General features: G+C 38.2%; 10 protein-coding genes across 15 annotated transcripts; 5 read left to right on the forward strand and 5 right to left on the reverse strand.

Moving 5' to 3' along the window:
* Positions 1 to 1,882: 1,882 nt before the first annotated feature.
* Positions 1,883 to 7,268, reverse strand: LOC130172240 (transmembrane 6 superfamily member 1-like). 4 transcript variants are annotated; one of them, XM_056380851.1, is made up of 11 exons: positions 7,230 to 7,268; positions 6,605 to 6,938; positions 6,341 to 6,444; positions 5,904 to 6,005; positions 5,718 to 5,817; positions 5,399 to 5,481; positions 5,044 to 5,162; positions 4,440 to 4,544; positions 4,266 to 4,358; positions 4,053 to 4,172; positions 1,883 to 2,554 (listed from the first exon to the last, which is right to left on the reverse strand). In XM_056380851.1, the coding sequence occupies exons 2-11, from the start codon at positions 6,694 to 6,696 to the stop codon at positions 2,363 to 2,365; spliced, it is 1,110 nt and encodes a 369-aa protein (XP_056236826.1). In that variant the 5' UTR covers positions 6,697 to 6,938; positions 7,230 to 7,268; the 3' UTR covers positions 1,883 to 2,362. The 4 variants fall into 4 exon arrangements, with proteins under 4 accessions (XP_056236826.1, XP_056236910.1, XP_056236997.1 ...); XM_056380935.1 differs by lacking the exon at positions 7,230 to 7,268 and having other exon boundaries at positions 6,605 to 6,721; positions 6,848 to 6,938; XM_056381022.1 differs by lacking the exons at positions 6,341 to 6,444; positions 6,605 to 6,938; positions 7,230 to 7,268 and having other exon boundaries at positions 5,908 to 5,998.
* A 2,068-nt stretch (positions 7,269 to 9,336) lies between these two features.
* Positions 9,337 to 25,219, reverse strand: crybgx (crystallin beta gamma X). The gene is made up of 7 exons (XM_056379969.1): positions 24,977 to 25,219; positions 23,406 to 23,536; positions 13,509 to 13,557; positions 12,031 to 12,152; positions 11,582 to 11,717; positions 10,448 to 10,587; positions 9,337 to 9,605 (listed from the first exon to the last, which is right to left on the reverse strand). Exons 2-7 carry the CDS (start codon positions 23,411 to 23,413, stop codon positions 9,473 to 9,475), a joined length of 588 nt encoding a protein of 195 aa, XP_056235944.1. The 5' UTR covers positions 23,414 to 23,536; positions 24,977 to 25,219; the 3' UTR covers positions 9,337 to 9,472.
* On the forward strand, positions 16,962 to 23,540 carry lctla (lactase-like a). The gene is made up of 13 exons (XM_056379933.1): positions 16,962 to 17,091; positions 17,294 to 17,454; positions 18,356 to 18,443; positions 18,982 to 19,091; positions 19,191 to 19,319; positions 19,406 to 19,501; positions 20,321 to 20,375; positions 20,484 to 20,645; positions 20,827 to 21,101; positions 21,733 to 21,859; positions 21,956 to 22,155; positions 22,245 to 22,308; positions 23,425 to 23,540. Exons 1-13 carry the CDS (start codon positions 16,962 to 16,964, stop codon positions 23,538 to 23,540), a joined length of 1,713 nt encoding a protein of 570 aa, XP_056235908.1.
* Positions 24,798 to 29,306, forward strand: tipin (timeless interacting protein). Of its 2 annotated transcripts, none has more exons than XM_056379947.1 (8): positions 24,798 to 24,858; positions 25,833 to 25,971; positions 26,234 to 26,327; positions 26,507 to 26,582; positions 26,720 to 26,842; positions 26,951 to 27,014; positions 27,494 to 27,724; positions 28,368 to 29,306. In XM_056379947.1, exons 2-8 carry the CDS (start codon positions 25,842 to 25,844, stop codon positions 28,640 to 28,642), a joined length of 993 nt encoding a protein of 330 aa, XP_056235922.1. In that variant the 5' UTR covers positions 24,798 to 24,858; positions 25,833 to 25,841; the 3' UTR covers positions 28,643 to 29,306. The 2 variants fall into 2 exon arrangements, with proteins under 2 accessions (XP_056235922.1, XP_056235931.1); XM_056379956.1 differs by having other exon boundaries at positions 24,804 to 24,858; positions 25,830 to 25,971.
* A 132-nt stretch (positions 29,307 to 29,438) lies between these two features.
* dis3l (DIS3 like exosome 3'-5' exoribonuclease) lies at positions 29,439 to 45,091 on the reverse strand. Its single transcript, XM_056379919.1, has 18 exons — positions 44,846 to 45,091; positions 43,926 to 44,079; positions 42,923 to 43,051; positions 40,718 to 40,853; positions 38,037 to 38,204; positions 37,472 to 37,550; positions 37,070 to 37,243; positions 36,015 to 36,184; positions 35,576 to 35,737; positions 34,166 to 34,416; positions 32,688 to 32,780; positions 32,276 to 32,564; positions 31,919 to 32,154; positions 31,617 to 31,771; positions 31,266 to 31,444; positions 31,031 to 31,176; positions 30,697 to 30,868; positions 29,439 to 30,429 (listed from the first exon to the last, which is right to left on the reverse strand). The coding sequence occupies exons 1-18, from the start codon at positions 44,973 to 44,975 to the stop codon at positions 30,112 to 30,114; spliced, it is 3,141 nt and encodes a 1,046-aa protein (XP_056235894.1). The 5' UTR covers positions 44,976 to 45,091; the 3' UTR covers positions 29,439 to 30,111.
* Positions 45,092 to 45,710: 619 nt separating this feature from the next.
* Positions 45,711 to 177,359, forward strand: LOC130166909 (multiple epidermal growth factor-like domains protein 11). 2 transcript variants are annotated; one of them, XM_056372758.1, is made up of 25 exons: positions 45,711 to 46,088; positions 74,011 to 74,118; positions 78,064 to 78,194; positions 79,120 to 79,221; positions 81,232 to 81,332; positions 93,029 to 93,121; positions 131,772 to 132,018; positions 133,106 to 133,226; positions 133,953 to 134,089; positions 137,367 to 137,579; positions 137,943 to 138,117; positions 146,728 to 146,848; positions 149,555 to 149,718; positions 150,001 to 150,103; positions 155,437 to 155,583; positions 158,604 to 158,738; positions 164,979 to 165,107; positions 165,447 to 165,575; positions 167,404 to 167,532; positions 168,842 to 168,970; positions 170,014 to 170,247; positions 170,879 to 170,997; positions 171,165 to 171,234; positions 171,353 to 171,406; positions 172,868 to 172,984. In XM_056372758.1, the coding sequence occupies exons 1-25, from the start codon at positions 46,017 to 46,019 to the stop codon at positions 172,870 to 172,872; spliced, it is 3,168 nt and encodes a 1,055-aa protein (XP_056228733.1). In that variant the 5' UTR covers positions 45,711 to 46,016; the 3' UTR covers positions 172,873 to 172,984. The 2 variants fall into 2 exon arrangements, with proteins under 2 accessions (XP_056228733.1, XP_056228741.1); XM_056372766.1 differs by lacking the exons at positions 45,711 to 46,088; positions 170,879 to 170,997; positions 171,165 to 171,234; positions 171,353 to 171,406; positions 172,868 to 172,984 and adding exons at positions 46,408 to 46,596; positions 174,043 to 174,261; positions 175,123 to 177,359.
* A 1,026-nt stretch (positions 177,360 to 178,385) lies between these two features.
* LOC130166924 (ras-related protein Rab-11A) lies at positions 178,386 to 186,711 on the reverse strand. The gene is made up of 5 exons (XM_056372778.1): positions 186,549 to 186,711; positions 184,078 to 184,273; positions 183,149 to 183,342; positions 182,576 to 182,656; positions 178,386 to 181,272 (listed from the first exon to the last, which is right to left on the reverse strand). The coding sequence occupies exons 1-5, from the start codon at positions 186,586 to 186,588 to the stop codon at positions 181,136 to 181,138; spliced, it is 648 nt and encodes a 215-aa protein (XP_056228753.1). The 5' UTR covers positions 186,589 to 186,711; the 3' UTR covers positions 178,386 to 181,135.
* A 2,466-nt stretch (positions 186,712 to 189,177) lies between these two features.
* On the reverse strand, positions 189,178 to 194,464 carry LOC130171669 (SH2 domain-containing protein 7-like). The gene is made up of 6 exons (XM_056379752.1): positions 194,249 to 194,464; positions 192,481 to 192,570; positions 192,225 to 192,390; positions 191,346 to 191,588; positions 189,720 to 190,394; positions 189,178 to 189,634 (listed from the first exon to the last, which is right to left on the reverse strand). Exons 1-6 carry the CDS (start codon positions 194,449 to 194,451, stop codon positions 189,590 to 189,592), a joined length of 1,422 nt encoding a protein of 473 aa, XP_056235727.1. The 5' UTR covers positions 194,452 to 194,464; the 3' UTR covers positions 189,178 to 189,589.
* Positions 194,465 to 196,216: 1,752 nt separating this feature from the next.
* dapk2a (death-associated protein kinase 2a) lies at positions 196,217 to 206,441 on the forward strand. The gene is made up of 9 exons (XM_056383154.1): positions 196,217 to 196,645; positions 196,870 to 196,991; positions 198,925 to 199,146; positions 200,386 to 200,524; positions 201,623 to 201,752; positions 202,813 to 202,888; positions 203,002 to 203,154; positions 203,325 to 203,370; positions 204,619 to 206,441. Exons 2-9 carry the CDS (start codon positions 196,930 to 196,932, stop codon positions 205,273 to 205,275), a joined length of 1,485 nt encoding a protein of 494 aa, XP_056239129.1. The 5' UTR covers positions 196,217 to 196,645; positions 196,870 to 196,929; the 3' UTR covers positions 205,276 to 206,441.
* A 1,269-nt stretch (positions 206,442 to 207,710) lies between these two features.
* Positions 207,711 to 215,989, forward strand: grpr (gastrin-releasing peptide receptor). The gene is made up of 4 exons (XM_056383165.1): positions 207,711 to 208,352; positions 213,384 to 213,735; positions 214,128 to 214,241; positions 214,760 to 215,989. The coding sequence occupies exons 1-4, from the start codon at positions 207,943 to 207,945 to the stop codon at positions 215,039 to 215,041; spliced, it is 1,158 nt and encodes a 385-aa protein (XP_056239140.1). The 5' UTR covers positions 207,711 to 207,942; the 3' UTR covers positions 215,042 to 215,989.
* Positions 215,990 to 246,903: the final 30,914 nt, after the last annotated feature.

Below are 246,903 nucleotides of genomic sequence, written 5' to 3' on the forward strand. Positions count from 1 at the left end.
GTATTATCCCTGCACATAACAGATATTGTCTATACTGTGATCTTTTGCACATCCCCTAATCAATACCTTTTGCACAGCTTGCCCAGCAGGAGTTTTGTCATTGGTTGCGTAGTATTGTTTTGTTTTTTTTTTGTTTTTTTTTTAATCTATTTATATTTAAGTATTACAGTATTAACTTTTTTATTTATTTCTTATGAATATGTTAATTTGATACTACACCAAGCCAAATATCTTGTAAGTGAAAACTTACCTGACAATAAACCTTATTTTCTGAGTCTGCTTTTGTGATGATGTCATTATCCCTTCCTCATGCTGCTAAAGCCTGCCCATGTGTCCTGTAGTATCCCCTTGCCTTCATAAATCTGCAAGTGTATGGAGGTTACAAGTATTCAGATCCTATTTTTACACCTGAATTTAAATTCTGCTTGTTACCTCAGTGTCACACACTTTTGAATTTTGAGCACCAAATTTTAGTTTAGTGCTTTGCATGTGTTCAGACATTGACAGAAGCTCTAACTCTTCCAGTGTCTTTGTGTTGCCTCAACATTGTTTGTGTGTGTGTGTGTGTGTGTGTGTGTGTATATATATATATATTAATTAATCTCTTCTACAAATTCTTCACATATACATGTATCATTTATTCATTAAGTCTTGTTTTTATTACAGTACATGCTAAATAAGGTTTAAATGGATGATTGATCTTTTATGTTCTGAAGTCCTTTTTCGAACGCTTCAAAAAAATGTCATAGTCAAAAGAGGAGCTGCTATACATGTCTTTATTTTTCTTTTGTGTTTTCATAGGGATGGCAGAATCCACCTCAGGCTGGAACCACACCTTTGCAGTCCCTCGAAAGCAAGAAATGGTAAGTCACGCACATGATTATATAAACTACAAAATGTTAAAATTAATCTGTTAAGATTTATTTTTCTTTGTCGTCATAATCGCTAATACATTAGAAAACAATGTGGATGTGCTTATTAATATATTTGTATGTGGCTTGAATATTATAATTAAAATACTTGTTGGGAAACTTGCTGTCTATGGTTTGTTGTGACGTAATGAGGAACTACTCAATAACTAAAAACAACCACAAAATGCTGATGGATTTCACTCTAGTTTACAATGAAGGTCTATTGTAATATGTTGCAAATTACCCTCAATAATACACTGTGAACAAGTTTTGCATCTGTAAAAAGAAAATGTGAAAGACTTTGTGAATAAAACTGAACAAAAAACCAGTGGTGATGTAACACACAAAGTGCTTTGTGTATTAGTGAGCAGATGTTTTTAAAAGCAAAACTGTTGTTGACTATAGCTACATGTGTCTAGGCTCAAATTAAGGTCAAAATGATTTTGAGCTGGTAAAATGATGTTCACAAATAATTCCAATGTTTGTAGTTGTAAATCAACCTTTGTAAACCTGTAAAATAAATCTGGATGAGAAATTCAAGTTTGTGTATGTGAAACAATTGCTCTTGTGTCAAAGATTTGTATTTGTTGAAAGTCTGAATCAAAACTCAACAAATGATCAGTGTTGAAGTTAAAGAGTTTTGATTCACAGTCTTAACAAATACAAATCTCTTTGCCACAAGCACAATTTGTTTTCACATGCACAAAGTTGAATTTTTCATTCAAATTTATATATATGTAAATATATATATATATATATATATATATATAAAGCCTGAATTAAAAAAAAAAAATTATATTTATATTTATATATATATATATATATATATATATATATATATATATGTAATTTTTTTTAAAATTTATTTTACAAAGCATTATGGTCTTCAATGGAATTTGTAATATAAACATGACAGACTGTAAATTGTTGAATATCTATTGTGTAAATGATGCTGCATATTATGAAATACAGACACGTGAATGATTTCTTTATTTGCCAAACCACTGTCTAAAAGACACCGCACAGACACCTCAGTGTCAACAACAAAGCAGTTTTTGTAATCAAAAAAACTTACCAAAAATAGAAGAACAATAAGTATTGTCAAGTGGTCTGAATCCCATACAAAAGTCTATTATTTGTGACACCGTGTGCCCTCTTGTGCTTGCTGGTCCTATAAATACACAAACACACTTTATTCTTTTAAAATTTATGTTTCACATTTTCAAAATAAGCAGTGGAGCATAAACACCAGATGACACAAACTCGGTCAACACTAGAGTATTTTGTCATGTTTTCAATACCCTAATTTAGCCCTCATTAAGGTTACAGGTGGCAGCTCCTTCTCCAAAAATAGTAACTGTTAATAAACAGTACTACTTTGCAAGTTCTTCACCCTATTATTCAGGCATCTTTGACATCCCTGGCACTCTCTCTTTCCCTGACACTCTGTATCATTCACTTTTCTTCTCTGGCGTTGACCGACAAAAGAATGCAGGCCTGAAGCAGCAGCGGTAGCACAGAAACTGAGGCACCAGAGTGTACAGGACATTGACCAGCAAGAAGACAGGCTGGCTGTCAGCAGGCACTCTGTAGGAAAACGGCGTCCGTGTGTGAAGGGATGCACCGATATGAGAGAATTGAGCCTTTGAAGTAAAGCAGAGAGAGAAATATTAGGAAAAATGAACATATATTAACATTAACAAGAACATTGTTTTCTTACATCACTTACTCATAAAGGTTTAACATATTTTTGATATCTTGATATGATGTAACAACAACTAAATGATGATTATGTCTAACTGATATCCAAGTCAAAAAAACTTCTCTTTTATTATGTACAAGTTTTGATTTTTTGGTTTTCCAAGTATTATATTACCATTAATTTTTTTAATAAAGTCTATTTGAAATGTCTTGAAAAGACAGTGCATTGTCTACATTTAATAGTTCATACAGAGGAATATATTAAACAAAGCACAAGTAAAACAACAAAACAATTGTCACCTAAGCTTATATTAAGTTGGATTACTCCTTTACTGGACTGATGACCCATAAAACCTAGACAAATTCTGGTATTGCCACTCATCCTCAAATATTTTTCAACCTAACAGACACCTGCCAGTTACCTTTTCATACAAAGTCACCAAAAAGAGACACATGACGTGTCTCATAGCAACCATGGCTCTCGGAGCCTCAGCTGTCCTATTTATAGCCTGGATGAACAGCTGACATTTAAGTGAATACCACCATCCCTCCTGGTCTGAAGTCAGCTTCTGCCCTTATCTCGCCGATGAGTGACGCGCCAGCCTGCAGCTCAAACACAATAGCTGCTCTGTGTGAGATGTGATTGGCACACTAGCTGCTCCCACCACTCTTCAGAGTATCTGTTCATGCAGAGCCACTGGTGCTTGACTGCAAGGAAGAATCACCTAAACAAAGACCAATCTCCCTACATAGAGGAGAAAGTTGGGGAGCAGCATAGACTTGGCCAGATGCCTAGTGTCGACCTTATCTACGTGACATCTACCTGAATCGATGATGTCATGTGGGAAGAGAAAGTATTTTGCACAGAGCTCATCCATACTGAAGAGCTTTGTGTGACTGTAAAAGATGAAAACCACCACAAGTTCCGGATAACTAACACAAGCAATTATTTAATCAATAAAGAGGAATACAGATTATTGGCTGAGTGTTATCCTCTCTGTATCTCAGTAATATCATGTAAATCTAAAGACACCATTTATAGGTTTGGTTTCCTGGTTCAAATGTGTGGAGATTCAGTTAAAATGGACTTTTAGGGAAGCTATGTTACACCATAGAAAAGTATAATAATGAGTCAACGATACAGTGACAACGATTTTACAGATAAAAGAACACACTAAACAAACACTTAATGCAATATTAGGTTTAAAATGTTTGTGTCTAATCTCAATCAGCAAAGTGCTCCAAAGTCCGGGGGCTTTAAAAGTCCTACATACCTGTGGTCCACACACACAAGTACTTTCCCACATCACTGATGTACTAAAGACACTATGGGTATGGATATAGCGGAGCTCTGTCTAACTTCAAACCAAGCAGAGGTGTAATCACCCCAAATACCTACAAAAAAGATAGATAGGAATAGGAATAACCAGCTGTACGGACCTGGGCCAGTGCTCCCGAGTGTACAAGTGTCAGGTCTGGCATCCACTCACATCCTGGGACCAACAGCCCATAGAGAGCAATGATGTAGTATGGCCCAGAGTACAGCATGCTCACCAGCATCTGACAAACATGGATACAGTTCACTGCTTCAGAGATTTGTGTGGTTACAGTGTTATGATGAAGTTTTGGCAAGCTTAACGTTACTATGGTTACCTGAACTTTGGGATAGGCTGAAGGGTCTTTCAGGTAAGGCTCATACTGTTGGGTGTAGTCTTGACACCATTTGCTGGAACAGTCCAGAGCGACCTAAAATACACAGACTGTCTTAAAAGAGTCACATAAAGAAACTGTGCACACTGGGCAGCTGATTGCCTGAGGGTTTCTTACCAGGCCTCTGAAGACACAGAAAGCCAAAGCAGGGATGAGGTAAATAATGAACAGAAGGTCCAGAGGTCTGTGGAGTAAACTCTTTCTTTCAGCCTCCTGGATACTCTGACAGAGAGAAAGCAACATTGTTTTGTTCAAATGACAAATGACAAATGGCATATGACATCAGTGATGGAATGTATGCACTGCAATGGACTGGAAATTACCGCCATGTTTTTCAAAGGCGGATGATTGAAATGGTCGCTATCAGACATATGGAAACACGAAGAAAGGAAGTTCTTAGCACCCATTCCTTGCTTACTTAAACAGCTCTAAGAATGGTGCGAATGACTGAACCTGGCTGTCCTAGAATACTCTGTGGTAGTTTCTGTCTAGACTTCCTGTGTAGTATAATTCCCACATGTGTTTGCTTGAATGTAATGTTTAATTAGACTATTGCAACGTTAGGGTTAGAAAAAGATGGTCAAATTGTGATGTCTCATATTTCAAAACTGTTGTGAACACTGCATTTTCTCATATATAACAGTCCATTAAAATCTATGTATGGGATTCTTTAATATCCTATTATTTATTACCATAACTGCCAGTTTTAATCCTGACTTACTGTCAACTGAATGTCCTGTGTGGAGGGCTGGCTGAAGATGCGGAAACAGGCCCAGACAGACACTGAGATATACAGCATGTGGAGGAGGAACAGAGGACCAACATGGGTCCCATATTTCCCTGGGAAAAGACATAACAAGATTATATTTCAGTGTGGGAAAGACACAGAGCAAGCCACTAAATGTAGCAGTATTTACAAAGAATGTGCTTCTGTTTCATTTCTAATATACAAAAAAGAGCAAAGGTTGGACCATTGTTATATTCTCATGGGAAGTATGTGCACGGAGTTACACTAGCCATCTATTCTACCCTACACTAGCCATCTAAAAGCATCCCATTATTTTTAGTGTACTTACCCACAGCATTCCCAAGAATGTAGACTATGGCACGCATGAGAAAAGATCCCACCCAGTACAGTCCAATGGCTCGGTAACTGTCCCTGTGCAAACCACGTAACACTGCTATTTTCAAAGCCAGATGAACACATTATACTTCCAAAGACTCACACAGATAGATAGATAGATAGATTGTGTATATATAGTATACTCATAGATATGGTGAAGCATGAATATGGGGAAATTTACTTATTAGAAATAAAGGAAAACGTGGAACATATTTTAGCTGATTTAGTGATAGAGGTGAAGTAAATAGCCTTGTGAAAAATGCAGCACTTACCCCCATGTAATTGCAGCAATCATGAGCAGATATATAAGATAGTGCACACAGCCATCCCAAAAGGAGATCATGTGGCCATGTGCTGTATTAATATGTGGATCTGCCTGAAGCACAGGGTAGATTTATCAGTAAGAATGTGTGGATAAACATACAGGTCACTCACAAACAGGAATCCCAGCACAACACTTGCCTCTTTGAGGTAAAATGTCACAAATCCATCAATGATGTTGTCCTGCTCCAGCCCAATGATCAGATTCACCACACTGAAGAATGCATACACTGCATACACTGCACAGACAGATGAATGCATTTAATTGATTTCAATTGTGTGACAAATTGGAGCTTACTGGCTCCTAAACCTGGAATTACACATTTCTACCTGAAGTGGACACCATGCAAACATAATGTGCCGTGTATCACCTTTTAATATTTAATTTCACAAGAATTTATCCATAAAACAACACACACTCAGAATAGCTTCTAAAGGCCACAGATATGCAGACATCTCTATTTTGATTAAAAACCTAAACAGAACCTCATGATTCCAAGCTCATGACTTGGTATAAATACTACAAATATTAAAAATGCTTTGGTCACAACAAGAAACATTTGAGAGTTCATACCATAGAAAAGAGGATCTGCTGGAGCCTTCTTCTTGATCATAAAACGGGCTGAAATGGCCAGGATAAGGACTGTTGTACACCCAGCGAAGAAGAAAGCTTCAGCACTAAATTCAATGTAAAAAAAAATTATATTTTTTTTAAATCTGATCAATAGTTTTCAAATGATTCTAGTTACTACTCCATTGGTGGTTTGTTTTTTCTATCAGCTGAGAAATTAAAGGAAACATTCAAAAACTGAAAAAATGCAGACCTATTCTCACTCACCTGTTGTTGTAAATGAAGGAATTGAACAAGTAGCAGATGGGGATGGACATCAGAGAGAGCACAAACACCCCCGTCCCTGCAGACGCGCTCATTGTGGAGCAGGATTGAGCGATTAATCTCCGAGAATTGAGAATTTAAAAATAATTCAGCCCCAAAAAACTTTGATGTTTAGTTTAGAGTCATATTTTAAAAAGAAAGTGAAAAAGAAATCACAGTGTGTCTGGGAATGTAAACAACGATTACAGTTGAAACTCCGCTCCAGAGAGCAAGATCTGTCTTGTTCTTCCTCGCTTCCACTCCCTCGCTCACTCACCACCTCTCAGCCTCCCACCTACTGTCGCACGCGCGCGCGCACACACACACACACGCACGCACACACAACACACACACAAACACACACATTTGACACCTGCCCAAACGCTTGCTCTACAAACAGTGATGAAGAAGTTGTGAATATCAAACACATTTTATTGAGCCATACTACACAAATTCCACCTCAAAGATTTAAAAGACAAAGGACCCGAGTGTTCTCGAAGAGTAAACTTTGATGTTTAGTTTGCGAGTCATTTTTACAAGAAAAAGAAAAAGAAATCACAGCGTGTCTGGGAATGTTAACAACACTTACAGTTGAAACTCCGCTCCAGAAAGCACGCTCTGTCTTGTTCTTCCTCGCTTCCACTCCCTCGCTCACTCACCACCTCTCAGCCTCCCACCTACTGTCACGCGCGCATGCACACTCAAACACACACATACACACACACACACTTAACACTTCTGCCAAAACGCTTGCTCTACAAACAGTGATGAAGAAGTAGTGAATATCAAACACATTTTATTGAACCATACAACACAAATTTCACTTCAAAGATCAAAAAGACAAAGGACTCGGGTTTTGCGTTTACAACAATGCCGATAAGAGCCGGAGCCCCGTCTCCTGCAGAGCATTTTGACCCGGGAAAGCCCGATGTTAGCGGGTCTGAGCGGGTTTTTTGACCAGTGGAAAAGAGGCTTTACTTTAGATACACAGGTTTGCTCGCTAACCGGAGCTGCTCTAGTCTGTGGCCGACTGTGTACACAACAGCCTTCAGCGTGAGAGGCTATTACTTGTGATGTGTAACCAATCAGATGGTGCTGTGGGCGGGAAACTGCTCCAAACCAGAGTGGTGACTACAAAGAGGGAGGTCTGCATTAGAGCCAAAGTTGCACATTTTAGAATTCATTTATTTTCCTAGTAAGCAGAGTCTGCAGCAAAGACACAGCTTCAGCCTGAGCTACATTGTTGACTGACATGAAGCATTTTGCCTCCATCTGTATCTTTACTCCTTCTTTTATGTTTGTTGGTGGTCTGTGTACCACACACACACACACACACACACACACACACACACATATTCCCTCATACTCATACACATATCTCACATTATGGATGCATATCTGTGGCAGATAAGGGGAACAAAATAAACTATACAAATAAAAATTGACTTGACTAGCCTGCTGGATGGCCCACTGTGGGCCACCTTACCCCCACATTAGCATTAGCATTAGCAAGCTGCTAACTGGCATTGTACATTGATGAATTAATTAAACAATTTCAATATAAGAATAATAAATAAGAAAATGTAAAAAACGTCTTTCTAAATGCATTGTATGTCTAAGTGATTGATCTCCCAAACAGACATCTCTTAGTATTGTATCCTAACAGGTGCTTCCCATCGGGGAGTTTCTCTAGGACGAGATGTAATCACAAATCGATTTTAGTTCAGACTGGCAGAAAGTTTGTCTCAAAACTCTGTGGGTAAAATGCAAATCCACAAGATTTCCCTAGGAGCCGGTGGAGACCAAATATATAACAGTTATGAATTATTATTTAGACAGTTCGTTTATTTTTCACAAATGTCATTTCAGCCTCCCCGGAGCAGCAGTCAACACAAAGCCAGCTAACAACACGGTCTGCTTCACCAACTAGCAACTCGCAAATGTGGACACAAGCTGCACTATTTGTCCAAAAGTATGTGGACACCCCTCATTTCAAGGCCTCTGAAGCCCCAGCAAAGGGAAGTTTCCAATCAAAGGCAGTTTGCGAAAACTTTCTTTTAAACCAGTCATTCTTGGCTTTTGTAGATTTTGTTAATAACCCTGTTTGTTTTGTGCTTTGTAGTTTCTTTCTACCTCACAAATGAAGAAACTCCCTTATTCTATTTTTTTCCCCCTTCTTTGGGTAAATTTGTCTGTCCTCTAGTATTCAATCATGCATTTTGTTTCCATATTGTGCATAATTGTACTCGCATGTTGTTGAATTCATTGATACATAAATCTAAATAAAAATATTTTAGATTTTAACCAACTGTGCCAACCTACACTTTTCCTGTGTTTTATTTGATGTGTTGATCCATTAGAAGATATATTTGTGGTTTAAAGAACCAAAAACAGTCTCAATGTAGTTTCACATCTCCTCTCTCAGTCTTCTCTCTGGAGCTCTACTAACAACAGCTCGGTGAGCCAATCAGAAGAGAGGAGGCTCTGAGCCTCTTTTCTGATTGGAAGTTGGAGTTCTATTTTCTTACCAAAGAAACCCGCTCGCTCGAACAGCTGAGCTTTAAGGCTCTGTTTCTGAACACAGGCTTTGTGTTGCTTCCAGAATATTTAGCATTTCAGTGAGTGACAGAATCAAAATAGTTTCACAAAATTAAAAGTAATGAAATAAATAACTCAAAACACATTTTGTCTTTTGACAGTTTATTACTAAAAATAAGTTTTTGTGTGTGTGTGTGTGTGTAAAGCTGACAGGTTTTCTCTTGTGTGTTTGTGTGACAATGGGGTTGCCATGTTATACAGCAGTTGGTAGCTCAGGGGCGGTTGTGGTCGTGTTTAGTTGAAGCGGACTCTGCGCATGGAACCCACGGTGTTGTTCTGACTGCCCCAGTCAGAGAAGTTGTTGTAATCACGCTTCTCCAGGATGTAATGAGGTCCTCTGTAGTTTGGCTCCTGATACACCACCCACCTACACACACACACACACACACACGTAGAATGAGTCCTTTAATCTGCAGTTCACGTAAAAGTGTTCATGTTGACTTTAAATATGATTAAACAGTGTGTGACTGCGGCACGTGCAGTGACGGTATCAACAAAAACAAATGTTTATGAAAACGTTACTTACTTGGTCTGAATCATGGAATCTTTTATTCGTGAGACTTTTTTCTCATGTCAGACTGAAGTCACAAGAATGAGACTTGAAAGTTTAAGTTTTGACCTAGAAAGTCCTGGTTTGTCTTTTTAGCTCTTTAATTTACTGCTCCGTCACCCATTAGACCACCTGCCCCCGGGACAGAACATCTGGAGCAAAATCAACTTATAAACAACTGTAGATTATTGTAAAACTTTTATTATTGACTGACTAACTGGATTCTAACATTATAATAAACTGACAGAAATCTCTGCCAATGGGTTTTTTCACAACCTGGCAACCCATAACTGTTTTATGGATAAGTTAGAGTGGTTTTTAATTGATCTATAAAGCATTAGTTAATGTTTTATTAACCATTACTGAAGCAATCAGTTTCCACACCATAAATGATGCTTCATCAGAGAGTGGTATCAATAGAGACTATGCTCTTACAGCCACCCATAGGAATGAAGTGTAGAAAGTACAGGTGATAAAAACACTATGATGAAGTACAATAATAAATATTATATTATATATAATCAATATTTAGAGTATAGAGGTAATCAAGTAATTCCAGTAACGATCGCAGCACAGTTTGTGAGTATTGTGCAGCCAAAACACTGACAAACAGCCAACAATACAAAAATAATGTTTCTCTGGTGACATGTTGCACTTACGCTCCTCCGAGGACGCGGATGGAGGCGACTCTGTTGAGGCTGTAACGGCTCATCAGGTTGGGGATGTCGTCCTGGATCTCCATCTTCTTACCGGAGAAGCCGGCTCGTTCGAACAGCTGAGCTTTGGCAGGGTTGTTGTCCTGAAAGCAACAGAAATACACAGAAAGACTGGCAGTGAGTGTGTGTGTGTTATTGGATATGTTGGATGTGTTACTATTGTTTTACCAGATTTGATACTGCAGAGCTAAACAGCAGCTTTCTGATGATATAAAACTGATTTTAGGCCAACACGTTTGGAATATTTTCACACCATTATATTTTCTCTAGTTAAGTCTAACATCGTTGTGGTATTTTGTTTTATATTATTTATTTGTTATATAAACTAAAATAAGTTCTATCTTTAATGCATGGGATTTTTTTGGGCACAAATACAGCATCATCTCATTTTTATTTTTCACTTTAATCACTTTTATGTCAGACAATCCAAATAATTTGGTACCACTTCAGACAAATGCAAATGTAAGTTTTTGTACATTCGGGGTATCAATGAAATACTTACTGGGCACCTATAGGTGAAAAGAAAGTTGGACAGGGAATAAGGGGGTAATAAAAAAGGGGGAACCTAGGACTAAGTTACAAAAAAATGTTACCTCCACTAAATAAGGTACACTCTATATATTATATTATACTTCAAATATATTTGATATAAGTACTGTTGCCTGATGTTTTGTTTTTACAACAGTAATAAAAAACTATATTAAAACTTAACAAATAACTATATTAATAATAAAAACTACTCCATATTAAAAACATTTTACCTTTAGTTTACTAAAGTACTTTTGTAAAGAGTTATAGAGTCTTTGAACACAAAATTGTTTGCTCCTAATGTCTTGTCCTCTTCCACTAACACAGAGGAACCCAATACATGTTCTATTGATACGTCACATTCAGTATGGACTACTACATTAACAACACTAATTTGAGGGATGTAAAGCATTATCCATTTATGTTACTGCCAGTGATGCAGCAGCTGTGACTGCACAGATTCTCAGTGCAGGTCTGTAGAGTAACAGTTTGTCTGCACCTGTAGTGACTGTATGTATTTTGTGTGTTTTCGGGAGGTTTGTGTTTCACCTGTTTGACAGAGCGGACAGAGGAGACGTGGTCCACCTGAGCACACCACTTGTCGTAGCAGTTGTACTCTCCCCGGTCGGACATGTCCCACAGGTACTGACGGCCCCGGAAGTTCTCATGCTCATAAGCGACCCATCTTTAAGAGAGCGGAGAAGAAGACGGTGAGACGAGAGTCAAAGATACACAAAGCAACAGGGAAAAAAAATACTAACAGAAGAAATTTGTCAGTGCTGAGCAATCTTGCTGTCAAATCCAAAAGTTAATTTTATTTACCGACCCTGCAGATCTGAAATCAGCATTTCCAGTAAGACCTGTTTTGTCTTTGAGTAGAATTAATTATAAGCTGATTTCCATGCAGTTCATTTTGGTGAATCATAGTCTTTCTCTTTTGGACAGCAGTGTGTGTTGTAGTGACCTGTCTCCTGCTTTAGGTGGTGATATAGACTTACGCTCCGCTCTCCACCTGCACAGAGTTACATCTCTCTGGGAAGTTCTTGTCACTGAGCCTGGCACAGTCAGAACTCAGGTCCAGCCGTCGGCCGGCGAAGTTCCTCTGCTCGAAAAGGGTCACCTGAGGGCAGAGAGGTAAAGAACCTGCTGTGATTTTACTGCTGAATCAGGCATCTTCAACACTCAGGTACTCAAAGTGTGAGAGCATTTTATAGATGTTACATTTATTGTGGTCTTTCCCTCCACAAGTTTTATCCAGATTAAGGATAAATCTGACAAAAATATCCTGGGCCATGACATGCAATGTAGGAAGTTAGTAACTGATGACAAAGCTTCCAGATGTTTATGTACATCAACACATAAAGAACTCAAAATATCTGATTTTAAACATCAACATTTAATCAACATTTAAACAACATGCTGAGTATAAATCTTTGTGAACAACAGACAGAGATAGTGACTTGACTGGAAACTTGGGCTGTTTGTTACCAGGCTAAACAACCAAGACGCATCATGCTGAGCCTCGAGCTTTAGAGCTGTCAGCAGGTGTATTTTTTAAACTAAGCGAAGCTGATCGCCTCCATTAGCTTCACACTAAACACACAGACACGAGTAATACCAGTCTCACCTGATTCTCTCATATTTTTCCTTTAAGACAAATGTAGACTTAATAGCGAACTGACCAGTGTTTCTTCCTCAAACTGTCAAATTTTTTTTTAGCTTTGTTTACACCATAAACTACAGTCTGTTCACACCTATGTACTGAGCTGGAAGCAGACAGATTTCTCAAAATCAAAACAACATGAATGGAGAGACACAGTAGAGATGAGGGTGAAATACTGTACAGCCTCTGTGTTCTGGGTGAGCAGACCCTTTAAAATCTTTAAACCTTTAACCTAAAACATTTCAACATTTCATTTCAAATGATTAAACCTTTATTCTACGAAGAGTCCAGACCCGTCAGGTTCACCTGGGACAGGTGACAGGCTATATAAATAAACTTGCACCTAATAATTATTTTCTTTATCGATTAATCTGACTATAATCATATCGAGTAATCCTTTAGCCTCTAACAACTAGTCCGCCAACCTGAACAACGCCCCTACCGGGCCTTGATTGTCATGGTTACAATATCAAACACCCAGACTGTACCGACAGATGTCAACAGATGTCGCCTAACAACAAAGCATAACTTTGGGTCATATTAACCTGCTGCACAGACGACCTGTTGGCTTGTTTGCAGTAAAAACTCACATTTGCGAAGCTGAAACCAGCAAATGTTTGACTGAAACAAACAATAATGGTAATTAATTTTCTTTAGATTGATTTTTCCATTAATTAACTATTCACTACAACTCTACTCACAATTCTGCACCACAGAACCAGTCAATTGTGTAACTCTAGTCACTTTAAATGACGTAACCCATCCTTACAAGTTCGCTTCAATGAAATAACTCGACATGATTATTTGACTCACCCTCCCACTGGACCCGTAGAAGGCACGTTGGAGCACAGACCCCAGCTTGCTGTAGATATAGAAGCATTCTTAATGAGTAATCAAACCCCAAAGTCATCAAAACAAAAAGATAAAAAACAATCACAAAGAAACTTCAGAAACAAACTGTGCTGAGATTTTAAACTTGTGCAAGTGAAATCAAAGACTCTGGCCTCTGAGAATTTCATTACGTTTGTCCTTCTAGACAAAATAGTTTTAAAGTTTTAATGTTCCCAACTGTACGAGATTAGGACCGATACTGATTTAGTAGTACTGTCGTGCTTTAGTCTTTCGAATTGAAAACCATCATCTTGCACCTAAGTATGTGTGCATGTCTCCTACAACCATCATCACTCTTCCAGGTGATTTTGGGAAACTGGTGATGGAGGCGTCACAGAGAGCAGAGCATGAGAACCAGCAGGAGGTGGGATGTGGAGCCAAGGGCCCACCCACCTTGGCACCTCTGAGCGGGGGGTCTGACCCTGTGAGCCCGGCTGGTGCACGGCACTCTGAACATACCTGGTTTGTTGGGCTAATCCTGGGACCTTAGTAAAGATGTTCATGTCAGCTCTGCGAGGCCACAAGAAAGCCCCTTAAATACGGCGAGTTGAGGTGAGCCCACAGGTACTAGAAAGCTCAGAGTGGTTCTGCACCAGTCGTCGGGGCCCTGAACTTCATTGATATGCTAAACACACACAGCCACGCTCATGTTGTCTTCTCTGTCCACAGCACTTACACATCAGCTGCTGCAAACACTGCAACTGCATGCAGAGCACAAAAAAACATACAAACACACACACACATACACACACACATACAGGGCAATTGAAGTTGATGTGTGCATACAAACAGACAAACACAACAAGCAGAGATTTCAGTTTCTGTACAAACACACACACACACACACACACACACACACACAAACTGCACACTAACATGTAGCAGAGAGTGCAGTGCCAACAGTTTTGGCTTTGAACAATTCAGCATTTTTTTTTTTTTTTTTTACCACAGTGCTGTGTAAACAATGCACCTTATGTTAATGGTTGTATTCATGCTTTGTGCAGGAGGGCCAGCTCCAGCACACTGTATTCACTGAAGAGGTCATGACCCTGAGGGGAGCTGCACTCACAGTGGGTGCTTCTCCTGTGGAAACATGTTGCTGCGTCACCTCTATGAACCTGAACGTACAGATTTAGTCTTACTGTTCCGCCGGTGCACGTTTGTAGAACCGGGAACCTGATGGTTCAACAGTCTGGTTTAGATTTAAGTCTTGGTGACGTGATGTGGACATTATTTACATATCGCACGTACAAGTCAAGATTTTATTTATACAGACAGCGGAGTCTCAGACTGGTCGCCTGGTCTAAATCCTACCAAAAAGTTTTCAATAAAAGTAGTATTGTATTGTACTTTAGGTATAATGAGGTTCCTATGATGTGATGTCATCATGATGTTATCCTGGTTGTGTGTTTTAAGTGATCGATTATCAAAATGGCAGCCAATTCATTTTCTGTTGATTGAAACGATTAATTAACTCATCGTTACAGCTACAGCACTGAGTACAAACCATAGGAGTTGTAGAGACAATATTTTTTCATAATTTTTTTATAACCATTTAGTCAAACAAAATCTTTATTATTATCATTATTATTATTATTATTATTATTATTTTGTCTGCTCTTTGGGACAGAAAGAGAAACAGTTTCCAATACAATCAAACTAAGGCTTCAAAACTGCTCATTTACTTACAATAAATTTACATTTTAAGCGTCACAAAGGTTGTAAATATATATACATACATATATATATATGTATGTATAATGTATACATGATGGTCATAGATTCAGAGTTCCCCAGTTCAGGTGCAATAGGACCAGGAACTCCTTTTATCCCGTGTGCAATAACCCTGCTGAATTTGCACATGTAGGCTAAATTGTTTCATAATGTTATATTGTTTATTGTGTGTGGTGTTTTACAGTGTTGTGTATTTTATTGTATTGTGTATATTGTTACACTTGTGTTGTTTTTATCTGTTTTTTTAATCCGTACCCCTGACTGAAAATCAAGATTCCCACTTGGGATAGTAAAATGTCTGAATCTGAATCCAATATATTTGCAGGGGTATTGTTTTGCATTATGTTATACTGCACAGGTGTTCCTGTTATTTCATATGTGAAGGCTGTCACAAATACAGGACAGAGTGAGAATACACTCTAAAGAGTGACGCATTTGTTTCAAGAATGGTTCATCTTTTAATTTCTACTTGTCTTTCACAATAAACTCACTCAAACACATAACTGCACCTTCACTGATGTCTGTTCTGTTTTACAGTATAAAGCCGTGTTAGTCGCAGTGTTATGAGACCAAGCTGCTCATGGGTCAGGCTCGTTAACATTAACTTTGCTTACTGTGTCAAAATCCCTCCTTTTTCCAAAAGATCTGTTTACCCCAGCAAATTCACGCTCACACTTCACTGACTTCAAATGGAGAGGTATTCAGCGCGCGTGTGTGTGTGTGTGTGTGTGTGTACATGTCTGTGTCTGTGTGAGTGTGTGTGTGTGTGTGTGTGTGTGTGTGTGTGTGTGGGGTGGGGGGGGTGGGGGTTTGCTGCATGTGGGCTGATGAATAGCAGAAAATGTCCTGGATGCTTCACCCGGTTTTGTTTCTGTAACTTTGGCAGTGAACCAGTCAGTGACACCGGCGAGCATTAACCACATCCAGAAGCTTGGGGACGTTTCTTGCATTTTGGAGCAGTTTCCAGCAGAGACAAATGCAGCAGGTCAGACATCTATATGTGGTTCTGAGTGAGGCGGCTGGGGCTGAGACAGAGACTGAGCAAAGGGACAGATGTAGGGAGACAAACAGCACAGGTTTCCGCAGGAGGACTCAGAGGCAACTTTACAATTTTTATCCGCTTTAATTTTTTTAAATCTTGGTTGTATTTTACACCACTTAAGAGATAAAGCAGCTTGAAATGTCTCTCATCCTGACTGTGCTGGACAAGCTGGCTTACTTTCTGTCTCTGATAGCGTTTTGTGTCAGTGTGTCTTACAGCTGGCTGAAATGAAACTAGATTCTTCCTTTATATCCACGAGGTCTGACGATGACTGGATGTTTTTTCAGTCGATATTTAACAAATGATCCAGAGGTTTGAGTTAGGATGGTTTTACTGAAAACCTGTGGACACCTGACACCTGAGCGTGAGTTTCTGAATCCTTGCTTTACTTTAACATGTCTGTACATTCTGGGATCTGTGCTCAGCTTATCTTAGCTCATGATGGACTGATGGGAGATGCAGCCTTGCAGCTGTTTTGATGTTGTGATGGGTTTCATTTGCCTACATGTTGCTCTAATGATGTGAAATCACTGCTTAAATCTTGCCAAACAATTTCTCTGCAGGTGTAACTGAAGACAGTGAGCTCCTTGCCAAAGATCATGATGCTGCAGCAGTGCATCCTGAGGACGTGCCATGTGCTTGCACTGGTGCTGTGTGTTTCAGCCAGTGAGGACTTTGACTGGACAAAGAATGAGAGAACATCCTTCTACTACGGCACCTTCCCAACTGGTAGAACACACAATTCAACGCAAAATAGTTCACAAATTGTGGACGTTCTTGTCCTTGGAAACAGCAGATGATAGAATAATCTAATGAAAGATGATGATGAATATGATGGAAAGCTCCGGCAGAAAAGCTACTAAGCTGACCTTTTTGGAGAGACAATTTTGTCAACCAGTGGTCTGATCGTCTACTCTGTGTTGCTCTGCAGGTTTCTCCTGGGGAGCTGGCAGCTCTGCCTATCAGACTGAAGGGGCTTGGAACATGGACGGCAAAGGAATGAGCATCTGGGATACATTCGCCCACAAAAAAGGGAAAATATTCTCAAATGATACGGGAGACTCCTCGTGTGAGGGATACTACAAATTCAAGGTGAAATGCAGAATAAATGCAGCTACTCTCCAAACAGGAGAAGGCACTGGAGAGTGTAAACCTCCACTGATGCTTAATGTTACTGCTACACACCCAAGGTTTTCACCCGAGGTGTTCACAGGGGACACTAAAAAGTGATGAACCCAGTTGAGAAGCACTTGTTGTTCAATGGTTTTGACTTCAAAAGTCACAAAGCAAAGCGCGCTTCTGCCTTTGGTTGTGTTGTGAGTATGTGCAGCAAATGTCTTGTCAAATTGATGAAGATGTTTCATGAGTTTGCTTGTGTTTTGTCTTTTTGCATGGGTTTTCTTTGGGTTGCAGTGCATTGAGCTCTCAGGGCCAATGTAGTATAAAAACATTAAGCCATAGCCAGGAGATGTTTATCTTAGTTTCAAAGAGCTAACCAACTGAGATAGAAAAAGTGTTATTCAGAGAGCTTTAGATGTGATGGTAGGCAGGTTTTTTTTATTCCAGTCTTTATACTAAGCTAAGCTAATAACCTCCTGGCTCCAGCTCCAGACTTAATACACAAACGTAAGAGCGGTGATGATCTTCTCATCTAACTCTTGCAGACAGCTTGTTCCTCAAAATGTTGAACTATTCTGTTAAAGTGGAGTTTTGTGGGTTTGAACAATGTCTGGCTGCACAGCATGAGACTGTGTGTTGAGTTTAAGATGTTGAAGTGAAGACTTCTCACTGACAGCAAAATATAATCAACTGCTGCTTGGTACGAACAGTTTTCCTTTAAATTTAACAGCAAACTGTTGTTAGATGAGATTTAATGCTTACAGCCAGGCGGGCAAACAAACTAACGGGTTTGAAAACCAGAGCTCAGATACGACTCTTTTTCAGTTTTGTCTTGCAATGGTTTGAAAAATATTTCCTGTTGTTTGTTTTAAAGGACGACATCACCTTGATGAAAGACATGAAGCTGAATCATTATCGTTTCTCCATCTCCTGGCCAAGGATTTTACCAAGCGGACTGAAAAGTAAGCAAATGCCTCATCTTATTTATTTATTTAAGTATTTTAGTGTGGTAAATGTGGTTTAGTATGTTTTCTTAATTGTTGCTGGTTATTCTTATAAATGCGAAATCTGAAGTAGGGTTGCACAATTAATCGAAACATAATCAAAGTCGCAATATGTCCAAGTGCAATATCCAATTTGCAGGAGCTGCAATTTTTTGATAAAGGTAAAATGTGTCACAACATTGTGCATTGTTGGCACCATAAGCGTTGTGGTACTACAGAGACGCCCTGGCCTACAAATCATATTCTCTAGATCTAAAGGAACATGTTTATCTGTCAAAATAATCACAATATGATTTATTTGCATATCGTGCAGTCCTAATCTGAAGTCATCTAGTCATCGGCATTTTTCATTATCTTTTGGACATTTTATAAAACAAATAATTTACACACTGAGAAATGATGGATAATGAGCATTTGTTGCTCCTGCGGTAATTAAGCTTTATCTTATTAGATGAATATTGATATTAATTCCATCTTTCACTGGCAACTCTCTCAGGTGAACACATCAATGAGAAAGGAATCAAATATTACAACGACCTGATTAACATCCTGCTGGAAAATAAGATCACACCTGTTGTCACTCTGTACCATTGGGATTTACCTCAGGTGAGCACTGAACTCACTGAACCTTTGTTTTATATTTCTGTTTGCTGATTGGAAGGTACTGTGTGGATACTGATACAGTTTTACACTCCACCTGTTCAGGTGTTACAGGAGAAATACGGCGGCTGGCAGAACATCAGCATGGTGAACCACTTCAACGACTTTGCCAACTTGTGCTTTGAAAGATTTGGGAACAGAGTGAGGTACTGGATCACATTCAACAACCCCTGGGTGAGTCAGGCTGAAGAGATAGGGTGCGTTCACAGTTCTGTAGCATTTGTGTTTTTATATCAGACAGTGTTGTCTTGTGTTTTCAGTCGATTGCTGTGGAGGGATATGAAACAGGGGAACATGCGCCCGGGCTGAAGCTGAAGGGAACAGGAGCTTACAAAGCTGCTCACCATATCATCAAAGTAAGACTGGCGAGATGAAGGTTTTTGTCCAGGTCGGTTTTATTCTGTCGCCAAATGACAGACGACATCAGCAACAGGTATTAGGATTAGATAACAGGATTAGTAGACAGGCCTGTTTTTATTTTGACAAAACAATCTCACCATTTCAGTATCTGTGGTGGAGCTTTAGATAAGAGTACCGGCTGGTCATTTCCTGGACAAAGGTTTTACCCAGTGGACTGAAAAATTACTGTATGTCTGACCTTGAGTGTTACAGTGTGATGGACTGTCATTGTGTACCACTTCTCTTTTTAATGTTTTGATTTGCTACGTATGAATTTGATAAATTGATTTTTCATTTAAATCGTTCATCAAACAAAAATGCCAAAATTTGTTGCTTCCATCCTTTTAAATGTGAACGTTTTCCCTTACATCACTGAATATTCAATATTCGTGTTGATTTGACAAAACAACCAATTTGAAGAGGGCTTGCGATAAGAATTTTTCTTTTTTTTTTTTAGCATGATTAAATTAATCTTTCACTGACTACTCTTTCAATCAAACACATCAACAAGGAAGGATTAAATATTACGATGACATGATTAAGATGGACGTGTTTTGGGAGAATCCTAATGGCGCCCAAATTAAGTTTTTTATTTATCCTCCACCAAGTGGAAAAATTAATGAATCTGCAAAATATCAACTGACAGCATGTTTCATTTGTTTTTTCTCTTGCAATATAATACCCACTTGTGGCATCTAAAATATCAAACTACACTAAATAAAAAAAAATTAAAAAAAGGACATTAAGGTGACACTTCCTCTCCGTCTTCATAACAGGCACATGCTAAGGTTTGGCACACGTACGACATGCAGTGGCGAAGCAAACAAAAAGGTAAAAATGAAACATTATTATTATTTATTTTGTGTGTGTGTGTGTGTTGAAAGTCAAAGATAAATTTCCGCCATGCTGGACAATAATCTTGTGTGTGTGTGTGTCCAGGCCTAGTTGGGATCTCGCTAACAGCTGACTGGGGTGAACCGGTGGACATCACCAACCAGAGGGACATTGAAGCAGCAGAGAGATACATCCAGTTCTACATGGGCTGGTTTGCTACTCCCATCTTCAACGGAGACTATCCCCAGGTTATGAAAGACTACATCGGTACGTCGTGGTCACATATGTACAACTGTTTATATGATATTTGTTCAAACACCTCACCTGCTCACCACTGCATTATGGGTATAAAAAACAACTACATTACATCTGGAATCTGCCATTCATATGCACCTTGTCTGCTGGTGCTTTAGTTTCAATACAAATTGTTTTGAACTTCCACCTGTAGGCAGGAAGAGTGGCCAGCAGGGCCTGGGAGCTTCACGGCTGCCCGTCTTCTCGCCTCAGGAAAAGAGCTACATTAAGGGAACCTGCGACTTCCTGGGCCTCGGCCATTTCACTACTCGCTACATCACCCAGAAGAATTACCCATCAGGCTTCGGAGATAGCTACTTCGCAGATCGTGACCTCGCTGAGCTGGTTGACCCACAGTGGCCTGATCCTGGCTCTGAATGGCTCTATTCTGTTCCCTGGGGCTTCCGACGCTTGTTGAACTTTGTCAAGGTACAAAACACAGATCTGAGTAAAGTCCAGATTCGCAGCTGTGTATGATTTATAAAATACAATATGAAACTCTTCAGATTTCTGCTGGGAGAACTTTTTGTACAAGGAGTAAAGTGAACACAACGCAAACAAATTACAAAAAATAAGTGATGCAAACTGGGCTCTCACAGACGCGCAGAGTCAGGTGCGCCACAGAAACTGGAGCCAAAGAAACAAAAAGCCCACAGATGAATTGAAGTACTGGAATTAAGATGAGAAGACTGAAACCGCTCTGAAGTATTTAGTATTAAGTACTAGATTTGACCCCATTGCCTCCAAGTTCCTAAAACTATGTGATTAGCTTAGCTTATAGTATAAAGATGAGAAACGGGGGGAAAACCATCCTGGCACTGTCCTAAAAATACTGCCCCAACACCTCTAAAGCTCACTAATGAACCTTTTTTATGACATTTGTTTAATTCACACTCAAACAGAAAGGTAAAATTACAATTTACATTGTTAGAGGGAGTTACGGTGTGTGACTATTTATTGAAATATAACATTTGTATAGGTAAATCTAAGCACATAATGATATGAACACATCAGTGTGTATTCCTTCTAATTTGAATGTAATACGACATCTCTCTAATAGACTCAGTATGGAAACCCCATGATCTACGTGACAGAAAACGGCGTGTCAGAGAAAATGCTCTGCACCGACCTCTGTGATGACTGGAGAATGCAGTACTTCAAAGATTACATCAACGAAATGCTCAAAGGTGAAACAACAACTTGGCTAAACACAGACGATGCCACAAAAGAAAGATCTCACTGTCTGGTTTATGCTGTTTTTTCTTCCTTGGTACATTTTACAGCAATCAAGGACGGGGTAAACGTGAAGGGCTACACAGCCTGGTCTCTCCTCGACAACTTTGAGTGGGATGAAGGATACTCTGAGAGGTTCGGCCTCTATTATGTGGACTTCAGGAACAAGAACAAACCACGCTACCCGAAGGCCTCAGTCCAGTTCTATAAACGCATCATCAGCTCTAATGGTTTCCCCAACCAGAGAGAGGTAAACTCCAAAGAACAACACACTCCACGTTAAAAATCCCTCTGGAGAATATGATGTTTAACCGTGAGATTTTGTCGGATCTTTTACAGGTGGAGAGTTGGAAGAGGAAAGCTGTGGAGACCTGCTCCTCCAGTAACCAGCTCCTGGCTGCAGGTTAGTACAATAAAGCATTAAAAGTGTAGGCTGTGAGAAGCTAGGCGGGGCCAAACAAAGGAAAATTCTGTCTCAAGCTTGTTATTCTGCTCTCTAACGGGCTTTTTCTTTGTTTTGCCCCTCCAGCTAGAAGAAAGTCCCAGGGAAATCAGGAACATGCAGGAATGCAAAAGGCTTGGCCAGTGCATGATGAAGTTTAGGTATAAGAGCTGAAACGGTGCTGTGTGAGATTAACACGATTCTCCCAACAGGGTTTCCACCTTCACTCAACTACTGTACTGTAAACGATAAGGCTTCAATTTTTCCTTCCTGTCCATATATTTCATGAAAAGACCAAAACCAACATGTATGTTTCAGTCTGTCTCTTAATGCTTCCCTCCTCTGCCAGGGCTCTCAACCCCAACCTCATTGGTTCCTGCTGAAGATGTATATTTAAAAAAAATAACAGCTCACAAATACAGAGTTTCAGCCTTATAAAGGCTCAGCTCTTTCTTAAACAGCTCCTCACTGTACATTTGCACAAGCGTTACTCAAACAGGGGCAAATAGTGACAAAAAGAGACAGAATATGTAAACTTAAACTTCTGGGATTAATGATTTTCGATATTTTCTGACTTTTTGTACAGTGAACAATCAAGTGATTATTAAAGAAAATATTTATCAGATAATTGAAATAGTTGGATGCAGCTTTACAGTTTTCCTATGATGGAATAACATGGAATGACCTTTCTGTAGGTTTACTCTGCATTAATTTCTTGACACAGAAAAATTGAAGCAATTAAATGCAATTAAAATGAGTTCAACAAAGACTTAAAAAAATGACGGTCTTAAAGCTTGATTTTCACACAGAGACCCTCCTTAAGACTGGAGGATGGAGGGCCCGTCATAGCTCACACTGTACTTAAGTGGGGCAAATCTGTTAATCAAATTATGTAGACCCACATTATAAGGATTGAACCTGGGGCTCTTGGGGCTTCATGGGATCTCGGACCACTGGGCAGTTGCCCACTTTGCACAGTTGGTGATCCATCCTTGGGTTCATGGGAGCCCTTTCTTGTGATTTAAGGTGAATGGAGGCATTAATACACATTTACTTACAGTTGCATTCATGTTTCAGATCCACTGATAGGCCACATGGAGATGGTAACAGAGATTGTGGTTCCCACCGTGTGCACGCTCTGCATCCTCCTCAGTGCAGTCTTCCTCATGTTCCTGCTGCGTGGACGCCTCTGAGAAAAACACACACACACACACACATATAGTGACATCATCTGTCTTTATGAGACGTCAGTAGCCTCGAAGCTGAAGACATGAATCTGAGAGTGACTCCGCTGCTGTAAAACTTCACCTTGTCAAGAGCATTTTGTTGATTTAACTGTTCTGCTGTTCTGTTTGGAATAAACAGACTATTTTTTCAGGTTGTTATTATAAAATTAAAACAGACAGAACGTGTCATGACTCTGGAAGAATCAATTCAAGCTTGGTATATGATTATTATAATTATTTTCATTTTATAACAAACTGGTCTTGTGTGGTTTTTGATGTAGCTAAGTTTTATAGGCTACTCAACCTAACTGCAGAGAGGAGTTGGTTTATTGTCAACAAGTTGTAAAATAAAGAAACAAGAATGATGGAGATAAAGTGTTGTACTCTCTGTGGATCATTAAACTTCAATTAAATACAAATACACATTTTTAAGACTAGGATGGTGAGTCGTCATTGTGTGAAAAGGGTTTGCTCTTCATTCATAGAAACGTTTTGTCCTTCAAATTAAAAGCCCCAGATATGTGAGAAATTACTATATGGCAGCTAACACACTGAAAATCATAACAATTATTATCATGGTGAGGCTTCTTTGAAGTAGAAACTATTTTAGATAGTTATATATTTCCATTTTCATTTATATTTTCCTCCTACATACTGGTTTTAAACTTGTGAGCTCTTTTACAAATAATATTTTAGGCTGCCACTTGTTTTGGAATTTAAATGAATTATCTATACTGTAAATAAAATGGTAGCCCAAACAACAATACATGGTTGATCTAACTAATGTTAGAGAGAGACAAAATTGATGTTTTCTGATGTTGTTAACTGTTTGTATCATTAATGTTCTTACGCTTTTTTAAAATATATTGTTCCACCTGTGGGATGCTTTGGCCTTGGTAGAGCTACTGTAGGTGTGTATTTCAAAACAACTACAACATCAAAGTGTGCTGCACCGCCTCGGTTTCTTACAACTTTTCACAAAATTCTTAATACATGACCTGTCCTGTTTCAAGATCTACCTGGTCTGAGAATTTTAGAGCCTTACACTTCATATAAAGGTAGGTTTGTTAATACTAGATGTGTAGTTTCAGTTATAAAACTGGATTCGTATTATATGCTCCATATATAATGTCTCCATAGTCACCATTCTAACTTGTGTTAGTTTGGGCTAATTCCTGATGGACTTTATTTTGAAAATAAAAATAAATGCCAAGCCGCAGACCGGAAGTCTATGTCGCTAGCTTTGCACTACTGGTTGCTTTGCTCACCGGACAGTTCGTGACTGGTATGACAATTTAGTGGCATTTCATTAACAACTATGTGGTATTTTATAAGCTATCACAATGCTGTAGGCTTGTGGTTTGAATAATGTTTAACTATGTCGATGTCAGCAGTAAACTTACATGTTAGCTAACTTATCCCGGGTCGCAGTTAGCTCGGCATTAACCGCGCGCCGTTTACTCTTTTACAGCTACAAACGTTTCTCAGAAATAAAGTCGGTTTGTCTCAGCGTTCAGACAAAGACGTGAATGTCCTTCTCACGCAGGTTGTCATCTTTTCCTTGGCCTCTCTGAGAGCCGGTTAAACACGAAAAATAAGAGTTTTTACAGTTTGTATTGTAGCAGCTTGTTGATTTTACCGCCTTCCTGTGGCTGAAGCGGTGGTCGACCGATATCTGCCTTTCCTTGGCTGATACCCTGTACGAACTAAGGAGGGCCGATAATTGATATCGGGGCCGATAATCTTAAATTGAAACAACACTGAATTGAGCTTCTGATTAACAGTTTCAAGTTCTGCAGCTATGGGAATAAGTCAAGGTTTTATGCACCAAGAAAGACATCCTAGTTAAAGCCTTAATGCTGTTTAACACCCATTTTCAGATGGACTTTTCTGTTGTTTAGAATATCAAGTAATGGTGATTTCACTCAGTTTTTTCCATTGAGACACCAATAACTGAGGTCAGATTAAGTAAGTTTGACACAGCTGCTTAAGAAACACTCAGTTGCTCAGTTCGAGTTACTTTTAAACTCGTAAACGTTGGGCACTATTTGTTAAAAGGGCGATATCTCAAACAGTTCTTTCTATATTGATGTAAAGCTGAGACTTTAATGTAACATCCATTATTTAATTTTAAATTGAATGTACTGATGTACAGAGCCTGAAGAACAAAAACCTCTGCAGCTGTCCAAATACTTACGGCCTGGACTGTAGCAGTAAAATCAGTGTGAACTGATACATCTTTTACTTTTCTTCCAGCAGTTACACACCATGCTTGACCCAGTGGAAAATGGCCTGTCTGACTATGGTGGCATAGAGGAGGATGAAACTTTCCCTCCCCTTCCTCCACCTCACTCCCCAGGCCAGGGAGGACAAGAGGAGGGAGACCCTTTTGCAAATGGTGAGAAGAAATCCATTCGACAAGAGAATATTCAACATTTTAGTTCAGTTTACTGTATACTGAGATATTGAAACAAATTATAGACTTATGGTAAGTTCATTAGAGGAAGGTGACTACAACTGTAACACCCACAGAGAGTAATTGGTAGATTTGTTTTGAGAAATCAGTTTCTACTCTGCCTTCCTGAAGTTTTTCTGTAGAGTAACTGTCAACAAAGTGATGGTAACCGCCTCTCCTACTACGTGTGGTGTTGTTGATGCAGGGGAGGAAGAAGGTGACGTTTCCAAGCTGGCTGAGGTCCCTGCTGCTAAAAGGAAAGGAGTGAGGAGGCCACAACCCAAGTTGGACTCTCAGAGGTGCTTCAGACATCAGTGCTTTCACATTCAATGTATTAAATTGCAGAATAAAAAAAGTATATTGTGTTAAGGATAAGGATGTGACAAACTATGATTAGAGCTTGTACTTTTATTGTTTGCAACATAGTGGAGAGAGAATAATGGACTTTAGAATGAAAAACTTTTACATTTTTCTTCAGGCTAATCTCAGAAAGAGGACTTCCAGCTCTGCGAACACTGTTTGACAATGTCCATTATAAAGGCAAAGGACATGAGGTAAGAACTGACAAAAGATCAGTGAATATAGCTAAATGCAGTAGACAGCTGTGGAATAGTTCCTGTTGGCTGTACGCACTCATGTCATATACAGTGGGATCCAAAACTCCATGATGTGTTTGTGTTTGTCCAATCAGGCTGCAGACCTGCGGCTGCTGATGCAGAAGATGGAGAACTGGGCCCACAGGTTGTACCCCAAACTGCAGTTTGAAGACTTTATTGACAAAGTGGAGAAGCTCGGCAACAAGAAGGAAGTGCAGGTGGGATGAGGATGATGATGATGCTTAAAAAATGTTCATGAAATAAACAAGATTTCTACAGTGGGTGCATCATTAGTAACTGTTTGCCTTTTTTGTGTGTGTTGGCAGACCTGTCTCAAACGGATACGACTGGACATGCCACTGACAGATGAGGATTTTATGGGGAAAGATGGTAAGAGATTAAAGACACACTAGTGATACAAGTGATTTGTGTTCAGAAATGATTTGAAACATGTATTGTAGAGACCCTTCAGGCAGGGGGTTAAAATCCCACCTTTCAAACTGCTGGTAAAATGTACATTTGGTGTATTAACTGAGTCGCCTGCTGCACCGGCCAAATGTATGAGATGGTACCTTCCTTTTATTCTGTGTAGACAATTTTATTAATGTAGCCCAGTCTCACAAATCACAAATTTGTAGTTTCATGATCTGTAAAACACACAACACCCTCTGTCCTTAGATCCTCGATCCAGATAAGATACAACTCCTCAAAAAACAAGTTATCAGAGTAATGAGACCTTTTTCAAGTGTTCTTTGTTTAGCCTTGTGATGAAGCCCTCAGGTATGAGGCCACACAAAAATAAAAATTGTATGAAAGGTTCAAATTCACACTATAAATTCTTAGTCGTATGAAAAATTGTTGTGGTGTAGGTGAAGAAGGGACAGCACCTGAGTTGCAAGTATTCGGAGATCCTGATCCATTCAGTGGCATGAGCTTCTCTGATGACGTACAAAGGCCAGACCACTCTACCCCAGCTCGAGCCACCCCACCTGCTCCCTCCCCAGCTGCCCCCTCCCTTACCGAGGAGCAGCGCAGACGCATGGAGCTGAACAGACAGCGAGCCATGGAGAGGAGGCTCGCCCGCCAGCAGCAGCAAACAGGTGAGAGGCACCTCCTCAGTCCAGTAATGGAGAGAAATCACCAACATGAAGCCTGTGGTGCAGCTTCCAGTAAGTCAGTGTAGCTGTATTTGGGCTGCGACTAATGATTATAATTATCAGTCAATGTTCTGGTTACTTTCTTGAGTCATTGTGGAGTCAACAAAACCCTAAACAATTCAATTTACAATAATATCAAAAAGAGAAAAGCTGAAAATCTTTACATTTGAGAAACTGGAATCAGGAAATGTTTGTTCGCTTAAAATAATACTTAAATGATAAATCGATTATCAAAATTGCTGATTATTTTAACTAGTCAGTCAACTTATTGTTTCACTATAATTTTTATATTTTGGGAACACAGCACTAAAATGCATCACAGCTCCAATTAAATCAGGCATAAAGCTGTATTTTATGGTTTCATCTTCTTGAATATGAAGATTTTTATTTGTCACTGTGACTGTTGTCCGGACAAAACAAAACTCTGGGAAATTTTAGAGGGCATGCTTCACAATTTTTTGACATTTTATAGACAAAGTGATTAATTCTGAAAATAATTATTAAATCCAGCCCTAATCAGGAGCTGTATGTGCAGCCTGTAGTCTTTTTAATCTCAATGCCATTGTGTCTTTCTCCTCCTGTCTAGATCTGTCAGACTCTCAGACTGTTGACACACCCACATCAGGAGAGGAACCCACACCTGTCTCTTCTGCAAATATCCTCAACAATTCTGACGATCGGGGTGAGGAGGTGGAGCATTTAGACCTGGAGCCGGTCGGCGGCAGCAGCTCTCAACAATCAGGCCAGCTGCCAAAAAAAGACTCTGAGCCTTCAGCTGAATCCAGTCAGCGTGAGGAAGAAGAAGAGACCAGCCGCGACCCTGACCACCAACCCAGCGACAGGTGTGAGGACGGAGACTGATGTTCAAGGGCAGCACACTCTCTTTGTGGTTAGGAGTGTCGTCTGTGTGGCTGAAGCTGTGGCAATTAGCTTTGTGTGAGTGTGTGAATGTGTGAGAGAGTTCTTTGTAGTTTGTAAAGAGCCAAACCAATGTGTTCCCGTCACAGCTGCCCATTTGTGGGTAAAGCTGAACATGAAAGACCTGTTCAGTTTTATATCTGAAATATATAATTAAACTCTGATTACACTGTTTTGAGTTTTGAAGTGTGCATGTAAGTATAAGTTTCCAGTGTTAACATGCTGATCATTCCATTAACATTAGCTTTTTCTTTTACCCGTTGAAAACTGTAAAAAATGTCCATCAGAGCTTCCTTAAACCCAACTTGAAATCGTTATGTCCAGATCCCAAAGATATTCAGTTTACTATCCCTTTTCTCTCCAGGATTCAGCATTGGCAGAATTGTGAAAATTTGCCAAGTTTGTCGATGTCCACTGACCGATAATTTCATTAATTAAAACAGGGTCTAACTAGATGCCTAAATCATAAGGGTCATGTTAGGTTGCTGCCTCGTTAATGGATGTGATTGCTGTTGTTCATTTAGTAACGAAATCAGCGCAGTGTGAACGGTCTTTGGAGTAACATGTTAAAACTTTCTTGGTTTGTCACTTGTGGAGCTTAAACTGAAGAATCATCAAAAACATCATAAATTGTTTTTATCATACCTTTTTTTTTTTTTTCTCAAATGCAATCAGTAACAATAAATAATTCCTCCCAAATGAATCTCATGTTTTCATACACACACTGTAAGATGATCTATTAAAAGTCAAAATGTTTAATTACAAAACAGCTGCATGTCCATCACACAGGTCACTCACACTCTTCACACAACCAACTGTATTAAAAATAGATACTACAATAATACTGAGAGTAATACATGAATAATAATTAAAGCAAACATGTGAATCAATGAAGCTCAACTTTTGTTTGTCCATGTTATAAGACATTTTAACCCTGAAACAATCTTTTTGTTGCATCATTAATTCTTCATATTAAACTTTAGTTTATACTAAGAATTGAATTCATGTATCACTATCTGCTTATTTACATCAGTAGACTCTTAAAAGTGTCACCAGTTTTATGAAAACAGCTGCAAATCAGTTTTGTCTGTGTGTACATTTTTTTCTCATCAGTGACAATATCACCTCCTCATAACTTGAGCTATTCTATAATTACTGTGACTTTAACTACAATTCATTTCTATTTATTATTACCAGTGTATTCATTCTTGGACTAATGTGCACAGAAACTCTACAGATAATAAGTAACTACAAATCTGCCATCAAAACGATGATGATGATTCAAAAATGACTGGAGAAATGTTCATTTGTAGAGGAGGCTGTTCAGATGTCCACGAGATGTTCAGAGTCGTCCATGTTGTTCAAAAACTCGCCAGGCTTTCCCGTGTCCATTAACTCCATTAACAGCTGATCTATGCCGTTGTTGCACAGGCAACCATTTCCAGGTCCATCAAAGCCAGCTCTCTGACCTCCTCCAGCAGCGAGTACAGATTTGGAGTTTTGCTCTGGCAGAACTCTCTCTCCTCTTTGGAGAATTTGGTTAGCCGGGCCGCCTTCTCCTGCGACTGCTGGTACGCCTCCTCAGCCAGACGCACCACCTCCTGGACCAGCTTGCAGCGGCCCTGTGAGCGTGGCTCCTGGTGCTCTGCGCTGTGGTAAGGCTTGTTGCTGATGACCTCTAGGTTCAAACGGTCTGCGTGGCAGTGGAAGGACTGGACAGAAATACGGACCTGTGGAGAGAAGAGGAGGCAAATGTCATCAGCACCCTCCACAGACTGGAACCTGATATGAACCCACATTAAACACATCACTGAAACAAAGAGAACCTGCAAGTGAAATATCACTTGGGTCTGATGTAAACATCTGAGCCTGTCCCTTCTCTCTGGGTTCGTAGAGGACCGTGCCAAATGATCATACAACTTCACTTAAAGTCGGTAGACAATAACAGACTGGATTATTGTCCAGTCTTTGAGTGATAAATCTATCCTGCGACTCACGGTGATGTGGTCAAACAGTCTGAAGGTGGAGGTGCCACAGCTGGAGGTGGTGGTAATGTGGTCAGCGTGTCGTCGCACTGAGCCACTCTGCCACTCACAGCTGCCGTCCGGTGCTGAAGCGACCACCTGGCCCTCCCGGTTCTTCATATACACCGGCGCCTTCACACCGTACCTGTGGAGAACACAGGTGTAGTCAGGATGGTTGAAACCTGGATATTTATTTACATTATCACAGCAGATTTATAACATTTTCATTAAATGACTATGTAGTTATGATAACTACATGATTAAAAAAGCATCGACAACCAAAATAAAACCCAAGTCAGTTTCTCACTCTGGGACAAACGCCAACACGCCGTCGTCTCGGATGGAGTAAATGACAGCGTTGGCCACGCAGCGCTCGTCCGTCTGAGGGTCTCTTTCCTTGAAGTAGAGACACTGAAACAACTCTGTGGACAAGCTCTGAGCTTGCTTTGCTGCCTGTGCAGGGGTCAGAGCCAAGAGGAGAATGAGTTTATTTCATCGAGTAAGAAGTGAACAAAGATACAGAACTACAGAGCAGCACTGACCCTGTTCCTGCTGTTGATGTGCTGAGCCATTTCCTCCAGTTCTTTGTTACCGGCTAATGCTTTACCAACGCCTGTTCCCCTCTCTGTGGCGATGGCTGCGGTGAGAAGGCGGTGGACCACGATGTCGGCATAGCGGCGGATGGGTGAGGTGAAGTGTGTGTAGCGGTCCAGAGCCAGACCTAAGAGACAGAAAACAGACATCAGCACCGTTTGTCAGTATAAATTTTAATTTTTAATCTTCATGTTAATCTGAAATCAAAACCAGATCCTTCATTCGTCTTGATAATCCAGATCCAGACAGTTCCACTAAATAATACAATAACAGCTGATGAGGAGTGTTATCTATTGTACCGTAATGGTAGTACTGGTCCACGGACTGGGCACCAGTGGAGAAGTATAGAGCCTGTGACATGGCGTGGGTGGTCATCATTCTCAGCAGCCTGTTCACCAGCGGGTCCTGTGGGTCCACAGCCCGGTCCAGAGACTCAGCCAAAGCTTTGTTGGAACTGAAGAAACAGAATCGACTGTTCAAATACATCGCTCTCTAATCTGTAGATTCTCAATGACAGAGAAGTTTTTTTTTTTTTTTTGACTCTGCATGAGAAATGACTCAAAACAGCCTCCAGACACTCTTAAAATCCTAAATCAGTCACCTGGTGTCAATGGTGAATCCCTTGGCCCTGGCGCTTTCCACCAGCTGGCTGAAGATCTCCTGCCGTGCTGGCGGGTGACGCCTCAGCAGGGCCTGATGAGGGAAGGTCTCCTGGATCTTGCGTGCCACCCAGTGGTTGGCGTAAATCATGCACTCGGCCACGGTCTCGTGGACCTCCAGGGGCTGACGTGGGACCAGGGCTGTGATGTTCCTCTCCTCGTCGAGCTGGGCACGCACCTGAGAGGAAAGGAGAGGAAAGGTTTTATTTAAATGTGAAAGACCTGAAATTACAGAAAACATGCCCAAGGGACGAGGATTGAGAAATATACAACAGCAAATGAGGAGGAACCAGGCATACCTCCACCCCCTCCAGCTCCAGCGCTCCTCCTCTGTCCCTCTGCGCTCGGAGATGTCTGGCTACATGTGTGAGCATCTCCAGAGCCTGGGTGAGCTGAGCCAGCTTTGCGTCCTTCTCCTCAGGGCCAAGCTGCGCCAGCTCCGGGACCTCGGCTGGCTCTCTGTTGATGAGCGCCTGGGCCAGCTCGTAGTGGAGCTGGTAGGAGGAGCGGATGATTGTGCGACCGTACCACACCTTGTTGACAGCGAGCGTGTGTGCGTCAAGCTCCCACAGCACGCTCATTGCATACCTGGATTTGAGAAGGAACTTATGTAGGTAAACAAATAACAGATTGCATGTTTTGTGTATGTGTTTATTTGACTAAAAGCCTTCGATAACATGATGCACTGCAGAGAAACCTGAGTCCACTGACCTGTCGACTCCTCCCAGCAGAGAGCAGAGGTCTGCGCTGAGAACAGCAGGTAACATGTCGTACCTGCGGTCTGCCAGGTAGTAGGTCGTAGCCCTGAGGAGGAAAAAGAAGAATAAAGAGAAACTGTGTCTTCTCTCCATGGAGGAGTCAGTGTCATAAAATATTCACTTTGGTCCCCTGGTTTTGTATCATTTTTATCACTGCCTTTATTTGTAAGTCTGGGACTCTTAACAGTTTCCCAGTAGTTACTGATGATACCAGGTGATTCATGCACGTACAGAAAATACAATGCAATGAAATACATCAGGAATTTCAGGGAAGACTAAACATAGAGAAATAGAAAATAAGAAAAATCTCCAGCCTATACAGGTGGGTTTTTAAAAGCCTTCTAAAATTTGTGCTGCTTAAGCTGATCTAATGCTGGAAGTTCATGGAGCTAAAACAGTAAATCCGTGATCCCCTTTTGTCTAGACTGTGGAACTTGAAGGGTCTTGTTGCAGGAAAATGCTTAAAAGATCAGAAATATACAGCAGAGATGAAACATATTTTATCTGAACTGATTTCTAAAAGAAACATGGAGCCAGTGTGATCCATCCAGGACCGGAAAACAGTGTTTAGTGTTTGACAGAAGCCTCGCTGCTGCTGAATTCTGCACCAACTCTAGACAGACAACTTATTTCCCACCCCAGCACAAGGACAAACATGTACATTATATGCAAGGGATAGACAAAATAATAGATACATTACCACACAGAACTGAGACTGTCCGAGGCAGCTCAGTGAGGCACAGATTTACTAAGAAAATAGCACTGTTCAAATGTGCACTGTTCTCATTGAGCTGAATATATTCAGGGTCTGATTTACTATGAAAATGGCTCATTACGCAGTCAGCTCCTGGACTTCAGGCACAGCTGCTCAGAGAGGAGAGCAGATGGAGATGCAGTCGAATACAAACTTCAGTGTCTTAACTGAAGGAGAAAAGATTTAATGGCACTCGGAAGTGAATTTAGAGGTAGCTTAACTGATGGTTTATATTCAGGTTTGATGAACAGACACCATAATTAAAATAGTCAAATTACTTAATAGCTTAATTTCTCTCTCTAATAATTTGTAATCAGTATACACAAGTCTATGCTTAGTTCACATATTTTCCCCACTGTAACCTTTGGCTCATGTAAATCCACTTTATTCTGTTTACACCTGCTTTTGAGAGGTGGAGAATTTTCACTGCAAAACTGACCACTGCAAATTGCTTGAGCTCAGTAAATCCAGTGGAATAACCACACTCTGTTATCATGTCTAATCTAATTATCTGCATGATCTTCCCTTTAATGAATGTGCAATGAGGTGACAGGTGCATCCTGTTAACACCTGAAAAACAGACGTGAAAGCCTTTGTAAATCTGGTCCCTCCCAGTTTCTCCTTTTCCCCTGGTATTGTTTTATTCCACCTCTTCTAGTATCCAGCTGGTTTCTCACCTGGTGCGTGCTTCCAAGTCGGTGAGTGAACCTTCTGTGACAAAGTGGGTGACATCGGCGATGTGGACCCCCAGCTCCAGCAGCTCCCCGCCAGCGAGGCTGCGCATCGACACCGTGTCGTCTACGTCCTCGCAGCCCTTTGGGTCGATGCTGAACACTAGGTGAGTCTGCCTGAGGTCCCGCCGCTCTGTCACCTGGGCGGGATCCACCTTCCACGGTTTCTCAGGGGAGTTGACCGGCATCTCTCTCAACTGAGGACGGACAGACAGTCACAGATAAAATCTCAAGGTTACATTAGGCATTCAAAATCTCACAAAGGCAGTTGTGTAGTACTTGAGCCAAAGTGAAGGGACACGTATGAATTATTTATTTCGCTTGTGCTTTGTTCTGAGAAGAGACAGTTGGATACTGTGTGCTATGTAGAGACACACGTCTTTCATCAGAGGCCATTTTTTACAAAATAAAATGAGCAACATGAATCTGAGTTGAAAGAAGAGGTGATTTAATTCTGTTAGGTCCTTGGATTGTCTTATGAAAGAGGAAGCAGATAAATAGATGCACTGAAAAGGAAACGAGACATAATTTCAACAAGGCTGCTCCCTTACATTATGCACGCACGCACGCACGCACACACACACTGCGGAATAGCTTTCATTTCTCTGCGTCCTCCAGCCTCTTATTCAACAGTTAACTCGTCCTTGTTAAGTAAATGTGCTTTACCAACAATGGGAGGCACCAACGCTGTGTTCAGGGGCCTCTGGGTGGCAGTGTCCCCCCATGTTTGCTCACAGTTATCATTTATTTTAAAAAGACCCTGAGAAATTTTCCTGTAAACAAAAAGTGATGCTTACACTCTGAGTCCCTGAGGCATAAAAAACACAACAAAGGCATTTCCTTCCTTATAAAATCTTTGCATTGGTTCCCTGAATCAGTCTGAATTAAGATTCTTTTATTTACAAGTCATCAGTTCATCTGATTTTATGGTTATTTTTCGATTAAGTGATTAATTGTTTCATTGAAATTGTTGCGTTATGACAGAGAAGCTGTTCACTCTGTTCATGTGAAAAGCTGGAACCAGAGCATGTTTGAATAATGAATGAAACCAATAATCAATTATCAAAATACTTGTCAATTTCTTTTCTGTCAATCAACTAATCCATTAATCATTTCAGTTTCACTTCTCGTGACTGGCTGCTGAAGAAAGTGGAACATGTAGCAGCTAAAGATGCAGATGTTTTTCTCTGGAGCTCCTAGAAATCAAAAAATATTGAACTTGTGTTTGTCAGGTTGCCAAAAATACAGGACTGTGTTTGCTGAACGTGTAAACACAGTTGTGTTAACAAAACAAAGAAGCCCCTCTCCTTAAATTCAACGTATGCATGTGATCTCAGAAGGAGCTTCTTCTCTCACCTGTGCATCTGAGAAAGGAGGCACGTGGATGCAGTTCTCTATGAGGATGGTATGGACCTCCGTCTCCAGCTCTCCAGCCCGGCCCAGAACCCGCACACTGTGGCCATTGGGATAGAGCGACGTGCTTTCCCATGAGTCAATGCGCACCACCACTCTGTGATCCTGGGTGAAGAAAACACAGGAATTACACGACCTCACCTACGTCTGTTTATGTTGGGCAATGATGATCAAATGAAGCTCAGATTATTGGATTTTTTGATAGATATAATAATGTGACACTGTTATTACTGGCCCAAATGATAGTGACTCCACCTTGACAGCCCACACAACACGTTGATCATGTAGGAAATCTTACATCAGTCAGATTAGCTCCTTTTTAAGTAACGTTTCTGTTTGAAATTTGTAAATAAATGAGCAGCCAGTGGAAGGCGGACCACACCTGCAGAGCATCAGCCTGCTGAGTACTGATACGGATCTTGGGGATGCGATGGTCCCAGGGCACAGCAAGGATGCGCTGGGAGTTCCTGCTCTGGGACTGAGACCCGTCCCTGGGGGGGAAAGTTACCACATAGTCCCTCCAGTTCCTCTGCTGGATCCCAACAACGCGGCCTGCAAGTTAAAATAACCAGAGATCTATAGTGACACTTTTTCTACCAGAGTAGTCAGATGATACCAGTTGATGCAGTGTATTGGGACTAAGCGTTGATTAAAATTCACATTTCACACATTGTTTTAAAATTAAAAAATAAATAAAATGAATAAAATAAATAGCATTAAAACTTGTTTGTAACAAATTATCTAACTTCAAAGATCCAATTACTACCTTTCACAGCTTTCAGCTGAATCCAAGTTTTCACACAGTGAATGGAAGTGGACGTTTGAGTTAGATAAACTGTTAGCAAAGGTCAAGGTTGAACTTCAATGACGCATTTGTGAAAACTTGCGTTCAAAGGTACCATGGGGTGTTTTCGATCAGCACTATGAATAAAATGTTTGATGGGTTCCGGTTTTATTTGTATCAAACATGCAGGTGAAGTGATACAGATTTCTGTCACACCAGCAGTTCTGAGGAAAGACGACTGGATGTGAACAACTCAGGTTGTTTCAAGGCGTTCATGTTGTTTTTTGGTGAAAAACATTGAATGCAAAGATAACTTTGTTAAAAGGAAAATCTGACGTGGTACCTTTTTTAAAAACGAAAAGTTTTCATTTTTCCAGGGTTCATCCAAACATGTTGTCTATCAAAGCAGTTAAAAGTAGATGAACTGTGTTGCAGAAGAGAGGAGGAAACAAAACATTGAAAATAGCATAAAAACTATGTGGGTGTTACACCTCGATTTATCTAAACAGACACAGGAATTGAGCACAAAAACTATTTTGTGTTGAATACATTTTGTTATATCCTGTTCAGTAAGAAGCAAGCAGACAAACAAACGGGACAGAAAACACACATCCTTAGTGGAGGTAACGATGACTCCACGATGGACGTCCCACCTGTCGGCAGTAGTTTAGTCTCGTCCTCTCTGCTCTTCTCCTCTCCCTGACCCTCTGTCAGCGCTGTGACCATCCATCTCCACTCGCTCTTTGGCAACAGCTCCACCACAACTACGTCGCTGTGCACGGCTCTGTTACGATTCTTTTCACCGTGCACCAATATGCGACTCATATCTGAGGTGGGGGGGTGGGGTGGGGGGGACACAAGGAAGAAGGAAGTGGAGGGAGGAAGTCCAGGAGATTGGATAAAAAAGAAAAGAAGAAGAAATAAATTCAGTCAACAGAGATGAGATGTGTGTTTGTTTGTAGTGAATGATAACGTGAATGTGCATGTGGCCAGCGCCAGTCCTAAATAAACATCGCCAGAAGAAAAAGTTGTGATTGTTTTCTGTAGTTTTGCACCTGTGCTCTTGTTAGAAAAACTCTCCATCATGATAAAAGCTTCAGTCTGTGCTCGGTGTTTGCTGACATTCAGAGTGCCCTGAGAAAAAGGAAGGAAAAATGGGATTTATTTTGATTTTGGGAACATTATCAAGTTTAATTCATCAGTCTGTTAAGAATAAAATGTCCTTTGGGATGTTAAATTATATTCACGCTCTTCTTGATGCATTACTGAGCCTGCCCCTAGCACGAGTCCTCAATCAGCCCCAGAGCTGTAGAGCTGATGATTGACAAAGACTGCCTGAGTAACTACAAACAGTCTTCATTTCTTTTACTACCTCCTTGATCCAAAAATGAATTTATACCTTTGCCACTGCAAATACCTACACTACTTATTGAATTAACTAATTCAAGCAAGTTTCAGGTTGATTTTCATTTTAGTGGCTGCATATAAGACAAAGCTTTTCCAGAAACATCTCAACAATCATTTTGCTAATTTCCTGTTGAACATCATAACAGATTTTTTTTATTTTTAAAAAGGAGAGACTCTCTAGACATAAACCAGGTTGGTGGATTTGCAGTGTACCTGATAGTACCGTCCAGACTTGATTCCAGCCTCCAGGACTTCAGCCGGTAGATGTTCCCAGTACTCTCTCTCCTTGCCCTCGCTCTCCTTCTCTTGCAGTGCCTGAGAAATGGAGCTGTACAGCTCACGGGCCGCCTGCAGCTGCGGCCAGAAGTTTTGCAAATAATCCTGAATAAAGACAAATAAAGAGACACATGGGTGAAGACATTTCTGGAACAGTATCTGGCATTATGGATCTGATCAGGGTCTTAACTGAGGTGTTAGATAACAATACATGACAATTATGAGATAATCCAGGTTTCATGTAGAATTCTGTAGAAGGCAGGACATTTTTTTATTTTATTTTTTTTAAACAATAATGCAGTTTCAGACTCAGGGTTAATATTTACAATGAATTACTGTTCCAAAGACATCCCTGCAGGGGCCTAATTCCTGGTTATTTTACACTCAAATTCAGTTGAGTCAGCCATGAGTTGCGAAGTAGCAGGTTTTCTTTCAAAGATATCCTAAATACAGACGCCATTAAAGGCAAAAGTTTCCATCTATTTACCTGCTTTCACAGATGAAACAAAATCCTGGCAAAAAAAAATATATCTTTCATTTGGATTTCAGGGATTCCGTCCCTAAATGCCCTTCATCTCCTGGATAATTTAACATAATATAATGGGTGCTTATTAAAGCCACGTGTTTTAATTATGCCAACTTAGAAAGTGTTTTTCCGTTAGTGTAGGATGGCACACTTTATATACTTTTAAATACTACAATACCTATCATCCTCAGCCTTTACTGCTCTGAGGAAGCCAATCAGAGGCGAAGATTCTAAGCTGCATCCTGTAAATCTATTTAACGCTGAAATAACTCCATGATGATGTTTTAGCTGCGGTAGCAAGACCAGCCTATCATCTTTTATATAGATAAGACAAATAAATGACTGCTCTTTTCTCAGAATCAGCTGTTTACAGAACTTCCATGAGGGGATCTTTGATTCATCACAGCCTCTCGTGTTAAAACAACTCTTAACGCTCCACTGAGTCATACTTTAACCACTTCATCAGGATTTTAGACCAGCCATAAAACTTTACTTTTTCCTGACATTTTTTCCCTCCACTGCACCAATAGCATATTAGTTGTCAAGCCGCTCAGTGGAGCGATATGGATGGAGCATATACACGGCATGGCGACGCAAGACAATTAGGCAGTACACAATCACTTCGGCAGTCGGAGCAATCCATGACATTCTGTTGAGTAAATAAGAATTATAATAAACAATTAAGAGACTGTTTGGACCGTTTGGAAACAAACTTGATAGATTATTGATGTAAATGTGAAAGATTTGTTTGTTTGCTTTGTAGACCTCAGTCTGTTGCTACTGCTCCATTTAATTTGACTCATTTACTTGTAGTTGTTGAATGTAGTTATGAGAGTTATTTTTGCAGTTTCCATACAGCGTGGGTACTTGTCCTTGTTGCTATTATTGTTATTAGTAGTTTTATTGCTGTTCATTTTTGTTGTTATTGTCTTGTTCCCCTTTGTCTTGGATTTTAATTTACATTATTGTTTTGGATTATAACGTGATATTTACCCCAGGAAGAGTAGTTGCTACCTTGGTAGTGGCAAATGGGGATCCAAGTGAATGAACAGATCAATTAAAAAGTAATGACACCAATGTGATCATCAAATAAACTGCAGAAATCTGGAAATATGGGTTAGACAAACTTATATGTTGGAGAAAACAAGGGGAAACTATCCACTGCATACACACAATTTTCCTGTGCAATTACTTTTTATTATCAGCACTTTCAGTTTTACCTGCAAATAAAGTGACTCAGACACGATCTGATCATACAACTGTTTGCATATCTTGACATCTTTTTAGTGATGTTGCTGTGTGGATAGCACAATATCATCATTTAGGATAGAAACTATGGCCAAAAATATGAAGAGATACAAGAATGATCCTTTTAAAAAGGTATTAAAATTAGTTATTGTTCTAAGTGTTTGGTTTGTTCTCATGTAAAGTGTAAGACTCAAACATATTTCATTGTTTTACCATTTTCATATCCTGACTTGTGCTAAATACTCAACAATCAAATCAGATTAACTCAGTTCCGGAGCTTTCGATTATATCAAATCAGAACTTCATCAAGAAGATCAAGATCATGTGATATGACTGAAAGCTCAAGAGTAGCTACTGAATTCAGCTTGAGGAGTCTGCTTCCTCGTATCGATTTGAACCATGGTGTATAACTGTTACAGAAAACATCAAAACTTAGTAAAAGGATTAAAAACAGAGTGTTTCTTGTCGAGTAATGTAACGTCCCTGGTCGACACATGCAGCATCTGTACAGCAACACTTCTCTACTGTGTTGGCTCAGTACTCAAACACAGTGGATTCAAAACAAAACGACAGCTCGAGTTGAAGAGCAGAGTCTTAGTTTTAAGGATGTTCACATCAGTAGTGAGTAAACAAAGCAGCAGCACAATTACAAAGCTACAACTCAACGGTATTCACACAAAATGATCGTTAACACCCTCAAATTAAAGCTGAATGTTGGCACTTTAACCTCACAGCTGCTTGTCATGTCAGACCCGACATGCTGGGGCCAAATACTTATGGACTCAAGTGTAGATTAGCCTTAAAGTATGTGTTCAGAGTGGTAATGCACAGGTGTGTCACGTACCTGGACGGAGATGACGTACACTCCAGAGTTGAGGCTGCTGTACTCAGCCACGGCTTCCTGGTCCTCTGTGATCATCACTACATCCATCATGCCTGCCAGATGGTTATAGTACCACACTGCTGCAGAGTACACACACCTGAACACACACATGCAACTTCAAGCACAAGGTGCATGTAGACAGCTTGCTTGTTAAAGCCCTAAACTTGAATATATTGCATTTAGTTACTTTGGCACATAAATTCTCACTTAAAACTCAAAGCGATGTTTCAACATTATAAAGAATAGAGACATAAATAATTCACAGCTCTGTGCTTTCAGCTATGTGTCTTTTTTATGCAATAAACTCATTTCATCACAGCAGATTGCACCTCCAGCCTTCCATCCTTACAACTAAACGACAACATGCTGTACAACACTGGTGGACCTCGTCGTCATCAGCCACAGCATTATGACTAAATCTTTATTATAACAAACAATTATCTCTTCTTTCTGTATCAGATCCAGCCAGTTGCTGAAAGAATGTAAAATCAATACAGCAGAAATGACTGATTAATTGACTGATGAATTATTTGACTAAACATTAATTCATTATTATTTGCTTTCCCTTCACAAGTGCTGAGGTTTGTTGGTTGGTGCTCTGACTTTTTGCAGATGAAAATCAATGCACACTTGTCTCCATCACATGCACCTGTTCTATCACCTAAGACGACCTCCGGCAGAGCAGTTTGGCAGTTTCAGGATTATTCTATTCCTGCATGGAGGAAAAATATCTGTTTTGTATCTTATGTTCTCAGATCTTCAGGGGATATGAGCTCTTCTGTTCAAGACATCTTGACACTTAAGGTAGAAAACAAGTATAATTATTGTCTATAATCAAGTCTACACTGCATATCTGTTATCCTTCAGTCCGCCTGCTTGTTGTGTTAGTATACCTGTTTTATACCTTGAATGGAAGAAAAACATCTTTGAAAATACTGAAATTGGCCCTTCAACCCTCAAGCACCGATAGACACAAGTCATTGCAAATGTTTGTTTGCAGAGTAATAATTCTGAGTTTGTGCATTGCTAATCTTTAAACATCTAACATCTTTCATCTAAAATCTACAGGAGGACCCAGAAAAGCAGAAACCTGCATGCACAGTTGTGACTTCTCATACAGTAAGTGAATCCTGTGGTTCAACATTTCTGGAGAGACACTTTATTTTGAAGAGTTAGCATCTGGAAGCTGTGGCATCCTGGAGTCTCTGTTGGTTGGTGCCAGCCAAGAAAGAGTCTTTGTAAAACAGCAAATTTTTTTTTTTTTTTTTTTAAATTTGAGTATGATTTCTGTGCAGACTAAACAAATGAGACAATTAAATAATGAGCTTTAGATTTTGTTGCCTTTGAACTGAGACAGATGATTCGTTTCTCCCTGTTTCCAGTCTTCAAGCTAAGCTAAGATACCCAGCTGCTGGCTCCACCTACAAATTTACCTTACAGACGTTTAGTGACATTCTTATCAGATAGGGCTGGGTGATATGGTCTATAAATAATATTGTGATATTTTAAATCGCTATATCACGATAACCGATATATATCTAGATATTTTGAAATCTGCTCTAAAGCACTTCATAAATGCACGATTTAACCCTTTCATCCCTTAAATCACACCAGTATGATGATTACAGTCCCTGCAACATTTGTCTGCATTAAAAACATTATTGTTTACTGTTTATTCATCAGTGCTTTCTATTGGATCAAGTTTGAATTGGCAAAAAGGGGAAATCACAACCAAGTTAGATGTGACCTTTGACAAAAAACAGAGCTTCAAGTTCGTTTGCCTCCATCTTCAGGTACTGTTTCTGAACACGTATAAACTCGCTTTGGAGCTTCACTTTTTTCACTCCCTCCAGTTACAAAAACACACACCCCTCACCTATGTCAAACACACCCAGGAGAGTTTTCTGGATGGGCGAGGGAGAGAAGCAAAACACCGAAGCGAATCTCATGCCGACGGCTTAAAACAATTACGTGACAGTTTGTACTCGATGTTCTACATCCCATGAGGAACAAGCCACAATACATCAAGTACATCGCGACATTGCATCGCCCCCCCCATTATCAAACTCTCATCAAGAAAGCGAGTAAATGAAGCTCCCAAAATGTCAAAATTATTCTTTTAATTTGACGGGGTAGAATTGTGGGGGTGTAGTACTGGGCTCTGACCTGGTCTGCCACTTCTCTTGGCTCTCCCCCTTCTCTCGTGGACAATAGGAGTACTCTTGAAATTCATTGGCAAACAGAACACAGTCATGTCGAGGGTCTTTCAGCAGGTTTCGCAGACGGTTGTATTGCCTACACAGAAACAGAGGAAAGAAATCCACCTTCAGACACTCTTAAGGTCCAAATCACAGTGACTTTCTGCTGGGCCATGTGTGTTGTTTTTTGGGGTTTAGTATCCTGCCCAGGGACACTTTGACATGCAGACTGGTGGAGCCAGGAATCAAAGTTAGAGTTAGATTTCAAATTCAGGCATGACATAAAAGAAAGCTGCACAGAAACTCAAAGGTCATCATACACACGTATTGTGCCAACACACACACACACACACACACACACACACACACACACGTTCGTTCCTGTGTGCTCCCTGTGTGTTGAAGTGAACGGAAAACTGCAATTACTGACACAGTATGGCATCAGCATATGCTCTTCCAACTAAGTCCACCTAACATTATCAAAAGTGAAGCCTCATCATATTAATGATGCAACATTTTAAAAGGCAGTGTAAGCAGAAATCAAAAGCAGAGGTCATGTGGGACTCCTTACGGTGTTCATCAAGTTTGTCAAAAGCACTCCTGCGTGTTTGTGTGGGAGCAGTATTTCAAGTCACAGGCTGGATCTCGTTTAGCTTCGTCAGCAGAGCTTTGATATAATGAGGTTGACCCCCTGCCCGCTCTTTACACACTTGTGCAGGTAGGTTGTCATTAGAGGCTTAATTCAAAATGTCTTGACCACAGGAGCTGTCCTGGAGCCTTCAGTACGCCTGAAGCTCAAATTTTGTATTTGCTGATAGAAAAACAATCCTGCAGGACCAACCACCAGCATGCTTATTTGTAAATAGGACAATTTACAACTGATGCAACACTAAAAAGACTCTCACACTTTATATTAATGTGAGATTAAACAGTATATTGTGTGAATGTTCAGCCTGTTGGTGTGAGTGTACCTGCGTCCTTTGCTGTGATGCACAGCCTGGCAGGCGGTTTGGGTGATGACGATGCCCTGCAGCTCCCTGAACTCCAGGATCTCCAGGTAGTCGACGACCACGCCAGCATCAGGCACCACATAGTGAGTCAGATCTCCTGGCAGCACCTTACCATCTGGTTTTAAAGTAATCAGGGCAAATGTCAAATATTTTTTGCTTCTGACCCTACTAATACAATGTTTACAAGTGCATCAACAAAAATTACTTGAACTTAAATGCAGGAGCCAATTATTTTTTCATAAACGGTGCAACATTTTTGCTCTTGTATTGTTTTCTACAGCAGGAAAATCCGAAAATTCAGCGTAACCAGTCTTTACATTAATATTAGAGGCTGTTATTAGGAAAGACTGCAGCACATGACCTACAGTTCATCACTAAGTCTGATGATTATTTACTTCTGTCTTTTTGTCTGATTTGCGTCTTTCTTGCTTAATAAAACATGCATACATAATGATGTATATAAAATAAATATGACCTTGTAATAATTTGCTGTAGTAATTCGTAGCATTCTGACATGCTGATAAATTGTTTTTCTAAGGCAACAACATTAACAAAGAAGCCAGCCACTGACATTACATTAGATAATCTGCTGTAGCTGTTAGATCTCACCTTAGATCTCATGGAAATATGACACCTGCATTCAAATACAAGCCTAAAACGGAGGTAACATTAAACAAATTAAGACTATATTTAAATGAGAACGCAATGTTTGTAGTTGAACGAATAATGGACTCAGCGATAATTTGGCTGCACCGCGGCCTATTGTCTCAGTCTTTGCTGTATAATTAGCTACAGTGTGTGTATGTGGGTATTCATTGTACAGGTGAATAAAAGGCTGTTTTGTGTGTGTGTATGTGTGTGTGTGTGTACGTTGATCGTACCGTTGACACAGTCCGCCTGACACACACAGCTGTAGCAAGGGACCCGCTCCCTCAGATAATGCTCCCGGACCACACGGACCTTCCCGCCCCGGCAGCTCTTCAAATGCAGAATCTTCTCGGTCTTTATCATCTTCAGGACTCAGGGACGAGCCCCGTGTATCAACCTGTCCTTCTTAATCAGTTCTTTTGTCGTAACGCGGGAAAATACACTTGTAAACATTCACTGCGAACTTCAGGGAAGTGTGGAAAGGCAAGCCCGCTGACGTCATGACGCACAAGCAGGTCCGCCTCTTGCTGCGTTCATGTGCTGTCGGACATAAGCAAATCATTTACAATGGTGTTGTAAACACAGGCGTTCACTTTTTACATTACATTACAATATATTTTAGGCGGGATTGTTGCAAAAGCAATTCCATTCTATGTTTTTCTCAGGATAAAAAAACTTTCGTATATGTTCTTAATGTGCGTTTTTTTTGGGGAAATTTTCCCCATTGAAATTAATGTTCAAAATCTCTAGTTTTCACAACTTTTCATAGAGGATCTTTGCTTTTACTCATTCATTCAAATTTTTCCTTCATTTTTGGTTGTATTGGTTTTGTTCATATATATATATATATTTACACACACACACATATGGATATACAGATATGTATATAAAGTAAATACAATTCATGAAAGAAAATAAATAAATAATAGTATGAAGAATGTTGAAAATGAGGATGAAAAGCCCAGAAGTTGAACTTCTCATCGGTGTTTCAAGGAAAAAGGGTCGATGACGAAAATAAAAAGTAGGTCGATTAATATACATTGTATCTTTACGACCCAGGTAGATCCAAGATGGCGCCTAATTTATCTCTCTCGATCACCAACTCAGAGACAGTGCTTATCACTGCTCTTGGTAGTCCAAATACATATTACCTAGATCACTACTGAAAATAAATCTTCTCAGCTTCTTTGTATCTAAAGTTGCCGACCAGTTCCAGCTCGTAGGTGAGGATATTTTGGCCAACAAACCGCAAACTACAACTCGCGGTCAACAGCTGCAAACCCAACAGCTAACTGTATGCTATCACGTGAATACAAAACGGTTATTTAACATTTATTAAACCAAACTGACAGCGTTCCAGCGGTTAGCAGACGAAAATGTTTGTCAGAAGATAAACCAGTGGACATGTCGATTGTTGGACTTCAACTCAACAGGTGGCCGAGAACAGAGGGATGGCAATTTTGCTCTGTTGGACATGTAAGTACTTTTTTTTTGTGCTAGCATGAGCTTAAGCTAAATTAGCTTTAGCAGGTTTTCTGCCACCCACTCGTCAAAATAACGTAACTTCAGATGTCAAGTGTGAATTTTAAATTTGCAGTTTACTTATTGGTGTTTTTATACATGAACTGAAACTCAAGGTGTTTTGCGAAGCTATGGGCAGCCTCAAGTTTTCCCGCAAACCGAAAGCGGCGGTGATGTGGAGTGACTCCTCTCGCTGCCTGTGCTGCTCTTTGGCTGCGCTGTGTAGAGCAGCTGCAGCAGAGCAGCAGCAGAGAGGACGCACTGAGCTCAAGTTGTTAACTACACCAACACGGACCATGAGAGGACTTTACTCGTGTTTCTGGATCCACATCTTTCAGAGATTTTATTTTTTATTTTTTAGAATAATTTCTTCCGTGTCATCCCTCAGGCCGCTTCTTTATTAGCATTTATTTACACGCCGTGCACGACAATGAACTTTATTTAGGACACATCGCTCCTGCAGGTAAGCTTTAAAGCTGTTATTGGTGACACTGTCATGTTTTAGTCACTTTTTGTATACATACAGTTGTTCACTAATAACCTGTCACAGGGAAAGTGTGAGTTTATAATCACATCACCTAAATCAGAGGCTATTTTAAATCTATATTTATATTAACATTAATATTATTTCTTCTTAACTGTCATATTAGTAGCTTTACTGCTGAAATTGATTATAGGACTAAAATAACATTGCTTTTTGTAAAGACCATTGCCCCATTTACATCAGTTGGATAAATCCTTGTGGTGTGTACTTGCCTTAAATAACCTTAAAAATCCAGCTGCTTCAAATTTGTGTCAAATGGGCAAAAATTAAAACTAGTGCAAGTCAAGAAAAATAAAAATGAATGGTATTTATGAAGAAGAATTACAGTAGTAATATTTCATGACCCTATACTCATGTGGCAGATACTTTGACGGTTCTAATTCGTCCACTGGGATTTATTTACATTGTCACTGTTGTTGCTGTGTTTGAGGCTTCAGTCTGAGGCTGGCTTGCCTCAAAAAGTTTGTCTTTTAACAAATTTTTATGAAACTGTTTGCTGTCTTGACATGCAGTCACTGTGGGTCTGTGGTTTCTTGTCAGTCTCTTCACTTTATTGTGCAGCTCTCAGGTCCCAGAGCTCTGCTGGTTTTTATTCCAGCCATCAAATCAGGACGTAGTCAACCTTGGCCGACGGGTGAATGCAATTAACTATATTCAAGTAGCTGGTATAGGACAGAAAAACAGTGAGCTGCTACTAAAAACTACAGGGAGCCACTTTAGCTGCTGATGGCGGAAGACCGATGGTGTGGTGTCAGTTTTCTATCCAGAAGTCTGGAGTCTACAGTGATCAAAAGGTTTTGATGTTAACTAGATGGATCAGGATGATCAATGTTGCTGTTGTAGTATTTCTATTGATTCCCCTAAGGCATCACAGCAGCCAGACTTTACACAGGGACTAACACGTTGTCAGCACTAGATGGCGATGTTGAGCAAGGCCTGTTCTGCAAGACTGTGTTGCTGTTTTCTCATATATAAAAGTACAGTGTGGAGGTTTCAAGGCATGTCTCTTTGAAGATAGTATTAAGTAGTTCAGTTATTGAATATGAAGAACATTTACTTTCAATGACCTGAGCATGCAAAGCTCAAAGCTGTTGGCAGTGCAAAACGGTAGAGAGCTGACGACTTCTTTAGAGAAGTGCCATTCAATTTCTGTATTGTGTTCTTTCCTCAAGTAGCTCCATTTACTGTGCTGCTGTAGTCAGAGGGTGTGCTGTGCAATATGTCTCAGAGACGCTTGTCACAAACGTGCCCCTCGCAATAATAGTAATGCAGCCTTTGATGACTCCTGAGCTTTTACTTTAATTAAATGTGTTTTACTTTTTAAGATGATGCTGAGTGGGTGGCTGATGTGGTGGTGGTGTTGGGTCAACAGTTCAGTTGAAGAATCATTTCAGGGCCTTAAGTTGCCAGGAGTGTGTGCAGCGGAAAGATGAGACAAAAAGGTTGAAAGAAATGCAAAGTATAAAAAGCTGCATTCATCTATAAAAAAAAAACCACACAAAGTAAATGAGACTGATGGCAGGTGGCTGCAGCTTCTCTGAGTAACAGGCCTGAAACTCGGTATCACAGGAGCACATGCTTGTACTGTAAGAGATGAAGCAGAGTGCATTTTTGATACAGTATGTAAATGTTCCCCTTTTTCTTCCATGTCAGTGTAGTTTTGTTTCAGTGGAAAACAGTTATAGGATTTTAATAATCAATGGTCAAAAATGCTGAATTATGAAGTGGAAAAATGCACATTTGAAAGACTTTTAGCCACATTTTACACTTGTTTTAAGTGAGTTGGCGCCATCATTTGACCCTCTTGAACTTTTGTACTCTACATTGCCACATTTAAGGTGCTTAATGTCAGTGCTGCCAACTTCATATCATGATTCATATCAAAATTAATACTGAAATATGAAAATTAAAATGGTCAGCCATTCTTTTGAAAGAATTTCAAGTATAATCTAATTATGGTTTGGACCCTCTTCATTATTTTAGCTAATTATTTGCGGCTGCAGTAACAGGAGTCATTAATTCAGAATTTGCTCTCGAGCCAGTATGAAAACAACACTTCGATTGCTCTGTGGGCCACATCTTAATAATTGTTCCCTCTGCACTCCTGCACTTGTGATTTAGCCTTTTAACGGTAAACATAATTCCAATCACTGTTTAAAGAATAACAGGCTGTTGAGGGCAGAGTATTGAAGTGTGTCGCCAGCAGAAAATAGTTCCTCCAGGCTAGCTGCCACCCCATGCATACAAACCAAGCAGTCCACAACACAAAGCCATTAAACACCTGATTTGGTAGAGAATACAGGAGGAATATTGGAGCAAGCGGTGCTCTGCCCCTCTAGGCTTTTGTCGGGCACACGGGAGGCATTTCTGTCCATGAAATTCAATGATGTATGTGCAGAGGGTTGGAAGTACTGTTTATCAGTCTACCAACACATTAAACTGGACTTTTCCATTTCCATTCCTATTTCACTCCAAAATGCTTTTCATATTCATGCTCATTTTGGAGAAAAAAATAAGGCCGCCTAGAGCACGTCGGGCAATATTTGCAAAAGATAAACGATTCTGGGCACAAGAAAATGTTCTATTTCATACCCAAATGTGTTGTGAGGATTCAAAACTAAGCTGTATTGTGCTTTATGTTGATGCCATCAGTCAGTATAAGAGAGTGGCTCTCTTGTTTTTTATTTTTTATTTGATCATATCTTGAAAGGAAAATCTACATTCAGATACTGGGATTTTGCGGTTGTTTACTTTTTATTATAAGATAATTCATGCAAAAAAAAACCTTTATGAGCCAAACTATTATTGCATATTTAGCAGATAACAGAGTAAAGATTTGAGATAATACTGCGGAACATCGACCTCATCTAACAGCTGATGGTGGAAAGATTGCGCTGGATGAAAGTCTGAATTGGTCTGTCCATCTCAGTCTGGATGGACCATGATCTTCAGTGGCAGCAGCAGCAGCAGCCGCTGTGTTTCCAGTCTGCTGAACTCTTTCAACTGGGAATCATCCATGTTTCAGTCAGATCAATACATGTAATCAGTGTTGATAAATGGGAGAACGAACGCTGGCTGTTGTTTCTCAAGGACGTGTTATATTGGAGTTCCCACTGCCTGCAGCAGGCTGCCTTTGCACAGCAACTTTTGCCTGAACCTCTTACGCCTCATTATCTCATATAAGATGGGGAAAAAAACTAAAAGCAAGTGGCTTCCTGGTGTAGGGTGGGGTCATAATGTGTTTTAATCTTTGGGAGTTTCTTGTTCTGAAAGGTGTTTCTTGGATTCTGCTTTTTTTTTTTCTCCCTCATCTGTTTGTGTTTTTATGACATCAGAAGTGGAGATGAAAATCAAGTGCCTTACTTATGGTATAACTGGCTGAGGAGTTAGTTATTATGTGTGTGTGTGTGTGTGTGTGTGTGTGTGTGAGAGTGTGTGAGGAGGGGTGTGTTATGAATTATGGAGAGACTTTGTCAAGAAGTTTGAACCCTGTTCTCTCATGCTCTGGATGAGGCAATGGCAAAACATCAGTCATGAAATTCAAATAGCTCATAAGGTGGAGGTAAAAGGGAGAGACCATTAAGGCCAGCAACCCATCAGCTCTCGGCATCTTATTCATCCTGCAACAAAGGCGGAGTGGAGGAGGAAAAAAAAAACAGGAAGAAAAGCAACATGAAAGACTTTTAAGTGGTTCTGCCTGGTGGGTACTTTGGAGTGGACAGGAGGGATGGTGATGGAGCTGACCATTACAAAACATGAATGCTCTCCTCAGGGCAAATGGATGAGTAACACATAAACCAGACAGGGGCTTCAGCATGTGGTTGCTGCACAGAGCGATGGAGCGGTAGTTACAGCGTTGATGTTGGAGCGTTGCACGAGGGGACGACCACTAAGGTTTCGGGGGGTTGTTTTCTGGCAGGTTGATGAATGTATTTTTTGTGTTTGCTTTGGGGGGCGGGAGGTTTGTACATTGAAATCTCTTCAGTTAGAGTTGCTTTTGTTTCCCAGTTAGTTTGTGGTGAGAGCTACAGTATCTAGATTTCATATTGTGGCCTGACACAGTAATAAAAAGGACAATTAGTTGATTAATTGATAAGTCAGGCGAGTTTCATAATTGATCCATTATCATTTTTAAAGCAAAATGCAAGAAAAAAAAGGTGCTGGTTCTCAAACGTGAATGCTTGCTGGTTTTCTTAGTACTCTGTGATGACACACTGAACATCTGCTTTAGAAAATTGCTGAAGGCCATTTTTCAACAATTTCTGACTTTTCATAAACCAAACAATTAATCAAGAAAATCATTGACAGATGAATCAATGAGATTACAGCACTGGACAGAACATGAATCCCTTCTGCACTTGTCTGGGCAAATACACTGTTTGGCTGTGACTGTCCTCACCAACCATCATTGGTTGAGTGTAAGGCTACAAACTATTTTTTTTCTTTTTATTATTACTTTTTTTTTTACTGTTACTTATTACTTTATCAAATAATTGTTAAACTATGTAGCCGACTAAATGCTTTGTTTGTACGACCAACAACCACAAACCCAAAGGTCTTCAGTTTCCATCATATAAAACAAACAGCAGCTAATCCTCACAATTAAGATGTAGCTAAGGTCGGAGGTGATGGATGGGCTGACTTTTCTCTGCATCCTGTTTTGGGCTCAAACAAATTATTGTTTTGTAGGGTGATTATTTTCCTCAATGAATCGATTAATCGTTCTTTTTATAAAATTTTGGAAAATAGTGAAAATACCTGCTGACGTCCGCACTTGTCTTTTGTCCAATCAACAGTTTGCATCTCAAACATATTCAGTTTACAGTTTATGTACGACAAAGACAAGCATGAAATCCTTACAGTGGAGAAGATGTGACTGGCGAACCTTTGGCATTTTTGTGTAAAAGTTGATGATTAAAAAGGATTAATAGTTAATACTAGTTAATTTTCTGTTGATAGACTAATCAACTAATTGTTGCAGCTGTAATCCAGCAGTGTTAAAGGTAACAATTCAGATGGCAGGACAGAAAACAAGACAGTGATGACAGTTTTCTAATGGTCATAAGAACGACTGACAGATGGTGTCATCCTGTTTCTGTTTAGTTTCGAGGACTGTGATCTTTAAACTGGACGAACGCATCATCTGTCCTAGAAAACATCCACCAAAATCAATATTTGAATACATCAGAGGTTGAAAATGGGTCACAATGTTGCAGATGAATGTTTCACCCAAATTGCACCGAATCATCTTACCTGTAGTGGTTTCAGGTTGTTTCTTTGGTAGAAAGTAGTAACATTGAAACATGTTTAGAGTTAGGTCTGTTATCCACCGTAGCAAGGACACTTATTCTGGAGAGGGATTGTGGTCTCTTTATTCTTTTAAATGTGATTTATTTTCTATTGCTGTGAGTATTCACCTGCTTTGTGTTTTGGTGGAGGCAGAAATCTCAGAGATACTGTAGGTCATAAAAAACATAATTATTTCCATGGATAGATACACCTGGACACAAAGTTAGAAAAAAAACTTTTTTTTTTTTTTTTTTAATTTGTGTGAATTGAGCCTTTATTAATCTACTGTGCCCAGTTTTTATAGTTGGTAATAGTTTGTTGAGGTTTGGAGAGGGAGTGGGACGTATCAGGATGTAAACATCCGCACAGTGATCTGGTGTCTGACCAACCTGAATTGAATCCTGGCTGAATTTTTTTCTGGACTTGGAGCTTAAATCAATAATGTTATTTATAAGTGATATATCATGACATTAATCTGTGTGATGGAGCGTCGTGAAACTGCCTCAAGCCTCTGTAGAGACACGTTAAAGGTTTGTTACTTCATCCCTGTTCACTTGACAGTGTCGTTTGTCGTCTGAGTTTCACTATTTTACTTTGAGCTCAAACAGTCAAATAATCAATTATTATTGGCAGGAAATTAATTGCCAATTATTTTGATAATCAAATAATAATTTAATTATTTTTTAAAGCAAAGTTACCAAAGCAACTGACTGACTAACCAAATATTCAGTTGACATTGATAATAAACTAGAGCTGCAATGAATAGTTGATCAGTATGTCAATCGACAGAAAAAATAATAATAAATGATCAACTTTTGATCATTGATAGTTAATCGATTTGATTAAAATATGTAAAAATTCTCTTTTAGAGATGAATGTGAATATTTTCTTGTTTATCTTTGGGTTGTTTATTTGACAAAATGAAATTGTAACATGCATTTTCTTTACTGTTTTCTGACATTTCATAGACCAAACGAATAATTGATTAATTGTAAAAAATAATCAGAAGGTAAATTGATAATGAAAATAGTTGTAAATTGCAGTTCTAATTTCACTAAATAATATGCTCATGTTCATGTCACCTGGTCAGCTGGTCGAGACTTTAGTGTTTCTCTGTTGTAGTTTGTGGTGAAAATACAGCTTTAAGTCAGTTTGAAAAAACTCAGGTGTCAGTGAAAAATTAAAAAAAAAATCAACTTAAGCAGGAAGGAAATAGAGGTTTTTCTACATAGTTGAAATCTTGCTGTTTTTGCCTCAGTCACCAATTAAGTGTAGTTTCACCACTGTGTGTGTCTTTGTCTTTACTGGTTGTTTCTAGCAGGTTTGTTGGCATGATGTGGACTATAATAAGATGTGGACTATAATAAGATGTGGACTGTAATAAGATGTGGACTATAATAAGATGTGGACTATAATAAGATGTGGACTGTAATAAGATGTGGATTGTACAGTAGCATGACAAAGATTGTAACGCTGTGTCAGGCTGAAAAAGGTTTTATAGACATGCAGCCACATGTGATATATTCCTCAGTTTCACTAAAGACAACCCAACATTATGCTCCAGTATTTTGATGACATTTAATTGAAAGGTTATGTCAATTTATGTATCATCCCTGAAACATTAAATAAAAAAATTCCTACATGTACTTCTACTGCAGTTTGAAACCTGTAGAAACTTGGGACTCGTCAGGGTCCCTGGACTATAAATCAAGTTGCATATCTGAGCACGACAGTGAAGTAATCATAGTAACCAAAAAAGCCTGAAATGATGGCAGCTGGGAATTTGTGTGAGAGTTTTGTGGCATTTCCCACTGCTTTCATTAAACACCAGAGCCTGGAGACGAACAATCCCAATCATTATGTTCCTTGTAATAAGTAATGACCTTGCCGGCTCCGGGAGACGAGTGGAACCAAATTATAGCAGAGATCACTGCTGTACGACAGACACTGGAAACTCACTGCTACAGACTGAGGGAAGAATTAAATTCTGCTTCTGCATTTATTTTGACTGCCCCATTCATGTAGAGAGCAGCTGTCAGTGAAAGAAAACACGAGTGAGATTAGAGAAGTGCCGCCTGTCTGAACAGCCTCTCCGTCCTGGTGTTCAGCTACTTTTCCTCTGGATTGGGTCTTCAGACGTAGTCGTCGACTTCGAGCTAACCAGCTTTGACGGCCTCCCTCATAGAAGACCCCGAGAGCTGGAAGCATTATAGTGGATTATACTAAGTCCAGCAGAGCACAGCAAGACTTGCTCATTGTAAAGCGATCCTGCGTCTTTTCTGTCACTCAACAGCCTGTAGAGTCTCTGTGGGGTTAGTTACTGTCCACACTGTGACAGCTGCTAAACAAACAGAGCCAGTTACTGTGATTTGGCATTGTGTTCTGCTTATGAAGGTTTTTAGAAAGCTGAATAAACTGAATCAAAATTTGATGCTGCCCCCAAAGTCTCTCTCACACACACATACTCCCCAAGCCGATATTCAACCTGGCCCAGGTTTGGTGTGTGTCAGTTAGTTTGTGATGATTTGATTAAACACACATTAAACACAAATCTCCACCACGTAAGCATAATATGAACTAAAATATTAGATTTTTATAGATAACAGTATCTCTAGGAATTCTGTACAATTTGAACTTGTTGATCATAATGTATTGTTGAATATTCACCATTTACATCCAGTGCCATGTTGGTACCAATGTAACTGTGGTGTCCTTTATGTAATGAGAAAGAAAGTCAGGGTAATGAAGTCCTAATCTTATCCTAGCCTCAGCCAAGTTGCCTCACACAGATACTAGCGTGAATTTTAAAACTTTGGTAGTGGACAGAAAAAACCTCAAGAAATTAACTTAATTTCTTAAGTTTAGACTTTGAATTAAACCAAAGTTATTTTAAGTCAGAGTAATATCTTGTTTTACATGATCACAGCTCAGAAGTTTTACTTTTGGTAATTAACTCAGATCTGTGTTCTGCACAGACTTTGAATTTTCAGTTTATAAATCAGCATAGATCCTTTTTTTTTTTACAGTCTGATAATTAGAGACCACTTTTGCTGTACTGTTAGCAATCCCACTGTTCCTCAGTGTGATCATTATGATTCAGTAAAAGACATTTAACAGACCCAATCATGTAACTTTTTCATATTAGAAAAAAAGGATTTCTAGGGAACTATAACCCTGCAATGCATGATGGGAAGTATCATAATAGTAGTCTAGTAATATGCAAATAACTTAACAATGTTTCTAAATAACTTAAATCGACAAGTAAATGATCCATCAGATATTTTGTCAACTGAGCTCACACTTATCTAATTACAGTTAATAATAATATAAAAGCAAATATAATACAATATGATATAATAATAATAATAATAATAATTATGAACTTTTACAGATAAACAAAGGATAAAGTAAACATGGAGTGACCATTGGTTTCCTGCCTTCCCCAACTAAAGAAGATAAGTCAGCAGAACTGGCTCTTAATGAATCACTAGGTTATCAGGACTTCCTCACTTTCCCTGAATTAATAAGTCGACTGTTATTGACTCGTTATTTATGCAGTTTTTACAGTGCATATCAACACTGAATAAATTCTGGAGCCACCTGGACTGACAGTCAGAATGTTGTTGCAGCCCTGAATGCAGACTGCTTGAAATTTTGTTTTTTATTTGTGTTTCATTTAATACATATTACCAAAAAAATGTACAATTGATCCACTATCACAGACAACCTGAGGCTTTCAGGGGCCCTGAGCGTCTGTGGCCTGGGGCGGTTGCCTACTATACCCAATTGATAATCCAGCCTTGGGTGCGGTCAGTCAGGATAATTAGTGCCTTACACATGAAGACCTACAGCGTGTTTTTGGGCCAGAGAACACGTGAAAACTCCTTTAACATTAATTTAAACCTTCAGTTAGTTTTTATTAACCATTTCTCAACAGAATCATTTACCATCATGGATTTCCTCCCTAAACCTAAAGACGCTGCTGCACCTCATTTCAGCTGAGACTCTGCTGAAGCATTTTTATATGAGCTAAGACACTAAAGATGACCTTCAGTCTGCTAATGAAGGAAAGTGCTGATTGCTGTGTGCTGCTGCGCATTGGAAACACCTTCATGTGCTCTGATGTGAATTCTAAAGCGAGTATCTGAGGGAACTTTGGAGATAAATTTGCTTTCTTTTGCTTTAATGTTAGCAGCAGGGCTGCAACAACATACTAATTATGACTGACAATCCTCAGAGGTTTTAAATGCTGGTGGATTTGGAAACGTAGATGTGCATGCATTTAATAAGGAGACGGGTGATAAAGCCCTGATAGCATTAAAGGGTTTGCTCAGATTTAGTTAAGGATTAACTTTTTCCCCTGATGTTAAGTAGTAATTTGTGCAATTGGCTTATTTGGCTTTTGAAAAATAAATTTTCATAAACACAATGCATTTGTTTTACTCCTCAACAAAAGCAATCATAGCATCTTGGGAGTGTTTAATGTAATGTGTTTAATGTGTTTAATCAGCTAAAATCTAAAATCTAATCTAAAAACGTAATACAAATCACAATTTTACCAAATCTATATACATGTAACGAGTAAAGCATCGTAAATTACTTCACTCCAAAGTTCAGTCTGCATTTACTCATGGTAATCTTGGTTGTAGTTGTGTCTCTGATAAAAGACAGCTACAAGATTTTCCACATGACCTCAGGGCTTCATACAACTCACTGTATTGCTCTGGCAACATGCAAGCTACTGTGTGGAGTTAGTTTAGCACTAATAGAGAATCAATCATTGTGAGAAATAACATCTGCTTTCTGCTTCAAAACAACGTCAATATTTCACTTTGTGTAGCTAATTGAGGTCGAGAAGGACAAGGACATTTTAGTGAAGCAAACCATGTTTTACATCTTTGCTCAAAAGCTACAACTATAACAGTATGTGTAACAAATACCGTATCACTGCTTATTCACAACTAACATAGAACAAGACTACAGCCTGAGTAGTGACTTTGTGAGGCTGTGAGGTTTTTAATACCAACATGCTAACATGCTCCAGTAACAATGCTAACATGTAGCAGCTATAATGTCTACAATGTTCACCATAGTAGTGTGTTAGCATGCTAAAATTTGCTACTTAGCTCTAAAGTACGGCTGAAACTGATGAAAATATCATTAGTTTTCCAGGTATTTGGCCAAAAACCAAAGTATTGGACACATATATTATATTATATTTTGAAGAGTCATTAGGGTTCATCATCTGGGAACCATGAATATCTGTACCAAAGTTTGTGCCAATCCGTCGAATAGATGTTGAAATGGTTCACCATTTAATTAAAAATCTTGACCTGCTGGTTACACTGGATGAAAAGTCAGGATCAATAATCAGTGGGATTCATTCTCTGGTTCATGGCAATCTGTCCAATGTTTGTCAAGAGGTTTTACTTTGGATGAAAGAGAGGAACCCACTGACCCAACATTTCCATTTCCAGAGCCAGGCTGACGGCTTCACTAAAACCTGTTACTGAGCTCCACAGAAGTCCACCAATCACATGTCCTGCACTAAATCTTGTTCACCATTCCAGTTTGATTCAGATTTTCTTCCACACTGTTTCAAAATACAAGAATCTTTTCGTTCAGGAAAAAGTTGTTTGGAATTTTTATGCTTAGAAAATCCTGCAAAAATCTGCAGATTTCTCCTGTGAGGTCTTTCACTATGACAACATGGATCAGCCAACACAACACAGCAGCTGACAATTCACCGTCCTCTCAACCTCTGCATGAATGGTCCAGTTCATACAGAGGGATGAGCTTCCCTTTTGTTGCCAAACTTCTAAACTCAAGTAAAAAAGAAAACAGAAGTTTACAATTTCACAATTTCAGTATTCTGTAGCTTTAATAGATTTAATAGATTCAATGTTCATTCTTTAATCAGTGCAGTGTTTATGTGCTTTGAGACCTGGAGAAAAATGAAACATTAATTGTTTGTTCACTCTATTTCTACTATTATGTGAAAAATTCAGTTGTTTTGACCTTAATACATGCACCTTTTGAACTCTTTTTAAAATCATTAGATAGTTGGCCAAATCTTTAGTTTGACAATGGCTTCAACAGCCTCAGGCTGTGAGGATAAAATGGATAAACGATAAATTTCTCATAATTCTCACTACAAAAGGATGGTGTCACTAAAACATGAGGCTGAAGTTCTTGTTTAAAACAAACAATGGCCCAGCGTTGTTTTGTTTTTTTCCAATATTACCAAAAATTTAAGACAAGCCCTGCAGTGTCACATTGTTTTTAGACACTTTTGACCATCTGAATACATTGTACTTTGGCAGCAGATTCAGTATATTTGAAATTGAGATAAAATTGAAAAGTCTGCAGCTGCCCTGAAAGAACATTTGGTGGTATAGGCATTATTATGCAGTGAGTGCATTTCCATTAAAGACATCCCACAATCTGGCTGAGCTAAACCCAACTCTTGCCTGTCCGTTACAGAACGTACATGCAAACACGCACACAAAATAACTGAAGCGTTTCTCTTTAACCCCAGCGGCCTCCCTTCATTTCTGTGACGATCAATTATTAGCCAGTTTATCTAAATGACAAGTGGACTGTCCTCTGCGGGGCTGTGTGTGACTTTTTACAAATAGTGCTGATATGTCTTATGTCTGCCAGCTCGCCCAGGGGAGTATCCCCACCAACCCGCAGCCTCCTGGCTTAACTCCTCTTACTGTCTGTCAATAGGCACACAAGAGCAGACCGCCTTCACCTGAGGAAGTGAACTTTATAGCACAGCTCTCGGCGGGTGGTGTGCAGACAGAGCTGCCAGGTGTTATAACCTCAATAATGTGGAAGTTACACGTTTTCACTCAGGTGCAGTGCTTCCACGACTTAAAGCCGCATTCATCAATGTTTTTAGATTGATAATGTATGTGTGTTAAAGGGGTCGCTGATAGTGACAAACCAAACTCTGCAGTTTTAGCCTCTTTCAGCTCATTGTTTTGGTTTAATGGCTGACCATGCTACTGCTCACATCAACCTGTTCTCCCTCTGCAGCCGGCAGAGCTGGAGGAGACCAAACCAGAGACAAAAGCAGAGTGAATATTGGACATCATTTGTCACATCTGTAATACCCTTTTTCGTATAAGTGGGTTTTTAAATGTGGGTAAATCCGCTAATAAAAGCCAATTGACTCTGTTTCCGCTGCGAGTCAAGTCTTTCTGTTCGGACTGAGGACACGCTTAATTGCAAGGAGCAGAGTACAACATAGACGCAGGTTGGGAAAAGTGAGTTTCTAGCCGCCATGCAAACTGGTAAAACGGATCTGTCATGTCTCAAATCTCTGGGTTGTTCCTGTATGTAAGTGCCTGAGCCTCTGTGAGAGATGCTTCGATCAGTGTATGTGTGTTTTAATAACTAATTATGGGGCTGTGTCACTCTTTCATCCCCGTCTTTCTGATTTAACAGCACCACGCTGGACAGGTGACAGGTGTGTTTACAGTGTTTGTACTCTGAAAGACGTAAAAAGCAAGAAAATGGGGCGAAATATAAAGAGTCATTTGACTGGGGTGTGAATGCAGATTGTTCACTTTTCCATTGCCAACAAAAGCCCGATGTTAGCAGGTCTTAGCAGGTTTTTTTACCAGTGGAAAAGGGGCTTGTTATTGATGGATCTAACAACTGTTTGCATTCGCTGTATCAACTTTAGGAGATGATGATATGTTAATGTCGTGTTAATGATGAGCTTGTAGGTCGTTTGTGCAGAAGGTTATTATGACCCATAGTTACATTTTTTTGTGGTTAGAAGAGATCTAGTGACCATAGTTATTATGACAGGAGCAAAGCGAAAAGTGAGGTTATGTAGTATAAAGAGCAATAAAGTCCACATCAGGAGGAGGTTGTGGTGGATGGATGGGTCAATAAAACACAGGAATATGACACAGGAAAGTGGTGTTCAATCCCAGTTGCAAAGCTGTGATTGGTAGAGCGTTAATCCAGTAGGTGGAAACAGTTGTTAATCACAACACCAGACCTGTTTGAATCACTGACAAGATGTGGGCAGCGATTCAGAGGCAACTATAACTTCAGCTATAAGACTCCAGGACATTAAAAGTGTTGTCTGATCTGTGAGGATGTGGTTTTATGTTTGGGGTCATTTTCTTGCAGCAAAATGAATCTCCTCCCAATTGGCAGCCTTGCTGTGGACTGCAGTAGGTTCTCCTCCAGGATTTCTCTGTATTTTACAGCATTAGATGTTACCCTCTTAACCCGGTTACCTCCCCAAGCCTTCCAGGGGTATTTGCAGAGATGCTGCCACCTTCCCCAAAGCTTTATGTTCAAGATTCAATGTGCACCAAACAGCATTAGGTGTGATGTCAGAAAAGCTCAATTATAGAACTTTTTTCCACTTTGTCTCCAACATACCTTCAGGTAAAAACTAGCCCAAATGTAATTTGAGTTTTTGAACGGTGGCTTTCTCCTTTCCATTTTTCCATGAAGGCAAATTTACAGCTTTGACATATTCTTTACATCTTTATGGATGACCTTACTGGACTCTGAAGGATCATTTGTGACCAGGGAACTTTTTTTGTCAAGTGCCAATTCACAACATAATTATCTCAAGGGTCTTTCTAAATAGAGCAGGTCTAGACTTTCTCTTTAGAAAGAGAGAGAGAGAGAGAAAAAGAACAAGAACGTACAATGATAGCAATATTAATAATATTGATAGTAACGGCAGTAACAGCAATAGTAATTTTATGGCAACTATGGTGCTCCTACTGATAAAAATAGTAATGACAGCTAATAAAATTAATAATTATCATTAGTAATTACAGTAAATTTAAGCAGCAAGTGTTAAACAGGATCATGGGGGCAGTAGGTGGTTTGCAGTTGCAGAGCTAGACTCTACAGCTGCAGCTGACTGAGGCCCCCCTGCCGGTGGTAAGATGGCAACAGGTACAAAGCCTAAGTTTGTAAAAGAATAAGAAGCTAACTGAAAGTTAAGGCATAAAAATACATTTTAAGTTCTTTTGTGATGTGTTGTTATTTCTTAACAGGAAATGAACAAACCAGGTCTGAAATCACTTATTGAACAGGTGGTATTCAGTTCACTATGTGACTTCAGAAAACAATTGAATGTGCTAGTGATGATTTAAATGTCACAGTATATGAGGCCTACAATAAAAGACATGTACTGTGTTAGTGCTAAAATGTCATTGAGCAAATGCAGTGCAGAAGCTCAGCTCTGTTCTGCTGCTGCTGATAATCATAGATAAATTACCACACTAACATCTTTTTAAATCAGATTTTCTTCATTTGAGCCAGTGTGTTCACACTCATAAAGTTGGCAAAAATTATTATTTTGTCGCAATGAATTTTGCCTGTGAAGGACGGATTAATTTAAAAGGTTTCGTCCTTTAACAATAAAAGAAGATACCTCAACCTCTAAAACTGAGCTGGTTACAGTTTCACTCTTTCAAAGTTAGAAGAGTCGACTCCTAATGATCCTGTTTGTGTAGTTTGTGACACAACAGACCCGCCCCCTCCAGCTGAGGTAGCACAAGTTTTACCTCTATTATATTATCATAATATAATGACTAATAACTTAATAACTTTTGTCATGATTTGCCGCTATATAAAAAAAAATGTACTTGACTTGAATTATACCATCACAGTGGGGAAAGAAATGTTCTTTTCTGAACACTAGATCAGTGGTTCCCAACCTATGGGCCAGGGCCCACTGGTGGGCTGCACAGGTATTGCAAGTGGGCCGACAAATCATTTGCAAATATTTTTTCTCTGTGATAAGCCAATGATAGGAACTTTTACGTTGTCGTGGGTCGGACCACTTTGCTGTGGGACCACATCATCTACTTGTTTGTTATCTCAGTCTGCGTGCTAAAAGAACACATCCATGGCAACAATTGGAGTATCAAAATGGGTAGCTGGTTAGCAACAGGAAGGATTAAATGGAAAGGGACAGATTGTGACTTGACAAGTGGCCTTGTGAAACCTGAAAAAACAAAAATACTAATCATAAAACCTGTTGTTTTAAAAGTACCAGTCCACTGCAAACAAGCTTTGTTTTTTCATGGTCAAATGCACAGCTGAGGTGTTTGAAGCAGAAACTGACAGGAAATTTGCTGTGTTCAAGAATATAAGGAAAGTCAAAATTTCAAAGCTGCATAATTCTCGACAATTGGTAAATATGACTTATATGAGAATATTTTGTCCTGCAATCCTTAGAAATACTTTCTAAATAGAATAGATTGCTTGCATTTCTCATATTCATGCAGATAGAACAAACATAATAGCTGCTACCGGTGAAATACATAGTTCTTTTTTTCCTTTGTTGTTTTTTTTGTCTGCTTGTTTTTTTGTATATGTCCAACTGCCTGGAATGTTGCATTGAAAATTCACGTCTTCTTTTATTAAAGGCGCCTTTAAACAAATGTTTTCCTGTGCAGTAAAGTCTGCAGCCATGTCAGCATTTTTGTGAGTCTGCACAGAAATGCGTTTAGCAAAATTGCAACAAGCTCTAAATGACAACTTAGCAGGTATAATGTTCACCATGTTCACCATCATGATTTAGCCTGTTACCATGCTGATAGCTGATATGTAGCACTAAACACAAGAACAGCTGAGGATCATGGAAATTTCAGTATTTTTGCAGGCATAAAGTTTTGGTTGTCACACCACCGTCTGAGAGCCATAAAAGTCTGCACAAACGTTTGTGGAAATCCATCTTTTAATGGCAGTAGTTGTTGAGATATTTCAGTACTGGTAAGACCTTCCTTCAGTTGCATTTGTACTGAGAGTGTGAGCTACATAGCTAATAGCAGACACCCCCCTGACCTCTATCAGACTCCTATTATAAACATTTCTGCAGCTGCAGGGATTTCCTGTGAAGTTTTTCTGGTGTTGTTCGCCTCATTTAAAGTAAAATTTTACACTTTTTCTGTTTTATTTGAAGTGTTGATCCATAAGATTGGCTGACTGTTTTCTGAGTGAATCTAAACAGTGCAGATTTCATGTAACAGAGAAACAAAGAACCCAAATCCTGCAAGATTGGATGGTGGGTCCAGGTGGGTGGGGCTTGGGGCGTGGCTGACGAAGGTGACTGCTTTGTTGTGACATCACAAAGTTACAGAAGTCCTGACGGCTCATTTTAACTCTCAGTTTCTGAATACAGGCTGTGTGCATTTCTCTTTGGACTGAGCGCGTTGACCTGCTTTATAGTCATGGATGTCTACCTTTAAGCCTGAACTTTAAATATTTAGTTTTCACAGTCTGTGGTGTTATATTTACATACAAATTGACATACACGCTTTCCAGTGTCATCTCCTTTAACCTTATGGATAAATGTAATTGTTCTTCCTCACAGTGACTGCATATCTTTGAGCATTTCACTTAGTTTTATGCTAAATTTTATTCCCTTGTCTCTTTCACACACATTAGATTTATGTCTTCCTCCTCTCCCATTGCACAGATTGTGACACGATATAAAACACACTTGTTATATGTTGACTCAGCCTGGGGAAAACTCAGTTTGATGCAACATTTCTTCCAGCGAATGCAAATACTGCAGAAGTGTTGTCATGTAAGAGATGCACAGTAATAATCACGTTCATGGTTTTAATATGATTAATTGTGCAGCCCTACATGTGATATTACAGACTAATACAATAGTTGTAGGCTCAGACGGTATCTGTGTTCACATGGAAATATAAGACTGTGCTGAATCTGACCTCTGCTTTAGGTAATCATAGCTCTAGGAAGTTTCAAAAGTTGTATTTTTATTCAAAGTCAAATACTTCCACAACATACTATGCAAGTCTACACAAAATCTATATGGAGAGATACATTCCTGATTGAACCTTTAAAGCCTTCTGCTTAATCAGCACCATACTTAGGCTTCTAATCAATGTAAAGGTGGGTGGAAGGGGGGGGTAGCCTGCCTGACAAATTACACAGAGTGAGTTGTGCCTGGGCTTCAGAAATAACCTCACAGCGGCTCGGTTTCCTGACAGGCTTCACTCATGAATTACGCAGCCAACATCGCGGCTCTCTCGGGAGAAAAGTTCCTGCTGGGGTGTCGAGAGTTTGCGTCAGTTGTTTGTTCTCGCAGACCTTGATAAAAACTCATCGCCTTCACCTCCTCCTCTGTGACTGTACTTTAAGACATAAATGCCTTTCAAGTCTGGGCTGTGTGTTTGGATTTGAATAGCCTGACAAAGAAAGCAGAAGTTGTGGTGTGAATAGTTGAGCGGTTGTGTGGGCTGTCTGGCCTCCTGAGATTTCATTGTTTTGATTAAGTTTTGCGTGACATGGTAACATTTTGTGATTGACAAAGGCAGTGTACAGAAAGCCCCTCGACCATGTCGGCCACTGTCCAGACTGCTCATTGTGGATTAGACCACCACGCCTCATTCAGTCCACTTCAGCATCTTTGGTCCTGAGAGAGGCTCCATAATAGAAAAGCAGAAACTGGGGCACCCATGTTTCAGAAATCCTTTAGTGTGTATGTGTGAGACTCAGGCCACATCAACTATTAATGCTCTGCAGACCGCAACCTCATTCAGACATACGTTCAAAGGGAACGTAACCAGCAGTCATTATACAGCTTGTACTCATTATGCAGTATTGTACATTGATCCTCCTTTCATTTGCAGGATGTGTACTAGTTTGTGTATTAATTAACGCAGCGAGATACTAGGAAAGATTGGAGATTTTTAGTAATGCATCATGCTGAGTGCACTCAATATGTCATCTGCGTAAGCAGGTCAATTATTAAAGGGATTATTTTTCTAATCATAGTGGATAGATTTGTGGTCTAAACTGGAATTAGCAGAGATGTTTGTTGGCAGGAGTTCAGATTTTAGGTTAAGTGTTAAGCAGAATTGATTTACTAGAAGGAAACTTAATTTTTGGCAGGATTACAGTTGGCAAAAGGATCACAGAGTGGGCAAATACACTCACTGGCCACTTTATTAGGTACACCCAGTGTTTCTTGTTAAGGCTGTTGTGGGAGGTGGTTGTGAACATTTCAGTATAATGCAGCTCTGTACAACCCCACCCCCCACTTAATAGACATAAGGTAGAATTACCACCTTCCTCACAGTGACACAGTGAGTTGGGGAAAATATAATTCACAGCAGAGTTGTTGTAGTGGATTACATTAAATCATACAGGTGTACCTAATAAAGTGGGCAGTGAGTGTGAGCAGGCTGGTATGCAAGTTAAAGGATGTTCAGATCAGTTCCAGGCGTGCAGGCAGGAGCAGAAGCTTAAACACTACAACAACAATACAACAAGCAGCAACTGAGCCAGGTGATGGCGTAAGGCATGACCGAGTCTGAAGTATCAGCTGATTGTTGGTAAAAGCACAAAAACAGGAGAAAGCAGGTGAGTAGGAGAAACTAGAGGCAGAGGAGGCTAAAGCAGCCGTCACCATCACACCAGTGTTTAGGCTTCCCATAGAAACCACAGATGTGGAGCACTTGTCATGGGTATGTATGAACGCTGTTGAGCCTTTGTTGCTCATTATATTACTGCGAGAGGCCCACAGTGGGTTAATTATACGCAGAAAAAGGTGCGAATAAATGACCTATAAATATTCAGTTGGTGCTAAAACAACCTCTCTACCACTCACAACCACCTCCTGATGTCCAACCTTAACATACTTTATATCAGTTTTTAAAATTATAAAGCATTTAGACACACATACTTCTGCACAGAGAATTCAATGAGTAACTTAAATCATGGGTTCACAATTGTTCAAGACTCTAAAAACAATAGGCAGGTTTCCATGTGAACACTGAATAAGGTTTTGTTTGCTGTAATCATTCTCCCTGTTCATACTGGACATTAAAGGAGCTATTTGCAAGTTTTGCTATTGCTACTAATTCAAAATTATGTGTTAAAACGAGCTGTCAGAACTTCCTTAACTTTGTGATGTCACAACAAAACAGTCACCTCCCTCACCTATGCCCCAAGCATGGCCTGCCTGGACCCACCACCCTCCCTTGGAGGTTTTGGTTTTGATTTGTTAAGCTGAAATGTGCTATATTTTTATTCAATCACTCAGAAAACAGTCAGCCAATTAGTCAGCTAATAAGAGCCAATTAGGAAAGCCTCTCTTTTCTGATTGGCTCACTGACCTGTTCAGCTCCAGAGCAAGAGAGGAGATGAAAAAGTACATTGAGATGATTTTTGGTTCTTAAAACCACAAATACATTATATCCCCATATGGATCAACACTTCAAATAAAACACAGGAAAAGTGTAAACTATGGCACCTTTCCCACCCGTCATGATGAACTTTGAATGTAAGTGATGGGGACAAAATCCACAGTCCTCACTTTGTGCAAAAAAATAAAATTTATCTGGGGCTAATGTCTGACACAGTCAAATCAAGTAGATATTTTTCAAATGAAATCCCCTCTTTGTTTTTCCATAGACAGTTTCGCCTTTGAGCTTCAGCGGGAAGATAATAACAAAAAAACTTAAAAGAAACGTATCCTTTACATCCTTTAACACAAATCTATGGTATAACAGTAATATTCACAAAAAGCTCAAGTTAAAACATCTAAACATGCATTTCTCGTGTCTGATATTGGATTCAACACAATGACACTCTTCATCTCTCCCACATGAATCATCACACAGCGCATGAAGAACCTGAAGGACAGCGGGAGAAAAGTTTCGATTTCGAGTAATACTTGTTTGAGGAGTGCAGCGAGGTGACTTTGTTTTTGTTTGGTAGCGATTTAGTTTGAATGGGACCGTCTGAGAATTGGTGAATCGTGAACACAATCAAGGGCACGTAGGCTTATGAGCAGAACATAATTCAAAACACCATTGGGTGCTCCATCCCTCCTTATTAAGAATCACAGAAGGAACATAAAACCTGAAAGAAGGAGGCCCATTTACCCTGAACTGCTCCTATTTTTCAGATGGATCATGACATGATTGGTGATTCACATGGTGAAATCTTGTTTGGTATAGCTATTAGTTGTTGACAACAGTTTATGTGAAGAAGAGTGTGAAAAATGACATTGTAGCTGCTCAGGCGAGTCTTGTTCAGCAGCAGCGGCAGAGTTTCTAAACCCTTTCAGCTGGAGGACGTTTCCCTCAGTGTACAGTGTACATTTAAGTAGCTGCACTTGCAGAATTTCCTGAATGTCAAGGGACAAGTTACCTCACTAATGCAGCAGTAGGGGTCTTCACTTTGAGATCACATTTTACAGTAATGTAAAAGATTGTGCTGTTTTGTACCGTAACATGTTTACATGGATGTTGGGTGCTTTTCACTCGCCCACTATCCCCATCCGGCCCGTCTCTCCTGCAAGGCAGAAATGCTTTCTCAGCTCCCTCTTGCACACTGTGTTCCTCCTAAAATGCTATTACTTCATTGTCCTTGATATCAGGAGGGAGCTGCAAAACAAGAAAGGCTCTGGTTTCTTCCTGGGGCTAATTGTACATTAAGTTCAAGTTAAATGGCCCCAGAAGCTAAAGACATTACAGACTAGGAGGGGTTATAGGAGGCAGGGTGGACTGCATTCTGCCTCTACAAAGACTTTAATGTTACATCTTGAAATATAGATTTTTTTTTTCTCAACACTGAATCTCAAGCTTGAGTCTGTCTCCTGTGATAAAGCTTTAAGAAAGCAACCCAGTCAGTTTTCTGATTCCACACAAAAGTTGCAAACAGAACTTTCTCTGCGGACTGTTGGTGTTAAGAAGTGAAGGTTATCTATACAGAGATATCAACAACAACTGTGTTTCCACTGGTGGTTGCCCGGGTTATTGTAGATGTACTGTAAAAGTGATGCAATGTTGTGATTTTGTGATGTCTACGATCACCGTGCAGGACAATTTAATTTCATCATGTGGCTGCTCCAGTGTAGAGTCTTATATTACTGCACTCACAGACCAAAACGCCAAAGAAATCCACCAAATTGCACATTCAACAATATCCTACATGACATATTTATTTGATGAGGACATCCATACCTGCTATAGAATATTATGACCTCTTAGTGTCCGCTCTTCTCAGGTGACAATCATCAGCACCTTTGTCACAGGGGTACCATGTACAGTAAGCAAAGGGGCGGACTCGGCAGCACAGCAAAAAAATAATAATAATGAAAATTTAAAATTTCAATATTATGAAAAGTATTGAATGTGGCGGGAAATGTTGTGATATTCAATATTATTAATATTCAGTATTATCAAATATCGGCCCAAGCTTAACACACATTGTAGTTTATTTTGACTAAATCCTGCACGCACTACAATGACCTGCTGTTTTATGAAATTACTCAGCCTTTTTTTGAACTCATTGTTTGTGTAATGCTGTATTTCACTACTGGTTCACTTTCTCTAATACTCTGAAAACTGTGGTACAAACTACCCAGCATGCACTTTATGCTTGTGAGAGCCAGCATCAGTTGACATTAACAAACTTTATTTTACATTATGTTTTTTAAATCTATGTTCTGTCTATGTCCAGAAACCTGCAATATAAATACAATGTATTTTTATCACTATTGAAGATGGTGATCACATGTTCATTTGCTGAAAACTTGAAATAATTGGTTCGACAGGCAAGTGATCTGTCATTTGATAAAATTCGTGGAGTGTGACGATGGTGGTGAGTGCCTTCCATTTGACATCTTGTCCATTTGAACCCTGCTTCCTCATTATTATTAGGAGGCCACTCGTGTGACCTTTGGTGCTACATAATATTAATATTAGTGAATGAAGGCATTGCAAATTATCATTGAGACACCCTGTTGGTCTTTTCATGGGATTTGTTAACAGTTAAAAATATAGAGGATGACCAGATTTGTTCTTTAAATCACTAAGCTCATTATAGCTTCAGCAGGAGCATCCATTGTTATTCTTATTAGTTCTCCCTTTGTAGTCTTCCTGTCCAGCAGAGACAGTTCTGCACTGTTGTTGAGTCTGTTTTGCAAGTTTAATAAGAAGCTAATATTTGAAAACCATCTGCAGTGAAATGTGAAAACCTCTTAATCAACAAAAGTAGCAAATCTTAAAGCTAGAAGGGACTACAGCGATCGATTTATAGACCGGGCTCCATGACCATCAATACCATCCCTCCATCCTCAACTCCCCTTTGCCCATAGGTAACCATTGATCACAGCGAGATGAAGGGTGAATGGGCGGATTAGGGTGATTTCACAGATTGGTGCAATGCCAATTGACCGTAGCTCTTAAAGACACAGAGGCAGCTTCACGTGGGTCACTGAGGTTATCGTCCACTAACTCCACCTTTATAATATATACAACAGCTGCTCATGTACGGAGGCTTATCTATGCTGTGAGGATTTGTTTTTTTTGTTTTTTTTTAAACCTTGCACTTGAGTGGTGGTGAGTCGGCCCGTGTACATCTGAAGTGAAGCCTTAACAGCGTTGATTTGTAAATTTGCTCTAATATTAAAATTACTCTATTATCTACAAACAAATAATCTCCCCTTGCTACAAGTCATCGGGTTGGGAGATGCTAGCGTTGGCTGCTGGAAAAAATAAATTGGTTCGACTGCACTGAGGATTTATTCAATATGTTTGAAGATAGCAGGATCCTATACCCCCAAAGATCTGAGGTTGTGTAAGATTTCTATGAACTAATTCATTAATTCTGTTATGTTGCTATAGCATACATTTAACATGTATTTCGTTGCATTTGAGTGTGTGTGACGGGAGTAACTTCGCACTGCTTTGGCTTCATTTTTGAGTTTAGATTACCAAAGAGCCCTCGGAGACCACTGAGAAGATCGACTAGTCTCTTTCTACTGTCAGCAAGCTGTAACTCTCCATCACGAGGATGAGCTGAGTATTGGCCACAGGGGAGCAAACCGGTCAATGAGGCTTTGAGTCACAAATTAAAGGTCTGTATGGTTGCAGATAGCTTTACTAGTCTTTGGTAGCTTGAAAGCCAGAAAGCCTGTGGACACATTTTGTACCGCGGTTGTGGGTGTGAATCAACAAGTTGTTGGTGGCTCATGTGTGGGAAAACCTTGGATCAGCATCGTTAATTAAACTGTGGGGGATGATGACCTTTGCCGAGGGTTCATTACAGGATAGATGGGATAGATATCTCCATTGAACTCCATTGAGTTAGATTGAAACATAAATGAAGTAGGCCATTGTGAATGACAGAGCTGCAGTCTCGCAGCGAAACACAGACCACAGATATTTAAGCCTTATAAAGCTTATAAAGCCTCATCTTGAAGGAGCTTTTGCTGTTTAGAGAAAAAAACTCTCACCCCCACAGGGTGAGTGCAGTGTTCAAAATACTCAAAAGACCAGTGAATGTCCACACCAAAGAATTTAGTTCAAATTGTTTAGTGAATCTTTTCAGCAAGCAATGAACAATTACAGAATTCTGGATCAGATGTGCCTTTTCCTAACCAATAACAAGTGTTGGTCAGTCCACAGTCTGACAACCTAACTTTCCCTGATCCAGTGTATTTATACAAGTACAAACAAAGAAATGTGCATGGGCGTTTTGTCGTCTTCTGATTGGCTCTGCTGACTTCCTCCTTCCCATCTGACTCCGACCTCAAATGTCACCTAAAGCTCAGCACGCTCAAAGGAAGACAGTTAATGCATACATATAAATTACCACTAATCTACCTCTGTTACCTCCGGCTGCCCCCCTACACATGGCCATAGGGTGATCTTTATCAGTGGTTGTAAATAGTTTCCCTGAGGCAGATGTTTAAATGACCACTCACCCTTAGCACCTAAATATCCACTAGTATAAATCATTAAACAGTTTTAACTTTAATAGTTTAAAATACTACAACAATCTGCTAATGGAAAAAAAGACATTTGTCCTCACATACAATTCTGAATCAAAAACTGTTGCATAAATGAATCCTATATGGAAGCCCTGAGAGGCAAGTAAGAAAAAAAGTCTGGTGATCTAGTTTCTAAGTCTGATCTCAGTTGTTTTTTCTCCCGTGTTTATGACTGAAGAGCAAGTGGAAAAAATGTTTTGTCAGGATAATGGATAATTTTCTAATACTAATTTCAGCTACAAGAGGCCGAATGCACCACTGTGATAGTAAGCCTATGTAGAAACAGTTGAAACTGATAACCAATTCCTGATCCACTGTAACATCTGGAATTTATTTCCAGCCTGAGTAAACTTTACATTGGAGTAGAAGTTTGTGTTTTGATGATGGAGCCACATCAAGAATAGTTGCCCGCAATCATTAGGCTTCTGTCCCTGTTTCATGTGCATGAATGGAAACACTAGAAATTAACCAAAGCCTTATGATCAAATCCTTAAGTTAAGGTGTCATAGTGATCTATACTGTTTACTGTGATCACTTTTGAATAAAGGCAAAAATGCCTCCAAAAAACTTGAAGTCCTAAAGTTTTTTTTTTACTAGCTGTGGTTTAAAACTATTGCTTCATCTGAAATCACATCCTGTTAATTATATAGTTCCCTACATTTACACTCTGCCATTTCTATGAACGCCCATGTCCTGAAATTTATGGGCTATATATAGTGCCCTGAAATTACCACTCAGGAACAAAAACAACCCCACAATGTGACATGATGCATTTTATTGATGTGAAAATGACTGTTTTCAGAGTGTACACCTGTCAGTAATACAGAGTGTCTGTTACTGAATAGGGGGAAGAGAATGAATAAGAAAGGAAATAACTGTGGACAGGATTTATGATAAAGGCATCTTTTTCTTGTTTGTTTTCTGACAGCAGAACATCACGGTGTCTCTGCCACCCACCATTACAGACAAAAACACTCCGGGGTATGTAACACCAGAGGAACACAAATAATTCATAAAAGACCCATAAATGCCTTATTAGAAGGAAGGAGCAATTAAATGCCATGATAAAGTTTACAGAGGCGTTATAGAGCCCACTTCAGATTATTTGCACACTGGCAGTTAATGGAAAAGCAAACTGATTTGCACTTTCTTTTGCCAGCGTTTTGCAAATTTGGTTGAAAACATAACAGTATTGTATATAGTGAATGTCCATTAACATCAGTGGCCAGTTAAAAAGCTAGATTCAAGACTGAAACTTTGCGTGCGCATTCTTTTCATCAGGATTATAAATCTTTGCGTACACATGGTTCCACTTTATAAATCTCACTCATTGAGAAATTGGGCGCATGTGCACGGGCCTCATTTCCACTCCCACGATTAGAATGAAGACACTCCCTTAATCAATCAGTTTGCATTAAAAGAAAAACCCCCACTGTCTCAGCCACAAGTTATCAGGCACAGAAAAAATGTTATTTCACCGATTGTGAAACTGAGGCTCTCACAAATGGCAGACAGAAACGTGCATCAGTTTACTTTAGTACAATCACAACAAATGTAAAGTCCTGATTTACTCAACCTAATTTATTGGGACAAGAGAGTCTTAATTAGGCTACCAGACGGGCGTCTACAACTGTGATTTGTAAATATTAAAATAGTAATGAAACCCTTTACAGAAAGCTTCACAATAAATAATAAAGATATGAGGCGACAATAGAAAAAACACATTGAGCATATAAGCACAATTATTTCTGTTTTTGAATTGTGAAATTGTTATTTCTGTGTAAACGGCAAAACTTATAACGATGATATTGAATGCAAACTCTGTGAAGTTGCTTATTTTATGTTAAATTACATGTCTTGGCTTATTCTGTATTTTCACTTCAGTGTAACTTGGATCGCTTTGGAAAGTCGTGTGTACACATGGTCGAGAGAATGCCAGGTGTGCACATCCTGTGAGTGTGGTTACTGGCGTACGCATGGTTTTTGTGTGTACGCATCATTTATGATCTTAAGAGTGTGTTGGAGATAATTCCATATGTGTGGTGCACAAAAACTAAAAGCAGATTCACCAAGTTCAGAGTAAACCTGCAGGACTTGTGTTAGTAGAGCGAGTTTGGTGTTCCAGTCCAGCATAGATGTTATATCGGGTGGCGGATATCCAATAAGAGCTTTATGAAAAGGTACAAGTGTTTATCACACCTCTGCGCCAGAGTTTGTTAATGGATTACTGGATTCCTCTTGTGAAAAGAAGTTCTCCCAGAAAAAAGATATTCAGGGTGGTAATGTTTTGTCAGTAGTATTTGTGCAACGTACTGATTTTGGGGAAAGACAAAAAAGTGCTAGCAGAAATGTAATCCTCTGTGAAAAAGCAGTGAGTTGTATACAATCTGAAACCACTGGTCTGACTGTTTCCTGACGGTTCATTTTAATACAGTTATTCTAGCTACGGAGTACGTCTGTTTTCCCCACCAGTGCTCTATAATACATCATATCCCCTTCCCCTATAAACTCGTAATACGAGTGTCTGTGCCACATCTTGGCAGCTCTGTCTAAGCTCACTGTCTGACAGCTCCGCACTGCAAAACTCTGATGGTGAGACATTCATCAAGGCCGGAGAAATATTGTTTGACTAACAATAACAGTGTTTTTATTGATTTGCTGTCGCTGTGAGTTGCTGCTTATGAGAAACAGCAGACACTGAACACAGAGCCTACACATGCATACAAACGGACATGCACATCCACATACTGTACACACACATTATTACAAAAAGCTTTGTAGTCCTGTGGTCTTTTTTTTTTTTCCTTCTCATGAACCGCAGTGATAAAATATGGCAGAGCTCAGGTAAAACCTCTGCTGACTGAACGTTTGATGGCTCTGAATTATCTCTCGGTTTAATCCTAAGGAATATCAGATGGAAGCTTCCACCTGTTTGTGCTGAAATTGAAATAATTTGAGGAAGTGAATTCTCTGCAGTTTTGCTGTCCTCGGGTGCATCTAACTAGAAGGTGATGATTAAGACGTTGGAGAAAATCAACATATGTGGGATGAAAAATGGGAGCAGTGCCAACAAAACAAAACAAAACAAAACAAGGATGTACTACTTTTTTTATTTCTTGTGGTTATTTTGTGCTCTGGGCTGGGCAGTGAAAATCCTGCTTCTCAGTGTTGCTAGCTGTTTACTTGAGAGATAAATAAGTTTGCTTGTCCTCTCTTGTCTTGAAACACAGGTATCCCAAGGTCCTGTCCCACCTTCGTCCTTCACTGGGCGGCTTTTTCTTGTGATACAGTTCAGTGACAGAGCAGATTACGATTCATCAGGCTTGTTTTTCCTCAAGGTAAGCTGCTGCATTTTGTGTCTCTGGGTAATATTTTTGATTCCTTGTGTAAACCGAATATAGACATATTTCTCTAACTGTAGCTCTTCTAGGCTTAAAGAAACTTTAAATATGGAAAACCTCCCGTTATCATGACTTGGGAGTGAGTCCAAGATGGCTACCCCCCACTACTGTTATCATCACAACATTTAAAGAGCCTAAATTAGCCTCTTTAGTCATGTTTTAATTTGTTGTTAATAGCTGCTTTCAAATGAGCTGAATCTATTGTTTGACCGTTAATATTAGATTTGATTCAGATGTAACTGCAAACAGTGATGGACCTGCAGCCATGTTGACACTTTCTGATCTCTTTGATTGAGGCTGATGTGAACAATTTTTTCCGACTAGGCATCTCAGAATTACAGCCTCAACTGAGTGAAGTGAACATGGCATTAGCTTCAAATGGAAACTGATCAAAATACAAAATATAACATAATGAATAATGTAATATATATATAAATATAATATAATACCAAAATACATAAATGTCCTGCTCTAGATTCACGTTCAAGTTAAAACGGTTGCAGACTAATCACTGCCTCAAGTGGATAGAGACTGAATCATTGCGCTTCACACAGCTCTTCACTGAAACAAGGTTTTATCAATTTGAAATAGGAAAATATTTTCTAGTTCATTATGAAGCTGTGTATATGGGTTATATGGGCTGGATTGAAGTGGCATTCTCCATGTTTCTCTTGCCAAAGGCTAACACTGTGGTATGAAATGGAAATGGTCGACTGATCTATGTCATGATGACTCCAGGGAAGAGGTGACTGTAAATATTTGCTAAACTCTGACCAAAGGTTGGATGTCATCCTTGTGGACATTCATTTTATTACTCTGGAATTCGTTTTGGGATAGTAGAAACGCCCCCTGATACAAATCAGTCTGGGAAGTCTTGTGCTCTGTATACGGTAATTCTGCCTCATTGTCCCACCCACACAAACTTCTCTGCCATTGTGACTCATGATCAACTGTTTTCTGTTTTTATTTGTGTATCTTTAATGGTTTTTCTTCTGCGCTATAATACTTGCTTTCATGTAAATGCAAGAAGCATTTCTCGTGTAGGGAAATTGTCCAGTTTCATTTTGAGACTCCATTTTCTCTACTTCTGGAAAAATTAAATAAATAAATTGATTAAATGTCATCATAAAGGAAAAATATTACATTGACAATTAGCTTTTATTCTTGACCAACCTTGACCCACCACACATACTCATACACATCTGTCTGTCATGGCTTGACTATGCAATTATCGTCATTATTGCACTTTTGTCAGTGGCGCAGTTGTTCATGTCAGACTCATCATCGCCGTTGATTCATTTTGTGGAGGCTGATTTGCTGCTTCACCTGAATTATAAGTGTCTGCAGGCTGTCTCCACAAAGCAGACACCTGTAAGAAAAACAACACCCAAAAAAAAAAAAAAAGCCCTGTAGCATGTCTCAGTGTCTCCTCATAGCGCCGCTCATATTACACCTAATGACAACACGCCACCAGTGGTCCACAAATGAACATCATCATGTCATTCCTTTACGGGACAACGTGTGGGCAGGAGAGTTTGCCTCGTACCTCCTCTGTCACTCAGGGTTTATTCATCATCACCATGATTTTCCAGAGTTGTCATTGTATGTGTGTGTCTGTGTATTTGTCTTTGTGTGTGTTTGTGCGCGCGTGCTGCTGAACAGCATGACGAATAGGTCCTCTGTCGAGTCTTATGTCACTGTCAGGACCCACAGCCGCCGTCAACAACACACCCAGGAAACATTCGTCGTGCAAACATTTCGAAGATACAGGCACCTCAGAGGAGACATTTGTCTTTTCTGGCTGTTTTTCAGAATGACATGAAAAAAAACAGTCTTTGGTAATAATTTTGTCAGAAATTTCCATTCCCATTGCCTTAAATCTTCCCCTTGCCTCGAGGCCCAGGAGGTGGGGATGAATGCAACAATAACAGCACCTACAGGTTACCTTAAACATTTCTTCTGCTGAGATTTAGCAGTTTTGCCCAAATGAGAAAAAAAAATTGACAGTTTAAGTTTCGACTGATGTTTCCCTGCGGCTGCCTTTATTGTTGCAGCTAATGTTTATGTAAAGCAGTCAGTGATTTTTGTGGAAACAAGATTGGTTGTGTCAGGTACACAACCCCACATTGAGTTGTTGCTTGCATTGCTGCGTTTCCTGATTGGCACTCTCAGCGGTACACGCATGCCCTGCTATTTTATTTTTTGCATTAAGTACAGCTGATTTCACCTTTTCAGCACTGTTTTCTCCTGACGTGCATCCAGCCTCCCCTCCCTGTGCTCTGTGGAAAATAACAGTGGATCACCCGAAGCAGAGGTTTCACTGCCTTGTGAATCAGGTGTTCACATTTGGAGAAATCTCCATAATTACACCCTGGTTGCATTGCTTTCCCTCTTGCTTTTTTGTATGATGACATTGCACACTGACAGCGACACAGCCGGTTGATGTTTTTTTTTTTTAAATTGCCACTTGTACCAGTTTTATTTCATTAGTCTCACTGATTAATTTTTATCAATGTTCTGCTCTGTGTCACTCTTGTGAATTACAGTAATTAATTTTTTTTCCTCTGCAGTGCAGCGCTGCATGCTAACCCTTTTTTTTTTGTTAGGAAAGAAAGTGGCAGCAGAGAAGTGGACATTTTCTCTTATGCATTTTTTTAGTTTGCATGCAAGCTTTGGATTTGTAAAAGAATGACTGACAGATTTTGCAAAATTTTTCTGTCAGTTTCACCTTTATTGTGAAGGAGGCCGAGTCTCAGGTTTGACCGAAGCAGAGCGGAGATTAGCTTCACCTGTTTCCAAGAAAAAAGTCTGAAAAGGTCAAAACTACAGCAACATTTGTAGAGGAAGGAACAACTCTGTTGCAAGACCAACTCCTTTTAGCCTCAGGTTCAACAGATGGATGAAATATCAGATTTAATTGGATGGCAGTTGTGTGATAAAATGGGATTTAATTAAGTGAGATACTGAGAAATGTGACAATAATTTGTTTATTCTGCAGTATTGAACAATAAAATGAGGAATTGTTGCTGTTGAATAGTATAAGAGATGTGTGTATATACAGTGGTTTCCAAAAGTCTGAGAGCACCAGAAAGTGTCAATATAGATCTGATATCACCTCCATCCTCTCCGAACTTAAGAGCCGGGTCCCGCCAAAGGCTCAAAAGATAAATCTGAGGGTAGTGAGACGATTAACGGCACATTAAAAACAAATTTATAATTTTTTTCTCTAATCTTTGCTTTTCAGTAAAATATTGAATAATTTCACCTCTTTCGCCTCAAACAGTAATTGAAATGAAACCATTTGAGAAGTTTAGAGGGGGGAACTTTCTTCTTGAATCTCATAGACACCTGAAACATGACAAGGGAGACTATTTGTTAAATTCCATTTATTACATAATGGCGATGAACGCCGACTGAAGGGCTCCCCTGGCAATGCTTTTGCCTCGGACCCCAACGGACTCTAGCATCACCACTGGCTGGGCGTATACTGGGCCAGGATAAAACAAGCACGTGGCCCAAGTTGCCACAGTAAAAGTACTTTCTCCTACTGCCTTATAGTGTCAGGTGCAGTTATAGCTGCTGTCAGGTGCTGGATTGAAGCACAGCATTAACATACTGTTGAGTTTTTTTTTTTTTTCTTTTTTGAGAATCATACTCAAAAGTTTTCCTCGCATGTTTTTCTTCTCGTTATTTTTGGAGATAAACGGCTGCCTGTTTTTTAATCCTTGATGCCAGTGTTATGTTATGTTCTCCTCCTCCATCTGTGTTTTTTTATTTTATTTCAGGGTGCTAGTAATCTTTCCTCTCTGATTTGCGAACATATCACCAAAGCCTTTTAAAGGTCAAATCTTGTTCCTCACGGTCTCTCTCTTCTTCCCCAAGGACACAGGGTGGACGATGGGGGCCGGAGGGGTTTCCCCCCAAGCCCTGCTGTGGCTCATCCTCTTTGGCTTGATCTCTCTGGTGTTTCCCCTCAACCCGGATGACCCCAACGTGTGCAGCCACTGGGAGAGGTCAGATTCCCCAAATTCAATCAATCTCTTCTCCAGTTTTCACAGTGAAATAACACATCTGAAAACTGTGTAGTGAACTAATGTGCTGCCCGCCACAAATCAAGACTGAGGGGTTGCCAATAATCAAAAGCAGAAAGGAGAAGGTTTACTCCTGGGGACACACTGAGGCTGTAAATTCAGACCAATGCTAATGTGACTGCTTGAGTGGTCTCACCACTCAGCGCTCTGTTGAGTAAAAGCACACTGTCATTTCTTATGAGAGCAGCTCAAGTGCAGGTGCTGTGATCGATAATCTCTCAGTTTAATCAGCGGGAATTGTGGAAATGGATTTTTATCTTTGATGACCATTACAGTTTCCACTTCTTGCCTAAGGTTAGAGTCAGTTCAGTGACCTTATTCAAGTTCTCAGCATCAGGTGGTTATTGTTAGGCGAAAATAAATCAGCACAGAGAGGTAGAAATCAGAAGTTGTTGTTGTTGTTGTTTCAGAATTTTTGATAATCCTGAAAATTTGTGGTTTGTAGGAAAATAAAAGTCCTCTGAAAGAATCGATCGAAAACCTTTTTCCATATTTAAAAAATGGCTCCACAAGGACATGTTTTGCCCTCAGATCGATACTTCACATCCTGATGATTTGTTTTTGAAAGTAAATGTTATTGACTTGATCATCATCTTAAAGATTTTCCTCTGTGATTTTGAGCTTTTAGAAATATTCTGTCCTACTCCAACACAGCATGTCATTTAGAGTTTTCAGTTTTCTCCAAACCTTTGAGAGTAATTGGAAGAATCTTTGTATTTCATGTTGTAGTGTTGAGACTGATTTTTTCATAATTTAAGATTATAAATTGAACTATGAATCTATTCTTATTAGATGTTTCTAGGCTTCCTGTTAAGTTGTGGTTGTTTTTTTTTTTTTCTCTCTGTAGCTATGCAGTGACTGTGCAGGAGTCTTACGCTCATCCATTTGACCAGGTCTATTACACCCGCTGCACCGACATCCTCAACTGGTTCAAATGCACCAGACACAGGTAAGGACACAGGCAGCAACACATCTTTTGCTAACACTGCAGAAACTACAGATTATTTTCATTACCGTTTAATCTCTTGATTGCTTTTTGACAAACTAATTTTTAACCATAAAATGCCAGAACATATTGAAAAATGCCCATCATGATTATTTTAAAGTCCAAGGTGACATTTATCTGTTGCTAAACCAAAAGTTGAAAATCCAGAGATTTGAGTGACACAAAACAGATCCTCACATCTAAGAAGACGGAACCAGAGAAAGTTGGGTGTATTTTTTGATAAGTGACTTAAAAAGTAACAGTAACTTAACAATAAATCCACTTTCAGGTTGTTTGCCCTTTCAAAACAGAAAAAACATTTTACAGTTACTCTATCTACACCGGATTATGTCATGTTTACTCACACCTTGCCACAACCTTAAACCTCTTAATGCCATCTACCACGGAGCTACGGTATTTAACCAATTACTGCAGACAGCTATCACAATCTTCCCTGTGAGCTATATGAAAAGGTCAGAGGTCATCACTGCCATCCAGGAGGTGTCAGCGCACCTGTATTTTGATTAATAAACCCAGGCTGTCTAGGTTGTTGAGATATTTATCATCCTTACTTGAGTTCAGAGGGAATAGCCATGACACCAGAGTAATGAGCTGCAGTGAACTGGAATGATGCGTTCTGGGTAACTCTTTAGTTTGTCCCACTAATTAACATTTATAAGCAGCATGCAGAGAATTGATCGTTTGTAACACTATCATTTAGTTGTCAGCAGCTGTATGGGTGTTTTCAGGTGTTTATTGATCTGATTTATTGATTACAATATTTGTCAGCAGTCATTATTAATATTATGATTTCTCATAAAAAGACATATTTGACCATATTAATAAATACTTACAACTGCTTACAACTACATTGTAATGTGTTATTCATTAAATGGTAATATCCTGTTTATAAATGCTGAATAATGGTGTTTTGTTCTCTCTGGGTCTCAGTGAGTGTTTATGATTTAAATAAAGCTTTTACAAAAAGTACCTATTGTAAACACAAGTGTGGACTATTAAATGCATCTAAAACAATTAATATGATCAGGTTTTCCATTCTGTGATGTGTCAGAGACATCATCCATCTGAGTCAGATCAGACGGAAGATGTCAAACCTTATGTACAGGATGTGAGACCCTTCTGTTGCTGAGGATCAGAGGCAGTCAGACACAAACTGTCTACTACCCAACACTGACAGTTCAGCACTGCCTGATGATGTGGTCATTCTGATGAGCGACTGTCGGCGTAGCGGCTTTAATGACCACATTAAGCTTTATAGCTACGAGTTCAGCTCCTCCAGCTGAGAGCTGAGTCATTGATCTTAAACTGAAATGTCAGAAAACATCAGCGTCCTTGAATGAGTGGGAGAAACTCTCCTCAACGGTTAAGTGTTGCTTGTCTTTTAGAAGTGGACGAATGTGAACACATTTTTAGAACCTCTGCCTCATTCTGAGTAACGTGACCTGCTGGTTTATTTCTTTATTGTTTTTAGGTAAATATACTTGAACTATTTTAGTGGAAAGAAAATGTGAATTTAGGTTAAATCAGTGTCCTGATATGTAAATTCCAAAAATATTAAGTAATTCTTATTTGGAGCTTTGTGAAATAAGTAAAAATGTAACTGACTGTGCATTAAAAAACCTTTTAATATTTATTTTCATGAAGAAAGAAACCTCTGCATCTCGTAACATGACACAAATTAATGTAAAGGTCCAATATTTTAGACTTTTCCTTTATTTTATTTGATGTGTTGAGCCATAAAAAGATTTGTGGTTTTTCAGGACCAAAAACCATCTCAAAGTAGTTTTACAATTCCTCTCTGAGGCTTCAATCAGAAGCCAATCAGAAGAGAGGCTCTGGGCTGACTGTTTTCTGAGTGATGGAATAAAAATATAGCATTGTGTCTCTCATGTTGTCACTTTTAACAAATAAAGTTCTCGGTTGTGTGTGTGTGTGTGTGTGTCACATGTACAGGATCAGCTATAAGACAGCCTACAGGAGAGGTGTGAGGACCATGTACAGGCGACGCTCTCAGTGCTGCCCAGGCTTCTATGAAAGTGGAGACCTGTGTGTTCGTAAGTTGTGTTGAGTCACCTTTTCAGTTTGGTTGAATTCAGCTAGGCAGACATTTATACAAATATAAATAAGGCAATAAAATGTGAGGGTGTAGGCTCTACAGTTGTAATGTGGCGTCCCTTTGCCTGCACAGAATCAATTACTTGAAACTCAAACCTCAGAGATTGTTATCTTGGCTGACAAACTCCCATGCGAAATGTCATCCAATCACAAATCACAGTCATTCTTTTCATGTTTATAACAGATTTCTATCTTGCTTTTTTATCATAATGATCATAAAATACAAATAATTATATATAATAAGTAATTCCTCACGCAAAACACATATCAGGCTCTTTACAGAGTATCACATCATTTTATGTGTGTCAGTTTAAACCTGTAGCAAACACAGACAGAAGAAGTAGTCAGGATAGCCAGGGTGTCCCAGTCCTTGGAGGAAATTATCAATAAATTGGTGATTTTCTGAAAAGTTTGTATGCAGAGTTGCTGAGAGACAAGACAGAGCTGAATCTCGTCGAGCTGATGATGACCTAATTTGCTCCGGGTGTGTGGATCTACATAGGAAAGAATTCTTGCTGGTGTTGTGATGTGCGGCGTTCATATGTTGCCCTTGGTTTCACAAGTGCTGTATGACTGAGTCGAGAAATTCCCATGTTCCCATAGGAGATACACGTCATTTACTAAGAATCAGGTGAGAGGAGGACGACAGAGGAGTTTTGAAACAGCTACAGTAAACCGTTTTTTTCCTGAGGGTCTGAGGGAAATGTGGGGAGGTGGAAATTTGGCCCAAATTGCTTGTGACTGTAAACGATCTCAAAGCTCTCAAGTCAATCTGTCGTTAACTGAAGCTAAAGAAACCTTTGCTATCACCACCTGCAGTTAAACTCCTATGTCAGAGATATCCAGCGGTTCCCACACAACAGAGAGAAGGGAATTATTAGAGAAAAGTTGGGTTTCATCTTGTGCCCAATAACAATAACAAAAGACGGCGTTGGGTGATGTCATGAAATAGTGTGGGATCATGGGAGTTGTTTTCTTCACCATCGTTGGTGTAAGCTTCTCCTGGTTTGGATTCCTTCATTGTCAGTCGTTCAGGAGGTTTTTACCTGGAGCTCAATTATCTGCAGAGGTTTCCTCTTCAAAACAAACAGACCAGGTGATTGTAACCGTTAAAAACACTGAATAAAGCCGTTTTACATTTAAAGTAAGTGTTACACAGACATGAGACGTCAGGGAGGGGTTGTGGAGCTTAGATTGCTGCTAACCTTTGTTTTGATTGATTCACTGATAATTTATGATTCAGGCGTTCAGGAGGTTTTTAGCGGCAGCCTAATTATCCAGAGAGGTGTCCTCCTCTTCATAACAACTGATCATTCACATGACACTGAATGAAGCAGTTTCACATTAAAATCTGTGATTCACAGATGCACTATGGTGAACACAGGACTTCTCAGAGCAGCTGAGAGCTGATCTGTCTAACATTTGCTTTTTTCTCTGACAAAACTGACGACCGATGATTAAAATCCTTTGTCTGGTTAAAATATGTAGTTGAAAACGATCCATTGGTAAAAAGTGATCTTAAGAATGTGACTTAAAACTGGAGAAAAGTCAGTTTTGCCTGTCATTGACAGGCGACCAAATGAAACAGAGCGTGAGAAGTGATGGAAACATTTAGGATAATGTATAAAAAATAACATTGGTCTAGTCGTTTTTAGACATTTTAATGTGGAAATGTTACATATTACACACCAGATAACGTGTCTTTGTTTCACAACCTTTTCATAGTCGACTGTAGTTATATACTTGATTTTGAGGCTGATGGAAGACACTGGATTTTTCAAAGTGCAACACAACTGGATACAAACAGCAACAAACATGAGCTGTCGGTGTCTGATATAACAACGACACAAAGACCCAGTAAACGACTGAGTTCACTTTCTGAATGAACAAACATGTCACTTCTCTCATCAGAAGTTAATACATATTGCTCTCTTCTTATATAAGTGAAGTATTGCTGCTCTGTTAATGCTACAAACGCACGTTGGGTTTGAACAAATGGCAATAAAAACAAATCCAACATTGCTGCTTCCTATCAGACAGAAACTTACAGCTGGATATAAAAGATTCCCACCACAGGGGGACGTGCGCTCTGCATAACGTCTCTGCAACAAACAAAATCATTTTCCTGTCATCTGCATTGTTATTTTCAAACTTTTTCCACTTGATACGCACAAAGTATCCAGGCTTGTTAAAATTGCAGTGTATCTTGTGGAACAGTGATTCAATCTTGGTCGTTATCTTTTCACTGTGCGCCAGGCAGTTATCTATATCTGTTGTTGGAGCTGTCAAAGTTAGATCAATCCGGCTCTGGATCCATTTCTACTTAAAGTCTGACCACAGAGAGCTTTGAAATAAACGTATTCAGAGGGGAAAAAAGTAGAAAAAGGTCTCAAACACAACCTCAAACAAGCTGCAAGCAAAAAAAAAACTGCTAATAAGGAGTTATACATCAGATATCTCCACTCTGAAGATATGTTGTTTGTACAGTAGCATCTTCTTGTATTGTGGAGTGCTTTACAGGGCAAATCAGGCTGTGGCTTTTTCTTCCTACGTTGCCTTTAATGTTAAGAACAAAAAACCTAAATATATTTCTGTAAAAGAAAATGTCTCCATATCCACAGATGAGGAGAATGTGTGTGGTGTTTAGCTTCATTTACTGCTGCGTGGGATGGATCTTTGAAAGCTGAAAAGTTTGGTCAGTGGGATAAAATAATATTTCTTTACGCAATTATTTTTGTTTGAAGCTCTCAGTGATTTCTCAGTCAAAGAGAAACGAAGCGTCAGACTGAGCAGAGACAACAGATCATCACTCAGAGCTGCTACGACACACACATGTAGTTATTCATTTGACCGTGAACCCAGCCTTCCCATACAGAAACCTAATATATATGAAGTATATGTCCTATAGCAATAGTGGTGTTGCCATATATGTTAATTAGATTATTATAACATATATACATCCACTGGATATATGAAGATATACATTTATAGCATATATGAAATACCCATAGTAAAATTTGTATATGTACATATATTAAGAAAATGTCTATATGAGGAATTTTTATTTGGTATAAGATGTTGCAACTATATATGTTAATGATATTTATTTAATTCATATATGCAGGTTTATTAAAATAACAAGATATTTCTGTTATTTAGGCTCCCATTACTGATAGAAATGGGGTGGACAAAGTAATAGTCTGTATGATGCAACACAATTCAACAACATAACATAACTGCAGCCTCCAAAATGAATGAATGAATGAACATTACAACCTTCATGAGGGAGGATTTATTGCAGGACTGTTGTATTTAGCTACGTGGACCTCATAAACTGTCAACCCAGTGTGTGTGTGCGCCACCAGTTAGTTTCTCCAAAACACAGCTTCAGTGAACTTGTGAACGCTGAAGGACAAAAAAGGATTTCACGGTAGAGGAGCAGGTGCAACTTGAATTTATTAAGTAATTACTAACACTGATTTTAAAAACATTATCTCATGTCTCATGGTGAAAGAATTCGGAAGAAGACTTGTCCTTTTATTTAGCCTCTAGCCAGCCAAGATTAGTGTACAGTGGCTGAACATTTCTGCGTTCATTTATCAACTTATACAGTAAAGTGCGTAGAGCGAACTGGACTACCAGCTGGATTTACAAATCCTTTAACAGACTGAATATGATTTTTTAATGTTCTTCATAAATGAGTCATTTTTATTGCAACAATACTTCCTCCATATACCTTCTCTGTCCGTCCATACACCTGCGAGCAAACACAGACTTATAATAAACTGTGAAAGTTAGAAAGTCCAAAAGTCCAAACGTGTCAGAAAGAAAAAAGTCCGCTTTTGTGAGAGAAAAATAAAGAGTATCTCCTTGCTCAGTCTTTATCTTATGCTGGTCTACCCTCCTTGATCCAGCAAAAGAAATCAATTATCCACTCTAGATGGTAAATTCTATAGAGTAGTGTTGCCTTTTCTTATTGTAGAGAGGAGGTGAATGGGTTTGCCTGGGGGGAGGGGGGGTAAAGAGGAGTGTATTGTGTGTCTTTATTCAACATCTGCTTGTAAACAACTTTATTAGATTCTCCTAGGGGACATAGACAAATACCCCCCACTCCATTGTGTGACGCCACACACACACACACACACACACACACACACTGCTCCCGTCGGCTGAGTAGCTTGAACGCCAGAAGCTACCTACGAGGAGACGCCTGCCTGGTCCACTAATGTTAACGGCCTCGGACGGGTCTTTTGTGTGATATGCACGGCTTGAGCTAATTGAAAGGTTCCCTCTCTGGCAGAGAAAGAGGGGTGGGGTGGGGTGGGGTGGGGTGAGGGTGGGGTGGGGGGTTGCTAAGTTGATTAGAGGGCTTTCCTCTTTCTGTGTTTCCTGGCTCTTGTGTAGTCACCGTTTTTCATTTCCCATTTATCTGTATCTTTTAGATAAACATGCAGTTATGTGCAGGATGTAGAACACGTTTACTGTGTTTGCTTCCAGACTTTAAATGTTTAGGCAGTCGCCCTGAATCGATCTCTCTGTGATGTTCCCTGACTTGATGTTGGAAAAATCCTTTTGTTATTTTTCAGCTCAGCCTGAGGCCGTTTTACCTCTTGTCAGAAAAATTTCTCCTTCAGTTGTCTTCTTTTCATTCTTGGTCCAGCTAATTCTTTCCTCTCTTTATGCCTCCGTGCTGGCGACAGCCGCCGCCTGAGGCATCATATATGTCCCATCCTCGTGAACAGGATATCTCAAGATCGCCTCGAGAGAATCTCTTCAAATTTGGCACAAATGTTCAGTAGGACTCAAGGATGAGCGGATTAGATGGTCAAAGGTCACAGTCACTGTGACCTCATTAAACACGTCTTTGGCCATAACTCAAGGATTCATACACTTGATACCTATAATAAAATTTCTTCAAAGTCTTTACTCCATATGTTATGAGTTTGGACAGAGGTGGATATAAACCGCACTTTGACTGGTTGGTGAAGGCGCACAACCTCGAGGCAGTGATGTTAGTTTTATTCCTGGATCCTGAAGGCTGTTTGCGTTGCCTCTCTATCCGTCTGTGACACCATCACCCATCAGCCTTTACCCCCTCCCCTCTCTGTAACCCTTCTCCCTCTGACACTCATTACATCTCCACAGCAAATCTGTTATAACATGATTTTTGATCAAATCCTGAAAGAAAATAATTCCTTCTGTAATCAGTGATTCCAGTTGATGGTGTCTCTCTGTTCCTTTGAGTCAGAAGGCAGAATAACATGCATAGCAGGGGTGTAATAGAAAGATACTATCTGTATCTGTGTATTTCACAAAATTATCTGTACTTAGATTTGCACCACAGGTGGCTGGATCATCATCTCAGCTGTCTTGTCTGATTGTCTGTGTTAAGTAGTTTTTCCACTGCCATTTGTTCTTCTAGCTGCTCGGAAAATATTCAAAATATCACAATTAATTATTAATCAAATGATAAAGAAAGGAATGTTGTTAAAACAAAAAGTAAGAAGTAAGAACTAATTCTAAACTGAGTCTAAATAGAAAATGTGATTGTTCTTTAAAAACCGGAGCAGTTTATATAACGAGGTCCAGATAAATATGATGAAAAATGAGAAAGCTACTTGGTTGGTTGATGGTTTTTGGTTCTTAAAACCCCAAATATATCTTCTTATGAATCAACACTGAAAATAAATAAATAATAAAACCCAGGAAAGTTGTAAAATATGGGACCTTTAATACTATTTATACTACTATTAATACTTTACTACATTGCTGTATGTCTCTGCTCTGGCTACCAGCACTTCCTGTTTCCTCTGTGCCTACAACAGACATTTGTTTTAATATTAGATATTAGGTAAAAAATACCAAAAAAATTACAATTTCTTAACACTTGTCCTTGATGAAATCCATTATTAGATTGACTTGTAAGTCTGAGAAGTCTCATTGGGTGACAGAAAATTCAGTGGTTCTGTGATTCTCACTGCATTATCTGTTCATAACTGAATAATGCATTTGTATCTTGTATATTTGTATTTATATATGCGATTTTATTATTCAGAAATATATTCATAGTCTCTGAGTAAAAAAAAAAAGAAAAGAAAGTGGAACATCATTATGTCCACACTACAAGACGAGAAATATAAAAACTTAGAATGATTTCATTTTCAGCTGGTGTTGCCCCAGGGTGTTGTGATCAGCCCTGTTGACAGTTTTATATGAGATCAGAGAGTGGAGAAAGATGTCAGGTGTGCAGCTACATTGCTGCTCTCCCTGGTGGTGCTTCTAGCTCTGCTCTCATTCCTCCTGCAGCAGCAGATCAAGAGATTCAAGGGCGCTAAAGGCTGCTTCAGTCTGCTGAGACAATAGCTGGAATTAGGTAGTGATTATTTAATTTGATATCTATTAATCTTATTGTACCCGCTGCTGATGTAATCCTCCTTGTAGCTGTTTCTGCTCCAATCCACAGGATGAAAGGATCAGGCACCCGTTTAATGATTTATCAACTCTCCTTCAGGATTACAAGAGCATGTGTCTTTAAAATCTTATTAAAATCTGAGGCTGCATTTGTGAGCAAATTTTTATCTCTGTCGCTCTGAAAGTGTGCTGGGCAGCACAAAGTTCCCAGTCAGAAGTTTATGAAGAAGTTTACTCACATCACTCATCTGTTTTGGGTTTCCATATTTTAATTTTTAATAAATGCAGAAATCTCTCTAAGAGGATGATAAGGTTTGTAAAAAAATTTACCTTTTTTTTTTTTTTTTTTTTTTTTTTTTTTTTAGAAAACCTTACTCTCTACAAATGTATTTACATTTTTAATCCCCAGTGTAAAAATTGTTTCAGTTGTAATGTCAGAAAAACTACCTGCAGTTTAAATGTACAGAGCAGTTATTGATAAATTGCGTTAAAAGGTGAAGTTGCAGCAAAACCTGAATTGAAAAGCCTTTTGTTTTTTACACATGGGCACAAATACTATCAAGAGGGAGAGACCGGTTTCGTCATCTTTCCCTGAAGTGTGACAAATGTCCTCAGGTGGAATCAAATCAGGGATTCTGTGTTGGTCTACCGTAATCTATTCCTACTGCCTGAGCAGACCTCAACCATAGAGAGCCATATGAGTATGTTTAGAGGACACTGACACTTTAGGAGATGCTACAAGCAGCTAGTCTGTGTGTGTGTGTGTGTGTGTGTGTGTGTGTGTGTGTGTGTGATTCTTGCCTGCAGTTGTGCGTATCTTCTCTGGCTAACTCGGCTGGCAGTGTAAAATGAGTCAGTTGCCTTTTTTAGGGGGTTTACCCGTGTTTAGAAAAACCGGCTTATACCCCTTTAATTTTTGTACACAGAGGGTATAATGTTGATCATAAATGTTTCTTCTTATTGTATCTTTTCTTCAACATTTTTATGAAAATTGGGACAAAACCTACGCACGATGATAACTCATCACCTTTATCACACCATTTCTGAGAAAATGTGAAGCAGAAGCTCCTCTGGAATAAATCTTTTCTCAGCGTGTAGTGCCAAGTTTGTGTGGCTGTGAGGATTTTCTGTCCTAATGCATGAAAAAAGCTGTAAAATGTTAACACACTGCCACTATAAATTTAGAGAGCATGACCCCTCTGCGACCAAAGTACCATAAAACCCATAAAGCCTGGCTTTACGGAGACCAGTCTCACTCCTGGTTACACTGTGCCCACTTGTCCTCCCTGCTTGCACACTTCTTTGCAGCTTTCAAAACTCAGTACTTCACTTCCTGTGCACTGTGCTGATTTAAAAGAAGAAAAAACAAACAGAAAACCAAAAACAACCAAACAGAAAACCAAAAAAAACCTCATGGCCTCAAAAAACCGCTAGTTTACACATGCTTGCACTGCAGGTGCGTGTGTAAGTCCCATAATGCAGGCAGTGAAACTAAAGACACATTCTTCATTCATGTGATGTTCATTTGTTCCTTTGCACATATTCATTCACGTCAAGCCGCCCGCTCACGTTAGAGAGGAATCAGCTGCACAAACAGTCGGAGCAGAGGCGCATCGTATCTGTGTGGTGGAGGAGCTAAAGTCTCCGAGCTGTCAGCCCCGTCTTCTCCCGGCTCCATACATACCTGATGTATGATGCAGTATTCATATTCTCGTACACAAGCGATCCTCACAAAATGAGTTTGAGCAGATGTTAGATAAAGTTCAGCTTCTCACTTTCAACAAGATAATACAGTTTTTTTTAATTTGATTTTCATTCCATTAAGCAACATGAGGCTTTTTAATGTGACAGTTTAAATTACAGTTTTTATCCTTTTTCATTGATTGTTTTTGAGCTGTGGGATTCTGTGCTAACAAAAATGTACTGCCTTTCCCAGCATGCATTGGGTAGTATACACCCTGGACTCATGGCCAACCTCCTTGACAACCTCACAATTATGACAAGATAACACAAAGTTGCTGTGCTCAGCCGGGAAACAGTTGTAACAAACAACCTGGAGATAAAGAAACTATCATTTTAACATTTAATTTTGTGAGCGGATTAAAAAAAAAGGGAAATAAAGAGCAAGCCTCTCAGCCGTACATCACTGGTTAAATAAAACTTTAAAAAATGTGCTAATTAGTGAGCTTTCGAGGCAGATATACAGCACAGTGCAAACATTCTTTCAAAAATAATACCATTAGTTTTTATTTATCAGCCCACTCTTTGCCTTTAAACCAGCACCAGTTCTCCTCAGTACACCTGCCCACAGTTAGGTAGGTACTGGGCAGGTAGGTTGTTCCAGCATCTTGGAGAACCTGCCACAGTTCTTCTGTCTCAGCGTCTTCTGCCTCTTGATGTGATCCCAGGCTGACTCCATGAAGATAGTTCTGTTATGAGTCTGGCTTTGTGTTTAGGCTCGTTGTCCTGCCGTAGGACAAATTTGAGACCAATCAGATGCCTCCGTGATTATATTACATAATGGTTAACCATCTAAAGTGTCTAAAACCTTTGCACAGTTACTGTTTATCATTTTCATAATTATATTTTTATGCTTTTTATAGCATTATTAGACAGCTGATGGTAGAGAGATGCCAGGAAATGAGGGGCAGGAGAGATGGGGAGTGATATGTCGAAGAGTGAACAGACGTGAACCAGAGATGTTGCAGTTCATCGCCGGTGTCTTAACCACTAAACCACCAGGTGCCCCAGGGCCCATGGCAGACTTTTTAAACTTTAGACTGAGCCAAGCCGGCTGCCTCCTCTACGAGGTTTCTGGACCCTGGGTATCCCCTCTGAGGATAAATGCGGTCCAGCCTCACTTTTTGGTAGGTGTTGTCACGTTGTATGGAGCCATAGAGGAAAACCTGCAGACACTACCCAGGGCTGAAAGAAGTAAAGAAAACAAAAAAGAAGAATAATTTAATCTGTTATTTATTTATTTTTTACACTGTATATTCTCTTGCTAGAATTGAACATCAATGAAAGTTTCCAGCATTTTCAGAAAACAATTTTTTTAGTAGAAATGAAAGAATAAAAAATGCGCCTGACTCTTTGAAATGACAGATTTTTAAAAAGATGCAGAAATATAATGGACTTAGTCTTTAATTGCTTTAACCTGGAACATGAAGGAAGCTGTCATTTTAGCCCCTTCAGAGAGTCTGTGCTGTTTCACAGATTAATCTATCGACAGTACAAATTGTGACTTACTGTTTATATTTATATATTCACCAACTTTAAAAAATCACCTTGATTCAGATACAGTGAGAGGCGAGGAGCAGCCTCCTGATAGGGTGTAAGGCAGGTTATCAGCTTCGTACAGTCAACAGATAAGAAAGCTCTTCATCTTCACCTTAAGCTTTTCCAGCTGGTGTAATATTTCATCGTGACACGACCTTACAGTTGAGAGTTGTCAAACACTATCTGAAGGTTGAAAACAAATGACTCTATCCCAGCATAATGAATGATGCTGCCGTGTCTTGTTTTTTTCTTGTGCAGTGATTAGCCCAGAGGCCAGAGGTGGCCACAGGAAGGTGTGAGGAAAGAGGAGCAGAGAAAAATGAAATAAAGGGAAAATGAGGAGAGAGAACAATAAAAACATAGATTAAAGGCACACAGACACTGACACGGACCTCCCTCTGTATATTACGTTAAGACCTAAAAGTGAATCTGAAAACGTTGCTCCCACTGACTTCAAAGAGCAGCACCTAAAACTTTAAACCCGGTGGCAAATCAAAATGACTTTTAATAATATAAACTAAGTTTTTTTCACTTCCAGTTATTATATCATTGCATCACACAGAGCAGTCTCAGCAGCTCTTTATGAGGAAGCACAGCACACTCTCAGCTTTCATACTGCACAGCAGTGGTAGGCAAACCGTGGCCCATGGGCCAAATCTGGCCCACATACTGTACATGTGTGTAGTCATTTTTGCAGAGTGAGAGTAATTTAATTCAACTGTAACTCTGTCAAGGGACAAATCACATCTGCCCTCAGACACATTATAAAAACAAGCTTTATAAATCTGTTTTATTGTTAAAGGTCTTATATTTTACTTTAAATGTAGTTTTACTTCTCTCTCAGGCCTCTCCCTGGAGCTCTAGTAACAATTGGTCAGTCAGCCAATCAGAAGACTGGCTTCTGATTGGCTGACTGTTTTCTGACTGATCAAATGAAAATATAGCAGACTTCAGGTAAACACTCAGAGTTTTTAAGATAAACACAAAGCTTGTGCTACAGAAAATGGACCAGACTCAGTGAATAGCTCTCTAAGCTTAACATGTCCTATGATAACTATTCATTTTAAGAAACCAAATCCTGCCAGGTTGGGTGCTGGGTCCAGGTGGAGCATGGCAAAGAACAGTGACTGTTTTGTCGTGACATCACAAAGTTACAGAAGTTGTGACGGCTCATTTTAAGGCTCTGTTTCTGAATATAGCATTTGTCTGTGGCGCTTTGATACTTTCACAGTATTAATATAGAACCTAGACCTGCATTATAATCAAAAAAGACATGGAAATCTCACTTTATACAATATGGGATCTTTAACCTTTTTCGCTTTTGTTTTGTCTCATTGTTCCTTTGTCCTTCACTGGCACAAGAAAAGGAACAAAAACAGAAAAACAAGAGAAACTGAGTGTGATTGCAAGGTTCCTACTATTGAATGGATCAAGGAGAATCTCCTGCATTATAAACAAGAATTATTCAAAGAAACTCAACAACTAAAAAAGCAGCCTGTGCTTGTCAAAAAGCACTGATGACTATTTTAGAAACAAAAGCAGATTTATTTAATCTCTTACCTGGATGCTGTGACATTGACCTGCGGAGTCCCATATGCAAAGAATACAGTGGCTGTAATCTGTGTTAGTGAGAAAATGAAATTCATTTATTCTGTCAGACTCACTGGAGCAGAGCGTAAAGACTACAACAATGTGAAGTGATCAAGCTGACATTTTTAGTTTATATCGATAAATGATAAATGCACACCATACAGTTATGCATGGCATGGGGTATCTACAGATCAGTTTCATCACATCCAACAGGAAAAAATGTTTTTAAAAAAAAAAAAAAAAATGTTAAAGCAACAGTTTATCAGAGTTATGAAGAGACACTGCTTCATCACTAACGGTAACAGATCCAGATGTGTTTAATGTTAATCTTGATGTCCTCTTGTTCCTCTTTCAGCGTTGTGTACGGAAGAGTGTGCCCACGGACGCTGTGTCTCTCCTGATACCTGCCAGTGTGAGCCAGGCTGGGGAGGACTGGACTGCTCCAGTGGTAAGTGCACAACGCTTCAGTCAAATTCTCAACCTCGGGAACAGTGACAGGAAAACACAGGGAAAGTTATGTAAATATAATCAGGTCACATTCTACACTACACTACCTGCTATTTAAATATTACTGTGAGTTGTGAGTGCAAAGAGCTCTGCTTGCAACAGAGTCCTGCAGGGATGATATATTTTTGTAGGCCAACCTGGGAGTTAGCATCACCCTGCTTCCCTTTTTACATTGTCTTTTGGATTACTGCAGAAAGTAAACTCAGTGACAAACAACTGTTTATGATACTGACATGATTTGTTCAGCAGGATAATCTTCACACTTCACACACTTCACACTATTTTATGATTTTTGAAGCATAAACACAATGGACAGAAGTAGAAAGCTAGTGTTAAAGGCTATAAACGAACTACGGCACGCCTACACGACTTCAACGTCACCACCACTAAACTTCAACTTGTAGTTTGATTTGGCTCTTATGTCTTCTACAAAAGCCTTTCCTCTTACAAAGTCTGTAATAGTTTGTGAACACAACAAGGCTGTAAAGCTGGTCTGGTGAGTAGATCGGTTTTCATGTGCGGTGTGATGACGTTTAACGTCCACAACAACCTCTGTAGTCTTGACACTTGTTAGGCCTTCTTCAAGAGACATAAAAATTTAATGAAATCACAACTGGGGTATTTACTGACGTATTTTATGTTGTAGAATAAAACGTGAAAATATGTTGAGCTTGTGTTAAAAACAGACATTTTTTCAGCCATCTAACCAAAAGCCCATTCAAAAAAACCTATACACTTGGCAAGGGAACCAGAAGTGTTAAAATGCTAACTAATTTCCGGGTTTTAGGACTCGTTCAGCAGCAGTCTTTCAATTTTTTTATGTCATGAGACTCAATCAGGATGTCTGTTGTCTTATTACTTAACAGCTGATATAGACACACTAAAGCTGGCAAATATCGGCTGATAATATCGTCCATGTTAGTAAGATCACGTTTTTTAATGTTTTATCTGGCGACACCTTAAGGCAGGAACAGACATTAAGATTGTTGAGCTGATAATGAAAATGATATGAGCGTGATGACAGATGAGACCAAGCTGGACCGAATCCACTTCAGTTTACTTTTTTGGCATCGAAGGTTGTAAATAAGTTTGTTGGTGTTGTTTGTCATGTGTGCTTTATTTATTCTTTCAGGTCTTCCTGTGGCATCAATAGTTTTTAATGATTTATGTCTGCAGCTATAGTTAGCCAAAAGTAACTGGCATGCAGGAGCTCTTTGGTTCACACAGACTTTTTGTACACCTGTGCACAAATCAAACCTGCAGCTGGAGCAGCATTTAATGGGTGGTGCTGACGGGGGCACAGCAGAATGATCAGAGGCTGGGATTTCAAAGGGACACCAGGTCATCTGATGTTAACCTTGAGTGGTGATTAAGAAGATTTTCACAGTGGAGGTCAGTCTGCTAATTCATCCAGACACATGAAGGCAAAGTTTAATGAGTGAGTGGGACATCCTAATCTGTTTGTTTGGCTTCAGATCAAAAATGCTACACGTAGTTTAAGTTCAAGGGCACAAACTCACAGTTTTGTTCTTAAATAAAGGAAGCTCATGTCAGTGTACGCCTCAGATCAGCAGCAGCACAAACACCAGATGCTACATGACCAAAGGAAAGTGTTGACCTGCAGCCTGAGAAAACCTGCTGGGTTGCTAAATTGGAAATTTGTCAGATACTGCAGGAGATCTTTACAGAGCAAGAGCAAAATCTTGAATTCAGTTCCGCAATCACACTGAACGGATTTTTTACCCCAAATTAGTCGTCGCCAACTAATTATAGAATTGGGGCTTAATTCCTGTCCGACTGGTTCTGTCCGTCTGACGTGCAGTTTGAGGGGGACATGAGTCACGGTCTGATTTTAAGCAGTCCAATCAATAAATCTGACCCTTGAATGATCCGTTTGATTTTCTTACGTCAGAAACTTCGGTCGGCTCTGTTTCAGTTTGAGCAGCTCCACAGTTTGATTTCCCACCTGGCTGCTGTCAGAAGATCTTGAATGAACTCTGAGCTGTGACGGCAATAAAACTGAACTTCACTGACAGACTGTAGTGTCTGCATCTTCTCGGCCATACTCACTTCTGGGTCTTCTTTTCTTACTCAAGTAGAATTTTATTATTTGTTGCTCCTTTTCTCTTTTCATCAACGGTGATACCAGTCATCTTGTTTGAATCAACTTGAATAAACTCGTCTTATTTTGTGGTCACATTCGGTGTTAAAACCTACATTGTGACCAGTTGTTAAAGCTGTACAGTGTGAGAATAGAAGTCGTATATTTTGGTTGTGCTAGAAAGATGATTAAAACGTCTGGTCTGACTCAGCATGATGCACAAGATTAATAAAACGTACCAGTGTCTGTCCAGCTTTATGAACACGTAGCCAGTGTAGATATCTGAGAATGTTTGGGTGGCTGTAATATGAATTATCTGACGCTGTTGAATGGCTTTTAGGGGAAGACCAGTAAAAAGGACATTACAGTAATGTAGTCTGCTGGTGACAAGAGTCAAGTTTCCATCCAAATGTAGAACACATTTAGGCTGACGTTTCCAGAGAAGCTGTACAAGAGAATGAAAATGTAAGCGTGCACGTTTGTCATCCAATGCAGATAGTAGGAGCAGGGAGCATCGAGATAAACAGGTGGTGGCGTTAATTTTCCAGTCAGACCATTAAAAAAAATGAAGATGTGTAGAAATGAGAACCATCACATTTTCATCAATTCTCCACAGAGACCTGATATTTTCATTTGCCACCATCTTTCTTTTCCTCAGCAGAGGCGTGTGCGTTGTGTCAGTCACATGTATGTCACAATTTATTCACTAAGTCAGTTTCCATTGCATTTGTCACATTTGCTTTATTGACCCAGCAGCTTTTCCACCTCAGCAAAAGTGTAGAAATGCAACAATTCATCTTTTTTACGCCTCAGCGCGGTCGGCAGCCACAAACCGAGGCGCTATGTTTTCAGCTCCTCCGTCCGTCCCGTTCTCGTGAATGTGATATCTCAGTGACACCTTACAACGCTGTAACTCAGGAAGGGGAGCTTGTGATCTTTGAACTTTGAATTTCTGGTGTTTTTTATTTTTCATGAACAAATTGAAAATGCGCATAAAAACAGGAAAACAAATCCTCCAACCGAAGTTGCTTGTCCCAGCTCATACAACCCATAGGAGCGTAGCAGTGGCCTGAGTACTGAGCCCTCATCATCACATTAACAATAAGAAACACAAGGTTAAGAAACAGTTACGGGTTGGTTACCTTCATGGACAATAACTACTTGGTTAGTTTTAGAAAAACGATTGTTGTTTGAGTTAAAAAAAATACTTCCTTAAGGTTAGAGGGCCGTAATCGTCATGGTTACAATAATAACCATGCAGTCAAGGTTGTGGAGCAGATGGATAAAACACTGATTATTGGTTTGAAATGGGAAACAAGTCCTTGTGGCAAAGTCTGCAGCAGGAGAAGGTTGTCGCCTGATTTCTTCCTTTGCTCCTGTCATACTCACTACGTCTGCTACAGATCGCCTTTCAATAAAACATCACTGTGGGCCACAATAAGCTGCTGCAGACGACCTACAGGGTCGATTTTTTAGAATAGGACAGTCTCAAACAGGCCGATAGAGACACACTTAAAGACAAGTGTGTCCACATGACTTGGAACTGAAATTCTGTACTGTAGCAGAGAGGATGAGCTTTTGTTTGAGGCCAGTGATTTTTGAATAATTTCTAAATTTTCAGCTTCTGAAATAGCAGTAAACTGTGAGTCATGGTTACTGATCAGCAGCTCTGTCAGACCCCGCCATTTTAGACATTTGGGTCAGTGTTGTGGTACGAGACAAAAAGAACTGCACTTAAACCTGAAATGAAGCTATTGCATTTCGATATCAGTCTCATTTTCACTGTCTGGTTCCTCTCCTCAGCTCTTCAAACTGCCTTCCCTGCTGCTCTGGGAGTCCAGTTCAGTGTCTGTGATGGGGGGGGGGTGTTTGAGGGGCTATTGACACTTAATGACTCTCACAACCCCTTTAGACCCCCTTTTATTATTGGTGCGCTCCCAGCTTCATTGTTTACCTGTTTTTATTGCTGCCCTGGGGCCAGGGGACTGAGGCCAAGCTAAGACAGGGGTTAGGTAAATCTTCCAACACTTAGACTAAAGGGGAAGGGGAGGATGAAGTATTGACTGCACAGTAATGTCCCTGTTTAATACAAGAAACAGAGATAAACACAAACTGAATTTAGTGTGTCAGGTTCACTTTGAAAGTTTGGCTGACTTTAAGTTCCTGTCTTTAATGTGCTACAGTTGTCTGCCTCTCTCTGTTCTCCCATCCGTCTTGCTATCATCAACCCCTTTTATACCTCTGGTTTATTTTAGTGATAAACTAAAACTCTGTTTGCATCAGCCACAGACGCTGCCTTGCCGCTGTATGACAGGTGAACCTGAAGACAGATAAATAATAAAAACAACATCTTTTTTCCAATGTCCCATCTCAGATTAATACACCACAGTGAAACTGAATCCTCACACAATAGAATTTGTCATCTGCTCATTACCTGTGGAAGAATGTAATTTGCTATAAAGATGCTGCACGGTGAGACTGAATCCCCCCCATGGGGATATTGAGCCTGTGCTTACATGGGCTGTGTTTTATTTCATGCACACTCTCCTGGTTGGTCAGAAGAAACGAATCCTGCGGTCTGTAGCATATTTAAGGTCTCACGTTGTTTTGTTTTCCAATATACTGCGGCTCAGGGTGGGAGCATTGTTTTTCATGGTGTTTTGCAAATGACCATAGTTAAGTTGCAGTGGCATGCGTTGAATTAATTTAAAGGTTTAATGTCTCACAGGCAGAACAAGATCCTGATTGGTGGACAGCACCTGCTCCTCTAATTCTACTGAGTAAAGTTGATTCTCTACTAGTTCGAATGTTAAAAACTCAAGCTGATTGAGCAATTATTTACAGAAGAAATTAGATCCAGATAAAGTCCAGCTGTGATTGGTAAATAAAGGATGCATTCTTAAAAAATCCTAAACCAAGCTTTCAGTTACCAGTTAATTAGGTACACCATGCGAAAACTAATTTAGTCTAATCCGACAGTTCTGCAGTAAAGCCGCCCTTCATGAAGATTATAATGTCCAGTTCTTTTCCACCCTGTCACTCTGTAAAATACTCTGCTATGATTAATATTTTGTTTAACGGGGTTTTCCCACATAAAAAGTGAAAAAAAGGAAAACTGCATTTGGAAGCTCATCTACACTTACCCTTATTGAGAAATCTGGATCAGGCCTTGTTTCCCCTGCCTACCACCACTGCTTGCTCCAGGTTGTCAGGTGAAAGAGCAGAGAGTATCAAGATGGTTAGAGGAGGACACATCAGAGAGACTCAGCCATGTTTAAGCCTCAGTCCCAGACTCAGATGAGGAGTCTGTTGTGACCAATATCAGAGACTAGCAGACGTATCAGAACGGTTAGCACAGTTTATGTTTTTCTTAGCTTGAAACTGGCAGTGTTAGTGATTGTGCTAATGCAAACTCTCACTCTCTGTACTGACAAGGTTTTGGCTTTATTTGCCCGCCCTCTGTCAAATTGACAGGATTGTTTCCTCAGATATATGACGTATCAAACCTGGCCCTCTCCTTTTTTGCCCTGGTTTTACTCTACGCAAACTCCTCAGAAATGTATCTACCCCTGTTGCTGCTAAATGCTAAGTCACCAGCTAATTGCTAACCTTGTTTGTCTGCTATTTGGTGCCAGACATCTAGAGAACAGGAGATTTATGAGAATTATTTTGCTGACAATATTTCTGAGTCTGTTTATATCTGTGTTACTGAACCAAAACAATAAAGTTCTGGGCCAAAAAATCCAAACAATACTTTTTAAACCCTGAAAACACTGGTTAGAGCTCAGGGGAGCTACAGCATTAGTGATAAATGTCTGTGGGTTCAGTAGTACAGATGTCTTCTTTCCATCACCATGTTGCCAGGGAACATACATTTTCTGCACAATGAACAGTATTTAGCAAAAAACATTTTATAGCATTTAAATGTAAATTCCTGGAGACACTGTTCAATGAGTCTTTTTTTACTTGATTATATTGTGTGACTTTTTTTTCCCTTTTGAAACCCACTGTACATACCAGAAGAACAGATCTCATCTATGTGGAACAAAAAGTGTAAGAAGTGATACAGACTTCACGTGGGCTCTGGAGGACGCTGAAGAAAAGAAGAAGAGAAGGCCACAGGAGCGTCCTCTGCATTGTCTCCTACTGTAGCTAACTAGATTAGCTGGTGAAGTAGTGTGTGTCAGCCTCGGCTGTATTCCCTCTGCAAACTCCAGCCCAGTAGAAGAACTTTGTTGCTCTGCCAGGTGATATAAAGAGCTTGGACACAAGTGGGGTGAAGCAACAAGAAGAAGACGAGGATTTGACGGCAAAGACAAAAGAGGAGACGAAGGAAGACGCCTCAAAAGTAGAGGAAGAAGGAAAAGTGGAAGATAAGGACAAATTGCAATGAAGATGATCATGTAATGATGATTGTTGTGATGAGAGAGATTACCGAGAGCAAGAAGGGTGAGATAAAGTGAATGAATGTCGCATAGAAGCAGTTTAATATGATAAAGATTCGAGAATTAAGCAGAAAGCAAGTTGCTACATGGACAGTTTAAGAAGTGAGTCATTTTGATCAGCAGTGATTACTTTTATTAATTTCAGAGGTGACAAAGATTTGTTAGTTATGCAAAGGAAACGTCAAATAAATATTTTTCAATATCTAAATTACAAGAGTTACACCAATCAAGGGGTTATTCAAGATCTAAGAAAAAACATCCCCATAGGAGACTCTTATGTCACCTTTAATTTATATCTCCTGCCCAAGACTGTTGCCATGCAGAATATTGATATTGGACAATTTTGGGAAGCTGGAGGTCATGTACAATGATGTTTTAAAAAAAAAAAAATGTAATTCTATAACAGCGGTCCTTTGGTAACCATTTTTCCAATCAAAATAAAAGGGACTGACAGCTCCTCATGTCTTATATTGGTTACTACATTTATTCACATATCGTATCAAAACACTCAAACTGATCTCCAAACCAAATCAGATGAATAAGATAATTTAATAAGTAATCAAATATCAATATCCAAAAACCTGAATTTCCAAACATCAGACATCGCAGTGTCAATTTGTGTCTAAAATCTGAGTCATGATTCAGTCAAACCTGAACACACAGACATAATAACACCACTGCAAATAAAACGTCCCTAAATCTGATTAGAAATCAGAGAAAAAAGAAGCTCGTCAGTCGGTAATCCCGTGATAGTTATCAGTACATCCAATGGTACATAACAAACAGGAACTTAAAATACATAATTCGGTACATTTTCCAAACTGTAAAATAATATGGGCTAAAAAAAATCTCAACTAACATTAACATATTTCCTGTTTGTTGGAAAAGTTCAGTTTATATCTGTTCCGTTAACCAGAAGAGTTGCTATCACTGCAAATCACCTACGACATATCAGATGTAAACAAACTTGACAGTAACTAATCTGACTGACAACTGACAAATAATGATTTGGTGTTGAAGAGGGGCGTATGTCTGAGTATTTGATTAAGTTACATTTTGGGCTAGGTTTACTTAGTGAACTTGTGCTGCTTAAAGTTTGTACAGACTCAGAACCTTTGGGAGAGCTACTCTGACACAGGTTGGTGACTTACTGGTAGGTCGCGAGCCACCCGTTGGAGACCCCTGTTTTGTAATATCTGCACAGGGCAACCAAGGTACGGTTAAGGCTGAGATATAGGTTGTGGTTATGGCAAACAAAGTATGGTAGATAAAATGTAAAACCTTAACAGACATGGACATTAACCAAGAGTTTTATTTTCCTCATCCCAACCTTCACAGTACTTCATTTTGTTTTAAATATGGTTTTATAACTAAGGTGAAGGTTTGATTAAAGTTGGTTTAATGCAATGAACCCACAGAGTCAGTTTAGTGTCTATTGTAGTTTTCCAGCCCTCAGCTTTAGTCTTTGGTTTCCTCTCACTGTTTTCATCAGTGTCATTTCCTTCAGCAGCTGCAGCAGCTGTTAAACCCAGTACACACTACCTGCTCCACACAAACAGACCTGCAGCCATGACTTGATATATTGATTAGTTGATTAAAAGAACACTAAATATGATAATAAATGAATATATTTTAATGCATTAATGGCAAAATGTTCATCAGATCAATCTTATCAAATGTGAATATTTTCTTGTTTTCTTAGCCTCTGACCACAAACTGCATATTTGGTGGTTTGGGACTGTTGGTCAGACAAAACAAAATATGTGAAGAAAAAATCTTGGACCCTTGGGAACTTGGACATTTGTCCCTGATGAACATAGTGTAGCATTCAGCAGCTTGATATCCAGTGAGGGACACTGTGAAGATAGATTTTGAGCAAAGTTCTTTGATATCAAACTCCTTGTTGATGCATAGTTTCAGCTCACCTGACCACAGGAGCAGCCGAGGTAGAGTATTCAAAAACAAAACGTGGCAGCAAAACATAAAAAAACAGTCTATGTTGACAAGAGCATGGTGGGAGCAGGATTTTTTTTTATCTGAAATGTTTGCTTTTAATCTCATTTCATTTGGGCAAAAGTGACGGCAGCACGCTTATAGCTCGGGCCGGACCCAGATAACCTCGGCTTGTCTTTCAGCCGAGCTCTGCCGTGGCTTGATGTGGCAACAGTCAGGTTCCTTTGTAAACCCCACTCTCGGATCTCCTGTCCATATTTCACTCAACCATAAGTAATGAGTTTGGCTCAGGTTTTCCATTTGTTGCCATGGAAACGGACAATGCCCCAGCACATTACATTAACATGCCTCTTACTGTGAGCTACCTGCAGCTTTTGTGTCGGCAAAGAACACTTCTGTTTTCAGTGTCTCTTGTAATGGATGAACTTTCATAGTAAAGCAGAGAGAAGAACTTTCTTCTATATAATCAACATGTATAGACAGACATCCCAGTATGGCTGAGTACGTGCGACCATTCATTGCTGTCAAACCTGCAGAACGTCTTTAAAGATAGCAAAGGCGGGAGCAGAGGGAGCATGTTAATCCTGGTGTGTGTGGCGTGTTTTACCCAGTGAGCTTCTCATTTTAGTTCCTATAAATATTATAATAAGTCAAGGTCAAGCTGGTCCTGTGTGGATTGCACAGATGACACCGTGGCTGTCAGTGGCCAACATGGGCACTCGCTCACCACTCTGCCCGGACATATCCATTTATCAGAGCTGGACCAATGCAGATGAAGGCAACACACATAAACACACACACACATACACTCATAGAGTTGCCCACAGTGATGTATTTGCCTCTCTCTGCTGCCTCCTTGCACAGCCTAAGAGCCAAATTTCACACGATGTGTCTTGCTGGCGTCCTTGTTAGGGAAAGCTTGTCAAGGTGTGCAGCAGCATAATGTGTAGCCTGTGCTTTCCCTCCACTGTTGTTCTCTCTCCTCGCTCCTCTGTTTGTCTCCTGTGTGCCTCTGTGCTTATCTCCCTGTGCCACTCTGCAGCTCCACTGTACAAAATCCATACAGATCCATCGCAGTGTAACTCTGCCTTTGCTTCTGCTTTTGATTTGTGTTTTTGTGCGTGTTTGTTCCCTGACACTCAGAAACGCTACACAAGGATTTTTTATTTTTTTTTTTATTTTTTTTACCACAAACTTTATTCAACTATTCATCATGATACGTTTCCTAGTTTACATTATTGTAGTTTTTTATGCTCTGCTCCAGCAAGTGTGAAATAATACATACAGATTACAGTCACTGCATTCCTTGGATGTGGGACTCCAAAAGGTCAAAGTCACAGCACCCAGATAAGAGATCAAATAAATCTTCTTTAGTTTCTAAAATAGTCATCAGTGCTTTTTGACAAGCATTGGCTAATGGGCCAGCTCTTCTGTAGTTGTTGTGTTTCTATAATAATTCTTCTCTATAATGTAGGACATTCTTCTAAATCCATTCAATATCAGGACCCTTGCAGTCACACTCAGTTTCTCTTGTTTTTTTGCGACAATTAAACAAAACAAAAGCAGAGAAAACAGAGCAATGCACACAGCCTGTATTCAGAAACTGAGCCTTAAAATGAGCCATCACAACTTTTGTAACTTTGTGTCCGTGTATTTACCTGAAATCCGCTATATTTTTATTAGATCACTCAGAAAACAGTCAGCCAATCAGAGGAAAGGCTCAGAGCCTCCTCTCTTCTGATTGGCTCACCAACCTGTTGTTACTAGAGCTCCAGAGAGAAGCCTGAGAGAGGAGATGTAAAACTACATTGAGATGGTTTTTGGTTCTTAAAACCACAAATATATCTTATAATGGATCAACACTTCAAATAAAACACATGTAAAATATGGGACCTTAAATTGTACAACACGCTCCAAACTGCTCACATGTGTCCAGTAACGTGCGCTTTAACATGGAACTGAGATGTAAAATTATTATCTAGCAACAGAGATATGAGGAGAGGATGACTGCAGTGACACTGATAGACTGAGGAGCACAACTACTTTCCAGGTTGATCATTCACAAGACTATTAACTGTGTAACAAGCCTCAGCAGGCTTTATTCACTGATATTAAAGGAGAATCTGGTGATATTCACAATATGATATGAATGAATGATATGAATGGTATATCGGAAACCTGATATATCTCATTCCTCTGTGCCTTAGAGCTCCTTTGTTTTTGAGAAATACATTTATTGGGTTTTTCAGAATTAAAGCTGGGTTACCTAATGTATTTCAGAAACATTTTTGTGATATTTCATCAGATTCTCTCAACATCCCGATACCAATGAATAAATGAAATGCTCTGACGATAAACAGAAAAAAGTCTGTCCTCTGTGACCGTCGCAGGGCTGTAAAAAGTCTTTAACCGAATGCAATGATTGGATGGCCTTCCTGTCGGTCAGCCTACCGCCAGCTTGCTGGAGTGCTTTGACGTATATCACTAAAGCAGAAGTCGAATCATCCAAGCGGCAGTTGTGGTTAAAGAAGAGGAAGTTTTCACACAGGAATGGCAGAGAAAGTACAGCCAGTTCCACCCATGGCTGTGACTTCAGCAGCAGCTTGCACTTGGAAAAGAAAGCTACAACCAAAAATAGATTGGACAGAGCAAGACGCCAAACAAGAGTAAACACTGGCGTCGGTTTTCAACGATTCTGAGGGGGTGGGATTTTTATGGTTGGATAGTGTCCTGGTTTTCTCCAGGATTACCTACTCCAGCTTTACACACTTTCAAACTAGTGTCCAGCTGCAGGTGCATCTTTTTATTTGCACCCGACAGTCGTGGAAGTAGTCCAAGAATAAATACCCCAGGGCAGACCCAGTATTCATCAATATCAGATATCGTTTGTTTGACATTTTCCCAGAGTTTCTTAAGCATGATCCATTTAAATCAGTTGATAGTTTGGCGTGATGAAGTCTCCTCCAGCCACCTTTGAAGATTTCTACATCTGTGTTGCTAAACCAAGCCAATCACTTGCTGTTCCAGAATTATTTAGATTCATCTGTGATCATTTTACACCGAAGGAAACCTGGGCAGGACATAGAAGATCATCTAGAAAGGCCTTAGAGCAGGTTTACAGAGGTACTGTTAAGTCCCATTAAAATGTAAAACTCTTCATTTGTAGGTATGTGAAAATGTGTTTTGAAGGGATATTGTAAATTCTTTGCTCATCCTCAAAACTATACTATAATTCTCATGATACATATCCATAACTTTGCTAATCCCTCTCTCTGCCCAGAATCTAAAGCCAGGGTCACCTCTGCCTGGAGGAAATGTACAGTTTCTCCACTGAGACACTGAGTTTAAGTGTGCTTATATTTTGTACCAGACTCTTAAATTATTCCTGACAAATGGGTTATGGGGATCTTTTTCAATTCGTCAGAATACAGATAGAGCTTCAGTGGTAAGGGGAATGTAGTGGCACTTTCTACTGTGACCCAAGGTATTGTGGGATTTTCTGAGAACCAGTGTAGGCCTGCTCTAATCTGGGCTGCCCACTAATACCAGAGAAAATTTGGATCTTGGAGTTCTCCATTGTCAAGTGTTGGGGAAGCTACTTTCAAAGCATAGTTTTGTGAACTACCAATTAGCTACTTCACACTTGAAGAAGTTGAATTACAGTAAAGCTACCCTGGAGGGAAATCTAGTTTAGTGAACTAAAGCTACTTAGAAAAGGTAGTTTAAACTATTACAATGATCAAATTGACAATGTACATGTGAAATGAAAATTTAACAAAATATAATAGAAAAAAGTCACATGCCAGTTTATTGCAAAAAGTGCATACTTGTTCACAGCTCATACATAAGCCAAAAAAATTAAGTGACCCAATATTCATGGGGAAGTGCAAAGAATGTCAGCTTTGGTTTTGTAAAGGTTAGGTGTGTGGTGGTGGCTGCCTGACAAATGCATTACCTGAGCTGCCCCTTTCATAGAGCTGCACTCCACTGTTTCCAAAAGCTATTTAAAAAAACACAAAAGTGAGTCAACTGATATGTTCCTTCATTACCATGAACACACACACAGTCTGTGTCCTGCCCTTACTACAGCACCAAATGTGGATTAATCTGCCACTGAAAATAGTCCCCAACAAATTCACTGTTTCCTCCTGATGGAGTGAAATTTGATTTAAACTGCTGTGTCCAGCTGTTTTACACAATTAAGGCTTTTATAAAAATTGAACTATATATAATTTATAGATTTACGTCTTCGTTAGGACTAAAAGGTCTTGTGGCTGAGCAAGACAGACAGGATGTGGAAGTGAGACAGTTAACACTGAGCAGCCGGAGGAAGCCCAGTATTCATCTAAAATGATGTTTTAACCTCTTTCCAGTCCCTGCACCGGGGATCAGACTGTGTCGTCAGAAACCTTCAGGGCCCTCTGACACGTGACACCAATCTCTAACCTTAACCTAACTTTAAGCTGCCTTTAAATTCCACTCTCACCCAATCTAAGAGCAGATACTCTGCGGCTTGACCCAGCCTTATATCTACATTGTATATTCTGAGGCTAACTGCACTGTCTGACCCTACTGGCTCCACAGGCAGTCTTAATCTGACTGCTGTGGCCCCTGACTCCAAGTAAGCCTTGAGTGTCAAAGTTCACTCTTGAAATTGGGAACTGTAATTTGATTAAATAATTCTGAACTCAGTGACCACTCACTAGCTTTTTCCACAGCTTTCACCTGCATCTTACAACCTTCATCAGTCAGAAGAGTTAACCTTGTCGTCATGGACATGGTTTAGTTGTCATCATGTGACATTATTATAATTTTGGAAATTACCTGACCAATAGGATGAAGAGACTGCCCTCCTGTAAAAAAATGAGCCCATAGGTCGTTTGTGCAGCAGGTAATTATGACCCATAGTTACATTTTGTTATTAGGCGAAGGTGAAAGTGAGGTGATGTAGTATGTAGAGCGGAGGTTGTGGCGGATAGTAGGGTCAGCAAAACACAGGAATATGACAGAGGAGAGCGGTGTTCGATTCCTATGTGAAACCAGCCGTTTATGTCGTTTCTATTATCCATGACCATTCGATAAAGTTAACCACGTTGTTATTATTGTTACCATGACAACAAAGATTGTCTAATGTTGAGAAAGTACAATTTTTAACTGTTTTTTGAAGGTCTTGTATGGTTTTTGAGTGTATTGTATTCTTTTAAAATATGTTTAGACGTGTGTGTGTGTGTGTGTGTGTGTGTGTGTGTGTGTGTGTGTTTCTGTGTGTGTGTGTGTGTCACCTCCACAAATAGAGTTGCAAGTTCTTCTTTGTTTTTAAGTTATTTCGTTTAACTTTTTTTGAATTTGAATTACTTTATGTGCCAATGATCAGTTCTCAACAACATCATTGCTTTATATTAAACTGTAAATAACCATTCAGCTTTTCTTTAATAATCTCAGATTACTGAGAAATTGCTAAATGCATAAAAAAGACCCCGGTGTAAATCCTAATCATCATCATCAATCAGAAACATTTGCAGCGGGGGACGTGCTCCCTGGATACTTCTCGTCTCCAGCTCACTTAGATTGCTTGTGGAAAACACTTGTTTGTGATATTACCAGGTAAATAACTTGTAAGAGGGAATAAGCGGCAGGTGTAAGAGGTTAAGTTCTTTGAAAAGAGACAGGAGCAAGACGAGAAAACGGAGGTGTGATTTGAGGGAGAGAGAGGGAGGGAGGCAGAGCAGAGAGGGAGGCAGGGCAGAGACGGACGTGACATGTTTCTTGAAGAGATGAGTTTTCAATCCCCACCGGTACTGAGGCGGTGACTCTGCAATCCTGAATGGGATGGGAAGGTCATCCCTCCTTAGGGAGACAAGAGGGAACAAAGTCGAGGCCGCCTGGAGGCCATTCACCGTAGGAAAGGATGAACTAAGCTCACGTCAGGAGCTGATAGGCTGCTACAGACTCAATAAGAGACTAAAAACCCTGGGAACAGTGTGCAGTGTGGCCTTTCATGAAGATTACTTTTATTACACTTAGACACGGGGGCTCACTCACCTGTTATTTACTGTTTCAAGGACTTCAGCAGCGGACCCCCCCTGGTATGATAAAGTCCACAGGACACATACTGTTGTAAAACTTTTAACTTAAACTTAAATGCAGCATGAAAATGCAAACTGAAGTTTGACTGAGCACTGCCATGAGCAAAAGTTACTGGATTATGAGGAGGGGAACGATACCCGCAGTCTTTATAGTCAGACAGATGCTCATGTCCACTCTCAGCTTCTACAAGGTCACACAACACATGAACAACAGCCGACTGTCACGCAGCTGAGCCTGTGCAAACCGTTGCAGTGTGTCCTTTTTCTAGCAACGTGACCATTTAATCTGTGCAAACTCACCAGTTTCACATTTCAGATTCGTTTTTAATATTTTTCTGCTTTTCTGTTTATCCTGAAGTTTCAGGTCCAAAGGATATTTTCCCTCGTGTCCTCTTGAGCTCTGCTTTGAAACAGTGATGGAAAAGCAGACAACAGACACAAACAATCTGCTATTTAATCAGTGATGCTCTTGTTCATGTGTAAATTTTTCAACCAAGTTTTGTTAACCTCATCTTTAGCTCTGCTGTTCTTTGATTTCCTATTGTTTTCTGCAATGGCCATGTTTCTGTAATTACCCAGTATTGTGGCTTCTAGCTTCACGCTGACAGCCACACACGGATGCACACACACACACACACACACTGTCCATAGCACAGTTAGAGGGAGAGTTACACACATTAATTACATGTTACCAAAACCACCATCTTACCACAGAGAGGATGTGAGCCCCGGTCTCTGCTGTGACAGTTTTGTGCTTTATATGCCCACCATCAACCTCAGCCACCTTCTTGTGAATCTATTGCACTTAATGAATATATGCATTCATTCATTCATTCATTCATTCATTCATTCATTCATTCATTCATTTATTCATTCAAAAAAGAGGTAGTAGCAGTAGTGCTTCTTATGATGAGGCAGCCAATCACATAAAAAAAAGATACTTAATCTGATCTACTGTTTGTTTTAAAAACCCAATCCTAGTTTTTAGACGTAGATATTCACAAAAACAGACTTTGAGTTGTAGATTTCATACCAGCATTTTGTATTTGTTTTATCATTTCACTGTAGTTGAAAACTTTACTGCCTTTATTACTGCCATATTTATGATTGGCTCACCACCTGTTATCAGAGCTCCAGAGAGAACCCTAAGAGAGGAGATGTAAAGCTACACTGAGATGGTTTTTGGTTCTTAAAACCACAAATATATCTTCTTACAGATCAACACTTCAAATAAAACAAAGGAAATGTGTAAAATATGGGTCCTTTAATATTCACTTCTACAGTGATGCTAAGAGGCTAACTGGACTGTTTGCTGTATTTGAAGAAACAGGGTCATAAAATAACAGATTTATGGTCTAAAACAAATGAGAAGTCTAATCAATTCACCAGATAATGTTTATAGGTCATAGTTTTCTATCTAGTGTGAGTGAGAACCTCAGTCTGAGTGAGTGAGTCTCTCTCTTATTCTCACTGTTCTGCTGCTTCGATGTTCTTTGTTTTGATCCTGCCGGTCCGTCACGACAGCATCATGTATATGAGACCAACTCACCTGAGCTTTGCCTGGCAAAGATTACTCTCACTGCTTTTCATTAGCATCAAGTTGATTAGGCAGCTAATACCTGTTGCTATTGTTGGAGGAGGGGTGACACTGTGGGGTCAGCAGCCATTAGCCAGTCTGCCCATTGGGTTTTGTCCTGCTCTGAACCCCATTTCAGGAGAAGACCGGCATTTTATGACGACGTGTATCTTTCATTACCCAACAGGCCGAGTTCAGCAAGTCATTAAGTGCTGCTTTGCAGGACTGATGCGGTGAGTTTCTGAGGAGACGCATGGGATAGAGAGGATCGTAGAAATGTATAATTAGTTAAAGTGTAAGAGGCTGAACATATGGAGATCAAGATCAAGGGGATACATAGCGGAAGTATGTGTGTCTGTGGGATAAAGTACCTGTTAGTTACTTTGTATAAGCTTGTTATGTGTGATTACATATATTGTGCAGTATCACACACTGCCGTCATGTTCCACAGAAAGGCATTAGAGAGTGTGTGTGTTTGCCAAGGCTGCACCTCCTCTGGATGTTTATCCTGGCACTTCATTCAGGTCCTCATTGATAATACACACTCTCTAAAGGGACACTGATTGTCCTGCTCAACACGCACACAGCTTCACACATACTCACACAAGTGGACTTGCCCCACTGCCAAGTCCAATTAACGGCTACAGCCGCATCAGCATGCCCCTTGTGTTTGGTCAAAATTAATTTACCAACAAACTTTTTAATCAAATTTCACCACAACCCCTGAGGGGTGATTGGCTCTCTGCACTCCACTGTTTGGTGCTGCGATGTCCGTCTCCTACAGTAGAGCACTGTGATTCTGCTTTAAGCCAAGAAGCATAGGTTGTTTTTTTTGTTTTTTTTCCTTGTTTTGAGCCTAAGAAAAATGACCCTGTAGCACTTTCTGCAGTTTGTTAAATTACAGCGAGTAGCACAATCAAAGCGGCCGTCTGTCTGGTGGAAAAGCAAACGCTCCAATGTCAGCGAGTTTATAATATTCAACAGACATTTCCTGAAGAAGTAAGGTGCTCCCGCTACTCATAGGATATGTGTTAGAATATCAAACCGACACATTTCAGCAGAATTTTACATGAGATTGGTACCACTTGTCAAAATCAGTGGTAAACAGTGTTTGAATAAAGTTCCCAAGAAATGAACCCAATGGCTCCTTCTGTCTCTGAAACTCTCATTGTCTCAGAAACACACTGTATATCTCATTGCTGTTGCGGTGATACTACAGCTCAGACTCCAGTATCGTTTTATGAAACTACTTCATAAAAGTCAGTCAGACTCTAGTCCCCACAAATCCAACAGCAGAGCATTTTACTCCAGTTTGATATTTTAACCACCTGATCTGAACCCTTCACCGCAGCAGATAACTGTAGTGTGGATGTTTACAGTTATTGTGGCTAAAGAGTGAGTAGAGAGCTGTTCTCTCGCTTGAATATAACGTTTAGTCCCACTCATTCACAGAATCAGGGCCAGACTCCTAAGATGTGCAATAACATAAATCTCTGAGGAGTTTTAGGCGTTGTAGCTTAAAATAGTCGGATCAAACTGCATTTAAGCAGCACATATTTGTATATGTGCATATTTATTGGTTTAGTTTTGTATATAGAGACATTTTCTTGCATCAACTTTAATTTATTATCTTTAACAACAACCAGCTGGTATATCTGCTCTTTGACCATGACGTACAGAGGCAGACTGAAACAATAATTCAAGCCAGGAATGTGCCTCCATCCCAAGCTACACTGTTCACTGCAAATTAGTAAAGGGATGTAGAGATTCTGTTGGTGTTTATCCAGCAGGTAAAGCTGCAATGACTAAGTGGACCCCATACTTCACTACCATACAGCACAGTGGGCAGGATAACACTATCAAATATTTGAAACCAGATTTTAATTGGAATCGAGAAGATTTCTCTTAATTGCATTTTAAGATTTTCCTTTTGATGCCTTTGAGGGTAAACAAAAATCACCTGACGGCTTTCTGGTTGGAAATCCTCACTTTGATATGAAATCATCTGTTACCTCAAAGGGAAATTCCATGTTTAAAGATAGGGCTGGCAGTGGCAATGTTGGCAGTGTAGACACACGTGTGAGCTGCAGTAGCTTAGTGAGGTAGCTTTCACACACAGGTGAGGAAGTAGCCCAGGCCTGAGAACCACACCTGAGGGACATGAGCTTATTTTTATCTGCTATATTATTGCTGGTGAAGTTACTGTATGTGCAATGTGTGCAAGCGCTCTTGTCTGAATTTTGTGCATGCAGTATTTACATTTCATTTCCTGTGAATCCCATGTACAGTACATGTGCAGCATGGAAATGGCAGACTCTGTCACTAACAAAGCAGTTACTTTACGATTATAAATACATTGAAAGGCTGTAGCAGAATAAATAACAGACTAAACCTGACTAAAAACTGGGTTAGATGCCATGAAAATCTTCAGGTTTATTACTTAAAAGCTGAACCTTTTTGTTTCTAACTCCCTCCTTTGATTAAATCTGGCACATGTTGACGCTCACATACCTAATGCATCTATTTCTATGCGCTACGAGAGGGGTGGTTTCTTTTTTTCACACACAAACGTGCATTTAGATCAAACAGTCTTATTGAGATTGCTTGGCCACAGTATGCAAAAGAGTTTGGTTCATTTATGTTTTGTGTGCCCTGAGGAACAAAATGTTTCTCCAAAAGCATGACATTAAGCAAAGGAATTAATATTCTCACACATTAATTTCCTTTCCTAATTTAAATTCCTCCTGATGAACCATTAAGGTGGTTTTCAGCATTCATTCAGCAACATTTCATGTATTTTACTGTGATAAGACTAAAGATTTAAGGATCTTTGCTTTGATTTGTTTGCAAAGCAGAAAATGAAAGCAAGAGAACTGCTTCAAACAGGCTCTGCACCTGGGGACAATGCAACACCTGTGTGTCAGTGACAGTGATGGGATAAATGGATTCATTAGACCTGTCCTCAACCCTTTTCCTGAAAAAAATGCACAAGTGGTTTTAAAGGAAAATACAAGCTCGTGTTCAACGCAGGGATGTGTTTTCTGACACTGGTGCAAGAGTTTCTTTATGCATGATTTTCCATTGTAACACACTCAAGGTAAATGAGTTGTACCTGCCAGGTTAACAAGAAAATGGTCAAGTAATCACAACGTTAACTACAAAAATAACAACTAAAGGAGAAGTCATGCAAATTTTCCATCCTGCCATGAAACATTATGAGAGCGTGCATGGAAGAAGATGAGTGTGTGTGTGTGTGTGTGTGTGTGTGTGTGTGTGTGTGTGTGTGTGTGTGTGTGTGTGTGTGTGTGTGTGTGTGTGTGTGTGTGTGTCTGTGTGTCTGTGTGTCTGTGTGTCTGTGTGTGTGTCTGTGTGTGCACATTTCATGCATGAAGGCAATTCAGAGTGATTTAAATAATACATTAAAGGTCCCATATTGTATAAAGGTAGATGTCCATGTATTTTTTGATTATAAAGCAGGTCTAGGTTCTATATTAATACTGTAAAAAGCTATTAAAGCTCAGTCCACAGAGAAATGCACACAGCCTGTATTCAGAAACTGAGCCTTAAAATGAGCCGTCAGGACTTTTGTAACTTTGTGATATCACAACAAAGCAGTCACCACCCTCAGCCATGCCCCAAGCCCCGCCCACTCAGACCCATCATTCAACCTTGCACGATTTGGTTTTCCTGACTGTCTGCTTTATTTTTATTTGATTACACCGAAAACCAATCAAGTCAACCAATCAGACGGGCTCAGAGCCTCCTCTCTTCACTGACCTTCTCCAGGGAGAGAGGAGATGTAAAACTACTCTCAAATGGTTTTTGGTTCTTAAAACCACAAATATATCTTCTTATGGATATCAACGCTGAAAAAGTGTAAAATAAGGGACCTTTAAAGACATGACAGACTTGCCAGCAACATTAAAAACTACTATATATAGAGGGAATTACAGAATATAAATGCAGTGAATGGCTGTTGTTTTAACAATGCAACTATAAATATATTAGATAAGAAACATAAGATTTGAAGGATTTTAACAAACAGAATGGAGTTTGTGAAAAATGTTTGTGAAAAAAAAAATGAAGAATGGATTTTATAATATTAAAGAAAACAGCGGGTGTAACTAATGCTATAAATGTATAGAACAGTGGATTGGTTCTACAGGAGTTTGATATTGAGGCAACTAATCTGTGGGGTTATTCACAAACTGTATAGTTTTGTGCTTCAGCTGCTCTGTTAACAGATTTGGAGAAAATAGACTCCATCAGCAAACAAATTCCAGTCTGCTGTTTTCCCATCAAATCCTCAGAGGCCCCCTCTTTCTCCCTCCGTATGCCATCAATCTTGTGCGCTTGAGAGTGAGAGGGGAAATGGACTGGCACCTCACCTCGGAAACCTTTTGATTACCCATTTTCCTTCTAATGCCACGTGAGCCCACGCCGGCCAAACCTCATGACAGACAACCCATTAAGGAATATAACGACTTGCCCACTCCGCTCTGCGTTCCTGCCTGCCCTCCCTCCCCTCCTCCACAGTGCCCCTCTCTCTTTCTCTCTCTCTCTCTCTCTGCACTCTGATTAATTCCCAAACTAACTTGTTTATCGTCCACCGCTGCCTTTCAGCTGAAGTGGCCGGCACAATAGATCCTTTTCCTCCCCATGTGACTGACTTCGCTTTGACTTTGAAAATGGCCAGGAATTATTCATCGACTGTCTTCCTCCACTTTACATTTGCTCAGAGAAGAGGAGCAAAATCGCAGCCTTCCTAGTCTCTTTATTTTCTCAGCCACTTCTCCCTCAGTCATTTTGCACTTCAAGCCGTCTTGACCTTTCTCAAAGGCTCGTGGTGCAGTGGAGGGAGCTGTGACCTCTAAGTGAGAGAGAAGGTTGGTCCGCTGATTCCTAAAGGATCCCCTAAAGCCAGTCTGCTGTCGAGGATGGCGTATGGACTGACTCAGAGCATACTCAGGGTTTAGAATAAGATGACACTTCACTGATCCTTTATGGAGAAATTGTCCTCCAAGACTCACGGCAAGAGGATAAAGCAAAGGGAAACTGAACAGAACAAGAGCATAAAATGAAACTGTAGTGAAAATATATTAATTATTGTACTGTCATAGCAGTTTCTGGGCTTCAAGAGGCCCTCAGGCTCTAGGATTGTTGCTGATAATGTTTACCATGTTCACCATTTGAGTTTATTGCCTCAGCATGGCAACATTTGGTAATCAGTAATTAAGACAAAGTACAACTGATGCGTTTGAATATCATTACCTTCTTTGTCTGTCACAGCCAGTTGTGCTGCACAGCTGCTCTGTGTCAGTGAACATTTGGTAATAATGTTAAATGGAGCACTCCACTGATATGCATTGCATTTTGCACTTCTTGTCAGAGTTACAATAGACAGTTGGGGAAAAAACAGACAACAACAGATGCAGCAGAATTAGATATATTGTCTTTTTTTTATTCAATGCATTCTATGCAAATTCTGGTACCTGCATTACCAGCAATACAACACAACCCCTGACAGTCCAGTTGGAGAATCAGGTGTGTTTTGCAAAGGCAACCAATGCAGACTCAAGTGACATCACTCAAGGCAATTTATTAGATTTTGTGCTTCTTCCTCTGGAAATACTAAAAGTTTTACACGTTTTTTTTTCACATATGTAGTAGTACTCCCCAAGGTCTGCAGTTACACTTGTATAGTTATGAAAAATTGGTGGAGGACAGACTAAATGTAATGTGAAGGGTGTATGTAGAGACAATAATCAGTATACTGTATAGTCCCCTTAACTGGACGGATTTCAGAGTCTTTCAAGTCATGATTTTGGTTTCATGTTACAGAACCTTAATGCTTAGTTAAGTCTTGCTGCTTTCATCGGCAGAGTTTACTGGTGCAGGCAACTGTTCTTTAGCCACAAGGCCCCGATGAACCAACTGTCCACTTCCTGCTAATGTTGCTCCATGTGTTTGTTGCTCACAGATTTGTTGAAATAAGTTTGTTGTGCTGCTGCCGAGTGGCTAAACTGAATGCAGTCAAATTTAAAGAAAAAATGTGACTGCTCTTAATTATCTTGGCTCAGTTGGTTGGAGACAGCAAAGACAGTCACCTCGTCCAGGTCCGGTGGGCAACTCTCATGCTGTAAGGTGCTTGGATAAAGATCTGACCTCTGACCTCAGCCAAATGGAGCCATCAGATGTCTGATGTGCACCTTTCACCTCTTTACATTTGTCGGTGGGTGGGTGGGAGGACAACCACCTGCCAAGAGCCATTAGACCTGAACTCAAATTTATGCCCCAAGTTTGCATAAAACGAGATCATTAAAATGCAATTACCACACAAGAAAAGCAAACCGGACCATGCCTGAACGAGTCACACCGAACACACACACACATACACACACACACACACACACACACACACACACACACACACACACACACACACACACAAACACACACAAAAATCATTAAGTGATCAAGTGAAAGGTTGCCACATCTCATGCATCATTCCACAGCAAAGTTGTTGACGGCCGCTAATGACAGCAATTATTTAGTCTTAAAAAAAACAATGCGGAGAGTGCAGAGCAAAGAAGTCAGTAAAAACTCTTGGCCTGATATGTTTTGCCCAAGGCCTTAAAATGACTGTTTTCTAGCATTGATTAATGCAATGCTGACTTTCCTGGCTTATTATCTGGACGTGAAAATGGCCTCATTAAAGGGAAAATCTGTTAAAACTCAGTCACCTAGATGCAAACCAACGCAGACGCACACACACGGTCATCGAGTCAGACGGTGTCACAGTAAACCGACACTTTATTCCAGGCCTGTGAGCAGTAAAATGTGTCATCCATCTGGCCCGTCCTCCATCACAGTCCTCCCCCTCATCGACCCACGTCCCGCACAGCCTGAAATATACCGCCACTAATTACAATTATTAATTGAAAATAGGAAATCAATGACTCTGAAATAAACACAAGCGTGCGTGTCTGAATATGGGTCAGATGTCTGCTAATAACTCAGCTCTGCTTGACACAGTTGTCTACTGACAACCTCAAATCACACTGTTGTGTTATCGGCAACTTTCATCAGTTTGTTTCAGAGGGAATGTGGCATACTACAGAAAAACACCCCCCCACCCCCACTCCTGCTGCTTCTTTTATAAAGTATTGTTTACTCATTTGTCAAGGGAGTGCACAGTGGCTGTCTGACAGTGTGCTGATGAAAATAGTTTCACTCATGCAAGCAGTGTGGCCTTGAATAAAGTGGTGCATTGCTGGGCAGTACCAGGCTGCTGCTGGAAATATAAATGTAGTGTACCTCCGCTTCATGAATGTATACCTTCCACAGGCACAGCTTGTCCCGCTTGTTGACCTTTCTCAATGAGCCTGTTGGATTTCTCATTTAAAATGCCACCTGGGTGTGATTTGCTGGGCCTCAAAGTAATAATTTCTATTTCTTTCATATAATAAAACCTTTTTTTTTTTTTTTAAACAATAATGCATCAACCAATATGTTGTTTTGAAATCTCTAACATTGCTGTTCAGCAGTTAGGTTTACTTTCTTTATTCAGCTGTTCAGGAAGTTATTGTCTTTTTGTGTTTATGGAAGCAACAATAGCAATTTGTTTGGAATAAATACAAGAGAGCAGTGTTTAATAATAGATTATATTGGCCCAGTGCCTGCAGTAAATGCAAAGCACCAAAGCAGCAACTGCTCATCACACAAAGGTGTCATCAAAGTCATGAAAAACAAGTATCCTACAGATTGCTTCTCTCCGCTCCGAGTCGGTCTCCCTCAGTTCCACAGGTTTTTGACAAAGATGCCATTGGATTAAAAATGAATGAATTAAGCTGCAGGGTGTGTTTGTGTGTGTGTGTGTGTGTGTGTGTGTGTGCGTGCGTGCGTGCGTGCGTGCGTGTGAGAGAGTTTGTGTTTGTGTGTGTGTGTGTGTGTGTGTACGTGTACTGACTGGATAGTCCACTGGCTTTTGCCCAACAGTGCAGAAGGCTTAGAAGGTGTTCATTGGCTGTCAGCAGTATCGATCCCCAGCATCTGGACAGGGTGAAATCTTCAATTGAGCACGATGACAGACATAGAACAACTTCACAATCATTTATTCATCCTGCAACAAACCATTTATTGGCTCTCAGTTCAGAGGATACGGGGCCGTTTCTCTGTCTGCAGTTACGCATGAAGCAGGAACTACGAAAGCCTGACTACAGGCATGACATGGCATATAACTTAGTGTTGCATATCATGTGATGTGTGTGGGTTTTAAAGCAAATGTGTGTGTTCTGGGGGATGTGTTTGGATGTAGATTTGTGTTTGTGTTGTTTTTCTTTTAACTGATGAATAGCTTAGACAAATTAGATGCCATGATAGTTTTATTTATGGTCTATAATTAATATTTTATACAAATAACTTTTGGGTCTCCAGGTTGTGAGGTTTATTCATTTTATACAGTTAGGAAATTCCCACTGTGTTGAACTTGAACAAAGAAACCTTCTTAACAGTGTACTCGAAAGCGTTACCAACTTGTGTAATTACATGGTTGTGTTTTTTTTTTTTGAACTTATTATTTATTCCACACAGTTGAAATACATGAAGATGTACATAAAATCATATTATCATATTCATCTCAGTTACAGCCCATTCAAATAATCCACATACACATGGTTGTGTTTTTATTTGATGATAATATTGATGTAGTTGTAAATGTTGAAAATAAGTTAGTAAATACTAGGTTTCTTACTTTCTAATAAGTCTGCAGTTATAAATTATAAGTTTTTTTCTGTGGCCCCTTTTTCAGTCTCCTGGAAATGAGGTTTATATGCTACAAAATTATCAGCAAATACATGTTGAACCAACATAATGAGGAACTGTTTTTAATGGGCTTCTCTGCAAAGTCAGAAAATGTTCATCTTACAATGTATTTAATTAGATTTTCCTACAATATCTGTTTTAAGCAACATGATCATTTTCATATACGCAACCAATTTAAGGTAAAGATCATGGTCTTTTGACCACGATCTCTTCTTTCTTTTTTTACTAAGTTAAAATATCATCTGTCCGTGAAGCCTAAACCTGACCTCGAGCAGGACTTTGTGAATGGATGTGAACCCTGGCAACAATTACAGTTCCTTTAAACTGTTGAAAGCATTTAGTTGTATGGAAATGTTATTTCTAGGAGACCGGGTAGTAAGATATGTGGTCCATCAGAGAGATCGTTCTAATGATGAAGAGTTGTCTAAAAGTACAATGCTAACATAGTTCTAGGTCCAGAGAGAGTTCTCACAAACTGGCTGGCCAAAGCGCTCTAATGAATGATTTATAACTGATCTATAAAGCATTATTAAATCATTTATTACCCACAAATAAAGCCATTAGTTAGAACATATAAACCTTCTTTAGAGCTGAAACAATTAGCTGAATAATTGTTGAAATAATGTTGTAAACAAATGCTAAAAAAAACAAAAACAAGAAAAACACCAGTTCCAGCTTCGCAGATATGATTATTTGCTGGTTTCTTAGTCTCCTATAATTGTAAACTGAACGTCTTCGTGTTCTCGAATGTTTGTCCAAAACAAGATATTTTACATACAGATATTTTATATGATTTTCTGACATTTTATTGACCTATTGCTGCGCTCAACCATTAATAAATCTGGTCTTCTTAGAGGGCGGCAGTGAGCGAACATATACGCCCTCCAAAGACTTTTGCATCCATGCCACCCTCTGTCCTCGTCCCACACCGCCCTACCCCCAACATTTGCTCCTATTTATGCAGGTGTTCACTAATAAACTAAATAAAACACTGTAGCTCAGAGTCCAGCCCCCACACACCCAGAACGTGATCAGCGGGGCAGAACCAAGACAAATGATTGCGGTTGCTGCTCCATAGATCAACACTCGGCCCAGTGGCAGTGGGAGTACTGCTGTGTTTTCGGCCACTCAGCAGTATCCCTCTGCCGCGCTTATTGGCAGGGTATTCCCCTTCGTTCCTGTCCAATCAGGCTGCTCGTCCATCACCCTCTCACTGGGAGCTTGTTTTTAATGGGGGAACAATGCATTTTCTCATCATGTGACTAAGTCATTTTGTCACAGACTTTGCTGCCTAAATCTTAGTTTGCAAGATGAGTAGTTTGGTCTTGTTGCAGTGTCTTTCTTGGCCTGGATCGTTAATTTAAAATCACAGTGATATTTCTTCTCTGTTTATCAGGTAAGAACACCTGTGTGATTCAGATTTAATTTGGTTCCCCCAAATAAACAAATGTGCAAATAAATAAATAATGAGCCAAACTTTTGTGTGAAATGGGCCTTTGGAAATCAACAATCAATGTTCTGTGTGTTGTGTTTTTACTCGTCCACAACCCATAATTCTGATACAGTCATCTAAAAAATAAAACTGTCGAGAGCCACAAAAAGTCAGTTAATTCGACTGTGGATGTGTTTTTCTGCCCTTATCCTGTGTTTTTTTTTTTTTTTTTTTAATTTCATGCAGTTAATCACTCCAACATTGTGGCCCACCCCGTGACTGTTTTGACTTGTGTACTCAAGCAGGTTTGATTAATGAAAAACACTCACCATGCAGATGTCATTTGGTTAGAATAAGAGTGGAAAGAGATATTTTCAGTATTAATTTAATGCTGGAGAGGTGTTGTATTTTTCTCACACTGATTAGAAACAGAAGATTAGTTCTCAGATTTTTATTTATTCGAGAGGTTAAAGGTCCCATATTTTAAAGTGTTTATATCCATAAGAAGGTATATTTGTGGTTTTAAGAACCAAAAACCATCTCAATGTAGTTTCAAATCTCTTCTCTCAGGTTCTCTCTGGAGCCCTAGTAACAACAGGTCGGTGAGCCAATCAGGCTCTCTTCTGATTGATGCTGACTGTTTTGTTGTGACATCACAAAGTTGCAGAAATCCTAACGGCTTGTTTTAAGGCTCAGTTTCTGAATACAGGCTTTGATCCATTTAAAGTATTAATATAAACCTAGACCTGCTTTAAAATTAAAAAAAGACATGGAAATCTCTGCTGTTTAGTACTGGTATGCATGTACAGTATGTTGGGATCTAAATGTGAAGCCGGTTTCTAGTAAGAACCACACTCAGTAGAATTTCCTGAAGTTTGGGAAAAACACATCTCTGCACATTCACATGAATACAGCCTAAAATGCACAAAACAACTCAACCAACTGGTTTCCACCTGATAATGACTAATGAATGATTATTACATTTGCATAAGTTTTGCTTGTGTCATGAAAAAGTGTTACAGTGAAACCCTTAAGGTTTTTTTTTTTTTTAATGAACAGCTAGAGAGACAAGAAAGAACAGCATTTTAAGTATGTGCCGCGAACAATTTTACACCGACATCAATCAGCCATGCACAGTGTGTGTGCACACATTACCTAAAGCACTTCACAGGATTATTCAATACAATATAATGCTTTTAAACACAATTGTAAAATAGGACCTACATTAAACTTTCATATTCGTGCCTAATCACATCACGAACGTCAAACTCTAATAATGTTGAAAAAGTTAATTTTCTCACAAGATATAGCTCTTATACTGTGCTTAGCACATTATGTATCATAACCTTATTATGCTGAATGGAAAAAGACCTGCCAGTGTGAGTTGTAGCAATATACCAGCAGCAGTTCCTCTTGAATAAGTTAATGTAAATAAAGCAGGTGCACTTAATAGAACTATACAACAATAGCACTAGCAAGTTGCAGTAATAGGATTTTTTTAAGCGGCCATCATCAATATTTCTATAATAACAATGTATGTGATTAGTGTGACAATGTGAGAGGTGTCTCCAGTAGTGATTAACCTGTAGAGAATTGTGAGCTGAATCTGCACCTCCCTGCAGCTTTACACAGCTTTATGGTGAGTTTCAGCTGTAGTATTTATCTGTTTAGACACAACTTAACTGGTGTGGTTCACTCTCATAGCGTTGGATGCAGCAGGCTGCTGATTTCAGAGAAACGGCTGTAGAAATCCACTATCCACTACGTACACAGCAGCAAACAGCAGACAGACACAGTTAGATAGCAGCTGGTGAACATAGTGGAGCATTTAGCAGCCAGATATAAACCTTAGGAGCTGGTGGAGACCAGAAACAGAGCTAACAGAGAGGCCAGAAAAATCAGTAACTGTAATGTAAATTAATAAACAGTTTCTTTCAGCTTTTTACATGTGAGCAAGTGCAGGAGAAAGACTTCCGACAGGGAAAATATCACTGTGATAGCAGACTAGCATGATGAAGGGAAAGACATACGCACACACACACACACAAAAAGAAAAGTTATCAGGAAATAGCTTCTTGTATTGCTAAAAAAAACCACTGTAATCCATTATTGCAGGAAAAATCTGATCATAGACCTGCTGCATATTTACACACATTTACAGGTGACAGGTTGCTACAATGTCTGTAAAAATTGTGTTGTCGATTGTCAGTTCTTGTGTGCATGTAAACTTACAGTTCAGATCAGTTCTGTAAACCTGTTCCACCGATATGACAGGAAGGTAATAGCAGCAGGTGTTTAAATCACATCATGACTTTGTTACCTCAAAGTGCTTTTCTGTGCAACATTGCACATAACAAGAACCTGGTAGAAAGTAGGCCTGTGTGACTTTCTATTTCCTCCCCCAGTCTCCCACCATGTGTGCAGGGAATAATATGATTTGACATTTAATTATATTTTTGCAAACATATGGCTAAATGTGAAAGTGAGTCTCACCACATGTCCAGATCTTTCTACTTAAAATCACCAGTGGCTCAACTGGCTTCAACTAAACTATGAAGAAATCTTTATGGCCATCATAAACCAAGTTGGTTCATCACTACTAACTACTAAAAAAATGTATTAGCTATTTCTGTCTTTAACTACAATTTTTACTAAAGAGAATGTTTCAGTTTCAGTATTGTTTTTTTATTTAATTGATTTTAGTTTCAGTTCACACTGTGTTTTTTTGCCGGCTCACTGTAGGAAGCCTTAACAGGGGGTCTGCCTCTTGAAATTTTCTCCTTTTTTGTTGTTGGTTTTGAAGAGTTACAAAAATGGGTTCACACATAAAATAGCAACATTCAAAAATTGGGAAAGATTTCCATTAACTATAGAATAAAGTAGTAATTTATAAGCGTCTTTGCCTTTTCAGCAGCCTCCAGAATGTTCTTGGTGGCTCTTCTGCACTGCAGTCCTTTTAATGGCCTGCACCCAACTTCGACCACTCTTTACAGAGATCTTTCCTGCACCCAGGGATGGATGTTGTCTTGACTATCATGTTCGTGGCCTAAGAGTTATACTGAGATTTTGCAGCCAGTGATTATACCCTTCTCCAGCCAATGCCCGGCCATGGTGTCTTGTCAGTGCTGTTTCAATGAGTTTGTGACGTGGATCCATAGGCATTGGTTAGGTCTAGCCAGAGTGCTGCAAGGTCTGCTCTGCTTTCCCTTTGCCTCCCGGATCAGCGGGGTTTTGAGACTTCCCCCTTTTTGTACTGAGATGTCTATGTATCCATTCTTCAAGAAGAACTCGTGATTTCCCATAATCTCAAAGATCATCCCTTCATCACTGAGCAGTGAGACTATACGAAACTGCTCAATGAGGCTTGAATCCTCTTCTTTCTTTATCCAGTCACCCTCCACTGAAGAGTGACTTTTACTCTCCATCACATCACCTCATCTTCCAGAGTTGCACTAGCAGCCTTGGGCACTGCTTGTAGACCTTGTAGTGTACTTAACCGGGGCCGGAGATGGAACTTGCTCTTAGAGCTCTGACTGCTCCTGTGACCTCCTACAGTCGAGGACTGAACATCTCTTTTACGGGAGTTGTTACTGGAAAGAAAAATAAAAAGACCACCACATTACACCTTGACTCAGTATCAGCCCCTAATGTACATTAGTAGTGCTGATACGGCTGGCAAATTTTAGCTTAAGCCATACCATTAGAAAGACTAAAGTAGATATTAGTCATGTAGTTGAAGTTTTCTCGTATATTTTGTGTTTTGACTCATCTTAGTCTTTTAGCCTCTGCAACAGGGGTGATTTTAGTGTTCTCTCAGCTTTAAAGTCTGTGCTTCGTCTGGAGTTCATCCTGCTGGAGTCAATTAGACATTTCATACATTTTATTTAAAAAAGAAAATTATTATCTGTCGCGTTCTCTTTGTTGTCTTTGTAGATGTTTCCTGAATACCCTCCAATGTTAGAGACTTAGAAAATTGAAAGTCAAGTTTTCTTTGCTGTACATAATGGTAGAAATTCTTGTCCTTGTGTGTAGGAGGGTTGTCTGTGACTCTTCCAATTAGCTGCTGCATTAAAAAAAGCAACTTTTAAACATCAATATTTCAGTATGTTCAGTATGTGAGTGTGAAGCGTAAAGGCAGTAATGGACTTGGAAGCTTTCTAATTGCTTCTCTATCTGCTTGTACTTTTAGTTAACGTATAGGTTGTAATTTATTGAGCTCTTTCTATAAAAACCATTAAAAACAATGAGTAAACAGCCATTTGAAGGTCAACCAACTGCCACTCCTGCACCTTCTCTCTGTACTATGATATGGCTATAATATAAATCAACCATGGGAATACTCTTGATTACTCTGTTGTGGAAACAGAGTAAGCTTGTCTTCAGAAATGCAGTAAAATAATCCAGTGACAGGGACATGAAATTCCTTTTTACTTCAGTTTTCAAAGGGAAATGTTATTGTAACAAAATACCCATTGAATCTGCCAAGCTGGCTCAAGGTTTCAAACAGGTTTTATCATCTTTGTAAATGTTTTACTTTGAAAATTTACAAAAGCCTCCAGATTTATTTCTTTTTTTCAGCCAACTGTATCAAACCTTCTTAAAGTATAGTCTGAGTAAAAGTTTTTTTTCCAGTCATGGAAAAGAGTCGTTCAAACTACAAAATATCTTCTGTGTGCTTATTTCATTTTTAAAGTCAATGACTAAAAGGCAGAAGTCTATTTTCTACCTCTGTGGATGCAAAATGGTAACTTTAAGATGAAGCCCTCTTTTCATTTGATTTTTGAGGATTCAATTTAAAACCTTTACGTTTTCTGTTATTTAAGATCAACATTTTGAGCTATCACACTTTGGTTTAGAAAATGAAAATTTATAAGATAATATCAAAATACACTGTTTAACAACAAAATGTACCCACAAACACAAGCTTGGCGGCAGATTGTCAAACACAAACTCCCAGCATTGCTGTTAGCAAACAGTTTTCTACTTATACATCCAACAAAAACAGACCAGTATAGGTTTTCCCATTACATCTTTCTCCACCACCTAATGTTAACTGAGTGACAGGTATTTCTCTCAGCCTCTGTTGTTTGCTCATAGTTAAACTCATCCTCCCGAGCCAGACTGGAGCTCATTTATAACCTGCACACCAAACAGAGCTTGAAAGATCCATACTGTGAAAGTAAAATAGCATGAAGGATGAAGTTTTATCATTTATTCATTATGTGTGTGTTTTTGCCCCTCTGAATGCCTCTGTAACTGTGTTAAAAAATACCACATGCAGGCTGTTCAGACATTCTCAGCCCATTCCTGACAAAGGGCTCCCTGGAACCTGATCTCGGTCTGGTCTGGATGCTTTTCCCCTGTGACCTTCAAGAAGGATATTGATGTTGTCTTCAACTCATTCTAAGGTCTGGCAGCATGCCATTGCGTACCTTTCTGATAATATGCCACAATATGCCATAAAAGTTTGATTTTACTTCATATCAAACCAATAATCATTGATCACCATTTGATAAACATTCAGGCCAGCTGTATTGTGTCTGTGCTCATGAGGCTGAGGGTGGGCCGGTATAATGCTCACCCTGAAATCCCACCGATGATTCCCGGGATGGGTCTGGTGGTAGATGGCAAATCTGGTGGCTTGTATTATCATATTATAGAATATTAACCCTTTATATCCTGATTTCTATTTATCTCAACCACATTAACTAATGAAATAATAATCAAATTGCATCAAATAGATTGATACCACCATGGAATTACTACCAGCAGCCAATTAGCTTAGCTTAGCTTGAAAAAATGCAAACAGAAATGTAAAAGTAACAGTTAGAGGCTTTTACATTTTGTATTTGTGTACAAATTAAAGAAACAAGATGTAACTTAACCGACAGATGCAAGAGTAGTATCAGTCTTCTTATAGGTGTATTTACCAAAATTTGGAACTATTTCTTTAATTGAAAACCGATTTCACCGCATTAAAAGAAAAAACCTCTGCAAGAGCTTTGATTGGAGAGACCGCCACAGACACAAAGTGCTAGGTTAAGAATGTTATCTAGGTTTCTCTCTTAGACATGAGAGGGAGAAAAGAGCCGAACCTCTTGCACAAGCTCAGATTTTATTATTAGCAAAGAGTGACTACACCATAGACAAACCTAGAAATATTCCTTAAAGAGTTAGCCCCTGCCAAAGTATATTATGCAGCTCTTAATTTAGTGCAGAAAGTTCTGCTTAGTGCCAGTGAGCTACTCTTGATCAAAGTCATTAGTCACTTGATTTGGACTCTTTGCTGCTGAATAATTGAGGCTGTGAGAGGATAAAGGATTTGACTATGCTGGCTCACTAGTTAAGAGTAATAAAGAGAACTCCCTTCTTTGAGAGAGAACCAGGATGTGGAGAGAGATAGAGAGAGTCAGGAGGAACTGAGAGAGAGGAAGAGAGTAAATTAGAGAAAGATTGAGAGGGAGGGAGTGCAAGTCTGATTTATGCTTTGTCTTCTCATAGCTCTGTCCACCACAGTACTGATGAAACATTTAACACAATAATATCTGTGAGACTACCACCCACATTTGGGCAGGAAAGCTCCTCATGTCTGAACAGCTTCGCCCTGTTTCACCGCCATTTCCCAGCTGGGGTCGGAGGCATGATGTTTTCAGGTAGTCCCATTCTTGTGAACACGATATCTCAGGAACACCCAGAGTGCAAATACAATGAACTGATGACACCAATCCTGGAAACCCACCTTGAAACTGTGGTGATTGTACAGATCTTCTGTGTTGCTGGGTTGAACGTGTAGCTTCTGTTTGAAGCATTGTCTAATGTCATGGCTACAGTTTAAATCTGTTTCTTCATTTACCTCAATGAATTTACACACTAATGCAGCAATAAACATACAGCAGAACAGTGAAGCTGAACAAAGTCAAGTCAATTTTATTTATAGTATATATCCCTCTATCACAACTCAAAAAATACCTTTAAATAAATTCCCTCTAATTCTTCACTGAATAAATGAGATTATATGAGTGGATGTAAACTGCAACTTGACAGATTGGCAGAGGGATACAACCAGAAGATTAATCCTAGCTTCTTTTAATTTAAGGCCATTCAGGCTCTGAATACCTCACTTCCTTTCTGGTGGATTGCAGTTCCCCCTGTGAGCATATATCAGAAAAATAGTGCTTTGATTTATGTTATCTGAGATGATGTAATATACAATAAAATGTTCCATCTTTTAAACTTGTTTTCATCAAATTTCATCAGGTTCTGATCAATACCAGGAAGTTATCAATTTACAGACCTGTGATATATTTTATGAATACAGGTCCTGAAAATTTCTTCCACTTTCATCAGTGTATATAAAGGAAGTTAGACGGGTTAAAGAAATGATTAAAAAACATTCTATCCATTTGGTCACAAGAGACTAAAGAGGCTGAAAATAACTGTCTTTGTAAAATAACTGTTGTAATGTGCAGATTCGATTTTTGTAAATAAGACTCCTTTGGAATAAAGAACAAATAACAACCCACAATCCATTGTCCCATGCTAGTTCCACTTTATTCAGCAAAACACTGGATGCAGTGGCCTAGAGAATTAAAATGCTAAATGCTGAATTTTCTGCTGTTTCAGCCTGATGGGATGACTGTGGTACTGTATGGAGGAAACCGCACGAGTTCCTGCATCCATCACGCCGCACCTCCCTACTGCAGGCTGATATTTGTGGTGTTTTATTCTATTATCATGTCTTATCAGGATAAATGAGGAGCAATATTTGAGTGTTAATGCACTTCTGAGCATCATGGTCAGGAGCACCCTGACTTAAGGACTTTGTGTACTAGTTTGTACAAAAGTCATCTGACAATGTCTAAAGGCAGATGGCTGCACTCAAAGGTGGGGTAAAAGGCCATCATCATATCCTCTTCTTGGCCACATCCAACTGACTCCCCAGTCCTTCTCCAGGAACTCCTCTCCATCTTTTTGTAGTCTCAACATGATGAATCAAAGAAATGGGGATAACTATGGACATTCTTTCCTCTCCGGCATCCAGTCGTTCAGGAAGTAGTTGAAAGATGGATAAAGAGAGAGCTTGCAAGAGCCAAAATCCTGCTTAATTGTATTACCTCTGCACACTTGGCCAATCTCTGTGTAAAGTGGGTGTGACTGTTGCATCAACTGCTTTGGAAAGTTGCAAAAATTGTTAGATGCAGACCCCCCAATGCCACTGTTAGAACAGTGATTTTAGAAGCACTTTGTTTGAAGCATACTGATGCTTTTTGTTTTAATTCAGTTATTGAAACATTTTTTGGGGGGAGTGGGAGTCTGACCCCCTGATTAAGACCCCAAAAGAGGTAGAAACAACAGTTCAGGGGGGTTGAAACATTTATTTATCCTGCTTACCTTTAATTGCAAATATTACAACATATTTTTCATGTTCATGTCTGGAAGAATCTTGCACTACGATTTCAGACTTCCCTAAAGTGGACCATACCATTTCTTTAACTTGATGTTAGCTGCTGAATGTCTTGTGTACCTGCCTTACTCCCATCAGTAGCTAGCGTCTTTGCACGGGAGCGTGTCTATGTTCCCAGAGCCCCAGCCCTGACCCTAACCCTAATTTTCAAAAATTTCTGTGAAAAAAAAGTTTTAAGAAATGTGGGAACATAGGGCTGACCCCCTTTGCACCTGTGCGTCGCAAAAGCAAATCGAGACGTTGTTGGTAAATGTAAGTTGCAGTAGCTAAGTATCTGGCTTGATTAATACACTTTACTTTCTTACCTTGTCATTTTTTTAAAAATAGATCATGTCAAGTATCTACGGATGGACGCTAATGTCAGCTAGTTACAAATTTTTGCCTTAAGGACAGTTTAGCTAGCTAATGTTAGTTAGCTGATAGCGCGTCCCTTCGTTTCCAGTGTTAGCTTGTCATTTCATTACCAATATAAAATGTCATGTGTTATCTGATTTTAGGGTTACACTGGCACTCGGTCATGAGCAGTGAGACAATGGAAGATTAATTGTTCCAGAGATACGTTTTGACATCAATATAGAGTGTATTATTTCATTTTAATAGTCTTGTTTGGCTGTTTTGGTTTGGTTAGTCTTTACCTATTCAACAGTAGCCTTTCAAGAGGCACCCTCTTTGTTTTCACTCTCACAGTACTGGAGGCTAAATAATTGTATTAGCTGTATTGGAAAGTAAGTAAGTGCATTTACTCTAAGTATAGGTAAAATTTTGAGGTACTTTTACTAAACTCCAGTATTTCCATTTTATGCTACTTTAAACTTTATGCTACATTTCAGAGGGAAACATGGTACTTTCTACTCTACTACATTTATTTGACAGTTTTAGTTAAACAAGCAAGATACTGTAAGGATTGTAACATTGCAGTTCACTAAAGCATGCACCGGCGATGAGCTGGGTTCCCTTTCGCCCTGGTGAAAAAGTTGACCCCCCCTGATTGTCATTGTACAAGTCGCACTCTGGTCCGACAGAGTTTTACTGCAGTTTAATGCCATGAAGGCGAGGTTATACTTGAAATGAACTAGTTTGTACATGTTTCGTTGGAAGGCAAAAGTGTTTATAGCTATTGTAGATGTCGTCACTGGTCTTCATAGAGAAGGGGTAGACATCATAGCTGTTATTGTTATATGGGGATAACAGTGCACCTTATCAGACAATCTTCTGTTGGAGCATACTGATGCCTTTAGAGTAGGGATAATGATGATGAATGTAGCCCCTACAGACTTAAGTAACCAGCTGTGTGGTGAGGTCACCTTGACATAACTTTGAGCAAAGCTAAACCTCAGTGGTTCATTTTAGCCAAGATGAAAGTACATAAGCAACAGTTTTATGTCAATACACCAGAATAATCATCTTACATTATGAAATAGGTTATTCCGCAGAAGTCCCTTTCATCTCCACTTTAAATTCAGCAGATTGTGTCCACTTGCCTACAATGCCAGACATTGGCATTTACTGAGATCAGGAAGTGACAAATTGAAATGTGAGGGCAAAAGTTTTAAACCACTTGGTGAAACATGGTTAAAATACTAAAACTAAAGATTTATCTTGTCTTATTCTACCTTCAAGTCATGTTGAAAGTAAAGTAATAGAGCACAGTAGAGTAGAGCACATTAGAAGAAACCAGCAAGGTAGATGCAGTTTTTATTTTATTTCAATCCTTGTCTGAAATATTCTGCTAAAAATGTATGGAACAAGTGAGGCAACTAATTATTTTTTTTATGAAGTAATTAGTGAAGTGGAGGGTGTTTTATTGAATTTTTTTGCACTGGCAGTGTAACATCAGTGACAGGATTTTTGCCACAGCTGCACCAATACTGTGGATTACTCTACGCAAAGCATCAGATGATCTGAAACTTAAAAAACTCCCCCTAAATCTATTTCTGTACTTTGCTGTGTATCTTTGGTCTGTGTGGGTTTATAGTTTTAAAATCACTTTATAACTAAACTTGGCTTCCCTGCTCTTAGCTATGTCTTGGTATGAAGAGATCACAGACCAGCTGGACTGGTAAACATCACAATGCTGTGTAGAGTTTACTGATGTCAGGAAACACTGCTTACATCCCTCAGCCTGTCACCCATCACTGACATTCAGAGCTGACAATATGCAGAGTTACTACCCCAGGGAAGTCTTCAAGGTGCCTCAAGGCAGGTTAAACTGCTCTAAAATTATTTCTGTCAGTATTCATGAAGACTGAGACCAATACTTACCTTAGATTGAATTTGTGTGTACTGGACTGTGTTGAATTGTCTCATCTGTTTCTCTGGATGTTGATATCTTGTTGGTGTCTTCAGAGTGAGGAGAGGCAAACCAGAGTTTAGGATCACTCCTGGGTTTCTTTTGACAGCAACAGTCCAAGTACAAGATCACTATTCCCTTAAAAGCCAAATAGAGTTCCTCTTCTTCTCTCTTAGACAGATACAAACACCCCTGGACATCTCAATATATTATGTAATGCTAATGTATTTTCAGTGGATGAGAACTGACCGTTTCAAAAGTGCATACAAATCTTTTCAGATATCTGACAATAGCTTTCTTTCTTATTTTAAACCAACTGTATTTTCCATCCTTCAACATGCACAGTCTCATTTTTTAAATTGTTCTCCAGGACCCACGAGCTGTTAAGGCCTGTTTTTTGTCAATAACTTTCCAATTTTTCATCATAGACACTTCAGACCAATTTTACATTGATCTGAGCCTCCTGTTCCATTATATACACAACTTCTAGCTTTTAAACAAAATCATGCAAAAAGATGGAAAACCAGGGTTCCTATAGAAATCATGATTTATTATTGATATTATTTTATTGGCAGCTAAACTTATAGACGGAGTATATATGTGACAAAGTATCAATGGCAGGAAAAACTATTTAATGAAGGTGTAATCCGAATACAGATAATTTTGAACATTTGTTTGGTTGTTGGACATTTATCAGAGGTGCAGTAAAGAGTAAAGCTGGCACTCATTTTGTTTGCAATCACTGTTTAAGCATCTTCACCGTCTGCACTTGTAAATGTGGTGATAAATTCTCCTTATAGGTTTTTCTCTGATAAGCAGAAGCAGCATTTATTTCCTGCTACAGTTTGATTACCTTTTTTTTCCCAATTTAAGCCACTTTACTATAATTAAAACCTATTTTCTCAATCCCTTATTAATATGTTGTAGATGCATTAGATTGTACAACATTTTTTCAAAATTAAAAATCACTCACCGAGTAAAATTTAAAGATTTTTTTTTAAATATACTGTTCCTTGTCCCTGAGAAATCATGTGATCACTTTAGAGCTGCTCTAAACTGTTACTCCTCCACTTTGCTCTGTGCAGAGTGGGTCACTTGATAGATGTGTCTTGTTTCTCACTTTCAGCGAATAACTTTTTTATTCTTTAGCTGTCAGAGCTTTAGTTAGTGTAATTCTTAGAAGTTTGATTAATATGGGTCCTGTACTCTTCTCTTCTCTTTTCTCCTCCTCTTATCTCACCTGACCTCACTTCACCCCACTTTCCTCCTCTGTGTTAAACGTTAACACTCTCACATGGATTACTTCATTTTCAGACATCCATGAATCCTCCTCAGTCTCAGACCTCATGACTCATGCAGATATTCGATGATTACACGATTTTAAATCACGTGTTAACTTACACACTTTCCTCTCTGCCCAGGCTGCGAGAGCGATTTCTGGGGTCCCCACTGCACTAACCGCTGCCAGTGCCGGAACGGGGCCAAATGTAACCCGATCACCGGAGCCTGTGTCTGTACTGACGGCTACCAGGGCTGGCGCTGTGAGGAGCCCTGTGACCCCAACTTCTATGGCAAGGACTGCCTGTTGGAGTGCCAGTGCCTCAACGGCGCCACCTGTCATCATCAGACTGGAGAGTGCCTTTGTGCACCCGGATACACCGGGGCCTTGTGAGTAGCTGTTTTTTGGCTGTTTTGCCTTCTGACGGTCTGTCCCTCTGAGGTGTTTTCAGAAAGCTCCCTTCAAATTCTCCATAAATGTGCTGATGGGCTTTTGATTATTACAGTATTGACAGTGATCTACAAAATTAAAGCTGAACTTTAGGTTTACTTTAAGTTAGGCAAAGAGGAATGTATATTGCAACAGCTTACTGTAATAATTCATTCAATAATTCAATTCGCCATAGCCACCTTGGAAGTGCCAGACTCCGCCTAACTCCTGGCTAATACAAAAATGAGCAAAGAGTCGGGGCGTGTGTGGAGCTGAGACTTGGATGCACGCCGGTTTGCGATATGCATACGCTCACCCACCTGTCATTTATTACATGAACTAGGGTCAGATTTTTTTAAAATGTAAGTGATGTCTTCCAATCTTCCTTGTACTTGTATTTTGACCACTGAAAAAAAATCACTTTCATTGGAGAAGAGGAAACACTTACGTTATCACAAATGACCCCAAGATAAAGACGGACAACTTTTGTCTCTCCATAGATTTTCCCACCTTTAATTTACACACAACAACACAGCTGCTTTTACTACTCTCTTTGCTCCGTATACACCAGGTCTATATGAAGTCAAAAGTCTTATTTTAACACTACAATTGAGCCAATACAACAGAAACAGATTTCTCTTTATTAGGAACAAAGTCACCACTCAGTGTCTGCACTTGTGTTAAATGTTCTGCAAACCTTGCACATGTGTGCAGTGAACCAGAAATGATTAAAGGTTAGGTGAATGGCGTCAGAGCTGAGATCACTGCAACATTGCATTTTGCAGTTGTACAAGTATAGTTGGCACAAATGCATCAGAACAGTGGAGAAAAACTGTAATGTTAAATGTATAAACACGATTATTTTACTGTTTCCAAACATTATTTCATAACTGTGAGTTTTGTTAATAAGCAGAAGTAAGTGGAGATATGTATTGTTTCTTCATCTTGACTTTGTATGTTGACTTGTACAGTACAGGAGAGTCAGTGATTAGATGATTCACTATCAAACCTCATATCTCAACCTAAACACCTGCTTCTTCTGTCCAGCTGTGAGGAGCCGTGTCCTCCAGGTAAACATGGCTCCCTGTGTGAACAGCACTGTCCCTGTCAGAATGGAGGAACGTGCCATCATGTCACCGGAGAGTGCTCCTGTCCCGCCGGCTGGGTGGTACGACCTGCACCGCATTCACAACGAAACCAGCTAATATGCATTTCTGTTGGAGAGCCCGCTAATAGAGTGTACCATATTTGTACTTGGGGCTGAGGATGAAAATTTACACAGACATTTGATGTGACAATTTTTCAATGGAAGAAAGTTTAGTTTTTAGTGTTTCTTCCGTGAAGTTTATTTTTTTTGCGAGGCTACAAAAGTCTCCTTAATGGCATTTAATTTAATCAGGGGACACCGAATTTATTTGAAACCAGCACTTATGAAACTTTTATATGGTTAGGAGCTATTTAGTCATCCTGCTGCACCTGCTCAGACTCACAATGAATAATACAGCTATCGAACATAATACGAGCAAAGGAAATAATGTGATTGCAGTTGTTACTGTAGAAACAAACACAATGACTGGCTGATAGTTAATGTAGTGGGCTATTGTTATTGTAAATTAACTCACAATACCCTGAAAACTCCTAATAGATAGTGATGATTTTTGTTTTTTCTACTTAAAATGAAGGGTTATTGTTTCTAAGATTAGGGTCTACAACCTGAGAAGTTTTCTGACACTATTGACATCACTGCTGTCTTACTGTGACAAATAACTCTTTGAACTTTTATTGAATTCATTAACTGATATTAACATGACTCCGTCTTACACATAGCATTTTCTTAAACTTAGTAGTCGTATGTTTAATGTGCATGTTAACATGATGTAATCTTTCTCCTTAGGGGCCAGTATGTGCACAGCCGTGTCCGTTTGGATCATTCGGCATTAACTGCTCACAGGAGTGCACGTGTCGTAACGGAGGGTTGTGTGACCACATCAGCGGTCAGTGCCAGTGCACAGCTGGCTACATTGGAGAGAGGTAAAGTATGAAAAGTATAATATCAGATATCAAGTGTAATATCAAATATCGCGATGATATCATATATTGCAATATTTATATATATATTTATATATATTGCCCTCGTGAGGAGAAAGATAACTATAAGAACACAGTAAAATACTTAATAAACAGTAAATAGAGTCAGGAAACCAGGAAACTAATAGAAACAATGAGGCACTACACTACCACTTGTCAATGCGAACATGTTTTCTGAACAAATTAGTAGTATAAATGGTTTTTGTATAAAATGCTGCAGATGATAGGACCAGGCTTGACTGCTTATTTACATTTAGATGACTTAATTAGTAATAACTGCTGGCAGATGTCCCCTAAACGCCTCACGTGCAGACTATCGGTAGACAGCACAATTTACAGATGCCCCCTAAATGCCTCAAGTATAGGCAGTCATAGACACTAGCTATAGCACACATCATTAGGTGCTCCATGGGTTTTTGGGGGCAGCAGCAGTGCTCTGTGTAGTGTCTTTATAGGAGGTTTAAGGGTGTTGTCATTGGAAAAAGTGCCAATATGAGAAGCCCCCAAACATTTGCCCAGTTTGCCTCTCCTGGTGGTGTACGTCTGATCACCAAACAGCAGAAAGACAAAGCTAGCAACTCAACTCGCTGGTGAAAACCTGGAGCATTTAGCATCTAAAGAGTCAGGTCGTGGTGACCAAAGCAGAGCTAAAAGGAGAGTAAATACTGGACCTAATTTCTAAGTAAATCCCAGTTGACATCAAGACATTTATCCTTTAAAATGTTTTGTATATTATCACTGTGTGTGTTCTCAAAATTAGAAATAGATTGTGACATGTGACATATTCTGTATATGTGTGTACAAATTACAGACACTAAACGTTCAGTGTTAAATGTTAATGTTCTTCCCTCCTACTCTACCTCATACTAATGCTCATGGGTTGCAAATATACTCTTTTCTCTCTCTTTTTTTTTTTTTTAATCTGTACCACCGTCACCTAAAGTGAAAGATTTTAACCAAGAGCCATTTGAAATAGTTTTTTACTTCATTACCTCCATCACCTCAGACACTGTCTCTTGGTTGAAAAAGACCTTCTCCACCCCCACCTGCCCCTGGTCAGCTTGGTCCCCCTCTTTCTCTCTCTGTCTCTCCTCCTTCCACTCTGCCCATCTCTCTGTTTCTCCCTCTCCATCGTTATTCTCAATTGAGCCAAATTACCTCCATTCATTTAGGCCCCAGACAGGTGAATTAGCCTACATGGAATAATTCCGAGATTGAGTTCTCTTCTGCCCCGTCCACGTTCTAATGGAATTAGCTGAGATAAGAGTCCTGAGGAAGTCTCCATGATTTAAACGTGACACTAAACATAAGTCCTGGCTGGGCCATTTTAATTGAGTGATTTGTCTATTTCTTAATGGTTTCAAGTTGTGGACGTGTTGAGAATGATGCAGGGATGTCAGCTTAACTTTAACTCAACTTAAACAATTTCCTATTCAATTCATTTCTGACTGTTCAGTCATGCTCATTATAATCCATATAGCCACTTTGTAAGATTTAACCTTGAGCACCACTCAGGGTCTCAGCATAATGTGTAGCCTGTTGACCTTATAATGGTGTGAGTGTATGTGATGGTAGAGCACATGTCGTCTGTGAGGAAAACAGAGTGCCCTCTGCAAGTGTGGGATAATATCACTCAGCTTTTATAGTTCGATAGTAGTACAAGCATCATACATCATTCTTTGATTTGTAAATGTGAGCTTAAAGGATAATGCAGGCAGTGGTGAATGTGAAACCTGTTTTAAACAACCAAAAACAAGTTTTCACTTAACATTAGTTTGAGTATTTCTACATTCACACTTGTATATGTGAGCATACAGTACATGGTTTTAAGTCTTATCCTAGTTTTGATCATATTTGGGATGTTTTTTGTTTTTCCTATGATGCATATTTCCACTGTTTTTTAAGTTCTTTAATTTTTTGAATGAATCTTGTGATCTGTGGGTTTTGTCTCTGGTGTGTTGGTGTCCAGATTTTGTGTAGTACTGTGTAGATCCAGGTGTGTCTCTATTATTCCCGCACTGACTGACTTCCCTGAACATCTGAGGATTAACCAGTTTAGTTTAATTAACCGGAGTATTTACCACTCTGCCTGATTTGCCTTCATCATCTGATCATCACTAATGGAAAACAGAAGCATCATTAGAATCTGTCCTCTGCATTACCAGTGTCAAACTGTCACTTTCATTTCAGCATGTTGATCATCATTACATTGTTTATTTTCATACTTTTCATTTTACCACAAACTTCTGCTCCAAACCTGATATTAACTTTCAAAGGTCCCATATTGTATTAGATGAGATTTCCATGTATTTTGATTATAAAGCAGGTCTAGGATCTATATTAATACTGTGAAAGTATCAAAGCGCTCAGTTCACACAGTTCACAGAGAAATGCTCATGGCCTGTATTCAGAAACTGAGCCTTAAAACGAGCTGTCAGGACTTCTGTAACTTTGTGATGTCATAACAAAGTAGTCACCGCTCTCAGCCATGCCCCAAGCCAAGCCCACCCAGACCCACCATCCAGACTTGCAGGATTTGATTTCTCTGAGTGTTTACCTGAAATATTTTCGTTAGTTAGAAAACAGTCAGCCAATCAGAAGAGAGGCTCAGATCCTCCTCTCTTCTAATTGGCTCACAGACCTGTTTTTGTGCCTTATTCGCAATGTACTGCATCGTGTAGTATAGTTTAGTTTCCTAAACACAGGTCTAAATACAGTCTATTATTTACATTTGCGACACACCTACAGAGCTCCAGGGGTCCAACATTTATGGATATGATCTAAAGGAGAAACATGGAAAACCAACCAGGCTTCATACAGCCAGGTTTATTTTTTGTATGAGCTGAATCTTCGCCCCCAAAAAATGTAGAAACACATCTACAAGGATCCGGTCCTTCCTTCCTTCCTTCTTGATATGTTATCTTTGAAATTAGATTTTTTTTCAATAACTGGAATTTAATGGAAGTCATTGTCATGTTAGGATCTGAAAATTGTTAGATAATAACTATCTCTGAGTCTAGCAGGTAAAAAATTCAGAGATTTCAGAGGGGAGGTTGGGTGTGCAACATCACTGTGCCTTTAATGCTCTGTCGGTGCCTTTCTAAGAGATAACCTTATTCACTGAGCTGCTGACCAGACTCATTCACATTGTGATAAACATTTTCTACAAGATTTTCACCTCTTCTCACGGCCCCTTTGTTATTGTTTTACACGAACGCAGGTGCCAGGATGAATGCCCAGTCGGCACTTACGGGCCGCAGTGTGCCCACAAGTGTGACTGCCAGAACGGGGCCAAGTGCTACCACATCAATGGGGCCTGCCTATGCAATGAGGGCTTTAAGGGCCCCAGCTGCCAAGACCGCTTCTGTCCCAGTGGCCTGTATGGACTCATCTGTGATAAATACTGTCCCTGCAAAGCTGCAAACACACTCAGGTACTGAACTGGTGATCAAGCAAGCAAGAATGTTTCCATCCTTTTGTATTGTAGAACACCGTATGAATAGAAGAAGGTTGGGTTTGAATCACTCTAGCTTTTTCATGTATAAATGTTGAAAGGATTAATGCCTCTGCACTTCAATGTCAAGCTTTCTGTGTACAGTTCAGTCTCTAATCGGTTTTGGCACTGCTTCAATCAGATCAGTGCATCATTAAACTATCACATCTTAACCAGAAAAATTTCTACCTCTTGTGCAATTTTAAAATGTTTTAGACATAGATACATAAATATGTTTTGGATATACAGATCTTCAAGTGTCTGTTCTCAATGCCATTGTGTTGACTGACTAATCTCTCTCAGCTGTCACCCTCTGTCGGGAGAGTGCACCTGTGCAGCAGGATGGGCGGGGCTTTACTGCAACGAGACATGTCCGTCAGGTTACTACGGTGAGGGCTGCAGAGAGCTGTGCACCTGTGCTAACGGAGCCGACTGTGACGGCACCACCGGAGCGTGTGTGTGTGCACCGGGATATATAGTAAGTGCAGAAACACAGCTACTCCAAGATAAATCCAATAACAACAACCATCATATATCTAATGTTCACATTAATTTCCTATTTTACTGAATCTGTCTGATCCCTACACTGCTTCAGATTAACATCTTGGAGCGTTGCAGGTGATTCATTAGGTTGCTTTTGAATACTTGAACCTCTCTGTTAAAGTAAACAGACTAGTTTCATGAAAACCTCTCAGGCTTTTTCACAAATCTAGTTATAGAAGTGAATATGAATATAAAGTTTTCATAGGGAACATTTCTGTGGTAGAAAACTGTTGTTTGGTGACAGCTGTTGACAGTGTGTTCTGTGGATTTTTTTTTAATATAATTTTTACTGCTGCTAGCTCTGCAAATGAAATTCCATTCAGAGCAAAGCCGCACATCCACCATTGCAGCTGCCAGCTATACCTGATCACTGTATGACAAAATTAATATAGCGAGTTGGTAGTACGCTAACTAACACTTTAAACCTAACATCAGAAACACTTTTTGTTGATTGATATTTTGATGATTAGCCAGTTAATGGATGAGTTGATCCCCAGGAAATGAATCACCCAATATTCTGATTATTGATTAATTATTCAAAGGTCCAATATTGTATAAGGTTTTTGTAACTTTGTGATGTCACAACAAAGTAGCCACCGCTCTCAGCCATGACCCAAGCCCCGCCCACCTAGACCCACCATCCAACCTGGAAGGATTTGGTTATTCAGAGTGTTTACCTGAAATCTCCTATATTTTAATTTGATCACTTAGAAAACACTAAGCTCACTGATCTGTTGTTGCTGGAGCTTCAGAGAGAAACCTGAGCGAGGAGATGTAAAACTACATTGAGGTGGTTTTTGCTCCTTAAAACCATATATTTTCTAATGGATCAACACTTCAAATGAAACACTGGAAAGGTATAAAATATGGGAACTTTAAGTCATTTATCGAACTACACCGTTCTTTGTGTTGAGCCGTTCCAACGTGAGAATCTGCTGCTCACTGCTGAAGAAGGGTATCATTCAGTGACATCAGTAAAACTGCTACCTGCCTTATTTCTCTGCGTGGTTTCTGTGACTGCTGTGGTCACTCAGCGAACCATGGCAACAAGTTGTGAAAAAAGAAATTCAACCATCTTCAGCTCAGACAGCTATTAACCTTGGCATAACAGCTTCTTGGAAACAATGTGGGCGCTGGCTTGCATAAAGTTTGTAAACTAAAGACGCATTAAAAGAAGAATGGTTTAAATCGAAGCAGAAGAGGCTGACATATTCTGACTTTAGTCCCTAGTATATCATCGTACATATCCCATAATGCAACTGAATAATATCTTTCATAAGACTCTCTGTCTCTTAAATGTGCATGACTTTCCTTCAGTCTGTAACTTAGACTTTCTTCTTTCTACAAAATTTGTCAAGTTTTTGAGGAAAATATCAATATGTGGGAGTTAAAAAAGTTTCATGATGATATATTGGTCAATAATAATTAATATTTTTAACATAAATACATAACAACTTTGTGTTTTGTGACCAATATGCACAATCAAAGTGGAAAAATCTGCCAGTCTGCTGGATGATGGTATCTAAAGGACCTCACACTTACTTTGGCATTTGTGTAATGACAAATAAAGAAAAAAGTAATTTCTTGTTACTTAATAAGCTGACATTATATTTGACATTTGACAAAGTTCCTTCAGAGCCACAGAAGACATTATACAGCTGGGTCTCAGAGGTTGAGCAGAGCTCCCCATGAACAGTAAACTGATGTCAGTGTGTAAAATTGGTGGAATGCTCTTTTAAGAAATAAATCTGAGAATAGGACTCGTCTTGGCTCTTAGCTTTACCATAATAACAAGCTGTGACTATGTTAGATAGTACAATTTACCGATGTTCCCTGAACACCTCACACGCAGGCTATCGGTAGACGCTAGCCACAGCACACATCGTCAGGGGCCCCACTGAATGCGATTTTGGGCCAGCGGCAGTGTAGCTGTCAATGCAAAATGTGCCAGTATGACGTGCCAGCAGGGGCCCCTTTTTCCCGTTGGGAACCCCAAACATTTACCTGATTTGCATGTGACTAAAGTCCAGCTGAACAGGAAATGTAATGAATCACTGAAATATAAAGTCCAGTTCCTCTACATCTGCCAACGTTTAAGTCTAAGTCTATTACAGAAGCTGTAGTTATAGCAAATAAAGCAATAAAAGAAACCTTGAAACTTTTTTCATTCCTGAATACAAAACAACGATATTTAAACAAAGAAAAATATGTTGTGCTTCTAGCCCTTAAAGAATGTGTGTATGAAACTCTGGTAATCAGTTACACTGAAACACGACGGCGATTTGTTCGTTCAGAAACTCGGTGTCTTTGTTATAAATAATGAAGAAGTGGTACCTTCAGTAAAGGTTCTTTTCCACCAACATTTAATGATAACATGTTAGCTTTGCAGCAGCAGGTGCAGAACATGCTCTGTAACATGTGGAGGTTAATTAATCAGGTGCTGTTGACTCTGCAGGTTTAGTCGTAGAGTTACATGGCTTTTAATGGAGAAAGGCGACTGCAGGTGCAAACCCCCCAGATGCAGGTCAAAGAGAGTGAGTCAGAGTCCGAACATTGTTGTGTATGTCAGCAGTAATTGTGTGTGTGTGTGTGTGTGTGTGTGAGAAAGTGTATGTGTGTATGTGTGTGTGTGTGTGTGTGTGCGTGTGTGTGTGTGTGTGTGAGAAAGTGTATGTGTGTATGTGTGTGTGTGAACTATGAACTTACACCAACTTGATATTTAAGGTTTCTGCATCAGGATATTTTCACAGATTGAGGTAATTTTAGGCTGCTTTCTGATTTACACACGGTTTGGATCGGTCATGCATTTAGCCCAATGTGTTTGCTTGTTCATCTGTCGGTAAGCAGCATGTTTAAAAAAACTACTTTACAGATTTCAGTGAAATTTGCTGGAGGTTAGGCCTTGGGTCAAGGAAGATCAAATGTGTTTTTTGTGGCAGGTATAGAGACACAATGTGCCTGTTGATAAACAGACATTTCTCTCACATTTCAGCCAAAAAATTAGAACGATTAGCCATTTTGTTTCATGTTGATTTCTGATTGGGGGAGGGAGTATTTTGATTATCTCTCCCACCAAATTTATTTGCAATTTCTTAGCATTTTTATTTCTGTACACTGATTTACAACAACATATACAGCTGTGTTAAAATCATCCATGATTGTCGCCATATTTGTGGCTAATTTATCTAAACAAATGTTCTTTAATGAGCACAACAACATACCAACGTGAATCACTGTCTGACTTGTGGATGGTTTTCAGAGGTCTGGAACCAGTTTTCTAGACTGTTTTAGTAGATTATTGTTTTCCTGGATTTGTCAGTTCAAGATGAAACAAACCGTTTCAGACAAAACAAATGTCTATAACATGTTTGGATAAGCTGAAAATGGTTTTTCTTTTTTCCTGTATTTGGTTGCAAAATTCTCACAGATGTCACAGAAATGCACAAACTGCTCTAACTCTTGAAAAACATATCGTGTTGTTTCAGCCAAGGCAGGGGTGAATGTGAGCTCTTGAGTGATCCTGTGAAATCTTATTTAATTTTTTATTTTTTAAAATGTGTCTAAAACCATTTCAACTTCGTCCTTAGCAGCTGATGTGTATATTACTCTTTTATTTCTGTTGTGCATTGCAATATGGGTAAATTATGGAAGCTATGAAAGGCAAGTGATTTTTTTTTTTTCTTGCCAGGATCATTTTTCTGTTTTTTTTCATCTGTTAAAACAGCCCCCAAGAGACAAGTGAAAACATTTTTTTTTCTTTTTTTTGCCAGGATCATTTTTCTAAGTCTTTTTTTTTTTTTTTCATCAGAATTTTTTTCATTGCCTTTTGGGGATTTTTTTTTACAGATTAAAAAAGAACTTAAAAAATGATCCTGGCAGGGAAAAGATTTCACTTGTCAGGGCTTCTGTAGTACATACTATTCACCATCACTGTCCTCTTTTTTATTATTATTTTTTAACTTTGTGTAATACCAAGATCTTGGATACATCAAGATATTAGTCGCCTACACTTTACATTTGTTAAGGTTGTTAGAGTTAAAACTTGAATTTAGAGTCACAATTAGAGTCAGGATTAAAGCTTAATGTGAGGCAAGTTGACAGATTTGAAGGTCAAATTATAATTTTTAATAGATTTGGGTTAGGCAGGTGTTAATAGAAATGTTGAGTGTAGCCGTGTGTGTGTAAGTATGTGTGGTTTTTCAGTAGTGCGTGCAGCAGTAGCTGGTGAGGATCTGTGCCCTCCTGGCGTGTTGAGTGATCGTGCAGTGACTGAGCGGAGAGTGGAGATGAGACACCTAGGAGCAGAGAGATGACAGGGACTTTGATAATTGGACTGAGAACATCAGGGATTTTCAGCAGATGAAAGTAGGATGAGCGCTGTAGATGAATGTCCATTTGGTTTATAGCAGCTAAATTCAGATAGATGGTGCTCTCAGAGGAGTGTTATTGATTTAGAGGGAATTTATGCTGCGCTGGTAACTCACAGTTTGGTAGTCTGTGTGTCAGTGTGTAGACAAGAAACTGGCTTTAAACAGAATTTATATGTGGTATTGTCGCCAATTTGGACACTTGGATCAATATCTGTAAACATGTGCAACTCAGAGCCAATAACAAATCTGTCATACCAGGAGGAAGTGCTTTCACCGAAAAGGACAGAATTACACAGGGTTTTCCTGGAAACAAGTCTTACAGAAAAATACTCTGTTCTACAAGGCGCCTTTCTAGATGAATTCATTGTTTAATGGTTGATTAGATTAACAGATTAAATCCACATATTACAATCAATTGAGAACCGTATAAGTGCACTAATACTTATTTGAGAAAAAAAGCAAGAACTAAAATGACCAAACTTTAAATTTTGTATCTCTAAAGCTGACACTGAGGTGCCAAAAACTGCAGTTCCTTGAATAACCACTTATGCTGGCTCCAAAAGTGAGTCAATCTCCAAAGACTCCCATGTGAAAATGCCCAATTTTACAGCATGTTTGCAGCCTAGTACAAAAAACAGCTTTGGTCTCTATGGCTAATTTCCCCCTCCATGACAACTGTACAGGGGTTGGATTTTTTATATAACCCACCAAATTTTATTAAGTTATGCATAATTGATGGCGTGCCTGCTTTGAGTGACACGTGGGAGCAGTCAGAGTTAGCTAGCGGTACAGTGGCTAGCTGCTAGCTGTCTGCTTGGCATCACCTCAGCTGATTCGAGTCACTGAACGTGACCTCTTGGCTGCGTTTGCGATGTCAGTGCCCTTAGGAGGATTTTTCATGTAAAATATCAGACAGATAATATGACTAGTTGTGCTGTTCCTTGACTAACAAAACATTAGGAAGTCTTTTTTTGAGGTGAGTGAAATTCTAGTATTCTTTTGTTTATACGTTAACACTTATTAGCAGGTATCTGTGACTGCGCTCACAGCTCATTAACTAGCTAATTAGCCAACAAAAGGGTTAATCTTTAACACTTGGACACCCAGGATTAGCCGGGAGGTGATGATGGAGCAGCTCACTCTGAGCTTCAAAACTGCTCTTCCGAAACCTGTGGGTGACGTCGTGGAGGCTACATCCATATTGATATACAGTCTATATACAGAACCTCCACAGATTTCACTCAATATTAAGATTAATGTCAACTTATATGGGACTAAGAGTAGCATCCTTTTTTTGTAAATGCTCCACACTCCCCACACATTCACACCTGGAGGCTAGTGTACTTTAAGCAATACTATACAAACATGTGAGAGGGTTACAAGTCCAATAGTCTGCTGGCCTAATTACATTTGAGTATGTAATGAATATGAAAACATTTGTTTATTTGAGCTTGAATTTGTAGTAGGAAAAATAAAAACAGGATGATGAAGCTCCATGCTGCCTCATTGAATACAGAGGTGTAAGATATAGGTACTGTATATAAGGATCCTTCGATCCACATGTATTTACTATTCCAAGGGTCACTTTGTTAGAGCTCCTACTTCCCCAGGGAAATTCTGATGGTTTTCCTTATTGGGCCCACACACACGTTATTTATTAACAAAGTTTTTTAAAAAGTCCTTAATTCGCCAACTTTTTAATAAGGCCTCTCTCTTCCCCTGTCTTTGCACATTTGGCTGGCTTTGTGAATATTAGATTAATAGCAATTTAAAGGCAGCAGGTTGGAAGCAGGCAGCTTTAATTAGCACAGTTTATATGTTGAAGGTCCTGATCAATGCGACAGCGTGCTGGAGGTTCAGGTTGTGTGGAGCTTGATTTCACAGCATGCTAACAGCGCAGAATAAGGTTAGACATCCTGCTAATGCCAAGCTGTCTGTCTCGCTGCTCTGACCATGTCCACTATTGATTGGACAAGCATCGACGTCATGTTTCTCTGCAGGGACGCCACCAGTGATGATCGCCTCTCTATTCCATAATACATGTGCCTGTCTGTTGCATCTTCACTATCAGATTTAATGTAGTCATGGACTTAATAATGAATTTAAAGATGGACTCTGAACAAAACCTGTTTCCCTGGTGTCAGGCTGAGGCGGGGGGGGCGAAGGTGAAAAGCAGTGATGCATCTTAGCCAGCCGTATCATGAAGAATAAAAGAGCCCCAGACAGTGAATGAGCAGTACAGTCTTCATGAAACGGTTCTTTAAGATGTTATTAACGGTGGCTAAACACATGCAAGTGTAGAAAATATCCTCCCCCTCTATATTTGAAATTTTTGGGTTTTTTGGGGGGTTTTTTTCCAGACAGTAGTCGACATTGTAAGAAATATATGGGCTATATGGAGCAAAACTGGAGCAACTGTGTGTTGTGCTACACAGTAATGAGGGGGTGATTTCACATACAGCCCTTTTTATTTATTTATTTATTTATTTATTTATTTATTTATTTTTTACCACAGCAGCATGTTCCTCAAGTTTGACGGGTGCCCTAGGAACCTGTTTTGTTTTGTATTGTTGTATTGTAAAAAGACAAGTACAACCAAATCAATATCAGTTTTTTGAGATTTTTGAAATTTCGGATTTAAAAAATCTGGTATCTTACAAAAGAAAAAAATGGTAAAAAATATATCATCCGATAGTAATTGTTTTAAAGGTTTTAAGAACCAAAATCAGTCTTGATGTAGTTTCACATGTCCTCTCTCAGGCTTCTCTCTGGAGCTCTAGTAACAACAGGTCGGTGAGCCAATCAGAAGAGAGGAGGCTCTGAGCTTCTCCTCTGATTGGCTCACTGTTTTCTGAGTGATTTGAATAAAAATATAGCAGATTTCAGGTAAACACTCAGAGAAACCAAATCCTGCAAGGTTGGATGGTGGGTGCAGGTGGGCGGGGCTTGGGACATGGCTGAGGGCGGTGACTGCTTTGTTGTAACATGCTTGTTTTAAGTCTCAGTTTCTGAATACAGGCTGCGTGCATTTCTTTATGGACTGAGTGCTTTGATACTTTATTAATATAAAACCTAGAACTGCTTTACAATCAAAAAAGACATGGAGATTTCACTTTATACATTATAGGACCTTTAAAACATAAACACATGAAATAAACAATAATGATATGGGTCCATTTTCATAGACGAAAAATCAACCCTGTCTGGTAAATATGTTCTGGAGACACTGACACCACAAATGTAGTTTGGCATTTCTTTATTACAGTTTACATATACATTTATATATAATGTCATGTGTATGCTTTTATGAATTTGCTTATATCATCTTAATTATGTCTGTTTCTTTATTTTTTTATGTAATCAATCAGTCAATCAATGTAATAAATAAACTTTGATCAGCAATTGCTGTTTTTAGTGGAATTGATTTGGCTCGTATACATTTGTAAGATATCTCTCAGTAGATTTCGACTTTGACAGATATTCACCATAGATATATGACTAGACAAAACTTTAATTTAAGATATCTGTAATTATATTTTGACTGGTATTTGCACAACCTTTCTCTTGGGCACAGAGCTAACAGATATCACCATACCATGTTATCATTTACTTAACTACATTTAAGATTTAGATTTTTTGGTAAGTTTTTGTTAATCTAATGTCTGTGATATGAGTGTTTGATTCAGTCTTTGCTATTTTTATTATAATACATATTATTTATATTCTTATATTTATTTGTTTATTTTTTTGTGAGCTCAGGACGCTGCTGGGATATTATTTTTATACCTCTTTATTATTATAAGAAAGCGACAGTATGACAAAAAAGTTCATTTTAAAAAGGCTTAAAACAGATTTAGTGTAAAAAATGTTGAAGTGTAAACTTGCACCTATGAAAATATTGACACGTTCAAATAATTTATATTTCACTTTAACATTAAATGAGTCCTTTATAATCCTCAGACTTGTGTAAAATAAGAAAACATTTAGTTGGACCTGTAAGTTAGAGCAGTGCAGAGCATGTAATAAACTTCAAATCAAATCATTATTGATTTGATAAAGAAATTAGAAGTAGAGGTGGAATACAAAATAAGTAAAAGTAAACACTATAAAAGAAAGAGTTTGTTACATTTGATAGTTTCAGTTTCTGTGTGTGTGTGTGTGTTAACTGTTTCCAGGGTGACGACTGCTCTATCAGCTGTCCTGTTGGCCTGTATGGGACCAACTGCACATCGTCGTGCTCCTGCCACAACGAGATCTCCTGCTCACACGTCGACGGCTCCTGCATCTGCAGAGAAGGTTGTGTTGAGCTCCATGATCCTCCATTACACTGTTAGAGTTCATTGGTTTATGATGCTCAGTGGATTTTGGAAGGTATTAAGTAGTATTAAAAGCAAATCTAACATGTCCCCTGTGACTGATGTATATGCTGTATATGACATTATTAGATGTTTCAGTTTGGTACTTTAGCCTAGTGGGTCCCAACCCCAAAGCCCCCCAAAAGGGTGACGAGATAAAGGATGCTATTTGCTCCCAGGTGTCTGTAACCAACAATAATATGTACACCTGGGTTTTAGGTTGTCCTGAACCACTTCAGTGAGTCACATGAGAGCAGTTCTGGCAGAAAGGGTCTGTTTTAACTCAAACTACAACCTTTTTCTAAATGTAACCGAGTAGTTTAGTTCCCAAAACCAAACCAAACTGTGTCTGAAAACTTAATATAATTCAACTAAGACTTAAAATAAATTAATAGCAACTTTTGAATCATACTGGAGTTGAACCCCGGTGTCCTGGGGGAAAGTCGTCCACCACGACCTCCTGCCTATATGGGCTCTGTCACTCCGTACACTGTCTCGTCTGACTTCCTATAGTCTTTCTGCTATAGTGCTTAATAAACACCTTGAAAAGTACAAACTTAAATTTCTCCTGCAGATTTATTTCACAGGTTTACAGAGGTTGATTTACAGCTACAAACTTTGGAATTATTTGTGAGCATCACTCTACAAACTCAAAATCTTTCTGACCCTAATTTGAGCTTGTGCAACAGCTCTCATTCAAAGCACAACTTCACCTGAAACTGCTCTGCTTTTCAGTCTGTTTTCTACTATTGTAGGTGGAAAATCATGTCTCCGCCTCTTCATAGATTTTATTTGAGTTTGTTTTGCTCTTTATTCTGGGGGTTTCAGATGGGGTTTTAACCATTTTACAAACTGTGGTTAGTTTCAGAATAATCTCTCGGCTCCACGGCTGCCTTTTCACTTTTCTTATCTCCTCTGTGGGAGAATAAATTCCTTTAAAATCTTGAGTATTGCGTCGTTTTCACTTTTACATGTCTCTTTTATCCTCTCCTTCAGACCTCAATTAGTCAATGAACAGATAAGTTGTAACTATTGATTGACAGAGAGATGCTAAATACATTAAATCATTTATTAAGAATTAATGATACTCTAATTGCAGAGACTTAATTGTGAGGATTTGCTGCTTTTCTACATCATGTCAAAATAAACTGAATAACTTTCTTACTGTTGGTCGGACATAACAAGCTATTTGACTGACTTTAACAAACTGTAATTTTTTTTTTGTTTTTTCATACCAAATGAATGATTGACTAATCGATAAAATAATGGGCAAATTATTTGATAATGAAAATGATCATTAATTGCATCCTTAGTATCAGTGCAGCAGTAGATATTTTGAGGTTATGTTTGATTAATGCGATTTTGAGAAGATTTTTTTTCCTCCCAGCCAGAAACCCTAACCCTTCTCTCAACTCCTGACCCTGAGTACCTGCCTCCAGAACTTTTTCCTTTTTACTATTTTGTTCTCCACTTCACTTGCTTAATATCTCTCAATATCAGCATCTTTAAATATTAATGCGCCACTGAACCTCGTGGGGAACATGGGTAATTAAAGTGGAGAGACATCTGAGGCAGAACCAGAGGCCTGAGAGCTTTGGCTAGAACAAGTGGGTGTCTGTCTTCACCCTGTAAACTCTTATTTCTTTTTCTCCTTTAAAACCACTGAGTGGGAAACTTAGAGGCAAATTATTCAGATTGATTATCAACCGTGTGTTTGCTATGTTAATGTGACAGTCTTTATACTATAGATGCTTGTAGAGAAAACATCTGTTTATCTATACAGTTCAATATACTTTTAGGACTTTAACACCTACTGCTAGGTTTGGGTGTTATCCAAAATTGAATGTCTCGATACAGTCCAGCCCAAATGTCGTGGATATACAATGTTATTATGTTTTTTTAACGTAATAACATAAAATAATATAATTATTTTATTTTATTCGAGGGTCGGACTCATCAGATCAAAAAAAAATTGATATTACAAAAAATATCCCATATGGTGGGAAATTTCACGATTTCATTATTGAATATCAACCCAAGCCTACCACCTACATTTATTCCTAAAACAAGATATTTACATTCAAATAAAGTAAAAAAAACATTAATACACATTCAAGTTAAATTAATTTCATCATTAATTTCACTAGGATAACCCACTTAAGTCAAGACAGTTAAATTCATCTATGAGAATGCTTTCTGATAAAAGATTGTTGCCCATCAGGAGTTTCATATATTCGTCAATAGTTTGTGTGTGTTAAAAAATATGACTTTTCTTTTTAAGCCACTTGCGGTTCTTATTGCAATAATCAATTGGGGTTGTAAACATCATCATTCGCAACTGACAGTTGAACTCAGTGTAGTTATACACAGTCATAGTGTTCCTACATGTCTGGAGCCATCACTTTCAGTTCGATCCTCCAAAATAAGTGGTTCACATAATCTGTTTTGGCTTGTTTACAGTCTGTCAGAGCGATGTTGCTTTGTTCCCTGATCTCAGCAATTACTTTGATGAGCACAATATTATCATAACCGATGTCCAAAACTATGAACATAAATCAACTCTTATCATCACTGATATTATCAATACATGCCGCATCCCTGACTCAAATAACGGACTGATGGTCTCTCTGTGACACTGTGTTTCCAGGTTGGCAGGGTGTGGACTGCTCCATCCCGTGCTCCAGTGGCACTTGGGGACTGAGCTGCAATCAGACATGTCAGTGTGCCAACGGAGCGGCCTGCGACCCCGTCAATGGAACCTGCACCTGCTCCCCGGGCTGGAGGGATGAATACTGCGATGTACCGTGTCCTGTGAGTGGCCATGGCAGCCGTAGTTTGTCTTTATTCAATGTTCAGTCACCCACTCAGGCATCCACTCACTTTCTCACATGAGAAACAAGCCACAGTGATGTTTTGCAGACACAAGAAGATGCAAGCAGCTTAATCTTTGTTTGGTTTTAAATTGTTAAAACACCACTTGTGTTTTCTTATATATGAAAACATTGTTCCTCAATAGGAACAGCAACATTAAGACTTATGTGTATTAAAGGTGCATTTATATATTTGCGTGTGTTGTGCTCTTGCTGTTGTTAGGAGGGATCATATGGGCTGGACTGCCGAGAGAAATGTGACTGCGTCAACTGCGATGGCTGTGATCCAGTGACTGGCTTCTGTCACTGTCTTGCAGGTTGGACAGGTGAGTCATGCAGCCACAGGTCAGGTTTCTGGTATTAGACTGAGGTTCAGAGGTCAAATAAACAGGCTCATAATTGGCAGCTCATATAAACAAGTCCAAAAGTTTCTTTATATTGTACATTTAGCACAAATTAGCAATCAGGCAGAACAATAACAAACACTGTAACACAAAATTTACAATACCAGAAATAACATAAAAGCATAAGAGCAGGTGAAGCTTAGTCCATAGTTATACACCAGAGGTGTAATCCACTGTGCACCAGTCAGTTCTTAGTGGCTCCTCGTCAACTCATTTACCAGGAATTTGCATTCATGTGATTATCAGTTACAGGTAAATATATGTATCAGTGCAAACACACTGCAGGAGGTAAATAACTTACATCAGACATAAAGTCCACTGTTTTGCAGCCTGGTCATAGTGTTACTGAAAAGTAGTGCAGAAGTTAAATGGATTTATATATTATTAACCTGCCAGTTGTCCATGTGGTGAGTCATATCACGACTCACACTGTAAAACTGTGCATCATGAAATTCTACTCTACTTTTTTGACTGTCGTGTTAAAGTGAACCTGCTTTAACAGTTCCATACTGGGACACATTCGGTTACCTCCGAAGGATGCGGCCCCTGACTTGGGACACGGCTACAGAGTCAGTCAGTCTGGAGATGCAGTGTTAAACACACATTTACACCAGATGTGAGACATCAACAGTGCACAAGCATCTACCTGTTGACTCCACATCTAACCACCTGACCTGTCTGCAGCAGAGGACCTCACCTCACCAGGCTGCATAACATCAGAAACTCAATGGACAAAATTGGTTCTTCTGTAACTTCCATTAGGAGTATAAAGGAAATGAACAGCGTTGTCTATATGTCCATATTTATACTGGAAAGCTCACAATGATCAGTCACTGTATAGTTGATAAGTTCACAACAGATAAGGAGCGGGACGTTTGTGATGTTTTTAACGTCTTCGCCTCAAGATTACACATCATTAAGTGCACCAGATGAAAAAAATAGACTCAGTTTAACCTTCCATCATTCATGTAAATTTAACGACTGGACCGTTTGTGTGCATTTGCTAGCTAACAGCAGACACACTAACCGTCTTTGAGAGTCTGTCTGTGTATCTGTGTTCAGCTCAGCCTCTGACTCGATGCAGAACTCTGTTTTTTCCCTCAAGTCTCTCTCTCTCCTCTTTTCTCTCGTCTCTTATGTTTTTGAAGCACGTTCATAAAAGAATGAGTGAGAATTTTCAGCTCGTGCAGACACGAGTTCACATCAATTTGCACCACTATGGGAGAGTTTGCATCTCCTTGTATCTCTCTATTGACTTTCTACACAATCAAACTTCACTCTGCATTCTGTTTGAACGTAGGTTTGTAACATTTGGTTGGATGCTTAATCACTCTGTTAGATGGATGAGTAGCGTAGCCTCAGTTTGAATTGATTGTAACTGATGTTAATAATAATGCATGATATACAGCCTTGAATTAGGAAAAAACACCCCAGAAACGCTGCTGCTATAGATTGCCCTTTTGTCTGGTCTTTAGGACTTTTGGAGGACACACAATCATGAGTCACATCCAGCCCCTGAATTGGGGGCTTAAAGCAGGTGAAGCAGGTATGGAAAATAGCTGAAGGGATATTCTGTGAAGGAGTATGGACAAGCATCAGAGGCTGAACAGAGGGAAGAGGGGAGGCGGTGTGGGCGACACCATGACATGAATGGAGCCAGCAGATCAATATGACACACAACAAACTCCAACCTATAATTCTAAAACTGATGGAGATTCAAGCCTGGATGAGTTTGACAGCCCAGCTCTCTTCAATAATTCAACTTCACAAAAGTTCCCCATGGATAAAGCTCTTTTCAGACCTTTGCTCTCAGACTCCTGTGTTTGTTTGGACGGACTATTTTTTTGCATCCTTAGCATCGACATTACTCCTCTTTGAACCTTTGTTTCTTTATTAATTGTCATGTTCAAGTTGTAGCTTTGCTTATTTTACCTGCTAATTGTCAATCAGTCGTGATGAGCAATGATCGATGTGAGAGCTGATGAATATGGAGAGGGCATTTTAATTCACTGCCAGAGGGAGAGTTGGTAATGAACTGACATTGGGAAAACTTCAGTATATTGATGAATATTTAGATCAAAGTTTAGACCAAAGGTTGGAAGTAAATGAGTTTGGTTTAAAGAAGTAAAGAAACATGACGTGTTTGTGTTGGTCTGAAACAAGTAGGTCCATGTAATTACAGTTAAGGTGATGACCGAGAATGGTAATTAGTCCGGTGAGATGATAGGAGTGTTTTCATTAAGCTGAAATAAATAATAATAAACCCCTCGAGCAGCTTTCATTTTCTGTTCAAGACTTTCTCCTGTGAACTGTCAGTGGATGAAACAAACCAATAAGACCAAATTTAACTGTTTGCACATTGTATGTCCTTTTAACCACAATGTAGCTATATAAAAATTGGCAAAGCGTATCTGCACCGTATCTACTATGATCACAGAGTCTGATTGAAAGGAAAGAAGTGCTAATGTCAGTCAGAACCAAGCAGCAACCTCTGAGGCCAAAAAATGTCATACTACCAATGTTCCCCCAGTGGCCGACTGTGGTACTGCAAGACAAAAATCGCTGCAGGTAAAAAAAAAAACTTCTGAATGTATGTGATTGGTGAGTCACTTTCAAATGCAGCTTAACCAGTTCTCATGAACCTTTTACCCCATTGTTCTGCCCCCATTGATAGGCATACCACAGCCTGAGGGCTGTGAGTGATGCTCCAACAGAACTAGTTCTTAAGACTAGTTTGTTTATTTACCCTGGCTGCACTGGAAGCCAGGGTAAAAAGCCAGTCGTCAGAGAGGGGGAAGACGCAGTATCAGTACTTGCAAAGAAAAATCATCATGTGAGCTAAACTGGGTCAGAAACCATAATATTATTTATGTCAGATCTAATTTTTGAATTTTTCTATCAATGCTTTTGTCACTTGGGATACGATTCCTGGGTGTCAGCTTCACAAAATGTTAGTGAGGAAGACTTTTAACTTTTCATCTGCTCCATATGCTGTCCCAAACCTCTCATCCTCCACCTCTCTAGCCCTCCCTTTGTTTTTAACTTCACAGCATAACGAATAGGGCTTCTGATTTTCACCCGCTTTATGGCTCAAAGGTAGTTTATTAATTGACTTATAATGGCTGCCTGTGCCCCACTCTCATATTCTCTCATATTCTGTGTCAAAGGAAGTTTCTAATGAGCTACACATAGGCCAGACTGCAGTGAGACAGGGAGGGAGATATACTGTATTTCCACATACACTATTCTTACTTTGTCTGTACGTCCCCCTGTCTGTCTGTTGCTATATTTAGATGTGGTGCTAAGCGTGTTGCCCTGGGTGTGTGTGTGGTTCTGAGTGTAACCAAAAGTTAATGTAATGCGAGTCTCTTGGGCACCACGGTCTCCAGACTGTCCCCTGTGAGCAGTGGGGGCTCTGATCGTTCTGCAAGACAGCTTTTGTGTAGACAGACGACTCCTGCCTCTCAGGACACACACACCCATACACACACACACACACATATATGCAAGACTGATGAAAGAACAAGACACTTCAGCAAATGATTAAAGGGCAAAAAGTCTCAGGCAGAATTTGGGAAATTTAGGTTTTTGCTTAAAGTGTCTGTTCAGACAAACTGACATTTATTCATAGACAACAGTTTATTTGGTACAAGAGGTTCACAGTGTAAAGCGAAAACTGAGGCTGCATCAGTTACTTTACATAGTTTTGAATGTTGATGTCATAGATTATACTCCAGCTGGTAATTAATGCCAGTTGATTTTAGTTTATCACAGATCAATCAGTATTGGCTCATAATGTCAACTAATAAATCACAAACAGCACTTTACAGAGAGCAAGTCAACTGTAAAATATCCCATAGAGAACAGCCACTGGTCACTACACTTATGAGATTTAAGGAATCTTTATGAAAATGTTTGTTTGTGCTAAAAAAGACTAAAATATTAATAACCTCAAAAACCAATACTGGTTGGCCTCTGGCTCGTGTAATTAGTGAAACCGCTTTGAGGCAGTACACAGATTTATTCCATTTCTGAATGTCTTATACAACATGTTTGAAGAACCAAACTGATGTATTATTCAGAAACGTGTAGAGAGTTTATTTACTAAATTATGAACATAAGAAGAATCTATTTAATCTGTATGAACTATTCAATGAGTAATTAACTGTTATAGGCAACAAAAATACCATCACTTCACTTCATTTTTCATCATGAAACATCAGAATCAGAACAGATGAGATCGTGGTGAAATTTAATCTCATTTGACTCGATTATTTTTCATTCAATATTGATGATGATGTTCTGCTTCCCGACACTTAAATGAGCAATTACTAACTTAATCTAAAAGATAATCAATAGCTCAAACAATAATGAAGACGATCATTAATTACATCATCTTTTTCTTCCTGCCAACCTCATTTCTTGCTTGGAGACATTTAAATCTGTTTTTAATGAATGAGGCTTGCCTTTTTCTATATTTTTCTTATTGTCAAAAAGTCCCATAAAAAAAAAAAACAACTAATCAATGTATTAATCTGGCTCTCAGTAATATCTGACTTCACTACTCTGTCTGTGCCACTTAGCCCAAAGTCCATTAGTTTCTCCTGAAGACGTAAATCTTTAAAACAGCTCTTAAAAATAGTTTCAGTAAAAGCAGAACGAAATGGTGCATTTCCTGGGGACTATTTCCAGCTGCGGATTAATCTACATTTGGTGCTGTAGTGTGTGTGTGTGTGTGTGTGTGTGTGTGTGTGTGTGTGTGTGTGTGTGTGTGTGTGTGTGTGTGTGTGTGTGTGTGTGTGTGTGTGTGTGTGTGTGTTCATGGTGATTAAGGAACATTGTTGACGAGAAGAAAAATACAGGATGTCATCAGACTTGTCCTTTTACAGAGGAGCTGCAGAATGAAGAAGCTCCTCACCATCTCTGTCTTATCTGTCACATTCCTCTTTTCCATACATCTCATCTCGTTCACACTCCCTCCTCTCCTACAAACTCCAGCTCAGGGTAGGTGTTAAAATTGCCTTTTTCTAATGTTCCCTCATCCTCCCTTTTTTGCATCATTCTCTCTTCTCCTCTTTCAAGTCTAAGTGACACATCTGAAACTTTGTGAGCAGCATTAGGAAAGTCAGTTCGACTTCACTTAAAAGTCGGGTAGCTAAGAACAAAACCTCTTGCTTCATCATAGTCTATAATGTTTGTTGTGTGTGTGTGTGTCTGTCTGTGTGCGTGCGTGCATGTGTGTGTGTTTTCTGCAGGTGTCCATTGTGACAGCGTGTGTGAGGAGGGACGCTGGGGACCCAACTGCTCCTACAGCTGCACCTGTGAGAACGGAGGCTCCTGCTCCCCAGAGGACGGCACCTGTGTGTGTGCTCCCGGCTACCGCGGCACCAACTGTAGACGAAGTAAAGAAATAATTTATACGCACACACACATACACACACACACACACACACACACACACACACACACACACACACACACACACATACACATTTTACTTCTGCTGTCCCAGGTGCAGTGTAATGGTGGAGAAAGAACTTGGATCACAAATTTGCAATAGCACAATTTAAAAAACTGATTGAAGTCCTACTCTTAAATGTATTAATTGTGAGTAACTGTACCTGTTTGACTGTTTTAATATTATTGATCTATCCATCAATAATGAAAATCCCCAAATGATGGGGTAATGATTTTCGTGCTTTCAGATCAGTTAAAGGATTATATGCTCCTTTGCAGGTTGAGAAAAATTCTATAACTCTCAGATAATGTCTAAATGCAGTGAACTGCAAAGTGTGACTGAGCTGAAACAAGGATTTCCACAGGTAGACACAAGTTTCCACACACTGGAATGTGCATGTACAGATTTATTTCATTCATGCTTTTGGTCACAAACCAACATGGAATTCGGATTCAGGTTTATGACCCAAAGCTTGGATAAAGTTAAATAAAATGTGCAGATCTTTTTATGCCGAAGCTCTTTTTTTTTTTTTTGTATTTACATGTGATTATTTTTCCAAAGGCTTACAGCCAGGTGAGCAGTGGATATTTAAAGGTACCCTGTGGAGTATTCTTGTAAACAGAGTCCCTGCTTACATTGTGTGTTTCTCACACAAAACACACTGTGTGTATCCTTGAGGTCTTAAAAAGTGTGTTTAATGCATTTCCTTTCTCATAAAACATTTGCTAAGCTTCTTTTTGAAACCTGCATTGTACATCCATGTTTACTAGCTTGAGGTGTTATCTTTTCCTGTCTTTACTGGGGCATTGCTGTGTGTTTTTTGTTTTGTTTTTTTTCAGTGGAGCAGTGTGAAACCTCCCTGGCAGGGATGTGCATTATATCAGCTGCACATGTACCCAAGACCCACACTTAAAGCCTTGCTCCGCAGTGCTGCTGGTGGTCAGAAACTCCACAGGGCACCTTTAAGCTCTCATTTTGAATGTGACATGTTAACCTGCAAAATAACCCGAAAAGTCACAGCCAACAAATGAACATAGTGGAGTAAAATGTATGATGTCCCCCCTGGAATTATGGAGGGAAAAAAAGGACAGCTATGAAAATGGATGATATACTCAAGTAGCTCGGAATTGTGGTTGCTAGATAAGTGTGGAGGTTCACTCTCGACCTTGAGGACACACACACTGTTGAAAGAAACACTCTGAGCTCAAACTTTACACTTAACCTTCGGGAATAGCTGAGTGAGTGAACTTTGAAGCTACAGGCATTATCACCTGTAGTTATTTAAATGTTAGCACCCATCAGTTTCTTCTACACATTACATTAAATTAATGTTTCAGGACTCAGAATAGACTGACTATACAGTAGAGGATCTGAAGATGGATCCCCTGATTTGTTTTATTTTAATCACATTTAATCACATTTTTGTTGTGTGTATGTATTGCTGATTCTAACATAGTCATTTTACTGTTTTATCTTTATTCTGCTGGTTAATAAGTTCAAGGTGGTTCCATTTTTGTTGGTGTTTAAGCTCCTTGATTTTTGGATTAACAGGGAGTTAGTCAGACACTGCCAAGATCGCGATGATGGAGCATCTCACTCTGAGCTTCAAACCGTTCTTCAGAAACCTATGGGTGATGTCACTGAGGCTAGGTCCATCTTCGCCCTGCGTGCCCATCTACGCAAATGACTGTGTTACTGCTCATGTTGGGCAACCCTGTTTTAAATAAAGGTTGAATGAATAGGGCACAACGAACTGTGGAGGTGTGATATTATAAATGGCTGATGATCAATAATTGATGTAAAACTTGAACTATGGATATCATTAAGTATTTTAAAAGCTCACCTCTGGCTGGTCATCTCTGTTCGTCTCACAACGCTACACTTTGAAAGCTGATATTTCTGACAATACACTGATGTTGCCCAGATACTGCACCAATCACCAAGCAGTGGGGAGTGTTCACTTAATTATAGTATGACTCGTTGCCCCTGGAAAACTGTGAACAAACACCCAAGGTGTTATAAAGTGAAGCATCCTTCCGCTGCATGGCTTATTTCTCATCTCCACTTTGTGTTTTTTTTTTCCTCCTGAAAATCAGACACGAGCACCACTCAGAGCCCAGCGAGTACTGTGTGTGTGTGTGTGTGTGTGTGTGTGTGTGTGTGTGTGTGTGTGTGTGTGTGTGTGTGTGTGTGTGTGTGTGTTGTCCATTGAGGTGTAAGAAGGATTCATTTTAAAATCTGATTGAAGGAGAAAGTTGTGAATCATCTCTTGTACAGCCTACTTGAGATAAAGTCGGAGGGTTCTTGCTGATGTTGCTTACAGTGTGAATAAAAGGAGTGTGAGTGTCTGTCAGCCTGACATTGTTGTTGATATGGGAATATAACACATCACTTAAACTTTGCTTCTCCCTGCATCACAATGATACATTTAAGGGCTCTTGGCTCACGGTTTAAGCAATTATCTCAAGTTGGAAAATCTTGTACCGTGAGAGAAGTGGTGGACCGGCCTGCACAGGCTTGTCTACCACTTAGAGTAACATAAATTAAAGTAAATTAAAGGCCTCAGAAAGACATACAAGGGAGGATCTGTGCTGGAAGGAAAATAAGGCAAATCTAATGCGGCCAATAGGTTTACCCAGGGGAGGAGATCATGGGCTGGAAGACACTTTCATGCACACACATTAGCTTGCACACACACAAATATATAGATATGGTTGACAAAGCCTATATTAAGCTTTCAAGTATGTCAGTTTAAATTGGGACTAAGTGGACTATGAAATCTATTATTAAAATGATCAAAGAACTAATCACAGAACTAATCAGAAGTTTCCCTTAGACTCTGAAATGGACTTCTGTCTCTGTCACACACACACGCACTGCTCACCCACATCCCTCTAACAGGAGTGTGTGTCTGTGTGTGTGTGTGTGTGTGTCTGTGTGTGTGTGTGTGTGTGTCCTCTGCAGCCTGCTCGCCTGGTTTCTATGGCCATCGTTGCAGCCAATCGTGTCCTCAGTGTATCCACAGTGACGGGGCGTGCCACCATGTCAGCGGCCACTGTGAATGTCTCTCTGGCTTCTTCGGCTCCCTCTGCAACCAAGGTCAGTGGCAGCTTTCTACAATCCTTTGTAAAAAAACCAAAAAAAAAACAATGTCAACCCTCTTACACTGTTTGTATGAGGCAGATGGGTTTTGTTTTCATGCATTGCTCTGTCCCCACAAGAAGAAATATTGCACTCGTCATGCAAAATTCAAAGTAAAGCCTTCAATACTCTACTAGAGTATGCAGAAACGAAAAGAGTGAAATGATGGTTTCATGGTGAACACATACAGTCAGTAAAAACAGCATTTGCACCAGACAGCTGAGAAACTTGAGAGGCAGGTAAAAAAAACTGAAGCAGCAGAGAAGAAGAGATCCTGATTTTTAGTCCCTTGTTTGGGTCTGACACTTTACATAATACAACCAACAACATCTGTCTTTAGATCCTCCTGCCTGGACTATGTCTTTCAAACTTATATCCCTCAGTTTCCAAGACTAAGCTGTTCGCATCACTTATGACTAACAACAAAGCATAACTGTTTTCACCTGCGAATCGCATTGATCTTCATGTGTAAATTCTGTGGAATATCCCTTTAAACAATCTCTCCCTCTCTCTCTCCATTGCACCTATCATGCAGTATTTCCATGTTGAGTAAAACCTGCTACTTTACAGTTTTCAGACTGACACGAGTTTCAACATCACTCTGTGGTGTTCAGAACCGACCAGCTAAGCCTCCTTATAGAGAGAAGCTTAAGTTTTCCACTGTTGTTTCATGATGGACTTGAGTCATAATGCAACTGCAGACCTTTTTAATCTGCAAGACACAAAGTGTGAACGTCTGTGAGTTCAGACAGACGCTGACACAACATGTTCTACTCCCTGCAACTTCCATCTGGCGTACTCTTTGCAGCAGAGTTTTGAAACTCTCATTGCTCTGGTACTGACTGCTCACCTGAAAACGAATCCGTAACCACTGCAAACACTCGCTGCCAGTCCTGCTCTTTATATGATATTTCATAAGCACCATCTCCACTCCATCATCCACCAGGAGGCAGGATATACTCCAAACCTGATGCACACACCACCTACAGTGTCAGAAATTTAGGACCAAAATCTGACAATGTGACAGCTGCTACTGCCCACATTCACAAACCAACCAATTAGAGCACGACATGATATGACTGCTGATTTATAACATCATTGCCAGAGTTATGGCTATAGTTATGGTTTTTCTTTTTTTTGGTTTTGCTGAATTTTTAAAGTGTTAGAGCCAAGTAGACTTTTTCACTCCATCAGTAGGGCTTGTCGGACAGTTGGATTGCTTCAACACTTTCCCAATTTTCGGATTAATGGAGTCTGTGTCTAGTCATTTCTGTAACACTCAGACATTCAGACCTTCTTCACGCTGTGACTGGTCAGCTGTGTGGAAGTAAGAAAAAGGCCAAGGCTGGAACTTCTATCTCTGTCTAGCTCTCTTTTGATTTGTTCTGCAACCATTTCTCTAACTTTTCATGTGAAGAGCAAAGTTCCTTGAATCTCTTCCAGAGAGACGGACTGTAAATGTCCATATTTAAACAATGTGAAGTCTCCACTCTCTCTACGATGGCAGGCTCACTGGTCCATCTTCACGTGTGGCTGTTCAGATCAGGTTTTGATTTCTGATAGCACCTCTCTGACTAGTTCTGATGATCCATAAACCGGCCTTGGTGCAGATGGATAGTGTGAGATGATGACGTGTCTTCACTACATCTCACAATCCGACATGCCTCCTTACTGATACAGTTCACTCTGACACAGATTGTGACCGAGATATTTTTAGCTCCATCTCACACTGTGCCATGCGAAGAATGTGCAGAATCGCTGTTATCACCTGGTGCAGGGAGCGACGAGATCAGAGCCTGCACGCCACCTATCCTGTCTACACATATTCTGTTTTGTATGCTGTAAATGAGCATGTGCTCCACACGGAAACAAATTTCACTTTGTATTTGAGTTCAGTTTTTTAACTGATCGATGAAACTTGTATTGTTCACATTATATTTGTTATTTTGTAATCACTGTCTCGTATTTACACTTAAGTTTTCATTGGAGTTCTGTTGTCTAACCACCAGCCAGCTTATTTGGGAACACAGCTGGCACACAATTAAACTACCACAATCAACCTCTTGAGAGAACCTCTTTACACAACCTTTCTCTAATAAACTTTAGGTTAGAAGTGAAGGCCTTTATACCTCTTTAATGTCTACATTTTCTTCAGAAATGACGGTAATGAAAAAAGTCTAAACCATTAACTTGGTCTGTGCTCCTTTTTACTTCCCCCACTTCATTTTCTTCTGAATTATCTTTTTGAATTACCTTTTCCTCCTGTACATCGGTATTTCAGTATGGTTTAGCTCCTCTGCAGGTTAAACAGGTGTTAATTCTCTTATGAAGGCAGTTGGCCTTCGTTCGTTGATTCATTGCCAAGTAGAATTTTAAATAGAGACAGTGGAGGAGTGTGCTGTGAAATATTCATCATCATTAAACATGAAGATGGCCTTAGTTATGCCCCGTCCCACATTAGCCATTCTGCTGGCCACTGCATCTTTGAGCAGGCCCATAGATAACAGGACGAACCTTGATGAATCAGATGTCCAGTACAGGGGCTTTTAACCGCCTGAAGAGCCAATCCTGCTCCATCCCTGCTCTCTCCATGTTGGATACCCTTTTGTACAAGCTAATGATGGTATTGACTGGTAAACTCTTAAGGGGTCTGTTGCATCTCCGAAGAAAACAACTCATTGTGTGTTAATTGTTAACTGAGACAAAATAGGTTTTCGTCGCTCTAATGGAGAAATCAAATTCCTCCTTCAAGTGGAAATGGTCCAAGATGTAAAATTTACACAACAGGAATGCCCTGCTGTGAAGGAATGTACACTGTCGTAGCTGCCATGTATTTTATTTAAATCTTGACGAAACAAAAGTGTACAAAAAAAAATCAATCAAATTCTTTATTTGAATTTCGAATTGTTAACTCCTAAGGCTGCTGGGAAATGAAACGCAAAATCAAATTCATCTTCAAAAACAGCAAAGCTTTTTAATGCCTGCTTTAGTTGCCAAGTAGCTATTAACAGGCACTTTTATCTCCTCTGTAATATATTGTCCTGTGTAGGCTTCTTTAATTTGAATGTAATTTCAAAGCTTTGGCTTGTTCCATATATTCTACTACTCTTCTGTATGAATATTTAATCATTTTAATATTTTTTTGTTTAAATATACAGTTTTTATATCGCAGTTGAAATTGCTCTTGAAAATAAAATGTGGTCACTTTCAAACCGGGCTTGGATGAACAAAAACACACGACAGGTCCTTGAAGTAGAGTGTAAATGTGTATGTAAAAGGACACACACTCACTGCTGCTTCATTCATGGCTGAAGCCTGAAAGGCTTATTTAAAAATAGTTCACACATTTACAGTGTAAGTGTTCATTTCAATGAAAGCAACACACCAAGCACATATGCATGAATGTTTTAGGGCTCTGAGAACATGAGCATGAAAATCTTTGTCCAGCTTACTCACTGCCGCCTCGCTGCACACATGAATGGCATGAACATAATTCACTGACACGGCTCTGTGAAACTTGTTAATGTTTAACTGACCTAATGGCTCATACACTGATTCCATAGAGAGTTTTTTAATTGTCTTAGATAATTGTAATGGTGTATGGGCTGTTTTGTGTGGCAACCTGACCTGCAGTTCAAACTGTGGCCACTTTCATCAGCTGGTGCTTTCCAAGCTTGTGAACCCTGAAGACAAAACAATGTCACCAACCACGGAAAGATTCTTTTTCCTTGTGTTTTTTTTTTTATATGTAAAATTATCTCATTATTCACAAAAAAAAAAAAACAGACTGGAGGAAAGTCAGCAGAGACAATAATAACTTTAACTTTAACCAAATACTTTTTTTTCCTGCTGTCTTAACCTATTACTCATCTCATTACCCCTTAGATTCGTCTTGTGACCTGTTATGGGGGCCCTGACCCCCAGTTTGTGAATCGCTGGTCTAAGCTTTACTATTTCCAGCTGTCTGACACATTCAGCTGCACTCAGCTCTCCTGATGCCCTCAGATATACGGCACAGTACTCATGTCATGCTAATGTTAAGTGTGTTAGCATGACTGTTTACTAGTGTTAGCATATTTGTATGCTGTGTTAGCACCAAACTGACCCTGCAGAGTCAAGACTTAAACTGCTGGATACGATTCATCCTCTGAGAATCATGAATGTCGGAACCGAGTTTCATGACAATTTGTCCAGTAGTTGTTGAGATGTTTCATTCGCAACCAAAGGACGGAGTGACCTCACCACAAACTCTCATTTAATGTGGAGAAAAAAAAGAAATGTGTGCTAAGTTTAGAGAAGAACATCAGGGAGCAACAGACCAGTCCCTCTCCTGCTAATTATTTTTGCTAAACACTCCTGGTTTCAGTCGTATGTCCATGAGTCTGTTACTTTGAACTCAGCTTTACAGACACTAGTCATACATTGCTAGCTGTTACGTAAGTGGAGGGATTTCATTGAGGCATTCATAATGATCTTAATTGCGGCTATATTCACAGTAAAGAATCCCCTTCTGGGTTTTATTCTTCTAGAGTAACAATGTGCAGGCTAATGTAAGTAGAAGTATAGACAGGCTGAGCTTATTAAAGACAATACATTTTATGTAACATATGGAAAAGGTTTCCAAATGCAAATTAGTGTAAAAGATTATTGTAAAAAAAAAAAAAAATATCCACACAGTTTATGTATATATATGTAGAGTGCATTTATCTGATCCAACTTCTGCCTAAACATTAACATCAGGAAGAAATAGCACATGAAACTGTGATACGCCTGCAATGTTTTATGAAGACTACAAGCTGCACACTGTATCTCTCTCTGTGCACAGTTATTATTATACAATGAAAATACTCCTCAAACATTTTAAAGTGTGGTGTCATGAGGTCAAGTTAAATGCCAGTTCATAATATTTCTAACCTTCACTATTTAAAATGTAATATGATGGTTCAGCCTCACTTCCTGTCCAGGGAATCACACTGTGGAGATTTTGTATATGAAGTCTTATAAATAATTTTTTTACTTAAATTCAGATAAAACCGAACACTACATTGAAGTTTTACTTGCAGAAGTAGCAGTATGCCATCTCATGTTAACTGGCAATAATCAAAGCACCCCAGAGCACATATATATTACTACACTACAGTTTTTGTGTCTCTATTTTGTTAATTTTGGTGAAATCTGAATATAAAAAAAGAAGAAATATTACATCCTTAAGTAACAGGATGTGCATTTCCCTAAAATGATTAACTGGAAAACAAACTTCTTCCCCCTCTTTTAGTTTCTCCGGGTGACAAAGTTTGAGCTGATTTTTTTTTTCTTGCTGACTACCTGTTTTCTCAGCCTGAGTTTATTGAATTAGAGACATTCAGCAGTGATGATTAATTTCAGACTGTTAGGGTGGGCATATTTCAAAGCAGAAGAAAATGCTGTTAAATTGTAACTAATTGCTCATCAAATTAAAGATAATTGAAGATTATGGTGATTAACATTAGTTTTGAATGTTACGCTGAATGAGAAGGTCACAGTCGATGAATCATCCTTATGCTCAGTTTAGATGAGTTATGCTTCCTGCAAAAGACTTGAATAATCCCTAAATCATATTTTTCACTCTTATACAGTTAATCTGTTCTCCTTACACTATTTTATTTCAAATGTATTTGCCTGTTTATTTTTTTTTGCTCAAGGTTTTTGTTAGAAAGTTTATTTGCTTCTTCTCTTTCCCACTCTGTGATTACAGTTGTAAAGAAATGGAAATTAAGTTAAAAAATAATATTTTTTCATGTTTTAGTGTTTTGTAAAATATGTAAGGGTTAAGGTGTGCTGATCATGAGCCACAGCATCCTGAGTGTGAACCCAGTCACGGACATTCGTTGAATGTGACAAAAATACTTATAAAAACAAAGGTAATGATCTTAATGTGTTAATTATTGGCAAGAAAAGTCTTGGTCATGTTGTTTAGTTTTTATGTGCCAACAGAATTTAATCCTGTGTAGAATATTGTTTTGACCCAATATTTTTATTTGATCACTTAAAGAAGTCATGTTAGGTAACTGACTGTGTGTGTGTGTGTGTGTGTGTGTGTGTGTGTGTGTGTGTGTGTGTGTGTGTGTGTGTGTGTGTGCGTGCGTGCGTGCGTGCGTGTGTGTGTGCGTGTGTGTGTGTGTGTGTGTGTGTGTGTGTGTGTGTGTGCGCTTCCCACAGTGTGTCCCAGTGGAAAATACGGTAAGGCCTGCGCTGAGACGTGTCTGTGCACAAACAATGGCACTTGTAATCCCATCGACGGCTCCTGTCAGTGCTACCCCGGCTGGATCGGCGAGGACTGCTCCAAACGTGAGCCGCAACAAATAATCTCTCCTTTCTCTTTCACACACTCGCTCTCTGTGTTCTCCCCTTAGCTCTTATCAAGCAGTCAGAGACAATAGGAAGAAAAAAAAATCTAAAGCAATTACTCCATTGGTTCTGACATTGATTATCCATCTTACACTGAACAGAGCTACAACAATCACTCAATCAGTTGTGCAGTTAATGAAGCCGCAGACTGTCCAGAGCTCTGTCACATCCACTCCTCAGGCCGATGACGCATTAGTGTGTTCGAAAAGAGATTGTGCATATGTATGCATTTGTTCATCTTTGTCTAACTGTGTGTGCGTGTGTGTGTGTTATTGACAGCATGTCCTCAGGGCTCATGGGGCCCAGATTGCATCCACACATGTAATTGTCACAATGGGGCCCAGTGCAGCGCCACAGACGGAGAGTGTAACTGCAGCCCTGGATGGACAGGACTCTACTGTACTCAACGTAGGTCTCTCTCTCTCACACACACACACATACACACACACACACAGTTGCGATGAAGTCTCACTTTTTGCAGTGGATTGACTGAGGTCGCCTGCTTTGAATACTTCATACCTACACTTCCATCTGGTGGCAGATACTAAAACTACATCCCTGAAAATATTCTTTCCTCCTTTCCTTTGTGACCTGGCACCATTTGACTATCACAGCTTCTGGGTTTCCTTGTATAGATCCTCATTTCAAGAAGCAAAGGCGTATCCTAAAGTCATATTTTAAAAATTGTATTTATTAATGTCTGGTTTCCTTTTAGTTCTGGTCTGGTTCATGTCCACACTGACTTTAAAGGGGAGTGATCAGGAAGTTAGATAATCCATTGTTTTGATTGCTGTTATTCTCTGTCTCATCTGATGTGAACCTGATGTGTTTACTTTATGCTCTCTAGTGTCACACAGAGCTCACCAACTGAGCATCATTAGCTGAGACTGCAACAGAAGCTTAAATGTAATAGATGGTGACAAAGAGAAAAAGAAGCTTTTTCTGCTGTAATATTTGTTTCACTCACTTTTCACAGGAAACTGTTAAAATAGATGCAGTGGGACACGAGCAACATTCCTCTTTTCATCACACACGTGTTACATAGTGATATTCTATCAATATAGGTTACACTTTGCTTATACAGATGTGTAAATCACTGTGTTACCTCAATCACAAACAGCAGATGAATTGAATCTGTGTTAAAATCATCACACATCCACTGTTCTAAAATGATGTGGGTGACAGTGTAATGTTGTGGTGTTTTGATTTCACACCACAAACGAAACACGCCAGATGCAGACTGAGCGCCTCCGTCTCATCACCAAAGTTCAATTAACAACTTTCACAGCACAAAATTAACTGAACTCGTCCAAACCGACCTCGTGGTAGAAATCTTTGGACCACAGCTATCGTCACAGCTGGTCAGGTGTGATGTTTGTGAGCACACCCAGCTGTAATGTGGCGTTACACCACATAGCTGAAAGCAGAATTAATCTTGTGTTGCAGTGAATCTTTAAATCAGATTATCAACTTTTTTCTCTAACAGTCAGGATTTTATTTCCAGAATTATGACCATCATTCTCATCAGTTTTGGTGATATGTTAGTTCCTGACATTTATGACAAGATGACATCACTAAAACAGTCTAACATTATCTAACAAAGACTCTAAACATGCAGCAAATCAAGCAGTCAGACAGAGACAGAGACTGTAACCAATACCCAGTTTATCCATATCATCTCAACCTATCTGACAATATAAAACTAAGATGAATGTGCACTTAAGACTTTTTAATGAGCAGTAAAAAATGTGATATTTGCTAAATATAAGGTGTCGAAACTGACCCAGAAATCCATTCTGAAACAGTGGAAATAATTTTGAAGTTAGCGTATTTTCTCTTCCATATAATTAAAGTACACGTCTGGGTTTGTTTACAACATGTGTGAACATTATGTTTCTCGACTTGTCAGAGTGGCTCTTAAAAATGTTGCTGAAACAAGAAGGAGAAAAGACAGCTAACTAGTCCAGAGAGAGTTCAGGTTCTCTGGGCAGTGGTTTAAACCTCCTGAGTTGCAAACTGGGTTCACTTCAACCTCCAGAGATGATCCACGTTGTCCCCACTGTGACAGAACGGATTAGCCAATCCCAGAAAAACTGCTTCCAAACACAGCTCCAGATTGGTGGATCATCTCTCAGATACTGAGTCTGGAGAAAGGAGAAGTTGAATTTGTCCTCGTTTAGACACTGAAAACATGATGCAGACAGTGTAAGGATGTACAGTGTGTCTTCCTCTCCAGGCTGTCCCACAGGCTTCTACGGCTCCCAGTGTGCTGAGGTGTGTCGCTGTCAGAACGGGGCGGACTGTGACCATATCACCGGACAGTGTTCATGCAGGACAGGCTTCATAGGACAGAGCTGCGAACTCAGTGAGTGTGTTCGTGTTTGTGTTGTACAACAGCAAGTACGCAGCTTCTGCAGCCAAGTGATGACACATGATGAGGAGAGTGCACCCTTGTTTTTTAGCTTGGCAATAATCCCATCAACAGCTTTAACAGAATCATATCACAGAATAATAGAAATTGGCATATTACCATATCAAAATGCAATGAGCATTAGTTAAATTTTCTAACATGACTCAGTTTAAAAGATTGCACACTGTAAAATGAAAGAGTCTGGTTCACCTCTGACCAGCTCAGTTGGGTGTCACCTCACAGTGTCCTGGTGTACACCTGCACATCACTGCAGCAAGGTGTGAAGTTAGACCAGTGGAGTTAGTCTGTTAGTCTCACAGCGGGAAAAGGAGGCACAAAAACAGATGCACAGTACTGACAGAGATGGACTATAAGACTATATATACTGTTTATAGCTGTCTTTTTAATATCTCTGGAGTATGAGACCATTTTTAGCAGATATATATATATATATATATATATATATATATATATATATATATATATAAGTGTGATGCTTTATGGCAATATTTTTATACATGTATATATACATGTATGTTGTATTTCAGGTATTTAATTTGCAGGACAAGACAAAAAAGACATTTCTGTTTTTTTTTTCTATATCTATCTATAAACTATTAATTGTTTTTATAGGCGATCGATCATATACATTAAAAAGAACAGAAGTAGTGCACAGTATATACACCATACATAAAAAGTAACTCCAAAAGTGTGTTGTTGAAACAAATAATCACAAATACAGCAGCTAAATACAATCAATCTATCTTTATAGCATCTTCATACAGGTTAGTTTAAGTGATTTACAGGCGACTGACAAGACAGAACAAACAACTGGAGATGGATGCACACGAAAAATAGAAATCATGAAAATATAATAAACACACTGAAATGGATAAAAGCCAATAATAAAATAATTAGTCTTTAAAAGAAGAAAAGAGTAATAACATTAAAATGAATTAATGGCCATAAAAGATTCCAGTCAAAAGCTAAAGAAGCAGGTTTTATATGTAAAGTTGTCAAAACTTTGAGCTGCTGTTGGATCCTCGTCAGGCTGTATAAATATTTACCATTATTGTGATAGCCATTTTACACACATCTCAACATTCTCATGAACATAAACTGAAATTTAACCCACAAAGCAACACTTCAGAACTTCAAACATCTGCACATAATCCTAGTTATGAGTTTTCACATGATAACTGTGATGTTTGTGTTTGCACCTGTCAGAGTTGAAGATGCATTAACCTTCCTCTCCCGTGTGCAGAGTGTCCTGCAGGAACGTTTGGCTACGGCTGCCAGCAGCTGTGTGAGTGTATGAACAACGCCACCTGTGACTACGTGACAGGAACCTGCTACTGCAGCATCGGCTTCAAAGGCATCCGCTGTGACCAGGGTGAGAGCTAATGGGTCTGCACAGAGCTGGATTACACACTTCTTTAGATGTGGGTTCAGAAGAATCATAAAACATAAGGTGGTAGAGGAAACATGTATACATTTTATAAAGATTAAAAAGGAGACTTGTACAAAAATGTTCATAACATGATGAAAGTGTTTCTATAAGATGAAGGTGCAAAGAGGGTGTAATGGACTAAAATGGCTGGTATTTGATCGTCATTTTGCAGTTTGTGTGAACTTATTAAACTTTTTCTCTTGTTTGTGTCTATGTATAAGTGAAAGATCCTCTATAATCTATAGAAAATGTAACGGCTTTTTAGCAATGTCCACTACCTGCTCAGCAGCAAACAGCTGACAGACACAGTTAGAGAGCAGCTGGTTAAAATAGTGGAGCATTTAGCAGCTAAAGAGCCAGATGTTTCCCTCAGGAGCTGGTGGAGACCAAAAACAGCTGGAAGAGAGTGAAGACTGGGATTAGATTCATCAGGATGATGTTGCCTTGTAATTGCTGGAATTCTGTATGTTCCTCTTGGGTTCACTACCGATATTTGGTTATTTGGCCAAAACAATCAGTTATTGCTCATTTGAGTCTTAAAATCAGAAGTAATTAAAAAATTACAAACACTTTTGCACAGGTGTGAGTTAGCTGCATATTCCATCTATACAAAATCAGCATTTTGACATGTTTTCAAAGCAGCTAACAGAGCTCTAAAATCTTGAAAAACATTCATGTGAAGATCGGAAGTGCTGCAATTAATGATAAGATATTATTTAAAGCCACTAAATACAGGCTTTGAAAATTTCTGACTTTTGTATCCCGCAGTCTGACAGTCTATCTCAGCCAGATGAAATACATCAACAAAGAGAAACAGGTCACAAATATGATAGCATTTAAGCTCAATTAAGATCCAACAGCAAAAAAAGACAAGACATGGGAGGACTTTTATTTTGAAACTTTCATTTACAAACAAAATGAGTGATTGATGTAAGCTATAGCTGCAGGTGTTATCGGTGTGTTTTGACTGTCCCCGTTTTCCTCAGCGGCTCTGATGATGGAGGAATTGAACCCTTACACCAAGATCAGCCCGGCGCTGGCGTCGGAGCGGCAATCTGCTGGTGCCGTGCTGGGGATCATCTTCCTGCTGCTGCTCATCATGGCCATGCTCGGCCTTGTGGTCTGGTTCCGCTATCGGCAGAGAGAGAAGGGCCACCACGTGCCGAACGTCACCTACACACCCGCCCTGCACATCAACTCCACCGACTACTCCCTCTCAGGTAAGACGTCCTTACCTGCGGGTGTTTTCCTTTTACCTTTTTTTCCTTCTTCTTTAAACATCCAGGCAGATTGAACAACCTAAACCTGGGCTGCACTGGTGATTATTATTATATTTTTTCGATAAATCGTTTAGTCTCTACAATGGCAGAAAATTGTGAAAAATGACCTCTACACACATCTGCTGCGGAATGAAGGCAAAATGCAAAAAAAAAAATTAAACTACCAAAAAAAAGGCTCTAAAAACATGACAAATCTTTAAATTAATTGTCAGTCCAAAACCCAGATATTCAATTTTCTATAATCAGTGATATAAAACAGACAAAGAAGCTGGAAAAGGCAACATTTTGTTGAATAAATGATCTAAACGATTAATCGATTATCAGAAATTGTCTCAGCCAATATTTCCGATCTGATCTACACTGTGAATGTAACTGAAGTTCCTCCTCTTGGTTCTAGCTGGAGTTCCCTCACTTTAATCAGCAGCTTGGACAACAGTGTCACTGTCAATGATTGTGTGGGTGCACACACGTGTGTGTTATGGTGATGTGTAGATGGTAGGATATGAGTGTCTGTGCTGATGTCCTGTGGTGACAGCAGGGCTACAGTGCACAGGCCTGCTTTCCTCTGCAGATTCCTCTCCCAGTAACAGCTCTGTAGGCCGCTGCTTCTCCAACCCGAGCTACCGCACTCTGGGGCCCTGCACCTACGCCGCACACTACGCCAAGCCAGACAAGAGGGGCTCCAACAAGGTGGGTGGAAGAGCTTTTCGGCTTGGACTTGAGAGAAACGACCAGCTGTAGTTTGCTGATGTGATGTCAGTTACAGATTTAGGAACATAGGAAGTATTTGTGTTTCTTTAAGAATGTTTTTCTGTGTGTGTTTCCTGGTGTGTCAGCGGTCTCTGTGTGTTTTCCAGATGAAGACAAAGAAGCGACACAGGAACAGTGCTCCAGAGTGGGGTGCCTACTGTAACCTCAGTGAGCTAGGTCAGTCTAAGTCTCTACATCTCCTGCCCTCTTTCCTCTGGCTATGTTCACATGGAGCAGTTAACATTTTCACAGTCTCAAAGCTGATTAAGGTAATCTACTCCTTCTGTCTCTGCAGGTGTTTACTGCATCGATCGGCGGTACAGCTACCACCTGGAGCCGCGCTACAGAGGTACTGTGTGAGGTGGACCTGTGTGACCTCATCACCTCTGACTCCCCAGCCAATCCTCTTGCTCGAAACAGTTCCCTCAGCCAGTGACTGCCTCTCTCTTGCATTTTGAACCTCAGCTTCATGTTTCATTTCCCTGTGTTGGAAGTCAGACTTGATGCAGATCGCTGCATGCCTCATGAGACGTGTAACAAAACGGAATGACACCACATGTAGTTATAATTGGATATGAAGACGTGTTTTTCTTCTGCCTCTGCTCAGTTATCAACTTTCTTAGCCGACTGACTGTGCACCTATAGCAGACCTTACTACGCCTGTCGTAAGCTACATGTTTTAGACCACAGAAGGCAGCTTCACTAGTTTTGCTTAAAACAGAAAATCTAGTAAAACTGTCAAATGTAGGACTTAGTATCTAATTTGATGATTTTTTTTTATTAAATTATATTTGATTGGAACATATATATGATCAAATATGAGGGAGGGAAGACTAGAAAATAAAATTGGAAAGAGAGAAAATAATTAGAAATTAATGGATGACATTTTGCTAAATTCCATCTTGAAGGGTTTATATAGAAAAACGGGGAGATGCAGGATAATAAGTATTTTCTTATTGTTGAATAATTTGAACATAAGGCAGGAAAAAACTTCAATATCCAGACATTATAGACATGCCTTCTAGACATTAGAGCTAAATTGATAAATCATCTGGGCCATTATAAGATTTATCGGCACTTGTATATATGATAACAAGAAACATCAGTACAGAGATACTGTATGTTATGATGTGTTTATGTAAATATAATATATATAATATATTACTATTGGCTGTGTATTGTTATTTGTATTGTTATCAATACTTTCAAGTACTGATATCTACCATAAAAATCCAGTATTCCTGTGCTCAATTGACAATGAAGCTTAATTTAAGATTCTTCACAAAGTTTCCAAATATCTGTCTAAAACGACTAGAGTATTTTCGTTTAATGGAAACAAGCAGCCATTTAAAACATGGAGTCTTTAATATTTCACTCAGCGTAAACGTCAGAGCTGCAACAAGATGATATATGATAATATGTAACACAGGCAGCCAGGGTGGAATAAGATGATTTTAAAAGCCTGAAAGCTACTTGGTAAGGGGGGAGTGAGGGGGAAAGGAGATAATAAATGGACTGAGGAGGAGCCATGTTACTGTTTTGTGTTGATGCAAAACAATCATCAACACGAAAATGAAAGAAGAGGAAACGCATTTCTGTGCCCGCAGGGAGATGTTTACAAGAAGAAAATTGCACATGTGGATGAGATATTATTATACAGAAAAAAAGGTGCAGCATGAAAACCTCAGGCCTCTGCGGTCCTGTACCTGAACGCTCCGTTACCCTGTCGACATAAAATGTGATTTGCTATTGATTTGATCTTGTTATTATGTACCAGCCTGTGCTTACAGGTGTGTTTGTGTCTCTGCAGGATGAATCCACCTCCTCTCCTGTGTGTGTTTCCCTCTCTGCTGTTTTGACCCATCATCACTCCTGAACACCCCCCACACACCTCCCCCCGCCCCCCGGGAGATTCCCTCCTGCACAATAACTGAATGCTGTGTGTGTTTTCCTGTCACTTAATGTGTATTTCCTTCAACTGCAGCTTCACTGATTGTCTGTTTTTTTTTTTTTTTTACCTGAACTGCTATGGAAAGTTGATGTTGGCCTTGCAAAGTAACCTCTGTCATCCAGTGATGCTTTGTTTATTCTAACATGTTTGTTTTTTAAAGGATAAGTCTGGTGATATTCTATTTTCAGATTTTATTTTATTTTATTTTATTTTATTCAAACCTAATGAAAAAAAATATATTAAGAATACATCAGTGAATCACTATTGCACTGGGTGACACACACACCAGTTTATTTTGAATCGGTCACACACACACACACCGTCCTGCTGCCCCAAATACTCACCAGATCACCAAATGTGGATTAATCCGCCGCTGAAAGTAGTCCTCAACAAATCCACTATTTCCTCCTTTTTGTTTGATAAAAATGACAGTGAGCAGCTGTTTGAGGAAGTTAAAATGAAACTATATATTTGTGAGGTGCTTTTAAAGATTTATGTCTTCAGTAGGAACCATTTAGCTTGGAGTTGAGTGTCACAGACAGAGGAGGGCAGTCAGAAAGTTTGAGACAGACTAACATGTTGTTGCTTTCTTTATATAGAATATTACCAACCTTATCCTTTAAAGACATAATATATAGAAATGTATTTCAAAGCCACAACAGCTGGAAGTTTCTCACATGACATCTTATTGCTGAACAACGATAAATCTGATCAGAAATGCAGCTGGTTACTATGGTAATGATTGTAATAACCAGGGAGCCTATTTCATATTTTGCAGGAAATGTTGAAATGTGAAAATGGTTCATCAGGAAACAGAAAAGCTGCTTTGTCTTTCAAAGTGGTTTCTTTGTCTGACATAGAGGTTCTCAAACTGGGGTCCGGGCACCACCAGGGGTCCTTGAGGGGGTTCCTGGGGGTCCCCAGCAAATTTCATCTTCGTAATTTCTTGTGAAGAGTTAGAACTCCCACGAGTCACAGATCTTTATTTCTCACCACACAGTGTTAAACGATCGATGTGTACGTTCTCTCCTTAGACTATATGAAGGGCTCCTTGTCCAGCACCTGCTCCCTCAACAGTGAAAACCCGTACGCCACCATCAACGACCCCCCGGGTCTGTGTAAACACTCGGAGAGCAGCTACGTGGAGATGAAATCGCCGGCTCACCATGAACACATGACACACTGCTGCTCTGCCGCCATCATCAGCACCACCACTACCACCACGGCACCCGCCAAGAACGTCTACGACATGGGTACGTTTGAGGAGAGGGGAGCGAGGTTTAAAGGAATAGTTTAAGGTTTTGAGAAATGTGCTTAGAGGGGAAGATTAATGCCACTCTCACGATCATATGAAGCCGTACAGCAGGAGATGTTGAGCATTAACATGAGTGGTTTCAATCTGCTCAAGTCAGCAAGATGCGCATTTCCCAAACTACTCCTTTAAGTTGTCTTCGCTGGTTTATTGTTGTTTCTCACTTTCACTGTCATCTGTTTTACGTTGGGAAAAAAACAGACACACACCTTTTACACAATTAAACATTTAAATGTTTATTTTTCAAGAAGGAAGTATGTAGCGTGCACCACTGCTGTACAGTATTTACACAGTATTTATAGCCTCAGGAAAACATGGCAAAACATTTCAGTTTAAAGCTCAAACACTGATACAATAAAACCTTGACTACACGATGTATCTGTCTTTTTAAACAGTTTCACTTTGAGTTTATTATTCCATTCATGATGTGTTTGAGTCCTATGAGTAAAAAGTTCCACATCTTCAAAACATCTGAAAACACCTTTATATAGTATATATATATATATATATATATATAGCAGATTTGATTAATTAAATGAGTAATTTAAGTATCTGAAGATAGTTAAAAACTAGCACTAGTCCAAGATGGCATCTTCAGGTTATTTGTTTTGTCTGGCCACATTCAACTGTCCAAAACATTTTAAAATAATATACAACTGAAAAAAATGAACAGATCTTGAGCTGGAACCAGATAAAAAGACAAACTGATGAATCCACTAATCATTTCAGCACCACTTCCTCGTCTCTCTCCCCCTCTCTCTCACTTTCCCTCTCTCTCTCCCCCTCTCTCTCCCTCTCTCAGAGCCAACCATCAGTATCGTCCAGGGAGCTGGGGGTGTGGTGGTTCCCAGTTACCCTCAGAACCCATACGACCTGCCCAGGAACAGCCACATCCCCAGCCACTACGACCTTCTGCCTGTCCGCCCTAGCCCCTCTCACAGCCACAGCCTCACCCTGCACAGCCACAGCCCCCCGCTGCCCGGCAGCCCCACCAGCTCTTTACTGTAGACCCCCCACCACCACCATAGTACCCAGACTGGACCAGTGCTCCCAGATCACCCAGAACCAGGAAACTGTGAACTGGGGAATAACAGGAAAAGATCTGTGATTGGTGCGTGCAGATGAACATTAGGAAGACATGTTTTGTTGGGACTAACAATTATTTATTTATTTATTTATGTGTGTGTGTGTGTGTGTGTGTGTGTGTGTGTGTGTGTGAGAGAGCGAGAGAGAAGGGTGGGTCTCTCCCCCCCTGCAGTGCCCAGACTGTCGCACTGCTGTTTGATATTTTATCACTGTATTATATCCAAACTGTTTGAGCTGTCGTGCCAGTCAAAGCTTCATATTTGTGTTGTATTGTAAATTCCCCCTCATCAACAAATGCGTCATCAGAGGGAATATACTACGTACATACACAGGTCTACCTTTTTTCCAGGTATGCTGATCTGTCGTTTTGACACGTCCTCTGTCAGACGACGGAAATGAAAAACAGTCACTTGTGTAAATTCATCTGGTTGGGACTATTTCTTAAAACTGGAGTTGAACTGAACAGTAAATGTGTCTGCGTGCCAAACACTAGACTGAGGCTGGGGTTACACAAGCGGCAACATCTGATGTCGAAAAATGAAGCCAACACAGAAGTGCTAACAACTGCAATTCCTTGAATGTCCACTTGAGGCTGGCTCAATCCCCATACTGTCAAACTTTGCAGCAGAAATAAACGTGTCTACAGCATGGTAGAGAAACCAGTTTTGGTCTTTATAGCTAACTTCCTCCTTCATGACAACTGTACGGGAGGTGACGTTTTATACAACTCACACATTTAAATTTTATTAAGACTTAAAGCAGCCACGCCCTCAATTATGCAGAACTTTGAGTGACAGGTGGGTGAGCGTATGCTTGCCACAAACCAACAAGCACCGAAGTCTCAGCTCCACACACGCCCCTCCACTTTGCCCATTTTTGGATTAGCCGAGAGTTAGGTTGAGTCAGGCCCTGCCAAGATGGCGACGGCGGGGCAGCCCACTCCCACACCTGCTCAGGGTGACGTCACAGAGGCTACATCCATCTTTATTTACATTCTGTGGTGTTACACCTGGATTGACTGGACCTGCCAAGCATTTACAGTGAAGGAGCGTCGTACAGGTATCATGGCTCACAGTGCTGACAAAGGGTGTTCATTACTCCAATATTCTGGACTGAGAGAAGGATATAAAGAAATGCACACTAACTGCAGTCTGGTCAGATTTACACAACCTGTATATTTCTGGTATTTTTACACATCGTTTCTTATTTCCTGTTTACATATTCAAAGATCCTGCCGAGGATCCATATTTTCTCTCTGAAAAGTTATCTTTTTGTATGTACTGTAGACAAAGTGGTGTATTGGTTGTACACTTACTGTACACTAGTGATTATTATTGTGATTTTCCTTTGTTGTGTCGAGCTTAATACACATGCATGCCAAAGATTATTCAATATATTATAGTTAGCCAGGAATACCCTTCTAATGTCTTTTAGTGGCGATTGATTATTGTCATCTAACTGTGTCAACATGGAAATGTGTTGATGTAACTGTTGCAGCAAGGTCAAGAGTGGAAGCACTTCCTATTAAAAGTCAAAGATTTCAACTTCCTCCACAAATCTACAGATCCACTGGATTTTTATTCCCAAACAACGAAGATGTATTTAATCTTGTCGCAACGATTTCGTCCATAAATTATGATACACAGTTATAATGTATGAAATATGCTTCATTTTCCTCACAGGAGGTGCGTTTTGTATTGACCATTATTTTCCTGGCAAACAGCAATAACAGGACATGTTGACAATCAGATGGGTGCAGCACTGTTTTCCCACGTTTGACTCCAGACTTTTGTTCCATTTGCTCTGACTCTATCTTTCCCGTGTGTCTTTTCTTCATCTTTGGTCCAAACAGTAGTTTCAGTAGCTGTATCATGTGCTGCTTCTTGTATTGTTTTTTTTGTTGTTTTTTTGTTTCCAGCCCTAAACTCAATAAAGTTGTCATAGCTCAGGGGAGTGGGGTGCCGTTCTGTTACGCAGCGTATGTTTATGATAAATAATAATAGTAATAACCAGTTTTGGGAAGGTTACTTCTGAAATGATGTTCCGATACCAGTTTTTCCTTCCTGATACTGATTCTGAACTTCCTGAACTTGTGTATAAGTCGATACCAAGTACCGATCCGATAGTTAACATCTGTAAACTACTAACCCTCTGTGATGTGATGATTGGTGTCATTGTTGTACGGCGTGGTTCAGATTAAACCCTTCGTAAAACATTCTTTATCATCTAATTTGATTGTCAGCCTGTCAGGAATAAAAAACACTTCCTACTCTTTCTAACACTAGTACTCCCCCCTCCAAGTTAAAGCCTTATAAACTGTACATGGCGACTCTTTACTGGTAGGACTTTAAAGTTTAACATGTTTTGCTAATGACTAACACTATTTGACAATTCTACTTCGCTGCTCTAAAACAGTACCTGCCACAACTTTCTGTGTAGGCTACTGGCCAGGAAAGCTGCAGTTTTATCCAATTGTGAAAGTATAAAGTTTACTAATCAATTGCATGGTATTGGATCAGTGCATAGACTTGTCAATACCTCATCCAGTATTTCAGGCAGTATGAGACATTTTTGATATTTCGTTATCAGAAGAACTCTACTAATTATCCTGCTTAAAATGTAATAAATGATATAATTAATTCAAAGTAATGTAACTTGTTACATTTCATTACTACTTGATTACTTTTCAGTCTCCCTTGCATTTAATGAAAACAATGCTGAATTGAGTTACTGAGTGGTCAGACTTACATCTGTCACAAGAAAAAAAGACAAATTTTTAAATTAAATAGCTAATTAAAATGTATGGTAATTTAACACCATTTTTCCCATAATTGCTGCCACATTACACAGTCCTTTATGGGAACCTTCCTCAGAGTTTATAGTTAACTCTCTTTTGTAGAAACTTTGTATCAAACTATGGGGCCTATGAAATGTTAATTGGATATTGTAACAATATCTCAAGTAAAATACAAGCTCATATAAAGGTTTATGACTGGTGCGCTTTATTAAGATGAACTGATAACTTAAGATATAGACACAATTGTACAATTTATCAATCTGTACAAAACACAAAACCATTCATTATGACCCCCCCTCACATTTAACCCTCCAAATTCATTGAAATGACATCATTTCACTCTTACATGTTTACACTGGAATTACAGTCAGTTATAGAATTCAATATAGTAAAAAAAAAGAAGAAAAAAAAAGAAATCAAAACACACTTTTAAAAAAAACACAGAACAATGGAGGTACATGAGACGGGATCAGAAATCAGATTTTCAGAATAAAGGAATCACTTCGTCCACAGATTGCCAGCTAGTGAGTCTGGAGGGGCTCGGCTGGCGGCGCCGTCTGTTCGAGGAAACGCCATTGGCACTGCCGTCCAGGCTCACACACACTCCAGAGCTACTGATCTACCCTCTGCCTCTACACACACACACACACACACACCAAGTTCAGGCAATGTATATGTCTGCTAACGCCACCACACACTGACACGGCTAAAAACCTGGGAATTCAACAGAACACACTCTCGGGAGTTTTAGCTAGTAGGTTGTTAGCGAGGCAGGTGTCCATTAACAGACAGGACTGGACACAACTAACAATTAGCTTGTCTAGCATGTCATCCAGCGAGCCAAGCCTAACCCTCAGCAGAGTTCATGGACAGTAATGACAATGTTAGCTACATAAGGCGATACGACACGGAGTTGCAGTCGTACAGAAAGCCATGCATTGTGTTGAAGTCAGAGGCAGCTCGGTGTACATAGGCTTTATGTGACAGGGACAACACAGCTGTCTGTCTCCTTGAGGGGACAGACAAAGCCAGGTTACTGGTCAAGGAAGAGGCGGACATGACGGTGAGGTGTTGGCAGGTGAATGGAGAGGCGTTTTGGGACAGGTACGTGTGGTGAAGGAGGCACTGTGACCAGGAGTTAGCAAGGATGTGGCTGAATCTCTCAGGTGTTTCCTTGATTCCTTCACCAAACCTTCTCTGCCTTGTTATGAGTCCTGAGGATTTAAGGAAACACTTTTGAGACTCAGCCTTTATTCCGCAGTGCTAAACGTTTATGTTTTGGTTTTTGAACAGTGGCACCGTCTTTTTAAAAAAAAAAACAAAAACGGTACAGCTAATGTGACACAAGAGGTCCAGATTCTCCATGTGCAGTAATAATCTACTCCTACACAAGAAAGCATGTTTACTAGATCAGTGCAAGGTTTTGACAGGTTTATGCTCATGAAGTTCAACCTAGTGACATTTTCCATTTCCTACTTTCTCAGTGCATTCTAACTACACTTCTGTGGTTACATGCAAAGCATAATCTGCTCAACTACAGGATATTTTTGATTATAATATTATTGAGTATCATAGGAATGTCATACGAGAATACTTTTGCTGTTTTTTTTTTAATTCCTTCATTTGCTATAGAAGTGCACTAAGAAAAAAAAAACAGCCATGTGCTAGTTTCTGCATAGTTGTAGTCAAATGTCAAAAAAAAGGATGCATCCTGTTTTCCTGATGTTGGAGCAGGAAAGCCTGATGGACAAGCGCGTCTTCAATCAGAGCATCCTTCCCAGCATGAGCATGACTGTCTGCGTATGACGCCTCACTGAGACTTGGAGTGAGACAACATGAACATCTGAATGTACAGGAGTTGTGTTCAGCTTTCGTGGTGACAGCCTAAAATTACTCACCCTCAAGGCAATGATAGTGTTCCACAAAGAGTCCAGATTGAGTCTCTCACCCGATAAGAACATGCAGCAACAGCAGAGCGCCATCTTTTAGAGGACATGCAAAAAAACTGGTCCGACCCTGCCACCCCGCTGTGAACGGGGTGACGACGACGAGAACGACGACACGTATGAGGCTGTGCGCGACATGCTAACTCACACCCGGACCTTTCCACAGCGCAAACTGAAGCTCGGCAAATGCAAAATATTCTACGTTTCACTAGCGTCATATTCACAGCAATCAGATCAAAATGGCATGACACTACCGGAGCACACGTGTCTACACTGTGCTCCATACATCCACATGGTTTCCAAAACAGTACATTGCACTAAAGAGGACGGGGGGGGGGCGGGGCGAGAGGAGCCTAAAATGACAGAGGAGAAGCTTGTATACAGGAATACACTTCAGAGCAACATGTGCTTTAAATTCATATATACCTAGTAGTAGATATATGATACAAGACAGAGAGAGATCATAAAAAAAATGGAGAAATCAACAGGGGCACAAAGTATGAAGAAAAGAGAAGAAAACAAAATCACATTCATATATTAAGACATTTTTGTGACATGTCAGCGCATCTACAGTAATGAAATCTAAAGTGATATGAAATGCTTGCTGCCTGCTGTCCTGCCGAAACCTAAAGACAGAGGGGCTCTGCTTGGGGGGCCACCCCACGCGGTGACTTCTTATACTGGGATATATTTACCTAGGGTTGGGGTGGGGGGAGGAGGGGGTTGGGTGGGGGTGGGGGCAGGTACAAGGCAGGTGCAGAGTTTGGGTCACAGCCTTGAAGCTGTGGCTCATCCCTCCCACACCACGCAGTACACCGAGGCAGTCTATTTTCTGAGGGCAGGGGGGTCTGGGGTTGAGGAGTTGTGAGCCCGGCAGCCGGGAGCTGGGTAGAGGGGGAGGCAGGGAGGGAGGGAGGCATAGGTGTGGACTGTGGAGAGAGAGAGGGGAAAAAAGGGGAGGGGATAGCAGCAGGTCCGCAGCTGGGCTAGATGTTCTGACAGCACTGCATCTTTGGTTTGTTCTCAGTGGGCTGCACCTGGATGTTGACCACGTTGTTACTGGGCGACATGTCGCTCTCCTGACGCTCCGACATCTGCTTCTGAGAGACAATACGGTAGATCTCTGATGGGAAAGAATGAAAGAGTTATTTAGACTTACAGTCTGTTTAGCTTCTGTACATCCTGCTGACTACAGGTTTTACAAAAAATGAACTGCTGCCCTGGTTTTCAGACGACGCGAGTGTGACGTGCATTTTACCCTGTGGCTACCGGATAACTGACAGGAAACAGATTAGAATATGACAGAAAAGTCTGGAGGAGGAGCTGCAGATCCAACTGTGGCTCAGGAGGTAGGGAAGGTCGTCCGCTAATCAGAATGCTGGTGGTTCAATCCCCGGCTCCTACAGTCCGTGTGTCGAAGTGTCTTTGGGCAAGATACTGAAACCCAAATTGCCTCTGATGGGTGTTCCCATCAGTGTATAAGTGAGTGTGTGTGTATGGGTGTAATATATGCATGTGTGAGTGAATGGGTGAATGTGGTCTCTACAACTAGAAAATTGCTGTATAAGTGCAGTCCATTCACTATCACACCTGTGATTAGGTGATGACCCACTCTGTCACCTGGGCCACAGCCGCCCCACACGTTGCCCCCACATGTTCAGAATGTATTGTTCGATCTAGTCTAAGAATACCCACAAACTGGATCCCAATCTTAAAAACTGGATTTTACAGGAGCATAAAAAATTTATCATTATTTCAGATTTAACGTGTATAAGCTGCATCTAACAATATAATATAATATAAAAACACACACAATCCTGCTGTTGGAATACATTCACTAGCGCACCAAGTGTGGGTTAATCCACCACTGAAAAAAGTCCCCAACAAATTCACTATTTCCTGCATCTTCAGTAGGAATGAATTTGTGAAGTAATGAGAGACAAACTAAGACATTGTTAGTTCTGGTCTTTTCATGGCCTTTGTTGACATTAAGAGAAATATAGAATAACACCACCTTTATCTTTGATATCTGTTATGATTTTTAAAAAATGAAGGCATCAAGTTCACTAACCTTATTATCTGTGCAGACACCAGCTGGACCATTAGCACAAGAAAATGTATCATCTCTGTCATGATAAGAAAAGCTTTGCCACTCCTAAACAGATAAACTCGATGAACTCTCCAGCCCTCATTATGTTATAAAGTTAATCCAGTGGGGGTGTGTGGTGTGTTTCTGTGTTCAGTAGACACCTGACTTGCCTCTCACTGTAATCACCCTCATTAAAACCACAGCTCTGACGAACAGCTGTGTATCACTTCCTCAATAAACGTAACGTCCGTTGGCCCCAGAGGTTGTTAAAAGTCAAGGGAGAGGTTCGTGTTATACGTATGTGCACACACCACAGGACACAACACACAGTACAAACCTGTCAGAATGGTCTGGAAGGCCGTCTCAACGTTGGTGGAGTCCAGAGCCGACGTCTCCAGGAAAGATAAACCGTTCTTCTCTGCAGGGCAAAGTTGAGCACCAGGGCACGTTAACCATACATCAGATATCTAGCATTCCATACATAGCAGAGCAGTTTGACCAGTTCAGCTGAAATATCTGAAGTCCTGACGGCTCGTTTTTTACAGGCTGTGTGCATTTCTCTGTGGACTAAGCACTTTGACACTTTCACAGTATTAATTATAGAACCTAGACCTGCTTAATACTCAAAACAGACCTGGAAATCTCACTTTATACAATATGGGACCTTTAATTATTGTTTTGAATAGTAATTCTCTGGATTTAGACCACTTATAGAAATGTTTTTATTGTTATTTTGGAATCACATTTCTGTTTAATTCAGATTTTCTGTCTTATTCTGTTTCTCTGTAACTCACTCTTACTATTGCCCATCTCAACCAGAACTCTCTTGACAATAAAAGGAAGTTTTTTTCAATGAGGCATTTCTGGTTAAATGAAGGGTAGAAATAAAAACAGAGGATAGTAGTTTTACCAGCAAAGGCGCGGGCCTCGTCGGTAGGAACAGCTCGGAGGTGACGCAGGTCGCTCTTGTTGCCCACCAGCATGATGACGATGTTGCTGTCGGCGTGGTCTCTCAGCTCCTTCAGCCAGCGCTCCACGTTCTCGTAAGTTAGATGCTTGGCAATGTCGTAAACCAGAAGAGCCCCCACCGCCCCACGGTAGTACCTGCAGCGGCGCCACAAGCACAGGAAACATGTTTCAAATACCCGTCATCATCGCACAATTATAATCAGAGCTGATTGAAAAGAATCTTATAGGTGACCTGGTTAGAGCATTTTGTACCTGATGTCAGCTACAGTCTGTGTGTTGTGTTGTTGCAGCTGGAAACGCGTTTTGGTTGTGTTTCAGCTGCTTTATTTTAGGAGGTAACAAGTTTAAAGTTTCATAAACAAGGTCTTATGTGATGCATTTTGGCTTTGCATCAAATTCTAATCAGTTCATTCTTGAGTCCAAGTGGATGTTTGTGTGTAATCTGAAGAAATTCCCTCCAGACATTACTGATATATTGAATTCACAAGATTGGGACTGACATGAGGTCACAGTGACTTTGACCTTTGGCTTTTGACCCCCAAAATCTAATCAGGTCATCTTTGAGACAAAGTGACTGTCTGTGCCAAATCTGAGGAAATTCCCTAAAGGCATTCATGAGAATGGGACAGACAGAGGGACAACTAAAAAACAGAAGGTATTAAGTTATGGCCAAAAACATGTTTTGTGAGGTCACATCTGACCACCAAATTCTAATCAGTTCATCCTCGAGTCCAAGTGTTTTGGAGCTGTCCTATGAAGTATTATACAGTGGTCACTGGTTCAATTTCAATTGTGACGAAAGTATAATCTGGCTGGTGTGTTTGTACAGCCGAGTCCTGAGCCCCGCTGACCAGCTCTTCCTATACTCACGCTGATGTGATGGCACGGTAACGCTCTTGGCCAGCTGTGTCCCAGATCTGGGCCTTCACCGTCTTGCCGTCCACCTGGATGCTGCGTGTGGCAAACTCAACTCCGATGGTGCTCTTACTCTCCAGGTTGAACTCGTTGCGGGTGAAACGTGACAGCAGGTTACTCTTTCCCACGCCCGAGTCACCGATAAGGACGACTGAAACACACAATTGAGGAAAGACATTTTAATACAACCTATAAGAATAATATGAAAGAAAGTGCACAATTGATCAACTTCCTGTGCACACATACACTGTTAGAGTTTTTCCTTAAATCATAATAACCACTTTCTAACAGATTTCATACAAATGATACCTGTATGTTATTACGCCTTTTTTATTACATTATATTTGCATGTTCTGATCTCTGTGCTGCTCATTAACCATATACTAATATTTACAACATATCATGCGCAATTATTGTTTATAAAAAGGTGCAACAATTACTTGATTTACCGCTTAGTCAACTTGACATAAAACTAGTCTGCAACCATTCAATCAATAGTTTGTCATTTTTCAAAGAAAAGTACCAAACATTCCCCAGTTCCAGCTTCTGCTTTTCTTTGACTGCTCTGACAGTGAACTGAAAATCTTTGAGGGTTGAACTGTTGGTCTGAAAAGTCACCTGAAGACGCCACCTTGAACATTAGAAAACTGTGATTGTTATTTTTCACTATTTCTGGTAGTTTATGGGCTTGACAATTAATTGATTAATTGAGGAAATGGACTATTTAACCAATGGAAATATTCATTAATTGCAGCACAACTATCGATGTCAAAAATAATTGGCAGGTTAATGAATAATGAAAGTAATCATTATTTTCACCCTAATTATTGGTATTACAGTACATGTTTCTATTATTAATACTTTATGCTCTTTTAAGTTTAATTTTATTAAGTCTTTTATCTAGTTTCTTTCATGCAGATATTCTTTACATCCTTATTATTGTTTTTACAGCCTTGAAGTATAAACGTGACAAATAAAGAATTCTGAACCCTGTGAACCTTTACATGTTTGGATGTAAACTAATCATTTATTTATTTACATCCCATTATCTCTGCCTGCTCATCCTATGTACACCCTGGACAACAGGTCGCCAAGCTACCACGAGGCCGACATCTGAATATTTGTTATGATCAGCATGTTGTATGTAAAAGAAGCAAATTTAATCAAATCAACTTCTGTTTCTTTGAAAACAATAGTCAGGTACCCATGTGACCAATGTGACAGGCTTTGCTTGCTGTAATCGTTCCTCTTGTTCACACTGGACATTAAGAGATCTCCAATGCAGGTGGTGGGGAACAACATCCACAGTCTGTTATATGTGAAAATACATTGCAAAGTTTATCTAGAGTTAATGTGAGGCTTGTGTGCGTTAGATAAATCAAGTATCTTCTAAAGTTAGTCTTTTTAATACAAAATCCCCTGTGTGTTACCATAACTCCACAGCAAATTGTTTGCTATTAATAAAGTCTATTAAATGTAAAAAAAAAAAAAAAAAAAAAAAAAAATACAGAAAAATGTCCATTGCAACTCCTCAGAGTCCTAAGAGATGTTTGGACAGGGAATCACCTGTTTATTTGTATTGTAATTTTGAGAACAGCAGATATTTAGTGAGTTATTCTGTTGTCTGTAAAATGTAAAAGGACACAGTGCAAGTCTGTGGCGGCTGAGTAATGTTAATCACTGTAAAGCATCGTCATATGTAAAACGTAAAACATGTGACATAACATTCCACCAAATAGAAAAATGTAGCTAAGGCGAATATTTAAGATATGAATAGATCTCTGATGGTTCATTAATCATTCTAATACCTTAGTGATAATTGTGTTAATTCGCAAATGCAAACGTTTTAACATTTAGACAGTTTGTTTACTTTGCTCAGGACATTTTCTCTGACCTCATTGTTTACCTAACCAAGCTTTAACTAAAGCACTTTTCTATCTAGAAAACTAGCTAACACTTAGCCTAGCTAGTTAGCAGCATGATCTGCTGTAAACTGATTAAAAGTGTAATTTGTATATTTCGGTGCGGTTAACAACACGGTTCATCGTTTAGCTGCACCTCGACAGATAATGTGATAACGGTTAACGTTAGGTGTGTCCGACGTGAAGCTGGTCCGCGCCCACCGACAGCAGCTAACAGCTGCTAACTGCTAGCAGCTGACGCTCAAGACGCCCTGTCGGTTAACGATACCGAACATAACGTGACGAATCCACGAGTGTTTCTACCCGCACGGTTTAGAGAAGGGTGGTTATGTATCGTGTAGCTTAATCAAAGTTGTTGACATGTTCAAGACAGCTCGGTGAAAAGCGATCAGAGCACAAAGGTTGACGGTGGCTAAGTTAGCTTGGCAGTCAGTCAGCTGGCCTGGTTAGCCTCTCAGCTAACAGACCAGCAGAGCGCCAATAACAAGAAGAGGCTTGGTTTACCTTTGAACAAATAGTCATACTCGTCATCTCTAGTGCCCATCGTCTTATTGAGAATTGAATTAGTCCGAGATTAGATGCGTTTTAATGGAAAGAAGGCGATCTGCTGTGTTTTACTCTTCCAACGGGAATCTGTTTGGGAGCTGTACTTCCGTAATTTCTTCTTCTTCCCTGGCAGCCTCAAGGTGACGCACAAAGAGCACTCTGACATCCAGTGGTCAAAAGAAGGAACTGACCAGCACGTTTAATGTTCAAGGAAGTGTAAATCCAATTCTTCTTTAGATACAGTCATGAAAGGATTACAGGGCAGGCTCACAGGGCCTGAGGAATCAGCAGCTTTGTTTGAAGTGACTGTCAATATATCTGGTCAGAAAATCATTCAAACAACCACCAAGAGACACAAAACAACCTCATAGGGGCACAATAAGCGACCTCAAAGATACACAAACAACCATGTAAAGACACAAAACAACCACACAATGACGCAAAATGACCACAAATACACAGAGCCCCAAAATTGACCTGTACTGACCACAAAGAGAGACAAAATGACCACAAAGAGACACAAAACAACCACAGAAACATACAAAAGGCCAAGAGAAGGCACAGATTGTTGAATATTTGTGAACATTCAGCACTCTCTTCTAAAGTTAGGAACCAAAGGAAGAACCCTAAAATGTGCATTGTCATCCCAGTTTGCTCTATAACAATGAATGGGGCTCAGATGCTGTGAGGCCATAAAAGGCTTGTGAAATTTCTTACACCAAAATGAATGTTTCACATCTTAAGCTTTATTACCAATTCAAAATCTGGATGAGACCTATTAGGAGGTACTCTACACAGCTACTGTAGATTATGGGGTTAGTGCAGTGCATTTCAGCTGTAAAATTTTAGTAGCTTGACAGATGAAAGCAAACTTTTGATTTTTTTACACTATGACCAGTCTATACCTCCAGAGTATGTTTTTCTGCTGTTAGTTATTATGCTATTAGTTCATGATTTACACTCAGTATCTCTTAAAGTGGGGGGGTTAAATAAAAAGAATAATGCAATTCCTGCATTCAACATTTTCATTTGTCATTTATGACATTTAAAAGACATTGTAATGGAATATACATCCACTGGTACTAAAACAAAGATGGTGCCCCTTGTGTTAATCTGATTTCTTCCTTTAGGACAGATAATACAGATTTAACTGTTCTTTGGCACAGGAATAACATGTGACATTTAAGCTGCTGTTGGGTCTGTTATCTTCAGTTATTGCTGCAGTTTATGGATTTTTGCTGCAGTTTATTAACATTTTTTTTGGACTCCATGTTTGCTGCTTTATTCTGTGTTTCCATGAGAATGCCAGTAATGTTGTGTAAATGTGTCATTTAATAAAAGAGCAGTCATGTAATCCGTTTCTATCCTTCATCTAAGGGAAGGGTTGGCGTAGGGAAAATAGCAGGAAATGAATAAAAGTCATCCTGGAGGGTAGAACTGGTAATGGGACGAGTCTGGTACGTGCAGTGTATTTAGGGCCTGGTGGTGGGTTTTAGGACTCCTCTTGGCTCACCAGTCAGACCGCTCTTCAGCCGGATCTCTCGGCCCAGATCTGTCCGAGTCTTTAACAGGATAACATGCATAACAACAGCATAAGAAAAGTAAACTAGGGGACAAACAAACGCAGAGACTTTTCAAACCTGTAACAGTATCGGAAGTCAGTTGAACAGGAAACGGGTCGTGCGGGGCGGAACCCGAACAAAAAGCGCGCCATTTCTGCTTCATATGTGGACGCCAAAATACCATCATGGCGCAGTGAACTGAAATCTGGCTCTGTGTAAAGCCCGCAGTCAGTAGCCTAAGTGAAAGACTCGCTGAGTACCCAGGCTGTTATATCATCCTTGCTTGAAGAAATCAACTGCCCGGTTCTGGAGGTAAGTTCCACTGTGTCGGGACGCTTTAAATTTACTTTCCCAGCAAACTGGTTCTAGAAAAGGTTCATTTCTTGATGCTTCATGTGAACAGTGCGGCGTCTAATGGCCTGTTTTATATTTACAAATTACACATTTACTCACTGATTGTCAATCTATTCACACAAATAATAGTGATACTGTCTGTGCTGTGTTACCTATAGTTTTAATTTTTAAATTTCCAATTACTCTTTTTCCTGTCAAACATCCTGGCATTGAATGCCACAGTTTCCAGACAGTTTTTGAAGTACATTTAAATGTTAATACTTCTTCTTAAATACATTTATACATTTAAATTGAGTACCTTATTTGCATGATTAATGCCAGGACCTTCAGGGGTTAAAAAAAATCAGTGTTCTGCTGTCGCTCTTAAATATATTGGAATAGGAAAACCAACTCCTAGCAGGAGAGACTTAAATTTGGTTGGACAACATATGGAAATGCGTCTTTTCACATAATGTGTTATTAATTGGATTTGTACGGTTTGTAGATGCATAAATGAATCAAATCATATAAATATGTACTTATGATGAATAGTGACAGAAGCCATGTCTCTCAGTGACTGATGCTTTACTTTTGTTTTGAATTGTTTGAATTGTTTTTGTTTTTCATTTTAAAAGTTAACTTGTGTGAATGTTTGAAAGGATTCAATGAAAAAATACACAAATGACCAAAAACTGTAGCACCTTTTAATGTCCCCACTGCTAAAAATATACTAAAATACTACTACCACCACCACGACAACTACTAATAACAACCATAATGATAATGATAATAGGAAAATGTATCTTAATTCATCTTGTTTGAAAATTTTTATATTGTACGAAACATATTTTATATGTATATTGATACGAAACATGTGAGGAAAATAACCTGAATACACTAAAATGATAACTACTGCTGAATTTATACAGAGTTAATTTTTTTTGTTGCAGTGTTTAGACATCTTACATTATACAGTCTCATACTTAATAAAATACTATTATAATATTTTGATACATTTGTAATACTCATTTAATTTCTAAAAATCAAACGGTCGACTGCGCTTGAACACAAAGTCATCCACATGCCGAGTCCTTTTTGTCGCATTTATTTCTTCATGTAATCAGGAAGGAATTTCTTCCATTTCATGTTCTGCAAACAAAAAAGAAGAAGAGGCATTATATTAGTTATTTTCTGATCTCAACATTAACAACTCTGGTCATTGTGTCTGACTTACATTTTTCCCCCAGGTAGATTTGGACTTCTTAGACTTCATATCATCCAGCGACTCATAAGTGTTGCCTTGGACTGCTGCGGCGGCTTCCCCGGGGATCTGCTCATAGGTGTCATCAGGTAGACCAGCAGGTGTTGGCACCTGGGGTACCTCAGCATACGTGCCATCTCCTTGCTGAGCTGAACTCCCTCCAGGCCCCACAGAGGCCTGGTACAGCGGGTTGGACCTCAACATTTCCAGATCAGCGCTCTGCTGCTCTGACCTGGAGGTGCTCGGCCTCTGAGCTCTGGGATCATGGAGGGAGTAAGTGTGGCAGGTAACTCTCTTCAGTGGAGTGGGTGAATAAGATGCTGATGTTGTGAAGGAGGGACTACTCATCTGGTTAGAGTACTCCTCCTCCTCCATATTGCTGTTGTCCAGTTGTGGCAAAGATTTGCTCCTGCTCTCCACCTGTGTCAGCTCAGAGTATGTGGTACCAGGAGGACAAAGATCCCCAGGATAGCTTGTGTCAGTGGTATTAAATGAGTCTCTGTCTGTCATTGGCACTGGGGTTGTGTTTCCTTGCAGTCTCTCTGATCTGTTTGTCTCAGTTTCACTTGGATGTGAAGTCGTTTCAGGCAAAGATCCACTCAGAGAGAATCCCAGAGGAATGGATCTTTTTGGTACTGGAGGTACACCCTGAAAAACATGAAACAGCAGTTCAATAAGACTAAAAGTGTACAGCCATGCTAGTAGCTCTGTGAGGCTGAGGCTTTGAGCTATGCGCCACTAGCTGGGTTTCCATTGCAGTTTTGTTCAAAATAGAAGCAATGGTCTGTTTCCATCGAGTTATGTTATGTGAATAATGCTGGGTTTTCTCCTCTCGCAATATGATTTTAATTAAGTTTGACAATGGATTCTGTAGTTTAGCATTTGAGTATGCTAGTTTAATGATAACACAAAGTACAGCTGAGGCTAATCGGAATGTCATACATGTATTTGGTCATTAAAGTATCGGGTGAAATAAAACATTTTAAAGGTTTTTGAAAATAGGATCATGGCACTAGATGACACGATAATCCAATATCCAATGTATAATTAAAGCCAATATGTTGGCAAACCAGTGCATTGATTTAACACTACAAACTGTGGACAGGCTGTTTGTGTCATCTAACAATTTTAGTGTATACTCATGTTCTGGCTTTTGTAGTTGGCCTCTGCATCTCAGTGAAAGCACTTTAAATATCTAAACCATTACTGAATAATAATTAACAAAAAAGTACAGTAAGCAAATCTATACAGATCCCTTTCTGCATGACTGAAAGTGATACAAGTTGTGTGTGTAGTCAGGAAAATACACTCAAATTGTATTTTTCTTAACTTTTTAATTACATTTCATCCACCTGTTTAACACCAACTTGTATGTGACTCTGCTATTTTGAGTAATTAATCACAGGTGCAAGTTTTATTGAAGTGTTTTGCTTGTGTAATGTTCTAACAACAGAGTATAGTTTGGTATGAGGTCATGACAAAGCTGGTGAACCTTTGATGATAGATAGAAGAGTGTTTTCACATGCAGCACAATTTTCTTCCTATGCCAACACCTATCTTGAAAATCACCTAATCAGTCAGTTCTAGTTTTTGTCGTACCTGTGAGAGGGACATTGCATCTACAGACACTGTTCCTGTCAGCTTTCTGCTTTTGGATTTAGGTGGCAGTGAGGGTGGCTGCACTGTGGAAGCGTCATTTTGCTGCTGAATCCTTTGATTCTTGCCAGGGTTGCTGTGATGATCCTTTTTCTGGTCCCACAGGTTCCGCAGAGCTTGGACACTCACCCCCGACTTGCCTTTGGTGTTGTAATTCACCACGTCATACAGTTCACCCGTATTTTCCTGAAAATAGCAAGCTGTGTTATTATTACCCTTTATGGCTCTTCACAGGCCCATCTGGCTTCAACAAGGAAAACAAGGGAGACATGTAAATGAGGCATTTCAATGCTGGCAGCAGTCAAATGCAGTGCTAACACGCACACATTGGCAATGTTAACATGTTATAATGGTAACGTAATATAATGGTTGCCATGTTCAGCATTTTAGCTTAGTGGTCAGCAAGCTAACATTTGCTAACTAGTACTAAAAACAAAGTTCAGCTAAGGCTCATGGGATTGTCAGTACCTTCCCAGGTATTTGATCATAAACCAAAGAATTGGACAAACTCGGACTTGATGATTGTGCTAGATGAGACGCCAGAGGATCACCAAAGCCATCAGGATGCATCCTCTGGGCACCATGAATGTAGGTACAAAATATTGTGCCAATCCATCTGGTAGACCATTGAACAGTTGTTGAGCTATTTTAGACTGCATAGGCCAAAGTGATGGCCCACTTTCTCATAATCCATCATGAATGTGCTTGATATAATTTGTGTTATCTCCATATTTCCACATTTACAGTGACTTTACATTGTAAATGATGGATCAATATAAATAACTTATTCAAAATGTATGTGGCTAACAGGGCCCTACTCACTTCATAACAGCTGGAGGTCAGGTATTCTCCAAAGGGCTGGATGGGGCTGACCTTGTAGTGCTCTATCAGCTCTGTGAGACTGTGGTAAGTCTGACAGTCTCCTGATATGACAAACTGCCCATCTTGATTCTGGGTGATGACAAAATGACGGCACCTGTCGTGGCCCCTTTGGAGGAAAATGCACAGGCAGTGAGATGAGTTGGAAAGGCAGTAAAACAATAATTTAACAACATTCAGCAGACTTGGTTTGTCTCACTTGTAGGACAGGATGTAGCCAATGGCTTTATCACTGAGGCGAATGAGAAAACAGCCCAGAGCTTTATCTCTCAGTAGATCTTCCGCGTCCCTGGGGCAGAGAGACAGAGACAGAACCATTTTCACAGACTTGCAGGCAAATTAGATTTAGAAATAACACTGCTATCTCATGAAACCTCCATCCAATTCATATCTCTCTTTTATTCATCACGCAGTGAAAACATAGATTCACTGACACTATATCCATTCCTATTAGGTCCAGAGTCATTGATCCTGTCAAATAAATTGATTTTGCTGTGTGCAAACACTGCCTTTATAATAGGAATCAAGTTGAGTATCTCCTAAAAATGAAAAATTTAATTCCTAAGAAATAAAACACAACTTAACTCAACTCAATTCAATACACTTAGGGCTTTTGCTAATTCAGTCTTACTCACTAAAGCTCATGGTGGCTAATGTTGGCAAACTTGTGTAACTGACATCACTGAGTCAGTTTACTGACTTCATCTCAGGACTTGTTCTCTAAAGTTTAGTTTGTCAGAGATACACATTTAACTGGTTTCATCACAAAATTAAACACCCAATTCAACACGCAGTTATCTCGTAAGTGCCATTTGTGGCCACATTGGCCACCGTTCCACAAAAGCAACATAGTCGTCCTTTATACATATTTCAAATATTGAACTAACCACAGCTGTAGCAAGGATTTTTTCCCCCCTCCAACAGCCCCTTCAGCAAAAACAAAGTTTTCTTTTGCATTTTTTTGGTGTTTGTTTAACTGTTGAACTATGCTTTATATATTTCATTTTTAATTTGAAGGTCAAATGCTAAACGCTATAACTTGAAATACTATATATTTTTTTATAAATACTTTTTTGTTTCCCTAAAAGTACTCTTACTTACAGATACATTTAGTCTAAAAATATGATAACCCCCACCCAAGGTTTCTCAAACCCCTGAGTCACCATACAAAAGGAGGAATGATATCAAATTCATGTCCTGGAGGCAACTACTGAAGCAGGAACTACCACAGAGCTGGTTTTGAGGACCTTGGCAGGTGTTTATATGCCTGTCTGTCTGTGGACAGATTTTGTCACCGATATAGCATCATAACCGTGCAAGATACAGTCGCAAAACTTTACAGTTGTGTAGCTGACATCAAAATGAAGGCCAGTTCAAAGATGGGTGTGGTCTGGCCCATGAGTACTGGGTACTTATCATGGGTTGGACATTGTGGCTAGTATGATCCCATTGCAAGATGGTCTATAGTTATATATTACTTTACCCAGCAGTACATGAAATAGTTCCAGTTAGCTCGACCTTGACCAACGGCAGCAGTAAAATGTTGCTTACACATTAATGCACGTACAGATATCCAGTAGTGGAGTAAAAAATACAATATGCCCCTCTGAATTGCAGTGGAGCAGAATCATAAAGCTACATAAAATGGACATAATAATTAGTACAAATTGACCATGATCTTAGTGTTCTTAGTAGCTAAAGCCCTGCAACCAACACATAAATATACAATGGAAAAACATAATGTTAATGACAGAGATATCAACAGTACGCCTATTCAGAAACCTATTCAAATAAAGCCAAATAAAATACCACAACCTACTAAAACCCACCAGGCCAAAACAAATGCAGCTGTTATGTGCCATAGCACATAGACAGGAGTCTTTAGCTCCCAACAGAAAAAAAAAATACTTCTCACTCCTACACCACAGATCCTGGACCAGGACTCTTCTCTTTTCTGTGTTGCTTACTTTCTCGCAGCGAAGCCTTGAAACCAGTCAGGGAAGTTTCCATTGTTCAGGATGAGCCCTGCTTGCGTCTCAGTGAACCACCTCAGCACCAGCTCCTTTAGGCCTCCCTCTGCTGTATCCATCTGCAGGTCAACACCTAAGTTCTTCTCCATCCTCACACTCTTGTCAGGCGCCGTCAGAATAGTGGTAGCACTGTAGTACATACTCTCTGCTCGGTTGGCATTTAACTCTCAAAAGGAAGACGAGGTGCCTCATTTGACTACCTCTGCTGGGCGTCTCTCTTATCTGAATGGTGGTATTGTTTCAGTTTATCTACCAGTGACTCTTCTACATGTCATCGGGTTGCCAGCTTCATTTTACTATCTGTGTTCCTTGTCCCAGATTGAACTTTAATAGTTTGGTCACATTAGACACAGTAAATTTTTAATTTTATTTGCTTTTATTTTGGTTTGATGTACATTGTAGAGGAGCTGAAGTAGGAAGCAGGGACATGAATGTGTATGTCCGCGCTCAAGAGTGTATTTGTGTTGTTGGGACAAAAATCTGATCACACTCTCATTATATGAGGACAAACAGTCCATCCCAACAAGGTAAACCATTCAAATTTAAGGTTAAGATGTGGGCAACAATTTAGATATCTGGAACCAGATTAATTTTGTAGGTAATTTGGTCATAAAACAAAGTATTGGACAAAGTAAAATCACAGGATTACCAGAGTTATTATGGTGCATCCTGAGGGGACCAAGAATGTCTGCACCAGATTCCATAGAAAGTTTTCCAATGTTTATCAAAAGATTTTGCTCAAATGTCAACCTCAGGTTGGTGCTAGAGGAAAAGTCAGAGAAACACCAAAGACATTAGAATTCATCCTCTTAGAACCTTGAATATCTGAAGCAGAATTCATGACAGTCCTTTCAGTAATTGTCAAGATATTTCACTCCAAACCAAAACTGCCATCCTTATGTAGGCACTAGAGGAAAAGTCAGAAAATCACCAAAGTTATTAGGAATCCTCCTCTTGGGGACATGAATGTATGTGACAAAATTTCCTGGCATCCATCCACTTGACTTAAGTGGCGGACCGACTGACAGACCAACATTGCCATGTTACACTGTCACCACACCGCACAGTTCAAATGCCTTTTTGGCTGAAAGTGGCACCACATTAACATTGATAGTTTTTTTTTTTTTTTTTTTTTTTCAAAATTGAAGGGGTTCATTCTCTTGGGAGCATGAATGGTTCAGGAGTGGTGTTATAGAGGGAAAGCTGGGTGGGTCAACAAAACTGTGATTTATCCCCCGTGTACCACTGATGTCCTTGGGTATCCTTAAGATTTATGGATCCACTAGATGGGAAAATTAATGCAATATTTGGGGAAATTGTATTGGCTGTATACATGGATGTATTACTGAGCAAGCCTACTGGACCCAGATGAGAGCCTCTGTTTTATGTCTCTTGAGAGATAACATTGCTTGATTGGAACCGAAATGTAAGGGGAGGAGTCACAGCTCAAATCTGAACAAGTTGGATAGTTTAGCAAAGTACAGAGAAAAGGGTAGTCAAGTTTTATTTGAAGGAAGGGGTGGGAGTGTAAAACAAACAATCAAAACAAAACTGATGGTCTTCATTCATCAGAATTTGTACTTTCCTTAATAAGCTATACTTTTTCAGGGAGTGAAGCCTAAATACAGATAAATTGAATTTATCAAAATAAATTAAAAAATAATAAATGTTTTAATTAATCAGCACTATTAAGATAATAAATACATTTAAAACTATTTATTTTCACAATTGACAGCTGGAGCGCGCGACACCTCAGGCGCGAGCTGCACAGACGGTCGAGCAAGGGACAAGGCACGCCCACAGCAAGAGTGTCTTTAACGGCAACACGCTGAAGCCAAGTCAGTTATAATATTGCAAATATTTGTTTACATATCTGCAAAGACACTCTTCTGATTCAACACTTCTGAATGTATGGCACGAGTCGTAACGTTTCAGTTTTCAATTCGTCATCAAATGAATACACCTAATGATCGTATTTTCTAAAAATAAGGTGTCATACTTTGTTTCATATCAACCTGAACAAATGAGAAACGAATACAGTTTATACTCTACACTACCGACTGTTGACATTAAACTGTGGGCATTAAGGGAACATTAGCTATAGCATTAGGTTACATTTTCAAAAATGTACAAATTTCACGAGGTTATAACCAATGCCACATTAAATTAATAGTTTTCTGAATGAAGTTATGTATGGCGCCCTCTCATGCCAGAGAGCGGGATGTATTTGGACATTGTAGATCCCTCGTGGTCTGTACACAACACAGAGACCTAACAGGACAGGAGGAGGACATGGTGTCACCGTCAAAAGTTGTACCGAGTATTTTTGACACGGTAAGACGTTTATTCACGAATGATATTGTGTATTATCTATAGCCGGTGACTACTTCGGGTAGCGTTTACAGGAGCACAACCCGAGGCGACAGTTGGAGGCAACAGCAATGACAGTTTCTTCACAGACTAGCTTCATTTACCTTCGTTGTCATGTCTCAGTGATGCTGTTAAAAAAAGTTGTGAAAACTTTTTACAATTATTAAATAACTGGTTTGTTATTACAGGATAACAGAAAGGAAACCTAAGTATCATCCTAACTACAAACATCAGCGAGGACTGCAGCCATGGACCCTTTCAAACAACAGAGAGTGGAGGATTTCTATGAAATCGGTGAAGAGTTGGGAAGGTACAGTAATGCACGTATCTCTACTCATTTACTTCTTATTGCTGAAGCAAGTGTATTAAAGTACACAGTATTGTATTTGTTTGAGGTTTAATATGAATACTGGTGGGTTGTTAAATGTAAATCAGAAAATCCAAAGAATGACAGTGTGAATGAGGACACTTTACCTTAAAACTGATAATGCATTGACGCATTGCAAAAACTTTTTTTTAATGTTGTATGTTTAAAGAAACTCATGAAGAATCTGGTGATGTTGATGGGAATCTATCTTTTATCTTTAATCTTGTTTTGTTGAAGGACATACAGCATACATGGCTCATTAGAAAATATTTGGAAAGGCAGTTGTGCAGGAAATATTTACAACTTCATTGTGTCATTTCATAACATAACTGCCCTATTATCTCAGTGTTGGACAGTGTCATCTTTAATGTTGATATACAGAGGGCAACTGTGATCATCATAAAGAGACCCTCAATGTAGAGTTATTTGTAAAAACAATTTTAAAAAGGCTTTTTCCTGTGGTAGAATATATAAAGTTATAATAAGATTAGAGAGGTTGCATAGCTCAGCAGTATTAACTAGCATGTAGGTCACTGCATCAAGCATTTATTCCTGTGCTATGACAATATGGAATAGACACCGAATCATTAACTGCAGGCTACACATGCTCCCTGCATCTGTGAAATGTCTTTTTATTCTCATTGATGGCTTTAAACAGTGTTAAAACAAAGCTTCTCCTCTGACTGTTGATTTCTGGAACATGTGCAAAATATAAAGTAATGTTTCTATAAATCACTGATTGCACAGGAATATTTTAACAGAAAAAATAAACTGGTGTGTGTTTTAGGCCTAGTTTTATTGCTTTGCATTGCCAAGTGGAGACAACTGTTATGCCTGTCATGCTGCTTTTTAAAGGAGTCCTCTATCTTTAGCTGTGGCTATATCTGCCCTCAGGCTGGCTGCAGAGAAGGAAGTAGAGTGTTAGCTTACAAACCATTCAACCAGGGGAAAAAAAAGTTACGGCTGTACGGTCATATCATGTTTGAATTTTAAATACTTAAATCCACCAAAGTGTTTGCTTGTATTGAGTAAGTGTGAGTATCTGTGAGTGTCAGGCTGATCATGTTTGCTGCAGAATATGTGCAACACTATAAATAGACAGAAGTGGTAGTGAAACTTTAATCACAAGCCGACCACTGCACCGCAGCATGAGTTGTTGTGGGGTGCACAATATTCTGTGAGCAATACAACCAAACAAGTTTAAAAATTGATGGAAGCACCCCCTTCAGGCCAAGCTGTGTACTGTGTACCTTTTTAGTTTTCTGTGTGAAGTTAGAAGTTGTATGTTGATGTTGTGGGCTTAGAAGAAGATCGACTCAGAGGAAGAAAAATATACTGTCTTCTACACTGAGGGTTAAATACTCACCACTTCATCCAAAAGACATCCTGTTATTGGCTCGGCTAAATTCAGCTGAGCTGGAAATGTAGAACAATTAGAGCTTCAACTATGAATCAATAAACAGAAAATGAATGAACTATTGGAAATTTATACAAAATTAATTATGCAAATATGCCAAATTTTAAAGACGATATGTACTGAGTGGGATATTTTACATTTGAAAAATTGTTGTGATTCTTCTCTGATGGTCTGATGGACAAACTATGTAATGGAGACACTGTTTTTAAATGACGTCAAACATATCTTTGGCATGTCTTGTTACTTACTGGCTGAAATACAAGCAGATACAATATACAGTATATCTCTGATAAATCACCTCAGCTGATATTGTCTCATTGCAGTCTAAATGTCTAAAAGTCTCTAAATGTAACTACCAGCATTTCATCTATACTACATCTGTATGTTTGTCAATAGTTCATAGAAAAGCACATTAAGTCACTTTTTCTCAAGGATTTTTCTTTCTTCTGTGTGTTACAGTGGCCAGTTTGCCATCGTGAAGCAATGCAGAGAGAAAAGTACGGGTTTGCAATTCGCTGCCAAGTTCATCAAGAAGCGGCAGAGCATTGCCAGTTCTCGAGGAGTACGGCGGGAGGAGATAGAGCGGGAAGTGTACATCCTGCAGCAGATCCAGCACCCCAACATTGTCACGCTACACGACGTCTATGAGAACCGCACTGATGTGGTGCTCATCCTGGAGCTGTGAGTCACCAGGATTATAGGTCAGGTTATAGGTACCGGGTACTGCACAACAGACTAGACACCATTGTGTAATGGGATCACAGCAGGCGCAACGCCCGTTAGCACGTTGATAGATAGATGAACCAGAAACTATAAGACAGAAACTATAACCTGCGAGTTCTGGGTGCAGAGTAGTAAAGAGTTGTACAACACCAGGGGCCAGATGCATAGGGGCGTAGATTCATGACTAAAACTATGTGTATGCACAAAACCAGAAATATGGGTACGCATTCTTTTTGTCAAAATTATAAATTTGTGCATTCGCATGTTCCACTTTATGAATCTCACTTATTGAGAAATTGGGCACATCTGCACAAGCCTCATTTCCACTCCCACAATTAGCCATAAATGGATGAAGACACTCCCGTAATTAATCAGTTTGCATAAAAAAACACTGTCTCTGCCACAAGTTAACAGGCACAGAAAAGAAAGCCAAGGAAGTAATGTAATTTCACTGACTGCGAAACTGAGGCTCTCACAAATGGGAAGCAAAAACATGCATCAGTTTACTTTAGTACAACCACTCCAAATGTAAAGTCCTGTTTTACTCTGAGCCTAATTTATTGAGACGAAAGAGTCTTAATTAGGCTACCAGACATGTGTCTAAAATTGTGATTAGTAAATATTAAAATAGTAATGAAACAGTTTACAGAATGCCTCACAATTAATAATAAGATATTGAATGAGACACTGAGCACACAAACACAATTATTTCCATTTATGAATTGTGAAATTGTTGTTGCTGTATAAACGGCAAAACTTGCACTAATAATAATGACTGCGAGCTCTGAAATTTGTTTCATTTTATGTTGAGTTATGTGTCTCTGCTTATTTTGTATTTTCACTTCACTGTAACTTGGATTGCTCTGGAAAACCATGTGTACGCATGGTCAAAAGAATGTGTGAGGTTCTGTGTTTATAAATACCAATTTATGTGCTGGAAATTGCGTACACATGGTTTGGTTTGCACGTGACCCCAGGACCAGGAAACAGCAGCATGATTGATTTTATTATTTACAAGTGCTTTTCCCCCCGTATCAGGTCAAAATGGCTTCACTGTAAAAGACCTACATGTGGGCATGGATTATCATTGTTCTACCATATGACCACACTTACATTAGGACACATTTTAATGCTGATTTGAATGTTGCAGTGTGACCCTGCACTGATGTAGTTGGATGATAAGTGTCTGTGCTCCAGGGTCTCTGGAGGGGAGCTGTTTGATTTCTTGGCGCAGAAGGAGTCTCTGAGCGAGGAGGAGGCCACTCAATTCATCAAGCAAATCCTCGAGGGGGTAAACTACCTCCACGCCAGGAAAATCGCCCACTTTGATCTCAAGGTTTGTCCAGTCTAGATATGCGACGTTTTTTTTGAACATTTTTACATTTCTGGGCCGTGAAGGTCAGAGGGTCATGGTAAAATCACAGCGACCTCAATTTAACCGTGACATTTTTTTGAAAAGCTTGTTTCATGCTCAGAGTTTATTGCTCAGGATAATTCAGCATTGTTTGTAAAACTTTTCCATAAAATGCTATAGAAGTTGTATTAGGAGAACGTTATTATATTTGAATATTAAACTATAAAGGAAATAGACCATTAGACATCACATTTTGTTTTTCTGCTTCTTAACTGAACACCAACAGTTTAAATGTAAAAGGGACCATATGTCAACAAACAACAAGGTCAAAGAAAAGCTGAAAATAATGGTCTAAAGACCTAAAACTTATCTGGAGGTCACATCAGTAATTAACAAGCAGCTGACGGTTTCTGTTTTTTATTCCCTCCTGAAACAGAAAAACATGGTGTGTGTTCTGTTCATCTTTCACATCTTTGTTCATTGTTTACTGAATTTCAGATTAAATTACTTTCTCAACACAACAGAGGATGAAAACTAATGGAAGCTTTTGAGACAGTAAAGTCTCACCATAGCAGTTCTTGGGCTTTTGATCAGATCAGATCCTCATTAGAAGATGGAGTTTGCCAGTTGTCAGTTATATCCCTTTGTTCTGAGGAACAGAATGTCTTCAGATGTCTTCTCATCCATGTTTGCTTAAAACCTGGATAACAGAAAAACTAGAATACTAATTGTTGTTCTTCTCCTCTTCCTCAGGGAGCTTGTTAGTGTACACTGCAGAACAAAATGTTACTTTAACACAAAGTACACTAACACGCAAAAAATATGCAAGGGAGATTTGTGCCACTAGGTGGAGCAATTAGCTGTGAGCGAGTTGTGTGCACAGTAACTCTGAAATGAGCAGCTGTTTCCTGCAGCTTGACTAACAGTTTTACACCTTATGAATGCTCTCGCTGTTTTGTTGTGTGTTTTTGAATGAAAGAATTTCACGAGGGGAATGTATAATAGTTAATGTCATGTATTTCTGTTTAGGAAGGTGGTTCTCAAACATATTCTCAGTAAAATTTCTTCTCTCGTCTGCAGCCTGAAAACATTATGCTCCTGGACAAGAACGTACCGCTTCCGAGAATCAAACTGATTGACTTTGGTCTGGCTCACAAGATTGAAGCTGGGGTTGAGTTCAAAAACATCTTTGGGACACCTGAGTTTGTTGGTAAGATGAGCTTTTTTTTTTTCTTTTTTTTTTCAATCCACTGCTCAGCGACCTACACTGGTTTCCCATGGCCGCTCAAATCAAATTCAAGTCACTAGTTCTTACCTTCAGAGCGACTTCTGGCTCTGCACCATCTACTTGAACTCAATCATACGGCCTTATGCTCCTTCTCGGCCACGATGTTCCTCCAAGGAATGTCGTCTGGTATTGCCATCTCTGAACACAAGACAATCTCAGTCCATGCTGTTCTGGTCTGTGGTGGAACAAGATACTGAATGTTATTAGAGCAGGGGCGTCCTTCTCTATCTTCAATAATCTGTTCAAGACTCCTCTCTTCAGAGCAACTGCAACACCCTCACATGTCTAACTAGCATTTACTATGCGCTTTCACTGCACCTCTTTACCTGATGTCCTAGCACTTATTGAATTGATGTAGTACTGATTACTTACAACAAGATCTCCTACTGCTCTGAAGCTTTAGTGTTCTCTCCCTCACTTGAAAATGGCTCTGGATAAAAGCATCTGCCAAATGAGTGAATGTAAATGTCTCGTCTCGTCGTCTCCCGCTTATCCGGATCCGGGTCGCGGGGGCAGCAGCCTCAACAGAGAGGTCCAGACGGCCCTCTCCCCAGCCACTTCCACCAGTTCCTCCGGGAGAATCCCGAGGCGTTCCAAGGCCAGCCGAGAGATATAATCCCTCCAGCGTGTCCTTGGTCGACCTCGAGGGCTCCTCCCGGTGGGACATGCCCGAAACACCTCCCCAGGGAGGCGTCCAGGAGGCATCCTCACCAGATGCCCGAACCACCTCAACTGGCTCCTCTCGACATGGAGGAGCAGCGGCTCTACTCCGAGTCCCTCCCGGATGACCTTTGCTATTTAGCATAATAATCATGACTCTGTTTAACAACTTAATACTTCACTCATTCACTGTAGGGGCAATATGAGTATTCGATATATAATCTTGAATAAACCAAATTTACAACAATAAGACGAAGAGCAAGAGGTGTATTTAAAAAAAAATCTTTAACAGTGTTGCTTTTTGCCTGTTTTGCCTTTTAAGCACCGGAGATTGTCAACTATGAGCCACTGGGATTAGAAGCAGACATGTGGAGCATCGGGGTCATCACCTACATCCTGCAAGTGCAACACAAACAACATAATGTCACATACAGTAAAATATACATTGTACAGAAGCTTCCTTCAAACAGGATGATAAACTGGAGGATCTCTCTTTAATGTTTTGTTCCAGGCTGAGCGGTGCCTCACCTTTCCTGGGGGAGACCAAACAGGACACACTGGGCAACATTTCAGCCATAAACTATGAGTTTGATGAAGAGTTCTTCTGTCATACCAGCGAGCTGGCCAAGAAATTCATCAGCCAGTTGCTGGAGAAAGATAAGAAGTAAGAGCTCAATCATAACAAAGCGGATGGGATTTTCCTCAGGGCAAACCTGTGTTAGTACACGACAGTTAACCCTGTGCTTTTCTTTTTTAATATCTTCCAGAATCATTCACCCCTCTGTCATAATGATAGTTAAGTAAAATTATTTGGGCTTTTTTTTCCTCTCACAGGAAAAGATTAACAATTCAAGATGCTCTCAATCACCCGTGGATCAAGGTAAAATGAAAACTTCCTTTAAATTTGTATTTTACCACAGAGAGAGAGACACGTGGTATTGCAGCCTGAATTAGAAATACATTTTTTCATTAAAAATACACATAAAATATTTTTTGTAAAGATATATATGTTTTGCGAATTATTTTTTATCGTTTCTATGAAATGCAAAGAAAGCAACTCTGAGTTAAAAGGTATAAGAACAGATAAAATAAATAGAAATAAATAAAAAAAATAAATAGAAATAGTCCCAGGCTCATCTCCACAGTCAAACCTGTGACATATTAAACAAAACGGTAAACTAACAACAACAGCAACATTATAAATATAATAACAACAGCCATAGTTATCTTCATCATCATTTAAGATTTACAAAAAGAAAATTATGTCTATGTGTCTACCTTTTAACCGTCCCATGTGAACACTTCTGACTCTGGTTACTTATGAAGATGGTTTCATAAAAACAAAACTACTATGTAAAATGGTTATTCAGTCCATTTATATTGAATTCCATGTTTGCTGCAGCAGTACCTTGCAGTGGAAAGGCTTTTCAGCAGCTAAGACTGGAAGACTGATAATGTGGAGGTGAAGCTGGTTCTGGTACCAGATTTATGTCAGAGAGATGATTTATGTTCTAAAATGATCCTGAGCACCTGCTCAAATCAACATCACAGAACCAGTTCTAGATGAGAACTGAAACAAACTAGACTGTAGAAGTATGTTAAGCTTAATAGAGCCTGAGAGTATCTGCATATGGTTTGTATATGTTTTGTTTTTTACGTCTTTACTTAGTAATCTTCATTTAAAGTCTGAATTAAACTCCCAATACTTGCATATGTTCTTATGCAGTCATATGTACTGTATTCTTTACATTGTTGACCTAAAACATCTTATTTTGTGATGAAAGATGAATTCGGGCTGAAATACCACAAAATGTATGATGTGTAGTTGTGGACAAACAAATGATCTTATAAATTATAATGTGTGTGTTTCACTTGATATTTGTTGTTATTACTAAACCCCTAATATGATGGTAGTGGCAGAGCCTAAAAGTTTTCAGAGGGTTGAAGAAGACTGTTCACTTTGAGGAGGTACTGGTGTCCTGTTTAGTTTTTTTCTCCATAGTGTGGTGCCATAGGCAACAATGGTTATAATTACAGGTCATCTAATCAGGCAAATAATGAGCACTAATGACACGATTGCAGACTCAGTGGCCAAAAGTAATTAACACTTCCTCTTTAAACCCTTTAGTCCAATGAGCACAAGGAGGAAAATAAAGCCCAGGAGCCAAAGAAACGAGAGCGGCGCCAGCTGAAGACCAAGCGCCTCAGGGAGTACACTATCAAGTCGCACTCGAGCATGCCACCCAACAACACCTATGTAAACTTTGAGCGCTTCGCCCAGGTGGTGGAGGACATTGACCAGATGGAAAGCTCGTTTGTTAGCCTGGCGGTAGCCCACGACTCTCTGCAGGAAGATATCGATGCCATGGTCTCTATATACAATGAAAAGGAGGCCTGGTACAAGGAGGAGAGTGAGGAAGTGCGCCACGACCTCTCGCAAATCCGCTATGAGTTCCGTAAGGTGGAGGCCTTGAAGAGGAGCCTGCAGGATGACATGCAGGCCTTCAGCTGTGGTCTCAGTGCCATCAGCAGCCGCTACCAGGAGAGACAGAACCACTTTGATGCACTGCGCTTTGAGCTTAGCAACGAGCTGAAATGGGTGCAGGAGGAGATGAGCTCATTTCCCATGGATGGAGGCGGTGGAGGGTACCCCAACTGCAACTTCTCCACTGTCTTCAATAATGACGTGAATGAAGCCCTGAAAGAGCTGCTGAACCGTTCCTGTGGAGGAGAGCTGATGTCTGGGATCAACTTGGACTTTACTGAAACTGGACAGCAAAGATAAATGCCTAGTACTGCGCAGTTCTTTAAAGGTCCCATATTGTATAAAGGTAGATGTCCATGTCTTTTTTGATTATAAAGCAGGTCTAGGTTCTATATTAATACTGTGAAAGTATCAAAGCGCTCAGTCCACAGAGAAATGCACGCAGCCTGTATTCAGACAATGAGCTTTAAAACCAGCCGTCAGGACTTTTGTAACTTTGTGATATCACAACAAAGCAGTCACCAAGCCCCGCCCACCTGGACCCACCATCCAACCTTTCATGATTTGGTTTCTCTGAGCCAATCAGAAGAGAGGCTCAGAGCCTCCTCTCTTCTGATTGGCTCACTGACATGTTGTTACTAGAGCTCCAGAGAGAAGGCAGAGAGAGGAGATGTAAAACTACACTGAGATGGTTTTGGGTTCTTTGAACCACAAATATATCTTATGGATCAACATTTAATAAAACACAGGGAAAGTGTAAAATATGGGACTGTTAAAAAACATTCAATGTCACAGCAGTGACTAGTGAAGGTGCAGGAGGGAGGCCTGTGTCAGGCCCTAAAGGAGAATAAAATTTACACAAACAGAAGTAGAAGTATTATCTTACTTTTTGCAAGCAAATTCTAATACATATTATGCTGAAAAAAATAATATGGACAAAAAACTGTATCCTCACACACAGTGCCATGTTCAACAGTAGGTTCTGTGCATAATTTTTAGGGGTCCAAGCAGCAAATACTTTAATATAAGATTATATCTCAGAATCGGCTCAATGTATTCTGTCCAGGCATAAAGTTTGGTAATGTACCACATTTCAGGCAAAGGACAGCAACAAAGGATAATTAAACTGTCTATTTCTGCAGAACATTTATTATCATTTTGTACACTAATTATTGATCATAGTTAGTGTTGCATTATATTTGGCTTTGCTTGATATTTATGTGACATTTCAGGCCTAAGTAACCTTTTCCTTGTATAAATGAGTAATGAGTATTTTCACAAAGCCAATAGCTTTTTAGAAAGGGTAGAAAATGATTAAAAGATTAGTGTTTGCTTGCATCCACCCCATATATATACACACATAAATTATATATACACATACAGTATATATATGTGTGTATGTACTGTATATGTGTCTGTGTATATGTCAAGAGAATATACAGTGTTTTACCACCCTCTCACCTCCATTCTGCTTTCATTTTGTGGCTCTCATTCCCTCTTTTCTCCCTGCTCTAAGACTATAACCCACTTCATCCGTTGTGCATTGGCAGTCTTTTCTCACCTCCACATAATGACTCCGGACCACAGGACATCTTCCATTGGCTATCTCATACAATTAAAGCTGCCTGGCAGCTCTTGACAAACCACAGAGGTAAATAGGGATTAGAGATGTTCTTTCTCTGTGGCTTATTACATCTTGCTGGATTACTGGTCATCGTTGTTTCTTTGTTTGCTTTTGACTGTAAGGGGTCCGTCATGAACCATTTCCCTACTAGAGTGCCTGTTAATGGCTTTTTAGCACCGTCTCATCTCTGGTACCTGTGAAGTTCTATTATCCCAAAGGAGCTGAAAGTCAGTGGAGACATTACTTTCTACAGGAACTCTCTGGGTATCAGAAGATCAGGTTAAATAGACCAGTCTGCCTGTGAAAACAACACCCTGTCATAGCCCTCAAAGGATCACAACCTGACTCACTCTCTGGTTTATTCATCTCAACCACTTTTGGACCAGGTGGAACATGGTACATGTTGTGATATGATCATCTAGGGAATCTAAATGATGATAAATTATGTTAAAAGCCACACTATTTGTCATGATATTTGGTACTGTAAACACATCCATGTCCTCAGAATGGACTGTAATAACTTTGGTGATCCCTTAACTTCTCCTCTAGCACCATCTTGTGGTCAAAATTATAATTTGTCCTATAGTTTGCTTTAGAACCAAACACCTGCAAAACGAATGACATTACCATCAGGTTCAGGCTCCCTCTGCCAGGCACCCTCTAACCACTACAATTCAGTTGTTGCCCCTGCAGGAGAGAGACAACAATGCAGCTTGGGGGCATTCTGGTTGCCTGGTGGTTTAAGACACTGACTTCATGACATCTTTTGTTCAAGTCCATCAAGGGTCATCCTCATCAATCTCAAAGTAAGTGCAGGGTAGCCTGTACATGTAGCTATGGTTTCAGAAAAAGAAAACAGCCAGGGAAACCTCTGCTCTAAAAAAAAAAAAAACTAAAACTGAGTTGTAATATGGTAATCTGTGGTGTATGCTGTAAATTCACTTAGTTTACAGTAAACACTAAAAACATCTTTCCAAAAAGATGAAATGAGATATTTTAAAGATGACATATTTTAAGTCAACTTGTAAATAAATTAATAATAAGGATAATAATAATTTTTACTTTCTTTTTTTTAAACTCATACTGAGAAACGTACATAGCCCTACATCTTAACATTTTCTTAATTCCGCAGACCACAGACACAAATAATGATTGTTCTTCAGTTTAGCATGTTGCGCACGTTGAGCGCACTGGGTGAGTTCCCCCACACTCAACACCGAGGTGGACACACACACTAAGCTGCTCTAAAGTCGGACACAAAATAGTCACAGTAGTTTTGTCTTCCTGTAATAATGTATCTGTGTTTCCTTTAGTTTTAACTTTTATGTAGAGAAACACAACGCATGTCTCTTGAGGAGTCAGTTGGTTGGACGGTGGGAGAGATGGAGCAGTTGTACCCAAACGCGTCGCGCAGCATCACTGCTCTCCAAACCTCGGCACGGACAATGTGGCTCACCGGCGTGGCCATCGCTTCAGTTTATGGTGTGATCAGCGTGCTGGGGCTGATCGGCAACATCACCCTGATCAAGACGTTTTGCTCCGCCAAATCAACCCGCAATGTGCCGAATCTCTTCATGTCGAGTCTTGCGCTCGGGGACGTTTTACTGCTGGTAACCTGCGCTCCGGTGGATGCCAGCCGCTACCTGTCAGAGGAGTGGCTGTTCGGCAGAGTGGGTTGTAAAGTCATCCCTTTCATTCAGCTCACCTCGGTTGGAGTGTCTGTGTTCACTCTCACAGCCCTCTCTGCTGACAGGTAGGCTACGATTTTTTTTAAATTGTTAATCTTCTTGTTGAACTTATAATCAGAATAATTTTAAGAAAAGAGCTGTAAATTATCCAAATTATCCAAATATCATACTGTTTTTATTCTTATACAAATAGGTTCAGGCCACGTGTACTAACCTGATGTTTTGTCACAGAAAATGACAAGCAAATATTTAATGTGCATCGATCAGGAGAGAATTATGCACGGCAGAGCTGACAAGGCTGTTGACGCGTGAGAGACCAGTAGGCACCAGTTTCTCCAGAATCAGTCGTCATTTGCTGTTTCAAACCTTTGTTGTCAAATGACATTAAGCTGACTTTTGCCTGTCTAGATGCTAAAAATAATCACTGTTACAGTATAATTACACGTTTGTGGGCCCTTAAAGAACATGTCAACAGGCTTTTATATACAGACCACAGTAAGCATTCCTCTAAAACACCTCTAATCCTCATCATGGACATGACAATAATTTCTTGTGGAAAAAATATTGTTTCGCTCAGTGGAGTGTGTCATGTCTGTATATGTTTCAGTTCTTCCTCATTATGTCCCATTTTTAGTCACTCTGGTTATTTTCTCTCAGCAGGAACTCTCCATTAACCTTGGTCACATACGATCTTTCTACTGTTATAGCGAATAATCTTGTGAGTGTAAGAAACAAGATGAAAAGAAAATCGAAAAGAAAACAGGATTTTGGTGAATTTTAATTGATTTCATCCTCAATTGGGATCATGGCCATGCATGGTGCAAGATTAATATTAAAAGCTTAAATCAGTAGTCTATTCTTGATCACCCCACACAGCATGATGTATGACAAAGTATCATGTGATAATGCATCATACTTTAATGGAGGATGTATTTTCACATCATTGGCTTATTGGTTAATTCAGATAAGCCTCTCTCATTTTACCTCTGAAGAATATTATTACAACGTAAACGTTTGAGAAATTGCACTGGCAAGCTATTTTTCCTGTGACAGTACTTTAGAGGCAACATCTGCTTTACCTGTACCATGAGGTAAGTTAATTTGCAATATGCTTAAAGTTGCAGTACATCCAGTACACTTGTCACAGATAGAAGGACATAGCTATAAGTGTATATATGTGCATAGCTATGATATACAAAACACATTTTTCAAACTTGTGAATATGCTATAATCAAATTTGAAATACATTTGTAATTATAATTTGAGATACACTTATTCTTTGCTGAGAGTTACATAAAATAGGTTAGATAGATACTGTGCACTTAATTTGTATGGAAGTATATTGATGACAAAAAATTTGAGAGAGAGCACAAAAATTCAGTTCAGTTCATCATTTAATGGTGCACAGACACAGATTTGAATAAGGGCAGAATCACATTTTACAGCACAATCCTCATGTGTGCGCTCGTTTCTGAGTCTGCTCTCTCAGTTTTCTCCAGCTGTTTTAGCAGCTTCTGAGCACTTGAGATAACTAGGTGTCCTGTTGCAGCTCGACTGACAAACTGCAGCAGGACACACCAACATCTGGACATCAGGGTTATGTCTTTTTCAAAGTGAAAGTCTGCGCAAGGAAAAAAGTCAGCATTTGAATATATTGCTGAGTGATTGGCGACCAAATACTCTGCTCTTTTTCTCCTACTGGTGGATAAAAAAACATCACATGTCCCAGCATTTATTTTGAAATTAGAAGTAAGAATGTAACAGGATGACCCTTCACTTCCAGGTCAACATCAACAGATTAGACTCTCTGCTTTCAATTTGAGTTTGCCCCCGGGGGCTTCAGACTTCCAGAAGTGAGAGAATGGTTCCCCATTACCCTTTAGGGTTATGTAACAAGTCTATTGATTATGTCATGTCCACCAGTTTAAATTTGGGGACCAGTTTAAATTTGGGGAGATCATGTTTTTTTCCATTTTGGCATGTCAGAATGGACCAAATACTACAATAGCCATGCATCTCAGTTGCCATTGTCATGGAGAAGAGGACATCATGATGAATAAGAGCAGTAATGAATTCAAAATGCTTTTTCGATGCAGTTGAAAACCCAACATGGAACTGTAGTTGCTGAACTCATTTCAAATTGATCCAGAATTTAAAAGTGAATTAAGCTGCAGACTGTGTTAACTGTTTTCTCAACAATGCAACCTGTAGCTTCCTCTCACTGTTACCAGCTGATGCGTCTTCCCAAAATGCACTTGAGAGTCATTTTTACTTTCTACCTTGAATTTTATACCTTTGTACCTGTGACTCTTTAATCAAAGAAGCAGATATTGTTCGATGCAGTTTTTTTAAATCTTTTGTATACTGATGATTTACCTGGGAGAGGTTCAGACAATAGAAGAGCTCCATCTGTACTTAACACTGTCTATTCAGAAAATGAATGAGGCTTTTAGCTCCTCTTAAAAATCACAGTTTCAGTGTGACTATATAGTCCAAAAATCAAGTCAAGGACCAAACCAAAGAAACAGGCAACACCGTCATGCTAGAGCTGTGAATTTAGATGCTAATCACATTTCCACGCATTTCACATTGCAGCTCCTTGTCATGTTTTGGGATGTTGCAGTTTTTTGTTGTATTAAACCCATACCAATAATGCACAAAAGGGGCCACTTATACCAAACTGCAAACAATAGCTCTCTTTCTTTATATTTGCAAGAATGAATCTGTATCTCTTACAGCCACAGTTTGGAAGAACAGCTCATGAAAAACAAAGTAGATTTTTTCAACAAGGTAAAAACCATTTGCCTTAAAGCTTCTAGTTCTGTAAGCTGTATTGTTACAGTTGCTTGTCCAAAGACAGAAATCATGCTATTGTCATAAGTTTGCAACAGTATTTCTTAGTTAAAGGTGGTTACAGTTTGCTTCACGTTGTGAATTAATGGGAGAAGGGGTAGATGAAATGTGCTACAGAGCTCACAGGTTTGACTTTATTCGACTGGATGAGCTTCTCTGTGTATTATCACTCAATAACTTTAATTGCATGCTGCAGCAACAGGAAGATGCTTTAAAGGTTGGAGAGAGTTGATCCATCACTGATGACATGGCAGCTGAAGAGGTGACTGTTGATGGGTTTTCATTAACATTTCAATAATTTTAGCTGTGTCTCTCAGTTCTGCACAAACCTTTCCCTTTTGTTTAATTCTGTGTATTTGTCACAAGTGGACAGATTTGACAATAGTTTTGCTTTTTGCACCACATCACCATTTCTCCCTATGAACACTCAAAATCTCTAACACCACTGTTATTATTGACACCTTACAATCTGTGTGTAAAACGGTGTGTGCTCTGTTTCTATACAGCTGGTCTATTTTTAGATGTACTGGCATTGCTATTGGGGTCTTTGTTAGTTACATTCAACAACATGACAACATGCACATCATGTGCACCACACAACACTTAGCTGCCAGTTTACAGGAATACCTAGCTAAAACTAATGCAGTCTAGTACAACAGTCTTGGAATAAATGAAGAGTCAACTTAATGGTCATTTTGGTTTGTGGCACTGTTGAACTGTATTGGATAATACGGGTATTTCTAATACTATGTCCCCCTCATTTACTGTAGAGTAGATTGAATTTAGACTTAGCTTTAGAAACGCCTGCCAGTATAATGCAATAGAGCTTCCAAGGTGTGTAAGTATACCCAATAACTTAGAAACTGAGTTTATGTCCAGAGGGAGAGACGGGAAGCAAAGATAGTATGTGAGGTGTAAGGATCAAAGTAAGCCAGTGATTAACAGGAACTCCTGACAGCTCTTAAAATTATCCTTGAATCAAGTGTGTTTTATATAATTATAAACTATTGCCTTAAACACAAACAAGTGGAAAAAGTGGAGGACTCTGTTTAAACAGAAACAAGATGAAATTAAATATACTGTGGGAGTGAAGGGGGCAAAGACAAAAGTACTTGACTGCCTTTTGTATAATCTGTCTGTTCCTTTCACCAGAGTTAATCATATTCAAAGATTTTAATAGTCATTATTCCCTTCAACAACACTAGGCTCATGTTATCTTCTAGATGAGGCTTTTTTTTCATTGCTCCTCGTTTTTCTATATTACTTCCTCAAGTTCAACAAGGGTAATGCTTTTACCACTAATACTCACTAGATCACTGATAAGACATTATTAAACTACTTTTGTAGCCAGATTGTAAGGAAATGTATCTGGTTGGTGTTTATTCTACCTGCTTTGTCCTTTCAGTCGTAATTGATTTTTGCTTTTAATTGCTGCAGGATGACCCCTCCAATGGGCCATTTGACCACATACCTTCTGGAAAAAGAGCTGCGAACACCTGGGCCAAAATTCATTTATAAACAACTTATTAACATTTACAACTGCAGACATCATTTATAATTGCAGATGACTTTGGTATTTTGGCTGGTAGCTTATTATTGTGGCTTACATCTCTTTGACAGTCTCAATGTTGTTGGCAGAGATAATGAATCAGTCAATCTGGGCTTTTTCTTATCATTATTATTATTACTGATTTATGTCTTTTGTTCATAATATCTAAACTCAAAGTGAAAATCAGTATCTCTCAGTATCGCTTAATCAGTATCATAACTTACCAGAGCATAAGAACCTCATGAGTATTTATTAATGGTTTACAAATATTTATGAATGCATTATTACAAAATTGAACAACAGACATTTTATTAAAACAGCACACTGAAGTTGAAGTTGAGTCTGTAACTACTGTTTACGTTCACTCTCACTCCTCTCTTCAATGGCTGCAAAGGACTCAAAATGAATGTAAATTGTCTGCTAGGATGTGTAAATAAGCAAGGTGTTTGCTAATAAGTTCACGACATGAAATAAACAGATAATAATATGTCAGTGTTTTGTTTTCAGCTTAATTATGCTGCCCCCAAGTGGCCAGTGTCAGCCGCCCTACCACTTTTCAATGGTGTTCTTTTTACTTTTACTTTTAATTTGCTATCTATCTATCTATCTATCTATCTATCTATCTATCTATCTATCTATCTATCTATCTATCTATCTATCTATCTATCTATCTATCTATCTATCTATCTATCAGGTACAAGGCCATCGTGAAGCCCTTGGAAATCCAAACTTCAAGCACCACTACCAACATTGTCCTGAGGGCGGCGCTAATCTGGCTCTTCTCCCTGGTCCTGGCTATCCCCGAGGCCGTCTACTCTGACCTCCACACCTTCAACGTCACCTCCACTGATGAGAGCTTCGTTACGTGCGCACCTTATCCCCATGCTGGGGAACTGCACCCAAAGATACACTCCATGGCCTCCTTCCTCATTTTCTACGTCATTCCCCTGCTGGTTATATCTGTGTACTACACCTTCATCGCCCGCAGCCTGATGAGGAGCGCTTCAAATCTGCCTGTGGAGGGGAACATGCATGCAAGACGCCAGGCCAGTGTTAAAGCTGTCACTACCAGGGCAGTTACCCATTTGTGAAATACTGAGGTCATTTCATTTGATTTAGTCAGTTACTCATAGTTTTCTGAAATTTATTGAGTTACATTTAAACGAAGCAACCAGACTAGTAGCTGGTTTAAATCCTTCTCTACACCATGTGTTTGTTGTCTTATTAAATTTAGCTTGCAACCCTAAAATTTCCATAAATAGCAGCAATGACATAACCTCAGCATTTGCCACGACTCTGAATAGTCATTTTTATGGTTAATTTTGCAGAAATTCTTTGATTTTTCCTTTTTTTTAATTTTCCTTTTTTGAAGTTTTAATTGACACTTTTATTTAATAGCATTGTTCTTTGGTTTTGAAGTTTTTTCACTACCCCACAGGTTGAATCAAGAAAGCGCTTGGCCAAGACGGTGCTGGTGTTTGTTGGGCTCTTCGCAGTATGCTGGCTCCCCAGTCACATCATCTACTTATACCGCTCCTATCACTACTCCCAGGTAGACTACATCAGTCTGTTGTATACACTTGAAGTCTAATGCAGATTTACTGTCTTTGTCTATATTTGTTTATTTAAAAAATTTGTATTTGTATTTTTGTTGTCCGGGCTTATACTGGTGGTTGCTAGAAATCATCTATACAACTTCACTTAGAGCTTTTCATTGTCTTTTACTGGCATTTATAATGCTCTCTAAAAAGTATAGAAAATAACATTTGTAACATAATATTTTAACCATGTACCTTAGTTAATTAATCAGTTGGTAGCTGTCTAAGTATTAATAATAAAGTTGGAAATGGATTGTGGAACAGGCTTCAACAGATTTTTCTGGTATATTTGGAATTAAAGTCCAATAAAACATGAGAAATGATCATAATAACTCATTGGGACATACTTAAAAATCCAATGGGAGGCGGTTCAGATTAAAATAATATTACTGCAAAAATTCAGATTCTGTTTGTCCATATTGCAATGATTTGTTGTTTCTCAACACTCCACTCTCACTCTTTCCCCTACCAGGTGGACACCTCACTGGTTCACTTTGTGTGCAGCGTAGTAGCTCGGATCCTGGCCTTCACCAACTCCTGCCTCAACCCCTTTGCCCTGTTCCTGTTGAGCAAGACATTCAAAAAGCAGTTCAACCAGCAGCTGTGTTGCTGCTGTCGTATGATCCTCAGACACTCCTCACAGAGCCCGACACATTACAACACACGTGTGACCTCTGTCCGCAGCACACATTACTCCATGGCAAGTCTGAGCATTATCAATGGCAGACAGATCTATCAGGAAGATTGTGTGTAAGTTCATGTGTACTTTGTGTGTACTTTGTGTGTGTGTATATGTGTGTCCGTGTGCGCGTGTGTGTGTGTGTGTGTATATGTGTGTCCGTGTGTGCGCGTGCGTGTGCGTGTGTCAGTTCACCAAATATTGATAATGATGTATCACTTTGAGAAAGAAAAAAAAAAGTTTAACTCATTCAATTCATTGCTCTTTTGGTGATGTATCTGTGTAGTAAACACTGAGTTTTATTTCAGCTATTGTCATAGCACTTTGTAAAATATATTTAGTAATATTTGACTTTCTTTTCCAAGCCAATTGCTTTATTGTGCGTACATTATTTAAAAAAGAAAAAATGCAGAGTTTTTGCTTTTGAGTCAGTGGACTTGTTAACCACATTTGAACATATAATTATGCAAACAAAAAAATATGATCAATATGCTTTTACAAATCATTTTGATCATAAGACCCTTGCATAAGTCATACAATTATTATTAAATATTGCAATTCCATAGAGTCTGGGGGGATACAAATAAATCAGAATTACAGCAGCAGTATATCCTGACTAGATTAGTTAACTAGTATCAGTCAATCGAAATACGCTAAGTCTTGGAAATTACATTTACACTTATAACACTAATTTGTTTTCCATTCACATCTTAATGAGAAATGCACTGGTAACCTGTCTTCCAGCGAAGCAGGTATAACATCTTTTTACCATATCGTCACCTTCCTAAAATAATGGCCTAAGTCATGTTTTGACAAAAATGTTTTTTTTGCCTAAATCACCCCCTCATGATGCTGGCCACCTCTGGTAAAATCGCCTGAATCCTCAGTTGAGGGGAACATGCAATTCTACCCCCGGTTGTATAATGGCCTATGTCAAAAGTGTGACTCTTTTGTTGAGTTTTTTGTGTTTCCTGAAAAACCTGAAAAAATGACTTAGGCCATTATTTTAAGAGGGTGTCGATATGGAAGTCACAAGGAGGGGGTTGGGGTTGGTGATGCGCAACCACAACTCAAGACTTTGACACCATAGACAGGTTTTGTATCCTGAGTCCTGACGTGTAATGAGATTTAGGCAAAACAAGGCTAAGAGTCTTCAGCCATGCTAGTGGCTTTGTGAGGCTGTACTTAAACACAGTGCTTGGAGCTGAAAGCTACGGTTGGTGTGCTGACATGATCACATGACAATGCTAGCATGTTGATGTTGAGCAGGTATAATTTTGATCACCTTAGTTTAGCGTGTTTGCAAGCTAATATGTGCTGATTAACACTAAATACAAAGTACAGCTGAGGCTGATGGGAATGCTATTATATTTGCAGATATTTTATATAATAAAATATCAGTCGAACAGAAACTTTGAAATAATTATATTGCTAGATGAAAAGTGGAGGGGATCACCAAAATGATAACAATTTATCCTGAGATGAATGGTATGTACCAAATTTCCTTTCGACAGTTGTTGAGACATTTCACTCAAAACCAAATTCCAGCCTTAATAAGATTTGGAGCTTGTAAAGTGATGTTCACAAATAATTAAATTAATAAATAAATAAAAGGTTTCTATTTGTAAATCAACCTGTGAAATGAATCTGCAAGAGAAATTCAAGTTTGTGTGTTTGTATAGAAAAGATTTGTATTTGTAAAAAAAAAACTGTGATTGAAATCTGTGAACAAATGATATCAGTGGTGACAAAGACACTGTAAACAAAGAAATGTGTTTTGTGAACATCTGTGTACCCAAAACGTTTAAGTTACAAGTGTCAATTTTGACCCTGTTTTTGCACCTGAATATGATTGGACAATGGAAATCCAATTAGACAGCAGAGATTACAACTATAAAGTTGTTTAGAAGTGTTGGTGAATTTATGGAGATGGATGGAACCAAGTCTCGATGATGCTAGTGCCTGCATTGTTTTGACATGGGAGTTGTAGTTTTTGTGCTCACATAGTAATTGTCAACATTTCAATGTTTTGCATTTTCTTTTATAGCAAGTGATGTAGTGAAGTTGATTTGTCTGACAATGTGGAAAGTAAACCCCAGGAACAAGCTTCATTTTTTTCAGAAAGATTGATGAAAGAAATGCTCACTGATAGATTATGTTGACAGAAGCTATAGTCTATAGCCCTGACATGAAGTCATGACTTCAGCTCTCTATAGACTGAGTACCTGGTAAACATTATGTCTTTCAAACTCCATACCTCCAGATTGTATAACAGGGTGGTTATTAATGAGAAGCCACCACTCTCAAGCTGAGGTTACTCTGAGGATACCATCAGCTTTAGATACAGAAGTCATTATTCAACTGTTGTTTCCTCCTTACAATTAAACTGAACATTGATGAAGTGGCCCTTTAAGGGTTTCATTCAAACTCACAAATTTCACCATATTTACAGGGATGAGAGATGGCAATTGCACTTTGCTTCTGTGAACAATAATCGTCTCTACTGAAAATACATGTGCAATATTTTGCTACGGCAAAGTAGAAACCAGTATCAGTCTTCAGAAAAGGCAGATCAAGGTGGACCACCCCAGTACCTCCAAGACAATGGAGATAACTTTCTGTAAATCACCAACACTGGCACTTTTTTTTATGATTTTAGGACACAGAACCAAATTAAACAAGATCATATGCTTTTGCTATGATGCTGCCAAAAGATGAAAGTTCAATCAATGTGCTCTAAAATGTGATATATATTTTTTTTTAAATTGCTGGATATTGTACTGAATATTGATGTATAATACTCTGGCTTCACTGTGTTTCTGTAGGTGTAATATTTCTAAATGTCAGATGCTGTGATAACTTCAAGCGTACCCTCAGAGCAGTACTGTAAATGTTAGTTGTCTTCTGGTTAGAGATTGTTTTTGAGCTGTGTCTCAGTTGTACATGGTGTGAAAAATAAACAGTGGGTGTAAATGCTTGTGTTTGTAATTTTGTATTGGAATGTGCAATGTGTGCTCATATTTTTGTGGTTGTTGTGTTAATTTAATTCACCATTTCTCAAGGAATTAAAATTGACAGAGGGTTAATACTGTCGGTGTTTCATGCATTCCCCCCACCAGTTGTAGAAAAATCTTATAAAATCAATAAAACTTATTGTGCATTGAATCACTCTCAACATTATATTGCATAGTGAAAGTGGATCATCTACTTTCACCTCATGTGCGCCTAGCTGTTTACTTAAGTTATGTTTAGGGTCTTAATCCTGTTGCCTGTGTATACACCACATAGTTTCTGCACCACTGGTTTCACTGGACATGATTATTCTACACTGTCACATGCTAGATTTACAGTCGCCATATCACACCACAATGTCCTAATTTGGTGTTTCACAGAGGGAGAGGATCATGCCCAGGTTGCAGGGAGTGGGTGTATAATTCAGTCTGGATAGTGTTTGTTTAATTGTGGTGTGAGTACCTTGTCAAATTTCTGTCCTGCATGGTCTCAACCTTCTACTTAACATGTCATCTTTATAGTCAGGATCATTCTGTGGAAAGCCTGGAATGTAAATAAGAATTAGTTATTATCTTTTTAGTTTAAAGTATGATAGAAACACAAATTAAGACTAATAAAAGGGACATATAATTTCAAAAAGCTTTCAAAAGGTTCTACAGGAATCCTGCAGAAAAGTGTTAAAGGAAACATCAAAGCTTTGCAGTCTCCTCTAGTAAGAAATGTGCATAAATGCTGCAAGAAGATCAATCCTTTTATGACTTACAATATTCTGATGGTTTATGGATTAGTATACTATGACATTGATTTATGTTTTTATGCCTTATTATAGTATGACGTTTTACACCCTACTATACTATGACGTTTTTTAACATTTTTATGCTTGACTATACTATGACGTTTTTTGACATTTTAATGACTTATTATACTATGATGTTTTTTGACGTTTTTATGCCTTATTATACTGTGATGTTTTACACCCTACAATACTATGATGTTTTTTGACATTTTTAAACCCTACGATACGTTGATGTTTTTTGACATTTTTATGCTTTACTATACTTTGATGACGTTTTATGACGTTTTTATGCCTTATTATACTATGACATTTTTTGACATTTTTATACCTTATTACACTATGACTTTTTACACCCTACTATACTATGACGTTTTTTGACATTTTTATGCCTTACTATACTATGATTTTTTATGCCTTAGTATACTATGACATTTTTATAACTTTTTATGCCTTACTATAATATGCCTTCTTTATGACTTTTTATGCCTTACTATACTATGACATTTTTATGACTATTCATCCCTTACAATACTATGACGTTTTTATGACTTTTTATGACTTACTATACTATGACTTTTTTTTCTACTTTTTATGCCTTAATATACTATACTATGTTGTCTTTATGACTTTTTATGCCTTACTATACTATGACTTTTAATCACTTTTTATGCCTTACTATACTATGACGTTTTAATGACTTTATATGCCTTCCTATACTATGACTTTTTATGCCTTACTATACTATGACGTTTTTATGACATTTTATGCCTTGTTATACTAGGACTTTTTTATGACTTTTTATGCCTTACTAAACTGTGTCGTTTTTATGACTTACTATACTATGACGTTTTTATGACTTTTTATGCCTTACTATACTATGACTTTTCATGCCTTACTATACTATGACGTTTTTATGACTTTTTATGCATTCCTATACTATGAGTTTTTTAGTACTTTTTATGCCTTACTATACTATGACGTTTTTATGACATTTTATGCCTTGTTATACTAGGACTTTTTTATGACTTTTTATGCCTTACTATACTGTGTCGTTTTTATGACTTACTATATTATGACTTTTTATGACTTTTTATGCCTTACTATACTGTGTCGTTTTTTATGAATTTTTATGTCTTACTATACTATGACTTTTTATGATTTTTTATGCCTTACTATACTATGACTTTTCTAGCCTTAGTATACTATGACTCTTTATGCCTTACTATACTAAGACGTTTTTATGACATTTTATGACTTGTTATACTATGGCTTTTTTATGACTTTTTATGCCTTACAATGATATGACTTTTCATGCCTCGCTATGTTATGACATTTTTATGAATTTTTATGCCTTACTATAGTATGCCATTTTTATGACTTTTCATCCCTTACTATACTATGACATTTTTATGACTTTTCATGCGTACTATACTCTGACTTTTCATGCCTTAATATACTATGATGTTTTTATGACTTTTTATGCCTTACTATACTATGACGTTTTTATGCCTTACTATACTATGATTTTTCATGCCTTACTATACTATGACGCTTTTATGACTCTTTATGCCTTACTATAATATGACATTTTTATGACTTTTTATGACTTACTATACTATGACTCTTTATGCCTTAGTATACTATGACGCTTTTATGACTTTTTATGCCTTACTATACTATGTCGTTTTTATGACTTTTTATGCCTTAATATACTATGACTCTTTATGCCTTAGTATACTATGACGCTTTTATGACTTTTTATGCCTTACTATACTATGTCGTTTTTATGACTTTTTATGCCTTACTATACTATGACTCTTTATTCCTTGCTATACTATGACACTTTTATGACTTTTTATGCCTGACAATATTATGTTGTTTTTATGACTTTTTATGCCTTACTATACTATGACTTTTTATGCCTTACTATACTATGACACTTTTATGACTTTTTATGCCTTACTATATTATGTTGTTTTTATGACTTTTTATGCCTTACTATACTATAACTTTTCTTTGACTTTTTACGCCTTACTATACTGTGACTTTTTATGCCTTACTATACTATGACTCCTCATGCCTTACTATACTATGCTGTTTTTATGACTTTTTGTGCCTTACTATGCTTTGACTTTTTATGACTTTTTATGCCTTACTATACTATGACGTTTTTATGACTTTTTATGCCTTACTATACTATGACTTTTTATGCCTTACTATACTATGATTTTTCATGCCTTACTATACTATGACGCTTTTATGACTTTTTATGCCTTACTATACTATGACGTTTTTATGACTTTTTATGTGTTACTATACTATGACTCTTTATGTTTTACTATACTATGACGCTTTTATGACTTTTTATGCCTTCCTATACTATGACTCTTTATGCCTTACTAAACTATGACGTTTTTATGACTTTTCATGCCTTACTATACTATGTCGTTTTTATGACTTTTTATGCCTTACTATACTATGACTTTTTATGCCTTACTATACTATGACATTTTTATGACTTTTTATGCCTTACTATACTATGACGTTTTTACGACTTTTCATGCCTCACTATAATATGACATTTTATGCCTTAGTATACTATGACGCTTTTATGACTTTTTATGCCTTACTGTACTATGTCGTTTTTATGACTTTTTATCCCTTACTATACTATGACTTTTCATGCCTTTCTATAGTATGTCCTTTTTATGACTCTTTATGCCTTACTATACTATGATGCTTTTATGACTTTTTATGCCTTACTATACTATGTCGTTTTTATGACTTTTTATGCCTTACAAAACTATGACGTTTTTATGACTTTTCATGCCTTACTATACTATGTCGTTTTTATGACTTTTTATGCCTTACTATACTATGACTTTTCATGCCTTACTATACTATGACACTTTTATGACTTTTTATGCCTTACTATATTATGTTGTTTTTATGACTTTTTATGCCTTACTATACTATGACTTTTTATGCCTTACTATACTATGACGTTTTTATGACTTTTTATGCCTTACTATACTATGACATTTTTATGACTTTTTATGCCTTCCTATACTATGACTCTTTATGCCTTACTATACTATGATTTTTCATGCCTTACTATACTATGACGCTTTTATGACTTTTTATGCCTTACTATATTATGTTGTTTTTATGACTTTTTATGCCTTACTATACTATGATTTTTTATGCCTTACTATACTATGACTTTTTATGCCTTACTATACTATGACGTTTTTATTACTTTTTATGCCTTTATATAATATGACGTTTTTATTACTTTTTATGCCTTACTATACTATGACATTTTTATGACTTTTTATGCCTTCCTATACTATGACTCTTTATGCCTTACTATACTATGACACTTTTATGACTTTTTATGCCTTTATATGATATGACATTTTTATGACTTTTTATGCCTTACTATACTATGACTTTTTATGCCTTACTATACTATGACATTTTTATGACTTTTTATGCCTTACTATACTATGTCGTTTTTATGACTTTTTATGCCTTACAAAACTATGACGTTTTTATGACTTTTCATGCCTTACTATACTATGTCGTTTTTATGACTTTTTATGCTTTACTATACTATGACTTTTCATGCCTTACTATACTATGACACTTTTATGACTTTTTATGCCTTACTATATTATGTTGTTTTTATGACTTTTTATGCCTTACTATACTATGACTTTTTATGCCTTACTATACTATGACGTTTTTATTACTTTTTATGCCTTTATATAATATGACGTTTTTATGACTTTTTATGCCTTACTATAATATGACATTTTTATGACTTTTTATGCCTTCCTATACTATGACTCTTTATGCCTTACTATACTATGACACTTTTATGACTTTTTATGCCTTTATATGATATGACATTTTTATGACTTTTTATGCCTTACTATACTATGACTTTTTATGCCTTACTATACTATGACATTTTTATGACTTTTTATGCCTCACTATAATATGACATTTTATGCCTTAGTATACTATGACGCTTTTATGACTTTTTATGCCTTACTGTACTATGTCGTTTTTATGACTTTTTATCCCTTACTATACTATGACTTTTCATGCCTTTCTATAGTATGTCCTTTTTATGACTCTTTATGCCTTACTATACTATGATGCTTTTATGACTTTTTATGCCTTACTATACTATGTCGTTTTTATGACTTTTTATGCCTTACAAAACTATGACGTTTTTATGACTTTTTATGACTTTTTGTGCCTTACTATGCTTTGACTTTTTATGACTTTTTATGCCTTACTTTACTATGACTTTTCATGCCTTACTATACTATGACTCCTCATGCCTTACTATTACTATGACACTTTTATGACTTTTTATGCCTTACTATATTATGTTGTTTTTATGACTTTTTATGCCTTACTATTACTATGACTTTTTATGCCTTACTATACTATGACGTTTTTATGACTTTTTATGCCTTAATATACTATGACTTTTTATGATTTTTTATGCCTTACTATACTATGACTCTTTATGCCTTACTATACTATGATTTTTCATGCCTTACTATACTATGTCGTTTTTATGACTTTTTATGCCTTACTATATTATGTTGTTTTTATGACTTTTTATGCCTTACTATACTATGATTTTTTATGCCTTACTATATTATGACTTTTTATGACTTTTTATGCCTTACTATAATATGACATTTTTATGACTTTTTATGCCTTTATATAATATGATGTTTTTATGACTTTTGATGCCTTACTATACTATGACATTTTTATGACTTTTTATGCCTTCCTATACTATGACTCTTTATGCCTTACTATACTATGACACTTTTATGACTTTTTATGCCTTTATATGATATGACATTTTTATGACTTTTTATGCCTTACTATACTATGATTTTTTATGCCTTACTATACTATGACTTTTTATGCCTTACTATACTATGACGTTTTTATTACTTTTTATGCCTTTATATAATATGACGTTTTTATGACTTTTTATGCCTTACTATACTATGTCGTTTTTATGACTTTTTATGCCTTACTATACTATGACTTTTCATGCCTTACTATACTATGACATTTTTATGACTTTTTATGCCTTACTATATTATGTTGTTTTTATGACTTTTTATGCCTTACTATACTATGATTTTTTATGCCTTACTATACTATGACGTTTTTATGACTTTTTATGCCTTACTTATACTATGACATTTTTATGACTTTTTTTGCCTTACTATACTATGACTCTTTATGCCTTACTATACTATGATTTTTCATGCCTTACTATACTATGACGCTTTTATGACTTTTTATGCCTTACTATATTATGTTGTTTTTAGGACTTTTTATGCCTTACTATACTATGATTTTTTATGCCTTACTATACTATGACTTTTTATGCCTTACTATACTATGATTTTTCATGCCTTACTATACTATGATGCTTTTATGACTTTTTATGCCTTACTATACTATGTCGTTTTTATGACTTTTTATGCCTTACAATACTATGACGTTTTGATGACTTTTCATGCCTTACTATACTATGTCGTTTTTATGACTTTTTATGCCTTACTATACTATGACTTTTCATGCCTTACTATACTATGACTTTTTTATGACTTTTTATGCCTTACTATATTATGTTGTTTTTATGACTTTTTTGCCTTACTATACTATGACTTTTTATGCCTTACTATACTATGACGTTTTTATGACTTTTTATGCCTTACTTTACTATGACTTTTTATGCCTTACTATACTATGACGTTTTTATTACTTTTTATGCCTTTATAAAATATGACGTTTTTATGACTTTTTATGCCTTACTATACTATGACATTTTTATGACTTTTTATGCCTTCCTATACTATGACTCTTTATGCCTTACTATTACTATGACACTTTTATGACTTTTCATGCCTTTATATAATATGACATTTTTATGACTTTTTATGCCTTACTATACTATGACTTTTTATGCCTTACTATACTATGACTTTTTATGCCTTAGTATACTATGACGCTTTTATGACTTTTTATGCCTTACTGTACTATGTCGTTTTTGTAACTTTTTATCCCTTACTATACTACGACTTTTCATGCCTTTCTATAGTATGTCCTTTTTATGACTCTTTATGCCTTACTATACTATGTCGTTTTTATGACTTTTGATGCCTTGCTAGACTATGATGTTTTTATGACTTTTTATGCCTTACTATACTATGACGTTTTTATGACTTTTTATGACTTTTTATCCTTACTATACTATGACTTTTTACGCCTTACTATACTATGACATTTTTATGACTTTTTATGCCTTATTATACTATGACTTTTTTATGACTTTTTATGCCTTACTATACTATGACTTTTCATGCCTTACTATACTATGACACTTTTATGACTTTTTATGCCTAACTATATTATGTTGTTTTTATGACTTTTTATGCCTTACTATACTATGACGTTTTTATGACATTTCATGCCTTACTATACTATGTTGTTTTTATGACTTTTTATGCCTTACTATACTATGACTTTTCATGCCTTACTATACTATGACATTTTTATGACTTTTTATGCCTTCCTATACTATGACTCTTTATGCCTTACTATACTATGACACTTTTATGACTTTTTATGCCTTCTATACTATGACTCTTTATGCCTTACTATACTATGACACTTTTATGACTTTTTATGCCTTATATAATATGACATTTTTATGACTTTTTATGCCTTACTATACTATGATTTTTTATGCCTTACTATACTATGACTTTTTATGCCTTACTATACTATGACGTTTTTATTACTTTTTATGCCTTTATATAATATGACGTTTTTATGACTTTTTATGCCTTACTATACTATGTCGTTTTTATGACTTTTTATGCCTTACTATACTATGACTTTTCATGCCTTACTATACTATGACACTTTTATAACTTTTTATGCCTTACTATATTATGTTGTTTTTATGACTTTTTATGCCTTACTATACTATGATTTTTTATGCCTTACTATACTATGACGTTTTTATGACTTTTTATGCCTTACTATACTATGACATTTTTATGACTTTTTATGCCTTCCTATACTATGACTCTTTATGCCTTACTATACTATGACTTTTCATGCCTTACTATACTATGACACTTTTATGACTTTTTATGCCTTACTATATTATGTTGTTTTTATGACTTTTTATGCCTTACTATACTATGATTTTTTATGCCTTACTATACTATGACTTTTTATGCCTTACTATACTATGATTTTTCATGCCTTACTATACTATGATGCTTTTATGACTTTTTATGCCTTACTATACTATGTCGTTTTTATGACTTTTTATGCCTTACAAAACTATGACGTTTTGATGACTTTTCATGCCTTACTATACTATGTCGTTTTTATGACTTTTTATGCCTTACTATACTATGACTTTTCATGCCTTACTATACTATGACACTTTTATGACTTTTTATGCCTTACTATATTATGTTGTTTTTATGACTTTTTATGCCTTACTATACTATGATTTTTTATGCCTTACTATACTATGACGTTTTTATGACTTTTTATGCCTTACTATACTATGACTTTTTATGCCTTACTATACTATGACGTTTTTATTACTTTTTATGCCTTTATAAAATATGACGTTTTTATGACTTTTTATGCCTTACTATACTATGACATTTTTATGACTTTTTATGCCTTCCTATACTATGACTCTTTATGCCTTACTATACTATGACACTTTTATGACTTTTCATGCCTTTATATAATATGACATTTTTATGACTTTTTATGCCTTACTATACTATGACTTTTTATGCCTTACTATACTATGACTTTTTATGCCTTAGTATACTATGACGCTTTTATGACTTTTTATGCCTTACTGTACTATGTCGTTTTTGTAACTTTTTATCCTTACTATACTACGACTTTTCATGCCTTTCTATAGTATGTCCTTTTTATGACTCTTTATGCCTTACTATACTATGATGCTTTTATGACTTTTTACGCCTTACTATACTATGTCGTTTTTATGACTTTTGATGCCTTAATATACTATGACGTTTTTATGACTTTTTATCCCATACTATACTATGACTTTTTACGCCTTACTATACTATACTATGACATTTTTATGACTTTTTATGCCTTATTATACTATGACTTTTTTATGACTTTTTATGCCTTACTATACTATGACTTTTCATGCCTTACTATACTATGACACTTTTATGACTTTTTATGCCTAACTATATTATGTTGTTTTTATGACTTTTTATGCCTTACTATACTATGACGTTTTTATGACATTTCATGCCTTACTATACTATGTTGTTTTTATGACTTTTTATGCCTTACTATACTATGACTTTTCATGCCTTACTATACTATGACATTTTTATGACTTTTTATGCCTTCCTATACTATGACTCTTTATGCCTTACTATACTATGACACTTTTATGATTTTTTATGCCTTACTATATTATGTTGTTTTTATGATTTTTATGCCTTACTATACTATGACTTTTTATGCCTTACTATACTATGACGTTTTTATGACTTTTTATGCCTTAATATACTATGACTCTTTATGCCTTAGTATACTATGACGCTTTTATGACTTTTTATGCCTTACTATACTATGTCATTTTTATGACTTTTTATGCCTTACTATACTATGACTCTTTATTCCTTACTATACTATGACACTTTTATGACTTTTTATGCCTTACAATATTATGTTGTTTTTATGACTTTTTATGCCTTACTATACTATGACTTTTCTATGACTTTTTATGCCTACTATACTATGACTCTTTATGCCTTACTATTCTATGACTTTTTATGCCTTACTATATTATGTTGTTTTTATGACTTTTTATGCCTTACTATACTATGACTTTTCTATGACTTTTTATGCCTTACTATACTGTGACTCCTCATGCCTTACTATACTATGTTGTTTTTATGACTTTTTATGCCTTACAAAACTATGACGTTTTTATGACTTTTCATGCCTTACTATACTATGTCGTTTTTATGACTTTTTATGCCTTACTATACTATGACTTTTCATGCCTTACTATACTATGACACTTTTATGACTTTTTATGCCTTACTATATTATGTTGTTTTTATGACTTTTTATGCCTTACTATACTATGACTTTTTATGCCTTACTATACTATGACGTTTTTATGACTTTTTATGCCTTACTATACTATGACTTTTTATGCCTTACTATACTATGATTTTTCATGCCTTACTATACTATGACGCTTTTATGACTTTTTATGCCTTACTATACTATGACTTTTTATGCCTTACTATACTATGATTTTTCATGCCTTACTATACTATGACACTTTTATGACTTTTTATGCCTTTATATGATATGACATTTTTATGACTTTTTATGCCTTACTATACTATGACTTTTTATGCCTTACTGTACTATGTCGTTTTTATAACTTTTTATCCTTTACTATACTATGACTTTTCATGCCTTTCTATAGTATGTCCTTTTTATGACTCTTTATGCCTTACTATACTATGATGCTTTTATGACTTTTTATGCCTTACTATACTATGTCGTTTTTATGACTTTTTATGCCTTACTAAACTATGACGTTTTTATGACTTTTTATGCCTTACTATACTATGTCGTTTTTATGACTTTTTATGCCTTACTATACTATGACTTTTCATGCCTTACTATACTATGACACTTTTATGACTTTTTATGCCTTACTATATTATGTTGTTTTTATGACTTTTTATGCCTTACTATATATGACATTTTTATGCCTTACTATACTATGACGTTTTTATGACTTTTTATGCCTTACTATACTATGACTTTTTATGCCTTACTATACTATGACGTTTTTATGACTTTTTATGCCTTACTATACTATGACGTTTTTATGACTTTTTATGCCTTACTATACTATGACATTTTTATGACTTTTTATGCCTTCCTATACTATGACTCTTTATGCCTTACTATAGTATGACACTTTTATGACTTTTCATGCCTTTATATAATATGACATTTTTATGACTTTTTATGCCTTACTATACTATGACTTTTTATGCCTTACTATACTATGACTTTTTATGCCTTAGTATACTATGACGCTTTTATGACTTTTTATGCATTACTGTACTATGTCGTTTTTGTAACTTTTTATCCCTTACTATACTACGACTTTTCATGCCTTTCTATAGTATGTCCTTTTTATGACTCTTTATGCCTTACTATACTATGATGCTTTTATGACTTTTTACGCCTTACTATACTATGTCGTTTTTATGACTTTTGATGCCTTAATATACTATGACGTTTTTATGACTTTTTATGCCATACTATACTATGACTTTTTACGCCTTACTATACTATGACATTTTTATGACTTTTTATGCCTTATTATACTATGACTTTTTTATGACTTTTTATGCCTTACTATACTATGACTTTTCATGCCTTACTATACTATGACACTTTTATGACTTTTTATGCCTAACTATATTATGTTGTTTTTATGACTTTTTATGCCTACTATACTATGACGTTTTTATGACATTTCATGCCTTACTATACTATGTTGTTTTTATGACTTTTTATGCCTTACTATACTATGACTTTTCATGCCTTACTATACTATGACATTTTTATGACTTTTTATGCCTTCCTATACTATGACTCTTTATGCCTTACTATACTATCACACTTTTATGATTTTTATGCCTTACTATATTATGTTTTTTTATGATTTTTATGCCTTACTATACTATGACTTTTTATGCCTTACTATACTATGACGTTTTTATGACTTTTTATGCCTTACTATACTATGACTTTTTATGACTTTTTATGCCTTAGTATACTATGACGCTTTTATGACTTTTTATGCCTTACTATACTATGTCATTTTTATGACTTTTTATGCCTTACTATACTATGACTCTTTATGCCTTACTATACTATGACACTTTTATGACTTTTTATGCCTTACAATATTATGTTGTTTTTATGACTTTTTATGCCTTACTATACTATGACTTTTTATGCCTTACTATACTATGACACTTTTATGACTTTTTATGCCTTACTATACTATGTTGTTTTTATGACTTTTTATGCCTTACAAAACTATGACGTTTTTATGACTTTTCATGCCTTACTATACTATGTCGTTTTTATGACTTTTTATGCCTTACTATACTATGACTTTTCATGCCTTACTATACTATGACACTTTTATGACTTTTTATGCCTTACTATATTATGTTGTTTTCATGACTTTTTATGCCTTACTATACTATGACTTTTTATGCCTTACTATACTATGACGTTTTTATGACTTTTTATGCCTTACTATACTATGACTTTTTATGCCTTACTATACTATGATTTTTCATGCCTTACTATACTATGACGCTTTTATGACTTTTTATGCCTTACTATACTATGACTTTTTCTGCCTTACTATACTATGACGTTTTTATTACTTTTTATGCCTTTATATAATATGACGTTTTTATGACTTTTTATGCCTTACTATACTATGACATTTTTATGACTTTTTATGCCTTCCTATACTATGACTCTTTATGCCTTACTATACTATGACACTTTTATGACTTTTTATGCCTTTATATAATATGACATTTTTATGACTTTTTATGCCTTACTATACTATGACTTTTTATGCCTTACTATACTATGACATTTTTATGACTTTTTATGCCTTACTGTACTATGTCGTTTTTATAACTTTTTATCCTTTACTATACTATGACTTTTCATGCCTTTCTATAGTATGTCCTTTTTATGACTCTTTATGCCTTACTATACTATGATGCTTTTATGACTTTTTATGCCTTACTATACTATGTCGTTTTTATGACTTTTTATGCCTTACAAAACTATGACGTTTTTATGACTTTTCATGCCTTACTATACTATGTCGTTTTTATGACTTTTTATGCCTTACTATACTATGACTTTTCATGCCTTACTATACTATGACACTTTTATGACTTTTTATGCCTTACTATATTATGTTGTTTTTATGACTTTTTATGCCTTACTATACTATGACTTTTTATGCCTTACTATACTATGACGTTTTTATGACTTTTTATGCCTTACTATACTATGACATTTTTATGACTTTTTATGCCTTCCTATACTATGACTCTTTATGCCTTACTATACTATGACACTTTTATGACTTTTTATGCCTTTATATAATATGACATTTTTATGACTTTTTATGCCTTACTATACTATGACTTTTTATGCCTTACTATACTATGACATTTTTATGACTTTTTATGCCTTACTGTACTATGTCGTTTTTATAACTTTTTATCCTTTACTATACTATGACTTTTCATGCCTTTCTATAGTATGTCCTTTTTATGACTCTTTATGGCTTACTATACTATGATGCTTTTATGACTTTTTATGCCTTACTATACTATGTCGTTTTTATGACTTTTTATGCCTTACTATACTATGACTTTTCATGCCTTACTATACTATGACACTTTTATGACTTTTTATGCCTTACTATATTATGTTGTTTTTATGACTTTTTATGCCTTACTATACTATGACTTTTTATGACTTTTTATGCCTTACTATACTATGACGTTTTTATGACTTTTTATGCCTTACTATACTATGACTTTTTATGCCTTACTATACTATGACGTTTTTATTACTTTTTATGCCTTTATAAAATATGACGTTTTTATGACTTTTTATGCCTTACTATACTATGACATTTTTTTGACTTTTTATGCCTTCCTATACTATGACTCTTTATGCCTTACTATACTATGACACTTTTATGACTTTTCATGCCTTTATATAATATGACATTTTTATGACTTTTTATGCCTTACTATACTATGACTTTTTATGCCTTACTATACTATGACTTTTTATGCCTTAGTGTACTATGACGCTTTTATGACTTTTTATGCCTTACTGTACTATGACTTTTTATGCCTTACTATACTATGACTTTTTATGCCTTAGTATACTATGACGCTTTTATGACTTTTTATGCCTTACTGTACTATGTCGTTTTTATAACTTTTTATCCCTTACTATACTATGACTTTTCATGCCTTTCTATAGTATGTCCTTTTTATGACTCTTTATGCCTTACTATACTATGATGCTTTTATGACTTTTTACGCCTTACTATACTATGACATTTTTATGACTTTTTATGCCTTATTATACTATGACTTTTTTATGACTTTTTATGCCTTACTATACTATGACTTTTCATGCCTTACTATACTATGACACTTTTATGACTTTTTATGCCTAACTATATTATGTTGTTTTTATGACTTTTTATGCCTTACTATACTATGACGTTTTTATGACATTTCATGTCTTACTATACTATGTTGTTTTTATGACTTTTTATGCCTTACTATACTATGACTTTTCATGCCTTACTATACTATGACATTTTTATGACTTTTTATGCCTTCCTATACTATGACTCTTTATGCCTTACTATACTATGACACTTTTATGACTTTTCATGCCTTTATATAATATGACATTTTTATGACTTTTTGTGCCTTACTATACTATGACTTTTTATGCCTTACTATACTATGACTTTTTATGCCTTACTATACTATGACTTTTTATGCCTTAGTATACTATGACGCTTTTATGACTTTTTATGCCTTACTGTACTATGTCGTTTTTATAACTTTTTATCCCTTACTATACTATGACTTTTCATGCCTTTCTATAGTATGTCCTTTTTATGACTCTTTATGCCTTACTATACTATGATGCTTTTATGACTTTTTACGCCTTACTATACTATGTCGTTTTTATGACTTTTGATGCCTTAATATACTATGACGTTTTTATGACTTTTTATGCCATACTATACTATGACTTTTTACGCCTTACTATACTATGACATTTTTATGACTCTTTATGCCTTACTATACTATGATGCTTTTATGACTTTTTATGCCTTACTATACTATGTCGTTTTTATGACTTTTTATGCCTTAATATACTATGACATTTTTATGACTTTTTATGCCTTACTGTACTATGTCGTTTTTATAACTTTTTATCCTTTACTATACTATGACTTTTCATGCCTTTCTATAGTATGTCCTTTTTATGACTCTTTATGCCTTACTATACTTTGACTTTTTATGCTTACTATACTATGACTTTTTATGCCTTACTATACTATGTCGTTTTTATGACTTTTTATGCCTTACAAAACTATGACGTTTTTGTGACTTTTCATGCCTTACTATACTATGTCGTTTTTATGACTTTTTATGCCTTACTATACTATGACTTTTCATGCCTTACTATACTATGACACTTTTATGACTTTTTATGCCTTACTATATTATGTCGTTTTTATGACTTTTTATGCCTTACTATACTATGACTTTTTATGCCTTACTATACTATGACGTTTTTATGACTTTTTATGCCTTACTATACTATGACTTTTTATGCCTTACTATACTATGACGTTTTTATTACTTTTTATGCCTTTATAAAATATGACGTTTTTATGACTTTTTATGCCTTACTATACTATGACATTTTTATGACTTTTTATGCCTTCCTATACTATGACTCTTTATGCCTTACTATACTATGACACTTTTATGACTTTTCATGCCTTTATATAATATGACATTTTTATGACTTTTTATGCCTTACTATACTATGACTTTTTATGCCTTACTATACTATGACTTTTTATGCCTTAGTATACTATGACGCTTTTATGACTTTTTATGCCTTACTGTACTATGTCGTTTTTATAACTTTTTATCCCTTACTATACTATGACTTTTTACGCCTTACTATACTATGACATTTTTATGCCTCTTTATGCCTTACTATACTATGATGCTTTTATGACTTTTTATGCCTTACTATACTATGTCGTTTTTATGACTTTTTATGCCTTACAAAACTATGACGTTTTTATGATTTTTCAAGCCTTACTAAACTATGTCGTTTTTATGACTTTTTATGCCTTACTATACTATGACTTTTCATGCCTTACTATACTATGACACTTTTATGACTTTTTATGCCTTACTATATTATGTTGTTTTTATGACTTTTTATGCCTTACTATACTATGACTTTTTATGCCTTACTATACTATGACGTTTTTATGACTTTTTATGCCTTACTATACTATGACATTTTTATGACTTTTTATGCCTTCCTATACTATGACTCTTTATGCCTTACTATACTATGACACTTTTATGACTTTTTATGCCTTACTATACTATGACTTTTTATGCCTTACTATACTATGACGTTTTTATGACTTTTTATGCCTTACTATACTATGACATTTTTATGACTTTTTATGCCTTCCTATACTATGACTCTTTATGCCTTACTATATTATGTTGTTTTTATGACTTTTTATGCCTTACTATACTATGACTTTTTATGCCTTACTATACTATGACATTTTTATGACTTTTTATGCCTTCCTATACTATGACTCTTTATGCCTTACTATACTATGACACTTTTATGACTTTTCATGCCTTTATATAATATGACATTTTTATGACTTTTTACGCCTTACTATACTATGACTTTTCTATGACTTTTTATGCCTTACTATAATGTGACTTTTTATGCCTTACTATACTATGACTCCTCATGCCTTACTATACTATGTTGTTTTTATGACTTTTTGTGCCTTACTATACTTTGACTTTTTATGACTTTTTATGCCTTACTATATTATGACTTTTTATGCCTTACTATACTATGACGTTTTTATTACTTTTTATGCCTTTATAAAAAATACTTTTTATGCCTTACAAAACTATGACGTTTTTATGACTTTTCATGCCTTACTATACTATGTCGTTTTTATGACTTTTTATGCCTTACTATACTATGATTTTTCATGCCTTACTATACTATGAGACTTTTATGACTTTTTATGCCTTACTATATTATGTTGTTTTTACGACTTTTTATGCCTTACTATAATGTGTCTTTTTATGCCTTACTATACTATGACTCCTCATGCCTTACTATACTATGTTGTTTTTATGACTTTTTGTGCCTTACTATACTTTGACTTTTTATGACTTTTTATGCCTTACTATATTATGACTTTTTATGCCTTACTATATTATGACGTTTTTATGACTTTTAATGCCTTACTATACTATGTTGTTTTTATGACTTTTTATGCCTTACTATACGATGACTTTTCATGCCTTACTATACTATGACATTTTTATGACTTTTTATGCCTTACTATACTATGACTTTTTATGCCTTACTATACGATGACATTTTTATGACTTTTTATGCCTTACTATACTATGACTCTTTATGCCTTAGTATACTATGACACTTTTATGACTTTTTATGCCTTAAAATATTATGTTGTTTTTATGACTTTTTATGCCTTACTATACTATGACTTTTTATGCCTTACTATACTATGACACTTTTATGACTTTTTATGCCTTACTATATTATGTTGTTTTTATGACTTTTTATGCCTTACTATACTATGACTTTTTATGCCTTACTATAATATGACACTTTTATGACTTTTTATGCCTTACTATATTATGTTGTTTTTATGAGTTTTTATGCCTTACTATACTATGACTTTCCTATGACTTTTTATGCCTTACTATACTGTGACTTTTTATGCCTTACTATACTATGACTCCTCATGCCTTACTATACTATGTTGTTTTTATGACTTTTTGTGCCTTACTATACTTTGACTTTTTATGCCTTACTATACTATGACTTTTTATGCCTTAGTATACTATGACGCTTTTATGACTTTTTATGCCTTACTATACTATGTCATTTTTATGACTTTTTATGCCTTACTATACTATGACTTTTTATGCCTTACTATACTATGACACTTTTATGACTTTTTATGCCTCACTATATTATGTTGTTTTTATGACTTTTTATGCCTTACTATACTATGACTTTTCTATGACTTTTTATGCCTTACTATACTGTGACTTTTTATGCCTTACTATACTATGACTCCTCATGCCTTACTATACTATGTTGTTTTTATGACTTTTTATGCCTTACAAAACTATGACGTTTTTATGACTTTTCATGCCTTACTATACTATGTCGTTTTTATGACTTTTTATGCCTTACTATACTATGACTTTTCATGCCTTACTATACTATGACACTTTTATGACTTTTTATGCCTTACTATTTTATGTTGTTTTTATGACTTTTTATGCCTTACTATACTATGACTTTTTATGCCTTACTATACTATGAGGTTTTTATGACTTTTTATGCCTTACTATACTATGACTTTTTATGCCTTACTATACTATGACGTTTTTATTACTTTTTATGCCTTTATAAAATATGACGTTTTTATGACTTTTTATGCCTTACTATACTATGACATTTTTATGACTTTTTATGCCTTCCTATACTATGACTCTTTATGCCTTACTATACTTTGACACTTTTATGACTTTTCATGCCTTTATATAATATGACATTTTTATGACTTTTTATGCCTTACTATACTATGACGTTTTTATGACTTTTTATGCCTTAATATACTATGACTCTTTATGCCTTAGTATACTATGACGCTTTTATGACTTTTTATGCCTTACTATACTATGTCATTTTTATGACTTTTTATGCCTTACTATACTATGACTCTTTATGCCTTACTATACTATGACACTTTTATGACTTTTTATGCCTTATTATATTATGTCGTTTTTATGACTTTTTACGCCTTACTATACTATGACTTTTCTATGACTTTTTATGCCTTACTATAATGTGACTTTTTATGCCTTACTATACTATGACTCCTCATGCCTTACTATACTATGTTGTTTTTATGACTTTTTGTGCCTTACTATACTTTGACTTTTTATGACTTTTTATGCCTTACTATATTATGACTTTTTATGCCTTACTATACTATGACGTTTTTATGACTTTTTATGCCTTACTATACTATGACTTTTTATGCCTTACTATACTATGACGCTTTTATGACTTTTTATGCCTTACTATACTATGTTGTTTTTATGACTTTTTATGCCTTACTATACGATGACTTTTCATGCCTTACTATACTATGACATTTTTATGACTTTTTATGCCTTACTATACTATGACTTTTTATGCCTTACTATACGATGACATTTTTATGACTTTTTATGCCTTACTATACTATGACTCTTTATGCCTTAGTATACTATGACACTTTTATGACTTTTTATGCCTTAAAATATTATGTTGTTTTTATGACTTTTTATGCCTTACTATACTATGACTTTTTATGCCTTACTATACTATGACACTTTTATGACTTTTTATGCCTTACTATATTATGTTGTTTTTATGACTTTTTATGCCTTACTATACTATGACTTTTTATGCCTTACTATAATATGACACTTTTATGACTTTTTATGCCTTACTATATTATGTTGTTTTTATGACTTTTTATGCCTCACTATACTATGACTTTCCTATGACTTTTTATGCCTTACTATACTGTGACTTTTTATGCCTTACTATACTATGACTCCTCATGCCTTACTATACTATGTTGTTTTTATGACTTTTTATGCCTTACTATACTATGACTTTTTATGCCTTACTATAATATGACACTTTTATGACTTTTTATGCCTAACTATATTATGTTGTTTTTATGACTTTTTATGCCTCACTATACTATGACTTTCCTATGACTTTTTATGCCTTACTATACTGTGACTTTTTATGCCTTACTATACTATGACTCCTCATGCCTTACTATACTATGTTGTTTTTATTACTTTTTACGCCTTACTATACTTTGACTTTTTATGACTTTTTAAGCCTTACTATACTATGACTTTTTATGCCTTACTATACTATCACTTTTTTAACTTACTATACTATGACGTTTTTATGATTTTTAATGTCTTACAATACTATGTTGTTTTTATGACTTTTTATGCCTTACTATACTATGACTTTACATGCCTTTCTATAGTATGTCCTTTTTATGACTCTTTAAGCCTTACTATACTATGTCGTTTTTATAACTTTTTATGCCTTACTAAACTATGACGTTTTTATGACATTTCATGCCTTACTATACTATGTTGTTTTTATGACTTTTTATGCCTTACTATACTATGACTTTAATGCCTTACTATACTATGACATTTTTATGACTTTTTATGCCTTCCTATACTATGACTCTTTATGCCTTACTATACTATGACACTTTTATGATTTTTTATGCCTTACTATACTATGACTTTTTATGCCTTACTATACTATGACGTTTTTATGACTTTTTATGCCTTAATATACTATGACTCTTTATGCCTTAGTATACTATGACACTTTTATGACTTTTTATGCCTTACTATATTATGTTGTTTTTATGACTTTTTATGCCTTACTATACTATGACTTTTCTATGACTTTTTATGCCTTACTATACTGTGACTTTTTATGCCTTACTATACTATGACTCCTCATGCCTTATTATACTATGTTGTTTTTATGACTTTTTGTGCCTTACTATACTTTGACTTTTTATGACTTACTATACTATGACACTTTTATGACTTTTTATGCCTTATTATACTATGACTTTTTATGCCTTACTATACTATGACGTTTTTATGACTTTTTATGCCTTACTATACTATGACTTTTTATGCCTTACTATACTATGACGCTTTTATGACTTTTTATGCCTTACTATAATATGTCGTTTTTATGACTTTTTATGCCTTACTAAACTATGACATTTTTATGACATTTCATGCCTTACTATACTATGTGTTTTTTATTACTTTTTATGCCTTACAATACTATGACTTTTCATGCCTTACTATACTATGACATTTTTATGACTTTTTATGCCTTACTATACTATGACTTTTTATGCCTTAATATACTATGACATTTTTTGACTTTTTATGCCTTACTATACTATGACTCTTTATGCCTTAGTATACTATGACACTTTTATGACTTTTTATGCCTTAAAATATTATGTTGTTTTTATGACTTTTTATGCCTTACTATACTATGACTTTTTATGCCTTACTATACTATGACACTTTTATGACTTTTTATGCCTTACTATATTATGTTGTTTTTATGACTTTTTATGCCTTACTATACTATGTCTTTTTATGCCTTACTATAATATGACACTTTTATGACTTTTTATGCCTTACTATATTATGTTGTTTTTATGACTTTTCATGCCTTACTATACTATGACTTTTCTATGAATTTTTATCCCTTACTATACTGTGACTTTTTATGCCTTACTATACTATGACTCCTCATGCCTTACTATACTATGTTGTTTTTATGACTTTTTACGCCTTACTATACTTTGACTTTTTATGACTTTTTATGCCTTACTATACTATGACTTTTTATGCCTTACTATACTATGACGTTTTTATGACTTTTTATGCCTTACTATACTATGTTGTTTTTATGACTTTTTATGCCTTACTATACTATGACTTTTTATGCCTTACTATACTATGACTTTTTTAACCTACTATACTATGACGTTTTTATGATTTTTAATGTCTTACAATACTATGTTGTTTTTATGACTTTTTATGCCTTACTATACTATGACTTTTTATGCCTTACTATACTATGACACTTTTATGACTTTTTATGCCTTATTATATTATGTTATTTTTATGACTTTTTATGCCTTACTATACTATGACTTTTCTATGACTTTTTATGCCTTACTATTCTGTGACTTTTTATGCCTTACTATACTATGACTCCTCATGCCTTACTATACTATGTTGTTTTTATGACCTTTTGTGCCTTACTATACTTTGACTTTTTATGACTTTTTATGCCTTACTATACTATGTCGTTTTTATGACTTTTTATGCCTTACTATACTATGACTTTTTATGCCTTACTATACTATGACTTTTTATACCTTACTATACTATGACGCTTTTATGACTTTGTATGACTTACTATACGATGACGTTTTTATGACTTTTTATTCCTTACTATACTATGATTTTTTATGCCTTACTTTACGATGACATTTTTATGACTTTTTATGCCTTACTATACTATGATTTTTTATGCCTTACTATACTATGACTTTTCATGCCTTACTATACTATGACTTTTTTAAGACTTTTTATGCCTTATAATATTATGACTTCTTTAGAATTTTTTATGCCTAACGATACTATGACTTTTTATGCCTTACTATACTATGATGTTTTTATGACTTTTTATGCCTTCCTATACTATGACTTTTTATGCCTTACTATACTATGACTTTTTATACCTTACTATACTATGACGCTTTTATGACTTTGTATGACTTACTATACGATGACGTTTTTATGACTTTTTATTCCTTACTATACTATGATTTTTTATGCCTTACTTTACGATGACATTTTTATGACTTTTTATGCCTTACTATACTATGACTTGTTATGTCTTACCATAAGATGTCGTTTGTATGACTTTTTATGCCTTACTATACTATGATTTTTTATGCCTCAGTATACAATGACATTTTTATGACTTTTTATGCCTTACTATACTATGACATTTTTAAGACTTTTTATGCCTTATAATATTATGACTTTTTTAGGATTTTTTATGCCTAACGATACTATGACTTTTTATGCCTTACTATACTACAACTTTTTATGCCTTACTATACTATGTCGTTTTTATGACTTTTTTATGCCTTACTATACTAGGATGTTTTTATGACTTTTTATGCCTTACTATGCTATGATTTTTTATGCCTTCGTATACTATGGCATTTTTATGACTTTCTATGCCTTATTATCCTATGTCGTTTTTATGACTTTTAATACCTATGATTTTTTATACCTTACTTTAATATGACATTTTTATGACTTTTTGTGCCTTACTATATTATGCCTTTTTAAAGACTTTTTATGCTTTACTATACTATGATTTTTTCTGCCTTACTATACTATGAAATTTTTATGACTTTTCATCCCTTACTATAATATGACGTTTTCATGACTTTTTATGCCTTACTATACTATGACTTTTTTTTGACTTTTTATGCCTTAATATACTATGATTTTTTATTCCTTACTAAACTGTGTTGTTTTTGAGTTTTTTTGCCTTACTATACTATTACTTTTTATGCCTTACTATACTATGACTTTTTATGACTTTTCATGCCTTGTTATACTATGACTTTTTATGCCTTAATATACTATGACATTTTTATGACGTTTTATGCATTTTTATGCTATGTCTTTTTTATGATTTTTTTATGCCTTACTATATTATGACATTTAATCACTTTCTATGCTTTACTATACTATGACGTTTTTATGACTTTTTATACCATCCTATACTATGACTCTTTATACCTTACTATACTATGACGCTTTTATGACTTTTTATGCCTTACTATACTATGTCGTTTTTATGCCTTACTATACTATAATTTTTTATTCCTTACTTAACTATGACATTTTTATGATTTTTTATGTCTTACTATACTATGAATTTTTTATGACATTTTTATGCCTTCCTATACTCTGACTCTTTATGCCTTACTATACTATGACGCTTTTGTGACTTTTTATGCCTTACTATACTATGTCATTTTTATGACTTTTTATGCCTTACTATACTATGACTCTTTATGCCTTACTATACTATGACTTTTCATACCTTTCTATAGTATGTCGTTTTTATGACTCTTTATGCCTTACTATACTATGACGCTTTTATGACTTTTCATGCCTTACTATGCTATGTCGTTTTTATAACTTTTTATGCCTTACTATACTATGACTTATTATGCCTTCCTATACTATGACTTTTAATGCCTTACTATACTTTTTGTTTTTATGACTTTTTATGCTTTACTATACTATGACTTTTTATGCCTTACTATACTATGTCGTATTTATGACTTTTTATGCCTTACTATAGTATGACGTTTTTATGACTTTTTATGACTCTTTATGCCTTACTATACTATGACGTTTCTATGACTTTTTATGCCTTACTATACTATGACTTTTTTTGGCTTTTTTCTGACTTATTATACTATGACGTTTTACACACTACAATACTATGATGTTTTTTGACATTTTTATGCTTTACTATGGTCAGGATTTGCGAGGTAAGTTGGACCCAAATGAAGCCAACACATGGGAGAACGTTGCAGACAGGTTTATTAAACAAATGTGAACGTGACATGAACAGACATGAACAAACCCTGAACTAAAAACACGAACCGACCCAGACGCACATAGACTATATAGACAAGGGAGGCAAGGGTGATTGAACACAGGTGAAACACATTAGGGCGGGGCAGACAATCACCACAGACACAGGACTAAGAAGCAAAAACACTGACACACAAGGAAACCAATTACAAAATAAAACAGGAAGTGCAAAAACTCCAAAACAAAACTAACAAAAGGTGTCTGCCATAGCAAACCATGACAACTATACTTTGATGTTTATTGACATTTTTATGCATTACTATACTATGACGTGTTTTTGACCTTTTTCTGACTGTAAAACTATGATGTTTTATACCCTATGATAGTTTGATGTTTTTTGACATTTTTATGCTTTACTATACTTTGACGTTTTTTGACATTTTTATGCCTTACTAGACTATGACGGTTTTTTTTTACCTTTTTCTGACTTATTATACTATGACGTTTTACACCTTACTATACTATGACGTTTATTGATATTTTTATGCTTTACTGTACTTTGACGTTTTTTTGACATTTTTATGCCTTAGTATACTATGACGTTTTTTCACCTTTTTCTGACTTATTATACTATGAAGTTTTTTGACATTTTCATGCTTTACTATATTAGGATTTTTTATGACGTTTTTATGCCTTACTATACTATGACGTTTTTTCACATTTTTATGCTTTACTATATTATGACGTTTTTTGAATTTTTTATGCCTTACTATACTATGATGTTTATTGACCTTTTTCTGATTTATTATACTATGACGTTTTACACCCTACTATACTATGACGTTTTTTGATATTTTTATTCTTTACTATACTTTGACGTTTTTTGACATTTTTCTGACTGTTAAACTATGATGTTTTATACCCTATGATAGTTTGATGTTTTTTGACATTTTTATGCTTTACTATACTTTGACGTTTTTTGACATTTTTATGCCTTACTAGACTATGACGTTTTTTTTTACCTTTTTCTGACTTATTATACTATGACGTTTTACACCTTACTATACTATGACGTTTTTTGATATTTTTATGCTTTACTATACTTTGACGTTTTTTTGACATTTTTATGCCTTAGTATACTATGACGTTTTTTCACCTTTTTTCTGACTTATTATACTATGAAGTTTTTTGACATTTTCATGCTTTACTATATTATGATTTTTTATGACGTTTTTATGCCTTACTATACTATGACGTTTTTTCACATTTTTATGCCTTACTATACTATGATGTTTATTGACCTTTTTCTGATTTATTATACTTTGACGTTTTTTGACATTTTTATGCCTTATTATACTGACATTTTACACCCTACTATACTATGACGTTTTTTGACATTTTTATGCTTTACTATACTTTGACGTTTTTTGACCTTTTTCTGACTTATTATACTATGACACTTTTTGATATTTCTATGCCTTAATTTATTATAAGTTTCTACGCCCTACTAAACTATGACGTTTTTTGACATTTTTATGTCTTATTATCCTTTAATGTTTTTATGCCTCATTATACTATCATGTTTTACACCCTACTATACTATGACCTTTTTTTTTATTTTTGTGCCTTATTATTGTTTGACTTTTTTTTTAATGTTTTTATGCCGTACTATACTATGACATTTTTTGACATTTTTATGCCTCATTATACTATGACGTTTTTTGATATTTTTATGCCATAATATACTATGACGTTTATTTGACGTTTTTATGCCTTAATACACAATGACGTTTTTTGACATTTTCATACCTTGATATACTATGATGTTTTTTTGACATTTTTAAACCTTACTATACTTTGACTTTTTTATGCCTTACCATATTGTGGCATTTTTTTATGACCTACAGTACACTATGAGTTTTTACGTCTTATTACATTATGACTTCTTATGACTCACTAATCTATTACTTTTTATGTCTTACTATATTATGACTTTCTATTTCTCACTGTACTGTCACTTTCTTTTCCTTACCATACTATGATGTTTTAATTACTTACTTTAGTATGACGTTTTTATGCCTTACTATACTATGTTGTATATTATTTTATCAATAATTTATTCTTAACTTTTATTAAATTTAAACATGTCTATGTTTTATGTTTACATATATAATATTAGCATATACTGACAGGCTTTGGGATGGACATAGATATATGTAATATATGTTGTATAAATTATTATTTCATATAAACAGACATACTAAAACACATGTTTCTATTAGATAAACATACATGTCAATCTATGATACAGTTCCATTTTCTAACAGGTTTTGACTGTGACAACAACCTTCTATTGTGCAATACTGCACATACACCATTTTGCACAGTGAAGCTCAAACAATCTAATAAAGCAAAGTGACTTCAAGAAATTCACAATCTGTCAGTAGTATTAGACTCTTGCTGTGTCTCAAATTGCGTACTTCCATACCTACACTTGTTATTTTCAGTGCGTAAGTGTGTTCACACTGTCAAGTATTGCAACATGCAGTGTAAGTACCCGGATGATGCACTCAAAACTAAATAAATTGAGTGTAAAATGATGTAAATTCTCACTTTTTAATCCAATTTAAATGAGCGTTTTTAATCCATAAATTAGCTTTTTAACTAGTATGCAAACATGGATATCATAAGAGCCCTCTAATATTAATGTTGTACATGTTTTTCTGTTTTCACCAAGTATCTTTTCTCCTGTTTTTACAGTGACACCTTTCTGTCAGGTCCAATCACACAGTATAACAGGCATTTCATTTCATCTTAGAGAGACAGGTAGATATAACCGGTCAGCAGGAGAAGAGAAACTGAAAGCAAAAACATTTTCAGCCCTCCTGAGCCCCTCACACAGTCACTCTAAAGGTCAATGTTGTGTGAGGGCATGTGCTCACTGAGCAGTGTATTGATCCACATGTGGTTGGTGCCCTTGTCAGGCTTACGTGTTTGCCTAGGAAGCAACCGAATGCAAAGTACCAGAGCTATCAAAGCACACCAGAGGAATAAAATGTCATCACATTCCAGAGTTGATGTCAGTGTTGTCTCAGGGGAAATTTATGACTTTCAGACAGAAGTTATTATTGGTGACATGGGAGCCTCCTAACAGCATCTGTAGTCATCCTATAACAGAGCAAAATGAATCTTATGTTTTCTTTGAAGCTCTGTCTTTGTGCCATGTGTCACTTTCTTTACAATGTCCAGTGATTTTTTTTAACTCCTCAACAACATTTTCATTTTATTTAGAGAACGATATATTGAAAAATATATTTGTTGTTTTTATATTTTCTGACTTTGTGTTTCCAGGAGACGGTTGGGGTGGATGGATGGGTCGACAAAACACAGGACTTAGACAGAAGAGACTGCTGTTCGTTTCCGGTGTTAAACCAATAATCACAAGCTTAACTGCATGTTCATTATTGTATCCATGACAACAAAGGTCTAGTACGTCTGGAGAGACACTCCTACAGGTGGTATTATAGGGAATAGGGAAAAACAAGCCAAATAACCATTCTGACTGAAGGATTTTGAATTATGTCACTTCATCACATTTTTATCCCACTGCTTAGAAATCTTTTCTACAATTTAGTAATCTGCTTATCTTAACATACTTGTTACTGTTGGCTGGAATCAAGATGTGAAAGGCTTGCTTTCATTCTTCATGCTACTTGTCTTTTTTTCTGACTTCATAAAAGAAAACTGTCCCATGATGAGACATACGTCATTTTCTTTTCACCCACTGGGTCCAAAATTACAGATTTTCCATGCAGATTCATGTCCTGTAATGTGCAGTTGTATATTCCTGACAGCACAAATTGAGATATGTGGCTATTTTTCCTTTGGCACCGTGGAGACTATAAAGAGAACCTGATGATGTTCACTGTCTGTGTGAAAATGTGTGAAAATCTCCCACAGGTCTTTTAGATGGACTGAAGTCACCGAGGGCCATATATAGCACAGACCTTTCCTTTCAGCTTGTGACATGGGCATCAGATACAGCCCTTTTTTATACTGCAACCCCACTAAGTCCCAGTTTGATTATGTAATTTACAGCCTACACGATATCAAGTTTTAAAAGTATGTGAACACACACTTGTAAACTTTTGGCCTGGAGCTATTTGGGCTATGAAGCCAGCTCTTAATGCTATAGTAGCTACACAATGATAATTGAGACAATACTGTGCTCCAAACTTTGTGGCAACAGTTTAGTGAAGGCCCTGTCCTTTGACAACATGACAACAAGTAGGATGGACTGGAGCAGTGACTGGTAGTTAGGCCTCACACCCAGCATCAGTGTCCCACCTTGTCACAATATATTAAATATGGTTTTATACATGATTATGTGCAGGACTATTTCTTGGCTGGAGACAGTCTTGACTGCTTGCCTGAAAACGTCATGATGATGACAAGACTCCAGGAAGTCATTGTGCCTTGGCCAAGAAATAGTCTTACACAAAGGCATTTGTAAAACCATGTGTTGTTTTTACACATTTGGATTTTGTTCCCCCTATTTCCAGTCTTTATGCAAGGCCTTTGTGCAATGCCTATGTGCAAGTGGAAGTAAATAGAGAATAGCAAATAGAGGTAAAGTGTAAATGTGTGGCTACCATTTGTGAAGGTAAAAATAGGGTGAATATAAAGCTCAGCACAGTTCATAAAGATTCACCCTCCTCAATCCCCGCTGGAAGGTGTTGAGGTGTTTGGCTCTG

The sequence above is a fragment of the Seriola aureovittata genome, chromosome 1 (genome assembly GCF_021018895.1).
Source record: "Seriola aureovittata isolate HTS-2021-v1 ecotype China chromosome 1, ASM2101889v1, whole genome shotgun sequence".
Classification (NCBI taxonomy): Eukaryota; Metazoa; Chordata; class Actinopteri; order Carangiformes; family Carangidae; genus Seriola; species Seriola aureovittata.

Bases quoted from the DNA above. Each gene is read 5' to 3' on its own strand.
- LOC130172240 (XM_056380851.1), bottom strand. From the start codon at position 6,696: ATGAGCGCGTCTGCAGGGACGGGGGTGTTTGTGCTCTCTCTGATGTCC. The intron at 5,163-5,398 runs GTAAGTACACTA...GTCTTTTCCCAG, and splicing joins CATTCTTGGGAATGCTGTGG to GGAAATATGGGACCCATGTT. The intron at 4,545-5,043 runs GTAAGTCAGGAT...TCTCTCTGTCAG, and splicing joins CACAGGACATTCAGTTGACA to AGTATCCAGGAGGCTGAAAG.
- lctla (XM_056379933.1), top strand. From the start codon at position 16,962: ATGATGCTGCAGCAGTGCATCCTGAGGACGTGCCATGTGCTTGCACTG. The intron at 21,102-21,732 runs GTACAAAACACA...TCTCTCTAATAG, and splicing joins GCTTGTTGAACTTTGTCAAG to ACTCAGTATGGAAACCCCAT. The intron at 22,156-22,244 runs GTAAACTCCAAA...GATCTTTTACAG, and splicing joins GTTTCCCCAACCAGAGAGAG to GTGGAGAGTTGGAAGAGGAA.
- crybgx (XM_056379969.1), bottom strand. The intron at 11,718-12,030 runs GTAAGTCTATAT...GCTCTCTTAAAG, and splicing joins GTGCAGGTGGAGAGCGGAGC to ATGGGTCGCTTATGAGCATG. The intron at 9,606-10,447 runs GTAAGTGCAACA...GTGTGTGTGTAG, and splicing joins ATCCGCGTCCTCGGAGGAGC to GTGGGTGGTGTATCAGGAGC.
- tipin (XM_056379947.1), top strand. From the start codon at position 25,842: ATGCTTGACCCAGTGGAAAATGGCCTGTCTGACTATGGTGGCATAGAG. The intron at 25,972-26,233 runs GTGAGAAGAAAT...TTGTTGATGCAG, and splicing joins GGGAGACCCTTTTGCAAATG to GGGAGGAAGAAGGTGACGTT. The intron at 26,583-26,719 runs GTAAGAACTGAC...TTGTCCAATCAG, and splicing joins ATAAAGGCAAAGGACATGAG to GCTGCAGACCTGCGGCTGCT.
- dis3l (XM_056379919.1), bottom strand. From the start codon at position 44,975: ATGATAAAGACCGAGAAGATTCTGCATTTGAAGAGCTGCCGGGGCGGG. The intron at 36,185-37,069 runs GTGGGACGTCCA...TTTAACTTGCAG, and splicing joins GACTAAACTACTGCCGACAG to GCCGCGTTGTTGGGATCCAG. The intron at 35,738-36,014 runs GTGTGGTCCGCC...TTCTTCACCCAG, and splicing joins AGCAGGCTGATGCTCTGCAG to GATCACAGAGTGGTGGTGCG.
- LOC130166909 (XM_056372758.1), top strand. From the start codon at position 46,017: ATGTCGATTGTTGGACTTCAACTCAACAGGTGGCCGAGAACAGAGGGA. The intron at 138,118-146,727 runs GTAAGTGCAGAA...AACTGTTTCCAG, and splicing joins TGTGTGCACCGGGATATATA to GGTGACGACTGCTCTATCAG. The intron at 149,719-150,000 runs GTGAGTGGCCAT...TGCTGTTGTTAG, and splicing joins ACTGCGATGTACCGTGTCCT to GAGGGATCATATGGGCTGGA.
- LOC130166924 (XM_056372778.1), bottom strand. From the start codon at position 186,588: ATGGGCACTAGAGATGACGAGTATGACTATTTGTTCAAAG. The intron at 184,274-186,548 runs GTAAACCAAGCC...TGTGTGTTTCAG, and splicing joins GTATGACTATTTGTTCAAAG to TCGTCCTTATCGGTGACTCG. The intron at 183,343-184,077 runs GTGAGTATAGGA...GCGCCGCTGCAG, and splicing joins TACCGTGCCATCACATCAGC to GTACTACCGTGGGGCGGTGG.
- LOC130171669 (XM_056379752.1), bottom strand. From the start codon at position 194,451: ATGTACTACAGTGCTACCACTATTCTGACGGCGCCTGACAAGAGTGTG. The intron at 191,589-192,224 runs GTGAGTAGGGCC...TGCTATTTTCAG, and splicing joins TGACCTCCAGCTGTTATGAA to GAAAATACGGGTGAACTGTA. The intron at 189,635-189,719 runs GTAAGTCAGACA...TTTTGTTTGCAG, and splicing joins AATCTACCTGGGGGAAAAAT to AACATGAAATGGAAGAAATT.
- dapk2a (XM_056383154.1), top strand. From the start codon at position 196,930: ATGGACCCTTTCAAACAACAGAGAGTGGAGGATTTCTATGAAATCGGT. The intron at 201,753-202,812 runs GTAAGATGAGCT...TTGCCTTTTAAG, and splicing joins TGGGACACCTGAGTTTGTTG to CACCGGAGATTGTCAACTAT. The intron at 203,155-203,324 runs GTAAGAGCTCAA...TTCCTCTCACAG, and splicing joins TTGCTGGAGAAAGATAAGAA to GAAAAGATTAACAATTCAAG.
- grpr (XM_056383165.1), top strand. From the start codon at position 207,943: ATGTCTCTTGAGGAGTCAGTTGGTTGGACGGTGGGAGAGATGGAGCAG. The intron at 208,353-213,383 runs GTAGGCTACGAT...TCTATCTATCAG, and splicing joins ACAGCCCTCTCTGCTGACAG to GTACAAGGCCATCGTGAAGC. The intron at 213,736-214,127 runs GCCAGTGTTAAA...ACTACCCCACAG, and splicing joins ACATGCATGCAAGACGCCAG to GTTGAATCAAGAAAGCGCTT.